General features: G+C 34.4%; 1 protein-coding gene and 1 long non-coding RNA gene across 17 annotated transcripts; one reads left to right on the forward strand and one right to left on the reverse strand.

The window, feature by feature from the left end:
• Positions 1 to 15,314: 15,314 nt before the first annotated feature.
• Positions 15,315 to 139,478, reverse strand: PICALM (phosphatidylinositol binding clathrin assembly protein). Of its 16 annotated transcripts, none has more exons than XM_051987282.1 (23): positions 139,256 to 139,477; positions 103,405 to 103,547; positions 101,091 to 101,166; positions 100,484 to 100,586; positions 93,726 to 93,819; positions 82,151 to 82,262; positions 77,962 to 78,068; positions 76,905 to 76,946; positions 68,817 to 68,902; positions 67,472 to 67,595; positions 66,815 to 66,951; positions 60,984 to 61,087; positions 48,051 to 48,200; positions 44,666 to 44,746; positions 40,035 to 40,142; positions 37,068 to 37,199; positions 36,954 to 36,984; positions 36,672 to 36,771; positions 34,618 to 34,641; positions 32,830 to 32,889; positions 31,791 to 31,895; positions 17,939 to 18,041; positions 15,315 to 16,666 (listed from the first exon to the last, which is right to left on the reverse strand). In XM_051987282.1, the coding sequence occupies exons 1-22, from the start codon at positions 139,383 to 139,385 to the stop codon at positions 17,949 to 17,951; spliced, it is 2,142 nt and encodes a 713-aa protein (XP_051843242.1). In that variant the 5' UTR covers positions 139,386 to 139,477; the 3' UTR covers positions 15,315 to 16,666; positions 17,939 to 17,948. The 16 variants fall into 16 exon arrangements, with proteins under 16 accessions (XP_051843242.1, XP_051843229.1, XP_051843227.1 ...); XM_051987269.1 differs by having other exon boundaries at positions 48,051 to 48,179; positions 139,256 to 139,474; XM_051987267.1 differs by having other exon boundaries at positions 37,068 to 37,184; positions 139,256 to 139,474.
• A 598-nt stretch (positions 139,479 to 140,076) lies between these two features.
• LOC127555152 (uncharacterized) lies at positions 140,077 to 164,567 on the forward strand. The gene is made up of 3 exons (XR_007952170.1): positions 140,077 to 140,747; positions 146,657 to 146,800; positions 164,200 to 164,567. It is a non-coding gene; the product is annotated as an uncharacterized LOC127555152 (long non-coding RNA).
• The last annotated feature ends 123,791 nt before the right edge of the window (positions 164,568 to 288,358 follow it).

Here is a 288,358-nt window from a genome sequence, read left to right on the forward strand (position 1 = left end):
CTGCCTTAGAGCCCCTACAGATTCCCTCAGTTCAGGTAGTAACTTGGCTACTGAGTTAACTGATGTGAAGACAAAGACATTTGCTCAGTGACTTGCTCCACACGAGATGGAAAGGATAATAGGGTGAGTTATCCTCAGTATAAGGTATCACATGGGATTCATCTCAAAAACCAAACAAGTGTGGGGTTTTTTTGCTTTTAAACTTTTGCTCCCACTATTACCTATGCTTGCCATGTTGATGTATTGCCTTATAAAGCATATATATTATCTACACTTGATGAAATTCTTCACAGACCACCTCAAATGCTAGTACTTTCTCCATGAAACTGTGACCCCACGATCTTTTTGAGACCTTGATCTTTCCTTCTTTCAGACCTGATGTTCTATTTTATAATAAAGTACTACTTAAATTGGGGAAGACTGAATTCAAATTCAAAGTCAAATGCTACCTATGTGATCCTGGGCAAGTCACTCAATCTTTTAGCCTCAGTTTATTTATAAAATGAAAATAACAGTACCTATCTCTCAGGGTTATTGTGAGAGTAAACTGAGATAATTGTAGAATTGTATAAAATTGTACAAAAGAAATCTACTATGCTTTACAAACTGTAAAGTGCTATAAGAGTTATTGTTGATCATATATCCCTACACTATAACTTTTCATGAATATGAGATTATCTTATCTATACACTATTCTCTGCAGGGGAATGCACAGTAACCTGCATACAAGTTGATGTTTCAAAAATATTTAATTGAATTTAAGTACAAGCTTTTATTTTAAAAATATTTTTGATATCTTTCCTTTTATATCAACTTAATTTACAAATGTATCTCTCTCTGCTCCCTAACTCCCACTTTCATTCCAAGGAGCAATTCCTTGTCGCAAAACATTTTTATAATGAGAAAAAAAAGTCTAGAAAAACTGACCAACACATTAACCAAGTCTGAAAATAAATGCAATATTTCACAGCACAATCTCCACATTTTAATGAAGGGAGGGGAGTTGTATTTTCTTATCTCTTCTTCAGGGCAAGGTTTGTCATAATTATCCAGCATTCAGAATTTTTCTTTTCATTCTTTCCATTTACATTATTGTAGATAGTTTTCCTGGTCCTGCTTACTTTAACATCAGTTCATAAAAATCTTTTCATGCTTTTCTGAAATATGTATGGATAGATATGTAAAGATTTAGAGATATGCTAAATATATATACATATATATACACACACACAAATATATCTAACAACTCTTAGAAAATATTCCATTACTTTCATGTATCACAAAGTGTTGTCATTTTTTGATTAACAAACATCAATTTTGCTTATAGCACTTTATTGCCATAAAAGAAAGTTGCTAAGAATGTTAGCATTCTTTCTTTGATGTTCACAGATTATATCCTGAGTAAGAGCTATCTCAGCAAATGAAACATTTTAGTGATTTTCTTATAATTCCAAACTGCTTTCCCAAATAGTTGGGCAAATTTACATTTTGCTAGTTGGTTAGCATTTATATCCTGCAATCTTTCCAACACTTCCCAATTTTTATCATCAATTTGTTGTGTGAAATATGAAATCTTAAAAGTTTATTGCGTAGTTCCTTTATTCTTGATGACACACAATTTTTCATGTGGCTGCATCTATTGAAAAATCTGTTTCTCAACCGTAAGTAATGTTAGTTGGTTTCTAATATATTAAAAATGGGTAGTGTACTCCTCTGATTTTTTATTAACATAAAAGTATTGAACTGTTATGTAATCCTTTGATTTGAGCTTTTGTTTTGAATTGTGAATTGTTTCCTGTATGTTGAAATATCTTTTTATCTCTGATATAAATACAGCTTCACTATGGTGAATTTTTTGGGGGGAGGGGGATATTCATTTTACAAGGATTGTGTTTAAAAATTTTAAGTAATGTTGGTATCTCTTTGGTGCAGGGTATAGAGCACCAGCTCTGAAGTCGGGAGGACTTGAGTTCAAATCTGACCTCAGATACTTAACATGTCTTAGCCGTGTGACCACAGTCAAAAAAAAAAAAGTGAATATTGATTAGTAATATTGGTCTATAGCAACATTTCTTACACTGTGGGTCATGTAAAGTCCCATAAATGAATGTGCAGGGCAATGACTAAACATTAATACAAAATCAAGTATGTAATCAATCCCAATTATTTCTGTCAAGGCTTGCCTGTGTTTCAAAGTACTTCCCTGCAGGCTTGGTTCTGAACACACAGCATACACACTTTGCACTGTACATGCACAAACACTGCTATAAACACCTCAGCTCAGAATCAATATGGGGTCATATAAAAATTTCTCAGGTGAAAAGGGAAAAAGTTTAAGAAATCTTGGTCTGTAGGACTCTTTGCTTTATCGTTTCTTGGTACCGATATTAAGATCATATTTGTCCCATTCAGATTTGTAGTGTTTTGCAGCAGTTAAAAAAAATTGTTGCCATTCTCCAAGTGATAGTTAAAAGCATATGAACAATTTTCAGATCAAGAAATTAAAGCCATCTATATTCACTTGAAAAAATGCTCTAAATAATTAGAGAATTGCAAATTAAAACAACCCTGAGATGCTACCTCACACCTCTCAGATTAGCTAAAATGACAGGAAAAGATGATAAATGTTGGAGGAATGTGGGAAAACTGGGACACTAATGCATTGCTGGTGGAACTGTAAATGGATCCAATCATTCTGGAGAGCAATTTGGAACAATGCCCAAAGGGCTGTAATATATGCATATCCTTTGATCCAGAAATGTTTCTACTGGGCTTGTATGCCAAAGAGATCTTAAAGGAGGGAAAGGGACCCATGTGTGCACAGATGTTTGTGGCAACTCTTTTTGTGGGGGAAAGCCCATCAGTTAGGGAATGGCTAAATAAGTTACGGTAAATGAATGGAATGGAATATTGTTCTATAAAAAATGAGCAGGCTAATTTCAGAAAGGCCTGGAAAGATTTACATGAATTGATGGCTGAGTGATGTAAACAAAACCAAGTGAACATTGTACATGGCAACAAGATTGTGATGATCAACTGTGATGGACTCGGCCCTTTTTAACAATGAGGTGATTCCAGGTAATTTCAATAGACTTGTGATGGAAGGTGTCATCCACATCCAGAGAGATAACTATGGACATTAAACATGGATCAAAGCATTGTACTTTTGCCTTTTTTTTTCTTTCTTGTGTTTTCCCTTTTGGTTTATTTTTATTTTTTATTTTTTGGCACAACATGATGAATATGGAAACGTTTAGAAGAAATGCATGTTTGACTGAAACACAAGGTTTTACAAAAGTGAATGTTGAGAGCTAGCTTTGTATGTATTTGGAAAAATAAAAGTTAACAAAATTGTTAAAAAAATAACTTGTATAGTAAAAATATTAATAGTTCATTAAAATGCTTGATAGAATTGATCTATAAACATATCTAGACCAGATTTTCCCCCCTTTTGATAGTTCCCTTATGATTCACTTTTTCTTGACATTGGATTATTGTGTTTTGTGTCATTTTTACAATTTTTGTAGATAATCCTTTTAATAATTTTAAATGATAATTCAGTTTTGCTGGCTTATAATTGTGTAGGTTCTGATAATTCTGTTTTTTCATTGCTTGTTATTTTGCTTTAACCATTTTGTGCTGTCAATGTGATTTTAATTTTTCTTTTTTGGATCAGGTTAGCTACAGTGTCAATTTCTAAGTCTTTTAAGAACTAGCTTTTATTTTAATTTTTTATAATTTTGCACTTGTTAATATATCTCTCTACTAATTTCCAAGATTTCTTTATTCACTTAATTGATCTTAATTTTTAAAACTTTCTGTCTGTGAATCCTATTTTTGGTTGTCAGAGGTAAATTTCATTTTGAGAAATGCTCAGAAAATGAGGCATATTTTTTCCTCACAATCTTTATTCTTTCAATTATTATTTCCATGACTCACTTCTTATTCAGGGTGCCAGCATCAAGAATTCATTGAAAATTTTTTTTCCCTATGACTATTCTTTATTGTCTGTAAAAGATATTAAAGATACATGTTTTTCTTTTTCATTTTTTCAGTGTCTTAGCAGATAACTACTTTAACAAAGATGCCACAAGATGCTGAAATGCTTAATGTTTTCATTCACTTTCTAAATCAGTTGTGAAATTTCTACCTTCTCTTTTGTATTATTCTTCAACCAGATTTTTTTTTTTTCTTTTTGTTTCTCTCTTACACACAACACACCTATACCCACACCCACAGGTCTCCGAATGGTACCTTTTTCTGGGGTGCCCTCCCCCAATCTTGTTGTGATTTTAAAAATGCCTCTTCACTATTCATCTATTGTTTTTGTAGGAGAGCACTCACAATTTACCATTCTTCTATGCCAATTAAAGATACTAATGCACTTAAAGAGAATCAAGAGAATAAATCCACAGAGTATTAATTCATCTCTTTCAATGTTTTTTTACCTAAAATTCCTCTTAGATCCTTTTTTTTAACCCTTTTAACAGTCATTCTACCTTTTTAAGGTTCCCTAATTCTATTCCAAAATAATAATTCATACAAATTTTAAAATAATCTAAAAATGTATGATTATTATTTTTTGATGAGCATACTTATTTACCTTTTTTTCTGCTTCTGGTTTTTTTTTTTTGGGGGGGGGGAATAGTATGTATAAGTTTTCAAATTGCTCACGTAGTTTTACTGTAATAACCCAATTTCCTGAATGTCTATTTCCCCATCAGTTTGCAGGGTGTTAATTTTGTATTTCATCTTGAGCTTCTTTGCATTTTGGAATATTCTCATTCTTTCCTGATATTTCTTATATACATGGAATAATCACATGTCTCTTACCCAGAAAAAGTGTCAAAGGGAAACATTTCAGAGGCCATCTAATCCAACTATTTCATTTTATAAATGAGAAAACTGAAGCCTCAAAAAACTCGAGCTTTTGTGACTTAATCAAACTCACAAAAGTAGTCAGTGACAGAGGTGAGCTTTAAATGTCTGTTCTCTAAATAAAAGTTCTGACTATTGAAATTGTATTTCTTCCATATTTGAAAGTCATTTTTTGATAACTTACAACAACTTTTTGTTGAATCCCTTAACTACAAACCTTAAGTTTGAGGCATGTTCTTTTATTCCTCTGGTGACAAGCTGTGGATTCTCTTAAAGGAAGCTTTGTTGTCTTATGTTCAGAACTTGTGCAATAATTTCCTGGTGTTTAACTGCATTGCGGCATTGCTTATTTGTAGTGTTTTTAATTTGATTATTAATTTAATACATCTTCTGTTCAAAGTCAGTTGAAACTAGTCTTGTTGATCATATGACATTAAATACCAGTTTTCTAAATAGCTTTATAATATGTAAATCTTAATTAAACAGATAATTATGTACAAATTTTGGAATAAGGTGATTTTTTTAAAGACCAAGTTTCTCCATAGCTTTTCCCCTCCTCTTACTTCAACAGCCAAATCAATTGACAAGAAAATGTCTTTTCCCAGGACCAAGTTATATCTATCTTGCCAAAAGCAAATAAATATATGAAAAAACCTATTAAACAAATGTAATGATATTTTTAGTGCTGTATCAAAAGTTTCAGAATACATATCCAAGCTAGGAAGACAGTATGTACCTCTGTTTGGTAATATGTCAATCAGAATGTCAGCATCTACTAATAGTACAAGGTTCAGCTTTTGATAAATCCAGGTAATTCCTAAGAAGAACCTATTTTAAAAATATTACTAATAAATTCTACATAGCAGAATCCCATCCAGTAATAGCTTGGGATTTTCCAGAGAACATGGGACCTAAGCTTTTATCATTGGCAACCTATGGAGGTCAACTTTACAAAAAAGTTCCAAGTAGTATTTTAAGCCAGAAATGCTAAGCAAAATTGTACCTAAAAGATCTCACAGATAACAAGGCAGTGTTATATAATGGATAGCTTCTGGAATGTGTAATCAGGAAGCCATGAATCCAAATCCAATTTTAATTATTTATTTGTGACCATAAACATATTAGTTTTTTTCTTCCTTTCTTCCCATTTTTTTCCCTCTCACAAAAACATCTTTTAAACTATCTGATGTAGAGAACTGGAACTTTGAAAAGGGGTACTAAGACTCAGTATAGTTGATGAGATAATTCTCTAGCTATTGATGTATTCACGCTAGTCAAGTACATACATTTAAGGTAACAAGGTAATGTAATAGCTCTCCAGACAAGTTAGTTCATGCTCAAGTATGGTTGGACACGCTCTGTGTGAGGTAGTGACGTGATTGGACTGGAGTATTTAAAGGAGTCAAACAGAGGGCTCTTGCTCTCTCTCGGCCATGCATGCTCAACAGCAGCTCTAAGCCACAGAAAAGACATCAGACTCCAGACTCCATCTTGGACCAGCCATGTGGCGGCTCTCCTTCACTTCTCCTCTCTAAGACCAAGGACTGGGGCTGATCCTGAGGCCCTACAGAGAGCTAACCCGAACATTACATTTTGGTGCCCTAAGGACCTGCACTCAGCAGCTCAACTGATTCAATCATAAGTTCAGTGGAGAAGTCCTTGTGATCCAGAAATAGGGTGAGTACAAAAATAGACAAGCAGCAAACTTTGGTAAGGGCTAAACTAGTCACTTTTTTTTTTTTTTTTTATCTGAAATGGGGCAGATACTAAGAAAGGAGTCTCCCTCATTCCCACCCTGAGGAAGGTACTTAGAAAGCATAGTTAGGTTAATAAAGAGGCAAGGTTTGCTTGTAACTTGGGAGCAGATCATTGGACTCTTGGAAACATTAAAACACGCATACCCTTGGCTCCCTAAGGAAGAAGAATTAGAGGCAGGTAAGTGGAAACTAGTGAGAGAACAATTAATTGAACATTACAATGATAATGGCCCTGATTCAATTTCTAAGAAAACATTCTCTATATATAACATAATACAATTGGCTTTAAAGGAGCCCACAAGTTCTAAAAAAAAAAAAAAAAAAAAAAAAAGCTTTAAGGAGAACAGCCAGACAAGGAAGTGTGAAGAGAAAGAAGAGGAGGGAGAGAGTACTTTACAAACAGCTAAATAGCATGGAGAGTTAGATATTAAGTACCAAGTTTAAAGAGAGTGGTGATTCTCACTTTGATAGCTCAGTTACACCCAAGCAGGCGCCCTTAGGGTATTTCTCATCTTACGACCCTCTCCCCCAATTTCCCCCTCATGGATGGAGAGAGGAGGAAGAGGAGTGGGAAGGGCAGTGACATAATCAGCACCACCCCGACACCAATATTGTCCACCCCCCCAACTGAATTACAAAAGATACTACTTAAAGCTTAAATGTCTGGCATAGGAGGATCAATAGCAGCTGAGTTTGTACTCCTTTTGTAGTTGATAAAATCCCCATCAATCTGTGGGAAACAGACATTTTACAACAATTAGGATTAAAAATGAGTACTTTGGCTTTTTTGGCAGGGCTGCTGTTGAAGGCCTGCCTGCACTCTCACCTGTTCCCATTCAATGAAAAACTGATACACCAGGGTGGGTAGAACAGTGGCCCTTGCAAAGTGAAAAAATTCAGGCCTTATTAGATATCGTACAAGAGCAACTTGACCAAGGACACTTACAGCCTTCTCTAAGTCCTTGGAATTCCCTTATATTTGTTATAAAAAAGAAATCTGGAAGATGGGGGATGTTGACTGATTTAAGAAAAGTAAATGAACACATGTAAACTATGGGAATTCTTCAGCCTGGACTTTCATCTCCTACTAAATTGTCTAGAAAATGGCCTCTTTGGGTTACAGACATTAAGGATTGTTTCTATTCTATCCTTATAGATAAGGATATGAAAAGATTTGCCTTTTCAGTGCCCAGCATTAACTTAGCTGAGTCTTATAAAAGATATGGCTAATTTTGCCACAAGGCAATGAAAAATAATCCTATTATGTGCCAAATATATGTTGCTGCTGCTCTTACTCCAGTAAGAAAAGCATTTCCAAAAGTAATGTTATTACATTACATGAATGGTATCTTGGGGTGTGCATCTGAGGAGCAAATGTTAGAAGCATGTCTACAAAAGACCATGGATACATTAAGGAACTATCAATTCTATATAGCCCCACAAAAACTCAAAGGCACATTCTTTTCAATATTTAGAATATGAAGTATATATATCCTAAGGTGCTTACACTACAAAAACTTTCCTTAAAAACAGAGAAGCTAAACACCTTAAATAACTTTCAGAAATTGATGGGAGATATCCAATAGATGCCTCCAGTGTTAGCCTTAACTACCTATCAATTATAACCATTATATGACATTTTAAGGAGAGACACTAATTTAAATTCACCATGACCAGTTTATAAAAGCTCAAGAGGCTTTGAGAGAGGTTGAACTGGCTTTATCCAATGTGGATGAATGAGTCTCTCAGAAACCCTTAGAAATATCAGTTTTTGCTACACAAGAGGCACTCACAGCAGTCCTTCATCAAGGAGACAGTGTGATAGAGTGGGTGAACCTCCCAGCACATCCAGACTAAAGCCTTACTCCTTACTCCTTACCCAGGCTTGTGGCTAGAATTTTATTAAAGGCCATTAAGTGAGTAGTACAATTATCTGGGATAAGACCTGACAAAATATACCCCTTTTATACTAATGTACAAATTAATGTATGCTGCGAGACCAACCAAGAGTAGCAAATTTTATTAGCAATGGCTCCAAATTTTACACACGGGTCTCCATTAAAGATAACCAGACTATTACATAATTGGTGATGCATTCTTGAAGAAAAGGTTTCTAATGTTCCTCTTAAAGGACCAACTATCTTTACAGATGCATCCAAACATAATATTTGTGCTGTATACTCTCATGACTTAACTATAAAGAGAGTAGTCAGAACTCCTTTTCAGTCTACTCAGCAGAATGGATTATATACAATCATTCTAGCTCATTATCTAGGAAATATAAATATATCTGATTTGGCCTATTCAACAGGTGTGGTACAAAGAATTGCCACAGCTCAAATAAAATTTGTAGCCTCTAATATATATCAACTCTATAAGGAATTTTTAAGAACAAGTGAGAAAACATGCAGGTAAGATTTATATTTTGCATGTCCACTCTCATAGTGGACTTCCAGGTCCTGTTTTTGATGGTAATTCAAAGGCAGATAGCCTTCTAACTATATTGGTCAATATCTATTTCAAGAAGCCAAGAATCTCATTCTAAATATCATCAGGCTGCTCGAGCTTTACGTTTACAATTTGGAATAACAAGAGAGGAAGGTCATAGTAAAAGCCTGCATAGCCTGCCTTCCTTTCCACACTCCTACACTGCATCCAGGGAAGAACCCTCGTGGTTTGAGACCCAATGAAATTTGGCAAATGGATGTGACCAATAATGGGCCACGTTGTCTTTTATCCATGTTGTGATAAGACACTTTTTCAGGATTTACTTTTGCAATACCAGCAGCAAAAGAGACAGCCCGAGTGGCCACTGAATTCCTCATACAAGCATTTGCAATTATGGGTGTGTCACAAGTAATAAAAACAATGGACCTGCATATACTTCTAAACATTTTGCCCACTTTTGTGCACAGTATAAGATTTTACACACCACTGGCATACCCTTTAATCCTCAAGGACAGGCAATAGTAGAGAGGAGAAACAGACATTAAGATACTCCCCCAAAAACAAAAGAAAGGGGGAGCCACAGGTAACTCTAGAGAACTTCTAAATCTAGCTCTTTATACTATTAACTTCTTGATTTTTGCACCAGCTCCTCAAAGAGATACTAAAGGGAAAGGGACCTGTATGTGCCAAAATGTTTGTGGCAGCCCTGTTTGTAGTGGCTAGAAACTGGAAATTGAATAGATGCCCATCAATTGGAGAATGGTTGAATAAATTGTGGTACATGAATGTTATAGAATATTATTGTTCTATAAGAAATGACCAGCAGGATGAATACAGAGGGAACTGGGTGAGACTTACATGAACTAATACTAAGTGAAATGAGCAGAACCAGATCACTTTACACTTCGACAAAGATATTGTTTGAGGATGTATTCTGATGGAAGTGGATTTCTTCGACAAAGAGACGTAACTGAGTTTCAATTGATCAAGGATGGACAGAAGCAGCTACACCCAAAGAAAAGACACTGGGAAATGAATATAAACTGCTTGCATTTTTGTTTTTCTTCCCGGGTTATTTATACCTTCTGAATCCAATTCTCCCTGTGCAACAAGAGAACTGTTCAGTTCTGCACACATATATTGTATCTAGGATATACTGAAACCTATTTAACATGTATAGGACTGCTTGCCATTGAGAGGAGGGGGTGGAGGGAGGGAGGGGAAAAATTGAAACAGAAGAGAGTGCAAGGGATAATGTTGTAAAAAATTACTCTGGCATGGGCTCTGTCAATAAAAAGTTATTTAAAAAAAAGAAAAAAAAAGATGCACTGGCTCCAGCAGACAGGTTTTATAACCCACCGGAAGGGCAGTGTCCAGTGCGAGCAGCTCCACTATCTTTAGATAATTGCTAGGTGATGTGGAGAGACCCAGAATGTGGCGAATGGAAGGGACCAGATAGGCTAACTGCTTGGGGGAGAGGGTTTGCTTGTATCTCTACAGGTGGAGAAGGAATCAGATGGGTGCCAACAAGCCGTATTCGCCTTGTCCATCGCAGAGAGACGGAGCAGACCCTTGAAACGAAGGAGAAGACCCAAGAAACATCGGGTCGTTCCATTGCTGATTGTGCTCACCATTGAAAGAGTGTGGCAGTTAAGGCTGACTCATGGACATCGAAAATTGTTGGACTTAAAAACCCTCAGGAATCATTGAATTTTCTGAGATAATGTAATGGACAAAAGGTTTTAGACTATCTCTTGGCTGCTGAAGAAGTCATATGTGTGATTGTTATTTACATACCCTCCTTCTAGGACTTCTGGAACTCTTTTACAACACCATATTGATTCATATTGTTATATCACTCCTTGCACATACAATTCATGTGCACCACACTGAGCCTGTACTGGTTGTGGGAGGAATCATCACTGCTAGCCTGTGAGTTATTGCTATGTGCTTGTGTAATACCCCCCTCATACTGATGGATTTATGTATTCCTGTTTCAAGTTCAGCCCAGAGAAAACCCTCTAACAATATCTGGTTTGACTCTCCCATTTTCCTTTGGTGTTTTCATCTCCCTGAGAAGTCAGAGAGGGCGTGACCACCTGTGTTCTAAAACAAAAGAAAATATGAGATGTGGAGAGCTGGAACTCTGAAAAGGTATACTTAAGTATAGTTGATGAGATAATAATTCTCTAGCTATTGATGTAATCACGCTAGTCAAGTTTATATATTTAAGGTAACATGGTGATGTTGACAAGTTGGCACATGTTCAAGTGTGGTTGGACACGCTCTGTGTGAGGTAGTGATGTGATTGTACTGGAGTATTTAGGGTTCGCTCTCTCTCAGCCATGCATGCTCAACAGCAGCTCTAAGCCACAGAGTAGACATCAGGCTCCAGACTCCATCTTGGACCAGCCATGTGGCGGCTCTCTTTTACTTCTCCACCTAAAGACCAAGGACTAGGGCTGATCCTGAGGCCCTACAGAGAGCTAGCCCAAACATTACAATCTGAGGTTCAGTTTATACATCAGTAAAAATGATGATAATAACTCTTAGCCAACTTTTAGGCAGTGAGAATCTCAAAAGAGAATATATTTAAGTCACTTTGCAAATCTTAAAGTAGCAAAGTTTTAGTTACTATTAAGGATATGTGACTTCTTAAATAAGATCCCTGACATTAAGTTCTGGTATAATGCTAAGCAGGCACAGTCATTTCCTCTCCTTTGTCAAGAAATTCAGTACTTGAGTGGTAATTTTGTTCACTGTCTCAACTTTTGTTATCAAACTACAATGAAGATGGCACTGATTAAAATACATCATCATCTATTTTGTCATTATATCCAAAGGATCATTGTGTCTTACCACACAACTGGATGGGAGCTTAATACTTATATATATTGTGTGAGTGTACACACACACATACATATATATACACACACATACATACACACACACACACATACATATACACACATGTATGTGTGTGTATATAGTTTAGTCATTTCGGTCATGTTCAGACATGTTCAGTGATGTGACACCATTTAAAAAGATACTGGCGTGTTTTGCCATTTTCTTCTCAAGCTCATTTTTTAGAAGAGCAACTAAAGTCAAACAGGATTGAGTGACGTTATCTGAGGCCACTCTGAAAGGCGAGTCTTCCTGATTTAAGGCTTAGTAATCTATTCACTGCACCACCTACCTGCCCATTTTTATGTTAGTTTCTCCTTGTTAAAATGTAACTTCTTTGAGAACAGGAACTATATTGCTTCTCAATTTGTATTCCAATCATTTTGTTTTTGCATATAGCAAGTACTTAATAATTTTTCATTCATTCCTTCATTCAATCAAGATTTCAATATTTATATTGATGTTCCTTTCAGCATTCTTACTTCCCAGTTCTTCAATTTCAGTCCTCATGAGCTCCTCCCTTATTGTACCATAACCACATATAAATTCCTTTCAATCTATCATTATATTCCATTTTCATCATAAAGAATTATGAAATTCCTTTATTCAATCATAATATTTTATATCATTACTTATCTGTTCAAGCTTCACTCTATCTAAATCACAATAGATTATAAAACTAGCTTCTTCATTTCAATATTTTCCCAAGATATGGTGCTACTCTGGTTTCATTTTTTTCCTTCCTAATCTCAGCCAATTCTACACTCAGGCAGTTGAGTAGTCTCATTGACTCTGCTTCCTCTCTTCTCAATCGATTTGCATTCTGGCTTGTGGTCTCATCCAACTTTGCTCTTTCCAAAGCTACAAATAATCTCAATGATTATTGAGAGACCCATATCACTTCTCACCTCCACTAGTGCAATAGCCTCCTATTTGGTGTACCTATTCCAAATTTCCCTGCTCTCCATACAAGTGCCAAAGTATTCTTCTAAAAACACAGGTCTTATCAAATCAAATTCTAGTGACTTCCTTTTACCTCTCGGCTCAAATATAACCCCTTTTTTTGGCATTCAAAGCCCTTTATAACCTTGCTTAAACCTACCTTTCCAGATTTATTATAATTACTCCCTATTATGCAATGTACAGGTTAGCCAAATTGGGCTTCTTGCTATGTCACATAATATTTCAGCTCTCAGTTTTAGCAAAGCCTGTCCCCCATACCTGTAATCCATTCCCTCCTCACTTCCCCGTTAGAGTCCATAATTTCCTCTATAGTTCAATCACTACTTTCCACAATTGGAGTTCTTAACCAGGGATGTGTGAACTTTTTCTTATAACATATGGATAATTACATCTCAATAGTATTGGTTTGTTTTTTAATACTATATTTTTTATTTAAAAACATGATTCTGAGCTGGAGTCCAAAGGTATCACCAGAATGCCAAAAGGGTCCATGACACACAAAAAAGGATAAAACCTCCTAATCTCCAGGAAGTCTTTCCTGATTCACTCAAATTACCTTGTATTTATTTTGTATATAATTATATTTGTATATATCTTCCTCAAAGTTTAAACTCTTTAAGGATAGGGACTTTTTCTTCTTGTATTTCCAATACCTAGTATAAAGAATAAGGATAACCACGAGATCTCACTGGTACAGGAAACTACCAAATGAGGACATGGCACCTATCAATTAAAAGAATTGCCTAGAGCACTGAAAAATTAAATATTTGACTAGGGTCACTCAGCTACTACGTCAAGAGGTAAAATTTGAACCCAGATCTATTTTTCTTGCTCCAAAGCCTCCCTTGATCACTACAGAAAACTCTCAAAGAGCACATAGTAGATCCTGATAAATACATTTTATAAACTTTTTTCAAATACTTTTTACTGAGCCAATTTTTTTTTACCCTGCAGCCTTACTGGACAGTATTATGCATTATACTATAAATGATCTTTCCTTATTCATAGCTAATAATTGAATATAATCATCCTGTTAATTATAAATACTAACCAGGTAAATATTACTGTTTATCAACCAGTCCCTACCTTCTTGAATCAAATACCACAGTCAGAGACCAGACTTTCCTTTCTCATCATGAATATTTCAATAATTTTTCCAAAAAATTATAGCCTCTTCCCTTCTCAGGGTAAACCCAAGACTAGCTGATATACAAACAGTTCATTTCTATCCAAAAGGGGTTAAAACTAAACCTTTTCTCTAACTTTAAGCCTTGAAGAGATTGCATTGCCTTAACTGTCTTCATAGAACGCTGTAAAATCCACTTGCACACCAGTCTTTCTCCATATTTTATTTAGTCCAATTAAGGATAGAGAGGGGGCCCCAAGGCTACTTCTGGCCAGTTTCTGTTATAAGACAACTACTCCTGTGCTACAAACTTTTATTTGCCCATCCCAAACTCTACTGCAATTGACATAGAACCCTGTGTCTCTCTCTTTTTAAAAAAATTCCAATTTCTTCCCTCTACTCTTACAAAATAAGAGGATCTCTCCATTATCATTACTTAAGAGGGAAAGGTATTTATTAAATTGATTTCCCTGTTATTTTCAAGGTATGTTAGCAAAATATTTTATCCTACTTATTTTTTTCATTTTTTTCCTTGAAAAAAAAAGATACATAAAATTACTACAATTGATGCTACTCAGTAGGTGCTGGTGAGTTAACTTTTATAACACTGAAATCTAGAAATGAAGAAGGTGATTATTCTGTAATATGTTATTTTACCATTACAATTTGGTTGCAAAGGCTTTCAAGTAGTTTAAGTCCATGCATCCTGAATCATTTTTTTCCTAAGTATCTTTTCAAGTGGCGGGGGGAACATAAAGTCATAACATAACTGAATTCTTGAGAGCATCAGTGAAAATCTTGGAATATTTTACTTTTTCTTATCACGTATCTCAAACTCTGTTCACAATACTACATGAAATGGAATCCCAATTCACCAGAGCTAGTTACATAGGTTTGAAGGCACCTTTGTTACATTCAATCACAAAATATCCAAATTTTGAGAGAAATATTTCCTCTTGAAGTTTTACTTTCTTTGGATAAAAAAATAAAAAGTTAGGCACAAAAATTACTAATTTTAATGGGTTATTTGGCTTATCAGTTAAAGTCCAGAATGCAGCCATCAATGCAGAGCTATACTATATTTCTGGACATTTACAATTCGAATAGTTGATATTTTAATCATATGAGCAAAGCAATCAACTGTGCACATTTTAAAGAGAAAAATGAAAAAAACAAAAACAAAAACAAAAACAAAAAAACAAAACCCAACACCTCAGACCAGAATACTGTAACAAAAGTCTTGTGGAAGCTGCATTTTATTTGAAAATCCACCCATTTTTGCTAACATACATTTTAATATTGTAAACAAAAATAGAATCTGCAGAGACAATGCAACAAGTATGCTTAACTCATGTATAGAATTGCTTTCCTACTACTGACTGTCCTTCTTAAGGCCCCTCTCAACCCAAATTTTAAGATGTATTTACACAAAGCACCGATCAACAGTGCATCTTAATTCTCCATTAACTAAACTCTTGCTAGACATCTGTAAAGACACTATTCCCTTATTTAAAAGGTACATGATCATAAACCTGGCACAAGCCAAATGAAAGGTTCCAGGATTTTGCCCTCCCCCCACATAATACCTCCTAGAGTTTTACTGAAAAGAAGGAAAGTCTTTAAAGTGAAAGCAATTTCTCACATTCATTTTGGAGAGGCCCTAATGTCAAATGTAGAATAATGACATGCCAAGCACAAAGCAATAAAGTTCCTTCCAGATGCACTAATGTGGAATTTAAAATGTAGTGCTTTTCCTAGTCAGCGAACTGTTCCCTTGCAAAATCTAGGCACAGAATTGACTATACGGATTAATGCATTCATAACTCTTCCCTAATTCCCATACAGACTGAGAATTACTAAGAGATTCATATCTATGGACTTGCTGTAAAATATTTAGTGCTCTGTATGTCAGCTGAAAAGCATTCTGAATCAGAATCATTCTTGTGGATAAAAATCAAACATACTGTATACATCCATACTCATTTTCATAAGGAGGTTTGATACCATATTAATATTACTTAAATTGATAATCATAAATAAATACAAATACATAAGGAATGTCTACTGCAAACTGAATATATAATTTTTTTAAAGAAAAGTTAATTTTAGTTTACTGTTTCTACATTTGAAGATTGAAAAGAAAGGTACTGCATAAGAGTTATGATTTTGATCCCCGAAAAGAGTCCTGTTAAGTTACAGTCAAGGACACACACAGCTCTTCATTCCATACAGCTTTTCCAGATACAAATTTCACACTTTCTGAATAAGGGCTTCTCTTGGTAGGTTACTGATTATGGGTATTAATAAGGAGTTGAAAGAACTGAAAGGTTAGTCACCAAAAAGACAGATCTTAGTCTTAAATCATGGCAATTCTTGGCTTTATACTGAACTGATGCTTTCTCCTACAGACTAGTCCCAATTGCTGTCATGGGCCCCTCTTTGAGTTCCTGCAGCATTCTAATTGAAGAGAGGAGAGTTTATGAGACAGCAATTTGGATCCTGCTGGAAGTAGGGGTTTGCTGCTTGAGCATTTGTCTTTTTGGAACAAATGATTCCATTCTCTTCCACTGGATTATTACATAAACTGTATCTAGAAAAAAAATAAGAAAAATCTAAAATTAATTTATGGCATTAAAGCATCTTTCCTCAGAAATAAAAATGTTTCATGACCTTTGGCATTCAATTGTCACAGAAGTACCATAGCATGCTTATCAGAAGTCCTTCATGCTCATAGCATGCTTATCAGAAGTCCAGGCTGTAAAATAAAGTAAGCATTATCTTGCTAATGAGAGCAAGAATTCACCAAGTTGACACATAAGAAAAAAAAAATTATTACAAATTCAGAAAATATTTTAATTAAAGCAAAAATTCCATTGTTTCAGTTCTATAAAAACACAATTCAGGAGGGAAAAAGTTTAGAACAGTGTTTCTAATTAATCAAATAATAAAATTTAGATATACACATACAACATGAAATCTAATCTTAAATCTCCAACTCTCTTTCTGTCTCTCTAAAGCTTCCAACAGGAAAATCAGAATTCACTGTTCACCAATTCAATTCTTTTATATTTAAGGAAATTAAAGTGACTTGGAAAGAATAATAAACAAATATTTTCCAACAGGACTTACTTCATTCATTCAAAAGAAACACAAAAAACATCTGGCATTATCTTTAAACTGTTATCCAAAGAAGAAACTAGTAAAGTTTTTAAAAACTATGAAGCACAAAGTTCCCAACAATGGGCAGGTATACTCAAATTAGAGATGATAAACTTCTGGGAAACAAACAAACAAAAAAATCAGGTTAAGTATCTAGCACACTTATTTATGATTTTCAAGTACCCACCTGTTTTTTGTGTTTTTTTTTTTTAAACACAATGTTATTGTGGGAGGAAAATGGTGTTGACAAGGGTAGGAAACACACATAAAACAGTGATCCTTCAGAGATTCTTGTAATGAATTTTTCAATTAGCCATGATCATATAAATATCATAACTAAAAATTTGTTCCTAATCAAGATCTAACACATTTTGCCAAAACTGCATTGCTCTCTTTACTTCCTTCAAGATATTCATTTAGACCACCCATTTTTATAGGATGCTGTATGAACCCAACCATCCACTGTCAATGATGAAAGAATGTTATTTGGACATGAAGAATGATGCTTCAACTTCATACTTTTCATTTATAGTAAAAAAGGTTCCCAAATGTTTCCTGTATTTATTTTGGAAAAGGAATTTAGATTCCATAAAGAAACAAACAAAAGGAGAAGGGGAGAATTGTGCTTAATGGCAATTAAAAATATATAAATATATATGGATATTTTTTAAGAGTCCCCATCTCCCCCAACAACAAGCAATACCTAAAGTGTTTTATAAGAAATCCTCCAAAGAGAGCTCTGCAAAAGGGTCCTTTCCTGAAGCTCTGTGAGGACTGTGACTGGAGGGACTGGATGCTGCAGACAGCTGGGGGAAAGAAGACAGAGAAAGGGAAAGAAAAAAAGGTCTCAGAATGACAGAACATGAAAGTAGAAAATGTAATGAAAGAAGAAGTGGTTTTGATTTGTTGACTTTGATAAATATAAAGGCAGCTTTTGGAGAATGGGAATAAAACAAAAAGTTTGGTGATATGTGAAGTGAAAGGATATCCAATGGCATGTTTCTTTCAGAAAACAAGCTTCTTACTATACAAAGTCAAAAGAAAAATTATTTTCTGTCAAGTGATCAACATAAGTTGACCTCTTGTTAAGATAAGGATTGTTCTCTCTGCTCCCCTCCCTCCTTCCCTCATTCCCCACTAAATGAAAGAAAGAGAGTCATTTTCTCTTTAAGAATATCAGGGCTGTATAAATTCTTTCAAAAATCAGTCTGGTTTCAGGATATGAAAAATGTTTTCTTTCTCAAAGAGGTGAAAACACTGTCCCTTAAAGCACAATTACAAAATATTAACATATATGACCATCTTCCTTCTTCTTGGTCTTAATGTCTTTCAACTGAACCACGCAATCTTAGCAGTTGGAAATGACTTTTGGGAGAGTCAATTAATCTAACATGTACACTAAAAATGCAAAGCTGAGGTTCACTGATTTTGTCTCTTGTATTTATATTAAAAATTCCCTTGATAATTTTTGTTATTGCTTAGCTGTACTGTATACAAACTGGAAAAATTAGGTGAACTCAGAAACATTATCCAGAATCTATCTACAGACCTAAGTATTAACTTCAACCTAGATTTTAATTTCAATTAGCACATAGCATCTGAGGGAGGAAAACACAATCAACTTAATCCTCTACCTCAATCCTAATGACTTTCTATGGTCAATCAACTAAATATAAGCAGCAACAACATAATTTTAAATTATCTTCCCATCTTCCCATTCTTTCCTAGATAATATTATGATATCTGCTATGTTGATCTCCCACTAATACAGTATTTAATCAGTTGATTAACTGAAAAGTCAATTATATCTCAATATTCAAAACCAACATGGATTATAAATCTCAAAGGTTGGTAGTTTAGGTTTGACTGTCATTCTTTTTATTCTTCTTTAAAAAAGAAAAACAAAACAAAGAGGCAAGTCAGAAAGCCTTTTGTAATTTCAAGCAATTCTAACAAATCCCTTGAAAAAATTCCAGTTTTGAACACAAGAGTCCAGTTTGTAGAGTTAGAAAAGTCTTGGACTGTCACATCCAATTTTCTTATGTTCCTATTCTACATATTGACTTTATTGTAGGATATCCAGTAATGATCAGATAGTTCAGGTAAGAGGAACAATGGGTTGGAGGATATAACACAATATTGCTTAGGGATCCTGTTATTATCCCCACAAAAATAAAATACATACATATGCATATACACATATGTATTTGTATGTATGTATATATGTATAATCTCTTTTTAGTCCAAATAAGGACAGTTTTCTTTAAGAGTTTTACTAACTTGCATGTAGAAAGTCAAAGATGCTTACAACTGAAACATTCATGTTTGACAAAATGTTTCAAATAAAAAACAAAAGAATTTGACACATACAAGAAAAACTGTAGGAAAAGAGACAAATTAGGAAAATAGGGCTTAACATAATCATATACCATTTTCATGTTACTAAGGATATCTTCAAGATTATGCTCAAGTGAAAGAATAGGCAGCAGTAGCTACAGTTCTATGGCTCTGGCTTTCATGGCTGCCTGATCTTGAAACATCAGCATAACAGATATCCTCCTCATGACTCTGTAATCCAAGGGGGAACAGAAAAGTTGGAAGCTCAGGTGATCAGGTAATGGGAGAAACAGAAAGTAACAGTAATAGCATAACTATTGCCAAAGCCAGACAGATCTAAATGGGATCAGCTCAGCAAGCAAAAAAAGTGTAGGGAAAGCTGATCTCCATCTGGAAATTAACAATTAAGATTGGTAAGCCTAAAGCTTGATGTGAAATTTAACTGAAAAAATAAAGATTAAATAGTCTTACTGAGCATATGAAATGAATATGAAGAAAGGAAGGCCTGTAAGGAAACAAAGCAAGGCCAAGGAATTATATTAAAATATAAGGTTTTTAAAAGAAACATTACCTTTTATATCCATGAATTACCAGCCAACTAAGTTGTCAATAAGATAAAATGATATTACATATACTACTACAAGAATCCAGCCCTCAAGGTTATTCATTTCAAGTGATTTCCATTACATAAAAAAAAAAAAAAGTTCAGTCAATCTGCTACAATGACATCTAAATTGCATAATATTTGAAACGGGTCTTTACATCAAAAGATGAAAGGCAGTATTAACTGATCATTTGATTTGCCTCTCAAAAAAAAAAAAAAAAAGATTCAGAAGTTTAACATAAATCAAAGTAGAATGCTCTAAAAATCTTAAAGAGCTAGAATTATTTTCCTCTAAGTGAAATCCTATTTGGTCCCCGAAAGCAAACTGAATTTTAAACAGAAAATCTTATATTTCAAAAACAAGTCCCTTTGTTTGTTCATTTTCCAGAAAAGAAAACTTTCATACAATTAGCATAAAATGAAGAAAGATTCTCAAGAATTGTACCTCAGCTTTAGAAAAAAGAGACACAAAAATCATAACCTCCACTAATACACTATATGGTACAAAAACAGAAATGGACATGGCATAGATTTTTCATTACATAGAATCTTTGAGGCTAGAATAATACAAGGACAAATATGAGAATATGACTGATAAAATTTTTAATAATCTTTCTCACATATTATGGAGTCAACAAGGAAGCAATCAATTTCAATGTTAATGGAGATGGACTACACTGTCAAATACTGACAATAAGAACATTAAAATATAAAAATAGTCTGATATTTTTGACACTCTGACAATTCAGTTTCTGAAAACGTTTAATTTACAACTATGCCATTTTAGAAGAATATATATATATATACATATATATATATATATATATATATATATATATATATATATATATAAAAGCAGAACTGGGCTATAAACATATATGCAATATTATATATTAGTCCTCCATATTTAAAGATGATGCTATTACTCGTACACATCTAAAGTGGTGGCTGTATGGTTTGATACAATTAATAATACTCATCAGTTAGTGTGACTGGCAACTCTGCCTCTCAGAACCATGTTTTGATACCTTTTAAATTGCAATCCCATCTTGGATTACAATAATTACACATCAGGTGTGTTATATAACGTAACTGTATAGCTGTTTTTAAGACTATCATCCATCCCATTTCCAACTGCCCCAGTGGCTCACCAATCTGTTTACAATCTCTTGAATCATTTAGTCCTATGATACTATGCCAAAGCAAATAATATATTGATGCTAGAGATTACACTTAAAAGCCCATATGAAAATTTAGTTCTCGACAATGATGATAGAAAAAACATGCCTTCCAAGTTAGATTTAGGTTTGAGTCCTAACTCTTCTACTTAACTACCTTTATGATCCTGTGCAAGTCATAGTGTTTGTGAGGCTGAAGTATCATTACCTACAAAATAATTATTTGTAAACAAAATGCTATATAAATGTGGCACGAAAATAACCCTGAGTTCTTAACCTTTTAGTCAAAATGTCAAGCTAAGAGCATAGGCTCTAGAAAAAGACTATCATTTAAGGACCACCTACCTAAGGTGATTAATTTGGGGGTGAAGGGAGTAGGGTTTATGAGAAGCAAGAATAAGATGACAGTAGGATTTGTGGTGGACATATAAACCACAAGATATGGCAACTGTTTAGATATATGAGATGGAGGAGAATAAGGAGTTGAAGATAATGCAGGTGACATAAACCTGTGAGATGAAAAACAATTAAATTTTTGATCCTTTAGGATTACAGAATTTCAGAAAAAGGCTGGATTTTGGGGAAAGGATACTGACTTTTAATTTGGATAAATCAATAGTAAGCTACTAATTATAAGCATCCAGTCAGAAGCCAAATCTTGTCATTTCTAACTTTATAAACATCCCTTATACCCACCCTCCTTTCTCTATTTATATATAAACCAACCTAGTATAGGCCTAACACATCTCTCTATGACTGCTGCAATAGTTTCCTAATTGCTCAGTTCATGTTACTCCCCTCTCTAATCTATATTCTGCATAGCTGCTAAAATGATTTTCTTAAAGTGCAAATAAATCTAACCACATGACTCTCCTACTCAAAATCCAATGGCTTCCTACTACTTCTGGTATCCCATATAAACTATTCCTTTGTTTAGCATTTAAAACCTTTCACAACTTGGCCCTGAGTAACTTTATTTGCCTTAATTATGCATTATTCTCCTTTCCATATTTTCTATGACATAGCTAAATTGGCCTTTTTGCTACCTGTCACCATCACCCATCTCCATTGTTATTATGGTTCCCAAGCCTGGAATGGACTCCCAACCACAATTCTGCCTACTAAAACTGCCTTGCCCCTTTGAAATTCTATTCAAGTGATATTTTCTAAATAAAGTTTTCCTGATTCCCTTGTTACTATGTGGCATTTCTCCATCCAAAATTTACTTTGCATTTATTTACATATACTCACTTAGAAATACATTATTGGCTCTTCCAAAATTTAAGTTGCCTAAATTTTGATTATATCAAATTAAAAAGCCTTTGTACAAACAAAACTAATGCAAACAAGACTAGAAGGGAAGCAACAAACTGGGAAAACATCTTCACAGTTAAAGGTTCTGATAAAGGCCTCATTTCCAAAATATATACAGAATTGACTCAAATTTATAAGAAATCAAGCCATTCTCCAATTGATAAATGGTCAAAGGATATGAACAGACAATTTTCAGATGATGAAATTGAAACTATTACCACTCATATGAAAGAGTGTTCCAAATCATTATTGATCAGAGAAATGCAAATTAAGACAACTCTGAGATACCACTACACACATGTCAGATTGGCTAAGGTGACAGGAAAAAATAATGATGAATGTTGGAGGGGATGCGGGAAAACTGGGACACTGATGCATTGTTCGTGGAGTTGTGAACGAATCCAACCACTCTGGAGAGCAATCTGGAATTATGCCCAAAAAGTTATCAAACTGTGCATACCCTTTGATCTAGCAGTGCTGCTACTGGGCTTATACCCCAAAGAGATACTAAAGAAGGGAAAGGGACCTGTATGTGCCAAACTGTTTGTGGCAGCCCTGTTTATAGTGGCTAGAAACTGGAAATTGAATGGATGCCCATCAATTGGAGAATGTTGGGTAAATTGTGGTATATGGATGTTATGGAATATTATTGTTCTGAAAGAAATGACCAGCAGGATGAATACAGAGAAGCTTGGAGAGACTTACATAAACTAATGCTAAGTGAAATGAGCAGAACCAGGAGATCATTATACACTTCAACAACGATACTCTATGAGGATGTATTTTGATGGAAGTGGATTTCTTTGACAAAGAGACCTAACTCTGTTTCAATTGATAAATGATGGACAGAAGCAGCTACACCCAAAGAAAGAACACTGGGAAATGAATGTAAACTATTGCATTTTTGTTTTTCTTCTCAGGTTATTTTTACCTTCTGAATCCAATTCTCCCTGTGCAACAAGAGAACTGTTTGGTTCTGCAAACATACATTGTATCTAGGATATACCGCAATATATTTAACATATATAGGACTGCTTGCCATCTAGAGGAGGGGGTGGAAAGAGGGAGGGGAAAAATCGGAACAGAAGCTAGTGCAAGGGATAATGTTGTAAAAAAAATTACCCTGGCATGGGTTCTGTCAATAAAAAGTTATTATAAAATTAAAAAAAAAAATTAAGTTCCCTGAGGGGAGGGATTATTTAGATTTTGTAATCTCTAGTGCCTATCAAATTGTATAACTGCTGCTTAATAAATGCTTGCTAATTGATAGACCCAGTTAGTTTGATTTAATAGGCAATTGGTAATATAGGACTAGAACTCAAAAGATATCTACATAAACACACACATGTACATGGATGAGTCATGTATATGGATGAGTTGTCTAGGTGAGTATTGAATTTAAGTGGCAGTCATGCAGAGGTAAAAACAAGACAGCATTTGAATGGATTTGTGTGTGGAGTCAATGAAGAAAACAGAATGACTTCCAAGATGTGAATATGAGTAAATGGAAAGATGGCAATGTATTTCATACAAACAGAGGTAAAAAGTGGGCGTGAGTGGAAAATAATAAACTCTGATTTAGATGTGTTAAATCTGATATTCAGTGAGAAATGTCCAATAAGCAATTGATTATGTGATTCTAGAGTTCTTAAGAGAGACTAAGGTTGGATGTATGGATCCAGGAGCCATCTGTACAAACATGATAAACTATAGCAATTCATGAGGTCACCAAGAATGAATGTAGATAGAAGAATCTTAGGGGGTGCAGGATGAAGCCTTACAATAGACCCAGGCAATGAATGACAAGATGATGATGATGCCAAAAAATAGATAGATAAAAGAACTAAGATGAAAGATATATCCAAAATGTAATGGTGGTCAGTGTCAAATGCCACAGAGAGATCAAGGGGCTAAAAAATAAGGAGACAAACATCTCAAATCAAACTCTTTCATATTATCTATCTAAAGGATTGAATGAATGAGCAACACTGCTGACAATGCAAAAGATCTTTTTTTTAATAAAGTTTTTTTTAACAATTTTGAAATTTTAAAATTGTTTAATAAGAGGTAAAAAAAGAAATCCAATTGTGTAGAACAGCTGACAAATGAGGTGACTGCCAAGAGTGACTATTCACAAGCAAGTTCAAAAAAAAAAAATTCCACAAAATCTAAATATCAAATAAAGTTGGTTCTTAGATATTCAAGAAAGTCAGTAAAAGAGACCATTTTTATAGGACAAATTATTTGCATATCAAGAAGTAACAGAGCCCCCCATTGAGAATGGTTAATGGTTCTCACAAAAAGTCTTTGTTTCCATTCAGACATTTTACTGATGTCAGACTTACTTGAAAATCATTCATCACAAAACAAGTAAAACAGCTGAGCCTTTGTAGACAGAGCCCCTGTAAATGCCTGACAAAGGATCAATTATCAATACAATCAGAAAGCCTAAAAGAACCTACCTATTTCTGACCAAAGAAAAAATCCCACTACTCACTACTAAACATACCAATTTTTCCCATTGTACTCATTCTTTATAACTGATCCAATTATTTGTCAAACAATTCAATTTAAATATATACCTAAGAGAATGGTTATACTTTCTTCATAAAACATAAAATTAATCTTAAAAAGCAAATGAACTAGTTAAAAAATAAATAGAAAAGATCTGTTCCCACCTTAAGTTAAGGACTGATAGTCTCTAATAAGTCACATATATCTTCTTTAAAAAATTAGCAAGACTGCTACACATTAATGAAATGTGTACATATTGATATGTGATATGTGTACTTTATTGATAGTCATCAAGAGGAGGTCAGTAATTGTCCTAGTCAGTGATTACATTCCAGTAAAGCTAACAGTCCAGTCAGCAATATATCAGGTGATATATACAGAAAAAAAATTAGAAAACAGTTACATTTTTGACCAACAGAGGTTAGATACATCAGGTAAAAAAAGAATGAGCCTATCTATAAACAATGGAAACAATGAAGCTGAGATTAAGGATCAAACAAGAGAAAATTTTCTCATGCTTTTCTTGTGGAAAAAATGAAAGACATAACCAGTAACATAGTTAGGTGGGTTCAAAATTTGTTAAATATTCAGACTCAAATATCAATGGTTTGAGATGGACTTGAAAGGAAGTCTCTAAAGGAGTGCCATGGGGACTTGTACTTCGTTCTGTATATTTTATCTATGACTTGGGTAAAGATATATAGAGAGTACGGTTCATTAAGTTTATAGCTGACACAAAAGCAGAAGAGAGAATTAACATGTTGAATGGCAGTCAAGATCTAAAAAGATGCTTGCAGGTGAAAAGATTGGATCAAATCTTTTAGATGAAATTTAATAGGAATAAATGTAGTTTTATTCTTCAGTTTAAAATATCAACCTCATAAGTATAATATGGGGAAGCTAAAGGATAGATCACCTGAAAAAGATATAGAGTTTTTGATTCGCTACAATGCATGAATAGTGACATGCTGTCAAGAAAGCTAACATGATATCAGACTACATTAAGAGTGGAAAAACTTCTAAGGAGTAAGGATATGACAGTTTTGATGGTTTCTAACTTAGATCACATCTAATTACTGTTTTTAGTATTAGGCATTTTATATTAGGAAGGATATTAACAAACTAGAAAGCTACTAAAGAAAGAGAAGGAGGTTGTACAAAACTTATCAGCTGAGGAATTGGAGTTGTTTAACTTGGAAAAGAAGTATCAAGGAGAACACAACTATATTAAAATGCAAGAGAGGGATTTAAATCACTTCAGGTATGAAAATTGTTCATCTTTCTTGTTTCCCTTAACAATATTATCAAGACTTGCTATCTGATTCTCTTCCAGTGAGAGCTCTGTTGAGTGTTTTGTTTTGTTTTCAGTGAACACACTGTGGTAATGGTAATATAACCATTATAATGTAACCATTATATATAACTGCTAAATGTTAGTGATCCATCTCAGATTATTTCCTTGAATGAATGTGGGGAAAAGGAAAGATCAGAAAGGAGTGAAATTCATCAGGGACTATTTCTTGGAGGAGGCAGACTTTTTAATCAAGTCTTTGAGGAAATGGATATTTTCCTTAAGCTGGGAAGAAAAACAGAAAAAGAAGATACAGAAACTATATTTTCTACACAAAAGCAAGAAAATTATTAGTATTACTTATTAATGAAAGTTATTAGGACTAATAGCTCACATTTATGCAGTCCTTTACTATTTAAAAAGAGCCTGCTACAGAGCAAGGTGAAAATAGTGACAAATGATAATAAAAGATTGGCTTGGATAGAATAAGGGAAGCAGGAGAATGAGAAATAAAGTCTATGATATTCATATGATTGAGAAATTCAAGTATATAACGGTTTTCTATTTGCTTATTTGTTATTAATGGAGTAGAACATTGTAAAGAAATAGGAAGACAAAAAGAAACGCTGACAATGTCTAATATAATGATATATATACTTTTAATACTATATGGAGTCATTGTGTGCTTAATCGGGGGCAGGAGGGGATAGAGAGAAAAAGTAATGAAAATACTGTTTTAGAACATTATTCCAGGAGTTGTGTGCAGAGTAAACTAATGGGAGGTTATTCAAGTATAAGATGATAGGAAAACCTGAAAATAAACTGGATGCTGTGGTAATTAACAAAAACAGAGTACATTATAATACTTTCCTCACAGCAACCTTAGGAAAGACAGAACTAGTATTTTCATTTCCATAAGAAAAAAAAAAAGGAGGCTCAGAGAGATCAAGTGACTTGGTCAGAATCACAGAGCTATGAAATGGCAGAGCCAAAATTATGTCCAACAGGTTCATAAGAGACCCTGTGGATAAAAAATAATAACTGTATTGTATTGCCTTAATAGATTTAATAAATTCTGAAGGAAAAGGATTGGTAGGGGGGTAGAGGAAGATGGTCTATATGGTAATAACAAAATTAATCATCTACATTGTTATCACTAATATGGAATTTTTGAAATCTTTTTCTTCTTTATGAAAGTTCTCTTTTAAATCAACATTGCTTGGGGGAAGATCCTAATTCTTATCAGATTATTCTTATTATTACCTAATTTACTAGACGATAATGTAATTTTTCCCTTCCAAGAACAAACCACAAAAATGTGTTTGGGCAAAATAGTCAATGACTATAGTAATCTAGTGTTTGACAAATCCAAAGCCCCCAACTTTGGGGATAAAACCTGACTATCTGTCAAAAACTACTAGGAAAATTGGAAACTAATATAGCAGAAACTAGGCACTGACTCACACTTAACACCCTATATCAAAATAAGGTCAAAATGGGTTCATGATTTAAACATAGTGATATTATAAGCAAATTAGAAGAACACAGGATAGTTTACCTCTCAAATCTGTGGGGAAGGAAGGAATTTGTGGTCAAAGAACTAGAGTTCATTATTGAACACAAAATAGATAATTTGATTATATTAAGCTAAAAAGTTTTTGTACAAACAAAACAAATGCAGACAAGATTAGAAGGGAAGCAATAAACTGGAAAAACATTTTTACATTCAAAGGTTCTTATAAAGGCCTTGTTTCTAAACTATATAGAGAATTGACTCAAATTTATAAGAATTCAAGCTATTCTCCAATTGATAAATGGTCAAAGGACAATTTTCAGATGAAGAAATTGAAACCATTTCTAGTCATATGGAAAGGTGCTCTAAAATAACTATTGAACAGAGAAATGTAAGTTAAGACAACTCTGAGGTACCACTACACACCTCTCAGGTTGGCCAAAATGACAGTTATAGATAATGATGAATGTTGGAGAGGATGTGGGAAAACTGGGATATTAACGCATTGTTGGTGGAATTATGAACACATCCAACCATTCTGGAGATCAGTTTGGAACTATGCCCAAAGAGCTATCAAATTGTGCATACTCTTTGATCCAGCAGTGTTTCTACTGGGCTTATATCCCAAAGAGATCTTAAAGAAGGGAAAGGGACCCACATGTGCAAAAAATGTTTGGGGCAGCCCTTTTTGTAGTGGCAAGGAACTGGAAACTGAGTGGATGTCCATCAGTTGGAAAATGGCTGAATAAATTATGTTATATAAATGCTCCAGAATATTATTGTTCTATAGGAAATAGATGATTTCAGGATGATTTCAGAAAGGCCCGAAGAGATTTACATGAACTGATGCTAAGTTAAATGAGTAGAACTAGGAGATCATTGTATACAGCAACAACAAGATTATATGATGATCAATTCTGATGGACATGGCTCTTTTAAACAATTAGATGATACTGTTTTAGAACATTATTCTAGGAGTTGTGTGCAGAGTAAACTAATGAGAGGTTATTCAAGTATAAGATGATAGGAAAACCTGAAAATAAACTGGATGCTGTGGCCAATTCCAATGATCTTGTGATGAAGACAGCCATCTACATCCAGAGAGAGGAGTGTGGGAACTGAGTGTGGATCACAACACAGCATTTTCACTCTTTTTGTTGTTGTTTGATTGCATTTTATTTTCTCATTTTTTTTCTTTTTGATCTAATTTTTCTTGTGCAGCAAGATAATTGTGTATACAGGATAAGATAAATATGTATGCATATACTGGATTTAACATATATTTTTACCATGTTTAACATATATTGGATTACTTGCTATCTGGCGGAGAAGTGGAGGGAAGGAGGGAAAAACTGGAACACAAGATTTTGTAAGGATCACTGTTGAAGAGTTGTCCATATATATGTTTTGAAAATAAAAAGCTTTATTTAAAAAAAAAAAAAGTGTTTCCCTTCTCACTCCCAGCTTACCTGAAGAACATTGAAAGCCTGGCACATTTTCAGATTTTATAAGATTATTAGTAACTTAGAAGACAAAATATTCGAGAAATACTAGTATAAATGCAGATAAATTAAATTAATTCTGACATTAGCTTTTAAGAACACTGAAAAAAGGAAACTCATGCAGACTTCAAGGTGGAACATACTTTAAAATGGCAAGAAAATTCTTAAGTTACAGTAGCTACATGGCATTAAATATCTAAAGTCTAGTTAGCCATGCCATCACAAGGCCATAAAACACTGTAGGAATAGTAATCTCACCAAAAGACAGGTAAAGAAATGCAATACAAGAATGTTGCCAGACAATAGTGATATAGTCTCTGCTCACTGAAGTACTGTTACCTCTAAGAAAGATAGCAGGTAAAAGTACTTCCAGGAATCAGTGTGAAAGATATGAAACTATATTTTAAAGACAGCACTGAATAAACTTCTCAGCTCTGATTTAAATATTTCTTTTTGGCACATATATGCATTTTTCCTTTTGGTCTCCCAGAAGTGGGAACTAAAATTAGTTTGAATAAAAACATTACAATTTGAAATTGAATTGGAACATCAAAAGTAACACATCTTTTCAAAGAATTCATATCATCTTGTTCTTACCTCTCCTATTAGGCATTTATCACATTCCACTTAGTATTTGTGTATAACTTTTATCTCATATTAAACTATACATTCCTAGAGGGCAAGGGGTGTCATTTTTACATCCTCTTCATACAAAGTCTGTTCAACAGTCTAAATTAATGAATGTTTATTAAATGAAGAAATAGATCATTTTTTCAATAGAACCAAAAGGACCCAAGACATAATGTTAAAGATAAAGAGTCAGAGATTAAAAAGCAAGAAGAATGAGGAGTTATATGATGCAAAAACTGACCAAAGGGAAAATTACACATACATACACACAGCTGGATTGATAGAAAGATATCTATATCTACATATAGATATAAATAGACAGATATATTAACAAGTTACTAGGGTAAAACAACTACTTTATTTGTTTAACATTTTAAAATAGCAATCAGTACTATTACTAGGGGAAGGCAGAGGATCAGATACTTTTCTATAAAAGAAGCAATAGGCTACCTGATGAAAACTGTAATTGGGGAAAGGGGAGATAGAGAGAGGAAGGAAAAACAAGTTAAAATTTCAGTCACTCCAAACAATTTACAGCAATATGTCCAGCTTTCTTGTTAAACTTATTTTGAAAATTAATTCAAATGCTACAAATAAAACGTCAATTTAAAGGCCAAGTTGATCAAATTAACTTCAAAATTAAATAGAAGGAAGATATTTTAGGACAAAAGTATTAAATCAATCTGAGTTTTACTTCTTAAGGATAAATATTAAATTCTGTTAAATGTCAAATTACACTGTCCTTTTAAAACAAAAAGAGAAAAGCATTGTGGATATAGAGAAAAAAATTTCAATTAAAATTGAACAATATGAATTTAAACACATAATAACAAAACAAATTCTTCAAGTAGAAAAGAGGCAATTTAAATTAGGCAATGCTAGAGGGAAGCTGTGCTCGCAAATCATGCTGATCTACAAACAGAAGCAGCATAAAGAACATTTATTTAATATTTAGGGTTAAATACTTAAATTTCTGTCATAAAAGAAAATACAAACAAGGAAAGATGAGATAACTCTCAAGGCTTAAAAGCATTAGCTATCAGATAAACAAAAGAAAAAATATCACAGAACTTTAAGGGGAACAAACCTGAAAACTATTCAGCAATCATTTGGAATTCAGTTAGTTACATGATTTTCTCTAAAAGCACAAAAAGGAAGTCAAGGGATGAAGTTATAGAAATTAACATTTAAGCCAAAGAGGTGATAAGATAGAAATGTTGTAAGAGATCATTAATGTAAGCTGTATCAAGTCCCTTATTTAAGACAAACCAAAATGGACTAAATGCTGTTATTGAGAATATATCTATTACTAGAAGCAAGAAGATAGCACAAAATGTTAGCCTGATTGCAGAGGATTAAAACTAATGACATTTTTAAGTTCATACCGAAAAAAAATCATGAACAAGTAACAAACACCTTTGTTACCTTTCAAATAAAATACCTCTAAATTCTAGAATACCAATTTTCTAAGAGCTTTATCTTTACTAATCTTTACTTATTCATTTCCTCCCCCACCCCTAAATCAGTATTAAAGACTTCCTTTACTTTAAAAAAAGAGTTAAAAGAAATTCTCACCTTCCTTTGTAATAAATTATCATTTCCCTGATAAGTAAATAATGAAATTGTCTTCTTATTTAATATGGTCATGATAACATTAAGTTACCTACATTACCTGTGCTCCTGAAACAGGGCCAAAGGGGTTTGGTGGTCTCATGACAGGCTGGCTGTATATTAATGTTGGTTGTGTCATTACAGGTACATTTCCCATCTGAGGTGGCTAAAAATCAATCACAAAATTAAAGGACATATTTATCAGTGGACTCTTTTTTCCTTTTAAAAAAGAAAACTACAAGAATTAAAAATATAGTACTTTTGGTCTGGTTCGAAGGAAATTAAGTTTAAATCCATATAGCAGAAAAGCAGCTAACAACTCTAAGAAAACAAAGAAACTGAGATATATCTCAAAGAAAGTCTCAAAGATCCCCAATTTCACAAAAGATATAATGCTTAAATTATAGATCATGGTTGGGACCAAGGATTTCTAATTTAAAGCCTATAAAACCACAGGAAAAGTTACAAATGCGATAAAAAATTTTTTCCTAAACATGCTGAAGAAAAATACTTCTGTTAACACATTATGAATCAAACTACAGTTTTTAAACCCACTAGCTCCATGCATGCCCTTAATGCAAAATTCCCAAAGGCTTAATGAATTTGGATATATTTTTAAGAAGAAATTATTTAAAATATCTATAGATACTTAAACTATAGGATCAACTTTTAATTGTTCCAAAGGATATTAACATATTGTTAAAAAAAAAAAATCTCTACCATCTAATTATGAAATTAAATTCGTGGATGTCATAATCTATTAAGAATACACACAAGTGATTAATGTTCTTTCAATAAAAATTTCAGTTTTTGAACTCACACAGGTAGATCATTTGCAAATATATAACTTCCAGACACAATGGGTGCTTTGGGCCTGGATTCAGAAAGACCTGAATCCAAATTCAAACTCAGACATTTATTGGCAAGTCACTTAACTTCAGTCTACCTCAGTTTCCTCAACTGTAAAATTAGAATAACACAGGCATCTACCTTGCAGGGTGGTTATGAGGATCAAATAAGATTGTTTGTGAAAAAAGACTTGGCATAGTATCTGCAATCATATAGCAAGAGAGTCAAATTATATCCAAATGAATACTTACTATCCCATATCCTATCATTCCCGTTGGTGTTGTAGCAGGATAGGCCATTACAGGGGGTGCCTAATGCAGGGAGAGGAAAAAAAAAATTAACAACTAGAAAATGATTCAATTATGTACAATTTCAGGGCAATAATAACAGCAATTAAAAAAAAAAAGAATAGAAAGAAAGAAAAGAAAAAAAAAAAAAAAAAAAGCTTTGCTAACACAGCCAAGAAAAAGTGGCAATTAGAAACGTCCAAAACTAGGTTGATTTTTTTTTTAAATGATCAGTATGTGCTGTTTAACTGGAAAAGGGAATTCCTGGTAACCAATCTTCTTCCTCTAATATGGCACTTGCTCCACAACTTAAAGCTGTAGAGAGAAGTAGAGGCCAATTAAAGACTACATTTAGTCTGTATGACCCTGGACAGGGTGAATTTATATCAGAAGAGGCAGAATTTTGAACCTTGGTCTCTCTTCACTGTCATAATCTTAAATTAATGGTCAATTATTTAGTTTTTCAAAGGGAGCAAAAAGATTCCTTTCAGTTAACAGCAATAACAAAAGGCCATTATAAACTGAAAAGACTTAGATAAAACAATGACCCAAAAAGTAACCATCTATATTTGGTTATAAATAATATGAAATTATTTCTGAAAGCCCTCATTTATATTAGACCTATTGGTACAATGAAAGTATGCCTAAGAATACTGATTTAATTCAATGGCAAGTTCTTAATTTGGCAAAAACCTAAGTTCCAACCAATTAATAAGAATGAACTCCTCAAACTGAGAATTAAGCTCAAAAATAACTTGCTGGTAACCTTGGTGATTATTTAAAATGTTTAAAAATAGATTACATACTGTAATGGTGTGGCTGAGCCTTTAAATGTATTAATTACAACTAAAGAGTTTGCATGCCACCAGTTCACTACTGACACAAAAGCCATCAATTTATTTGGGGACAGGAGAAGACCAGGGAAAATAGGATGAAGAGGAAAAAAAAAAAACCCCTAACTCTCTATATTTAAAAAGCAGATGATAATATAAGTTTTTTAAAACTTATATTTTCTTTTTCTTTAATTAGGGTTACATTAATATCTCATATTTCATTGTAAAATAAGAACATTACTTAGTGTATTTAATCTTTTGGGAAGATATTTATCATCTTAGTAATATCTCCTTACATATCATCAAACAATGAAAATTGACACTGCATAAAGGTGAAAGACCAATAGCACTGCTAGAGTTATAAAAAATTAAAATGGAATCTGCAATTTAAAATGGATGCACAAGTTAAATGAATCATGAATTAAAATAATAGGTTACTTCAAATAGTTAGTTTAGTATTTAAGTGAGCACAAATGACTTATTGGTCTCTCCCTACTTTAAAATTAAAGTCTGCCATGTTAAATCAACAAACTGTCAAATATAGCATAAGCCTGTGAGATTTCATGCAATTATTATTTTTAAATGAATACACCAACACAATCAACATCCCCCTTCATTCAGAACTCATCAAGTGCATTAAGGCAGCACAGACACATACAAACAACAGACACCCAGCTATCTGGAAGCAAATGGCAGAATATTAAGCAAGAAAAAAAATTTTGATATTTCCCATGCCACCACTGGAATCAAGTCTGCAGCATACCCATGAAATCAGTATATGCTAGAAGGAATTTTTTTGGCACACTGAAGATCTTAATACAAAAAATGTGTAATAGCTGGAAGGTTATGAGATTCTGCTACAGCAGTGGTTAATAACATGCCAATTTTATTGCAAAGAGGCTAGTTTTTGGTCACTTACGTATTGTGGAAAATGCATGCCATTCTGTTTTCCCCAGGGAGAACAATTACATAATGCAATAACACTGGATTAGAACAAGTACTTACACAACAGAAAATACACAGAGCATTTTAGTTCACATATACATTTAATATCTACCTAAAATACAAATCTCTATAATTCAAGTAATTTAACAAAGGGACATCTAACATTAAGACCAACACTGCCAAGGTTAAAAACAACTTCTGCTTTGGACTTTTCTGCTTACATGTTTTAAAACAACAAAAAAGCCCACAAACTGATAATTGTCTAAATTTCAGAAGCCATACAGTAAATTTGTTGTGCATGTTACACTACACCTTCAACTAATGTCCATAAGAAGGAAAGATTAATTGGCAAATTCATCAATGGCAAATATCAACAAAATACAAATAACACTTTATATAGCCTGAAGGAAGAATTTTTTAAAAAACTTTAAAACCTTGACAGTGTTTAAATATTAATGGAACAGGTTAGAAATGTTACAAGCAGCAATTTTATTGAAGTCCTAAAAATCACCAAACTGCAAGTAAACTTATTATCCATGACATTTAGTATGCTAAAACACAAAGGATATAAGTAAGGGAAAGAGAAGAGAAAGAGAAAGAAAAATGATGGATAGAATACAAAATAAAAAAGAAAGAAGGAGGAAAAAGGAGAAAAGAGAAGGAAAAGTACAAAGAAAGTAAGAAATTGTTCCCAGTCTATTGATAGTAACAGACAAATTATCAGTGTAGAAATTACAAATTACTTCCACCTGTATAAAAAATTTGAATTGTTAATTTCCTGTTTTAGCACCTTAGCAACCAAAGTTCCACATACATTTGTAAAAAGTTGTATGATATAAAATTATTTTAAAACTGAAAAACATTTTTATGATATATGAATATTTATGTTAGCTTCCCATATGAAATAGCCACTGGGTAATGCTCATCTGTGATACTGAGAATGCTTTCAGTTATATAACTGAAATATAATCCTACGTATACTTAGTTTGATCGCCAATAAAAAAACCACAAGCTGGAGAGATGTGAATTTTATCATTTGCTACTTGTGAACCTTGATTAGTCTTCAAAAAATATTAAACAAAGACTTTTCAAGTTTACTTTCAGTATACCATTTACTAGTTTTTGTCTTTAATACAACCATATGCTGGCAACATGTCTAAAATCAAGGAAAATTTGGCAACAAAACAAAGAAACTGAATGAAGGAATTATTCTGAGACAATAAAATATAAGAACTAAGGTAGGGATTAGATTTGTAATTTCATTAATCTAGGAAACTCTCTCTAGTGAAGGATGAGTAAATTCTATTTAGGTTGCTATCTTTTGCAATTTAGAATCTTAAGAGAGTTAACGGAGAATACAAAAAATTTGTGTGATTTGTTGCAGGACGAGTCATACAGCCCCTCTATGTCAGAAGCAGCACTTGAACCAAAATTCTCTCTCCACCATGCCATATTTCTCTCAGAAATTTTTTAAAATAACAATACAATCTGTTGTTCTTTATATATGGGAATATTTCTATAAATCAGTGGAAATATTTTAATTTTACTAATAATTCACCGAAGTCATTCAATAGCCAATCATCCTCAAGACAGCAGGCCAAATGACAAGGGTCAGTAAACATCTGATTTTGGCCTTTTTAGCAACATATTCTAACCAAAATAATTAGCCTCTGTAGAAGAGAGCATAATAATATCAAATACATTGATTAAATATAGAACAAAATAACTCAAATAAGCAGATTCTCCCCTTAATCTTGCTATTTTTTAATTTTTTTGGAGGTTATGGACAGGGAGGGAGTTATGTGGAATAAATTTTGATATCTACTCAAATTGCCAATGTAGAGCCATTTACAATGCGTTCTAGAAATTCTGATAAAGATAAACAACCTATTTTCTAATTTATGTAACCTCTCCCTATACTAATATTAGAAATGGATCAAAAAGCTCACTTATGGTACTTTCATATTGAACATGAAATTTACTACAGAATATACATTCATTACTCTACAGTGAACTTTATTTACTTACCATTGTTGCAGCATTCCAAGCAGTTGTAGGTGCAACTTTTGGTTGCCAATTGGATCCTCCAGTTAATTTCTTTTCACCTGGTTGACTCCAGTTTACATCACTTTAAATAAGAACAAGTACCACATTAAACTTCCTTAGTAGAGAATTTTCTCAAAGGACAATGAGATTAAGCAAAATAAAACAGAAATCCCTTAATTTTTATGTGTCTTTAAAAGCTACCTAAATTAGATTTTTAAAAGTAGTATGCTTAAATGGTGGCAAATATATAAAAGAAAAACTTACTTCTTAGTGGTTCCATTTCCAATGCCCAGATCTATAACAGAAGGAAGAAGACTTTTAAATACCACTCTTACGAAATGAATCAATTCATCACAAAAGAGGGGAAAAAATACTTACTGCCTACAAGGTTGGCTAATGATGAATCCAAGTCATCTGACACTAACTTGTTCGGTGGTAGTTTGGCAATAGGAAGACTCTGGTTCTGAGAGGCCACTGTTGGTTTTAGAAGTCCACCTAGTTCATCAAAGCCTTAAAGTTATAAATAAATGAAATAGGATTTGTAAGGAACTTCACTCTACTATAGCTTTTAAAAGGCAACTCTTTTTCCTCTCCTTGTTTGTTTCTTGAAAAGTTCTTTTAGAAGATTTGTACATTAAACTCTACAAAAGATAAGTCACATCAACTATACATGGTATTTTTGCTTACATATAATAAAATGGAAGGGAAGGGTTTTAGACAAATGGTGTTACTTATTAAAACTCAAAAAGGACAAGGAAGAACTATTCAGACAAATGACTACACACTGCTTCCAGAGTAAATCTTCTGGAACTCCAGGACAGTTGATGCATGAAGCAAAGTTCTCTTCCTCATATCTTCTTCCAAGACATCTACATGGGCTTATTGGTAGATGAAGAAATACAAATAGTACTTTCTTTAAAACTCCTCCTTCTCTTTCAGTAAAAAGATCTTGCATATTTATTCTTTTAAATAGATTGTAAAGAACATACCCTTGATCAAATTAAAAAGTTGAATTGGGCTAAAATAAACCAAGAAGTCATCAAGTATATTCTGTGGATTAAGAGGCAAAAATTATGCCTAACCTGCACCAAAATGACTATAATTTAACTTTCTTGACAGGGCTAGTAAAAAAACAGAAGGAGTACAAGTACTCAAGATTTAAATTATGTCACTGTCATTCTCTGTAACCCCATTTGCCACTTTCTTGGCAGAAATACTAGAGTGGTTTGCCATTTCCTTTTTCAGCTCATTTTATAGATGAGGAACTTTAGTAAATAGAATTAAATAACTTGCTTGGGGTCACACAGCTAAAAAGTGTCTGAGGCCAAGTTTGAACTTATGAAGACGAGTTTTCTTGTTTCCAAGCCCAGTGCTCTATTCCCTGCACTACCTCGCTACCCTGTGCTGAAGGATGTGATAGTCATATAGTTTTGTATCCTTAGCACTTAACATATAGCAGCAGCTGTTTAACAAATATTGAATATGAAATTGAAAGTAAAGGTCAACCTGGTATTAAAAACAAAGATTCAATTTGCTTCTTTAAGTATTTTCTTATGGGATGATAGGAAGAAAAGCAAAGCAATGCAAATCCAATTAGCCAACTCCAAAGATGATGATTGTTATAATGGAATTTTTTAGGTCCTTAAGAAAATCATACAATATGGTAGTATATGAATAAGTACCAAACTAATCTACTTTTTTTGAATTCTTCATTTACACAAAAGGAAAATATACAAGGATATTAGACCATGTATACACAACATTAAATTTCTGGTGCCAAAAAAAGAATGAGGTACAAGAGGAAGAACAATGAATTTGTATTTAGACCTGTGGGTTTGTATTCTATATACTATGTACAATACTTTAGAGCAAATTATTTTACTTCTAGGTATCAGTTTCTCCATCTACAAAATGGAGGAAAGAAATTGGACTACCTTTTCAACTAAAGTTGAATTTGGTTTTATTACAAATTTGAAAAACACTTAACCTATTGATTTTAAATAACTCAAGCTTAATAAGAAACAGAATGGAACACTGGATAAAGATAAAGTAATGGGTTTGGAGTATGCAAGATCTGGTTTCAAATATTGCCTCTTATATGCACTAGCTGTGGAACAATGGGCCAGTGACCTTATCTTATAAGAATGACATAACATTTATAACAGTGACAAATCTTATAACCTAATTTCCATACCCAGAGAATTACAGGTGTTTAATATAAAGCTTATAGTAATTACTAACCACTTCCAAAAGTCACTACATGGCATTATTTAGTGCCAAAAAAGTTGATTTTGCTTTCCTTATTTTCAATTAATATATATTATACACAATGGAACACTCTTAATTAAGTTTATATGTGTAAATGCTCTGTCTTTCTATCAAACCAGTACACCATAAAGAAATGTTCATTCAAACAAAAAACAAAAACAAAACTTTCTCCTCCATATCAACTCAAACATTAGAAAAATCAGGAATATAACTTCTGTAGCCCCTTTAAATGTGTTCTGAGAGGGCTAGATGGATGTCATATTTTAGAGTCCATTTATTACATTGCTGGGATTTTATTACATTTAGTGCATTGCTGGAAAATATATTTCAAAATAAGTTTCCAAGTTATTTTCCTATTCTTTAACTGAAGCATTTTTATATGTTTTCTGGTTTTCTTTTTATATAAAACTTCATGCTTTATATTTTAAGAAATTATAACTTACTTTAGGAACAAAGCTAAAAGGGGAAAGACTAAAGTGGAACGGCAAGCAAAGTAAGATACCTTCAATATCAATTCTAGTGAATCAACTGATCAGTTTCATATAAATGAAGTACAACTCAAATGAGTCAAGAGGTTGGTCTGTTTGGGGAGGAGATAAATGGAAAGCTAGATTAAATATTTAATATCATAGTTGTAGATTAGGAAAGGATTCTAGAGGTCACCTATTACTCTCCTAATTTTGTAGAAACGGAGTTCCAGAGAGCTTAACTGACTTGCAGATTATACAAATGCAAGATTCAGAGATGGTATTTGAATTTAGATCATCTGACTCCCAATTTTATTTCCATTATTTGTTTAAGGTATAGAGAAGGCACTTACAGAGATAAATGAACTTTTTTACTAACTGAAAAATGACTACTAGGATATAATGAATAACTTAGAACTTCCTTAGAGTTTTTAGCATAAAAGTTGGCAACTTCTTCACATATGCCTAGCTTAATTCTTAAAAACTGAAGTTAACACCATGTTTTTCAGAAATTATCTTTTAATTACTTCCTCAAAAAGGGCTAAATCTCACAGAACTAAAATTTGCATATTTAAAGTGGTACTTTTAACAAAGATAAATTTTCTCTTACCGCCAGAATCTACAACCACATTTGTAGATTTATTTCCAAACACGGACTCAAAGTCAACATTAAGGCCAGCTGAAGGCTGTGGCTGTGCAACTGGAGAAGGAGTGAACCCTAAGAAGAATCAAAATTTTAAAAAAATCTAAATTCTTTAGTAACTCAATATTTTCAGTCCTTTATTAAAAAAAAATTATAAAAACCAAACCTTTCAATAATATACCTTTTCAAAACTACCATTTTAGTGGGGATTATACTTTCCCTTAGAGAATGCATCTCACTGGAAAAGAAAAACCAGCAACAAACATTTAGCTCTCTTAATTATATCCCTCAAAATAGTGCTTATGTTGTTGTTTATCTATAGATAGTTTGTCAAATTAACTTAAGAAATCTTTCATTTGTTTTCAAGTTCATAAGTAAATAGACTTTCAAGCTGCCTAGAATTTTATGTTAAATTGTATATGTATTACACTGGAGCAGCTTATTATAATCCCAAGCACTTTCAGGAACGTGAACAACAATATTGCTATAAAGTCTAAGTCTTTCCTATTTCCCTATATCACCAAAATGTAACGTGGTTTAAGTTCATTCAATGGCAAAATCTCAAAGTTTCCAACTCTACAGTATAAATGAAATGTATATCCCTTTTGATTACTAGCTTTCACCTAACTAACTATATCCAACATCATGCATTTTTTCTCATACATTCAAGTTTATGTATCTATTTCCAGTAGTTTGCCAAAGGTTCAGTTATAACCTTCCATGGCTTCTCTAAGTAGGATTCAAGATACTACTGCTCAATATTTTGAGAAAAATAAAAAATTATCAAATGGTGGATTTTTGAGCCTGTTAGGACACTTTATGTAACCACAGACTTTATCCTCACATTCAAAAGATATATTAAGAACTTTTACACACACGCATACATATTCACAAAACTTTTTTTAAAGTACAGCCTTCCCTCTGCTATCTTGTCAATAATTTTTATTTTATGGAATTAATATCATCCTAAGAAAGAACTCATAGCTTTACTAAATTAGCAAAATGGTTCATGACATATATACCAAGTTTAAAAACTCCTCCTCTAGGCTGTGGTTATGAAAACAAAGATGGTTTTTCTTGCACAAAGAAAAACTATCTGTATTCAAATAAATCTCTTGCAATCCTGATTAAGAATACTACTATTATCACAATATGAGCTCTCAATTTGTAAGCAAAATCATTTTAGAAGTAATAGACCCAAAATGAATTATGAAATTTGTCAACAATGTTGTGTAGTTTTAACAGGCTATTGACAAACATTGGCCATGATAATTAAGGCTGGGCAAATCAGTATATATAAACAATAGGTAGAGAAAGTTTATTTAGAAGGAAAGAAGACTAAGCAGAGATTAGATTGACTACATAGTTTAAGGAGTATTCTATCAAAGAAAAAGTAGACAGGTGTGTCCTATGTTGCCCTGGAGAAGTAAGGTTGTTTTTTCCAATACAAACCAACAAGTTTTCTGACCAGAGTGGACTAAGAGTGAGTGGAATGAGTAATCAATCATACTGACATCACTTGTAAGTGATTTAGCAGGGGCCAAATGGCTAGAAACTGTTAGACTCATTATAGGAGGTATATTCAACTAGTCAACTCTTAAGGCTTTTTTTTTTTCCTTGTATTCTCCCCTACCCCTTGGTTAATATTTTGATTCTGTGATTTGTATAATGCCACACTCACAAAATCTATTTTCTTTAAGAAAGGAAATGGACATGCCCTACTTTGTCAGAAGTGAGTAACCAGAATGGTGAGGAACCAGAATAATATATAAGCTGAAGAAAAATAGTATTATTTTGCCTGGAGAAGAAAAGACTTGGGAATAGAAATAACTGGGATCTTCTAGCATTTCAAGGGCTGTCATAAATTAGACTTTTCTACTTAGTTTTTGAGAGCAGAACCAGTTACAATGGATAGAAGTTGAGGAGAGGAAGATATAGCTTAAGATATGACACAACATATATTTTTCAAATTATCCAAAACCATCTATAGTATAAAAAAGTGAAATAAGCTACCTTGGGGGAAGGGCAGAGGAAAAGGGGAATTGCTTTTAACTGCAAGTATTAAGGCAGAGATGTTGGATGACTTTGAGGATTTTGTACAAGAAATGCCTATTCAAATACAAATTGTACTAGAGGACCTACAAGTTATTTTTAATTCAGAATTCTAGATGTGCAAGAAAGAACTGGAAATTTAAAGGCTGAATGATAAAAGATGTATTGTGTAAGCCACATGTAGACCTACACCATCAGAAAAAATCCAAGTCTTGGTACAATGACAAACATTTTTTCTATTTTTTTAGTTAGAAAAATCATTCAAATACACTGATGAAGCAAATGATTTTAAACGTCTAAAGTTCAAGTCAGTATACTGAATAAATGAAATGAAAAAAAAAAGTCATAGCAAGGCATGCTAATCTGAGTGATTATGTCAAAAGTTCCCACATGCCATGAAACGTCATTTGATGTATGTGTAACATGTAATGAATACTTCATAGGTACAGGAGGTAAATAACTCAGATCTTGTTCAACAATTGCTTAGACTTTAGATTAAGATCCTTGGATGGAGGGGTGAAGAGGAAAGAGTGGGGTAATATATTGGTTCAAGCCTTAGGTTAAACACCAAAAACAATTTGGCATATAATTTTTCAATAATATACAGAAAAAAAACTGCCTGAAAGTTCCCAGACCTATAGATTCAAGATGTGTTTATGATAAGAAATACATCTAACTGGAAGTTTGCCGGAAGTGGTGTTGGCAAGGGATAGAAAAATGTATACACACAAAAACCTACTCTACAAATGTGAGAATAATCCAGACTTTTAAAAATGTTCAGTGACAAATATGGCTACTCAACATTACTAGCATTAATAGAAATTATAAAAAATGCCAAGAAATAAATTCAAAGGTACTCTATTTACTAGAGATTCCATTCTATTTACTCCAAAATGCTGAAATTAATCTGTAGGTAAATCAATTCTTTTTTTTTTTTAAATACCTACAAGTGATAATTTTTATAGCTTTAAAGAAGTCAGAATATAAAATGTAGTTCAGAATCAAAACCTTTTTTGCTTCTTTATTTCAAAAGACTCAGGATCTAGAGGGTAAGAGGCTCTCTTTAGAGGTCATTTGGCATTAATCTGTGAAAGTTAAATATTAACCCCTATAATTATTCCCAACATAAAAAGAAAGAGAGAACAGTTTTCCCAGATAATGCCTTAAATCAAGAAACCCTAATATAGAGGAAAAACCTAAACTAGGTTCAGGAAAGTCAGTTATATACCATTTCAGTATAGTAAATGAGAAGTAGGATCACACATTTTAATTAAAAGTTAAGCCTTAATTATATTCAAAAGCTATTTTGGATTCTCAAACAGAAAGTAAACATAATAGGTTGCTGCCCTTCATTCTTAAAGAGGACCAAAATGACATCACTACATTATGGATCTGACTGGTTGATCATACCAATCTAAGTTCAGAGGATTTTACCACTGGTGCACACAAATAGTCCATATAATGGAAAAGTGTAATATTGACATGTCTTCCATAAATTCCAAATGTGCTTGCTGCTAAATACTCAGATGTACAAACTTGAAATGTCTCATTTCTTAGTATAAAGAAAACCCATTTATTGATATTTCTATTTTAAAAGTTTTCACAGTGCATACTTTATTAGGTAGATATCATGAAATAGAAGAATTCTATGTATTAATCATAAATACTAATATTCAATGGAAAAGGACCAGTGAAAAGCTTTTTGGACTGCCAACATGGTAAATTTAGGATTCTAGACCCTGAACTGATTAAGTCCAACTCTGTTATTCTGCAAAGGAGGAAATTGAGGCATAGAAGGGTTTCATCAATTTGCTCAATGTTACACAGTTTCTAAGTAGCTGATCTTCTGCGTCTTAGTCCTACCTTGCACAATTGCTTTTGCAAAACCAAATATGGATTATGTTATCACTATTGCAACAGACCTTCCATATTAGTTTCAAAAGAAATAACCTTTCTAAAAGGGTTAAGTGACAAATGCTGTATACAGTTATAATAATAGTATTACCAAGATCATAATTAACTTCTTTCAATCCCATTTAACTTCTACCTCAAAGGAAGGGAGCACAAGTATGATTATCTGGCAAAGTTTAGGAAAGCAACCATAATTCCATGAAACTTGCTTCCCATTTTCCTAATCATTTTGAAAAGGATCTCCCTTCCATTGTTTCTCCTTTTTCCTTACAACTAGGAAATGAACGTGAAACTTACACATATTATTAAATTATAGAACTAAATAAAAAGTATGAAAACTTTTTAAAGCATTTCTAATGCATAAGGCAGAATATTTATAAGACTTGTTTAAACAAGATTCTGTTTTGACTATGTGCATTTAAAATAAAATGTATAAATGGTGGGCAGTCACCCTTAAAACTAACACATTTTTAACCAAAGCAAATAAAAAGCAGGTCAAACCACAGGTCTGTGAAAGCAAATAGTAAAAAATAAATAGAACCTTTCCCCTCACCCCCAACAAATTAAAGGACTTGGCTTTGAAAAAAGCTATCACCTACATAACAGGTTTATTTTATAGACATACCATTACCTACCTCCAAATAGACCGGCTACAGTAGAGGGTTCATGGCGCACATGAGTAGTATTAGGATAAGCTTGAGGGCCACAAAAAGAATCTGACAAGGCACATCAGGCAACAAAAAAAGCAGAGAAAGAAGAGGAGGAAGAGTTACAGAGAATGGGAAGGGGATAATTAAAAAAAAAAAAAATTAAGGGTTCTACACAGTAACTATCAACAAATTTTAACTTACAAAACAGAACCCTGATTCTATCAGGTATAAAATGTAGGAAGAGGACATATTCTTTTAAAGAGAAAGGCCACTGGCAACAAAATAACACTCAGCTAAAAGAAACAAACAAAAGTCAAGAGCCATGCTTGAAAACAAACAAACAAACAAACAAAACAAAACTTTTGTAACATTTAAAGTCATTTAAACAAATATCTCTGGCATAATGGATTAGGCAAACTAATTTTTCATTTGGTGATCATAACAGCATATGATGCCTAACCTAGGCAATCTTCAAATTACTTTAAATCCATACACTCATTATTATGTCACTATTATCTCACTGTTTTGAGTGAGGCAGTATTTATTATAATGAAATCCATGCTTCAGAACCAATATGAAAAGTAGTTTAGGCTCAATTTCAATAATTGAGGCCTTCTTCAGCTCAAAAAATTTAGAAGTCTCCCTCCATCCCTTCCAGTTCCCTTGCCAACTCTTCACCAAAAAAATCCAAAAACCAAAAAACAAAACAAAACAAAAAAACCTAGTACTGTCTTTTAGTTTCTGGTAACAAAATCACTTATGTTACAGTCTCAAAGAAATTATCACTTAAAAAAAAAATTGAGTAGTCTTACAATCTCGTGCTCAAAAATAAGTGATTGGATAATTCTGCTAAATCCTTAAGTCTACTACAGGACAAACAAGCACATACTTTAGTATAGGGATTCTTTACTTTTTGCATCACTGACCCCTCTGGCAGTCTAGTGAAGCCTAAGGACTTTTTTCATTGTCTGTTGCTGCCTATATTCATAACTGAAATAAATACTGATATAAGTTTTTCCATGTAAGTATACAAATTTTCTGAAATCTATTCACAGGCCCTATGAAAGTCCCTGGACTCCAAGCTAAGAACTCTTGCTTCTGACTCAGGAGAGAGCTGAAATTTTGGGTTAAGTCTACAGTATTAGTTCTTGATGGTGAGATTTTGAGCAAGAACCAGGTTTGGACTTAAGTTGCCTCATATATAAAAACTATAACACCCACAGCTAATCTTGAAGTCCAGAAGTTATATCTATAACTATGAAAGAATAAACTTCCTTAAATCTGCCTAACTTAAGTTTACCAGACCTTTGCTACTTTTTTCTTTTTAGCTTCCTTATGTAAAAGATTATTCTTGGAAACTCGGCCATAAATGACACATCCTTTATTAACTTATAGGATTCCAAGTGCTGTATTCTGATTTCTGAACTTCAGTAGCTGAAGTTGGTTGGACCTCTGAGGTCTTCACTAGGTCTACACTCCTGTTCACTTAAGCCTAATTTTTATCCTGCTAAAAATTACCAAAAAACTATGACTGAAAACTTACATTTATCAATTTTTAAAAATTCAGATTCTTGGTGGAGTATAACTCAATATTTTGAAAAAAAATAGAACCAACCGTAAGAGCTGTTTTCTCCATATTAGCAATTTTTAAAATGTCTTACTAAAAATAAATATGCCATAAAACAACCTAAATTAGGATATCCATGCTAGGATAATCTTTCTATTTAAGAAATATCTTAGTGGCATACTCAATTTGGAGTTCTAAGGCTAGCTATTTCACTGGCTATGCAATTTCAGATATTGTTCTGGGCTTCAATATCTCCATTTGTAAAAGTGATGGACTAGATGGAATAAGATCATTTTTTATTCAGAGTCTATCATTTGGTTTTACAAGTAAAACTTCTAAGAGTTAAGGGTATTAAAGTGATAGAATTCTAAAATGTCATTTAACATGACATAATTTGGCTTATATTTGGTATATGTAAGTTTCAAAAAATTGCCAAAGTAAAATCCAATAACAGTAATCTGGCATGGTTAGAAATGAGATATTCTGGATTGTAGTAGGCTTTTTATTTTTTTTTAATTTTGTTTTGTTTTTAAAAATAAGTGAAGGTTAATTTTAAATACCTTAGCATTATTTTTGACAAAATTTCAAACTTTTTCATAGTTTCCCACCATAATAAAAAAAAATTATTAAAAGTTTTGGTTTTTCTTTTTTTTTTTTTTGCCCCAAGATCTTAATTATAATAAACTGTAACATTCTCTAACTATTTATATCAGGCTATCTTTAATGATCAATAGGTATATGCCTTGAAACTTTATTTCTTAATAAAAAAAGTTTTGTTATCATGAGATCTTAACATTTTAAAGTTGAAAGGAAGTTTATAGATCACATAATCTAACATCCTCTCTTTTTCTCTCTTAAATAAATTAACAAGTTAAGTCCCATAAATAGTAAGTACCTTGTCCAAATAATCACAAGAAATATCACAGTCAGAATTTGAACTTAGGTCTTCTTACTTTAGCACTCTTTTCAATATATATAAGTGACCTACTTTTCTCATCAACTATCAATTTTCAGAAAATCAGAATATAAAAATATGTAACTATTTTTGTTCAATAAATAGCTGCCTTTCTTTAAAAAAAAAAGTTAACTGAAGCAAAGATTAAAACAATATTTACCTAAAACATTTTCTTACCTTCAAATATCTTCATTATCTTTATAATTATCCTTTGACCAATTTTATATTATTCAAAATATTGTTATAAATACCATACAAATGTCAATTATTATGATTATTACTACTATTGTTACTCTGCTCCAGTAATCATTAAACCTACATTCATTGACATTTACCTTATGAGGAGACGGTCATCTTGTGGATCTCTTATAATACTACTAAAAACCATTAAGGCCAACTTGTACTTTTGCAACTACAGGAATAAACTGGATAATTTATGAGTTTTTTTAATTTCATATTTATAGCTGAAGTTTCTACATATCAGATAACTGAGGCTTTGCTATAAATTAACAAAACAGAAATTTAAACTAAAAACAACAAAGAAAATGATTATGTTTAAAATGACCTTTGTCTTCCAATTATGTGCTAGGACACTATAATATATTACATGACACTGAATTCAAAACAACAAAAAAACTTTTCACCTAAAAGGAAATCATGTTGCCTACATTAAATGAAACTAAAAACTAATACTATATTTTTCAAAAAGTAACTTTATTCCTGTTTTATTTACTTTTATGATTTATCAATGAAAACTGAACTGGTTATGGCACTTTTTTAATTACTAAAAATATTTAGACAATATAAACAATAATTGGGGAGGGAAAAGATGTTAAATAGTACTTTACCAACAAACATTTCATGAGTAGGTGTCCTAGTAGTAAAAGTGGATACATCTGAAGAAATGGGGAGGTGAACATCACCACTAGATTTTGTGAGGAAAGGATTTAAGCTTGGAATGGCATCATCAACAGCATCTACAGTAGCAGAAAAAGGATCTGTGTAGTCCAAGTGGGTTAGAGCAAAATGAAAAAAGGAAGTAAATGAATTAGTATTGGAATTAGTCAACAGGTTCATTTTAAGTGAAAAAAGTAGCTTCATTATTTTTGTTTAATCTTAAGTACTCAGATACTGAAATCAACAAATGAAAAAAATAAATTTAGTAATCCATTTTACTACCAATTATCTATGCATTCACCATGGACAAGTTTTTACTACAAGCAGTTTATATATTAGGGATAGAAACTCTGACTTTAAGAAGCTTATAATTAGGCATAACTAATCAGCCTTAAGCACATACAAATATAAAAATCTTAGAAAAGAAGTGTCATAGTTAATGGCATATGAACTGGCTTTTGATTATTGAAGACTTGAAAGAAGAGGTAAACTTCTAATTATATGAAAAAATAATAGAAATATGATTTAGCAGTAAGAATGTGAAAAGTAGATATTTGTGATGTGTAGACAAAGCTAAGTCAACATAGTAGAGAAGACATTAGAGCAAAAGAAGACAGAGGTATAAAATTTGGCTCAGTTACTTATTAGCATTGTAATCTTCAGTAGGTCACTTGGAGACTTCTGTTTCACTAAAAAAAATAAATTGGACTAGAGGGCCTTCCAACTCTTAAAAAAAAAATCTTGATCATTAAGAGACTAGGGAGACAAGTGACCTTAAGGCCAACTGTATTCAAAATTCCTGGGCAGCAATAGTTTTGAATCATAAGGTCCTGAAAGAGTACTCAGTCTGTCTCTTTCTCTATCTCTCTCTGTATGTATGTATGTATGTATGTATATAAAATGCATATTTGTCAAATTCTGCATCCAAAGTTATATTAGCAATAAGGGATATACAAATTCTCTACTAACATAATCATTTCAATTAGTTAAAACTACTTCATGAATTGATTTAAGGTTCCAGAAATAAAACTAAGAAAAAGAATAAATAAAAACTCAATTTTGAATACCATTCATAAAAGCAAATAAAAATATTATTTTTCTAATAATTCTGAGCTCTCAGAATACTTATTTCTGCCTAAAGGAACATCTTGGAAATTTTTCTCATGACTATACTATCTAGATAATGTCCTAACAATTATATTTCAATAATATGTCATAATTTTAAGCTTCTATTTCATTTTCAAATTATAAGCATCATTTACTCTATCTCCCATTCTACCTTTTTACAAAATGGAAAAGAAAAGAAAAAACTCTTGAAAGACTTGTGTATAGTTGATCAAAAGCAAATGACCATATCTAAAACTGCATACCTCATTAGCAGGCTACATTAATGAACCTTTGAAATCATAATTGGTTACCACATTCAGAGACCTTCGATTATTCAGTCTGGCTTAACAATCTTGCTGTCACTATGCGGCTTGTTTTCCTGGTTCTGTTCACTTCACTTTGCATCAGTTTATGAAAGTCATTCCAAATATCTCTGAAACTGCCCTTTTATTGCTCTTGACATTGAGCACTTTCCTTAGTGTGTTGTTCTTTGCAACTATGAAAGAGATGCTGCAAGCATTTTTGCCCACAAAGTAGCTTCACTCTTTCTTTGATCTCTCCAGAGTATAGATGGCATAGCCAGTTCAAAGAGTATACACATTTTACAGACTTTGGGAGGACAGTTACAAATTGCTTTCCACAATAATTGAACCGGCCAATTCTTTGTTCTACCAACAATGCATTACTGTAGAAACAGGCACTTTTCAGAGGAAGAAAAACATATCATCAATAAACATGTAAAAATATGCTTTGAATCACTAAGAATTAGAGAAATGCAAATTAAAGCAACACCAAAGTTCTCTCTCACATACATTCTTGTTTTGCTTATTCTCACTGTATATAGACTTGTTGGGAAGGTAATAAGCATTACAAAAACACACCTATCTACTATGTGCCAGGCACTGTGCTTAAGTTCTTTACCAATATTGTCTTATTTGATCCGTAACAACAATCTTGGCAGAGAGATGCTGTAATATTTATTCTCTTTTTACTATTAAGAAAAAGTATCACTGGATTTGAACTTAAGTATTCCTGACAACAGGCATTCTATCCACTGAATCACCTTGCTGCCCCAATACCCCAAATAATGCTGACTTTTAAATTTTAGATAGATAATATCTATCATATGAAAGAGGGGAAAAAAGTCCATTTACTCTCAAGCTTTTCACTATTTTTCATAGAAAAAGTGTTCTATTTAATCAAAAAGTCATTATTAACATTACAGGATTTTCACTGTTCTAATAATAATATGGTTTTTTAATATCTGAAGTTTTCCTAATGTTGAACTCCCCATTCATGTATAAAACCAACCTGGTCAAAGTATATGATCTATCTGATATGCTGAAGCAATAATCTTTGTGCTAATATTTCATTTAAAAGTTTGATCATTAGAAATATTTGTCTACTGGTTTGTTTTTTTTAACTCTCTAGGAATCAAGATCATATTTATATCATGAAAATAATTTGGAAAATTCGATCTTTTCTTAGTTCTGAAAAAATAGGATTTGCTCGTTAAATGAATTTTGTATATATGTTGTCTAGCCTTGTTTTTCTCTGAGGGGAAAGAGTTCACTTATGGCTTATTTACCTTTTCCCCCCTGAGATAGAGTTAAATTCTCTTTCTTAATATGTTAATCTGGGCACTTTATATTTTCTATAAATATTTACATATTTTCTTTATTTTGTTGACATATTGGCATTTTAGATAATTTCCTTTTCATTTGTTTTAACCACTTTCATTTTTGAAAAAATTTATAAGTTAGCTAATTAATCTATTTTTTGTCCCTCTCCCTCCATTAAAGAAGCCATTTCTTAATTTTATTATTTTGATAGTTTTTTTTTCTTTCAATTTTATCACTTTTCTTTCATTTTAAAAATTTCTCTTTTGCTATTTCATTGGTATTTTTTAACTCAGTGCTTTTTCAGGTCTTTAATTGCATGCACAATTCACTGATAATGATCTCTTTTGTAGGTATAATCTTTTATAGATATATATTTCCCCCTAAGAATTGCACTCATTGTACCTAAAAATTTAGGAATATTTTCTCATTGTTAATTATCTACTATTTCTATGACTTATTGTGTGACTAATGTCACATTAGTTATAATTAGATTTTGGCCTTTGTGAATTTCTAATCCTTTCTTCAATGGCCTTTTATTGAATTTGCACTATGATTAGCAAATATTTAATCTTTCTGTTTTTCTGCCTTTGTTGATTTTTATTGCTCCAATATAGATATGATCAATTTTTGTCAAGGTGTGATACAATTATATATACAAATGCATGTATATACATATGCATATACACAGACATGTGAATGTATATATATTCCTTTCTATTCTCATTCCTATCTAAATTCTACAAATAACTTCTTTCCTGTTTATCTTTTTATTAGTCTTGCCTAGAGTTGACAAGGGTACAAACTGAAATCCCCACTAGTATAATTTTACTATTTCTCCCTATAACTTGTTTGAATTTTTCTTAACATATTTAGATCAGCAGTGTCAAACTCAATCAGAAAGAAAGGCCACCAAACTATACATAAAGGATACCTGTAGGTACATACTGACTTGGAAAACCTCATGCTAATCATTTTTTTTTTTTTAAATCTGTATTTCACTGTATTTTTACTTATCTTATATCGCAATTACATTTTAATCTTATTAGGCTATACTTTGGAATTTTGCAGGTCATGGGCCTGTAGGCTACATATTTGACACCTATGATTTAGATGGTATACCTTTCAGTCCATATATATATATATTAAGTATCACTATTAATTCTTTATTTACAGTAACTTCCAGCAAAATGTGTTTTTACTGTTTCTCTTTTAATCAAATTCATTTTTGCCTGAGATTATGATTGCTAAACTTGCTTTTATTTTTTAGTTAGTTGATATGTAATAGCTTTTATTTTAGCTCTTTATTTTATGTGTGAATCTGTTTCACGTATTTTTATTAAAAAGTGTCACATTTTAATTTCGAATCTTTTTTTAATATCCTGCATTTTGTGGGTGAGTTCACCCAATTCACATTATCAGTTTTTATTTTTATTATATTTCCTTCCATCCTATATTTTTGCAAAATTTTTACCTCTCCCCTCTTACTCCAGTTGTGAAAGAAAAGGTGTGTTTAACAGAAGTATAATTATAGAAACTTTTACTCACTTGTTCTACTCTTTTCCACCCCAATCACTCCTAATTTTTTAAAAGAAATTTTCAGTTGTTCTTAACCATCTACCTTTTAGTGTTAAGAGTTTCTTTTGTTTATAACTAATCTCTCAACAATCCTATAACCCCCTCCACCCCTGCCTCCTAAGTTCTTGTTTTACCTCTCTCAAGTTCTTTCCTGTTTCCTCACTTAGTTCTATGTATTTCTATAAACTCTGTAGGAAGAGGAAAGAAGGATTCTATCCTTTATTGACTGGTCTGGATCAAAGTTAAATTCAAGTGATAGCCAATGTCCTTAACACTTCCTCCTTTTTTGTACAATCTTCTATAATCTTGTGTACTTTGAATATGTAAGATAGGAAAGTTTCTCACAATTTTCTCCTTCTTCCTTAAGTATATTTCTTTTCAGGGTAGCTAGATGGTACAGTAGATAGAAGACCAGCCCTCAAGTCAGGAAGACCTGAGTTCAAATTTAGTGTCACACATTTAACACTCAATTGCCTAAAGAGGGAATTTCCTTCTTTTAAGACAAGAAGAACAAAATCCTTCCAGTCCCTTAGCCTAATTTAAAGGTTTCCATGACTTGACTTCAGAGTTCTAAAAGGACACTCACTAGATTTCCTTCTATTAGAATGTAAGTACTTCATTTTTGTAAAGACCATTCAGATTGATCAAATGTATCTGCCATTTTGTTTCTCAAGAAACATGTTTGCATTTCAAAGTTTCAACTCAGTTTTTTTCCTCAGAAATGCTTGGGAGTTCTCTATTTAAGTCCCATTTTTTTTTCCTCCTATGAAATCATGTTTAATTTATGCTAAGTTGTTTTATATTGCAAAAATTTTGCAATATCATATTTCAAGCTCATATTTTTTATGGCAGTAGTTACCAAATCTTGTGTGATCCTGAGTGTGGCTCCTCAGTAATTGGTCTTTTCTTTTGGCTACTTATAGAATTTTTCATTTGATTTGGAACTCTAGATTTTTGCTATGACATACTAATAGTTTTCATATTAGAATTTCTTTCCAGATTTGGCCAGTGGATTACTTCTAGTTCAACTTCTGCTTCTTAAAGGTCCAAGCAATTTTCATCAATGATTTCTTGATACACAAGGTTTATTTTTTGTTATGGATTTTAGGTAGTTTTATGATTCTTCAATTATCTCTCCTTTATCTGTTTTCTTGGTCAAGTTGCTTTGAGAAACTTTTTATTTTATTCCATTTTTTCCAGTCTTTTAATTTTGTTTTAATATTTCTTATTGTCTCCTGGGGTCAATGATTTCTTTTTTAATGTATCTAATTTTCTAGATGTACCCAGATAACATTTACCCAAGTAAGATTTTGTACCTTCCGTATTAAGCCACTATGTTTTTCCTGTAGCACTTCTCAAATCTTTTCTAATTTTTCTTTAATCTTACTTGATTTCTTCTATGAAGCCTACTTACCCTTGTAGTCATGTTGTATTTACTTGGAGGCTTTGTTATAGATGTTGTAAAGTAATCATCTTCATCTGGGTTTGAGTCTGGGGAATTCCTAACTCCATAATAGCTCTTTATCATGGAAGATATCTTCTTTGTTTACTCATTCTTCCCAGCTTGTTAAATGAATTAGGACTTTTTGTTAGGGTTATGTTGAGACTTTGTTTGGTCCAGATCTGTATTTTTTACTGCTGATTTCTTTGACTATTAAGTGCTATATTCCTGAAGAGTTTCAAGGGCACTTCCTCTCTGGAACCTATAAACTTTCAAAGTTTTAACTCTTTCATTCTTAAGAGTTTTAACTGGTCAGATTTATGGTGAAATCAGATTGGTACCTTCCTAATGTAAGCTTTGCAAGCATCAGATCACAATTGGGGTCTAGATTACATATCTTCAGGCTTCCCCCAAACCCTCCCAATTAAAACACCAGCTATTGGCCCTAATTTCTGTCAATTAGCTGGAAAGCTGTGTAGGCTGGAAGTAAGAGAACTGCATGTATCCCTTGGTCTGAGCTCCCTCTCCTAGTTACTGAATCCCTGATCCAGTTCTAGGGTCAGACACTTAGCAGTTTCTTCTTTCTATTCCAGCTTCTGGCCTAATATATAGCCTCAAGCCTAGTTCCCAATCTTTGATTGATCTTTAATCTGTGTCTGGCCACAAGCCCGGATCTCAGTCTATGTTGGATGCATGACCCAGAACCAGCCTCAAAGCAAAAAAACACTGGATAGCTCCTATTCCTTCCCTACCTTTCCTCCTGCCAAATACAGCCTTATGTCTTGTTTGCGCTAGATCTTAAAACTCTGTTCCTTACTCTTGTTCACATGTACAGGTACTAGACTAGTCCCCTAATAAAAGACTTTGTATTAGTCTTCCAGGATGGATCTCCCTGTCTTTAATGACTACAAGACTCTGTCTATTTTGAGCTTAGCTGAAAAACAGCCCATTGGATGGAAAGGAAAAAAGGCATTTATTAAGTAATTACCATATGTGAGGAACTGTACTAAGTACTTTATAAGTATCTAAGGCATATAAACACAATTCATATTGCATCACAAATAACATTTTATCCCATCTGTGACACATTAGTACTAGTCACACTAAAACCATTTTGATCTCAGCAAACTCACGTTTGCTATTCTAATGCCCAAAAAATTTGTTGATTTTGCCATTTATTCTCAATATGTTGACATTTCTATACTCTGAATAGTTGTCTTCAAAGAAAAACATTTTAAAACCTTTACAATATAAACAACCTTTTTTATCTAAATAAAAATATGGTAATAGCAATGTTACTACTATAGACTCTGAGTCTGTAGGCAAATTTATATATTTTATATAATTATGTCTTGAATGCATAACCATTACAAATTTTTATATAAGACATGAAATCTCTGCAGATGAAATCTCATAAGTTTCAAAAGCGATTACTATAAATTTTCATTGTTGTAACAAGAGACCTAATTTTTTGAAGAAGGTTGTAAAAAACTACACTATAAACAATATCTTAAGTGAATAAAAATGGCGTTTCTGTCAATATCATAATTCCTTTTCAAGAATTAAGTGCATTGATGCTTTTTATCCGTAATATTCAATCAAGAGCTTGCTTGGATTGAAGATCATTTTATCAAAAATGAAAGGTCCATTAATAATGTTCAGCAAAAGCTACAAGAAAGCTTGTTCTTGTTCTTATGCCCTTGATACACTATATCATTAATGCTTCACATTGAAAGTTGATTTTTTTATTTTTCTTTTTTTTCCTTCATTTCCCTTTTTTTTTTTTTTTCATAAAATATTCTTTGTTACATAAATGTAGGAGAGAAACAGGATGGATTTAGAGGAAATTTAAATTTTGGTTTTTATTAACCAAAAGATTACCAAACCAAAAGATTAAAATTTCAATTTTTAAAAAAAGCTCAATTCCTGAATTTCACAAACTACACAAATTAAAGACAATCTTGAAAGCACTCTTCTTAGAATGTTATTTGGTTTATAAAAATCTAAAACCCCAAAATAAAAAGAAATTTGTTTTGAACCGTATTAATTTTCTATCACCATCCTTATAGTCAAATACCCCTTAATAAATGAAATGCTTTGAAGTGGCAAAATAAATCTCTATTTGTTCCCTCACTTTAGCTCTGATGAAGCCCATCTGCCTCCCCCCGCCCCAAATTAAAAGATTAAAGTCAGCTTGGATAAATAAGCAAAAATATAAATTAAAGATTTTTTAAACTGGTAAATAAAAGAAAAAGAATAATGTGATTGATGTATTACATACTAGGTTATTCAATTAACATCCAATTTTTTAGAAATTTTCTTCTAATATAGATTATATACTGTATTTGTTATCTTGTATTCTTAGATTATGTGTGCCATGATTCTTTGCACACTTTTTCTACCTATATCATATAATTATAAACAGAATCATACTCACAAAAAACATTCCAGACATAGCAAAATGTAATCCTGAAAAATACTTCAATACTTCCATTAATATGTAGCCTCATCAACTTGGATATCTCTTCTAATAGTGAAGACAACAAGCCATATATATATATATATGTATATACATATATATATGCACACATATAAATCTATTATTCCACAACCTCCCAAAAATCCTCCACAGGGTTTTTCAAGCATATTTCCTTGTTTTATGCTTTACTTAATGCAATAGGCACAAGCTCTTTCTTATTATTACTATTTCTAGGAATCTGGTTTGATTGTGATAAATGGAGAATAGTGGCTGGACGAGAGCCTTTAAAAAAAAAAAAAGAAAAGAAAAAAACCTGTAACATGCCATTTAATTGCATAATTGAAAATAATGAGGTGATTCTTAACACATTACTGACCCAAAAGTACCTTAACCAGAGTCAGAATTTAATCCTTTCTAGTTTCTTTTCTCAACATCTGCCTTAGAATAATTTGCTAAAAATATCCAAGTTAAAACAGTCCCAGTTGGTGCTAATAAAACCCTAGTTTTTAATAGGAACAATTTAGTTTCATCTCAACTCTGCCTCCTTCAATGCTTTCAGATGACAATTTCTCATTGTATTGAAGCAGATACTTCTATCAGAAAAGCGCTTTTAAAGCAACTTTTTGAGGTTTTTTTTTTAAGTCAAAAAATAAATTTAATTTTCTTCTATCTTCCATTAAATCACAAAACTTTAAAGCTGTGTTATCCTATTTACAAAAGCTTGTTTATTGCCTTCTACTTTCATCAAGGATGTCCTCAATACATACTTCTTATATTTTATACTTATGGAAAAGTAGGAATAAGTGTCAGTAATTACTAAAAAGTTCCTCAATCAGTTTTTTCGTTAAGGGTCATATTTCTTGCCTGTCTTTGATATCCTTCTCCCTTGGATATTCTGAAAGTTGACAAGTAATCACTGTCAAAATTGTCCTTCTAGCAGAAGTTCTTCTCAATATACTTTGTGTAGCCTAACTGTTATATCTTTGTTTTCCTTAAAGCTATTCTATTTCTTCATGTAAAACATTAATCCACATAATAGGAGAATCTGTATGTGGTGACTCCACTATCAGTAATAGTGAAAAGAATTTTAGTATAAATCTTTACTGATTTTTTACATTTGCCTACCATTTTTTTTTTTTTTTTTGACTTTCCAGTTTCACACTTTAAAACACCTCCAAGATGATACGGCTTTGCAGATCTCTTGCCAAGTATTCTGCATATTTATTTTTTCCTCCACTGCTTCTCATTCTTTTAGAAAGCAATACTGCTCATGGCTCATACCACCTTTTTTTTTTTTTAAATAATATCTTCTACTGTAAACATTACAAAAAAGTTTACATTCTAAAATAGTATTACCACTTGCTGTCTTGTGGTTACTGGTTTACACTTGTCAATTTTCCTTTAGAAATTTTTTGTTCAAGGTACACAATATGTTACATAATAGAAGTTCTCTGCCTTTTCATTCTTTACATCAAATATAAGGACAAAAGATGCAATTACTTTTAGAAAAGTCTTTTTTGCCAATGTTTGTTATGGGTGATATGACATGAAATGACCAAGTGTGCAATGAAATACTTCTTTTCATTTCTTGACTAAATATAAAATAAATTCTGCTAATTTCTGATATAGCTGAACTATTATATTCTACAGTAATAAAAGATTTACATGATGATACAAATGCTGGGCAGACTATTTTAAAAGACTTGGCGAATAAGAGAGAATCTACAGAATTAGAGAAAAGACAAAACCCTCATTTCCAAAAATAAAGAGAATGCAATCAGCCAAGTAAAGGTCAGTATGACTGACTTATACTGATGGAAGATTCTGAAAAATAATTAAAGGAATTATCAGTAAACATCTAGAAAAGGAAGTAGCAATCACAGAGTATTTGCACCAACAATAAGGTCTATTTAATTTTACCTCATTTTTTTTGGCATATCAGAGAAACTGCAGAAATAGTTTATCTAATTTCTAACAAAGCATTAAACAAAGTATCTTTTTTGTAGAAAAGATAGAGAAATGGAGGCTAGATAATTCTGTAATTATGTGAATCTATAACTGGCTAAACAAGAGGATCAAAACACTAGCTGTTAATAGAAGAATTGTCGATATGAAGATGATTTCCAGCATAGTGCCCCAACAATTGGTAATTAATCTTGTACTATTGAAAATATGCAAGGTAAAAATAATGATAGCATATCTACTCTACTGACGATTTAAAAAGCTAGAAGAATAACTAATATCTTAAAAAACAGGATCAAAAAAAAAAAAAAACAGACTAAAACAATGGGCTGAATATAAGATAACATTTAATAGGAATAAATGCTTAGTCTTATATTTGGTTTAAAGAAATCAACATATCAAAAAGAAGAGAGGAAACATTATAGCAATTCATCTAAAAAACATGTGTGAGTTCTTGTAGACTGCAAGCTCAATAATATATAGTTGGAAAGAGCAGACTACATGGGCCACAGTGTACACAATTAAGATCACATTTAAAAAACTGGTTAAGAAGGACATCAGTAAGCTGAAGAAAGCACAGGAGAGCAACCAGGGCCTTAATTCAAGTCACATATTGACTAGGAACTTGGGGCCTTTGCCTAAAGAAAACTCAGAATTTTATTAGCTTAGCTTCAAATATTAGTATTGCCATCTGGAAATAAATTATTGAGGTTTCTCCCTGTCTCCTGAAGACAAAACCAAGAGCAAAAAATGAAAGCTGCCAAGAACTAAATAATATGCAATAAAAAGAACTTCCTAATCATCAGAGGTCTAAAGATATGAAAAGAACTGCCTCATGAGGTAATAATACGTATTGGTACAAACTGGAATGGATGGCTCTGGAGAACTTTTGTCAACAAGACTGTTCCTTTATTTTTTTCCTTGGAATTTCCCATATCTCTCATTTAGAAGCTGCTTCATAAATCAATGTTGAGTGAATTTCTTTATTAGACACTGTAGGTATTGCCTCTGAGTCATTCATCTATACAATGCTAACTTCCCTTTATTTCCTGCTAACATTTATATTGAGAATGCCAAAACTCATATAGGTTTATAAATTGTGAGGAGGAAAAGTCTTCAGAAATCTTGTCTGCAAGCCTCATTTTTCAGCTAAGGAAAGTGAACCCTGGAAGAGCTAAATGATTTGATTAAGATCATCTGAATAGTAAGAGCCAAATTTAAAACCAGTTCTTGTGACTCCAAATTAGTAATTTTTTCTCCCCTCACCAGAATTTAGTTGAGCTTCTCCTGTAGTACAGCTGTTCATTTTTCATGGGGAAAAAATTTCATATTTAAAGTATTAATATCTAAGTTGGTATTTATATTTGACCTAGACTCTATCATTCTGACAATATCTAGTCCCCACTTTGCCACTATAAAAATAAAAGTGGGAGAAAAAAAAAGCCAAACGAGATGAAGGTAGATTATGAATTTTTCTTTTTTTTCAAAGGCTGAAAAAGCCAAAAAAATAAGCCAGCAATTAAGTGGCCAGTTTACTAGTAATAAAATTCTTCATGTCCCCTTAAGTTGGTACTCAACTTTGACAAAGTCCAAACTTGACTTCATGTAACAATGAAAAATAACAATAACATTTTGCAGAAGGAAAAATTATCTACTACTAAATCAACACTATAGGTTCTCTGGTTTTTCTTTGTTTTTTGGAAGGTGGAAAGCATTAAAGAAGTACATTAGAGTAATTCATACAATTGTTTCATAGCCAAAAAAGATTCACAAAGAAAACAAAAGATTAGTTAACACTTCTAACCTTTGTACTATGAAAGATTAGGAATGCTGGCTTACTAAATTCAGATCCTATTCATGAAGTAACAATCATTAAAGACAGCATATACTGTAGCTCTTTTTCAGGAGGTGGGGGTGGGGGGGAGGGATAGCTCTTTACTTAGACATTTAGTTTTTCTTAATGTCTTCTTTCCCTCCATCTATATAACACAATATAGGTAATAATAATAATAATAATAATAATAATAATAATAATAATAATAATAATGTCAAAAACTTGCTAAAATGTCAGGCAAAGTACTTTAAAATATGTATTTAGATCCCTTTTCTTTTAAAATCCAGAAAATCTATAATCAGAGTCTCCTCAAATACTAAAAAAAAATCCGTATATATTAAAGATCTGCAAATCCTTTGGATGTTAAGATCCAAGAATTACTTCAACAGCCATTATTAACCTGCTAATTTTAATTAAGCAAATCACTGTTGTTCATTCACTACAACATTATGGCAAATATTTTGTTAAAACCAACTGTATTTTTCTAATCATACAGTATTATACATATTCAAGTCTTTCCCATAGGCATACTTATTCTTGATTAACACAGAGGCTCAATTCTTTTTACATTATGGATAAGACTTAATTGAACAGCTAAACTTTTTTTAAAAGAACATTACAAACCTATTGATGCAGCAAAAAAGTTCATTTTACTCTATTCTGTAATTTAGTCCAGACCAATATATTACAAAATATTTATGAAAAGTTTCTTCAAAAGCTAAACATCTTGAACACAATTATTTCAAAAGTATCACTCACATTTCCATTTATCATATTAAACCAAAATCACACAGAAAAAGCACCAGAAGTAGAGACTAAAAACAATTTACACAATGTTCCATGAAGAATTCATTGACTACTTACCTCCCCATGTACTTGCTACCTGAGGTGCAGTTGATAAAGAATGTACAGATGGATGAAAACTTGGCTGTTGCAAATCAAGTAGATCATTTGGCAGCTTTGATGTGCTAGAATGAGAAATTTCAGGAAAATATTTTTATGTTCTAATGCATACTTGGATGTATTTACACAAAAATTAAATACCAAGAGAATAAAGGCCACCTTAAACATATAACTAAAATTCTTTCATATGTGGAAGAAGTCATGAGGGATGAGATAGGTTTGAAATAAGTCCACATTATGTACCAAATAAGCATAAATACTAGGTAGTATTTTATATTCAAGACCAAAATCCAAAAGTAATAAAACTACTATAATCCTTTAAAATATCAATGCTGCCCTCCCCCACTTCCAAGCCTGAAATATATTGGATTCTTCATTGAGGATAAGTACTATACTAAATATTTTAAGTACCAAGATAATCAGCCATATAATTTTCCTTAAAGCAAGTCTTATACACAGATTAAACTACAGGACCTTTGACAACATTCAAAAAAGCAATTAATACCTTTTTATATGAGTAACCCATAATCATTACTACAAAAAAGATGATTTTTAAAAAATAATTTCTGTAGGATGACACAGAGAAAGCTGATCCTGCAAATACTAGAAAAGAATGGAGAGTATTCTGTGATGTCCTAATCAAAATACAAGGATTTTGCTCAAAATGCAGGTATCAAACTAAGTATAATCAACAACTTCTCTAGGCCTCAGTGCCTTCTTTTTTATGAAATGAAATTAAACCTCATTAGAGTAACATGGACTTAAAGAGTTGAAAGAAATTTAAGGGTTACTCAGTCTAACCCCTTCATTTTATAGATGATCAAACTGAGGCTCACAAAGATTTAGTTCCACAATGTAAGACACTTTCCTGCATTCTAACTTTCTTCAGAACTCAGAAGACTAATGCTATTTTCTTATGCCTTTCAACCCTCTTGAAGAAAGGTGATTGGTTAACCAGAGATACAGAATATAACATGCGTTTCATATATTAAAATGCAAATCAAGCAGAGTCAATGATCCTATGCAAAAGCACAGCATGGGGTATACAGCCTAATCTAGGCACAAAACACCAATTTAGGAATTAAGAGCTAAAGAGAAGAGTAATTCAAAGACACTTGACAAATATCAAAACTACTGCAAATATAGTGATCCCTCCAAAAGAGTAAGAGATTAAGTCCCTAAAAATCACAGGCAACAATTAAAAAATAAATAAATATACTTTATTTAAAAGAAAGAAATGAGGGTTGGGGATAGTGGAAAGAACTAAAAGTTGGTAAGGAAAAAACTGGAAGGACAATTAATAACTTAGAACAGAGAATGGTAAACATTAACCAAGAAAAGAACTAAAATAGTTTTTTTAAAAATCAATGATTTACAATCTACAAGAAATACTAAAACAAAACTGACAGATTGAAAAAAAAAAAAGCAATGTAACATGTCAGATATGAAAAAAATTGCCTAGAAACTAGGTCAAGGAGAGATAATTTAAGAATTATTAAATTCCTGGAAAGCCACAATTTAAATAAAAGCCTAACCACTTTTTTCCAAGAAATCTTAAATGAAAAGTGCCCAGATCTATCAGATCCAAAGGGCAAAGTGAAAAAAAGAATCTTAAAAGGGAAAATTCCAGAACTGTTATAAAATCCAGAGTTCCCATCTTAAAGCAAAAATTTTGCAAGTACTCAGAATGAAGTGCAAGTATAAAGAAATCACAGAAAAAAATTTGAAAACAATTATTCCAAATGGTAGGCTTGCAACCAAAAATACATGAAAAACCTAATCTTCTAAAGGGAAAAAATGGATTTTTTTGAAATAGGGGACGTTCAAGCATTTTTACTGAAAAATACAGAGCTCAGTAGGAACTTGGAAAAACAAACACAAAAGTTAAAAGAAAATTAGAATTAAATTTACTTAGGCAATTAGAAAATACTATATGATATATTGCATTCAAATAAAAGGAAAATAAACAATAGCCCTTCAGAACCTTGATATCTTCAAAGGGTATTAAGGGAATTAAATAAAGAAAAACAAAAGACCTAGGAATGGACTAGTCCTGAACTGAAGTATTTAAACAGGAGAAAAGACAGAATAGTTAAAAAAAAAAAAAAAAAAAAAAAGAGTATATTATTATAGAAAGATCCAACAAGAATGTGGAATTTACCCTCTAGTTCTTATAGTTTGGATGAGTAAGAAAAAGAAGTCTCCAACAAGGAAAAAAATGTAGGCAGAATGGGTCTCAAATGAGTCACACTTTTATTTGCAAGAGACAAGAGAGTACAAAGCTTGGTGCAGAAAAGTATCTTCAGTTTAACAAAGAAACCCAGATGATGCCCATCAATTGGAGAATGGCTGAATAAGTTGTGGTATATGAATGTTATGGAATATCATTGAAATGATCAGCAGGATGATTTCAGAGAGGACTGGAGAGACTGACATGAACTGATGAGTGAAATGAGCAGAACCAGGAGACCATTATATGCTTCAACAATAATACTATGAGGATCAATTCTGATGGAAGTGGCTCCAAATGATCAATAATGAACAGAACCAGCTACACCCAGTGAAAGAACACTGGGAAATGAGTGTGGACCACAACACAGAATTTACACTCTTCCTGTTATTGTTTGCTTGCATTTTTGTTTTTCTTCCCAGGTTATTTTTACCTTTTTTCTAAAGCCAATTTTTCTTGTGTAGCAAGACAACTGTATAAATATGTATACATATATTGTATTTAGCATATACTATAACATTTAACATGTATGGAACTACCTGCCATCTAGGAGAGGGAGTGGAGGGAAGGAGGGGAAAAGTTGGAACAGAAGTTTTTGTAAAGGTCAATGTTGAAAAATAACCCATGGAAACGAATATGAACTATTTGCATTTTTGATTTTCTTCCCGGGTTATTTTTACCTTCTGAATCCAATTCTCCCTGTGCAACAAGAGAACTGTTTGGGTCTGCAAACATATATTGTATCTAGGATATACTGCAACATATCTAACATATATAGGACTGCTTGCCATCTAGGGGAGGGGGTGCAGGGAGGGAGAGGAAAAATCGAAACAGAAGCAAGTGCAAGGGATAATGTTGTAAAAAATTACCCTGGCATGGATTCTGTCAATATAAAGTTATTATTAAATAAAATAAAATAAAATATATATACATACATATATATATAACACACATACATATGTATAATATAATAATATATGTATAATATGATGTATATGTATGATATAATAATATGTGTATATTATATATATATATGTTATAAAGATTATACTTTGTCCACTAAAAAAAAAAAAGAAAAATAACCCATGCATATGTTTTATCAATAAAAAGCTATAATAAAAAAAATTGAAAATTAAGTTATATGATTCCAATTAATTATCAAGGTGAATATTTTGTTAATACTATAAAACTTCAGTGTATGAAAAAGGAGAAGTGCTGAATTTGAGGTTGAAAAGATTTAGATTCCAGCACTTCCCAAAGCCAACTAGAAATTAAAACTCCATGGAATAAAAGTAATAACTTGATTTATTACAAGAGAAAAGCACATGCTTATGAAAATGCTTTATGCTAAGGAGTTGACAATCTAAATGGAGACTTGCATATTAAATAAGTAATATAAGTAAAACACCATCATCACTTTCAACTATAAGGTTAAGCATACCTATAGTATTAATTCATACAGAACATACAAAAAATGATTTCCAAAATTTAACTCTTATACAGCAAGGGTATTAAACTCAAATAGAAACAAATCACAGCAGGTTGTATAGTGACTCAACATTATCTATGTTCTAATTTTATTTATTTTATTAAACATTTCTTAATTGCATGTTAACCTTGATTGACCTCACTAAAAAATTTTGCCAGCCATGAGTTTGACACCTCTGTGACACAAAGTGTTCCAAAAGTGCTAGTGCAGTTTTAAGCCATTATTAAAGTTTAATAATAATTATTAAATAGTTGTTTTCCTAGACACAAAGAATCTAATGCTTCACTGAAAAATTGAGGACTTTCATTAAGAGAACCTTCTATTTCCCTTCTCCCCTCACATCATTCAGACATCTTCTCCCACTCTTCATTCATTTTTATCTCTGACAAAGAGATAGCCTTCTACTCATTAAAGCCAAACCCTCTATATAGGCCCTTGATCCCACTCACTCCATTTTATGAATTTATCTTTAAGTTAGTCAAGAACAAATATAGAATCTTTTGGATTCTTTACATCTTTTAATATTGTTTTTCCTTCTAAAAATTAAGTAATTTACATATCTCTTCATGTTAGCTCATTTCTAAAAAATCTAGCCAAAGCCATGGACTTTAGTCCTCGTTTTTTTTTTTTTTTTTGCTGTTCCTCAGAGAATATATTCTTTCTAGCATAATTCTAAATATTCAATTCAGGTAAAATCAAATTTGTTGAATGGATAACAGATGATTTTTGGAGGCAGATCTAGTAACTGCTTTAATGCTTATAGTTCAGGAAACAATTTTTTTTGTATTTTGATTTTTTTCTCTTAGATTATATTAAATGTTATTAGAAACAAAATATTCATAAACCTTTGCATTTTTTGAATTGATTACTTTTGTTTTTTAAATTACTTTAATTTCCCAATACTTCCTCGATCTTATCTGGACAAAAACAAAAAATAATTCAGTAGGATACAGAAATTAATAACAAGTAATATAATACTTTAACATTTATAAAATGATTTATTTACTTCATTTGCTCCTCACAACCACATCAGGGTAGTAATTCAGACAGTACAAATATTAACTACCACTTTATTAATGAAGAAATAGCCTCAGTGGATTTAAAGGATTTGCCTGTAATCATGCAATGAAGTATGAGAATAGAATTCAGGACCAGACACCTCACTAGTTCCAAATCTGGTACCTTTTCCTCCACACCAGGGATTCTTAACTTTGGCTCTATAAATTTATTTGGCTTTGTTGCTGCTGTTGTGTTTATATTTTGATAACTGTATATCATTATAACTGGCTTTCTTTACAATCCTATGTATATTATTCATTTAAAAATATAATTCTGAAAAGGAATCTATAGGTTTCATCAGACAAAGCATCCATAACACAAATCCCTGCTTTACATCAGGCTACCATAAAAATAACAATATATTTAAGAGCTTGCTAAATGTATACGGTGCACAACATGATTTTCAGTAAACCAAATCAATGATGGAATAAGATTTGTTGTTTTAATAAAAAAAAGGCTTCATCATAATTAATAGAAGCAAGTACTCTGCCCAAAGATTTAATTTATAGTATTCCTATTTATTTATGTTAGATGTCATTTTAATTATGTAATCTGTAGAGAAGGAGGCAGCCTGTACTAGTTAAAGGAGTTTCCTCACCTGGGAGTTCCCTACTCTAATGAAATCGCGCCATATCCCATTATTAGAATAAAGTTTCTCCAGGGAAGGGATTTTGTGTTTGTACTCCTACTGATTTATTTCATTCATTCAATTTTAATATTCTCAAAAGTTTTACCAACCAAAGTAGGGAAATCTGTGACTGCTACTTCCCAAAAGTTGAGAGAGATTGAGGCTTAAAACTAAATAAAATATCCTTCCCATCAGACTGTAAATTCCTTGAGGGCAAGGCCTGTTTAGGTTTGGTGGGGGGGTTTTCCCCTAGCTATTAGCTAAGGATCTGGCACAGAGCAGGCTCTTAGTAAATGTTTGTTGACTGAATTATTATTTAAAGTATAAGAACCCATGCATAAATACTACTAATAACTTATTTTACAACCCAAAAGCTCTTTACTTACCTGTTAGAAGAACTAGGGGTAGAAAATATGTCAATGGCTGGTGCAGTCATTATACTTCCTGCTGAGGTGGATACAGGAGAGGCTGCAGTTGTTAAAGAGGTATGAGGTTTCTTTGCAAGTTCTTTTAGGCGCTGTTCCTACAGAGGAAATATAAATCCAGAGAAGAAATTCAATTATATTATCAGCATCTATCAGATGTTCAATTTCATATCGTTTACAAAGAATCACAGAAATACATAGCTGGCAGGAACCTTGGAGGCCACTCAACTCAACATTCTCATTTTACCAAATAAGGAACTGAGACCAAAAAGTCAAATGATGTGCCAAGAGTCAAATAAATATTGTATCGGAGATAGGATTTGAACCTTGGTCTTTTTAACTCAAAGTTCAATACTCTACATCATGCTCATTTAATAAAACATGCTTACAGTTTTCACTAAAATAAGATTACTATTTCAAGAGTCAAATAAATATTGTATCTGAGATAGGATCTGAACCTTGGTCTTTTTAACTCAAAGTTCAATACTCTACATCATGCTCATTTAATAAAACATGCTTACAGTTTTCACTAAAATAAGATTATTATTTCTGACTTTAGTCTACATTTATTTTAAGAATGCTTACTTGTTTTTCCAATAAAGAGAAGGATACACTTGCCTTTAAAGCTTTTAAACGAGCTTGTTCTTCCTCTAAGGCTGCTTGCTTTTCCCTTTCATCCACTTTGGTTAGAGACAGGCCAGTACTTGCCAGGGAAGAAACAGCATTGGAAAGGGTTGTAGCCCTAGAATAATTAGACAGAGAACTGAAGATTGCTCATGTACTTCATATTACAATAAGTGGCAAGGAAAGAAATGATCTGATGTATTTCCAACATTTAACATAATGTCTGGCATACAATAAGCTATACAATAATATACTAAATGCTTACTGGCTAACTACTAGAACACTACATATGTCAAATTCTCTCAATTTAAGTTTTCTAGATTGTTTTCTACTCCTTTTTCCTCATTATAGGATGAATTTCTGAGAGGATAGTAGAAATGCTGGAAAATACAAGTGGATGTAAAAATAAAAGCTCAATAAAAAGCATTTTTTAAAGGTTTAGTAATCTTTTAAAAGGTGTCATTAAAACCACACTTTAGACATCAACATAAATTAGTGCTTCCTAAGTAAAATTTCACACAATTCATAAATATACAATTAAATTCCTTCATTTTTATTACATTTGTACTAATATTACATAACATGTCAACATTGCGAGGGGAAAAACAGTTAAACATCGTCAGGCAGTAAGGGAACATAAGACTATCAGAACCTGGTAACAAACAACCTTCTATTTGGTCTTATCTTTCTGTAGGGCCAAATACCATTCATTTCTGTTAAGATTCCATTAGTAGGAAAAAGTATTAAAATTTCATATTATCAATTTTATAATCCTTGTCACATAAAGTCTCACAATTCTAAAAGATTAAAAAATTATTGGCATTCTCTTAATAAATTATATAAAATATTTTCAAAATAACATTCAAGGTTAGTACATTTTGTCTTGGCCATTTTTTTCAAGATGTTTTCTTTGAATCCATTAGACATTTTTATCCTTTATTATTAATTTTATTAGAAAATTGAAAGGGGAAATTAAAATTGTTATATTACTGAATACAATTCCCTCTAAAAATTAAGATTTACTATATAAAAAGGACAAATCCCATTAGTATGTAAATATATATCTAACTGTCCTTATACAAAAATCCCTTTTAAAAAATACAAAATTCCCATAAATCATAACACTGTATAAGAATTCAATAGCAATATGAAAGCTTTTTAATCATTTGTTAGACATATTAAAATTAGACATATAATGGAAATAGTAAGGCAAAGAATTCATATAACTATTTAATTGCTTAAGATGGCTATAACTTGGTATTATTAAAATGATTTTGAAATTAAAGCAATAAACTACCATTTGGAATAAAAATATCAAAGGAAAACTTTTAAAAAGCACCTGCTTGCAGCTGTTGAATCTTTGATTTTTTTTCCTTCCAAAGAGGCTAAATGTTGTTCCAAAGCATCAAGAAGACTGCTGGGAGCCTGAAAAAAAATGATGAAAAATTTCACAAATGAATAGGACTAACTAAACACAAATGACATAATATAGCAAGACTGATTGAAGTATAAATTACTCATTTATATAGTTTCTTTTATTGCCATAAAGAATTATCATATTTTTTTTTACTGGAAAAATAGCCATGGTCAGTGTTAAAAATTTTAGTACTGGAAATAGCCCCCAAACAAGCTATGATATCCATTTAAAATAGACATTAAGTTGGGATACTATATAAAAAACATATTAAGAATATACTGCATCTCTTATAAAAAATCCCATGATTAGTATGGAGACCATGAATTATTCTTTGATAAAGAATATCCCAGATTTACATCTCATCTAATAAATCAGAAAATCAAATCATCTCTATTGTTACCTCTTTCAAATAATTGTACATGATTCTAATATAGATGATTCCCTATTGAGAGAAACTTTTCAGGTTGCATTTTTACTTTATTAAATTAATTTTTTTTAAATAACCGATGAGCAGATTGATAACCTGTGCTCTTTCAGCCATTTTGTTAACTGATTATAAATGATTAACAAAAAGCCTGCATTTCCCCTTCTCATATCTTCATCAAGGATGCCTTGATACAGAATTATTTCCCCTCAACTTTCTTCTTCCCTTCTCCACCCTCCCCCACCCCTCCAGATGATAAAGAAGCATGTGATGTTTTCTGCTTTTGTAGGGAAGCAGGAGAAGGGAAATGCTAATCAAGATATTTTTCATGCCTTTGAAATCTTGCATTTTTTCAAAAATATTGAGAATTCCTTAATGCTTTAAAAATTCTATCACCTCCATGTGGGACCATTTCCTTATCTCTTCAGAATCATATCCAATTATGACAGCATATCTTGAGCTATTATGTTAAGAGTCCAAACATGAAAGATTCCAATGTTTTTGATAATAAAAAGGAAATTGTTATAAAAATCTTTACAAATTTTCTATGTTGTCTTCCTTTCAGTTTATCCTTAATATTTTTACATAATAAGTTTATCCTTTATGAGATACAGTTTGCTTGGTTGAATCTTTTTATCAAGCTTTAAGTTGCTTTTTCTTTTACTGCTTTTTGATTATTTTTTGAGGTAATACAGCTTATCTTCTTCTTTACACTATTCTCTGTAAGATTTTTCCAACAGGTTTATATTCTAAAATGACATTGTCCTTGGCTATTGTAATCTTTCTTTCTCTCTTCCTGTAAGATGATGAAACGTTTGCTGGTTGATGCTGTTTTTGATTCTTTTGATCCATTCATCATAGCCATTAATTTACACTAAACTAAAAGAAATGTGTACATCCTTTCATCCTGTCAGTTCCCTTTTTTTTAACATAAACAATGGACCTGACTGAATTTGTTTTAATTGCACACTATTTTTATTTATTTTTGTTCTTTCAGTTAGTTGTATTTTATCTTTTCTTCTAACTAGCTGGTGATGTGACTCCACATCATAACTAATCTGGAAATAATTGCAAGGCAACAAGAATTATTTCTTTTTTATTAAAATGTAGTTGGTTTTGTTTTTGTGTTTGTTTGTTTGTTTTGTGTATGTGATCCTACTATTCCCAGTGACTAGCAGGGCATCTGGCACATACTGTCTCACAAACTGACTCAAACTATTTTTGATATAGCATGAGGCCCCAGTGTACTTTACTTTGGCTGTTCTCATTCCTTACTCTTAAAATTATATTTTCCAATATATTTTTTACTGTCCTCCCCTATGTACACCTTTGTGTTCAAATCACCAAGTATTTAAGTATATACTAATTTAATTGAATAGTCTTAATAAGATCAGCACACAATTTTTCTGCTGCTTCATATTCTGTAATCATTATCAGTAGTTAAGTTGCTAACAATTTCAGTTTTTGAAAAATTGTAATTTTATTTCCTAGATTTTCCTGATTTCCTCATTCTTCTCCTCCCAAAGAGATACTATGACAAAGAAGTTTTATTTTCTTAAGAGAAAAACAATTATATAAATCAACCAATATAACCAATCAGTATCAATCAATATAACCAATTAACAGTGGGAGAAAAATGTAACAATATATGAAATGGGGAGGATTCTGGAAAGGAGAAAGTAGGTCAGAAAATTCTAAGCTCTCCAGGTTTTCCCCACAAATAAAACAAAATTATGCCTCAGGATAAACAAAGACTATTAGAAAACAAATAAAATAGGGCTAGTAATCACTGATCTCTGGGTCAAAGATTCAATCAAGAAATTCAATCTACATTATGTCAGCCATATTAATAGTTTTAGCTGTATGTATGTATGTGTGCATGCATGCATGTGTATATACATGTGTGTATATACAGATTTATGTGTGTGTCTATGTAAATAAGTATACATAAATATACTTATGCTTAACTGTAGCCTGGGGGAGGGGAAGGAGAGAAGGGGAAATGAGAAGGTAAAAAAGACTAAAGTAAAAAGTACAGAAGAGAATAAGGGAATAACTGATAAGCAAACAAAGATGGACAGTCAAGAATATACATCTGCTACTACTGCATATGCTTTCTTTAAATGGAAATTTTTTGATAGATATTTCTAATCATCTCTGATGTTCTGTTGAGCACCTGACAATTTTTTTTCTTTTTTCTATTTTGTTTTACCTTATTTTATATTTAGTTTAAAATAAATAAATAAATGGACTTGATTTAAAAAGAAAATATATGCATTGTTTCACAATTATAGACCAAAAAGTGGAGGGATTGAGGGAAAAGGGGACTGTCTTCTCATATGAATAATAATAATGATGATGATAATAATAACTAACATTTAGTGCTTATTATGTGCTAGGCACTGGACTTAGTGCTTTATTCATATACTCCTTATTATCTCATTTGATTATTACCCTTCAAAGTAGCTGCTGCTGTTATCCCTACTTAACAAATAAGGAAAGAGAAACAGAGAGGTTGAATGACTTGCTCAGGATAATGGAGGTAGTAAGTGTTTGAGGCCAAGTTTGAATTTGGGTCTTCCAGTCGCTAGGCCCGGTGTTCTATCCACCATGCCATTCAGCTGCCCAAGTTTGAAACTGTTAACCATCATATAACAAGTCAGTATTATAAGTTGTAATATAATACGGTATGGGTTATTTTGGAGCTGTTCTTTCCATTTGTCACTGTATATATTTTATTTTGGCTCAACTTAACTTCACTTTGCATTAATTCATTTAAGTCTTTTCTCTGAATTTATCATATTCATTATTTCTTTCAACACAAGATTTCATTATATTCGTATAGTACAATTTGTCACTTCTCAATTGATGGCATCTCCTTTGTTTCCAGTTCTTTGATACTACAAAAAATGTTACTATAAATATTTCAATGTGTATAAGGCCTTTCTTTTTGTCCATGACTTCCTTGGGGTACATGCTTAGCAATGGAATCTCTGGGTGAAAGAATAGGGTCATTTAAATTACTTCATTTGCATAATTCCAAATTGCTTTCCTTTATAATTATATTAATTACTAGCACCAACAATGATATACTCTTGTACTGGTCTCTCCACAAACTCTCCAAAATTGATTATTCCTTTCATTTATCTTTATTTTTTTGTGGAGGATGTGGTGGTTTTGATTTACATGTTTATTATTAATGATTTGTAATATTCTTAGACAAGGTTGTGAAATTTGCAATTCTGCTTTTGTGAACTACTTGTTCATAGACTTTGACCATTTACATACTGGAGAAAGATTTTTGGTCTTAAGTGTTTCTGTGAGCTGTCTACATATCCTGGATATCCAACTTCTATTGAGAAATTTGATACAAATATATTTTTCTCCTAACAATCACTTCCCCTCTTATCCTGACTTTAGTTTGTACAAAAGTTTTTCAATTTTATGTAATAAAAATTTGGTAATATCTTTTATATTACCTCTACCCTTCCTTGTTTAATAATTCATCTCCTACCCACTGATTTAAAAGATACAGAATCTGGTTCTCTTCTATTTTTCTAATATGATGGTTAGTATTCATAGCACCCATTTTAAATTTATTATGGACTATGATGCATCATGTTCTTTTTGCAAATAATTACTGAGCCGACTATAATTCACAATTATCAAATGTATCCACTGCAATGAGGCTTCTTCTTACCTTAGGATATTTGATAAAGCTAATTGTATCTCCTTTACCTGCTTTTCCAAGGAGAACTGGTGAGCCACTATTCCATTTAGTTGCATTTCCTTTTATATTTTGATTTTTATTAGTAGGAAGAATTACAAGACTGCTATGATTCAGTTCCTCCAATATATTACCTGATTACTAGATAAGGATCTCATACTGGGAATATTGACAACTAATTTAATATTTATAGATGGGCTAAATGTTGGAAAACTGCTATTTCAATGTGCAAAGACAGTAATTTTTACAATAAGATATAATTTCAAAAAACAGTGAATTCAACAGAATCAGAAGATTTAAGTTTACACTCCAGATCTGAATTTATTAATTAAGTGACCCTGGAGAAATTACCTCAGAATCTTAGTTTACTCATCTATAAGATGTGGAATAATAATTTTAAAAAATACTTTCATTACCCACTTAATAAAGCTGAAAGGAAACTTCAAATTATGAATTGCTACATATATGGGACTGTTTTTTAAAAAAAGCAAACGCTGTAAACAATGTAAGTGTGTCAAGAATAGCTTCTTGGAGAGGCAGGATAAGGGGAGAGAAATAGCCTAACAAGAGAAGACCAAGATTCAAGGTAGCCTAATGGCCGAGTGAGCCTAGCTAAATCATTTAATGTCTCAATGCTCCAGAAAAGACAATAAGATGCAGACCTACTGCTGATATACATTTGTAGGTGAAAGTTTCCTACGTTAAGGAAATCACAGATATAGGCAAAGAAAAGTATTTTTAGAATACACTATACACAATGTACACTCACATATCCTAAAAGTAGATCCAAAGATTTCCTAGAGATAGGGACCTAAGAACAACTTTAAAAAACATAACACTCAGTAAGATACTAAAACTCTTCACTAATATTTGTGCCTTCACCACACCAAAAACAAGACTATTAGTATCTACCATGCCTTCAATACAAACACAACCTCTCTCTCTTCATTCCTTAATTTTGCTACCTATATATAACTGAGAATCCTCACAATAACATTAAAAGATTTGGACTACAACAAAATAACATCATCAAGCAGATCAACTGCTATATAGACTAATAAGCATATATGAACACATTTACTGCACAGATTTTTTTCCCTTGAGTTAATTAAGGAAAAAAATTAGACTGTAACACAGCAAAATTCTGAAATGATAGAACCTCAATTTAAAATAGTAGTCATTACAATCAGATTTTCTTCTTCTAATTTTTAAGTTTTTTATTTAATAAAAATTTTCTTTCCTCTGAACACCTACCCAATATATATAGAAAACAAACAAACAAACAAAAAAAAAACCAAAAGAACTCACCCAATACAAATAGAGATATACTTAGCATATAAACAACACTGAAGTTAAACACATAAAGATTACAAATAATTTAATTTAATGGTTAGCTCTACCTCTAGTCTGACTTTTTAATTATAGTACAGGGTGTTTGCTTATGCAGAAAACACTGACTGCCCTATGACCTTATTCTAATCCTTCAAATTTAACTTAGAATCTACAATGCCAAAAATCACAAAATATTCTACTGAATAAAATACATCCTTATCTCCATGTCTACATGCAAAAAAATGCTTAAAACATTTAAGTAAAAGTTCAGATTAATTAATTTTTAGGCAACTCTAAAGAAACTATAATCAGCTTTGGTAAAGGAAATGTCCACACCAAAAGAACAACAAATTAAGAAATTAGTTTAAGGAAATCAATGTTTCAGAGTAACATTGCATATGACCAAGGGAAGAATGAAAGCTGAGTGGACACAGAAAAACTAAAAGGATACTAGACAATAATCCAAAGCAATGTAAAACAGAGGCTGTTGACGCACAGGCCAGGACATGAGACTAATACATCTTTCCCCCAGATCATACCATTCAAAATGCAAAAAACAATTAAAAAAACAAAATGATAAAACTTAGTATAAAAGCATGAGCTAAATATTAAGATTCTAATAACAAAGTTAATTTCCTGCCATTTTAAAATATTCATATATCATATATCATTAGGTAACTGAGTAATAAATAACAGGATAAACTAAGATGCCTATTATATGTAAAGGTATACATATTAAATGGATGTGGCTATAAATCCATACATGCTTTAATCACAGGGCTAATTAATTTTTTGATCAACACACCGCAAATCTCAGTCATCCTTGTGATAAGGAAGTAATTTGTCCTTCAATTGAAGTCTTGTTAATAGCACAGGACAAAATTGTGGCTGGCCAACACACATACCAGAATTCTTGTCTTTCAAATTTGCTTGTCCATATGTTATTGTATAGATTGTTCATGTTCTGCTTATTTCATCCTGTACCAATTCATAAAGTGTTTCCCATCTTTCTCTGAAACCATCCCTTTGGTGATTTGTTAGGGCATTCCATAACATTGATTTATCATGATTTATTCATCTGTTACTCAATTAATGCACAGAGATCAGCCTTTTTATTGAGAAGGAGTGTTTAGTTACTATGTCCCACTAATAATATTATGGGAAATGTTCCATAAGAGGAAAAAGATGTGGTAAATTCCTTCTCTCCTTACAACTTAAATTGAAATAAAGGAAAATGTGGTCATAGCTCAATGGGCTCCAAATACTATAAGAATTGCAACAAATTCAATTCAAACATAGATTTATAAAGTGTCAAAGGGAAATGCAAAGTTCAGATAAGATGCAGTTCCTGCCCTCACAAAGCATATAGTCTACTAGGATACTGAGAAGCCAAATAACTATAATACTATAAGTATAATAAAAGCAGAAAAAGCGCAAGAAAAATGCTCCATGAATTCTTGAAGAAAGTCACCACAAAGGGACAGCTTCATGAAAAAGGCCAGATTGGAGCTGAGTTTTTAAAGAATGAGAAAACATTCAACAATTTTACCAAATAATAACTATAAGCTATTTTTAAAAGTTTTAAAACAAGTAACTATAATAACACTTTAAAGCAGAGTCATAAAAAATAATGTATTATACATTGCCTCCTAATATTTTTTGATATAAACTACTATATTTTTTACTTTTAAAATAAATTTTATTGATATCTTTTGTTTTGTTCATCGAATTTAACTTCCAGCATCCTTCTTCTAGTTAGAGAGCCATCCTGTCTCACAAATAAAAATTTTATAATGTAAAGACAAAATGTAATGTTTTTAAGTATTCAGACTCCAATTAATATATACAAAATAGATTCTACAAGAAAAGTACTATGTTCTTACTGATATTTTAATCCAACTTCTTAAAGACTAAACTCTCCCCAGGATGGGAGTCACAGCAAATAGGAAATGATACAGTGAAATTAAGTTCTTAAGCTCAGGACAAATTCTGTTAGGGTTGACAAATGCAGAGGACAGTCTATTAAGGAACAATTGTACAGCTAGTCTGAGGGTGGGTATGAAGTCTGGCATACATATTTGTGGCAATGGCCATAAATCTCTTTATTCCCTAGAAGAAAGTATGAGAGGAGAAGTAGCAAATAGATAGTCTGGGGGAGCAAGCTTCTTTCAGAGGCTATATAACAATGGAACTCAGGGATGGTGGCCAAGGACTCAGTAAATGAACTAGCACAAGCCCAGACTAGAGGAACATCCACAGAGAGGGAGCAAACCCTAAAGGCTCCATCATGTCAGTGTCCTGGGGAAAATGCTCTAGTTACATCATCTAGTGATGGCTTTACAAAATACTGTATAATTTTATTCATTTTTTAAATAATTTCAATAATAGTAAGATTTTTCTGCATGATCCCTCTTACTTTCTTCTTTCCCTGAAATCTTTCAATTCCCCTTCACTGCAGTTTTGCATCCTATATAATAAAAGTATATATTATCCTTCAAAAAACAAACAAAAAAACCCAGCGTATTACCTGTGAAAGATCTGGTATATCGCCTCTGTCAATACCAACTTGCTGTAAGAAGAAAAAGCATTATATTTAAATCAACTTTTTATATGTACAAGTAAAACTACTAGAAAATGACATTTATTCAAAAGTATCATGACTACAATAATATGTAGTGTAGTGGGGAAAAAAGTTCTATACTTATAGTTAAACCTGGGCTCACAGTCTGTTGATTCTCACAATAACCACATGGGCAAATTGCTTTTTCTGAGTCTATTTTCTCACCTAGAAAATAGGCAATAATACTTGTACTACTTAAAACCTTACTGGGTTTATGAGGAAAGCACTTTGTAAACTCTAAATTCATTCATTAATTTATTTATTTATGCGCACGCGCGCACACACACACACATATGTGAGAATGTTTTTATTAAAATATCAATATTACAGAACTACAGATAAGAAAAATGATCTCAAAAAATAAATTTAAAGAATTTGTAATTAAAAGTTATTGATGACTCTTAAGCAACTAAATATTTTCAGTTATCTGAGAAAGAAAATCAGGACTAGAATCACATTTACAACTACCCATCAACCTTACCAACAACACTGCTATTTGCACAGTTATATTCCAAATATGTATTACAACAAATCCAGTCTCATATATGCCACATGTTGATCATGATAATGAAGATAATTCACACTTTTATAGTGCTCAAGAGATTTTAAGATACTTTGCTTAAAATTAATTCTGTAAAAATAAATATTATAATAAGAAAAAAGTAACCTCTTTCAACCAAGAAAAGCAGGAAAAATTATTAAGGAGCCCAGTGATTTCCCACTCAAAAGTATCAAGTAATTTAGTATTATTTGCACCAGTGGTATTCAAAGTTAGTCTACAAAGTTATGTGATCATGCATGGTACTTGCAATGAAATTTACCTAAAAACAATCATGTACAAGTAGGTTCAATTTCACACAGGGTCCAAAACACCTGCTTGGAACCAGAGTAATTTGCTTGATCACAGTCTGAACCTTTAGACAACACAATTTAAAGGGTTATGTTAAATTATAGATAATTTTACCTCTGCCACTTTTAGGAACTCAGAGATCCTTGTCATTCTAGTCAAAAACTTCTTATAGATGTCAAGGCCTTCTTTGCACTGGTTCTTTTTCATATCAAAATATTTTTCTGTGAAAGAAAAAAGCTATTTCATATACTTTAACCAAAATAAATATAAGAATTCTGTTTCAATTTATAACTTTATCAGCCCATTCTAGGGTGAACTCCCAAAACAGTAAAAGCAGCTTTTCAAAAATTCTACACACACACACACACACACACACATATTTAACATACTTAAAAAATTAGCATTTCATAAGCTTCTGGCTTAAGTCAAGTTATTCCACTTCTTGGCAATGGAAAAATAAATCTACCTTATTTATTCTTCTGCCACTGCTTAAAATATAACTAAGTGTGCATGTAACTTGAAATCCCAGATCGCGGCTATTTTCAAAAAAAAAATTTTTATATATATATCACGCTTTTAATGATCCAGACCTGTGGTTTTATCCACTTTAAAATGATCCTCTGAGGATACTTTGCCTTACCTTCCTTACTGGTTATTTTAACAATAAACTGGGGAAAGACTGATACATCTCTTGGAAGATACAAAGATAAACTAGCACAAAAATTAAGATTTTCTCTCTATGAAGGTGACCCCATATTCTTGAAAGCTGTGCCAACAGAGTTTATAAATTTCAGAAAGTTATATCCCTGATGGTCTTTTCTTGTTTCGATCACATTGAGAGAAAAAAAGCCCCATTTTAGGAAAGTCATTTCTAGGTTGGACAGTGTGCAGGGGAAAGCAAAAATGGTGACAAAGGGTCACAAGATCCTGCCATTCCAAGATATTATGAAGGAAATGGGAATGTTTGGTTAGGCTGATGAAGACTCAAAGGGAACAATGTTGGATATGTTCAAATATGTAAAGACTTGTGATAGAGAAGAGAGACAATATCTGTTCTGTCTAGTCTGAGAAGGACAGAACTAGAAGCAATAAAGAGAAGATATACATGGATTGTGAGCAAAAACTGTTTTAACAATTAGAGCTATCCAGAATTGGAATAGGCTTTCTTAGTAGATAATGTATTTCCCCTGCCTTAGAAGTATTCAAGTAAGAGCTAGACACCTGATGTTGGGTCTGTTGTAAGAGAGGATTCTTATTAAGAGATGAAACAGATTTGATTGCCTTTGGGTTCCTTTCCACAAAGATTATACAATGCCTAACAATGCTGTCTGCAACTATTTTGCAACTTACTGACAGTTTAAGAAAGTTATCTGAGACAATGCGACTGACTTACCTAGAGTCACAGAGGTAAAAGGAGTAGACTTTGACTATGGTTTTTCTTGACTATGAGATCTGACCTCTACTATGCTATGATGTCTCACAAATTTCCTACCCCTTTTAAAATCTACTGGGAAAGCACATTTCAGATGTAAAAGGCATAAGCACAAGACTTCAATTCTACAAAGCACAATTAAACCATCTTGTTCAGTAGTATAGGGGAATAATTCACTCCTACAGATCCCAGAATTTCAAATGTCTTTGGGAAGGAATAAATAAGAAACTGGTTAAATCTTTACCAGAATAAGAATTTTCTAGAGGATGTAGTCTTTGGTCAAAGACTTTCAATAAAAAGGAACGCTCTAAGTGACAAAAAGGTCTCCCCATCTTTTATAAAGCTAAATGTTAGAAAAGTATTCCTTACAACAAGAGTATAAACTTGCCTCTCTGAAGCTTTTGACTCTGTGAGCCAAAAATAGATATAATTTCCTAACTCCTTCAATTCCTTCAGAAGATCTCCTAATGTCCCCATTAAATTTTCTTCTTTCAGTTGTATACACCCCATTTCTTCAGTCATATAGCATTATCATAGTTGACTTTTTTAAAATTAAATTTATCAATGTCCTTCCTAAAATGTGCTGCTTTAGAAAAAATTCTCTACATACAGTCTGACTAAAAGCATATCACTTAACTTATTTCTCAAAAATATGGCTCTCTTAAACCTAACACATTAGCTTTTTTGAATTATATCATATTTTTATCTGATATAGAACATGTAGTCCACTAACCTCTCTCTGTGTAAGACTTTATATTTATCCTCATTAAATTTTTATCCTATAAGATAGATAGTCCAATATTCTAGCTTGTCAGGACCTTTTTTAATCCTGTCATCCAGTGTGTTAAAAGTTTTCAGCTTTGGGTCAACTATAAACCTTGTAAGTATGGTACCTATACCTTTATACAGGTCACAGGGCTAAGAAGAAAGATCCAAATCCAAAGGTCATTTCTCAATACTCATACTTCCTGACCTCTCCGTGCAACTTTGACCTCATCCTTAATATCCTTGACACTCTTCCATCAGGAAACCATTCTCTTACTTCTCCTACTATCAGATCACTCCTTCTCAGTCTCGTTTGCTAGTTCTTCATTTAAATTATACTCTCTAACTGTAAGGGTTCCACAGGGTTCTGCCCTTAGACCCTCTTTTCTTCTCCCTCCCTCCTACTAGAGTGATCTCATCCACATTCATAGATTTTAATCACCGTCTATATTATAATGATTCTTAAATATATCTATCCTGCCCTAACTTCTCTATTAGTAATCTCCATCTCACACCTCCAACCACTTTCCAGACATCTTTAATTCAACATTATCTTTATCAAATTTTACCCTCCCCCCACTTCCCTATTACTGCCAAGATGAATACCATCTTCCTAGTCTTTCAAGGTTATAAGCTAGGGATCATCTTTACTTTCTCACAATTTTTCACTGCCTCCTGTACTCCATAGCCAATCTGTTGGCTTAACATCATGACATCTCTTGAATATGCTTCCTTCACTGCTCTAAGACTATTTCGATACCCTTCTGGTGGGTCTTCCTGCCTTAAGTCTCTCCCACTGTATCGATCATTTACACACCAAAGTAATTTTCAGTGAAGGTATGACCATGTTACTTCTTTCCCCTCCCTCAGTAAACTTCAATGGTTCTCAAAAACTAGGAGACCCAATTGCAAAATCCTCTGGATTGGCATTCAAAGTCCATCTTAACCTAGGCCCATCCTACCAACCATATCTTCTTCCATCTTATATTCTTCTTTGTATTTTTCAATCCAACAACACTGCCTTGCTTGCTGCTCTACAAATTTGGCTTTGTACTCCTCATGTTTAGAATATTCTCATTCCTCTGTCTACTGTCTCTCCTATTAGATTGTAATCTTCTTGAAGGTAGAGACCATCTTTTACACTTTTTCTTTTTAAGCACATTGTATGCACATTGATAAAAGAAGTGATTCCTGGAGCTGCTTACCTAAACCTCTTTTCCAAATAGACACTGAATTACCAATGATTATCCATTTTGTCAAAGTCATTAAAGTAAATGTATGTAAATAGAAGCAGATATTTTATTTTGTACAGCTAGATACTAATTAGTACAAATAACAAATTCCTTGAATGAATCAGCTGAATTTTAATTCACACTTTTTGAAGTTAGAATTATGTAAAATGTGATCATTAGTCTAGCTTAATGGAAATACAGAGTTTGAATTCTAATAATATGATTACTTTAGAAGATAAATTCAATATCTGCAGCTTTTACTTTCCTGTAGAAGGCAAAAAAATCTAATGGCGTCTTTGAAAGGAATCACATAATTTTAAAGATAATTTTAGTTTTTTAAATATCATAATTTTTAGTTAACATGTTTTGTTATTATTAAAGTTGTTTTTATATTTATGTGCAGTTAATATTTTCTTGAAAACAATATAAAAAGAATTCCATAGAATGTACCTTTTTCCCACTTTTATAAAATAATGTTTTAAAATAATTTTAAAACATTATTTTAAGTAATGGGAGGGAGAGAGGTAAAATGATAATTGTGTAGTCTAAATCTATAAATAAGGTTCAAAATTTCTTGGATTTTACAAGTATTTTTATATTTATTAAAAGTATTAAAGCAATACTTATTAAACAAAGGAGTTCATAAGAATAAATACATTTACAAATAAACACAAAGACCCGCCCCCCTTCCATATTGATTTGGTAAATTAGCAAGTTAATTAAGAGACTGAAGGAATATATAATCATTCTTCCACAAATAATTCACAAAATCCACTTGAAATATATCTAAAGAATACTTTCAAATGATCACTTCAATCAGCATCATTCATCCTAATTTTCAAGACAGGGTAAGAAATGTTGGAGAAATATTTACCCAAGAGATTGATAATTCCTTCATTATATGCTGCAAAGAGTCTAATGGCATCTTTGAAAAGGAGCATGAAGGCAGCATTTATTACTCCATTTGTAAGTTCATTGCTATTAACCTGGAGGAAAAAAAAAAGAAAATATCTAATAAAAAGATGTCTTAGATAAAAAGCATCACTTCATCACATGTTTTTGAGCTATATTATACATATTATACAGCTAAGTGGTCAGAAAAATGTAAAAAAAAAGTATATAAATATGTAATGTTTATATACACATATACACACTCAAAAATATATATAAGTACATAATGTTTAGTATATATACACACACACTTATTCCAAGATTAGAAATATCAAAGAAAAAAATTCATATACAACAGAATATTTATTTGTCATAGCACTTTTGTAGCATAGAACTAGGAATAAATACATATCCATTGGGAAATAGCTGAAATCGCGTAGCACACAAATGTATAAAATGTTGCTATACCATAAGCAATAATGTGAACAAGTCTAAGGAACTATATCTCACACTTACTGTTTGGGCTAATATGACAGAAAAGGAAAATGGCAAATTTTGAAGAGGATGTGGAAAAGTAGGGACACTAAAGCACCACTGATGGAGCTGTAAACTGATCTAACCAACTGGATGAACAATTTGTAATATGCCTAAAAAGCTATAAAAATGTGCATACCCATTGACCCAGCAATGCCCCATTAGCTCTGTATTCCAAAGAGATCAATGAAAAAATATATACAAAAATATTTGTAAAATCTCTTTTCATGGTGGCAAAGAACTGGAAATTGAGGGAATGCTCATCAACAGGGAAATTGCTGAATAGTTGTGGTATATGATTGTGATGAAATACTACTGCTATAAGAAATGACATGCAGGATGGGTTCCGAAAAACTTGGAAAGATTTAAATGAACTAATACAAAATAAAATGAGAAGAACCAGGAGAATAGTGTACACAGTAATAGCAATATTATAATGATGACCAGCTGTAAATGACTTAGCCATTCTGATTAATACAATGACCTAAGATAATTCAGAAAATCATATGATGAAAAATGCTATTCACCTCTAGAGAAAGAACTGATAAGCGTCTAAGAATAGAGTGAAGTATAGTTTTTTAACTTTATTTCTCTTGTACTTTTTTCTGCAATAAGTCTAACATGGAACTGTTTTACATGATTTCATATGTATAACTAATATCACATATCTTGCCTTCTCAATAGGGGATAGGGGAAGACAGGCAATGAGGAAGAGAAAATTCCAACCTCAAATTTTTTTTAAAAAATTAGTTTTAAAAATGACAATTCTACCTAAATTAATCTACTTATTCAGTGCTAAATCCAATCAAATTGCTAAAAAAAAAAAAAATTACCTCATACAGCTAGAAAAAAATAACAAAATTCACTTGGAAGAACAAAAGGTCAAGAATATCAAGGGAATTAATGAAAAAAAAAAATGCAAAAAAAAAGGTGGCCTAGCCAGACCAGACTTAAAACTTTATTATTAAGTGGCAATCATCAAAAACCATTTGGTACTGACTAAGAAGGAGAGCAGCGGATCAGTAGAATAGTTTAGCTATACTAGACACAATAGCCAATGACTATAGTAATTTAGTCTCTGAAAAACCCAAAGATTCCAGCTTCTGAGATAGGAACTTACTATTTGATAAAAACTGAAAAAATTCGAAAATAGTATGACAGAAACTAGACTTTGACTAACATCTAAAATCCTATACCAAGATAAGGTTGAAACAGGTGCATGGTTTAGACATAGAGTGATACTACAAGCAAATGAATATAAATAAGGGATAAATCTGTAAAGAAGAGAGGAATTTATGATCAAAGAATGATTGTGAAATACAAAATGGGTAACTTTGATAATATTAAATTTAAAAGTTTTTGCATAAGCCAAGATTAGAAGGGAAGAAGAAAGCTGGGAAAACTTTTTTTTTTTTTTTTTTACAGCAGTGTTTCTGATAAAGACCTCATTTCTATAATATATAGAGAAATGACTCAAAAATCAATGTTAAAAAAATTAATTTAAAAAATTAATTTCGACTTCAGAGAGGCATGGAAAGACAATATAAACTGATGCAAAATGAAGTAGGATCAAGAAAACAATATACACAAGGACCAAAATGTAAACACAAAGAATAATAACAAAAACTCAAAACTCAACACTGTACCTAACTTGGTCCTAGGGGAAAAAAGAGAGAGAATATGAAAATATTCCTTCTCTTCTTTTCTTACCAAGCTACAGTCATTCTCAATGTGTATAGCTTTTGGTTGACTATCTTTTCTCTCCGACTTCTGCCCGTTCAACATCCATCCTTAAATTCCCTCAAACTCTCTAACTTCCCAATTCCTTAAGTCTCTTCAAATAACATGACCCAATAAAAGCATACTATATAAGCTGTATTTAGGGATGGTCACATAGTAATTTTCACCACTGTTTACAAGTGTTTCCTTTCCCTAATTAGGAACTCAGACATTTCTATATTTGATGATAACCTGCAATCACTCTACCTTTAATTATATCTCAACCCTTCTTATAATTACTAAGACTTCCACTCCTTTTACCCTTCCTTTTACCCTTCACTAACTTGACTTTCTTCCCTTTCCAATGTCAAATTAATAGTTAGCCATTTCAATCATGCTTTGTCATCCATCTACTTTCCAATCCTTATCTTGCTACACTCATACTGGTGCTGTGCCTTGAATTCCTTACTCCATTGTATTCCTATCACTTCTCATTTCTTGCCAAACCTCAGCTTTTTAATCAATATTCCTTTTTCTGTTCTTCTGTTCTCTGTGTCTTTGAAATAGCTGGAAGAAGTTTCATAATAGCACTGAATAAGTGTATTACAAATTCATGTTACCAAACTCAACTAAGTCCTCCTGAAGCAAAGCTGTCTTTTTTCCCCTCCCTAATTGTTATCTATTTCTCCCTTTCCCCACAAAGGATTTTCTAAACCTCTCTCTACTCTTCAAGGTTCTTGTTAAATTTTCCTCTTCCTTCACCTTCAGCAGTGGAACTTACCTTTGCAAAAACTGAAACCACTGGAAATGAAGTTTTTCTTTTCTTATGACCTTCATTTCAAGATTCCTTGACATTATTTCTCATTCTTCTCTTTTCCCCTAATCTCTAATAAAGGGATAACTTCTCTTGTTGAGGCCGACCCTACTTCATGCATGTTTGATGCTAAATCGTTCACGACTTCCAGTAGACTGGCTCCTCACTACTCCTTTTCTCCTTTCCTTCTTTAACTCTTTCCCTCCCCTTCCTCTAACTTTCACTCTCTCGCTTCTTCTCTCTTTTCTTTTTTCTACATATCTTTCTCGGAGACAGCACCATCTTCCACCGATTCATTTATTATTTCTATGCTGATGATTCCAAGATTTTTATGTTCTAATTTCTTCCTTGATTTTAAGTCCAACAACACAACTAACTGCCCATGGAACATTTCAAAATGCATTCCCCAGAGATATTATAAATTCAGTATGTTCAAAACTGAACTTATTTCTTCTCCAAAATAATACTTCTTCCAAAACTACTTTTGTCAAAGCCATCCCCACTTTTCCCATTCTCTCAGGTTTGTAATCCTGGAATTACACATATATCCAAATCTTGTCATTTGTACCTCCATCATCTCTCCCATCATCTCCTCATACTGAGAAAGCCACCTCTTTAATTCAGGACCTCACCAGTTCTTGCCTAGACTATTTCAATAGCCTTCCAATTGGTCTCTCTTACAAGTCTTCCCCAATTTATCCATTCTTTATACTACTGCCAAAGAGATTTTCTTTAACCATAAAACTGATCACATCAGTCTCATACTCAAACAGCAGTGGCTCCCTAATGTCTCTCAGACAATATATATACGTGTTGTTGAGTATATATAGTCCTTCAAATCTGGACCTAATCTAGAGTTCCACCCTGGCTTTCTCTCTGCTCTTCACACACCACACTCTGTTTCTCATCTGTCTCATAGAATCCCTCTCCTCCTTTAAGACAGAGAACTACCTTGTACACAAAGTATTACCCGATTTCCCACTTCCCATCCAAATATTAGTGTTCAGCTTCTATTTATTTGTACCTATTCTCTTTATGTTTATTCTGTATGTTGTTACACATGTAATTGTTGTCTTCTTCATTAAACCTAAGCTCCTTGAGAGTATATTCATATAAGTGCTTAATTTAAAAAAAAAAAAAAAAAAAAAAAAAAAGCAGTGCATAAATAGAGCACTGGGCCAGGAGTCAGGAAGACCTGAATTCAAATCCAGCTTCAGACATTTAGTACCTGTGTGACCTTGTCAAGTCTTTTAATCCATGACTGCTTCAGTACTATAAAATGGCAAAAATAACAGTACCTACCTTCTAGAGTTGTTTTGATAAAATGTTTAGTACCAATTTTGACACATAGCAGACAATAAATGCTTGTTTCCTTCCTTCTTTTGTATATACTTGCTTACTGATTTGCAATGATAAAGGATGACTATGGGATGAAATATTAGAAGTTTGTTATTTAACTGATATGTTGGTTTTGCTGAACTGCCTTTATCCTTTTTTTAATTCTTTGTTTTAAAAGATGGTTCTCAGAGTAGAGATATAAAAGAAGGCTCTTTTGGGAAATGAAATGATGCAAAACCAAAATGCTTTGATAAAATCCAACATCCATTCCTATTAGAAACACTTAAAAGTGTAGGAATAAATGGGCTTTTCCTTAAAATAGTCAATAGCATCTATTTAAAACCGTCAGTAAGCATCATACATAATGGGATAAACTAGAACTATTCCCAATAAGATCAGAGTGAACAAGGTTGCCTGCTCTCACCATTACTATTCAATATTGTATTAGAAATGCTAGCTTTAGCAATAAGAGTTGAGAAAGACATTAAAGGAATTAGAGTAGGTAATGAGGAAACCAACTTATCACTCTTTGCAGATGATATGACAGTATACTTAGCAAACCCCAGAGATTCTACTAAAAAGCTATTAGAAATAATCCACACCTTTAGCAAAGTTGTAGGATACAAAATAAACCCACATAAATCATCAGCATTCTTATATACCACTAATAAAATCCAACAATTAGAGATACAAAGAGAAATTCCATTTAAAGTAACTACCGATAGTCTAAAATATTTGGGAATCTATCTGCCAAGGGAAAGTCAGGAACTATATGAGCAAAACTACAAAACATTTTTCACAAAAATAAAGTCAGATCTAACCAACTGGAAAAATATTACGTGCTCTTGGATAGGGCGAGCTAATATAATAAAGTTGATAATACTACCTAACCTATTTATTTAGTGCTATACCAATCAGACTCCCCAAAAATTATTTTAATGACCTAGAAAAAATAACAAAATTCATCTTGAAGAACAAAAGGTCAAGACTTTCAAGGGAACTAATGAAAAAAAAAAATCAAATGAAGGTGGCCTAGCTGTAGCAGATTTCAAACTATATTATAAAGCAGCAGTCACCAAAACTGTTTGGTGTTGGCTAAGAAATAGACAAGTTGATCAGTGGTATAGGTTAGGTTTACAGGGCAAAATAATCAATAACTTTTAATTATCCAGTGTTTGACAAACCCAGAGACCCCAACTTTTGGGATAAAAATTCACTGTTTGACAAAAACTCCTGGGAAAATTGGAAATTAGTATGGCAGAAACTAGGCATTGACCCACACTTAACACTATACACTAAGATAAGGTCAAAATGGGTTCATGACATAGGCATAAAGAATGAGATTATAAATAAATTAGAAGAACATAGGATAGTTTATCTCTCAGACCTGTGGAGGAAGAAGGAATTTGTGACCAAAGAAGAACTAGCAATCACTACTGACTACAAAATAGAAAATTTTAATTATATCAAATTTAAAAGCTTTCATACAAACAAAACTAATGAAGACAAGATTAGAAAGGAAGCAATAAACTGGGGAAACATTTTTACAGTTAAAGATTCTGATAAAGGCTTCATTTCCAAAATATATAGAGAACTGATTAATTTATAAGAAATCAAGCCATTCTCCAATTGATAAATGGTCAAAGGATATGAACAGACAATTTCAGATGAAGAAATTAAAACAATTTCTAGCCATATGAAAAGATGCTCCAAATCATTATCAATCAGAGAAATGCAAATTAAGACAACTCTGAGATACCACTACATACCTGTCAGATTGGCTAGGATGACAGGAAAAAATAATTCTGAATGTTGGAGGGGATGTGGGAAAACTGGGACATTGATGCATTGCTGGTGGAATTGTGAATGAATCCAACCATTCTGGACAGCAATTTAGAACTATGCTCAAAAAGTAATCAAACTGTAAGTACCCTTTGATCTAGCAGTGTTACTACTGGGCTTATATCCCAAAGAGATCTTTAAAAAGGGAAAGAAATCTGTATGTGCAAAAATGTTAGTGGCAGCCCTCTTTGTAGTAGCCAGAAACTGGAAACTGAATGGATGCCCATCAACTGGAGAATGGCTGAATAAGTTGTGGTATATGAATGTTATGGAATATTATTGTTCTGTAAGAAATGATCAGCAGGATGATTTCAGAGAGGCCTGGAGAGACTTATATAAACTGATGCTAAGTGAAATGAGCAGGACCAGGAGATCATTATACACTTCACAACAGTACTGTATAATGATCAATTCTGATGGACATGGGTGGCTCTCTTCAACAATGAGATGAACTAAATCAGTTCCATTTGTTCAATAATGAACAGAACCAGTTACATCCAATGAAATAACTATGGGAAATGAGCATAAACCCACAACATAGCATTTCTACTCCCTCTGTTTTTGTCCATTTGCATTTTTTATTTCCTTCTCAGGTTATTTTTACTTTATTTCTAAGTCTGATTTTTCTTGTGCAGCAAAATAACTGTATGGATATGTATACATATATTGTATTTAACATATACTTCAACATATTTAACATGTGTTGGTCTACCTGCCATCTAGGGGAGAGGGTGGGGGGAAATAGGGGAAAAGTTGGAACAGAAGGTTTTGCAAGGGTCAATGCTGAAAAATTACTCATGCATATATCTTGTAAATAAAAAGCTATAATAAAAATAAAATACAAATCCAAAGTGATAAACACATACAAAATTTTTATAAGGTCAAAATCATAGCTAAGTACTTTCTTTTTTTTGGAGACAACTTGAATTAAGTGAATTGCTTGGTGTCTGAGGTCACACTTGAACTCAGTTCCTCCTGATTTGAGAGCTGTTGTGCTCCTTAGCTGCCCTCGTAGCCAAGTATTTTTAAAAAGATCTTAAAGATTAGGTCGAAATATTCCTTCATTCAATAAAAGTAAACAGTCCACAATGGTAAGAGAAAGCTCCAACATATGACTAATTGTATAATATTATGTATCTTCCAAGTAGGACACTAAAGAAATCTTCATTTTATATCCCTTGCAATCCATAAATCTTCATATTCCCTGCAGTAAATTCTGAAAATTTAAGATAGCATGATCACAAAAGAATGTGGAAAAAATCTTCAGCTTCAGTAGTAAATTGCCTCAAACCTACCTAAAAAATTATCCCACACTGCACTATGCTATGAATACAGAGAGAATACTATTTTTAACTTCATTGTCCCAAATAGGGATACAATGTTCACATCTGTACATTTCAGAGACAGCATTTTATGCAGTCTTACAGGTTAGTGATCAAAGGATGCAAAAACACCATGTTTTCCCTGAGTATCTCTCCCCATACCAAGTATATCTTCCTTCTATCCCTTTCAATTATAAAGTTAGAATCATGACTCTGATATCTGATATTGTATGTTAGATATGGGTCATTTGGTACATAAAGTGATTAATATAGATAATAACATAGGCTAATCAAATTTCTTAACCATATTCTTCTCTTCTAATCTAGTATACAGTATCCAATGGATGGATGGCAACAGTTATTATTCCAAAATTTAAACTAACTACCAATGATGATACAATACTACCATTTCCATAATTTGCTTCCCTTATCTCCCTTAAAATGCATGCCTGGTCTCCGGAAGTACAGTACATGTACAAGAATTACCTAACCCCCAACAAATTTTAGCAAAATTAATTATGCTTATGCAATACAGCCTAAAGTCAATCCAAATGGTCTGTATGGATAGGCTTGATATGGTGTTGTCAAGGAATTTATAAACCACCTGTGGGGTTTTTTTGTCTTTACTCTGCAAGACTCCTGAAAAAGATTGGTTTCAGGGATGCCTTCTCTCAATCCTACTTTTATGAGCACTCATCAATGGCCAAAGTTAATTCTACCTAGACTTCTCTTGCCATTTGGGACTAAAAGTCAATTATATATGCCAATATCATTACCTATATTTATAGCAATCCTATTTATAGGAATTCCATTTCCTATCCAGGCAGATATGGAATCATCTCAGGGAATAAAGGTTCTATTAACAAGCAAAATCAGGTTCAGGTTTGATATTTCAGTAAGATTTTCAAACTTTTACTAATTAAACACCAAACATCTAAAGTAGTGAGGTAAAATGTTGCATAATGCAAATTAAAAACCCCTCTCCTTGAAAAGGAAAAAACAAAACACACCAAAAAATGTGGTACTAAGCAATTCAAATAAGCTAAACAGTAACATGAGAATAATAGTATTCTTTTAAAACTATTTACTTTTTTTAAAAAGTCAGTCCTAGTACTTTGCTCTGTGTACACGGTGACAAATATCCAACTCTTTAAGTGTTCTATTATTTTAAAAATTATACTTTTGATAGTCATTTTAAAAATTTTTGAGTTCTCAATCCTCTACTTCCCTCTAACCTTCACCCAACCACAGAGAAGACAAGCAATCCATCAATTATAAATATTTAGTCATGCTATTATATCTCATAATATATGAATATATGATAAATATACATTATTATAATAATACTATATAGAAAAATATAAATAAAATAATTATATAATATAATATAACCATATTGCCATCCCCCCATCAAAAAAAAAAAAAAAAAAAAAAAAGGCAAGAAAAATAAAGTGAAAAAAAGTGTGTTTAAACCTGCATTCAAGAGTTCATCAATTTTCTCTCTGGACAATAAATAACAACTTTTTTTTTTCTTTGCTGAGTCTTTTGGAATTGTTTTGGATCACCGTTTTGATTAGAGTAGCTAAGTCTTCAATTGATTATAATTACAATATCATCATTGTGTATTGTCTTCCTGGTGCTATTTATTTCACTTTGTATTAGTTTATATAAATCTTTCCGGGTTTTTCTAAACCCATCCTGTGAATCATTTATTAAACAACAATGATATTTCATTACAATACTGTAACACAATTTGTTCAATCATTCCCCAATTGACAGGAATCCTCTAAATTTTCAATTCCTTGTCACCACAAAAAGAATTGTCAATTCTTTGTGCACAAAGGTCTTTTTTTTCCCTTTGGATCTCTTTGGGATACAGACTTAGAAAAGGTATTGTTGGTCAAAGGATACACACAGTTTTATAGTCTTTTGGGTACATTTACAAATTATTCTATGGAATGATTAGTTCACAGCTTCACCAAAAGTACCTTAATATCCTAATTTTCCCACATTCCCTCCAATATTTGTCATTTTCCTCTTCTGTTATATTAGCCAATTTAAGAGGCGTGAGGTAGTACCTTAGTGTTATTTTAATTTGTTATTTTTCTAAATATTGGTGATTTTGAACATTTTTTCATATGGCTGCTGATAGCTTTGATTTCTTCTAAAAACTACCTGTTCATATCCTTTGTCCTTTATTAATTGGGAAATGGCTTATTTTTGTAAATTTGACTCAATTCCCTATATATTTAAGAAATGAGGCCATTATTAGAGAAACCTGACAAATTCCTGCCCGTTTTCTGCTTTTCTTGTAATTTGAGTTATATTGTTTGTGTAAACCCTTTTTAATTTCATATAATCAAAATCATCCAATATACTTCCAATGATCTTCTCTATTCTTTGTTTGGTCATAAACTCTTCCCTTATTCATAGATCTTTCAATACTCCCTCAAATTTCTTGAGATCTTACCCATTTGAGTCTAAATCATATGCCCATTTTGTTTGACCTTATCTTGGTATATACTGTATGAGATATTGGTGTATGCCTAGTTTTTGCTAAACTGCTATCCAGTTTTCCCAGCAGTTTTTATGAAATAGTGAATTTTTGCCCCAAAAGCTTAGATCAAAGATTAGCTTATTATGTTCATTTATTCCTGTGCACTGAAAATTTAACATATCTAGCACTGTAATACCATACTGTTTTGATGATTACTACTTTGTAATATAATCTGATATCTGGTACTAATAAGCCTCCTCCTTTTACATTTTTTCCACTGGTTTCTTTAATATTGGTGATCTTTGTTTTTCCAGATCAATTTTATTATTATTTTCTCTAATTCTACCAAAAAATTCCTTAGTTGTATGGCTCTGAATAACAAGGCAGAATTATCATTTTTATTATATTGGTTCAGTTATCCCTTGAGCAATTAATACTTCTCTAATTATTTAGATCTGTCTATTTTTAATGATGTATTTTATAATTAGGTTCATATAGTTCCTGAGTTTGTTTTGGCAGATAAATTTATAATTTTTTTATATTGGCTGCAGTTATTTAAATGAAATTTCTCTTTTTGTCTATTACTCCTTGGTTTTGTTAGTAATATGTAAAAAGGTTGATGATATACATATAGGTTTATTGTATATCTTGCAACTTTGCTAAAGTTGTGAATTCCAACTAGTTTTTCAGCTGAGTCTCTTAAGTATATCCTGGTACTACCTGCAAAGAATGACAGTTTTGTTTATTCAATGTTTATTCTTATTCCTTCAGTTTCAATGCTGTAGTTTGCATATCCAAATAAGATAATGGATATCCTTGTTTTACCTCTGATCTTACTGAAAAGACTTCTAGCTTACCCCTTTTATAAATAGTACTTATTCTTGGTTTTAAATAAATACAATTTATCATTTTTAAAAAGGCTAATTTTATTACTTTGCTTTCTAGTGTTTTTAAGGGCAATTATTTCTAAAGAACTACTTTGCTATGACCCCTATGTAGCTAATAGAAGTATCACACTAAGTTGAAAATTTCTTAAAGAGACCTAAAAATAAAGCCATCTAAATAGAATAAAAACAAATGAGACACATTTCTACACTACTTGCCATTCCTCCTTAAAATATTTTTAATATTTTATTTATGCTTGGTATCTGGCAATATGATATTTCTGCAAGGGTTACCTAACCACTAGCGAATTTTAGTAGAAAATTGGAGCTCAAGGAATAGGTAAAGTCCTCAAATATTAAAAGAAAATAAAAGATGATTTAATTTGGAAAACATTGATTTTGCACAAATAGTGCACAATATCACCACTAAAATAGCACAATATCACCACTAAAATCTAAAACTTATAATACATTTTACAAGTATGAACTGAAATTGAAATGTTAGCTTCCTAATTTAGTAATCCCTGCAGCAACAGTGAGTGTATTTAGTTAAATTTGTTAAAAATTCATATCAAGAATAACAAAACTAAAAGTTCAAATAAACTTACATTAAAATCAAGAAGTGCATCCATCTGATTCTGAATAATTGGTACAGTTTTTAGGAGTTTTTCTGTGTTCATTGTTCTCATAACTCCGTCAGCCCTACAAACAAGGGGAAAAATGAGATTGCTACTAAATTTTAAAACAGTTGCTAAATAGCTTAGAAATTCTAATGGAAATGTTAACAAGAAAGCTTGCAATTTTTTTCTCCCAGTTAATAACAACAACAACAGTATCTATATAGTGCTTTAAGGTTCATGAATATTATTTCATTTTATCCTTACACCGACCCTGAGAGGTACTACTATTCCCATTTTATAGATGGGAAAACTGAGGCAGACAATGATTAAGTGACTTGCCCAGGGTCACATAGCTAATAAGCATGAAACTATATTTAAATTCAGGTCTTTCTGATTTCTGTGACTGTATGTGTATGTATATATATGTATATATACATACACACACACACACACACACACACACACACATATACACAGTGCTACTAGCTGCTTTCAGTTAATACTAAACTTAAAATGTCAGAAATCATACAAGAGGAAAATATATAGGAAAAAATAAAAGCTATTCCAAAATACTTGTACAAAATGTTTACTATTTCAAGCATAGAATTTAAGGGAATCTCAGAGTTCATGTAGTCAAATAGTTCACATATATTATAAATTATCAGAATGAAAATTTTCTTTTATTGTCTGGTATCTGCCATCAAGAATGATTTTATTGCTGGGTATTTGGATGCCTAACATTCTATGCTGCTGTATAGTATTTAAATTCACCACCTAGGTGTGTCAAAACAATCCCTTTATTATTTAGAATGCCAAATGTCTTCTTGTTTTTATAAAGATGACTCCAAATATGTAGTCAAAGGTTGTAAAAGAAGCCAACTGTATAACCTGTAGTTCTGATAAAGAGTCTATAGATTAGCCCATTGAGAAAGAAAAACTGAACATATTTGCAAAGTTTCAACAAATATTAAGGACCTACCATGTATAAGGTACTATGTGGATACAAATAAGTATAAGACAGTCCTTGCCCTTTTCCTGAAAAAGAAAAATTTATGTCTAGAAAAGCTCACAAAGGAGCAGAAAAGCAATTAAATGAAGAAAAAAATCTTTTGCAGCAAGTACCTCTGATAAATAGTCTGATATCTAAGAAAGATGGGGAAATGACACAAATACATAAGGACGAGTGTCATTTCCCAGGAGCCAAAGGATAAAGAAAGACAACTTTCAAAAGAGAAAATCAAGCTAAGAAGTCCTATGTAAAGAAATGTTTTAAATCTTAAGAGAAATGTACATTTTAATTCTTAGGTTTTAACACATATAGACACACACACATGGGTGCAAGCATATCAAAATAATAACAAAAGAAAAAATGATAAATATTGGAAATCTTGAATGAAGACAGGTATAGAGGGAATGTGATGTTGTTGCTATAAACAGGTTCAACTAATCTGGAAAACAATTTAAAATAACACTATAAAAGTTACTTAATTATGCATATTTTTTGTTCAGGGATACCACAGGTAGGTATATATCCCCAAGAAAGTTGGAGACAAAAATCTGGTAATATACAAAAATAAAAAATACTTTTAATAATAGCAATAAACTAGAAAGCAAACTGAGTATCTATCAAATGGGAAATGAGTAAATAAACTGTAATATATCAATGCAATGGAACATTTTTGCACCATAAACAATAATGAATAGGAAGAAATCAGAAACATGGCAAGATTTAAAATCAACTAATGCAGAACAAATTAAGCAGATGAGAACAAGTTACATGATGACCACAATGATATAAGTTTGTTCTCAAAACTTGTCCTCTTAAACCTCTCTGCAGCCTTTGAAACTGTCCATCACCATCTTCTTCTGGATACTCTCTCCTCTTAAGTTTTCAGGATACTATTTTTCTCTCATTTGTCTTTGTATCCGGCTGACTACTCCTCAAATCTTTTTTACTGATTCTTCTTCCATTCCACTCCCTCAGGAAGTGAAAGGATATGCCCCAAAGCTTCTTTTCATTCTATAATACCTCATTCATTCTATATTATCTCTATTATACAGATGATTCCTAAATCTGTATGTTCAGCTGCAGTACTCAGCTGAGCTAGTCATGAATTACTAACTGCCTTTTGGACAACTACATATCCTATAGGCTTCAAAAATTTAGTACATTCAAAATAAAATTTATTATCTTGCCTCCAAAAAACCCCAATTTCCCAATTTTGCTATTTCATCAAGGAGATCAATATTATCTCAGTAACCCAAGTCAACAATCTTGAAGTCTTCCTACTCTTTACTCTGCATACATCCAATTTATAATAAGTGTTGTCATTTCTGCCTTCATGATATCAGTATTATACATCTCCTCTCCACTCATAGTCATAATCTGAGTTCAGGTGTCTCATAATTTATTATCTAGTCTAATACACTAACTTTAAAACTGGTGCTCCTCCCTCAACTTTCTCTCTAATCTAATCCATCCACCATTCTGCAATCAAGTTGATTTTCCTAGATGATACATCTGACCCTATCAACTTTTCCTTTCAATAAGTTTCAATGACTCCCTATCATCAGAAAGATTAAGTATAAAATATTGTTTTGGGAATTTGAAGTTCATAACTGGACCCCTTCCTACATTTCCAGTCTTCTTACACCATTCTCTCCTTATATACACATTTTAGTCTAGCTATACTACACCTTACTTGCAATTTCTTGAATACTTCATTTGCATCTTCCTTTTTCACTGGGCTCCATGCTTATGTTTTGCCCTCTCTCCTGTCTCTTAGTATCCCTGACTTCTCTCAGGGCTCAACTCAAATCTCATCTGAAGGAAGATTTTCCAGTTTCCTAGCTGCTTAAGCCTTCTGTTTTAAATTACCTTTATAATTTTTTAAAATATCTACTATGTACCTAGGAGAATAGGAGTTTCTTGAAGTCTGGGACTATGACTTTGCCTTTCTTTGTGACCCAATCCCGGTCTGGCACATATTAAGTGCTTAATTAATCAATTCCTGACTTAATAATGACTAATAATGGTCTTCCACTTATTCACAAAGATGTGCCAGAAAGTAGGTATAAAATGAGGCATACAATTTCAATAGTGATGACTGATTATATTTTAAAATTCATGTACAAAATGCTGCATGTGACAATTCCTTAGATTCCAGCATATATGATTGAAAAAAATCAGTGTATTCAAATAATATTTTGAATTTGGCACAAAAAATAAACACTATACAAAGAAATCTGAGTTTGAATTCCTACCTACTAAGTATCTGACCATGGACATATCATTTAAGTTTTCTGCACCTCTTTCTTCAATTGTAAAAGTGGACAGTAAGACAGTGTGGGTATTATCGACAGAGCCAGTCTTAGGATTCTCCATCTTCTACAGGAAGCCTTTTCAATCCTTACTTCTAATATCTTAACTCTTTTCATTTTTTTTTCTTATTTATTGTGTTTGTCTGTGTATGTGTGTGTATATGAATATATATCCACACACGTATATATGTATGGACATATGTGTATGTATACATATATGCATACATATATATCCTTGTTTGTATATAACTTTCTACATGCCGTGTCCTCTATCAGAGTGTGAGTTCTTTCAGAGCAGGAACTATCTTCTGCTTCTTTGTTCTTTTTATAACCCCAGCATAGCACTGTGCATGGCATGTAATATGCACTTAAAAAATATTAACTATTTGACAGGAACAAACATATACCATCTTTGGTATAATGCCTTTGTAATTCTGTACTACTGATTTAATCTTTTATTGTCTCTGGAAATTCTCTTAAAAACTCATTTGTAGACGAGTTACTTATCTCACCTGTTAGAGGGAATTTCCCCCACCTGTGGAATTACAGTATTAGACCTAGGATCCATGGACAATTTTGAGAGTTGTTCAAAGATTTCAAGGGGTTCTTTAACTTAAGATAAGAAAAAAAAATACAGCATTGTTTTTACTAATCTCTGAGACTTTGCATGTCTTTCAATTATTTAAAAATATTATTCTGCAAGGGGGTCCAAAGGCTTCACCAGACAGCCAAAGGGATCCATAATATGCACGAAAAGGTTAAGAATTATTCATCTAGACTAAATAAAAAATGCCAAAACATTAGCTACCTCAAGACAAGTGATCAATCTTTTTTAACAAAATAGTGTTAAATAATATAAAAGCTTTAGACAAGGATTTATTAGTGAAGCCTGTTTTCCTCAAATACTTGAACCATATAAAAATAACAAAATTTACATTTCAGCTGGGGAAAAAATGGGATAAACTACTTTCTCTCTAACTCCCTCCAAAATTTGTCACTATATTAAATTTCATTAGATACTTAAAAGAATGCTAAAAATTTCTTTTTTTTGACTAGGCAATTCTGTGAACAAAGTTTACTTAAGTATATTAGCAAGACTCTATACATCTGATTTTCCTACAACTTTCCCTTAACTTTAAACAGATCAGTCTTCAGCATCAGGAGAAACTATGCTTGATACATTATCATTAAATAGATCTGGTTTCCACAATTTCTCCTAACAGTTGCTAACTCCCAGCAACTGTGGTTGTAACCTTGAACCACAAGTTACACATTCATTTCCCTAGGTTACTTCATTAGTTGTCTGAGAAGACAGCAGTTGTGAAGTTCCTACTCATAGTTTATATCAAGGCAATGGAACACTTCTAAGATTTGGGCTGATCTGTCAGTGGTCAAATTGCCTATAGGTCAAAACTTATTTGCACATTAGTGCCTTCTCATTCTTTGCAATCTCAGCAATATTAATGGCTTCTCCTAAGTGTATCACATTATCTAAGGCAGCATTTTAAGGATCGGGCATAAAACAAAGATCATTCTAAGATAAAACTTGTGGTGCTCTTCCTTTTTATAATATATGATGGTTCTCTGGGAGCAGGTTTCTTGGGGAGGTTTTCTGGAGGCAGCCTTAGTTTTGGTTCGGAGTAATTAATAATCATTCCAAATGCAGCCAGCTGATAAAATCCAATTATTTTCTCCTTCCAAGTCTTATCTCTTTCCTTGGGCCGGGTTAGCTTTCTTAGAGGCCTATCTCCTTCCTTGGTTCCAAGAGCTCTTGCAGCTTGTTTTTTAGCTCTTCCAGCTTCTGCCTCTAGCTCAACTCCAACTCGTGGCTTCTCAATCTCCAACTGACGCTCCCCTCTCAATCTTTTCAACTGAACTCTCCTGAGCTCAGCTGTTTTTATGTTCTTTTAGAAGTGTAAACTCAAAGGTTGACTCCTCCTCTGAGAGTGGGATTATGAGAGGTGTGAATTTGAATATCTCGCTCTGAACCCTAAAATCTCCCAAACATGTGAACTAATGTGTGAGCTAATGTGTGAACTCTCAAAGGTGTTAACTTAAGCATTGTTTCTATCAATTCCATTGAGTTATCACTTTGTTTCAAGTTCTGGCTCATAACAAAAACTTACATAAAAACAGCTGATGTACCAAGAAACCTACATTTGGAGGGTGGTGAGAAATGTATTCAAAATCTCTAACTTTCTAAATAGATTAAAAATAGCATACAGCTATTAAAGAACTATGTCCAAGGCAAGACCACACAACCAGTATCATATAGAAATTAGCTATCTGATAGGCCTTTTTAAGAAAAGATTTTTTTTTACTGATTTCAAAATGTGACTACACTGTAACTTTATGCTAATCATTTGAAGTCACACACTAATAAGAAATTTGCAAATATGTATACAATACAGGTATGGCATGCCTCAATAAAAGGAAAATAGCTCAGCTGGAAGGACTTCCAAGGTCAGCAGCACAATCTTTACTTCAACAAGAATCTTCTCTACTACAGCGCCAGCTAATAGTTATCTAAGCCAGTAGTGTCAAACTCAAATAAAAATGGCTCCATTAAACCATACATAAGGATTCTTATGAGCAGCACATTTACTTAGAAAATTACACTTTAACACTATCAATATTCTATTGTATTTTTATTTATTTGTTAAATACTTTCCAATTACATCTTAATCTGTTCCAAGAAACACAAGCCCTTTTGATTAGATTTTTAAATTTTTCAAATATATTCTCATCAGCCCTTGTTAAATACACTCTTTCCCTTACCATAAGCCTGTCATCACTATGTATTAAGTTATTTTGCAGAGATCTAAATTCCAATTTCAGACTTCCAACTACTTAACAAGGTGCTACTTTCCTAAAGAATTTCTTCTCTGAATTCCCCGATTTCAATGAGTAGAAGCAAAAAAACCAAACATACCAAAAATAACATCTATTACCTTAAAGATTTGAGGCTGCCTCCCTAAAACTTTATACTCTTTAGCAATATTTCTAAGTTGTAACTGGAATAATTAGTCGCTTCCACTTAAACCACCAGATGAGGTAGTAGCTACCCAGTAGGCCAAGTTTTTTGAGTTTCTTTGACACAACAGGATATATGCCCTAGGAAGAAAACAAATCTCTTTACTTTTCTCATTAGGTCAATTGCTGTTTCAGTAACCATGAGCAGAATACTACCAACTACTACTAACTAAAAATGATCTCTCCCTTGAGAGAACCTATGTATTCTACAGGAAAAAGCTCTGTTCTTCAGGAAAAGCCCTTTTTCTTACTTAGTTCTATTTAGTGATCCTTCTAGCTTTCCCGATTCATATTCTTCCATTCTCCAATTTCATAATGAAATTCAAGATTCCTCCGACTAATAGTTAGAAAGCAGCAACATAAATAATTGCACAAGACGAAATTTAACTTACCCTCTTTTTACTTTTGTGAAGTCAAATGCAACTTGTCTGTAAGAAACTGCCTTTTCATTTAGATACCTACTATATCGCCTAATAAATGTAGACATGTCATATCCTGAAAGAGAAAACATTTCAGCCTTTAAGTAAATAAATTATATAACCAGTAATTTTGTCTAGCAAATCAATGTTGTATAAAAACTAAATTAAAATGTCCTATAAAACCCATTAAAATTTTTACTGAAAAAAGTGAAGTAACAAATGTGTTATGTTATATTGCATATTTTTACATGTATTTAAATAAGAAAGGTATTTCATAATAGTGCTAAAATTCTATTAGAATTTCACTATGTGGTTTGCATACTTTCCCTTTATATATTTAGTTTTTTGAGTTTTAATAAACAAAATATGTGAAAATATTACTTATATTTAGTAATGACTAGTGTTTATGTAGCACTTTAAGGTTTGCCAACTCTATACAAATACTTTACTACCTAAATTAAAATCGCAACTAATTATTAAAGTGATGTTCCCCTACACCTCATTCTCTAGATGGCACAGGAGACATAATGAAGGTGATATTGCTACTTTTTCTAGAAATCATATTCCTAGTCCTTCTTACCTTGCAATCCACTTTTGTCCAAAAAATTGCTTAAGTTAAACAATGTGTTCCTTGAAGCCAAGTACTGAATAAAGCGCTAGAGTGGAAAAGAAATACATAGTATATCAATTCAGCCTATTGACATCTTATTTCAACTATAATCTGAGAGTCAGAAAAGTTACGATTAAAAACATTTCATTTAGTTTTAAATATTTAAGTTTTATAGCTAATATGTTTGTTTCAGATGAAAATTTACCAATTATAAAGACATAATCAACTTTACTATCATTAGATGTTTATCAAAGCATTATTTTACTATAGAAATAGCTGAAAATATAAAACACTGAAGGTTTCATAGGAATTGGAGAATTCTATGCCAGTTATAAGGTACTAAAATAGAATTAGATAAACCCATTAAAAATTTTGTTCTTGTCATCTAAGCCAAAAGGCTATATTTTTTAAGTATCTTTTATTTTTTTTAAGAAAAAATTTATTTGAAACAACATATAACTAGTAAAGTATAATGACTTATACAAGAAAATCAAGTAAAAATTATACCACTCACTCCTGTGGAGACCACTGTATCACAGTTTCTTTTTTTAAGTTATTACATTCCCAAATAAATACCATATAGAGGAATTAAGAACATATATGAAAATAAAAGAAAAATCATAATGGATCAGGCATTAGCCAAGTACTCCTAACAGTAGTACTGAGGGGTCATTTCATGCTAGTACCTAGTTCCAAGATCCAAAAAGTTAGGGTTATACCACAAATGTCTATGATTAATGGCATTACTTTCATTATTAATAGCAACTAACATTTAAATAATCCTTTAAAGTTTATTTAGTGCTTTTTATACATTATCTAATTTAAACCTCACAATAATTCTACAAAAAAAAAAAAAAAGTGTATATTGCAGATGTTATCCCCATTTTACAGTTAGGGAAATTGAGGCTCAGAGCTTAAGGGATTTGCCCATGGACACACACACTCATGACTCAAAGTCTCTTTTATGTTATATTGTCTCTCATGAATCTATCATTTATTCTTCTCTTCATACTATTACCCATCATCCAATCCTTTTGGGAGTGAGGGAGAAAAATATTCTAAGATTCTGACCTGGACCCTCTTCTCTTCTGTTTCCTTTTAATGACTTCATCAGCTCACTAGTTTTTATTATCTCTATGCAAATTATTGCCCAAACTATATATACAGTTTTAGCCTCTTTCCCAAGTTCCAGACCTATATTACCAATTTGCCCTTTACTTGTCACTAAGAATTTCATGTCTTTCACATGTGCAAAAACATTTGCAGCAGTCCTTTTTGTAGTGTCAAGGAACTGAAAACTGAGTGGATGACTATCATTGAGGAATGGCTGAATAAGTTTTGGTATATGAATGTAAAAGAATATTATTGTTCTATAGGAAATGGTAGACAGGCTGATTTCAAAAAAGCCTGGAAAGACTTACATGAACTGATGCTAAGTGAAGTGAGCAGAACCAAGAGAACATTGTACATAGTAACAACAAGATTAAGTGATGATCAACTGTGATGGACTTGGCTCTTCTGAATAATGCGGTGATTCAAGGCAATTCCAAAAGACTTGCGATGGAAAATGCCATCCGCATCCAGAGAGAGAACTAGGAGACTGAAAGTAGATCGAAGCATAATATTTTCACTTTTTTTGTTTTTTGTTTTTTTTCTTTCTCATGGTCTGATTTGGTCCGATTTTTCTTGCACAACATGACAAATATAGAAATATTGCCATAAACACAGAAATATGTTTAAAAGAATTATATATATTTAATCTACATCAAATTATTTGTTTTGGGGAGGGGGAAGTAAAGGAGAAAAGGGGAAAATTTGGAACATGAAGTCTTACAAAAATGAAAACTATCTTTACATGTATTTGAAAAAATAAAATAATTGAAAATTTAAAAAAAAAAAGCATTCCATGTCTCATGGGCATGTCAAATTCAACATGTCCAAAAATGAACTCATTTCCCTCCCCCACCCCCAAATAACTTATCCCTATTCTGAACTTACCTATTTCTATCAAGGATATCATCAATCCTTCCAATCCCCCAATTTTATATCCTCAATGCTAACCTTAATTCTGCACCTACTCATATTCTCAATCTATTGACTTAGCTGTCAAATATTATTATTTCTGACTCTACAACATTTATAGCATCTATTTTCTTCTCTCCACAATAATTCTGACCTTTATCACTTCTCATCTATAGTACTAAAAGCTAAATACCTAATTAGGAGAACAAAGGGAATGTTCAGATAATACCCAAAATTAGCTGTTGCCAGAAACAGAGCTTACCTCATTTCCATAAACCATCAAATGGTGAGTTGTAATGAGAGACTTGAAGACCACTACCCAACTACTATTAGTAGTTCTTTCAAACAAGCTGTCTGCCAACTGGGGGATGTTTACATTCATCTCATTTGTGCACTGGATTAAATCTGAAATATAAAAACAGTATTCAAAGAAATTTCTATAATATCCGAGACTGTCTTACTATTGCACCTGGTACTGAGAAGGTACTCAATATTAAATAATCTCAATTAAACAATAGCAACTTGCTAAAACAATTCTCCTCAAATACTTTAGTAATAACAGCAGAGACAGCAGCAGTAGCAGCTACGACAAAAAGAACAATAATGGAACATGCAAAGAAGTACTCCTCTAAAACTCTTATGCTTAATCATGATTTTTTGAAGACTGCTACCTCTGCATTATTAGAAAAATTAAAACATGTGGTCTATGATTAGACAGGTTCTCTATCTACTTCAACTTAGATAAATATTATCTATGTGCTGTATGAAATATCGGGCATAAACCTTACTCTCAAGGAATTTAGGATGAAGAAATAGCACAACTACATAAATAAAACTATGGTGCAAGGGAGAATAAAATAAATCCAAAGGCAATATAGACAAAATTCTATGAGACATTTGTGAGGAAAAGGAGTATAATGAGAAGGGGACAGCAAGAAAGAGAAATGATAGGGAAATTTTCACATTGGGAATAGTATCTGACCTGGATCTTAAAGAGAGGGATATAAGTAGAACAGAAATGGGGAGAAGGTAGGTGGTTCATTCTGGGTATATGTCAGGGATAATATGCAAAGAATTAAAGAATCAGAGTCAGATTAATAAAAAAAAAATTAGATTATATAGTTCAAATCCCCCATTTTAGAAGGGGATTTTTAGATAGTCAAAGACAACTTGTACAAGGTGACAATAACAGTGAATGGCAGAATTGGGGATTGATCACTAGTATTCCACATCCAATACTCTTTCAATTCTACTGTTCAGATTAAAAAAAGACAAAAATAGGGAATAGAGAATAATTCACTTTGGGATGAAACAACATACCCCAAATACGGCTAGGTGCACAGATGAGTCAGATTATAAAAGGCCACTTATTTCCTGTTGTACCTTGATTTTAAGGTCTTATGTTGGAATACACAAGAGCTGTTGGAATACAGGGGAGCCACCAGACAATGGCTGCTGGAGATCCAACCCAGACCTGCAGAATGTCTCTCCTCTTGTAAGAGGATGATACAAGGACACAGAGGAAGTTACTGTTCTCTGACCTCTCTAACTGAGGCCATTGCCTTGTCTGATCTCTCTCCTCTTCCTTTTGCCTCCAATTTATCTTACTTCTAGTCTACAACACCTATGTCAGCAAAGGCTGTCTTGCAACTCCTTCAGATGTTATGATTCACAGCTGTGGACTCTTGAAGAATTGACTTGTCCCTTAACAGTCTTATACATTTGGAAATTTTTCATCAGCTAATTTAGTTTTCCTGAAACATTTCTTCTTATTATATGACTATCTTCATTACATTATATTTTAGATTCCCCTTATAGAATATCACAACAAATCGTCTGAGACACAACAATTGCAAAATGTATTTTGGCAGTGGCAATCATATCATCTAGACTATTACCCCTGCATGAAAATGCAACACTTCATGAAGTCCATATAACTAAATGAAATTTACCTGCAGTGGTATCATATTCTAAGAAAAGTGGAAAGCATACATGGGAGCACAGACCCAAAGCTGGCTACAGAGGCCATCCAATCTAATACTCTCGTTTTGCAAATGAGAAAATCAAAACACAGGGACTCTAACAATTCAATTCACCCTACCAATTCCACAAATGAAGCAGAAACAATAAAAAGCTCCTCCAAGTCCAGGAGTGTTATTTTTATCTTGATATTCTCATCAAGCAAAGTAGTTGGCACTTAATGTTTGTTGACTATCATACCAAACTTACTGTGAAAGCTCCTAAAGGGCTGTTTTGTTTTTCGAGTTTTTTTGTCTTTTTGTAGGTAGGTACCCTGGGGCACACAGGGGATTGGGAAGGAGAAATGGGAGAGACAAGAAGCCCAAGGATAAGCATTTGTATAGCACCTACTATGTGGCAGGCACCATAAAAAGCACCTTTACAAACATTATCTTATTTGACTTTCACAGCCATCCTATTAGGTAAGTATTATATCTCTATAATCTTCTATTGAAGAAATGAAGGCAAACATTGGTTAAATGACTTATCTAGAGTCACACAGCTAATGTTTCTAGGATTGGATTTGAACACAGATCTTCCTAACTTTTGGTCCAGTACTCTATCCACTATGCCATTAGCTACCTCTCTTTGGGCACATAAAATACCCAAAATAACTTAATAGATATTTCTTAAATGGAATGGGAAGCTACTGAAAGTTTCTGATTAGTAAATAACACAATTAAATCTGAGGATTAAGAAAAACTTGGCAGCTATGAAGGATGAACTGGATAGGGAAGAACATAAGGACAAGACTAGCTACAAAGCCATTACAAAAGTTCCAAGGTAAAGTAATGGGACCAGACAACAGGAAAGAGAAATGAGACATTGTGGCAAAAGAAGTATAGGCTTTGACAAAATTTAAACTGGTAGATGAAAAAAAGGAAGTCAAAAATGATTCTGAGATTTTAAATGCTGGTAAATGAAGGACTGGGAGTACCAAGTACATAGAATAGAAAAGCAAATAAAGGCTGATATCTAAATCTGATTTTTTGTGTGCATAGTGATGAAAATTAAAACAATGGTAAATGAGCTTTCTAAAGCAAACAAAAGGAAGAGCAGTTTTCCCACTTGATTTCATGATCATATTAAATCTAACCTAAAACAGTTATTTGGTTAGAATGATATTAAGGAGTTTTGTGGTTTCAAATCACAATTTCAAAAACATCCTATACACAAAAATTTTGTCTTTTCTTCCATAAGTTTAATCATAAAGACTATACACAGTTTATTTAAAAGCTTTAAAATATATTGACAAAAATCACAATGATTTTTATATATAATAAACAGCACAAAAATCAAAATAAAAGCATTACTGTTAGTAGATGTTAAGGGCTAGGAATATTTTGCACAGCTTATCTAAAATATTTTTTCTCTAAACGCAATAAAGCACTCAAAGAACAGGTAATATAATGGAACTAAGAAGCTATGTTCACAGAATGAAAATAAAAGTTTTAGTGGTGGTCCCTTCCTAGTCTGGGACCCTCTCCATTTTTTCAAAACAGAAAACCAAGGTCCAGAGAAGTCAAGTGATTTGCAAAAAAGCTAAAAAGTTTAAATGGCAGCACCAGGATTAAAAACTAGATGTTCTGACCCCCTGAATTCAACATTCTTTCCATGAATCACACTGCCAACAATCTCAACCAACCATCCTAACAACAATGAAGGACAGGAAGCATCCATATTAACTGTGCTGGTTACAGATGAAACAAAGCAATTTTTCTTGTACTATAAAACATTTATCAAAGTAGTCACAAGTATGAGGAACCATTTGTAGATATCATATTTCTAAATATTTAAGGATAATAAATCCAAAAAAGCATCCTATATATGCTATACTACAGGAATACTGACAATACAAGTCATGCTATGAGGTAGTAAGTGGTGCAGTAGATAGAGCTTTGTTTCTGGAGTCAGGAAGACAAGTTCAAAACCAAGGCAAAGGTGTAACCTGAGCAAGTCACTCAACTTCTGTTTCTTTCAGTTTAGTCAACTCTAAAAATGGGAATAATAATAATAATAGTACCCACCACCCCAAGGTGGCTATGAGGATAAATGAGATAATATTTGTAAAGTGTATATGTCTGAAACACAGTAGACAGTTAATAAATACTTGTTTCCTTCTTCATATGAATATATGACAGTCCAAGTACAGATCCAAAATATTACAAATTCTAGTATATATTTTAGTAATGTTTTGGCTACAACTATATTTTTCTCCACATATTACTTTTCTCCACTCTGTACAATGATTCTATTCATAAAGAGAAATCTTTAAATGCTTCCAAGATTCAGCTTCAAACCTCCAGAAGGAAAATGTGTGCAACACCTCAGACCAACTAAGAACAGCCCAGTCCAATCAAAATTCAAGTTATTTCTTGCCAATGCTTCAGAAGAGCTGTTTTTTTTTTCAGCTCTCTCAATACAGAGAATCCAGAAGAATTATAAATACAAATTTTCCCATCTACCACCAACAGAATGCCTGAGAATAGCTTTTCAAGCTGTAGGCTTGAGTCATTACAAATGTTTCCTAACTCTTGTATTTTTCCAGATAGCTACCAAGCTTAAGAAAATTCAAGTCTAAAGCACTCCCCCAAATCAGCTGGCATTCCTAAATCATCTATCTCACCACTCCTAAAACTGTTTACTGAAACAATATGTCATTACAGCTTTAAGTAGCTAATGAAGGTATTTGGTTTTTGTTTTGTTTGAATGGGGCTTCCTGGAAATCAGAACCAATTCCTGGAAATGGGTAGATAGCATAAAAATGTTATACTATTATGCATAGTTATGTGTGTATGTATGTACACAAATAGATGCATACATACAAAACCTAATACCTAGCAAAGTTCCACACTGGGAGAATGATTATCAAGTAGGATGCCTACTTTTAAACAAATACTCTAAATATATATTCAAAAGAAGTATCATTCAAAGCTTGAAAGGCAATAAATTTTTTCCAAAGAAATCTTTCTTCTGTAAACATTTTTAGAAGTCTTTTTCAAAATGCAACCAAGACTCTCTATTATGCCTCCAGCATCAAATATAAAATCTTCTGTTTGGCTTTTAAAGCCTTTTATAACAGCCTCTTCCTATCTTTCCAGTCTTCTCATGTCTTACTCCTCTGTATTGACCCCTCCACATATTCTATGATCCATTATGGATACTTACTTTCATGTTCTTGGAATAAAACACTATATCATCTGTATCTGAAAATATCTGAAAAAAAAAAAACTTGAAACACTATAGATATTTTTACTGGATAATCCCTCATATATCTGGAATGCTCTGTTCCCTCCCCTCCTCACCCCCCCAGCCCCAGCCTCCAGTTTCCCGTATTGGAGGCAGAAAGGCTCTTAAAATTCCAGCCAATGCAGTGTTACTACTGGGTTTATATCCTAAAGAGATACTAAAGAAGGGAAAGGGACCTGTATGCGCCAAAATGTTTGTGGCAGCCCTTTTTGTGGTGGCCAGAAACTGGAAAATGAATGGATGTCCATCAATTGGAGAATAGTTGGGTAAATTGTGGTATATAAATGTTATAGAATATTATTGTTCTGTAAGAAATGAGCAGCAGGATGAATACAGAGAGTCTTGGAGAGACTTACATGAACTGATGCTGAGTGAAACGAGCAGAACTAGGAGATCATTATATACTTTAACAACAATGTTGTATGAGGATGTATTCTAATGGAAGTGGGTATCTTTGACAAAGAGAAGATCTAATTCAGTTCCAATTGATCAATGATGGATAGAATCAGCTACACCCAGAGAAGGAACACTGAGAAATGAGTGTGAACTGTTTGCATTTTTGTCTTTCTTCCCAGGTTATTTTTACCTTCTGAATCCAATTCTTGTGCAACAAGAGAACTGTATGGTTCTGCACACATATATTGTTTCTAGGATATACTATAACATATTTAACATGTATAAGACCACCTGCCATCTAGGGGAGGGAACAGAAGTGAGTGCAAGGAATAATGTTGTAAAAAATTACCCATGCATATGTTCTGTCTATAAAAAGTTACAATAAAAAAAAATTTCAGCTAATGTGCCATTTTCTGCAAGAAATCTTTCCTAGATCTCCTACATGCTTTCTGAGACTGCTCCCAACTTATTCTGTCTTGAGAACCCCTGTTTTGGGTTGTTTGGGTTTGTTTGTTTTGCCTTTCTTTGCCTTGTCAATATTTAATACTATCTGGCACAAGAATAATAATAGCAGCTAGCATTTCTACAATACCTACTACATGCCAGGCACTGTGCTAAGCACTTCATTAATATTATCTCATTTGATCCTTACATCAATCCTTAGAGGTAGATATTATTAATTTTATTTTTAAAATATGGAATTTAATGCAAACAGAGGTTAAATAACTTGCCTGGGATCACATAGCTAATTAAGTATTTGAGGTTGAATTTAAACTCAGAACTTCCTGACTACAAGCCCAGTGTTCTATTCACTGTGTCACTTAGATATGTATTTAAAAAAAAAAAAAAGATATAAAATCCTATCTATGTATTTAAAGAAGATTTTAACAGTTAAAGGGGAACAGGTCAAATGGGTAATCATATCATTTGCTTTATGGAGATGGATTTTGGTTTGGGAGAAGAGAAATAATTCACTGTGAAATAGTCCTAGAATATAGAGGAAGAGGAGATCATTAACCCATTTTGGCATTAATTGTGCTCTTTCTCCCTAAGAAATTACTTAATTGCCATAATTTGACATAGTATTTAAGTTAAGCTTTCAAAGAATAATTAAAAAAAAAAAAAAGCAGACCCAGCATATGATGAAACAAATGGCTGCTATCCCATCTACACTATTGTAATAGCTTCCTAACTATTTCCTGACTAGCCTAGTCCCTTCCCTTTTCAAAGGATCCAACATAGCTGCCAAACTGATACTAATAAGAAAAACACAAGTTTGACTATGCCATTACTCTTCACTAACTCCCCTGTGATTCTGAGATAAAAATGCAAATTCTTCTGTCCAGCTTTTAAAACTGTCCATAATTTGAATGTAGTCTATCCTTTTTGCTTTAGTTTGGTTTTGTCTTTTTATTCCCCAATCTTTAGCACAGTAACTTAGACATATTAGGCACTTAATAACTGCTTGTTGACCTGACTATCCTTATACCAAATGTTTAACCTTTTTGGGTCATGGAGTCCCTTGAGAGTCTGGTGAAGCCAGATGTTTTAAAAGTTTTTAAAGTGAATAAAACTTTTTAAAGTGAAACAAAATTCATAGGAATACAAAGAAATACAAAGACTATTTTTTTAAAATATTCAGCACAAGCTAAATTGATCTGTTCATTGTTTCCTCATATATGACATTCCACTTTCCATTTTTCTGACTTTGTATAGGTTATATCTCCCAAGGGCCATCTCTAGTAGTCCTGGACACTGGATAGAGATGACTCTACAGGAGCACGGGATTCGCACAGTCCTCCCTCACTTAAATACAATTCACTTGCATGTCATGATTATCACTTCCCTGATGTCATAGGACAAGGGGCAGCTTGGTGGTGCAGTGGATAGAGCACCAGCCCTGAAATCAGGAGGACCTGAGTTCAAATATAGCCTCACACACTTAATACTTCCTAGCTGTGTGACCCTGGGCAAGTCACTTAATCCCAATTGCCTCAGCAAAAATAAATATAGATAGACAGATAAATAAGGGACAAACTACAAAGCAATCTCCCAACATTATGTTCTTATGGAATCCCTAGCTTCCTTCAAAGCTCAGCTCAAGTACCCCTTCCTATAGAATGCCTTTCCTGATCCCTAATTGCTCCATCTCCTTTCTTCTTAGGAAATTATTTTTCTATATTTACCTATCAACATAGGATTTCACTCCCCTTTTCCAATAAAATTTAAGATCAGGCCTATTGAGTTTTTATCTTTTATGTTTCCCAGTACCCACCACAGTGCCTAGCATACATTATGTTCTTGCTAAAAGAATGAGAAGGTTTAAGTGAGCTAATACCTGGTAAGGATTTAATTAATTAACTAAAACTTCAGCAGTTGGTTTAATGATACATGAAGGAAAAAAGCCCAAATCACAAGTCATTCATAAAAGATTAAAGAATACATTTATTTAAACTCATGATTCTATGTAATGAACTTTCACAAATGATAACAACTCAACAACTCATCCTAGCTGTATGTCTAGAATCCTGAAAGATTAAATCACTGACCAAAATAAATGTCGAAATTAGAAACTTAACTCAGATCTTCTTTACCCCAAAATCAACCCTTTCTCTACTCTGCCAAATTCTCTCTCAAGAATGGGATATTGTTGGAATGCAATGGAATGGAATGGAATGGAATAGGAAGGGAAAGGGAAAAGGAAGGGGAAGGGAAAGGGAAAAGGAAGGGGAAGGGAAAGGGAAAAAGAAAAGGAAAGAGAAAGGGGAAGGGAAGGGAAAAGGGAAGGCAAAGGCAAAGGGAAAGGGAAAGGGAAAAGGAAAGGGAAAAGGAAGGGAAGGGAAGAGAAGGGAAGAAATCCATAATGAACATTTACACCAAAGGAAGTGAATCTATTATAAAATTCCCCCAAAGCTTTATAAATCTCAGGAACACTGAAAAGTGAATGAATGCCAAATTCCAGTGAATGGAAGAACTAAAGCTGTGGCTCTTCCACAAGGAAACAATCTTCCATGCTAAATACAAATTGATCTCAATCCTAGAAAACAAAAGGCCAAGAAAAAGACATCTGTATTATCTTAGCAGAAATGTTTCTTGTCAAGTTAAAATAAAATTAATGCAGGTAGAAAACAAAAGAAATTCTTCAGAATTAAGAGAAATAGAAATCTGTCAGGAGGTTGAACAATGTGACACAGAAAAGAGAAAAAAAGAGGGCCTTTTAACAGTTACAAACTATAAGAAGTATGAGTCTCTGGGTTAATTGGGACTTCTAAGAAGTAGTGGTTTCTACATTTCAGAAACCGAAAAGGTAAAGATGCCACCAGGAATAAGGAAATCCATTAATGACCACAAGAAGAAGGGTTATCATGCTGTGATCAGTGACACTTTACTGAGGGGCTAGAAAGCAACCATGCTGACAGGACAAGACCAATGAATAGGTATGCTATCTTCCTGAAGTATATATCCAAGACAAATTTTTCATAACATTTGTTCCTTAAGAAAAAAAGCTACTAGGGATTACAGACCTCCAAACAGGAAACTAAAAAGGATTCAAAGAAAAAGATTTACAAAGAGATTTGCCATTAGGACACATCAAAAAAAAAAAAAAAATCAATGTTTTAAAATACTAAAAGACATTTGGAGGCCTCAATTCTATGTTATGACAAGAAATGATTTATGGAAAAAGCCAAGATCCTGTCATTAATTTGTATACCAGCACAATGAATTATACTTAAAATGCTTGCTGATTTGCAGTATTTGTGATATTAAATGGAATGACATAAAATCCAACTTCAGCAAATAAAAAGGCCTAAGATGTCTTCAGGTCATCTCTAAATCCTTTTTAAGACATATGTGGGTATTAGTTATCCAAATGACTTTTGTCCACACAAATCAATTTTAAAATCTTTTTTATTTTTTAATCTTTTTTTTAATACCAGAGTTAAGTATTAGAAAAACTTAAGAGAATACTTTCATTATTGTTTCAATTAGCTCCTTATTAACTCAGAACTCAAAGCTACCATTATAAAACGTTTGAGTGCTTACTCTGTGATGACAATTCCACTGCTTGAGAGACATTATTTTCTATAATCATGATTTCAATCTGACGTTCATATAACTCAAATAGAGGGTAATCTGTATTTCTAAACTGTTCCTCAGCAGCCTTTTTTAGCTCTTAATCTTGCCACGAGGGGGCACCAACAGAACATAAGAAAATATGCCTATCTAAATCTAGGATCTACAAGTGTTAAGTCACAATCTCTATGGTTACTAAGTGATATAGGCAGTTACTAGATAGAATAACAAATCACATAAGAATGAAAATAATGCGATTCTCAGTTATGGTACTGAGACATCTAAAGACATATCTAAAGACATATATGTTAATGCAATGTATACTTTTCCCCTTTGGCGATGAGCTTATTTGCAAATGAAACTTACCTATAAAGAAATAAAATGTTTAAATAATATCCAACATTACAAATGGGAATCAATAGAAAAAGGACATGGATTTGGGTGTGTGTGGTGGGGGGGTGGGAGGGAGGGGCTGGGATGGGTGGTGTGTAGAGAGAGAGAGTGTGTGTGTGTGTGTGTGTGTGTGTGTGTGTGTATGTATGATGTATGTGTGTGCTAAATTAAAAGAAAGTACTAGCAAAAAGATCTAACATAGTTTTTCAAAAAAAATAAGATTCTCAGGTCACAAATGTCTTGCTCTCCTAAATTGGAAAAAAAAGGGGGGGGGGGGGAGGGGAGGGAGCCTAAGTTTTAAATCAGGTCAATTCTCAATTATGTGAGGTTTAAATTTTCGTTTACTTATGCCAACTACATCTACAAGTAAAAACTAAGTATATTCTGAACTAGTTCCACATCAGAGGCACAATTTGGTAGAAATTTTGGGGGAAAATATACTGAATTTTTCCTGATACTATTTTACACTTTGAAACAGAGATTTGTCCTTCTTTTACATCACAGACCTTTTTTTGGTAGCTCTGGTAAGCAAATGGACTATTTCAGAATGTTTTAAAATCTATTTCAGTTATGAATTAGTCAAAATAAAGATGTACGGCTTTTTTCCACCATACAAGTTCATGAATCCCTTCATTTTACCCGTGAACAAGATTAAAAACCTTTGCTTTAAAAGAATTGGGACTAATAGCCTAAAAGAGGAAAAATCTGCAGTTGAACTAATGATAGTAGTCTTCAAGTAACTGAGTCATCACTACTGTCATTGGTTCACTCTTCCCTTCAGGAATGCCAAATGCTGGTTTTCAACAATTCTGGCTGACAATTTTACATCCAAGTGTCTGCTTTAAGTTTTTATTTTGGTAACTTAATTTCTTTGCACTAAAAAATTAAATATCACTCCTGCCCTTCCTCACTTTCCTAATAATAATTTAAGTACTTTTAAGAAGTCTTTGCAAAAATACCTTTACCATATAATATATCCCCATATTCTGGAGCATAATAGATATGGTCACTATCATGATAAAATTCCTATATGACTTTCCAATTCTGTTAGACCTTCCCATCTCGCCCAAACAGAAAAAAGCATATCCATATCCATAAATTACTGAAGGAGCTTATTGTCCTCACAAATATTTTGGAGACCTAAAGGAGAAAAAAATTAAGACACTTATAGTTGTAGCAAGGAAGCATATCCCAAACAATGTAATTAGGTGGTTAGAAAACATTTCTGAAAATGGATTTTTTTCAAATACTTAAAAGTAGTGATAGCTGTTGCAGGAAAAAATTGAATGACAAACAAATGGTACTTTTTTTATTTTTGCAAACTTAGGTTTGAGTTCTATGAATGGAAATAAGAAACTGAATACATCTAAAATTAAAGTCCATAAAAAAAGAACAAATATTTTCCTACAGGATCACCAATTTATAGCTACAAGGAGATTTCAGAAGAGAGGAGGAAGGAAATAAGCATTTCCACAGTGCCTATCATATGCCCTGAAGGCACGGTGCTAAGTGTTTTACAAATATTTCATTTGATCCCCATAATAACACTATGCGGTAGATGCTGATTTTCTACCTCCATCTGACAGCTGAAGAAACTGAAGCAAACACAAGTTAAGTGACTTGCCCAGGGTCACAAAGCTTAATAAATTTTTGAAGCTGGATTTGAACTCAGCAGTCTCTATCCACTATGTCACCTACCTACATCAATAGATCTAGTCCACCTCCCTTATTTTAAAAGTGAAGAAATTGAAGCTCAAAAAGGTCAATTTGCTAAGGCAGAGAAAGGACTTGAACAAAAGGTCCTTGAGCCCAAGTGCTCCAAAACTAGCATTCTTTCCATTAAATTATGCTGACTCCCAAACCTTGAGATAAGGAATTGGTTGGTTTATATATATATATATATATATATATATATATATATATATATATATATATATATATATATATATGAGTCCTTCCTATCAAAATGTAGTGTTTTTTTTTAAAGTATGTTTTACTACAAGTGCTAAAATAACCATCACATTAAAAATTACAAAATTGTGTTAAAATGTTCTCTATATAGATAGAACTACATTTCATTATCTGGAAAGTATAAAATAGTTTTTCGAGGATGAATTATTGACAATTTTTGCCTTAAAAAGTTGCAGCTTCAAAATCATAACATATTTCTCCCAAAAAAACACCAAAAGATATAGACATATATATGCACTATGTGAAAAATAAATGGAAAATTTTCATTTAACTGAAACTCTAGAATGAAATTTATAATTGTATTAATGGCTTTATATTTAGAAAGAATTTAATAACACTTTACAGTGAGTATTTACAGAAGACAGACAGTATTACAGAGGACAGTTTAAAAGACTTTTATAGTTTTTAAAAGCTTAAAAACATTTTTGTAATGATTAAGAACAACTTTCTCCAAGTGTTCAAAAATAATTCTACTATTTTCTAACAGCACAGTAAATATACCTTTCTCTCAACTAAACCTAAGCTTCAGGTATATCCTTCATTATAATGGAATTAGATGCACTATAGAAATTAGGAAATTAATTCCTAAGGCAGTATGAAGCAAAACAGTTTTGTTTAATTGATTCCTCTATCTCTCATCAATTATCACTGACAAGCACCAAGAGCCCCCAAAATAAAAGCACATTTTCCCCCTTCTTAAAAATATATAGAGGCTACCCAAAGGATATCTACCTTTTGATCCAGCAATGTCACTGGATCTGTATTAAAAGAGGGAAAAGGACCCACATGTGCAAAAATGTTTGTAGCAGCTCTTTTTGTAATGCCAAGGAATTTGAAAATTGAGTGGATGCTCATCAACTGGGGAATGGCTGAATAAATTATGGTAAATAAATGTAATGACATATTATTGTTCTGTGAGAAGACTGATTTCAGAAAAGCCTGGAAAAGATTTACATGAACTGAAGTTGAGTGAAGTGAGCAGAACCAGGAGAACATTGTATACAGTAACAGCAAGAATGTGTGTTGATTAATTATGATGGAGTTTGCTGCTCTTCTCAACAATGCAGTGATCCAAAACAATTCCAATTGACTTAGGATGGAAAATGTCATCCACATCCAAAGAGAGACTATGGAGAGTGAATGAAGATCAACACATGCTAAATTTTCACCTTTTTTCAACCTTTTTGCTCTAATTTTTCTTGTATGACAAGAAAAATATGGAAATATATTTTAAAGGACTGTATGTGTTTAGCCTGAATCAGATTGAGAAAATATTTGGAACATAAAGTCTTATAAAAATGAATATTGAAAGCTATCTTTACATACATTTAGAAAAAGTAAAATACTATTAAGAAAAAATTATGGAAGAATATGCAAAAAAAAAAGTATAGAGGCAGTAGTTATTTTAAAGTACTACATTAGCAACCAACAGATTTGGCTTCTAAAAAGCAAAAAAATTCAGTCTACTCAATTGTAAAATAAGAGAGCTGTATTTAGAGCAGTGGCTCCCATTTAGCTCATGCTAAAAATTCTTTCAGGGCACCAAAAGCAATAAAATAAGCATCTAATTAAGTTACAAATATATTCTTCCTCTGTCAGGACAAGCATGTACACGTTTGAAACAATATAGGGTTGTTTCTGCATTTCAAAACTGTCATGATCATACACACAATTTCAGTGTTTGTGCAGCAATTAGATCAAACCCTGACCACTTCTAAACTCATCATATTCTTGACCTTTCTTAAGCTGTCATCAAATTGTTTCCAAACTACCATTGTTCAATGTTCTAGCATACACCAATTGCCAACTGATGGTCAGATTAGTGCACAGTGTACCAAAATAGGTCCTTAACAACTTTATTTGTGTAACCATATGACAAACATGTTACAAATGTTTCCGTTCCTTTAGCATAAATTTTAGGATCTTTGAAAATCATGATCACTTCACACATATACACTGAGAACCATCTTGAAACTATTATAGACTTTCACAAATACTCTGCAAAAATAAACCTTATGTTGCCTCTGATTTCGGTATTAAGGCTGTTTTCCAAACAGACTTATTTTCTTAATATGTTACTATTCTATGTAGTGGATTTTCAAATGAACTGTTAGAAACACTGGTCAAATCATTTAGAAACTTTTGTAAAAGTAAAGTTAGTGTGCCACTGTAAAAGTATGCCAGTGTTAGAAGAGAATAATCTGAAGAGATTACTTCTTTACAAAAGGTTAGTTTACATACAAACATTATTTTTTAAAAAACCAAACATATACAAGTGAACTTCAAGTACATTTTCTTAATACAGAACTTGCCATTAACCAATAGAAAAGTATTTTATATTAAAACTAGCTACTATTTATTTTCTTTGATTGGTAAAATGGCTAAAGATAAAAAATGAATTTCCATCTTTCAGCAATAAAGGCTATAAAAATCTAGCAATCACATACTCATTCTTCTTTGAAACCAAAATGATGGGGGGTAAGGGAGGAACAAACAAATCAAAAATACCCTTAATATAGAATCAGATTAATACAGACTATGTTGTTGAGCCAAAAGAGAGCAAACTTCTCTTTAGCTGGGAAAAAAAAAAGCCCATCACTGAAACTGAGTTTATATGTAATTAGTGTATTATGTTAAATATATTCCATATTGCAACTTTTTTCATTTATATTCAAAAAAATCTGTAAAAAAAAAAAATTAACATGTCTTCAAATTAATACTAAGTATATATCTTTCTAAATTGCTTCTTTTAATTCTTACAGAATATCCCACATAAAATAACTTGATCATTTTACAATTAATTTACAAATGTTTATATTTAGTTTTTGCAATTGTATATATTAATTCAGAGATTTGGGGGCAAAAGTTGGCATTCTAGTTATAAGCAATTAATGAACAAATATACATTAATATTATTAGTTATATTATTAATATCCTGGGGATTCACAACATAATTTTTTTGAAAGATCTTCACAAACAAAAAGTTTGTGAACCATTGGACTAGATCAAAACTTCTTAAACTGTGGGTCACAACTCCATATGGGGTTTCACTACTGAATGGGGGGGTTTTGCAAAATTGTGATTTATTATCAATAAATGCTTAATTATTACACCTATTTTATATACCTACATATTCAGGGTCAAGTAAAAATTTCTCAGGCAAAAAGGGATCTTGAGTGGAGAAAGTTTAAGAAGCCCTGGACTTGATGTCTTAGAATCACAAATTTAGAGCCAGAAAGGCTTAAAAGGTCAATTACTCCAAATTTCTAATTTAACAGAGGAAACTAAGGGCCAAAGAAATTGTGACAGAATACCCACAGACAAAAACTATTAAGTATAACTAGCAATCCTCTCATATGTAATAACTCATTTACTTAATTTCCTCTACAAAAATAAAGTCAGACAGTAGCTCTATTTCCTCCAAAAGTAAAAGATTCAAAGTAACACTCGATCCCAGGTTAAGTTCTAAGGAAAGTTACCTAATTAAGGAGGCAACAAACTTCTAAGAAACAGCAGGCTCATGTCTTAAGTAGATTGAGAAAAGCAGCTCAGAAGTATCATTTAAAAGAAGGCTTAAATATTGGTTACTTAAATGATGGTTAACTGAGCCTATTCTGGTCCTAACCAGAAATGGAATGAAACTACCCCATGCTCATCCATAAGCATCCACAGAAATTTAAATGATTCCTAATCCTGAGTATTTGGTTAAAAGGCTGCTGGACATGCTAAGCTATATTACTAAGAACGACTTAAATGTTCTGAAAAAAAGTCAACAAAGACTAATTCTAAGTTTAAAACCATATAGCCACAAACAGAAGAAAACATGAGTTTTTCTATCTCAAAAAGTTTCTATCTCTTGATAGAAAAAATTTAACAGGCTGCTGCCTGTATCTTTTGACTACTAAGTGATAAAACCATTACATGGCATTCTAGTTTAATAACTAAGTAGCAACCCTATACCTATTTTTAAAGCCTGCTTCTTGTAATCATTATTCATGTCCATGAAGCTACATCTAGGTTGAAGCAAAACAAATCCCTGAAAATATAGCACAAAGCTACAATGTAAAAATCAAGAAATAGCACTATGAAATCAATGTGCAAGAGTATAAAAGAGGTGAGTGAAGCAAAAATCAAATAGAATTTTGCTACATAATGGAACACTTAAGCATTTATCAACTAATGTTACCCCTCAGTGTCAATTTTTTAAAACAAGACGTTAAAAAACCTTATTTGATAACTTTAGACAAAAAGCCTTCATAAAAGCAAAACAAAACAACAATTTTTATTTTATTTTAAAAAATGAATTAGGAAATATTGCATGATAAACCTTAACTTCTTTTTAACTACAAGCATCTAGTTATGATTGTTAAAGAAAGTATACCATTGGGAATAAGAGTCTAGTTATAGCTTTCCATTTTGGAGCCAAAGAGAGAGCAATCATTTAAGAGAAAAAAACAGGTCTTCCAATTTCCCATCAAAGGTTTAAATGTAGCTATCCTTAACCTCAATTTCTTAGGAATGAAAAATTTCCTTCAATACAATATTCATTGCACAACAACCCATTTCCATTTTGTATTTACCAATAAATCTTAATACAAGGCAAACTGATACCAAACAATATTTTCTCCTCACACTACTCTCTTAAAAGAATCATATACCAGCACAATTATATAAAATTACTTTCTACTCATTCCATATAAACTTATGCCCACTGCCTATACCAAAAGCCAAAAAAAAAAAAAAAAAAAATTACAATTATTTGAATCTTGCTTCACTATTTTCTAATCATCTTCAAAAAATATTTTGCGGATGATAAGCCAATTTCCTGGTTTTTAAACAGCATAATATTCTGAAGCTTTAATTTTTCTATTAAAAGAACCAAGATGTCTAATTGCATGTGATTATTTAAAAATAAAAAGTTGGAGATTCAAGATATGGTGGATAAATAAAGTACTAGATTTTTTGGATAATAATGTCTCTAAACATATACCCCATATCTTCCACACAAATAGATATAAAAATAAACTTTGCATAAAAATATTATTTAAATTATAACTATAAAATTATAATTATTTATTATAAAAATAAAATTTCCTAATTCAGCTGTTGATGGCTGCCATAGATCGGCAGCAGTGAACTATGATCAACAGCTTTGTCCTCTTCAAAAAGCATGTGTAGAAAACTAACAATTTTATAATTCATAAAAATAAAATGGGAAAAATGCATTTTGTCAACAGTAAAATTCTTTATCACAGTTCCATCAATTACTGTGAAACTTTAATGATGTCACTTAAAGAAAAGTAAGGGTCAGAGAGGTTATAGATAAAACAGATACATTACTTGTATTCTCTACTCTGCTTTTATACAGCTGTTGAGGGCAAAATTCTTGGTGCTTTAAAGATTTTCAAAGGGTTTTACAAGTATTAATTTTATATGGTTGTCACAATAATCCCATTTTTATCCCATTTTATAAATAAAGAAACTGAGGTTTTGAAAGTTTAAGTGACTTGTCCAGGGTAATCGAGCTAGTAACTGTTTGAGACAGAATTTAAACTCAAATACTTTTACTTATACATCCATTATTGTCTTATACACCACACAAAACTGCCTTTAAATAGTACATCTAGTAGTATTACTAGTAGCCTTGTGATCTATAAAGTAAAAACAAGTCATTAAATCAGAGCTGAATTTAATACAAAGACCCACAAATTAAAATACATTCTGCACAAAAATTACGTCGCTGCAGTAGCACACAAGACATATGAATACATCCAGTAACAATGAGAGATTTGTACCATGCTCACTTTTCACTATGTTCTTGTAAGCAAAGGCTGACATCTGGATAGCAACTAGCCAGAGTTAAGAAGATAGTCTGGACAAGGAATAGGGCCAATTCAGGAATCAAATTTGTTACCAAAAATCACTTGCACTATACTGTAATCCCAAGTATATATCTCCACTCCTTCTATCTTTTCTAAAATCTCTGAAATTTGTCTTCTGTTATCATTAAAGGAAAACTGCTTTCTCCAAAATTATCAATAATCTCTGTCAAATCCAATCACCTTTTCTTAACTGCAAACTTATTCCTTTCAGTATCTCTCCAGTATCTAACACAGCTGAGGAAGTTTTCCTGAATTCTCTCCCTGCTAAGTTTTTTAAAAAAAGATTTCTCTTGCTTGTCCACATGGTTTAGTAGAGTTGGATATGAAATCAGGATTCTGGATCTAGAATCTACATTCAAAACCCAGCTCAGTACCACTACATACCTGTCAGACTGGCTAGAATGACATGGAAAAATAATGTGGAATGTTGGAGGGGATGTGGGAAAACAGGGTCACAAATACATTGTTGGTGGAATTGTGAATACATCCAGCCATTCTGGAGAGCAATTTGGAACTATGCTCAAAAATTTGTCAAACTGAGCATACCCTTTGACCCAGCAGTGTTACTACTGGGCTTATACCCCAAAGAGATCTTAAAGAAGTGAAAGGGACCTGTATGTGCAAGAATGTTTGTGGCAGCCCTCTTTGTAGTGGCCAGAAACTAGAAACTGAGTAGATGCCCATCAATTGGAGAATGGCTGAATAAATTGTGGTATATGAATAATATGGAATATTATTGTTCGGTAAGAAATGACGAACTAGATGATTTCAGAAAGGCCTGGAGAGACTTACGTGAGCCGATGCTGAGTGAAATGAGCAGGACGAGGTCATTATATACCACAACAACAATACTATATGAGGATTATATTTGGATGGACCTGGCCATCTTCAACAATGAGATGAACCAAATCCGTTCTAATGGAGCAGTAATGAACTGAACCAGCTACACCCAGCAAAAAAACTCTGGGAGATGATTTAAGAACCATTACATCGAATTCCCAATCCCTATATTTTTGCCCGCCTGCATTTTTGATTTCCTTCACAGGCTAACTGAACAATATTTCAGAGTCTGATTCTTTTTGTACAGCAAAATAATGGTTTGGACACGTATACTTATTTTGTATTTAATTTATTCTCTAATATACTTAACATGTATTGGTCATCCTGCCATCTAGGGGAGGGGGTGGGGGGAAAGGAGGTGAAAAATTGGAACAAAAGGTTTGGCAATTGTCAATGCTATAATACCCATGCATATAACTTGTAATTAAAAAGCTATTAAAATAAAAAATTAAAAAACCCATCTCAGATAATTATTAGCCATGTGACCCTGAAAAAGTCACAATCTCCCTGACCTTCCTACATATATAAAATGAGAGTTGAATCTGACAATCTCTTAAGGAACTTTTTTAGCTATAATTATTTGATCTTTATTATTTTCCTATCTTTCTGACCATTTCTCAGTATCCTTTATATCATATGTACTAACCATGGGTGTCCCTCAATGCTCTTAGGCCCTCTTTTTTCAGAGGTAGCTTTGCAAAGAAAGTTAAGCAAAGAGTCAGATGAGTAGGATATAAACAGAGATAGGGACAGAAAAAACATTCCAGGAAGAAGGAACAAAAAAAAAGATAACAAATGGAATCAGGAAAAGTCAAAGGTGTGTTTGGACAACACTGAGTAGACTCATTAAGTAGGAACATTACAATCATAATGGGAATTAACAGAAGAGAAAGCAAGGTGGAGCCAAATTATGAAGTAACTTAAATGTCATTACAATCAAGGAGATCAGACTATTTGGTTAACAGGAAGTTACTAAAGTTTTTTCTGAATAGGAAAATGAATTTGATGACAATATGTGGGATGAACTAGATAAGGGGTAGAGAACATGAAGAGAGAAAAGTGTGACAACTACAGTAGCTGGAGCAACTAGATGGCTCAGAGTAAAGTGCTTAGAGCCTGGAGTCAGGAAGAATTATTTTCCCAAGTTCAAATTCAGCCTCAAACATTAATTAACTATGTGATCCTGGACAACTCATTTCATCCTGTTTGCCTCAGTTTTCCTCTGTAAAATAAACTGGAAAAGGAAATGGCAAACTCTTCCAGTATTTTTGCCAAAAAAAAAAAAAAAAAAAGATGTCATAGTCAAGACAACTGAGCAATAACTGCAATAATACTGACAAGAGTCAATGACATTTGAAAGCAGAACAGAATGTGATAACTGATTTAAAGTAGAGAATGTATTAGACAAAGTACACTCAATTCAGTATTTATTAGGGGTCTATCATGTGCAAGACACTAAACTAGAACTTGGAGACATGAAAATGAAAACCAATTTTGGCCTTCAAAATATGCTAAAGGATTCTATGGAGTGATAAATTATGTAATGTATGAACAAAATAAATACAACATAATTAATTTGAGATACACTACTAATTAGAGGAATGGGGACAGGAATGAAGAAAGGATTCTACAATCAGAGGCATATGGATTTTAAGAATTTATAAGAGAGGATTAGAAAGGTCAAAAGAAAAACGATAAGAAATTTAATAAATATTTAAAAGAAAAAGTTGTGCATAAGAGTCAGATTTGTGCATATATAATCTTTTTTCTGTTCTGCTTTACATATGGAATTGTTCTTTTTATTTGGTTTTTGTAAGCTCAGGGGGAAAAAAAAGTAGTGACATTTTGACATCTTGAAGGAAGCTATGGATTCTAAAAAGAAAGGATACAAAGGGTATGTATTAAACGTATATTACGGGCCGGGCACTGTGCTAGCTGCTTTACAAAAATTATTTCATTTGATCCTCAAAATAATTCTTGATAGTAAATGCTATTATTATATCACCATTTTACAGGCAAAAGAGTTAAGTGACTTGCCCAGGGTTACACAGATAAGTATCTGAGGCCACATTTGAACTCAGATCTTCCTGACTCCAGGTCTAACACTATCACTGGGCTTTCTAGTTGCCTCTAAAAGAAATAAAATAAAATTTAACCACATTTAAGGTTTGCAAAAGCACTTTACAAATATTTCATTTTATCTTCACAACAACTTTGAAAGGTAGGTGCTGTTATCATCCCTATTTTACAGATGAGGAAATTGAGGCACAGTGGTGCCTTGTCCAAGGTAACATATCTAGTAAGGATCTGAGGCTGGATTTTAACTTGGGGTTCCCTGACAACTCCAAGACTATTCATTGCACCACTGAGTTGCCTAAATGAAGGTCACCTAGTGTAAGAAATGGACCTCAGTTTGGAATCCAAAACATATCAACAAATTAACATATATGCATATACACACACATACATATATATAACATCTATATCTACACATTTATATATACATATACATAAGACCAAAACCCAATCTTCAAAAGATAAGTAATCAAAGAATACAAAAAACAGCTTTCCAAAAGAATTACAAACTATTAACAACTTTGTGAGGGATGGGAGAAGGTAATTTTTTCAATTCACTTATAATTAGACAACTACAAATCAAAATAACTGAGCTTGTACCTCATAGTCAACAAATTAGAAAGGATAACAAAAGATAGCAATGGTCAATATTCCACGAGTTGTGAGAAGATACACATTAGAACGATTATCAATGAAGTTGTGATTTAGTACAAACATTTTGAAAATGTAACAAATATTTAATAAATACTATATTAATATTAATAAATTAAATCAATGTAATAAATAATTACATTTAAAAGATTTTTTAAATAGGGAAGGGGAAGGAAGAAATAAAGCATTCCAGACACTGAGGGTCAGCTAGAGAAAAGAAACAGAGATGGGAAGGTGAACAAAGTTCAAGACCAGTTTTGCTAGAACATAGAGTTCAAGAAGGAAATAATATGAAATATTTTAAAAGATAGACTGACACCAGACCACTAAAAGAACTGTAAGGTCAGAATGAAGTATGGACATAAGATAATTTTGTTTGGATTCTAGTTTGTGATGACTGCAATATATTCAGGTAGGCATATGTAGCAAAAAGTTGGAGATGTCATTTTTTTCTCTCTTCTTGCTCACAGAAGAGTTCTCACTGATATTAAAACAAAGGTTCAAGTAGTTAGAAGTTAGCTTTAGGTTTGTGAATTATGGCAGGTGGCTTTAAAATGAAATATACAGGTAGTATTGCTAATAGAGAGCATATCTGAAATAGAGTTAGAAGACTTGAGTTCAAACCCTACCTCTAACATTTAATAAACTGAGTGACCCCGGGGAGAGACCCAAGTCTTTAAACTTTAATTTCATTCTCGATAAAACTATCTAAAAGGATTGTTTTGGGGGAAAGCATTTTAGAAACCCCTAAGCAATAGAATATAAAATGTAGAATGGTATTTTAAACAAGTAGCACACTATGCATTCATTTTCTACCTTTTACTGGCCTAGACTCTATGATAGTATAGTACAGCATTCTAAATACAGTATTTATTTAAGTATTTATTGTTGTTGGCATGATTCCTAGGTTGATATGCTCCCTGAAATAGAATGTGAATGGAAGAATAATTAAGTCATCATGATATTTTTACATCTTCCCTTCAAGGTTCAGTGAAGGTACCAAATTCTATAAAAGGCCATTCCTGAATCCCTTCCATGTTAGCCTTCACTTCTCCTTCCTACCCTATCCCCAATTATTTACTTTGTATATATTTTCTGTAACATGTAGTCTTCCTTCCAGAGGAATCTAAGCTCTTGAAAGCAAGAACTATTTCATTTTTGTCTATATCCTCAATACCTAACATGGAGAACCTTATATAAAGCAGGTGCTTAATATATGCTTATTAGATTCAATTAAATAAACTTATTTAAACAGAGCTTTAAACTTTTAAAAATATATTTGTATACATTTTTATTTGACCAATTGGCTGGGGAAATAGGCAGGATACATAGTATCACTCCCATTTTATAAATGAGTAAACTAATTTTATAAATAAGACTACTGATGAGTGAAATTACTCATATTAATTCGTACTGTGAGACAAAATGTCATAATTTCCCATAAACTTAAATTTGTAGAGAAATTATCTCAGTCTCATAAAATAAAACTTGACTTTCTGATCAAGAGGGAATAAAACTATTTGATTAGGAAAACTGAAGGAAGTTTCCATAGGTAGAGAATAAATAATCAAACATTTATTAAATGCTTATTATTTGCAAAGCTTTGTGTAAAATGCTAATAAGGTTACAAAAATAAAAGTAAAACCAGTTCCTGCCCTCAAAAATTCTAATGGGGGAAACAATATGCACACACAAGTATATACAGAATATATACAAAATTAATGCGATGGAGTTTTGGGAATAAATGTCTTCACAGCTAGAAGGACACAGAAAAGGTCTCATGAAGAACGACACTTGAACTTAGTTTTGAAAGAAGTCACTGATTCCAAAAGGGGCACACTGCAGGCATGGAGAATAACAGAGGGTACTGTAAAGGTAGAGTCAGAAAGTAAAGCTTCCATTTATACTAGTACTAATCTAATATAGCCAGAATGCAGAGTACACCAAGGTGAGTAAAAAATAAGAATGGAAACTTAAGAAAAGGCAAAGTTGTATAGAGCTTTGGGCAGCTGTGCGGATGATAGACGGGATTGAGGAAAAGCTAAGAGAAACCAAATAGGAATGAAATTAAAGCTAATATAATTTTCCAGGCAAAAAGTATTAAGGGTATGAGTTAGAGTACCAGATATACAATGGGATAGAAGTGGGCCCATGGAGATATATGAAAATAGAATTTACAAGATCTAGCAACTGACTGGATATGTAGGATGAGTTCCAATGAGTTCCAATTCTATTCCTTCTCTGAAACTGCTTTCTCCAAAGTTACTAATTATCTAATTAGCAAATCTAATGGTTTCTTCTCAATCCTATCTTCCTTTGTTTCATTTGTCACTTGACCACAATCAATTCCTGAGTGCTAGTTCTCTCTTCCTAAGTATTCTTCAGTCTTCTCCATTGATTCATCTTCTGTATCATAACTATTAACATGCAGAATCACCAAAAGTTCTGTCCCAAGTCTACTCTTTTTGCTAATGTTTTCCCTACTATTGACCTCATCAGTCCCCATAGACTAATAATCATCTCTAGCCAGAGTTATATATGCTGTCCTTGTATCTCCCTCATGAGCTGTAGGTATGGCATCACCAACTCCTTATCAGACATTATCAAATGGATTTCATACTCAACACTGTCCAAAACAGAATTCTTTATTATTCCCCCTATCTCTTTTCCAAGTGCCTTGGAAAAAGCAATGTTTCTAATCCAGAGCCCTCAACCATCATCTTGATTAAACAACTCTTGTGAAGATGTAGACAACAACTTCTGATGATGCTATAGCCACAGCTTCCAAGACCCAGAAAATAATGTTCTTGCCACTAAAGATCCTTAGCAATGTCAAATCTGAAATAGATATGATTTTATCAGTGCAGGCAAGAGACATTTCCATCTGACTTGCAACTCAAACATTCCTTATGTGTAGTCTTCCCCACCATTACAATGTGAGCTCCTTAAAAACGGAAGCTCTTATTTTTTTATTTGTATCCTCAGCACTTAGCACAATGCTTCTACATATTGTAGGCATTCAATAAATGCTTCATACTGTTATTGAGATAAATTTAACTTCTTGATAAAGAATACATGCAAAGACATCCCTTGCTAATTTCAATCCCTACAATAAATCCTTCTTAAAGACTTTCTGGGGAAGCTAGGTGGAACAGTAGAAAAAGCACCAGGCCTGAAGTCAGGGAGACCTAAGTTCAAACCTGACCTCAGATATTTACTAGGTGTGTGACTTTAGGCAAGTCATTTAACTATTTGAGTCAATTTCTTCACCTGTAAAATAAGCTAAAGAAGTAAACTGCAAACCACTTCAGTACCTTTGCCAAGAAAACTCCAAATGGGGTCAACAAAGAGTTGGAAAAAACTGAAACAAACACCTAACAACTACAAAGTCTTTCTGACCTCATCTCACATTTTCCCCTATCATATTCCATATTCCAGAGCTACTACCATTCCACTATCATATCCCATGCTCTCCTTAATGCTTATATTTACTATGTTTCGGATATTTCCTTGGTGTTACACTCTTTTCTACTTATCTACCTCTAAGACCACTTCTTTGGTGATTCTTCCACCACCTACATACTCTGGGGTGAGAATAATTTCTCTCTGTCACTTTGTACTTATATGGCTAGGTCATTTTCTTCTCTCTTTCCTTATCTGCCTATAATAAGCTCCCAGAGTATAGGGCCTAAGGCTTATTTTCCTATTTAGCTTAAAACACATCTTCTTAAGTGCTAAGAATAAAAGGTAATTGTGAACCCTTTCATGGAATTTAGAAGTCTTTTTTTTTTTCTTTTTTGAGGTGGGAGGGAGGTGACAGAAAGGGAAGGAAATAGAAGACATATACATAGTTATTACAAGGGAGAAAGAACTAAGTATGAGAGAGAGAGAGGTCTACACAAGTATTGAAAGATACATAAGAAAGGAGATAACAATTTTTAAAAGTTAAGGAGGTTCTCAATATCTCTTCTAGTGCCAATCTACTGCACATTAGTTGAATAAGTATTCGTTGGATAAATCTGTTGAATGAATGGTATCTTAAATTCAAGAATTTGGTTTATCCCCTGATTAAACCATTTGCTCCCTATGTGACTTCTAAACATATCAATTAACCTTGCCAGGCTTTAGTTCTTCATATGTAATATGAGAGGGAAGGACTGGATATACTTTAAGATTCCTTCCAACTCTTAAATCCATGATCCTTTGTCTTCTGTAGGGAAAAAAAATTAGGTAATGCGTATACTCCTACTCATTCTACACAATTAAAATATCCTACTACAAAAAAGAGGCCACTCTTCAAACTGTACTCCTTAGCTATCTCCCAAATTCTAGTTTTCCCCTTCTTCAATCTATTCTTCACTTGGCTACCAGTATAATTTTAAGATGCAGATCTAATCATATCACTCCCCTACTCTAAAACCCTAGTACTAAAGGCATGCCAAAATTTCAGATCTAATCTATATTTCCTGTCTTTTCACATTATTCTCCTTCATAATTTGTTTTTTTTAGTCAAACAGACTACTAGTCATTCCATCAATTCAATATTACACGTCTGTCTTTTTATATTTATTTGCACAAGCTTAACAAGCATACCCTCCTAATTTCTGCCTCTGAGAATCCCTATACTCTAAGCCTTGATTCAACATCTCTATGAGGCCTTCCCTCAAGCCAGTTAGCATACTTCCTCTTCAAATTATCTTCAGTTTACTTATTTGTGTGCATGTATCTGTGTGCATATATCTCTCAATGTCTTCCAAGCAAGGACTTTCTTTAGTAGATTTAATATTTGCAGAACTACTACAGGATCTTTCACGCAGTAGGCACTTAATAAATGTGTTGAATGGACTTAATGAATAGACTTAATCAAAGTTAGTTTAAAAAAAAAAAAAAAAAAAAAAGAACTGTGTTCTAGAGAAGGAAGAGGAGAGAAAATATTCCAGGTCCAACCAGGACCTTAGAACAAGGAGTAGAAGTGAAATAAAACATGTTAACAGGCAGCACAAGAACCCTTTGCCTGGCTAGAATTAAGAGTTCTGGGGCTGGGGAACAAGAAGACTTAACAAGAACAGTAGAAAGTACCAACTGATGTAGGTCCTTGCAAAGAATATTCTTAAAAATCCACAAATATTATAACTTTTCTGTTTCCAATTTCTGTTCCTTCCAAGTCACATAGCACACACTCTTATTCAAACAAATTAAGTACACCATTCTAACCATGTTACATCACTCCTGAATCCTCTGATGGCTTTCAATTTACCACAAAGAGCAACAAAGTTGAAGGGGATGTGGAAAAATAGGGCCACTAATGCACTGTTCGTGGTGTTTTGAACTAATCCAACCATTCTAGAGAGTAATGTGGAACTTTGCCCAACAGGCTAATAAAATTATGCATACCTTTTTGATCCAGAAATGCCAATTCTTGCAATGTACCCCAAAGGGATAAAAAAAAAAAAGAAAGAAAGAAAGAAAGAAAAAGGAAAAAGGAAAAAGCTTATATGTTGAAAAATATATATATGGTTGTCTTTTTATGGTGTCAAAAAATTAGAAATTGAGAGGATGCCTATCAACTGGGAAATTGCTGAACAATGTGATACATGATTGTGATGGAACACTATTATGCAATAAGAAATGACCTGGGGGCATTTAGGTGACACAGTGGATAGAACACCAGCCCTGAAGCCAGGAAGACCTAACTTCAAATCTGGCTCAGACACTTAACTTTTTCTGTGTCATCGTGGGCAAGTCACTTAACTCGAATTGCTGCAGCCAAAAAAAAAAAAAAAAAGATGACCTGAGAAAATTGACACTTACAAAGTGAAATAAACAGAACCAGAAAAAAAAAAAAAAAAAACAGAACCAGAAGAACGCTGTACATGTAAGAGCAATATTATATGATAATGTGAATGACTTGGCTATTCTCAGAAATACAATGATCCAAAACAATTCCAAAGGACTTATGATGAAAAATGCTATCACACCTTCTGAGAAAGACATCTGAATGCAGACTGAAACTTACTTTTACTTTACTATTTTTGCTTTTATGGTCTGAGTTTTCTTTTGCAACATATTTTACATAACTGCATATGTATAGTCTATATTAAATTACCTGCAAGGCAGGGGTGAGGGAGAAAATTTGGAACTCAAAATTTAAAAAAAAAAAATGGACATGAATTTTTTTAATTTACATGTAATTTAAAAAACAATTTTAATTTAAAAAGAAAAAAAAAAAAGGAAATGTTACCAAATTATGTTACAGGGTACAAAATACCAGTAATATACCTCAGGCCAAATGAAGAATTATCTTAGACAAAGCCAACCATCTCTTGGAACCTATGCTTCATACCAAAAATTCTTAACTGAGGTATGTGAACTTAGGTTTTTTTAAACATTTTTATCATTGTATTCCAATATAATTGGTTTCCTTTTTAATTCTATGTATTTTATTTTGTTCATTTTTTAAAAATCTGAAAAGGGATCCATAGGCTTTACCAGGAGTTTATAATACAAGATATATCAAAAACCTTTGCTTTGTATCATAAACTTGAAATATTATGCACAATTGATCCAATTCTAAACACATTATTAATTTAGTATTATTTGATGTTTTAAATTTTTCCAATCCTATACTAATACTGTCTTGGTACTGGGATATCTGCCATTCTACACAAATGGTTAATTTTCACTGTAAATTAACAAAGCAATTTCACAAAAAAAACTTCATCAATGTTCTTCTTTAACCTAGTCTGTTTAGCCTTAAGTCTTTTGGAGAGAGGAGCTGAAATGGAGGGGGGAGAGTGGCAGAGGAAGGGACAGGGCAAAAGAAAATGATGAATTCAAAGTTCTCCAAAACTTGGGGGAAAACTACATGTGATTTGCATTTTAAAACCTGAAACAAATTCCCAAATTTTAGCAAAGTGGGGAAAATCATTAAGCAGTTTACTTTAACACATGCTGAGATACATAATATCAAGTAAGAGATGGATTATTTTAGCCACTAAAAGGTCAGAAATGGGCAGCAGAGGGGACTTTCCCTTTGCTTTTCAAATCTGACAATAATTCAGTTTTTCAACCTTTGACTTCTAAATCAATTTCTCATCTGATGACTGAAAGAGTAAACATAAGAAACTATCTACTAATCTGAAAATCATTAGTTTCTATGAGTTTTTTATTTTCTTCCATATAAAATTATTAGAAAAATAAATTTAACTCAACTAGAAAATTAATTTTGGCAATCATTTTTTTAAAAGATAAATTCTTGGCCTTCAAGTGCATGCAGCCTTTAGGGTCTAAAAACCTGTCTAGCATTACCATTGTGTAATTAACTGCCATCAGGTATATATGACATTCTACTAAGGTCTGGAACAATTAATAATTGAAATCGAATGTAACTATATAATTAAATTCATGTAACCTCTATACAAAATTTTTCATTATGTGGGATACTAGAAAATAAAACCTAAAGACATTCTTGATCTAAATTAGGTGTTCATAATCATTTTTTTTGTTTTAGACACCTTCTCAAAATGTTTTTAAGTAAATAAAGAAAATACTAAATTTCAGTCAGAGGTTACGAAAAATAATGTATACTTTTCCCCCCAGGGCATTAGGTGGCAAAGTGGAGCACCAGCCCTAAAGTCAGGAGTACCAGAGTTCAAATGTGACCTCAGACACTTCATACTTCCTAGCTGTGTGACTCTGGGAAAGTCATTTAACCCCAATTGCAAAGAAAAGAAAAAAAGAATAAGAATAGCAGGTGTGCAAAGTATCTTTACAACTTTACAACTATCTCACTTTATTGGCAAATAAGTGCTATTATTATTTACATTTAACAGAGAAGGAAATTATGGCAGAGATTAAATCACTTATCTTAATCAGTTCTTCCTCTCTCCATAGGAACACCTGGCTGACTCCAAGTATTAAAAACAACAACAACAACAACAACAACCCCTAAATCAATGTTAACAAAATGGGGAGCCGGGGAAGGAGAAGACAGAAGGGAGACAAGTGAAACTAGTTATCAGTAAATATTCATTTTTCATCTACTTTTACCCCTATTTTTTCAGATTAAAATAACTGTGTCTTTGGTATGTTATTTCACTAGAGCAGATATTCTTTCTATCAATAGGAATTACAACCCCTTCACAACTAGATGATTGCTACAGTCAAAAAACATAGGAACACCTGGCTGATATCTTAACTCCCAACAACAAACAAACAAAAAACCCACTACCACTAACCTTCTGGTAATAGGTTTCTTTGAATCTAACTAGGCTGTGATGACAACACCAAAATGGTCTTAGGAGGCACAGATGTGAAGCTTCAATAACCTAATGGTTTGTGAGAGCCTGAAGAAGAGTTGAGAATATGTCCCTTGATCTCTGCAGAGATAGGGGTGTGGAGTGGGGAATTATAGTTGATTATATATGATTAGGAAATGCTCAATAAAACATCAGACTCAGTGGATTTCGCTGAAAATTGCAATTTTTACCCTTTTTTAAAAATTCTTTGTAACAAGGGATGGCTGGCTAGAGAAGGAGAAAGGGAATATTCAGAAATTAATATAATTAGTAATATTTTAATTTAATATCTTAAAACACTTTGGGCTTTAAGAATCAGAATCAGATTCATATCATCATGAGGAAGTATAAAACTTTATTGAAAGGTAAAACTTACCTCTAAAAAACCTTCCAGCTACTAGTTACTGACACTTCTATAAAAATAAACATAGGATGGAAAATTTATTTTTCTTTTATGAAAATTATTTTTAATAAAAAATTAAATCTGAAATCTGTGCCATTATTGATAACAGAAATTATTAGCATATATTAAGTACATGTCTTTTAAAAGCCTTAAAATATACATTTCAAAAGGCATGTGTTCAATTAGAAAATTTTTTAAAAATTAAAAACTAAAGCTGACGCGTCCCAGCTTCACTCTGGCCATTTTTTTTCATGCTATTTAGAAACTTATCAGTCTTGTTGCTTCCACCTGCCAAGAGCCAATTCTATCTCATACTCTCTCTTCCCGATCACGTCTTTCTTTTCACTCTCAAAGCAACTTCAGGACTCAATCACCTCTCTCACCAGTTAACTACTGTGAACAAGATTCCTAAACCTGGGCAAGGTTCCTAATACACCCAATTACGGTGAATACGTGCCATTACGGTGAGGCGTCAAAGGATCATATTATTTAAAACAGGAAGAGATCTACAGGGATCATCTAGTCAAGCCCTCTCATTTTACTTAAGACAAAATAAACTAAGGTAAGGGACTTAACCAAGATCACTAAGCTAGACTTTGACTCTTCTTGAGTCCAAATTCAGTATTCTTTGTCCTATACCAGAGAAGGTTGTTTCTGTATTAAAAACCTTTAGTGCTTCCCAATGCCCACTGAATCAAATATAACCTTGTTTGCTGGCCACTTAACATTTACCACTTGGTTCCAATCTATCTTTCTAGACTGATAACATATTGCTTTATCCCATCTTCCCATTTCCCATTCCTGTTTTTGACAAAATCGCTACCTACTATTCACCAAACATAACATTTGTTCCTCCATGCTTTTGCACAAGGTGGCCCTGACTCCTCTTTCAAGAAGTCTGTCCTTTCTGATTCCCCTAAGTTTTAGGGCACCTCTTGAACGACCCACCAATATTTTCAGTAGTGTTGTCAAAATGTATCTGCTACGTGAGTCTTAGGAATCAGTCTAGTGCTTCTTAAAATGCTACTGTCTACTAAAAACCACTTCCTTTCAAGTTCAAGAGAGGTGTTAACATTTCCATAAAGCTTTCTTCATTTCCTCATGCTGAAAGTGACCTACCATTCCTCAATTTCCTTTGTATGTCTCCTTTACGTTTAACACATTTTCTCTTTGCCCTTAGTTATTAGAGTATACAACTTATCTTCTATATAAAACTCAGAATAAGGACTGCTTTTTTCACTTCTGTATTATCAATACTTTACATAAAGAAAGCACTTAATGTATCTTTGCTGAATTAAAGCATAATATTTACAATCAGATACTTTCTGATATAACTTTTAAAGTAGAGGACTTGTCAGCAAGTCATCATTTTAATTTTAAAAGGCTATGAAACACATACATCGTGGAACATAACGGAATGAGAGGATTAAAAAGGCTCAAGAATTAAAATGGTTAGAATGCTCTCTCCTGAACCATATAGTAAGGGACCCCAAATATGTCTATGGCAAGTCCTTCTAGGAAAAAGCTATCTATACATTAATGTCATCTGTGATTTTATCAGAAAACTAAGTCTAAGCACTACTCAATCCTAACTATTTTTAATTGATGAATTTTGTGTTTACATTACAAACATCTACAGATTACCCAAACTCCAAGAGAGGTCTCTCAAACAAAGTAAAACAACTAGGTAAATTAAGTAAAACTAAAATATAGTGACCTCATTTGAAAATAAATTCAACATTCCACACCTGGCTCAACCCCTCTTTTTTATTGTTTGCTTTTTAATTAACAGAAATTCATTTTCTTTTCCTAATAGGTTAACTTAAAAAAAAAAAAAAAAGGTCCTGCTTGAGCAGTCCTGTCATACAAGTAAAACCTTTCTTTAAAAGTTTTTCTGAAACAAGTAACTTCTTGGCACTAATTTTGCATTTTATCATATGTATGTTCTGGCAATGAATTGATTTACCAGATATGTGTTTAAAATCACATCTGTATCACTAACTCACACACACAAAAATTCTTAACAGATTTTAATAATGTATATTTGTGAATGTCCAAACATTTTCTAGCTCTCCAAGTTAAACTCCTTAAGTCCTGAGCCCAGTGATAAGTATTTACCACAGACTGGCACACAATACTTTCTGATAGATTTTAAAACATTTAACAAGATAATGGCTGTCAAAATAATGTATAAAAGTAATTAGAGAAAAATATATATTAATACAAATATAAAAAATATATTAATACAAATGATACATTCTTTAAAATCTAACAAAATGGATGTACTAATAAAATGTATAAAGGACAAAAAAATTATAGAAACTTTTAACAAAATACAAGTGAAATTAAAAAAAAGCACATGGATATATCAATACATTCACTATCCAATATTATTAGCGTGGAAGTAATTTAAAGGGGACAAATTTGTGGTTATAGAAGCAAAGAGCATCACAAACTAAAAAAGCAAAGAATAGGAAGAACTAATTAGCAAATTCACTAATTATATGTCTACACTCGTATTAAATCTAATGAGTAAAAAAATTTTACTTCAATTACCACCATGAGTAGCTCTCAGTCGAATTAATTTGTGTTTAATGTCAGAAGTTTCATCATTTTTTTTTCAATTTAATGGTAGGCTGACAAATTCAGTTCAACACTGATCATTATGCTAACACCTGTAAGCAAAGATAAGGTCATATGCTAGTAAATGATTAGCTTTAATAATATGAGTTACCCTTAATTCAGTAATTCTCATCAATATTCCTTGCACTAAATTTTGTCTCTGTCTTCTAGAAACAGAAACTGAGGTTGCTCTCATACTTAAAAGAATATGGAAAGAAGGGGAAAAATAACTGTGTTCTAAACATAAATTCTTGGTAAGTATTTCAAGGCAATACAATTTCACATTTTTGTACAAAGTTACAGGGAATTCTTCAAGTACCTTAGTTCTCACTACATTCTTAAAATAGAGAATTCCCTCCTGCCATGTGTTTAAAAAACGCATAGATCTCTTAAATTAGAGCTTAAAGTTTCACAACAAAAAGTTAAGCTCTGTGAGGAGTCTGTTTTGTTTTGTTCTGTTCAGGAAGGTGGTCACTGATCCAATGAGAAATAGGTAGCCAAGCAACTAAACTGGGACTCCTCTGAATTTAAAAAAAAAAAAAAAAGCTTAAAAAAAAACAAACAAAAAAAAAAAAAACAGCAGCTATATAGGTTTTTTTTTAATTAGACAAGAGAAAGCCATCACTATCATATAAAAAAATCGAACATGAAAATTAATAGATGCAACTAAGTCAAGTACTCTAGATAAATTAGAGAGAACAGGCAATCAAGAAACTTAAATTGTCCCAAAAGGTTATGTACTTCTAAATATGGAAGCAAAACTGCCAAATAAGAACTATGGTTAAACAGTATTTTCTTTAAAAAAAAAAAATCAAATTTCAGTTAATATCTACAGTAGTTGTTGTTACACAAGGAAAAAGGCATTCATAAAATCACAAAGGGATCAGCAAGCATCCATCACCTTAATAAAATTCTCTATTAGTGATTTGTAAGAGCACTGCTTTGAAAAATTGCTACAATATCAACTCTTTAAAAAGACTTTTAAACTAATCTATTCCTGCTACAGTAGTACTATTTCTATACTGGGCTTAGAGAGAGTTGATAAGAATATTTCTGGTTAATCACAAATTGCCAATTTCCCCACCAAAATCTGCTACAACCAAATATTTATAACTTAAGTGTTTGGATAAGCCCTAATAGATCAACCAATTTTGAATTATCCAAATTATCAGAAGTGAAGAGATATTTAATACTTCAGACTTCAGACAATCTTCCCAAAACATATGGGTTTGTAAAAATTGCCAATTAATTACTTATCCCCTTTTATCTGCATAATTATATTTAGACCTATATTAAAATGAATCTCATTCCCTCTTACACATCAATTGATAAAATAGCAAATGAAATAGCACTATTGTATTAAAATACAAAGGGTGATTGAATAAACAAATTCAGAATTAAAATTTTTCTAAAATGAGAAAATATGATATAGATTGCTTAACTGATCTAAGATTCAGTTCTTGTAGAATTTTGTTACTATGTTTAAGTAAGATGCAGGAATACTCATTCAAAAACAAATAAAAATATGACAACATCTTGAAAGGTTTGGGCCAAAGTCAAAAACCAAAACAGCAGGATTAGCATTTAATTCCTTGGTCTTTCTATCAACATGCTCACTCTTACTTTATGTATGGCATAAGCAAGGGAAATTTAAAATCGATGAAAATACCTAAAAACATACTCTTTAAGTATAAATAACTATAATGACACAAATCTTTCGCAAAAAAAAAAAAAATTATATATATATAGTGCTTCATCCATTCAAGCAGAGGGAGAAAAAGGCAACTTCTCATACATTTTTCTATTTCATCCTGCTGGAAAGCTTCTAGTCAAACCTCTTAAGTCAAAGCTTGAATAATCCATTGAGCTTTATACTTTAAGATAAGACAAGGGAATAGGAAAAAAAAAAAAAAAAAAAAACAGCATTCCTGGTTTCCATATCTGAAAAATGGGGAAAGGAGCCTTTCTGGTACCTCTTTTTAGAAAGCCAAGAAACAGTGCTATGAAGCCAAGTAACTAATAATTCAAACAAATATAGAGCATATCTTAATAGCTCAACACAAATAAAATTAAGCAAAATCATTATAATTCAGGAATTACACCGCCCAACAACTATATCAAACGTGGGAAGAGCCTAATACGTTTGACACTGGAAGCATCAAGTCAAATATATTTATAACCGCTCCAAATTCAATAATTTTCACATACTCTCCCCTCTAAGTCGAAAATACCGACTTATGAGTTCCAGCAATTCAGCAGGGTCACCAAACCCATTTTACAGGACTTAGTTTGATGGAAGTCATGACAGCCTGATATTAAACTCATCCCAGTAAACATGGATTAAACTCCACCACAGTCAACTGAAAAGCTCAGTTTCCTACAAGAATGACACCACCATCATCACCATCACCACCTCCTTTTAAAGCCCAACCCTGCTTTCCTTACTTTCACTCTCCTAGACAAAGAAGATAATCTGTAATAAAGTCGAGTATGATAGAAAAGAAGATAAAAGAACTCTAGATCTGTGCAGAAAAAAACAAACAAGAGACAGGGGCTTTTGAAAGTGAAGGAATATAAAGATTGAAAACATAACACCAAAAGGAAGAAGAAGCTGACCGGGAAAGGATATAGGATACATTTTAGGTTAGGGGAGTTTTAATTCACTTCTTACTTTGGTGCTGAACTGAGTGTGTCTAGGGGCCAGGGATTATGCTCCCCAAATTTTAGTATGTATGGAAAAATGAAGCAAGCTAACGGGAAGGGGGAAGGAAAGGGGAATGCAAAAACCCCAGGATGATTAGACGTGACAGGCCAGAAGAGAGCCGGGAGGAGAGGGATGAGGATTTGGTAAGAGTAACAAGGTAACAGGGCGGGGTAGGGGTGGGAGAAGGCAGCAGCAGATAGGAACCGAGGACTTCGAGATAGGAGGAGATCAGCGGATTGGCCGCGCAGAAGGGTCTGTAGCGTACCGGAGGGGGTGGGTGGCGGAGAGCCAAACAGGGAAGGAGGGTCTCAAGAGGCACCGGGGAAAGGGGGGAGTGACTTGTCAGAAGCCGGTGCCGGGTCCGAGGGAGTTAAGATATAGCCCGAGAGGCAGGTGCGCTCGAAGAGGCCAAAGGGGCACCAGGGGTGGCCCAGACCCGATAATCAACGGGGGAGGCGGGCAAATAAGCAGGCAGAGGAGGTTGGCGGGGACCGGGGATGGGAGGCTAAGGGGGCCCTACTCTCGGCTTCACTCACAGTCCAGGTGCTTTTTCTTGGGCCCCATGATCTCGTGGGTCGTGGCCTTGCATACTGTCTTGGAGACGGCTGAGCCGGTGACACTGTGCTGGGCGGCAGTGATCCGGTCCGTCAGGCTCTGTCCCGACATCTCGGCGGCGCTGCCTCCTCCGCCGCCCCTCCCGCTCCGCAACCGGCGGGGACTGGGACCCCCAAGCGCCGGGGGACCCCCCCCCACCGCCGCCGCCGCCGCCGCACCCCCGGCCGGCCTGCCCACCCCCCACGGGCTCCCTCCCCGCCTCCCGGCCTGGGGCGGGGCTCAGGACCCGGCGCGGCCACCGCGAGCCCCGAGCGAACGGGCGGCTGTCACCCGCAGGGTCGGACACAGTCCGGGGCACTCCCCTGCCCCCGCCTCAGCTCAGCCCACCCCCTCTCTGGTCAGCTGGAGCCGGGCAGGGCGAGAGGGACAGGCAGCTGCAGGAAAATGGCGGCGCCAGGCTCCTCCTCGGAGCTTTCCGGGCTGCCCCCGGATCACGTGACTTCGGCACCGCCCCTCCCCCTCCTGCCCTGCCCCCTCCCTCCTCCTCCCCTTTCCCTTCTTTTTCCCTTCCCTTTCCTCTCCCAACTCCCCTCCCTGGAGCGGCCAGAGAAAAGCGGGGCGGGGATCACGCCGGATTACGTGACGGAACCCGCCCCGCGGGCTCAACAGGAGGCGGAGAGGAGGGAGGGAACGCAGCTCCGAGCGGCTGCGTCACGTGACGCTCCCTGACAACAGGTCGCCCCAGGCTGGGCCTGTGATGATTACAGTGGACTGGGAAGGCGTGGGGGGGGGGGGGGGGGAGGGAGTAGGAGAGGAGCAGGGGGAGGGAAGGGAGGAAAGCGAAGAAAGCGGGGAGTGGAGGTGGTGCGCGAGCTAGGCCCAAGCAGGGTCGCGCGCGCACTCCCGCCTTCCCTCCCGCGCTTTCCCACCCTCCTTTGAGGGAAGCCAGAAAAATGGGCAATGAGCTGTTGCTGCCGCTGCTGCCGCGCCTTCTGCCTTTCCCTAGAGAAGTCTTGTTTGGGAGAAGAACATGTTTTAAGGTATCCCCTAGATTTCTCTCAAAGAAGCAGAAACATGCCTAAAATAGGTCTCCATTCCATAGATTAGGAAGATCCCTTTACCTGTGGCAAGCCAGATTGTCACAAGTCCTTACACCTTGCTGCCAAAAGTGGGTGTCTCCTTAACCACTCCCATCTTAGCCCAGAAAAATTACTTATTTTTCTTTGAATTGTTTTAAGAATTTCACCTTTTGTTCACCAGCACTACCACTGCCCCTTTGAAGCCTACCTAAATTTAGACACCAAAAAGGGCAGTTTCTTTCTCCCTAGAGTGTCCCATAAAACAGGAAACACATAGCTTTGTTGGAATTTAGAAAAGGAAACGGTGGGGTGATGTCAGCAGTGATTAGTTTAACCCTACAAGGATGAATGCGGGTGGTGATTAGACCTGACCAAAGAAGGAGTTGAGTAAGAGGTAGGACTCACCATTGTCACTATTTCTATTATTTTTATATTTTCCTCTTTTCTATTTTTCTCCTTTTTTTCTATTACTCCTCTTAAGGGGGGGACATATATGTTTATACATATAGATGTAGATACACGTGTATGCACCCATGCAAATATATATCTATACATACTTGTATACACATACATGTGTACGGAAACACCTGTGCATGTGTATTTGATCAGCCTCAGTCAGAAACACTATAGCTGGATCCTAACAGAGTCATTTTATCCTCTTCCAGAACGAAGGACAACCAACCAACCAACTGCATCAAATTTTCGGCCATAGGCACAGTGCCTGGTACATTACTAATCATGTAATAAATACCTATGGACTTATATTAGCCTTAAGAACTTTGTCCTTTGTTCCCTTAAGGAAAGGAAGAGCCCTTAAAATTACTGAGATGCCAATGTATGTATGGGATATTAGGCTCTTGTGTTGTTATTGTTGTTAAGCTCAAATCTAATAAGAATTATAGCCACAAAATATTTTATTCATAAATCTGGAGCCCACACTCACTTGCACAAATACAAGAGTAGGTAATTATATAGAGTAAGGTAGTAGAGAAGTGCACAAGTTGAAGATATATGTGGCTAGGTCTACTCATACTTCTTCATATCTTTACTAAGGCCCCAAATTTAACTTTTAAAAAAATCTACAAATTTTTACTTATCAATAATGTAATCTTGGTGAATTTGAATTAAAGGAACTCTACATTCTCAATCTGATACCCAGACTTTAGAATACAATATTTTAGACTGGTGACAAGAAATGTAAAACTGGTAGAAGTCATGTACTAAAAACAAAATATTGGAAATTATGCAGAATTCTCCTTATGTTACACCCCACCCCCTTTTTGACAGATATTATTCACCTTATATACCAGACCTGCTAACAATGTATTTTGTTCAAACAAGTAGATAAAATCTTATGTGGAGGTGATATAAAATTGTATTCTCTAAATTATGTGATAGTTTAGTCCATCATCTTTGGTTTATATATTACCAGGGTTATGGTTATGTTTAACAGAATGTTAACTCCTTGAAGGCAAAACTGGCATGTTTTGTTTTATTTTGTTTTTGTAACCACAGAATACTGTAAATATAGTGGGTACTTAATAAATGTCTCCTAAAGTGAAATTAAATATGCCAAAGCATGACTTGTCTGTGAATCTACTGGCAAAAGGAATGGTGTTCTTCAGGACAACTCTTATCAAGTTCCTCATTATCATTTCTACTCTTCTTGCAGGTTTCAAATTGCTACCCTGTTCCATCTATGGATTACATTGGACACATTTCAAATCAGCCTGTGCCTTTTATGGGGAAACACCCTAGCTAAGGTCAAATAGGAGGAACCATATTTTAGTTCTGCCAAATACATGATGTTTAATGCATAAGACAAATGCATATAAGTTATTATTTAGCACAGAAGAGTATTCAAACTTTTATTTATTGATGTGACTGACCTACTCTGGAGAGCTCTGTGGTTCAATAATCCCATTTGTAAAATGGAAACAATATAACAATTGACTATATATATGCATGTGTGTATATCACACACACATATATATATAATTTAAAGTTTGCAAAATATTTAGTGAATAGTAACTCTTTGACAATAGCTCTTTGACATAAGTTATAGGTATTTTCATGCTTACAGATGAGGAAACTAAGGCTTAGAGAGACTGTGACTTACCCATGACCATACAACTATTAAACATCTGAATCTAAGTCCTAACTTAGAGTTAAGAAGTCTTTACAATACATTATTTACTTCATTTATGAAGTTAAAAAAAAACTTTATGAAAAGTATTGTCCAAAGAGTTAAAAAATTTTAGAATTGGAACAAACTGTAGCAATCCTTTAGTTCAGCTCCCTCATTTTATAGATTAGAAGACAGAATCTCAGAAAGATGTACTTGTCTATGGTCATATGATAAAAGTCATCTGCAAGATATGGTTTACTCAAGCATTTAAAATATGACCAAAAAAGAAAAATGAAATAGATGATCTTGTAAAATAGGTACTTATTGTGTATATTTGACTGGTGGTAAAACTGACCTTAGCCAATCACTTAACCTTTCAGTGTTGGAGATAGTTCTCCAAGGAGCAGCCAAGCCAAAATGCAAAGTGCAGATCTGAAGTATTAGAAAAAGCTCCTCACTGAGACTTCTACCCTGATGAAATCACCATTCTCATCCAAAATTAAATGACAAAACTAGAATTCAAACCAAGGTACACTGACTCCAAAATCAGTGTTCTTTCCATTACACCATGTTAGTATTTGTATGCTGAATTTTCATTGTATTTTATTTCATCATCATGGTGTCATTTTAGAAAGTCTCCACACTTGAACCAGTATGCAGATATAAGCATATGTTAAATTAAACTGTTGAATCTCATCAATTAGAGAATGGCTAACTAACTTGTGGTATATGGATGTAATGGAATGTAATTGTTCTATAGGAAATGACAAGCAGGCTGATTTCAAAAAGCTTAGAAAGATTTACATGAACTGATGCTGATGAAGTGAACAGAACCAAGAGAACATTGTACACAGTAACAATAAGATTATGTGAAGATCAACTGGGATGGACTTGGCTCTTTTCAACAATGAGGTGATTCAAGGCAATTCCAATAGACTTGGATGGAAAGAGCCATCTTCATCCTGAGAGAAAACTATGGAGATTGAATGTTGATCAAAGCATAGTATTTTCAACTTTTTGAGTTTTTTTTGGTTATTGTTTGGTTGGTGGGGTTTCTCATGTTTTTTCCTCTCCTTTTGATCTTATTTTTCTTGCACAGAATGATGAATGTGGAAATAAGTTTTTAAAAGAACTGCACATGTTTAACCTATATTGGATTGCTTGCTGTCTGGGGGAAAGAGTGGGGAGAAGGGAGGGAGAAAATTTTGGAACACAAGGTTTTGCAAAGGTGAATGTTGAAAACTATCTTTGCATGTATTTGTAAAATTAAAAAGTTATTTTTAAAAATATACCATTGTATGACACATGAAATGTAGAAAGATGGAAATAAAGGGATGTAAATGCCAAAGATAAGCATTATTATCCAAATCTATTATTAAGAATTTCATGTGTTCCAATTTCCTCTATCTAGCCAATAAAAACCCTTTGAAGTTACTCAGTGAAGACGTTTTATATCTACCCCTTCGTTTGATGAAAACCACTCTTACAAACGTACACATTTGTCCTCATGCCTATCCTATAATTTTATATATATATATATAGTCTGGCTAGGGCACCATACATTTTATGGTAGTTGGTGAAATGCTAAATCTGTTTTGTTTGGGAAAACTTAGTGACCAATTAATTAAATAGAATAAGTATCATTGTCCTTATTTTGTAGATAGAAGAAAATGAAGCTTAAATAAGTTAATTGTTTAGCCCATGGTCACCAAGTCAGATCTAGCATACAGTTCTTATAGCTAGTATGATATTGTAAAACCTCCCTAATTTCATCCCAATTAGTAATAAAATTAGAAAAACTATCTGGCTTTACAAGTACTTCAGAAAAATGAGATTACAATTCATATTTATGTATAGCATATCGCACTTTACAAAGCATTTTGTTTGACCTATTATCAATACATCTTTCATTGAAACTAGCTTGTTGCTGAGAGAATCCCCATAGGGAAATTCAGGCCATCAAAATCTCGTCTCCCATGACTTCCCCACATACACCCAATGACCCCATTTATACCATACATGAACTTTTATGTGAACTATCTGGTCTGGCTTACATGAAATTGTAGTTGCTAAATTAGGTCCCAGGAAAGATGTCAAAGCCACTGGGAAGGATCTGATGGCTTCATAGAGAAATTAATAGAGAAATACAATAGCAGCAAATAGCCTGCTTGGGAAACTGCTATCTATCACATGAAGAAAACCTTTGAGCTTTTGTTACTATATCATACATGATTGTTCAGCACTTTATTCTGGAGGGGATATGAAGAGCTAGCCAGGGACAGAGAGGTTTGATCTCTCTTTTGCTGACTCTCTTCTCTGAAATGTTAATCCACACTGAGCTTGAGAAGAGTGCAACTGATACTGAGAGCACTCTCTGGAGGCTGAAACTAGATGTTACCATTAGTTTAGATCTGACTTCTTTAATACTTAAAGAATCTGTAATTTTGTCAAGTGGATCCTCCTTCCACAAAGCCAAAGTTTATGGAAGCAATATCTTGCAACGAGTAGATAGCCAAATGGTAGAGTGAAGAAGTCCAGAGTTCAAATACTGCCTTATAGACACTAGTTGTATGACCCTGAGCAAGTCATTTAACCTCAATTCCAGTTTTCTCATTTATAAAATGGGCTAATAGATATCTCACAGGCCTTGAGGGAAAAAAATTGTGCAAAGTAATTTACAAATCTTAAAGCCCCATATAAATGTTAACTATTCTTATGATTTGTCTATAAATATGTAAATAAATTTCAAGAGTTAATATTCCTGAAAAATTCATCATTCTTTAAGTAGCCTTTGCTGAATCTTTGTCTATATCCAAATCCTTTGTGAGTGTCTGCCTGACTTCTTTTTCTCTATATATTTTTTCACTCTTAATGTTTTCCTCAGTCCTTACGAGTGACTCCTATGTATATATATATATATAGCCATTCCTAGTCTCTTCATTCCTGCATCATTACCTATTAGACATTTGAAACTGAATGTTTTATGGTCATCACAAATTCAACATATCCAAAACAGAAATTATAATGTTTCCTCTAAAAACTACCCCTCTTGGTAACTTCCCTATTTCAATTGAAGTTACCACTACCAATCCTCCTAGTTACCCAGGTTTACAAATTTGGTGTCATCCTTAACTTTTCATTTCCCTGTACCCCCACATATCCAATCAGTAACTAAATTTTGTCCACTTCATCTCTTACATCTGATCCTTTCTCTTCACTCACATAGTGGTCACCCCATTTCAGGCCTCATCATTGCTCACTCAGACTACTGAAATGATCTACTAATTTATCCCCCTTAAAAGTCTCTCCCTGCTTTTCTCTGTCAAGATCAGCTTATGTCAAGATGTCAAGATCTTATGTTATTCCCCTATTCAATATATTCTAATTACTCTATTGCTTCTAAGATAAAATCTATGTCACTGTTTGGCTTTTAAAAGTTTTCATGATAGGCTGAAATTGCCTTTGCCAACTCTTATCTTCCTACACTTAATGGTAAACTCATTGCCTTTCTTATTTCTTATGCAGTATTCCAAAGTCCATTGCCATGCTTTTACACTGTTGTTACCTCATGCTTGAAATGAAATGAATACCTCTTCACCTTCACTTTTTAGAAACAATAGTTGCTTTCAAGACTTAGCATAGGTAGCACTTCTCCATGAAGCCTTTCCTGCTTCCCTAGATCCTTTCTTTAAATTATCTTGTTTATATCCTATCTGGATTGTAAACTCCTTTAAGCATAAGAGCTGTTTCATTTTTTTGTCTTTGTATATCTGTTGTTGATTGATAGATAAGTAGTCAGTTAATCAATAAGCATTGAAGTGCCTGCTATTGTGCTAAACCTGGAAATACAAAGAAAGGCAAAAGACAATCCTTACCCTTAAAGAGCTCGTGATCTAATAAGGGAGATAATAAGCAAACAAATATGTAGATGATCGGGGTAGTCATAGGACAACAAATCTACAAACTATTATCACCAAACCCATAATCAAAATCTGTTTAGCTTTGTAGGACTGCCTTGTATTATATTAGCAAGGGTGAGAGCAGGGATATAGTAGAGCCAATTCAAGCTGGAAACCAATTGTTAAATTTTCACTCTAAGCATTTAACCCTTAGAAATTGCCAAATGATCCTCATGCCAGGGGTTGATTTAATTTTTTTTGTTGTTGATTTTCTAGACTTAGAAAACTGATGGAGAAAGCGTTAATAATGGAGATAAAAATTTAAAGTGTCAGTGCATTTTTCTCCAGAGGGGAGGTTGTTAAACATTTATCAGCATATCCTCGGTTGAGAACCCAAGGTCACCTCCAAGCCAAAATAAGGTATTTCAATACGTTTCAACAGAACATATATAAAAATGGAGTTGGACAATTTAAGGGATGGAAAAACTTGTACAGTACATGGAAAAGATTATCCTGAAGTCCTGAAGAATGGAGACAATTGGTTTATGAATATTAAATGAGACAATTTCCTCTTTCTGAGCTCTGAATGGACTTTATTCTTGTATGGACAATGTTGGGATGCAATGAAGTCATTTCTTAGTTATTGACTAGGCATAAATTATACCATATTTTAAGATTATCTTTCTCGTGCCTTAAGACTCTACAAAATAGTTATATAGTTTCCAATAGCTTTGTCATCTTTCCTAGAAATTAGGGATGACCTGACTGCCCCCATCCAATCTGAGAATATTCAATGGCCATAAAAAATTATGTCATATGCATGTATAGTACTTTTAAGACAAAAGGACTAGTAAAAAAATTTATTACTGACTTTCTACCCTATTCATTCCTGAAAATTCTTTGAAATTGTATTCTTGGATTGAAAAAGATTTCTCACATTTAATAAGAATAAACAAAATGTGTTTAAAAAAAACAAAAAGCAACCCCCAAGTACAAGATAAAGAAGTCATGACTAAAAAGAATTTAATTTGAAAAAATGTTGGGGGAAGGGAGTTAGCCCAGTTTAAATTAACAGTATGACAAAGCAGCCCCATCCCCTTCAAAAACAGTTAACTTGGTCTTAGATTTCAGGGAGGTGAGAATCTTATAGTACTCTGTTCTGATCAGACCCATTCTGGAACTCATCTAGATAAGGATAACTAAGCTGGCAAGAAGACTGAGGATCATATCATCCAAAAATTGACTGAAGAAATGGAGGTTATTTTAAAAAATATTTATAGGAGACTAATAGCAATATTTAACTGTAGCATTAATATGTGGAAGAATATTTAAGTTTTTCCAGATTAGTCCCCAGAGTTCAGAATTAGGGGCAAGAGTTAGATGCTGAAAACAGTTAGATTTAAGCATAACAGAAGGAAAATCTTCCTAACAATTAAAGCTATCCTAAAAAAGACATGGTTTGACTGAGAAGTAGTGGCTTTTCAAGTGACATCAGTGGACTTCAAACAGATCTTGACCACTTGTCAGGATATATTATATAGAAGCAATTCCTATCCAAGTGTAGATTGTGCTAAATGGCCTCTGACTTCTCTTTCAGCTCTAGGATACTATGAAAATACTGCTATTCTCCAAACTGGAACAATCTTATAAATTTTGTTTATCCCAGTTCAGTGGCACTAAATTAGAAGTAGGAGGTAGAATGATGACTTATTAAGGACACAATTTAGGAAGGATTTTAACAAAGGAGGTAGTCAATAGGGTTGTTGTTTTTGTTAATCTTCATTAAATCCAGAACAAGAGAAAGTGAGCATGTAAAATCTAGAGTATCTGTAAGAAATAACTTCAAAATAATGAAAATTAATAAGTATTGAATAAGTTATCATATAAAATTAAGGAATCTTTTTCTAGAGATATTTTAAAACCAAGTAGATTCTCTAATGTCTGAAGTATTTAAATAAGGTTCTTCTTGAAGGTAGGATATAATGAAAGTTCTCTCATGTCTCTGTCAGTCCTCTGATTCATTCCCCCAAGGGCCAGGGCCATCTCCAGTCATCCTGATCTATATTTGACCTCTGGACCCAAATAGCTCTGGAGGAGAAAATGAGGCAGGTGATCTGGCACAGCTCTCCCTCACTTAAATCAAATTCATTTGCATGTCATGGCTCCTCATCCCATTGATGTCATGGTCTTCTAGAACTAAGGACAAACAACAACAACCATTACCTCATTTCCTTGTGGTCATTTAAATCCCAGAAGAATTCAGTGTATTTTCATAGGATTTGAAAAAAAAAAAAGATAACTTTTTTAGCTAAGAACCATGACAAATTTTAAGCCTACTAGAAATGATTAAAAATTATAAGAATCTTTAAATTTAGAATTGATTGTCGATTCAACCTGCCATTGCACTATAATTAACCATTTTAGAGACACAAGGGTTGTCACTTTAATGTGTAATTCATCCAAAAAATTTGCTCTGTGAGACAAAGACAGGTCTTTAGATGGTTTGAAAAAAGTCTCTCCCCACCCCAATTCAGTTACACATTAGAACAACTACTATTATTTTTAAAAATCCAACTTAATATACATATTTTAGTGTTCAAGCATCTGATTTTCTCCTTTGCCAAGTTCTGGGAGACCATTGCTTGTTACAGTATGGTAACACCAGTGTTAAAATCCTATCAAGCATACAAGGGAGATAAATATATTAATCAATATGATGAGTTCCTGTCATGCAAATTTCAGTAGATATATATATATATATTTACATATATGTGTATATATGTATGTATATATATGTGTATCTCAGGTTCTTTTGAAATAATTCATTTTATCACTAATTTGAAAACCAAGTGATCTTCTATCCTCAAACTTCAATAAAATCCTCCTAAGAATAGAACCAAATTAAATGAAGTATTCTCATACATATATTCTTCTTTAGCAATATCAACTGATTTCATAAAAATAAGATGCCAGACAATCAGTCAAACAGTCCATAAGAATTTACTAAGTACCTACTATGTGTCAGGCACTTAGGTAGTCTCTGAACAATCAAAACAGCATTATAAGGAAGCAATTAACTCTATAGGGATAGTTAACACTGATGAGGCTCAATTCCTAATTTATATTGGTGCTGGTTATCCAATATGCATTCCTGGCTCCCAGTCAAATGGCAACATGATAAAATAACTTTGGAACAACATTACATGAAGTATACCTGCAACTGACAAAATACTTTGATGCTTCTTGGGTCTGTGATCTCATCAACGAGTCTACTCTTTTTCAACCCTTCCCTCCCTGCCCAGCCTATGCAACTAAAATATATGAAGACAATTTAATCCTGTACTGTTGGAATCCTAGTGTTAACTCAACTTGAACCAAGGTGATAATTCAAGGGAGATGTTAGAATCCTAGTCTTAACTCAGTGTAATTGATACAATGCTTGTGTTCACACCTTTCCTCACTGGAGTTCACACTTTTGGGAGATTTCAGGGTTTAGTATGAGATATCCGAATTCACACCTCCCTTGAAGCTCTTAGGGCCAGAGAGCACTATGGGAGAAAACCAATAATCCCATTCTCTCAGAAGAGTCATATATAAGCCCAGTCAAGAGAGTTCAGCGGAATTGGAGGTTGAAGAAGGCAGAGGCAGAAGCAAAGGACAAAGCTGCAAGAGCTCCTCAGAGGCAAGACAGATTCAACTTGGTGCTGGCTCTGGAGGCTGAAGAAAGCAGAGGCAGAAGCAAAGGACAAAGCTGTAAGAGCTCTTAGAAACAAGGAGAGAAAGAGGCTTCTAAGAAAAGCTAACTGGGCTATATTGGAGATTGAGAGCCAGAAGCCCTCTCTCCATTCCATTTTCCACTTGGCTGGCTGGAGGACTGAAGGACAAACCTTTGGATTTGGAGACATTTGGAGGGAGTTCTTGGAACCAAGCAGAGAGATAGGCCTCTAAGCTAACCGGGCTATATTGGAGACAATAAAAGATCTGAACTTTTATCACCTGGCTGCATTTGGGGTAATTATTGATCTGAACTGATACTAAGGCTACCTCCAGAAAACCTCCCCAAGAAACCTGCTCTCACCCAGAGAGAAAACCATGAGTACCACACTGTACTCATTCAACTAATATGCATTAGGTTTCTACTGTGTGCAAAGCATTAGATCAACAGCTAGTTATGACAAAGCCTCTAGTGTCAAAGACTATAATTCAATAAGGGAAAGGCAAGAAATCACATAGCTATGATTAAGGAGAAAGGGAGTAAGTGCAACAATCCATAGTAGGGATGCCATGGAATGATAGTCCTGGAGCAGAGTAATCCTTAACAAATTCTTATTGGATGACTTATAATATAAAACTCTAGACAATGCACTATGGTAAGTCTGAGGTAACCCAGTTCAATACAGCATCCTGGAACATATAGCACTCATGAAAAGACCAAAAAGGGACCTATTAAATATTATTTTCCTTAAAAATAAAATAAAAAGGGAAGTGTATTATTCCTCCAGTATCTTTCAAATGTCCCCAAACCTGATGCCAATGTTATGTCTACTCACTTATTCCTCTACTTGCATAATGCCTTGGTTAATTAAAAACTTGATCACAAGATAAGATAACAATTATGACTCTGGGCAGTTGGGTTTTACATGTTACTCTTTATTAGGTAAAATTTACCAGAGACTAACAGAATACCACAGATCATAAATGCCATAAAAAGCAATGTAGCATGTAGCATTATGAAAAGAACCCAGTAGAACCAGCAAGGCTTGGATTCAAATCCTGCCTTGCTAAGTGTATGATCACAGGCAAATTGCTTAATTTCTCTGAACCTCAGTTTCTTCTGGGAGATAATTATATCTTTTAAGAATTATGGTCTTTCATAGGTTGCTGTGAAATTCAAATAAGTCAATATGTGTTTCATACACATATACAAACCTTAAAGTGCTATGTATATGCTAATTATTATAAATCATAGATCATAGCCCAGTTGTAAAACAAGATAGTAAGGTGGCAGAAAGAACAGAAAGCTAAGCCTGGAGTCAAGAAGACTTGAGTTCAGATTCTACCTCAAAGACTTAACTATGTGTTACTTTGATCAAGTCGCAATGTCTTTTTGCTTCAGTTTTCTCAATTATAAAATGGGTGTAATAATAGCAATCCTTTCAGGATTGTTGTAAGAAAAAATGAAACAATATTTCATAAAGTTCTTAATACAGTGCTTGGCACATAGTGGGAGCTATATAAATGCTAGCTATCATTAAAAAAAATAGTACCTTCAGTAGACTACTAATCTTGATAGTCAGAAATCTGAAATCACTATAATTCCTGCTACTACCACTTCACTTCATCACCAACAAGATCCCACCATTAAAACTGTAAAAATAGGTGAAGCTCTAAGCCATACAAATCATAGAATATTCACTTTAGAAGAAATTCAAAAGCCATCCACTCCAATCAGACTTTAGGAATTCTCTAGCCTACAACATCCCTAAAAACGAAATCTCTCCCTGTAGCTTCCACTCAGTGGTTCTGTTTTTTGTTTCTTGGCCAAGCAAAACACATTTTATCTTCTTTCATATAATGGTCCTTCAAATTATTTAAACATAGGGAGCATGTGTCCTAACTCTTCTTTTCCCTAGGCTATATGTTCCCAATTACTTGAATTTCCTGCATTCCATAGTTTCCAATTTCTTCACAATCTGGCCACCCTCTTCTGGAGAGACTCCAACTTGTCATTGCCACTCCTGAAATATGCCCTTCCCCCCCCCCCCCCCCCCCCCAATGAATACAGTACTTGAGATGTGGTCTGATCTGAGCAGAGAACAATGGGACCATTACCTCCCCTACAAGCAGGTATATAAGCAGTGTTTTAACCAATCTTGTTGAATAATAAAGGACATTCTTTTTTTAAGAAGTTTTTTCTTCTTTTTTTAAAAAGTAATTATATCAATACTACCTCACAGGATTACTGTGAGACTCAAGTAAGATGACATAAAACACATTATAAATCTTAAAGTAAAATTTTGACATCACCACAAACTCACCTAAGAAAAAAACAAACAAACAAACAAAAAAACCATATTCATTCAGTCCTGCATTTTATATTGCCTATTAATCTGGAAAATAATTAATAATAACAATAATGGAAAAGGGAACAAACATTTATGTAGCATCTCCTGTCTGACAGGTGCTGTGCTATGTGCCTTTTTAGCAATATTAGCTCATTTGATCCTTACAACATCTCTGCAAGGCAGATGCTATTATTATCCTCACTTTACACTCGGGGAAACTGAGTCAAATGGAGATTTTTAAACAACTTGCTCAAGATCACACATTTAGTAGATGTCTTTAGTCATACATAAAAACTCAGGTCTTCTTGACTCCAGGTCTACTGCTTTTTCTACTGTCTCACTGAAATGCCTCATAAACTGAATATATTGAATATAATACAATACTAAATATATTGAATTTAATATAATTAATATATACTGATGATATATGTGATAAAACTCACAATTTCTCTGGAATCTTGTTATTGTTCAAATACATTTATCAAAGTTCAATACTTTAACTTTTATACCTCCAGGTCCCCCTCCCACATCCAAATTAACTAATGCAATTACATTATATAATCTACTCATTCTTGGACAATTTTTAAGGCTAACCATTTTTAAATGTGGAAAACAACATTTCAAACTAAGATTTCTTTTTTTAGTTTGACAGATTATTTAGTATATCCACCTCTCAGAATTAATTTAAATGGAGTTTAGAGAGATTTTTGACCACCAAATTAGCCCTCTAAAATTAGTGATTAAAATATAGATACTAACAGGTCCTAAAATTATTGCAGCATTTCTACATGCCATAGTAAAAGCAGAAAAAAAAAAAAAAAAACACAAATCTACCAAGCTTCATGTACAATTTAAGTCACTTTGCTCTGCTCTGAAATCGCTTCAGTTGTTTGTGGGATTTTAAAATCAGATAAAAATAGGGCTGCTGTTTTCTTTATACAAATTAACATAGTTGACATTTAGCCAGATCAACCCTGGACACAGTGGGGGATGTACAGTTTGTCCTGATTTTGTGGGAAATGAAAAATGCAGTACTTGGCATGAAAAAAAAAATGTTAACCAAAAATTGTTGTCAAATATATCAAATAAAATTTAAGCAAATTGGCTTGCTGAGTCTATGCTTTCTAGAAAAAAAAAGAGATTTATGACCTACTTTAAAAACATTATTAAGGATTCTGAAGGTTAATTATTAATCCAAAATGTAAATAAGTAAACTTCTTTGGTTCCAGAAATTTTTCTGTACTCTAGTTAAATAAACAATCCTCCTTTGAATAGTTTTTGTGTAATGAGCCTCTGGAAATGGCTTGTCTACAGAGTTATCCCTATATTTATTCTTGCTCAGATCCAATAGGCGAAGGGCCAAATAAGCTAGGGAATGAGCTCCTTCTAGTTCTAAATTCTATAATCTTATTGAACTACATAAAATATCAACTAACCACAATACTTGGGAAATGAAGTATTCTGGTTAATTGAGAGGCAGTGTGATATTTGCAATGAAAAAAACCACTGGCTTGGAAATTAGAAGACTTGAATTTGCATTCCCTCTCTCTTATTTGCCACCTGTGTGAACTTGGGCAAATCACTTACATTTTCTAGATCTTAGTTTCTTCTTATGTAAAATGAAAGAGTGGGACATGATGATCTCAAATATATACCTTGTGGCTATATATCTTCCTTAAAAAATGGCTTTTTGTTTCACAACTTGAAAATTTTTCTAAGGAATAGATGTCTGCTCTTCTACCTTAGTAATAGACTCTATTGAAATAATCGAACATTTCTTAGATGTGTGTGAATCTTGCAGAAATATTTCTGATGTTATATTCAATCCAAATTCTGTGAGGATTGGAATATGCAGGCCTTGGAGATAAGACCTGAGTTCAGATACTACTTATTGCAGACACTAGCTTTGTGATTCTGGGCAATTTCCTTAACTTCTTTGTGCCTCAGTTTCCTCATTTGTAAAATGAAGTAGCTGGACTTGATTTCTAAGGTCTTTTCAAGGTCTATATTTATAAATCTCTGATTAGTATGATGATAGGGTACCAAATATATATTTCCTTCAGGAAACACTTGGGAAATGTTTCTTTCTTAATCTTTGGTATGAAATTGTTTTCTTGTTTCTTTCTCCTCAAAATTAGAGTTGGGGTGAGTCAAGAAATGGGCTAATTGAGAGCATTGACTAAAAGGAGTTCAGCTAATTAATTGAAGTTTTACTTAGCCTTCTTATCTATTTATAAAAGAAAAATATATAAACAGACTATTTGTTTTGAAGCAGTTGCACTTTTCTCTTTACTTAAGAATGTTGTCTTCTCTAATCCTCTGATCAATCCTTTTCTCCTAGACTCAAACTTCTTCATTAAAACTGTTATCTGTTAAAAGTTGCTCTATTGTCACATAAAAAAAAATCCTAATGAATTAAAGTCATTAGAAAATTCTAGCAGCTATTAACACATTTGAACTATGTTGCAATGATAAAAGCATTATGGGATATTTGTATGTACTACTCAGACAAATACTTAAAAGCACCTGACTTCTTTTGGGGTAATGTAGGAAACCACTTACTAGAATCATTTGAAGATTTAATGAAAAAACTAAGTGGAAAGAGAGTGAACAATTATAGATGATTCCCTTAGCTTTAGCTATTCTAAGTTTTCCCATCTTTGATGAGTCTACTTCAATCAAATGAGATCATCTGAAATAATATTTATAAAATATTTAACTCAATGATTAACACATAGTAGGTGCTTAAATGCTTGTCTCCCTCTTCTTCATTTAGGAAATAAAGACTTTGGCTACTACCACCATACTAGGCCTCAAAGAATTCTTAAATTTCTGCATTGTTCCTGTTAGTTCAGTTGAGAACCAGTTTGAAAAATTCAAGAAGAAATTTTACTGGGAAACAAACAAACAAAAAAATTAAAACAAAAGCAAAACAAAATGCAAATAGGGAATAAATGAATTATAATAATCATATTTCTTTAGCATCTTAGAATTCATATCTTGTAAGTTCAACAATGCAAGTTTTATTCTTCTCATTTTGCAGATGAGGAAACAAATTCAGGAGATGAAGTCATAAGATTATATATTTGGAACTTTGAGGTTTATTAAGTTCTAATCCTCTCATTTTACTAATGAGGAACGGAGGCCTGGAGGGATAAAGGGACTTATTTTAAATCACACAGCTAGTAAGTGTTGAAACTGAGATTCAGACCCAATTGTCCTAACTCACAGGACGTTTTCATGATGGAGTAGTGGAAAGAGAAACAACCGATATTATAAAACAACAGAGCTGAAGGAGACATTAGCAGTTTATTCCAAAACCTTGATTTTATAGATAAGCCCTGAGACTCAGAGAGGTGAAATAATCTATCAAGATCACATATCTTGTTAGAGGCAGAAGCCAGTATAATGTCTTACTCTTTTGACTCCTAGTCTTGGTCTCTTTCCAACATATCATCCTGTTTCTTTGTCCTAACTCAGTTAATTTTAGATCTAGGACAATACTAAAGTAGTGGGTGCCTCCTAAATGTTTGTGGATTTTATATCTGAGGCACAAGAATTGGATTTGATTTGATTTATATAGTTATTTATTAAACCTGAATATTGTGCAGTGTGCTGTGCTAAGAAATGAAGATGAAAAACAGCATAGTCCCTTCCCTCAGGGAATGGATCTTCTGAAAAGGGGATAAGTCATGTAGATAAATAACTGTGATACAAGTTAAAATATGTTGTGCCCAGGAGTCACTTAGGGTAATGAGAGATGGAAGAAAGAGTTATCACTTCAAAATGGGAATGTTCTTACTTACAAGTTAAGTTATATGGTCTTGGGCAAGTAATGGGAGAGTGGGAGAAAGAAACTGGATCTCTGATTTCATTGATATAAGAAACTTCTTTATGAGAAGATTCCCTTTACTAATGCTAACAGGCACCTTCTCTAAAACTTATTAAGTACAAAAATCATAAGATCCCAGATTTATAAAGTGCTTCAGAGATCATCTTGTTCAACCTGAAAGATGAATCCCATAATTAACTTTGCTGAGATTTTTTTTTCCATTTTTAAAATAAGGGCGTTAATTCTTTCATTACTAACCTCACAGTGTTCTTAGGAAGATCAAATGAGATAATCATTTGAGGATTCAATGAGAAAACTATAAATGAGAAGGAATAAACAATCACTTGTTCCTTAGCTGAAGTACTTTGTAATTATTAATATAATTTAAATGTAAGTTATTATTTACCATTATTCTGAATAATAGTGATGATAATGTCTCCTTATCTTGTTTGATATACCTTACCGGGGATAATGCTTTTCCTTAACTTGTCTAAGGAATCATTCTTTGGTGGTTCTTTTTATTCTTTAGACGTTTTCTTCAATTAATTAGAAAGAATTTATTATGTTTATTATGCTAAGTTCTATCCTAGCCCTCAAGAAGTGTACATTTATCAGAAGAGACAACATGTATGTAAATGAGAATATACAGAAACTATACAAAAATAAATACAAAGTAATTTATAGAGAAGGACACTCTGAGCTAGGAATCAGCAAAGACTTTCTGATGGTAGAAGGTTGTTTCTGAATTGAGTCTTGAAAGAAACAAGAGATTCAAAGAGTTAAGAGGTAGAAGTGAGGAGAAAAGTACATTCCAAATATGAGAGTGTCATACGTGAGCAACAGCAAGAAGGTCATTTTGGTTGGACTATAGAGAAAGATAGAGTGGAATCTTCAGTTTTCTCATCTGTAAAATGAATTAAAAAGGTCTTGGGAAGCCATTCCAGTATCTTTGTCAAGAAAATCCCAAAAGAGGTCATGAAAAATGTGAAACTGACTGAATAACAAAAAGGTGGTATTTCCATTCCCTTAGAGATATATGAGCTGAAAGGTTTTTTTGGTTCTTTCTTGCCATACCCAAATATTTTCTCCATTGACTTCTCCATGCCCCTAGAAACTCCAATAATAACCACTTATTTGTGTTCAATTCAATAAATAATTATTCAGATGCTGCCATATGTAAGGCATTATAACCAAAGATATCAAAGGGAGAAATGAGATAGCCCTTGCCTTCAAAGAGGTAAGAGCCTATTACCAAGAGTATGTCTTAGACATAATTAAGTATAATGCAAGACAGAATATAATAGAGACAAATGTGAGATCCAATGTATCCTAAGAAAATCTAAAGAGGGAGAAAATGCTTTCAATTGGGAAAGATTAATAAAAGATTCATGGGAAAGGTAACACATGATAGTTTAAAAAAAATTTTTTTCTAATTATACAGAAAGATTGTTTCCAATATTGATTTTTGTAAGATTTTGAAGTCCAAATTTTTCTCCCTTTCTTTCTTCCCTGCTCTGTAAGATAGCAAACAATTCAATAGAGGTTATACATGTACAATAATTTTAAATATATTTCCACATTAATCTTGTTATGAAAGAAAAATTAGAATAAAAGGGAAAAATCACAAGAAAGAAAAAAATTAAAAAGTGAAAATATTATACTTCCATATGCATTCAGTTTCCATAGTTTTTTCTCTGGATATGGATGGCATTTTCTATCATAAGTCTATTGGAATTGCATCACTGTATTGCTGAGAAGAGCTGTCCATCATAGTTGCTCATCACAATCTTCTTGTTACTGAATACAGTGTTCTCCTGGCTTTGCTCATTTCATTCAGCATTAGTTCATATAAGTCTTCCCAGGCTTTTCTGAAATCAACCTGCTTATCATTTCATACATAATAGTAATATTCCATTACATTCACATATAGCCATTCCCCACTTGATGGCATCCACTCAATTTCCAATTCCTTGCCACCACACAAAGAACTACTAATAAACATTTTTGCACATGTAGGTCCTTTCTCCTCTTTTATATCTCTTGGGGATACAAACCCAGTAATGCCATTGCTGGATTAAAGGATGTGCATAGTTTGGTAGTCCTTTGAGCATAGTCCCAATATCCATAGACCATATCCAGAATGGTCAGGTAAATTCACTAACAGTGCATTAGTGTTCCAGTTTTCCCACATCTCTTCCAACATTTATCATTATCTTTTTCTGTCATCTTAGCCAATCTGATAAGTGTGAGGTAGTTACTTCAGAGTTGTTTTAATTTGCATTTCTTTAATCAATAGTGATTCAGAAAATTTTTTTTCATATGACTATAGATGGCTTTAATTTGTTTAGCTGAAAATTGTTTATTCCTATCCTTTGGCCATTTATCTTCTGGGGAATGACTTGAATTTTTATATATTTGACTTTTTTCTCTATGTATTTGAGAAATGAGGCCTTTATCAGAAACAGTGGCTGGGAAAAAATGTTTCCCAGCTTTCTACTTTCTTTCTAATCTTGGCTGCACTGGTTTTGTTTGTATGAAAACTTTTAAATTAAATCATAATTAACCATTTTCATTTCATAATGATTTCTTGTTTGGTCTTAAATTCCTCTTTTCTCCAAAGATCTGACAGATAAACTATCCTACTTTCTTTAAATTGCTTATAATATCATCCTTTATGTCTAAATCATGAACCCATTTAGACCTAATTTTGGTGTAGGGTGTGAGGTGTTGGTCTATGCCTAGTTTCTGCCATACTATTTTATAGTTTTCCCAGAAATTTTTGTCAAATAGTCAGTTCTTATACCAGAAGCTGGAAACTTTGGGCTTATCAAACAATAGATTACTATAGTTATTGACTATTGTGTCTTATATACCTTATCTAGTCCATTGATCCACCACTCTGTTTCTTAGTTAAGACCAAATGGTTTTGATGACTGCCACTTTGTAATACAGTTTTAGGTCTGGTATGGCTAGGCCAAAGGCAATATAAGCTGAGCATTTCAAAAGGCAGAAATGAGGAAATCCGAAGCATTTCCTTTTATGAAGGGAGTGGATTCTAGTCATAAGGAGCTAGTCTGTGCAAATATACAGAATATGAAATTTCAGGGCAAAATCAGGGAAAATTACACATCCAGTGTGGTTAGAAATGGATTATATAAAGAAAAAAATAATATGAAGTAAAGCTAGAAAGATGGATTGGAACCAAACTGTGGATATCCTCAGATGCCAGGCAAGGAACTGATCTTTTTCCTATAGACAGTAGGAAGCCCCTGAAGAATTATGAGCAGAAAAATAGTAAGATCCAGAACTATGAGTTACAGAGTTTTTGAAAGATGTTTAAAGAATGTATCAGAGAAGAATGATTCCAGTCAAGGAAACAAAGTAGGAAGCTAATTATGTAATTGCAAAATCATAAGATAGTGAACATAGTAAAAGAAAAAAAAATTTGCAATATTTAATGTCCCATTTTGCCTGGGACTGAACAAGTATTGCTTATTAAGCTATTTTCCTGAATATTGTATGTCTAGATATGGAGCACCAACATCACCAAGTTATTAATCTAATTAGTAGATAGAGACCCTTAAAATGGGTTGTCAACCATATGGCAGTAAATGGATTCTTTTTTACAGCTTGGGAAAGGATGAAAGAAATTTATATGCCTTGGTCCAGCTAACTGGCTATCAGTCTCAATACACTGGAATTCCCCGGCTGAGCAAATTTGAAGGGCTCACTATTACCTAATAGCATACCAATATATCTCTTTGATTTCATGTGCATCTGCTTCATGTTTATCAGTTCCTTTATTGTGCACATATAGACAGTTTCTATACTTGCAAGATCATTCCCCATTACCTCTGGTCTGGGAAGATTAGGAAGAATCCTTTATGATTATTTGTCTCTTGAAGTCAGGGCTCACCTACAACCCTTGTAGGAATGAGAAGGACATTAGCTAGAAAAAAAAAAAAATGACCTAGGAGTCAACCTATCAATTTTATCTCCCACAAATAATGGTACACCAAGCCCAGGAGACTTGGGGAAGAATTCTCCCTAACTCCACTTAGACTTGTCCATTGCCTTGGACAAGGCTGTTTGGAAGAATTTGTGACTCTTGTTTTGACCTGATTTATACTTCAGATCAGGTTACTAATTTTGGTTTGTTTGTTCAACGGTTCCCTGTAGAGGGACTTCCCAGCAGTAATATCCTCCTTTTCTCCTCCCCCTCCACAAACAGGAAGGGTGATAATCAGTGCCTTGGAACCAGCTCAGCTATAATCCATGATAGGACCAGGGGCAAAAACAAGTTGTGGGCAGGCAAAGTAAAATGGGAAATAAGAGACTAAAGTTCATAAGAGAGTTTGAGAAGAGACAGAGATTTCAGATTAGTTAGAACAGAAATGATCAGTGCAACCATAGAAAATGATATTGCTTTAGGAGAAATTGTAGAGAAAGTGATAGGGAGTAGCTTTAATTGAAAAGTTGAGACTCAACCCATCTCAACTATACTTCTACCTTTAGCATGAGGTTAATTTCTTATTCCTCAACCCCTGGGAATCTCCTACCTGTCCCCTTAATAACTCACTCCTTATCTCCAAACTTCATTCTGTGGAAGCCTCTGCTAAGGAATGACAGTTCTCTATCAGTAGCTGTGACCTAAAGGAGTCAGTCTCCACTGCTTAGAGTTGTCAATAACCTTGGAGAACAATGATGGTCAGAAGAGTTGGTGGGTTCTTATTTAATATTCACTTATTTGTTCACTTAGTGAGTAGGAGGAGGTGAAAGGGACTACTTTGTTCCTGCTGCAAAAGACAGTATTGGGTAGGAAGGAAAATTGGGAAGTTGTAACCTTAAAGATTTCTGAATGCATTTTCCCACTGAACTACCATCACATGTTGCTTAGGTTCTAAAATGCTCTTAGTACAGGGCCTCGGCTCTTCCATGGCTTAATAAGGATTATGGCTTCTCTCAACTTTATATCGTTTGCAGGGACTAAGGGAATATTCTGCACACTATAAATGCTTAATATATGAGTTTTTTTCCCATTGTTACTATGGAAAAAATCTCATATATAGTATTGTTACTATACTATATATACTATATATAATATATGCTATACTATATATATATATGTATATAGTATATATACTATGTATAAATAGTACTATGTATAAATAGTATAAATATACTATAAGTATATATTATAAACTATATATATTATCTATACACTAAAAATTCCTGGATTATCCTGGAAGCATCAATAACACTGTTAACATTTTGATATTAAATATATAGTATTCTGAATTTCAGGTTACTGCTTTTAAAATAAACTTTTAAACTTGTTTATAAATTGGGGATTGTGAGTATATGTATATATACGTCTGTATATATTTATTTATGTTTTTAATTCTGCATCGTAGTAGAATACAAAGGTCAGTAAATTACATCCTGATCTGATCTTCAGCTTGTTTTTATATAGCCTGATAACTAACAATGGCTTTTACGTTGGTTAGATATAGTTTGCCAAGCCCTGGTATAGTAGAAAGGTCATTAGAGTAACAATCAAAAGACTAGGGAGGAGCATAGATAAATATGAAACAAGAATGGCTTTTCAACTTTAAAGGGGGAAAAAACAAATACACAAATAAGTATTACAAAGAAGAGTGAGATAAGGGGAAAAGATAGATATAAGAAAAGTCTCCTAAGAAATTCAAAGAGATATATTACTTTCACCTGGGGGAGGGAAGAGGGAGGAGCTTCTGAAAGAATCTCAGTACCTGAGTTAGACCTTAAAGATAGAGAGAAATATAGGCAGACAAAAGTAGATATGGGACATGGTGTCTACAAAGGCACCAGAAGAGAATAGATTAGCATAAGAAAGAAGTATAAAGAGTAAGAGGTAAAATTAGGTTTTCCTACAATCCTCTGCTCCCTTCCTTTCTGACCTGGTTCTGGGCAGGATGGCTTTTGCAAAAAAAAAAAAAAAGGGATATTCTGCTACCAATGAGATGGTGCCCGGAGAGTATACCGCTAACCTTCACAAGAAGATTCATGGAGTCAAAAAGTGAGCTCCTCATGCTCTGAAGGAAATCTACAAATTTGCTATGAAAGAAATGGCTAGAGAAGGAAAAGATAAAATACTCTGGTATCTTTGCCAAGAAAACCCAGAATGGAGTCACAAAGAGTCAGACATAACTGAAATCACTGAACAAGGAATAATCTAAATTGGTTGGGATACTGAGCATGTAAAAATGAATTGTATGAAATAAGTCTGGAAAAATGTGGTAAAGCCATATTGTAGGTGCCTTTGAATGTTATAATCAGGAGGATATAATTTATTCACTAGGCAATTGGAAACATGGTTTTTAGTGGTGACATCACAGTAGTGCATTAAGATGACTTGGGGTAGAGATGTGGAAGATATATTGAAGAGACAATAGCCGATGAACAGGAAGACTAGTTGGGAATCTATTATAATAGTTTGGACAGAAAAATTGAGGGACTGAGCAAAATGTAGTTATATTGAAAATAGAAATGAGGGCTTAGGTGTGAGAGATAATTTGAGAGATAAAATGGTAGCCTGACAAGCAATTGGATATGTAGAATGAAGAAAAGTTGAAAATTTAAAAATGACTCCAAGTTTCTGAATTTGGGTAATTGAAAGGATGGTAGTGCCAATAACAGAAATAGATAAACTGGGCTGAGGAACAGGTTTTTGGAAGAAGATAGTAAATTTGGAGGAAGATGGTAAATTCAGTTTTAAATGTATTAAGTTTGAAAGGGTCAAAAGAGATGGAGATATAACTTCAAGAGATATGTAGATTTATCTGTATAGAGGTGAAAATTGAAGGCAAGTGAGTTGATAAGATTTTTAAGGAAAGAAAAGAGAGAAAAGCAAAGATCTAGCAAACAACCTTGTGTTTTAAGAAGCAGGAGGAGCATAAGGAACCAGAAAAAGACACATAGAATGAGTAATCATAAAGGTAAGAGAATTGTGAAAGAAAAATATCAAGGAAGTATAAGGAAGAGGGAGATTGTTTATATACCAAGATAAACTCCAAATTATTATGTGACCCAGATATTAAAGTTTAAATCATAAACAGAATGGAAGATAGTGTCTTAAATAAGAGATGAATTCTTGACTATATAAAATTAAAAAGGGTTTGTACAAATAAATTGAATATAGAAATTAAAGCGAATAGAAACAAAATAGAAATAGAAAGAATTGAAATTAGAAGGAAGTAGGTTCCTGGGGAAAAAAATCTTTATAGCAAATTTCTCTGATAACAATTTCATATCTAAGATATATAAGGAACTCATTTGAATTTATAAGTCTTGGAGCCATTCTAAATACTAAAGGCAATTTTCCAAAAAATAGATCCAAGCTATTAGCAACTGTATTTTTAAAAGGCTCTAAATAATTAATAATTAAACAAATTTAATTTAAAGCAGTTTCAAGGTCCTACTGACTAGCAAAGATGACAAAAGAGAGTATATGAGAAAACTTTTATAAGTCCTATGATATGCAAAACATATATATATATGCTGTGAATATACATTATGTGTATGTGTGTATGTATCAGCTGTGAATTAGATGATCCACTCAGCAAATCAATTTAAAATTATTTCCCCAAATTTACTAAAATATTCATACCATTTGACCCAGCTATATTATACTAGGCCTATGCCTCACAAAACTCAAACAAAAAGGGGAAGATCTGTATGTGCAAAACTATTGGATTATAAGGGATGTCCTCTGTTTGCCTTAATCCACTGGAGATTCCACTCCAAAATCCAAAATCACTCCATGGACAGTATGATCCACAGGGCCATGAAGAGTTAGACACAACTGAACAACTGAATAATTGTTGGTGGATAACTAAACAAATTATGATATATGAATGTAACAAAATATTTTTGTGTTGAAGGAAATAACAAAATGGATGGTTTCTGAGGAAAGCTGGAAGACTTCCATGAACTAATTTAGAGAGAAGAAAGTAGAATTAGGAGAACAATTTATACCAAAACAGCTTTATAAAGAAGAAAATTTGGAAAGACTTTGGAACTTTGATCAATGAAATGACAAGCTACAAACCAAAGGAATGAAGATGAAATATACCATTCACCTACTGAACGAGAAGTGATCAACTTAAAATGCAGAAATATGTTTTAGGACATGGTCAATGTAGGGATTCATTTTGTTGGACTTTGCAAAAAGGTTTTGTTTTGTTTTTGATTGGGGTGGAAGGAGGTGGAGATGTAGAATGGACAAATTATTTAAAATACCCATATAAAATAAAAGAAATGTAGGTGATATGAAAACAAAATATATCAATAAATTTATTTTTTGGAAAAAAATAGAATGGATAGTCCACAGTTAAATACAATAGAACAGTGAGGATTTTTTAAAAGGCAGTTATATTTATCAGTAAGAAGATCAGAGAAAACCTTAACATCAGCTCTTTATGGCAACATTTCCCAGAAAGAAAGCAAATTGCACAGGGTTGAGAAGTGAAAGGTAATGAGAAAGTGGAGCTAGTGATAGCAACTCTGCCTTTTCTAGGAGTTTAGTAGCACAAGAATAGGAATCTGACAGAATCCTACTTTGAAAGTTTTTATTTTTAGGGCAACAACTTGAGCATATTTCTAGGCTAGAGGGTCAGAGTAATAAAAGATTGATACCTTGAAGAAACATAAAGAGAAGAATTGATTAGTGGAGCAAAGTTTTAAAAGAAATGGGATCTAGGCTTCAGATGAAGAACCTAATTTAGCAAGAATCTGAGATGCCTCTCTGGAGGGAAAAAAAAAAATGGATGATGACACAGATGAGTTTAGAGGAGAGGAAGAGGAAAAGTCTTTAATGATAGAAAAGTAGGAGGTAGGGTCATTTAAAGTGATCTGTACTGTGAAATATATAAACAAAGATTATGATCTGTGTTTTATAGCTATGTATCAAAGAGCTTCCAGTAACTATTTCAAAGTCAATTTGTGATTAAATGGTAGAAACAGGATTCACTCATAGGCCTTTTGACATTAAATCTAAAATTCCTTCTTTTCTATCAAGGAACTTTATATGTGTAATCTACCAGCATAGATATGCTATTTTTTTTTTTTCTATCCATAGCCCAATCTCTCAAATCAAATGAAATGGATTTAGAAAATGAAACAAACAGAAAAGCAACAACAAAGATAATTCTAGCATTCATAACAGAAAACCAATGAGTGCAATGCAGGGGAAAAAAAGACCCTGCCAAGGGCACTTCACTTTTCAAGAGGTTATTGAATATAAATAGCAAGTTAATTTTTTTTTACCCTAAAACCTTTTCCAGTGTACTTTGAAGTTTAGAATATCTGCAAATGTAAGTGTTTAACCAGGCACATGGGATCTTGTGAGAACTCCAAGCTGAGATCAAGATCAAAATATGGACACAAAACAAATTTTAAATTTTTCTATGAATATTTGAGTGTTTAAAAGAGATTTTATTATTTTCTTAGGAAATAGATCCTATTTTGAGGAAGTGAAAAAGGACAAATAGGATGTGATACTCAAGGGAAGAGAAATTAATTATTTCATTGAAGTAAGCAGTTTAAATTGTAGATAAGGGTTTATTGTCTGAGGAATACAAATTTTAATACTTACCAAGAAATAACAAGTTAGAGATATTTACTATTCCTCAAACTTCTCATCCTAATTTTAAAAAGCTGGAAAAATTGGTCCTTCAACCTGCTATAATTGAAGGATCCCAGTCTTTAAAAACTCATGATATCTTCTGTCAAAAGAAGTAACTAACCTGAATTTAACAATATTCAGGTTAAATATTCATTTGCCTATAAGCCAACCTGACTAGCCTGATGAATAAAGCAGTAAGCAGATGGTTAAAAAAATTAGAGAAAGATTGTGGCCACTTTCATGACTTTCAATATATTCTATTTTTCTTGTTCTTTTCCTGTCTTTATTTTAATCTCATAAATATTTTTATTCTGCTACCACAAAGGGAAATGGGGAGGCATCTTATTGCTTGGGTAAGACCACATCTTGAAAGTTAACATGATTTAAAGCATAATTTTCCCTAAAAGATAATGATTGAGATCCTTGAATTTTTCAGAGAATAGAAACATGAATGAGGAGCAGTATAATATTGTGGAAAGAAAATTGAACTTGCCATCAGAAGATCAGCATTTGAGTGAGAGCTAGCTCTGATATTTATTAGCTATGTGATTCTGGTCAAGTTATTTAACCTTATTCTACTTTGATTTCCTCATCTTGGGCCCTAAATTTTGGCACTGCAGATTTTGAAAGATTTAGGGATAAAATGTAAATTCCTTGTGAATAGTAATTGTTTTATTCATTGTATTTGAATCCCCAGCACAGTTCTTGGCACATAGTAGATATTTAGCAAATACTTGTTGATTAATTAATTGCTTAATTGGTAGAACTAAAACTCTATGGGACAAGTCATCCCAGAAAGAATGACATTTAAACTAGAATCCTAATGACACAGAGAAACAATTCAAATGAGGAAAAATAGAAAAAGACCAATATGAATATATTGAAACTCACCAATCAACTTGCATTCTAAAAAGATATGCATAGGGAGAAGATAAATAATAGGACATGAACGTAATGGTGAATATGATGAAATACTCCTGCATTCTAAAAAACAATAAATAGAAAAACAAATGGGAAGATATAAGAAATGATGAAAAGTAAGAAGAACCAGGACAGAAATATTTATAATGACTACAATAATGTATGTGAATAGGACAACAGCCAAAAAAAATTGACACTGTGAAATATGTCCAAGCTTGGCCTGCAAGAAGGGATATAAGAATAAGACTCCCTTCCTTGTTTGAAAAGGTTGGGGAATATGGGTATGGAACATTGCATATAATGTCAAACTTTCTTGATATATTGATTTTTTAAAAGTGTTTTCTCCTCTATTTTTATATTTTATTCATTTTATAAAGGATGGCTCTCTGGGGCAGGAAAGGGATAAGGATATGTAGGGAAATAAAAGCATTATAAAAACAAATTTAAAATTACCAATTAATTCAATTAAAAACAATTACAAATTCAAATTTTAAAATCCACCTCATGAAATTTCTATGAGAAAAGTTATTTGTAAATCTAAGAGCATTATATAAATGTGAAATTATTATAAGGGCAAAAGATAGGTTTCATAGGAAAAGAAAAAGAAGAAGTTGTACAGAAAGGATAGTTATCTGAGAAGGGAAGGGGAAGATATAAATTGGGAAATTTATGTAATGACAAATAAAAACTTACAAATAAACTTTTAAGGGATATACACAGAAGATTTAAGCAAAGAACATGTAACAAAGCATTAATTTAGAAGCTTAATACAGTACTTAAGAATAGAATAAGAATTGTTTAAAGCTTGAAATGAGCTGAGGTTCAAAAGGAAAGCCAAAGCTGATACAATGGATTCTTTTTAAAGCTACATTGGGGAAAAGAGGAAGACTAAAAACCGATTAGGATCTGATACCAATGACAAATGGAACTGAAGATAGAAAGAAAGCAGAGCTACCCAATTTCTATTTTGTCTTTTTTTTTTTTCTCAGAGAGAATGGCCATTAGCTTGGAAAAGGCAAATTAAAGGTGGCAAATACAGAATTGATGCCCAAGAAAAGTCAGGCAATAGTAATGGAACACTTAACAATTCTTAAAGTTACTGAAAGAACTGAGGGATGTGATTGTTGAGTTAGCCAGTGGTATTTGAAAGATCCAAAGAGGTGCTACAGAACCTGAGAAAGGAAAATGTTGGCCTAATTTTTTTAAAAGGAGATTAAGGTCTGAAGGTTGTAGTCCTCCAGAACTCTGAGGAGATTGAGGAGTTTTTTTGCTCTGATATTCACTCAAGCCACTGTGTTCCCATTTTTCAAGGACCCCATGACTAGTACCCCAAATTCAAATTAGATTTTACAGAGGTACTTACTCCAAAGATATATTAACATACATACAAACATTATTTGGGGACTATTGGATATTAGGTGCTTTAAATCACTATTGATTAGAACAGGGATAGGTATAAAGCCCACAAAATCATTTGCTAAGGCAACTGCAGGCAATGTTGAGCTGAAAGTTGAAAGTACAGCAGCTCCTACAGCTTGAGTTTTATAAATTGTTAATTTTCTATGATCAAGTGGAAAAGGTTAGGTTCACAAGACAGAATAGTCAACTATAGCAATCTAGTGTTTGACAAACCCAAAGATCCTAACTTTTGGGATAAGAATTCATTACTTGATAAAAACTGCTGGGATAACTGGAAATTAGTATGGCAGAAATTAGGCATGGACCCACACTTAACACCATATACCAAGATAAGATCAAAATGGGTCCATGACCTAGGCATAAAGAACGAGATTATAAATAAATTAGAGGAACATAGGATAGTTTATCTCTCAGACTTGTGGAGGAGAAAGAAATTTGTGACCAAAGATGAACTAGAGACCATTACTGATCACAAAATAGAAAATGTTGATTATATTAAATTAAAAAGCCTTTGTAGAAACAGAACTAATGCAAACAAGATTAGAAGGGAAGCAACAAACTGGGAAAACATCTTGACAGTTAAAGGTTTGATAAAGGCCTCATTTCCAAAATATATAGAGAACTGATCCTAATTTATAAGAAATCAAGCCATTCTCCAATTGATAAATGGTCAAAGGATATGAACAGACAATTTTCAGATGATGAAATTGAAACTATTACCACTCATATGAAAGAGTGTTCCAAATCATTATTGATCAGAGAAATGCAAATTAAGTGGTATCTGAGATACCACTACACACCTGTCAGATTGCCTAAGATGACAGGAAAAAATAATGATGAATGTTGGAGGGGATGCGGGAAAACTGGGACACTGATGCATTGTTGGTGGAGTTGTGAACGAATCCAACCATTCTGGAGAGCAATCTGGAATGATGCCCAAAAAGTTATCAAACTGTGCATACTCTTTGATCCAGCAGTGCTACTACTGGGCTTATACCCCAAAGAGATACTAAAGAAGGGAAAGGGACCTGTATGTGCCAAAATGTTTGTGACAGCCCTGTTTGTAGTGGCTAGAAACTGGAAAATGAATGGATGCCCATCAATTGGAGAATGGCTGGGTAAATTGTGGTATATGAATGTTATGGAATATTATTGTTCTGTAAGGAATGACCAGCAGGATGAATACAGAGAGGCTTGGAAAGACCTACATGAACTGATGCTAAGTGAAATGAGCAGAACCAGGAGATCATTATACACTTCGACAACGATTTTGTATGAGGATGTATTCTGATGGAAGTGGATTTCTTTGACAAAGAGACCTGAGTTTCAATGAATAAATGATGGACAGAAGCAGCTACACCCAAAGAAAGAACACTGGAAAATTAATATGAACTATTTGCATTTTTGATTTTCTTCCTGGGTTATTTTTACCTTCTGAATCCAATTCTCCCTGTGCAACAAGAGAACTGTTCAGTTCTGCAAATATATATTGTATCTAGGATATACTGCAACATATCTAACATATATAGGACTGCTTGCCATCTAGGGGAGGGGGTGGAGGGAGGGAGGGGAAAAATCAGAACAGAAGCGAGTGCAAGGGATAATGTTGTAAAAAATTATCCTGGCATGGATTCTGTCAATATAGTTATTAGTAAATAAAATAAAATTAAAAAAAATTTTTCTATGATCAGTGAATGATATCCAAATGGCCCTTGACAGAAAAAAGGTTCTTCACCCTGGTATAGGGAAATGCAAATTAAAACAACTCTGAGGCACCACCTCTCACCTATCACATTGGCTAATGTGATAGAAAAGGGAAATGATAATGTTGAAGAAGATGGAAAATTGGAACACTAATGCATTGTTAGTAGAGTTATGAATTGACCCAATCATTCTGGAGAGCAATTAGGAACTACCCAGAGAACAATCATATTGTGCATACTCTGATCCAGCAATACCACTATTGGATCTAGATCCCAAAGAGAGCCTAAAAAATGGAAAAGGACACACACAAAAATAGTATAGCAGTTTTCTTTGTAGTTGCAAAGAATTGGAAATTGAGGGAATATCCCTCCATCAATTGGAAAATAACTGAACAAATTGTGTATATAAATGTAATGGAATACTATTGTGCTATAAGAGATGATGTTGCTTTCAGAACAACCTAGAAATACTTAAATGTATTGATGCTGAATGATGTGAACAGAACCAGGAGAACATTTTACACACTACAATAGAACACTGGGTGATGATCAACTATGATTGACTTCTCATCAATACAGTGATCCAAGACAAAGGACTCATGATGGCAAATTTACTATGAAATCTGAATGCAGAGGAAAGCATACTATTTTACTTGTTTTTTTTTTTTTTGTTCTGTTTCTTTTTTCACAACATAACTAATATGGAAATATGGTTGCATGGTTATATATGTGCAAACTATATCAGATTGGGCTGTCTTAAGGAGCAAGGTGGAGAGGGAGGGAGAAAAAACTTGGAATCAAACTCTTTTTAAAAAACAAATGTTGAAAACTCTCTTTGTATATAATTGGAAAAGATAAAATACTATTTACAAAAATAAATAACTGAATGATTATATCTCACTTTACACTTTCTGAAAATTTGTTTTCATCTTCATTGCTTTTTTAAAAGTAGTTTTGTAAAATAACACTTTTCAAAATCTCCTGTTGTAGTATTCTGTAATATTTTGAAATGAATTTATACCCTGAAGTAGGTAGTTGTCATTGTTTTACAAAGTAAAAAAGCATTTGATGACCAAGCCAATTTCTAAGTATTTGGGGCCTCCTTCTTGTGGTGGATGCTTAATGTCAGCTAAATTTTTTTTACAGGAAATGGTGGTATTAATGTCAACATCTTTGCCTTTTTTCATGTATTTTTTTTTCCATTGATAGCTTGTTTGAACAGATCAGATTGGAGCTATTGCAATTTTATGTGATATCCTCTTCCCCATCTTCAGTCTTCCTTCTAATTGGGTGTTGACTTTGACCTTTGCTTTTGACTAAAAGGGCAATTGATTTTGAGTTGTCACTGGTTTTCTGTCTGTTGAAATAAAGTCAATTTTTTGTTATATTATTCAATATTCACTCCATCTCTTTACTTATAATTCTCTACTTGAAGAAAGTGATTATGATATACAGATTGAGGTAGAATCTTGATTAGCCTTTGGCCTCTTTAACTTATTCTTGAATCATATTTTCCAACACACTACATATCAGAAGTATATGCCACCCTGATCTGTAGAATTTTGTAAAGTTCATCGTAGCATTTCCCTACCTTTTCATTCTCTGCAACAAATATTAGTACCCAACTGTAATTATTTTCATGACAACCATTTTACTTATGTTCATCACAAGTCCTCTAAGATAACATGACCAATCTTCTCAAGAAATGATGTATCATTTTGCCATTGCACAATAACCAACTTCCTTTAATCTTCTGCTTTCATTTGTTATAAGAATGGCAATATTTATATGATTGTTTCCCTGAAAGCATAAAACCTTATATTTAGAATACTCATAGTTAAGTACATAATTATACATGATCTAACAATCATATGATTCTTAGTACCTTTTTCTCCCTTTTCCATAAGTTTGCTACCATCAGTTTCCAAGTAGAAAGGGACCACACAGATCTGAGAGTTATTTTTTATTTTTCTTTGTTTCATAGGTCTCCATGGTCAAACATATTTCTTCATATTGGGACCAATTTATTCTTTGGTTTGTAACCTCGGTCTGTTGCAAGCACCATACTTAAAACTTTTCAAATGTGATAGAACCCTTACTTGTTATTACATTTAACTAGAATAACTTTTGAGAATCTGAGATTTTCTTTGTGCCCTTAGTGTCAAAGTAGGATTTTGTGGAGGTCAGTTCTGATAGCAGAATGTCTTAGAAAGATAAAAAATAGAGTTGGGAAGATCTATAAAGAAACTCTAGCAATACTATAAGTACTTATACCTAGCTTGGCATATCAATACATTGGTTCTATTTGAATGGTTAAAATATCCCATTACAGAACAAAGAAAGAAAGGGGGGAGGGGAAGAAAGGAAGGAAGAAGGGTAAGAAGGAAGAAAAGAAAGAAAAAACAAAAAGAAGGAAAGGAGGAAAAAAGATAAGGATGATAGCAATAAAGAGAGGACAAAGAAAGGGAGAGGGAGGTAAGTAGAGAGAGAAAAAAAGAAACAAAGATTTTTTAAAATAGGAAAAGAGAAAAAATAAAGAAGGAAATAAGAAAATACTTAGTGAGGCACAAAGGAAAAGAATTGCATGAAATGAAAAATGGAAAAAGTGAACTTGAAGAAAAAAATACTTAAAGGAGATTAAATAGATTGTAGAATATCGTTACTAGCCTCCTCATTCTATCCCCTCTCAAAGAAAAAAGATCTGATAAAGAACTATCCTCTGGGAAATTTTCTGAGCACAAAGAACACTCTTCAGAGAACAACTATCTTTTGACCCTGAGGGCAAAGGAATGGATGACTAATAGGTGTTTTCCACCTGATGTGTATAATATTTAATGAAGATTTTTTTCATATAAAATGGGGAGGAGGGAACTAATTGAGGAACCTTGGAGATAAGGCAAATTGTGTCTTTTAAACTATATTTTATGAACAAATGCAGAATGTGATTTTTTCTAAGAAGAGTACTTACTTGGAATTCCTTTAAAAATGGCATTGCTAATTTGTTATTTCTCTGGGCAGTTTTCTTCCTTCCTTCCTTCCTTCTTTCTTTCCTTCCTTTCTCTCTCTCTCCCCTCTCTCTCTCTGTCTCTCTCTGTCTCTCTCTCTCTCTCTCTCTCTCTCTCTCTCTCCCCCTCTCCTTCCCTCCCTCCCTCTCTTCCCCTCCCTTTCTCTTTCTCTTCCTCCCTTCCTCCCTTCCTTCCTTTCATTCTTTCTTTCTTTCTTTTTTTAATAGCATTTACTCTATTTACTTTTTTGATATCACATTTGGCCCCCATTACAGCCTGAAGAGATGTTAAAACCCCAAACTTTAACTACTTCCCCAAATCCAGTGGACATTTAAAAGAGGAGAACTCTACCAAAGATGGTGTTTTAAATCACTCTAATAGAGAATACTGCTTCTTCACAAAATGGCATGGCATTTTAGGTTGAACAAGAGGGAAGACTTAGAAACTTGATAGTTTCTTAGGTATAATCAGTGTATTCCTATGATTTTATTTAGAAAAAAATTTATATAATATCTTGTTTACCAGTGTTGAACTTAAAGTACAACACTTTTTTATTCTTTACCATTTGATTTATATGCTGGGTACTCTCTTCATCAATACAGGTCAAAGACCATCTATATTATTAGTAAATAATTTTCTCCTGAAACCTACAGAAATTAAGAGACTTAGTGTCACATAGTTAATAAGCATCAGTGTCAGAACTTGAATTCAGGACTTCTTGACTAAGTCTAGGGCTCTATCTACTATTCTAGAGGAATCAAACTCTTAGCCTGAAGAGAAATATTTAATAAAATAAAGATATTTTACAACATAGATGATGATTACATGTGATTTTGTGTTTCTATTTGAGTTTGACACCATTATTGACATCACTGATACCATCCTGTGAACTCTTCTGAAACCTCAATTAAATGCTGAATTTTTATAAAATTCAATTTATTCAAAACTTTTCAGTTGACTATAGGTTAATTGCTAATGGGGAAACTGTAAAAGTCATGGGAAACTATAAAAGTCATGGACCAGTGGGTAGTAGAGCAATTCAATTCATGCTGAATCAGTTTTCATGGGAAATTGAGTCATGTCAAAAAAAAAAAAAAAAACCAACAATCCATCCAGAGGAAAACAGAAGGCAAGAATAGAGCTTCTAAGAAGAAAAACCCAGGAAATAAAATGGGGAAATTAGAATTAGAGAAATTAACTCTTCAGAAACTGGGAAGCATTAAAGACTGAAAGGCTAAATGTGTGTAGTGAGTATTCTTTCTATCCTTGTCTAACAGTCTTTGTTAATTGATTATAACTTAGCTAGTGATGGGGCCTGGATGTGGGCAAGTTAGCAACAAAGTGAGAAATGTAGTATCTACTAGTTGCCTCCTTTGTCCCTTTAGATCACAGTCATAGGTAGCAATTTTGGCACCCTAAGCAATCTTCAAATCAACTTTTAAAGACAAATCCAGTGGAGATAGGGAGGAGAGACTTCAGGACACTGCCCTATAGAAAGGAAATAGAAGCCTCAGGACATTAGTCCCAATGTGGCCATCAGAACTGAGGGCAGCGTGCTATTAGGTAGGTTTCTACTTTAATTATTCTTGCTAATTATATTCAGTCAAAAGCTGCTTGAGGACAAGAACTATTTCATGTTTCTTTGTTTCTCCTGTACATAGACACACCTTTGGTTCTTAATAAATGCTTGTTACTGATTGCATGAAGTGCAAAACTCAAGAGTTCTTTAGCCTATTGAAGGAGTATAAGTGTTAGTGACATCCTCTAAATTTTGGTGGCTTGGGGAAAACCCTATGGAGGTAACTACTAAGAATTCCTTCATAAAAAGAGATCTTCTCTGGAGGAGAATCTCTTTACTATTTCTCTAGAGGAAAAAATGCTATTTCTGCACTACTTGCTAGGTTATTCAGAGCTTGAACTGATCTTTGATTGCCACTTCCTCCCTCTTTATAAACCACCCTGGAGTGGAAGGCTCTTTTGTATCTGTTCCAGCCTTCTTTGGATTCAACACAAAAAAGTTACTGACTTGTAGTTTTCAGATGAGCCAGAAAAAATGAATTCTTCACAAAAGAACAAACAAGAGTTCATGCTCTTGGAGGCAGCTGTAAATCTGGCCATGTGACCCTGGGTCAGTAATTTCTTCATAGGTAAAATAATTTCTGGGCTTATATATAAGAAAACCTGGGTTCAAATCTGCCCTTACCCATTTACTAACTGTATGACTCTGGGAAAATTATATTATTTGCTTCAGTTTTCTTAATTGCAAAATGAGGATAATAATAGTACCTACCTCTCAATGTTATTGTGAGGATCAATTGAGATAACATTTATTAAGGTTTTGATACAATGTCTGGAGCATAGTAAGCACTTAATAAATACTTGTTTCCTTCTTTCAGTCTGCTTCTAATCAGGGACATTAGGAAGACAAAACAAATACTACTTTGAAAATTCATTGGGATCATTGGAGGAAAGATACTTTACAAGTCTAATTCACATTTGGATTTTTTGGATGTTCTTTTGAGTTTGTTTTTTCTGCATGCAGGTGCTATTTAGATGGTGACTTGAGATGACTCTGGATTCTTAAAGGCTATTCCAGTAAAATACAAATCACGTCAGAACTTATCAAAGTAGAAAGGCTTTGCACATGTGTTAGGAAATTTCCTTATGAGAATTGCCATGTATGCCATGTCAGTTGGTAGGGTGCACCCAGGAGGTAAAAAGGGGCTTGACTTCTGAGGCAGGAGGTTGTGTCTTTCAGGTGTTTCCTTGAGATGGTGAGAGTTGTGTCCTCTTGCTAGATCTTTTTCTTAGGACATAACACTAACTCCAAGTATCTCACTTTTGCCGATCCACCTATGCAGTGCTGAGTGGGTTAGGCACTAAATAATCCTAGGTTCTGGGTTACAGGAATTGGGTTCAAATCCTGATTCTACCACTTAATACATGTGAATCTAGATAAATCATTTAATTTCTCTTACTCTCATTTTCCTCATCTAAAAAATGAGGGATGATTGAGCTAGATGATATTTGAAGTTTCCAGTCTGACATATATAATCTGACCTTTGTTTTGAGCCTTATTGCTTGAAGTATGGAAAGTTACTCTTAGTATATTGTTGTAGTGGGTCTATGGAATATAATCTAATAGGTTTGTTCCATTGCAAAATTTACAATCTGTGAACAAGAACCTTTGATGTTGTTGTCAACTCCAAAGAATCCTTTCCAATTCTGTTTTATTTCCTGTGGTTTCTAGAGTCTAGCCTGTCCAATTAACAGATGTTCCTGGTCAGCATGTTTAATCCTCTTTCTTTGATAGCCTGAATTCCAATAAAATACTTTGACTTGATCATTTTCCAAATATATTTTCCCTTTCTCTCTTCTCTGGTTCCTATTCCATTACTTATTTATAGGGCTGGCAATTTGAGAGGACTTGTCTATCTCCAGACCACAGAGCCAGATGAGGCTTCAGATGATATTAATGCTCTGTATATATCACATTTACTTATAAATTCATGATGGCAGGGACATTATTATCCTTGTAACTTCCTCACCTCATTCTCACCCAGCCTAATGTTTTGTTTTTAGGTATCTATTAAATGGCTTTAGAATAATAATGGCTGACATTTATAGATATAATTCCCTTCTATGAAGTTCCCATCACCACCACCATACTCCCATCCTTCCAACCATTGTAATTTCCTAAGTGCGGTGAAATAGGGAAAATGTTTTTGGATTTGTGGGAAGGAAAAGGAAAGGAACAATTGTGATATATCTGAAGATAAGAGAGATGAACATGTTCAAGTTCTGACAGACAGGGACCCTGGGGCATATTAAAGCTGTTTTCTCATTGTAGTATTTAGCCATTAATTCTGTTTCCTCTGCCTCACCTGTAATGACTTAGCACATCTAGAAAAGGATGGAGATCATTTACAGGGCTAGCACAGCCCAAATCTAGAAAGGTATCCAGTTTCTCTTAAATCCATAGAACCATAGTTTATTTCTTATACTTTGAATTCCAAGTATATAGTTCCTATAGAAGTTCACCATGCTGGATGTATGAATCAAATATTAAATTCCATACATTTTTGTTGTTTACCTACTCAGAGGGGAAATGAATTGTGTACTCTTTTATCTGGTTTTTCCTTGGTTTAGCCCAGTGGGTTTATAACCACTCAGTAAATCAAGAATTCTCAATCATTTTGTGTATTATAGCACATTTTGGCATTTTGGTAGACTACAGACCTCTCCTCAGAATGTTAAGAGAATAAAATAAAATACATAGGATTTTTCCTTTAAATTGAAATAAGTAAATAAATATCTACATATTGATCCAAAATCATGGACACTTTGAAAGTTATTCACAAACCCTTTGGGATCATGGAAGCCAGTTAATAACTTCTGCAATAGATTTTTTTCTATTATTGATTTCTTGCTAATTTGCAAAAGAAGATGCATGCAATATGTAAGCATTCCTATCTGTTTTATGAAGAGTTAACTTATTATCCAGTGATCACCTAACTAGGGATAAGAGTAACATAATATGGTTTTAAAAGGCAGATTTTGTCTAGGTGAAGGCTCAGAGATAATTTCTGGTTTGGTAAATCCATAAATTTGTATAGTATTTGACAAAGAGTCGATATTAATTCATAGAAAAGGAAGGAATTAAAAGACAGAAAGTCACTAATTATAGGACTGAAGATATTGGGGAACTCTGAGAAAAGTACACTTGAAGCAAAGATACTTACAGCAGGGTGTTAACTCAGTGTGATAAATAAGATGATAGTTCTCTAGTTCACATATACTTAGTATGGTGATATAATAGTTCTCTAGTTCACACATACTTATTGTGCTATAATGCTGTAATCATACTGAGGTATTTAAGGGCTGAGAGGACTGGAAATAGAGACATTCCATCCTTGACCTTCTCCTGGTGGCTCTCCTGCCTATTTTACTCCTCCACTTAAACCAAGGCTGGTCCCAAGATTCTCCAGAAAGCTAGCCCAGACATTACAATTAATTCTCTGACAACTATGGAAGGATTCCCCAATACTCAGATTTTCAGAACTGAACAAGATCAGATGAATGTATATCAGCCTCCTCAAAAATTATAATGAGGGATCCATTTAATTTCTCATAAACATAGTATAACATTATTATTTCAGCTATTATTATTATTATTCCCTTTTAGAGAGAGAAAACTAAGACTCAGAGAGATTCAATATCTAGAGTTAGAAGGTGTGGTGTTCTCTTCTTTTGTATAATATAGGATAGTTCTCTCTGGGAGCAGGTTTCTTGGGGAGGTTTTCGGAGGCAGCCTTAGTTTCAGTTCCGAGTAATAATCACCTCAAATACAGCCAGCTGATAAAATCCAAACGTTTATTTTCTCCTTCCAAGTCTTGGGCCCGGTTAGCTTTCTTAGAGGCCTATATCTCTGGTTGGTTCCAAGAGCTCTTGCAGCTTGTCCTTTGCCTCTGCTTTCTTCAGCCTCCAGCTAGCACAAAGGTGGAAGATGGAATGAATTCTGACTCCGCCTCTGAGAGTAGGCTTGTGGGCTTCTGTATCTCCCAGAGTGCTCTCAGCTTCTTGCTTATATGTTGTTCACTGAGTACACACCAATCATTATATCACTGAGAAACCATTATTATTTATATGATTAAATCAATGCTAAATTAGATTTAAACATTGTCTCCTCAATTCCATTTAATACCTTGTTTCAAGTTCTGGCCCATAACATCTTCTCGTAAGATCAGATCAATCATACTGAACCATGCTAAATTAGATAATTATTGTCTCTATCAACTCTAATGAGTTAACATTTTGCAACAACAACAAGATTCCAACAAGAAGGCATCTCTTTTTATAATTAAGGAAACTCAAGCTTATAGGAGTCAAGTGACTTGTTCAATGTCACATAGGTAGTAACAGAACCATGAGTTGAGACCAAATTTCTCTTACCTCCAAGTACCAGATTCTTTCCACTAAGCCACCACAGGGTCTACTTCAAAGTTCTCTTCAATTTTTGCAGAAATACTCACTTGCTGAAGATTGTTTACTCAGACTAAAGAAAATATTCATTTGCTGAAGATCAGTTACTCAAACTGAAGAAAGTACTCACTTGCTAAAATCAAATATTCAAACTTATAAGAGTTAATTATTCCCTTACCTCTCCTCTATTTTAACATGCTTCTCAGCAAGGATGTTAGGAGAATACAAAAAATATCACATATACTTTTCTGAAGAAAATTCAAAAAAGCAATGGAAAGCAAGCTGGATTCAGAACCATAGAGACATCCCCCTTCCCACTGCTTCTTGAAAAGAGAGCAGCTGAAAATACTGTGTTGTTCTTTTTTAATTAGCAAAATATAGAAGACCTCTTCCAGATTTTTTGTTTTGCTTCCAGGTCTCAAATTTTAAGCTACAGCACTGTGAACAGCATCATGAAACAACATGTTGATCTCCTTTGATGTTGTCAGAGGCTTTGGATCTGACCTCCAATACACAAATCCAGCAGCTTATAGAAACCCACCAATATTTCCAGACTGCAATATTTCATTATGGAATGTTTTGCCTCAGTCAGTGTTAATAGGTCCTATCAGATTCATTTTGAACCATTGATTTTAATCGCTGTGAGATAATACTGTGTAATTATGTGTAGTTTTATGGAATCAGCCTTAAACAAATTATGAAATGGAGCCAGAGAGCTGGCCACAAAACTAAGGTTAAGTATGGGAAATTTCCTAAAGGAAGCTTTTTCTTCGATCAGGCTATAAAGCACCACTGAAAAACATCTTTGCAATGACCATTCAAAAACTTCATCAATGATGTCATCATGGTAGCTCATACAGTCTGTTTTTTAAAGAGTCTGAGTTCAATTCAAATTGAATTCTATTCAAGAAAACATTTTATTTAGAGCCATAAAAAACAATCATTCCTAGATCATGTACCAACATAGAAATGGAAAACCTAACATGTAAAAATATTTCATAGGACAAGGCATGTAATTTCTCCATATCTTTCAAGTCCAATAAACTCAAATTTATCAAATATTTATTAAAAGCCTGCTACATACAAGACTACAATGATATAAAGATAGAATGTTTCCCAGAACCATAAAGCTTAATGGAAAAAAATGTGTTTTTGTGCATGAACAGAATTCTTTGACATTAGAACATGACTGTCCCTGTCTGAGTGTGGTGCCTATTGTGTATTGTGGGTAACAGTGCTTTGCTCCTCATCTTTTCCTTTTGGAGGTAGCTCCAAATGTATTTTGTATAATACTGCTCAATTGCTCCATATGACAACAGAAAAAAGTAAGAAATGTTTTTCTGAACCCCAAAAATACTTATTTGGAAATATTGACTAAATATGAAACAAACTGCCTAAATGCTGGGGAAGTAAGATGAGATCTGGAATGAATTTATCCTAAAACGTTCAGGAATGAGAAATGAAGACTTGGTCAAGCAAGGTGAAAATAATGTCCCTTAATTCATCCAAAGAGACCCTCTATGTGTAAGATAGGGTTGTTGTATGTAGGTATAAAAGAATATAAAATTTGAGAGGATGAAGGAATTTCTAAAAGAGTTGTATAATACTGTCAACTGAGGTAGTGGTGTAAACATTTCATTAATTTGAGTGTTAGAAGCTAGAAGTAACTAACATCAACTGCAAGGAACATTCCTTAAGTATGAATGAACTGACATATGTCATTGGTGAGCACTGTCAGTGAAATTTGAAGGTGGAAATCTGGAGGGTAGGGAGGAAGGAGATGTATCATATGATTGGAGAAGAGCAATTGTCCCAACTTTCAAATATCTAAAGAGAAAGATACAATAGTCAATGACTATAATCTAATATCTGATAAACCCAAAGATTCCAATTTCTGGGATAAGAACTGACTATTTGACAAAAATTGCTGGGAAAATTGGAAAATAGTACGGCAGAAACTAGGCATTGACCAACACCTAACACCTTATATCAAGATAAGTTCTAAATGGGTTCATGATTTAGACATAAAGGATGCTTCTACAATCAAATTAGGAGAACAAGGGATAGTTTACCTCTTAGATCTGTAAAGAAGGAAGGAATTTATGGCCAAATAAGAATTAAAGAACATTATAAAATTTGAAATGGATAATTTGATTATATTAAAAATTTTGTAAAAAACAAAACCAATGCAGCCAATATAAGAAGGAAACAGAAAAGTGGGAAAAAATTTTATAGCCAAGGATTATGATAAAGGCCTCATTTCTAAAATATTTATCATATTGATTCAAATTTATAAGAATACAAGCCATTCTCCAAATCAAAGGATATGAACAGGCAATTTCCAGATGAAGAAATTAAAACCATTTAGTAGTCATATGAAAAAATGCTCTAAATCACTATTGATTAGAAAAATGTAAATTTAGGTATTATTATACACCTATCAAATTGGCTAAGATGACAGGAAAAGATAATGATAAATGTTGGAAAAGATGTGGAAAAACTGGTTCACTAATGCATTGTTGGTGGAGTTATGAACTTACCCAACCATTCTGGAGAGCAATTTGGAACTATGCCCAAAGGACTATCAAACTAAGTACACCCTTTGATCCAACAGTGTCTCTATTGGGTCTGTATCCCAAAAAAATCATAAAAAAGGGAAAAGGACTCACAAATGTTTAGAGTAGCAAGAAACTGGAAAGTTAGTGGATACCCATCACTTGAGAAATGGCTGAATAAGTTATGATTTATGAATATTATGGAATATTGTTATTCTGTAAGAAATGATTAACAGGATGATTTCAGAGAGGCTTGGAGAGACTTATATGAACTGATGCTAAGTGAACATTGTTTGCAGCAACAAGATTATAATATAATCAACTCTGGTAGACATGTCTCTTTTCAACAATGAAGTAATTCAGGCCGATTCCAATAGAACTGTGGTGGAAAGAACCATCTGCCTCCAGAAAGAGCACTATGGGGGCTGAATGTGGATCACAACACATTCTATCCACTGCATCCCCCCCAACATATGTGTGTATATACACATGTATGTATGCATATGTGTATATAGTTATACAACATACATATATACATACATATATATGTGCATATACATGATTTATCTTTTTGTTGTTTGTTTGCTTTTTGTTTTCATTCTCATTTTTTTGATCTGATTTTTCTTGTGCAGCATGATAAATGTGGGAATATGTATAAAAGAATTGCGCATGTTTAACATATATTGGATTACTTGCTGCCTAGGGGAGAAGGGTAGGGGAAAGGGAAGGAGAAAAATTTAGAACACAAAGATTTGCAAGGATGAATCTTGAAAACAATCTTTGTATGCATTTTGAAAATAAAAGGCTATTATTTTAAAAAATCTAAAGAGAACAGTCTTCAAATTATTAAACATTGAGCTTAGTTTCAATTCCTGGGAAAATTCTAGAATGGATCATTAAAGAGGTAGTTGTTGAACATCTAGAAAAGGAAGCAGTGATTGCAAAGAAAATATGAATATATGTGTGTATGGATATATGTGTGTGTATATATATATTATGCATATATGTATACATATATGACACTATAGGAATTTGTTTTGCTTGACTTTACATATTTGAAATAGGGGTTTTGTTTTTCTTGCTTTCTCAGTTAGGGGAGGGAAATGAGATAGGTAGAAGATACTGCACATCTGAAAAGAATTTACTTTAATTTGAAAAAGAACAGGTCATTCCAGACTAACCTCATTTCTTTTTTTGACAGCATTATTAAATTAGTAGATGAGGATAATGCTGTTTGCCTAGATTTTGGGGGAAAAAAACTCTCCTATTTTTGAATTGAGATAGATATGGATTCGGTGGTAATAGAATTAGATGAATTCAGAACTAGTTGGATTGTCAGTCGCAAAGAGTATTTGTTAATGGTTCAATGCTCACGTAGTGGGAGGATTCCAGTGGAAAACTTCAGAGACTTGTGTTTGGGCTGATGGTATTTAACATTTTTATCAATGACTTAGATAATATGACTTAGATAATGACTTAGATATATGGAGATATATACATATGTGTATGTATATATGTGTGTTGTGTAACGATATACACATACATGTATACACACATATACATGTGTGTATGCGCATGAATATTAGGGGATGCAGTGGATCGAATCCCAGGCTTGGAAGCAGGAATACTCACTTTTGTCAATTCAAATCCAGTCACATACACTAGCAATGTGAATGAACAAGTCACTTAATCCTGTTTGTCTCAATTTCCTCATCTGTAGAATGAACTGGAAAAGGTAATGGAAAACCACTACAGTATCTTTGCCAAGAAAACCCAAAGTGGGGTTATGAAAAATTGAACATGACTGAAAAACAAAAATATATGGTATACTTATGAAATTCTTGCATAGTACCACTCAGAGAAAAATAATTAACATTCTGACTACAGCTAAAGTCCAAAGGAATCTTGACAGGTTAGAATCTAGCAATATGAAGTGAAAAAGGAATGTGTAAAGAAAATATTAGTTTCTCAAGTCCAAATGGGGGAGATATGGTCAGATGGGAGTTGTTCTAAAAAATATCCTAGGCTACCTTAAGATAGGCGTAGCACCCAGGAACAGGGAAGTGATCATTTCATCACATTCTGCCCTCATCGTACCTCATTTCGGGTAATGCATTCCAGTTCTGAGCAATAAACTGGAGATTAACCAGAAGAAGGCAATCAGGAGAGGGAATCTATATAACATGAAAATTGGCTGTGAAAGAACTGGACATGTTTAGTCTGGCAAAGAGATGATTCAGGGAAGACATGATAATTGTTTTTAAGTATTTGAAGTATTTCTACATGAAAAGAGGAATTAGACTTCTATCTATATAGCCTTATATATAGCCTTCTTCTATATAGCCTTCAAGTTCAGAACCAGGAGAAATGGCTAATTTAGGCTTGTTATAAAAAGCTTTCTAATAATTGGAGCTGCCTTGAAATTTGAATGAACTGCCTTTAGAAATGGTGAGCTCCCCATTTTTGAGGTCTTCAGAAATCTTTGAGAGGCTGGATGATTGATTATTCATCAGTATATTATAGATGAGTTGCACTAGATGGTGGCTGAGAGCTTTTTTTTTAATTCTTTTTTTTTTAATTTCTTGAATAGGATGAAGGTTACTACAACAAAAAAGACTCCTTTAAGGGATACAGAACAAGGTCAACAGAGTAGTCAGTGCTTGCTGGGAATGGAATTGCAGCAGTGAACAACCTGTGACCATCTCTGCTACTGGCTAGAGCCCAACTCAAAGAAGTATTGTAAGTCATGGAGACTATAGAGGTTTCATGGAGGCAAGGTAGTTCCACTGAAAGAGAACACGATTCGCTGTCTGTGGATCTGAATTCTTTTTTGTGTGTTCATTACTTTTTAAATAAAACTTTTTCACTTTAAGCCTTGTGAACCTAAGTACAATTCTTTTAAGGGGAAGCTAATGGGAGCTAGAATGGAAAGGACCTTGAATGCCAAGATATCCTTTTCATGGTAACCGCAAAAAACTCTTTATACAGAAGCTATAGTTACCACCATGGCCAAGTATGTATCATGACTCTGTCTCCTTCATATGTACTGGGAATTATACTATCAGCAATTACTCATTTACAAACAAGAAGGGCAATAATGTTACTGACAAACTGAATGAACCTTGTTCCTGTGCCACATTACTAGGGAAAAGTTAATTTCTAGTTATAAAAGCAAGATTCTTAACTTAGATTTAAGGTAGGTCATTTGAAAGATAAAGAGAATTCTAGTCATGCATATAACACCATAAAATTATTATTGAAAATGGAAAACATTAAAACTTAAGAATAAAAGCCCTTGGAATTAAAAAATAGACAGTCCCGTAGTGTTATTTACAAATTATTTTTTCCTGGGGGTGAGTGGGGGTAAGTTAGCTAATAATTAAAATCCTTTTCAGCTCTGATCATAGGACCATAAATCTCAAGTGGAAGGAGACCTCAAAAATCACCTAGTCCAATGTCTTCATTCTACAGATGAGGAAATTGAAACCAGAAAAGATGTAGTGACTTGCCTGAGACTTTAAGAGAGATAAGAAAATGGGTATTGAAACAGAAATTTGCCCTGATCCCTGCTGCTATGAACAGAGATTTTCATTCTTCTGTGGCAAGAAACAACTGTTGCAGATATCCTCTTAGCTGTGGTTCTCCTAAGAAATAAGTTACTGGACATTTGTGAATGCATTTCAGACTCTAAGGCTCCTGGGTTTGGTTGCTGGGAAAGGAGCCAATATACCCTTATCCTCTCCTAGAATGCAGCAGCCTAGTGACATAGCATCAGGAAACAGAGCTGAAACAAGTAACAAGCTATATATTCTTTGGGAGTAGATATTTGTAGTTTAGAAAATGAGAAGAGTAAAAGTATTAGTTACTTGATTAAATTCAGTTAAATTAATTCAATTTACCAGATATTTATTAATTGACTTATTACATCCAGTGAAATCAGGGTTTTAATCCTGATAATTCTACTTCCTAGCCATTTAACTTTAAGCAAGCCTTGTTAACCTTGTACTCTGTAGCCATTTCTGATACTCAGAACAATGATATTACTTATTGCTGAATTACCAACTCTTCATTTTAAAATGGGGATAGCAATAATACCTGCCTCACAGAGTGGTTGAAATATCAGATTGGATAATGAATGTGAAAGTGTCCTATGAGCTGTAAACTATTATTGAAAACATTATTATTATTATTTTATTATGTTGAGCTTCATCTCCTAGGATACTACTGTTATTGAACTTCTCCGAGGGCACTTGTATTTTAATAGCAGCTTCTGGAGAAAAAGTATGTTAAACCAAAGAGATAAAGTGACAGTAGTAGAGCTTTTTAGTTTGCCAATGGACTATACTAGCTGCAGGCTAGGGTGAATTAGATAGACCAGGACAAAAACCAGATTAGACCCAAGCATATGAAGTATGACAGAATACTTGATGGCTTAAGGGAAAGTTTGACTCTGATCTTTCAACCTACCCTCACCCCTTGCTTAATAGAAAATGACCCAATATTCCAAAACTGATAACTGATTATCTGTGAATAGAATAGATTGCAATCATAAAAGAAGGGTTAGAGTGACCAAGAAGGGAGACTTGGAAAAGAATGATAATGGAAAAAGACTGATCGTTATAATTTAGAGATAAAGAAAACTTGGATTCCAGAAGAAATACCGCTTATCACAAAATCTCAGAATTTCAGATTGATAGGGACTTCTGCAGCCAACAAATTCAACTCATATTCAACAATCTCAACTACATAACACCAGACAGAAAGCCATCTACCCTTTGCTTGAAGATCTCTAGTATGAGGGAACTTTCTATTTCCTAATGCATCCTATTCTTCTAGCCCTTTCTACTTTTAGATAGCTTTATTATTGAGCTGTGGGATTTTATTCATTTATTTTTGTTTTTGTTTTTGAATCTTCATTCAGTATTCCTTGCCCTGACATCTGCGAAAGAGAGCCTATCCCTCTTCAACATAGTAGTTTCTTAAGCATTTATAGGCAGTTATCATCTACCTACTGAGCCTTTCATGCTAAAGGAAACTTTCTATGGTTTGGATTGGTGACATGCCATGATTTTGGCCCTCCTTCCTTTCAGCTTATTAATGTCCTTCCTAAAATGTGGTAAACAGAGCTGAACACAGTTTCAGTGTGGTCTAATAAAGGTAGAAAGAGTACCACAAGATCATCACCCCCTTATTCCTGAAAACTGTGCCTAGAATAATGCAGCCCAAGATCACATCAGCTTTCTTTGCTTGTCATATCACACTGTTGATTTATATTAAGCTTGCAGGCCATTCAGACCTCTAGATCATTTTCAGACAAAATGAAATTTCATTATCCCTCTCACAGTTTATACTTATGAAGTTGATTTTTGGAGCCTATGGTAAGACAATATTCACCCCCTATTAAGTTTCATCTTATTGTCTTGTGTTGGTATTCCATTTTGGATTCTGACTCTGTGATCCAGGATGTTAACCATCCCACTCAGCTTCATGTTACCTGCAAATTTGATAATGATACCCTTTGAACCTTTATCCAAGTGTTTAAAGAAAAATTAAACAATATATCATTGATCCTAGGTCTCTGGGGATTTCTACTGAAGACCTTCTTCCAAGTTGATATTGAATTCTTAATAACTATTCCTTAAACCCCAGAATTTAACCAGTTCCAACTCCATCACTTTTATTATTGTGTAGCCCAAATTTCCATACCTTTTCTTTAAAATTGTATGAGATACTTTATCAAAAGTTTGACTAAAATCTCAGCAAACCATGTTTAAAACACCCCTCTGATGTTTCCAGTTCAGTTACACTAAAAGAAAAAGAAATGAGGTTGGTTTGCCATAACCTATTTTTAATGAAACCTCCTTTTCTAGATAGTTTACTAGTCATCTCTTTAATAATACATTCTAATTTTTTCCAGGAATCAAAATAAAACTCATTGACCTACAGTCTGGAAATTCCATTCGCTTCCGTTATTTGATAATTAAATCATTTGCTCTTTTCCAGCCACGGTATATCTTCTGTTCACAATCTTTACAGTATCATTCACTGTCTTGCTGATAATATCTACCAGTTCTTTCAGCACCTGAGGCTATAGTTCTGAGTTAGATGATTTAAGCTCACCAAGGGTAGTTAGATGCTCTGTTACTATCTTCTCACATACCTTGGGCGTCCACATAGTCTCCAAGATTGTGGGGGAAAGTTTGAGAGCTCAAGTGGCAGTGGGAAAACTCAGTAGGAGTCATAACAAAGGAGCTCAGGGAAAGAGGGAGAAAAAGAGCAAGAGAGGAGCTGAATCAGGGAGGAAGATTAGGCTACGAACTTGACATGACATGAAACCGGGAGAGACTTATTATGGTAGAATACTTTTTGTTATCAAATTCTTTGGTTTAAGTAAATGTTTTGCCCCTCAACAATGGTCCCATGTGAATACATTTCTATTAGAACTGTAACTTGGCTGCTCTGTTTAGTTGTAAGTCTAAAGGTGGGACTTTAAGAAGTTATGATAACAAAGGTGACTTATTGGAATGCTATTTCCTCATGTTTCTCAAATCATATTATGCAAACATTTATCTTCCTCTGTTTACGTGTAAGGATGACCTTCACTCTTATACACATTATGGGTGACTTGGGCATTCCTAGGCCCTGGTGTTCCAATTGGCCTTTGACTTCCTGAGGCTACTCTGGTTCTGTCAGACAACTTGAGCTTTACATAGTGTGTTAGGACTGAGGCCAGAACAGCTGTTTGACTCCCTGCATTCAGCTCCCTGTAATGCTTCTTTTAATAGACACTCAGGTTCACAGAGTGCTATTCTAGGCACTTCACTGAAATAGGGCAGGCAGCATGGTAACTAGGGAAGGCACAGCTCCTTATGAGATGTGATAAAGAACCCTGGAAAGAGCATAGACCTGGTCTCAAGTCTTTTTTTTTTAATAGCTTTTTATTTACAAGTTATATGCATGGGTAATGTTACTGCATTGACAAATGCCAAACCTTTTGTTCCAATTTTTTTCCTCTTTCCCCTCACCCCCTCCCTTAGATGGCAGGATAACCAGTAGATGTTAAATATATTAAAGTATAAATTAAATACAAAATAAGTATACATGACCAAACCATTATTTTGTTGTACAAAAAGAATCATGGTCTCAAGTCTTAACTGCCTAATAATGTGGGTAAATTGTAGAGGTTTAAGATTTTTGTGCTTTTCATGTGGTACAATATTCTGTGATGGAGTCATTCCATATATCTGGGCTTCCATTTCCACATTTATATAATAGTCAATATCAAAAAGTTAGGGTTGTTGAGAAGATTAAATAACATAGGTGAATGTACTTTCTGAATACTTTTGTGAATAAATAGAGGCAATAAAGAACAAGGGTAGAGAGCTGATCCTGAGATCTTGGAGTTCAGGTTCCATCTCTGAAGTTTGTGGAGTCATGCAGACATCATTTCCCCTCTCAATGTCCCAAATGTTAAGTTGTAGAGCATATACAGATCTACCATAGTTGAGGGAGTTTCCTTACCAGGAATTCCTTATACCTTTGAAATTACAGGTCCAACTTAGGTAAATTAAAAATTAATTTTTAGTATGATAGAGATGTATTCATGCAATTAGAATATTAACAATGACTCATGTTTTCTGAATTACTTCAACACATTATCTTGAGTACTTATCTTCTGTTCTTAACTTCTTACGGGTACTATATGGTAGCATTAGCTTTGGATGTTGTACGACCTGGAACTGGAAAGGACCTTAGACGTCATCAAATTCAAGTCTGATGTTCGAGTCTGAATTTGGCATGTTGCACTGGACTAGTCACTTATCTTGTCTGAGCATTAGTTGATATGTCATATCAACCCAACATTCATTTATTATATTTAATTTTTTCTTTTTATTTTCAAAACACATGCATGGATAATTTTTCAACATTGACCCTTGCATAGCCTGGTGTTTTAGATTTTCCCCTCCTTCCCCCCCACCCTTCCCCTAGATGGCAAGCAATCCAATATATGTTATACATGTTAAAATATGTTAAATACAATGTGTGTAAACATATTAATCCAATTCTCTTGCTGCCCAAGAAAAATCATTTCAAAAAGGAAAGAAAATGAGAAAGAAAACAAAATGCAAGGGAACAACAACAAAAAGAGTGACAATGTTTTGTTGTGATCTGCATTCAGTTCCCACAGTCCTCTCTCTAGGGATAGATGGCTCTCTTCATCACAAGACCATTGTAATGGCATCAATCATCTCATTCCAACATTCATTTATTAAGCATCTTTACATGCCGAGGCCAGCTATGTGTCACAATGTATAGAGTATTCTGCTGAGAGTCAGGAACTCCTGAGTTCAAAACTGACCTCAGACATTTAATTTACTAATTGTATGACTTTCAGGAAGTCATGAAATTTCTTTTTGTTTTAGTTTCTGCAGTTAAAATGAAGATAATAATATCAGATAGCCTATGTGTTGTTTGTGAGTTTCAAATGAAATCATATTTGTAGAAGTACTCAGCACAGTATTAATGCATAGTAGGCATTTTATAAATGCTTATTTCCTTTGCCATTGTGCTAAGTGCTGGAAATACAATCAATAAACATTTATTAAGAAGCTACTATGTACCAGACTCTAAATAAAATCAAATAAAAAGAAAATTCTTATCCTCAATAAGCTTATTATTATTTTAATAAACCAGATGTGGTCGAGGTAGCTTTCAGGTCTAGGGCTTATGAATGGACCCACACTGCCATAAATTATCAGTATCAATGGTAATATTGATTAGATTATTATTACCTGGAAAAGTGGTGGAAAAAGAAGCTGCATATTTCTCTCCATGATGATATAAGGCCATTTGCTAAGGATATTTTAGAAGATATATCTGGCTTAAATGATCCTTAAGGACCCTTCTATCTCTAATTTCTGTGTTTCTCTCATTTAAAATATTAAAACAAATGGTTTTTCCTTTATTGTAATATCACTGTTTTATAAGTATCATCCATAGGAGAGTAACCTAACTGAATTCCCAATCCTATTATTTTCAGCACTAACCTAAGAATTCTAGTATGCTGGACTGTTTTATCTTTTTTTAAATGGTAGCCTATTACTCAGGAAACTTAAACAATGTAGGAAAAATCTTGTTCTCCTTTTAAAAAGGAAACCATATGTAATTTGGAGCCTTTATGGTCAGAGGGTATGTGGTTTAGCAGAAGAGTAGCCAGAAGCAGCTGGGATCAGTTCCCAGTTTTACTGCTAATGTCTAACTTAAACACAGGAAGAACAGTTCAGTCTCTCCATCATTTCCTTTAGCCAACCCCAAAAGATAGGCTTGAGATTCTTGTTTGAAAAAGAAACTATGTGATTCTTGAATGAAGATGGGCCAAGTCCAAATCTTGATACTCTTTGAACATTTATAGCCTTATTTTGTTCTTGAATTCTTTACAACTATTTAGTTGACCAAGTAACAATTCCAGGTTTAAAGGGGTATTAATGAAAGTGTTTGCAATTTAGGAGACACAATGGCAGATTATAGCCAGCCCTGAAAATCTAAAGATGAGTAGTTTCTTTTCCTAAACTATAATCTTGCCATGCTTTTGTACTCTCAGTGACAAAAGTCTCACACATTCATATTTTTGATCCAAATTGTATTATATTTGATGACTTTTTAAAAATCACTTAACTTTTTAAAATTCAATTATCAAAAATTATATATACTATGATACATCAGATAACTGTAATATGTCCCATTTATATAGCAATTTAAGTGTTACAAAAATACCTTCCTCAAGCAACCCGAGATAGGTAGTATGAGTATTATGAGATAATATAACTGTAAATCAAGTAACTTGCCCATGGTCACACAGATAATAATTGTCAGAGCTCTGATTCAATAAAGCCTAGGCTTCTGGATCCAGGTTTATTATTTTTTCAAAGAAAATGGTGGAAGACAGTCTGAAAATGTCTGAAACTAAGAAATAGAATATCTTGCTCAAGGAACAACAAGGCCAGTATCGATGGATCAAGAATCTAAGTTAGGAAGTATGGTTTAACAAGACTGACAAGATAGGAGGTGGCTATGTTATGCAGGGCTTTAAATGCTAAACAGAAAATTTTGTATTTCATCCTGGAGGCAATAGGGAGCTAGCACAGGGGATAGCATGGTTAGTTAGACCTGTGCTTTAGGGCAATCACTTTGATTAAATGGAGGATGGATTGGAGAGTAGAGAGACTTGAGGCAGGTTATTGTAGAAATATAAGAGTGAGATGAAGAGGTTCCCCACCAGTGATGGCAGTATCAGAGGAAGAAAGAGGATCTGTTTGAGAGATATTGCAAAGGTAAAATTGACAGGCCTTGGCAACAGGGTGATATGAAGGGTGAGAGATAGTGAGGAATCTAGGATGATGCTTAAATCATAAGCTGCAGACCTGAAAGGATGATATTGCTCTCAATCATAACAGAGAATTTGGAGAAGGGAAGAAAGTAAGGGATAAGAAATTCAGTTTGGGTCATGATTAATAATTAAATGGTCATTGTTGACTTCTAGAAAGATAGAAACACTAGAAGTCAAAGAGAGAATTAGTGGTAAAGAAATAAAGAAATTAACTAGATGCTATTGTTTTTATTGGGAGGGGTAGTTAATTGTATATAGTGTAACCATAGGAGCAAAAGGAATTAAGTTAAAATACTGTCATTGCTACATGTGGCAGTGTGTTCAGGGATTCCCAAGCAGCCCTTCTGAAAATTTAATAATAAAAGGCTGGAGAAATAAATAACAGATAGCTTGAGTTTGGAAAGGTCAAGTTTAAAAAGGCTTTTTGACCTGAGCATTTTTGTGGGCTGAGAATATGGAATCAGAGGAGATTAATAAAAAATAACAGGTATTTATAAATTTTTTAAAATTTTCAAGGTTCTTTACATATATTATTTCATTTGAATTTCATAAAAGTTCTATGAAGGAGGTACTATTTCCATTTTATAGACTAAAAAACTGAGGGTCAGAGAAATTAACTGATGTGCCCATTGTCACATTAGCTAGTAATTGTCAGTGACAGGATTTGAACAGAGGCCTTTCTGATTTAGGTCTCCTCACTAAAATGGCTTGAGAATTTATATTCATGAAAGAAAAGGAATGATTGATAAAGCAAAGTTACAGAGGGGTTAGAGAGAAGATGGGACTGAAAGTTTAGATTGAAGCCTTAGTCTTGGCAAAGGAGGTCATATTGAGATTAGAGGAAAAGAAAAGATTTTGATGTTGGAGAAAGGGTTCAACTTCTAAAGGATTACAAGAACTGTGAGCATCCTCTAATTTCCAGTGCTCTGACAAAAGGCCCCAGTGACCCAGCTCTGGCAAACTGATGGATGGCCTTAGCCTTTTATCAAGGAGATGAGTGTTGGCAAGAACTGGAAATTGAAAGGATGCACATCAGTTTGGAAATGGCTAAACAAGTTGTAGCATATGAGTTTTTATGAAATATTATTGTGCTGTAAGAAATGATAAGTAGGATGATTTCAGAAAAATCTGGAAAGACTTACATGAACTAATATAAAGTGAAGAGAGCACAACCAGCAGAACATTGTATATAGCAACAGCAATTCTATATGAAGAACTGTGAATGACTTGGCTATTCTCAGTGATACAATTATCTAAGACAATCCCAAAGGACTATGATGAAGCATACTATCTGCCTCCAATGAACTGATATATATTGAAGTATGCTATTTTTCACTTTCTTTCTTTCATTATTTTTTGAGTCTTTTTGTACCAAATAAGCAATATGGAAATGTTTTACATGATTACACATGTATACCTATATCTGATTGCTTACCATCTCAGGAAGGGAACAAGGGAGTAAGAGAAATTGGAACTCAAAACTTTAAAAAAGTTTAAAAATTGTTTTATTATATTTTGGTGGAAATAGAATATTATGTGAAAAAATGAAGGGATGGGAAGCTATCTCTTTAGAGGTAAAGAGGAATAACACCCTAGTCTTGAGGAAAAAAGAAAAGATTTATACCAGCCATTAGGGGGTATGTGATAAAGTGTCAAAAGGAGGTGAATGAACAAATTGGAGCATAACATTGAGGGTCGTGTGAAGTTCAGAAAGAATAAATTTGAAATAGACCTAATCAGCATAATTTTATGATTTCCTCCATCCCCAGCATTTTGCTACTTGTGAGTTGGTGTGGAGTAGGCAGATGGTAGGAATAACCCAGAGCTGAAGATTAATAGGGCTAAACTTATAGAAGTCCAGGAAGTAAAAGAGTCTAGCAAGGAGAAAAAAAGAACAATTGAAATAGCTGGCTTCACGATTGAACAAGACTGGGTCATAAGAGAAACAATCTAGCCCAGGGATGATAAGCTGGGAGAATAGGAAGGTACTGAAGGACAAAAACTCATGATAAAGGCAAACTCAAGTCCTAGAGGAGGAAGAGATTTGGAGAGAATGAGAGAATATTATGGCCAGAGGTATATTTCTGGAAAATTACAGAATTTTGAAGATTTGAAGGTTTATGTGAAGATTGCCTAAAGTTTGGGCACCCTGTGAGTATCTGAATGTAGAGGTGAGGTGAAGGTCCCAGGAATTTGGGGGTTTGAGGAAAATGTGAAGATAGTATAGAAGAATCATAAGTGTGAATGTTCAAGTCTCTAGTATAGAAGAATCATAAGTGTGAATGTTCAAGTCTCTAGAAAGAGCTACCATTAGCCATCTTGATGGCCCAGAAAAAAACTAACTGGTGGGGGTGGAGAACAAAAGAATTCAGGGAGATGTCAGATTTCTAGACATAAGACTGCATAGGAACAAGAGACACCTTGAGAAACAGACTAAGTAGGCAAAGATCCTGGGAGATTGTAGGACACTGAGGGGTCGCTATGAAGAAGCACTTCTGAGAAGAGAGCAAGGGGCAGGATTGGAGGGAAAGTCACCTAGGGAAAGGAAATGTTTGGTACCTTTTTATTTAACTAATCAGTCTTGCTAACTACCTACAGTATTATGTCAATTGTTGAATTTTTAATGTGAGGATTCATACCTTGGAAATTAGTAGAAGCTGCAAAGTCAGAGCTTGATTTATTGTTTGGTTAATTGTCTAGATTTAAGAAAGTGATGGAGAAAATATCAATAATGCATATTCCACTTAAAACTTTGTTGAATGTTTTTGGAGAGCACACCACTAAACTCCATACTAAAGCATTCCTATCTTCTGAAGGATATAATATTGTCAACATCCTCTAAATTTCAGGGCCCTGAGGCAAAGATCTGGTTCCTTTGCTGCAGTTACTGCTCTGTCTTTGAGGTCTATAATAAGAAAGGGAGGGAAAGAAAAACCAGGAGCCAAGTTCTAAAGTCATTGAGGAAGGTAGAAGAGTGCCAGGTCAACATATGAGAAAAAAGGGTAATACAGTCATATGCATGAATTTGAAAGAAGGAAAAGTTGTTGAACTATAGGAAGAGAAGGAGTCTAAAAGTGATGGTGAAAAGACTATACCTAATCCAACTCCACACGCTGTCAGAGAAATATGAGAAGAATCATCAGCATCAGAAAAGGCTAATAGAGATGGGGAGTCAGGTTTTGGGGCCAGATGCTAATAAAAAGAAATTGTGCACATTTTCAAGTTTTCTTCATAATTTCTGTTTTTGTTCTTGAAATAGTTTGTTCATAGCCAAAAAAACCGAATTTTATCATTAGGCAGAACAAAGCATGTAGCTATTGCTTAAACAGCTTTTACAGAGGTCCCGAGAACACACGAAAATAAAAAAATGGTCTGGAGCCACAAGGTGTGTGATGAGAGCACTTCTGGGTATCTGTATGGGATTTTTGGTTCAAAGCAAAATAGCTTTGTTCAGAGACCCTAGAATATAAATTCACACTATTGAACTAACCAGATGTAACATTAACAATTTTTGACAGTGATGACCTTAAGCAGGAAACTAATGATTTGTTTATTGAACTAATAAACTACAGAGGCCATTTGTCCTCATTAGGCAGTCAGGGAGAGATTTCCATAAATGAAGTACTGAGCTAAGGACTACATATAAGAAAATGGAAAAATAGGTTCTAGAACTTTTAGGGATGACAAGAAAGCAGCAAAGTAGTACAATAGAATGTGGGACCTGAACGGAAGACCTGAGTTCAGATCCAGCCTCAGATTTTCACAGTTTACAACCATGTAACTCTGGGAGTCATTTAATCTCTACCTTCTTCAGTTTCCCCATCTGTGTAAAGCAGAGTTGATAAATCATTGTGATGATCAAATAAGATGTTTGTAAAGCACTTTGCAAACCTTAAAGCGTTATGCAAATGCTATTATTATTATTTGTTATTTGTGTCATGGGAGTAACAGTTACCTGGGAGTTAGCAATCCAGGTTTCCAGTTTTGCAACTAAATTGCTATCTATATCACCTTAGACAAATCATTTGACTTCTTTTGCAATCAGCTTCTTTTTCTATAAAATCAGGAGGAGATCATGAGGTGGAGCCTGAAGATGAGGCTTCTAATATAACTATCTTCAAGTATCTGAAATTCTGCCACCTGCAAGAGGAATTAGTCTTGCTCTACCAAATCCCAAAAAGCAGAGTCAGTACCAATGGGGTGGAACTTTCAAGTAAGCAGGTTTTGGCTCAATATAATACTCTCATTATTGGTGGATTCACACACCAGTAAAATCATTCAAGTGGAATTTAGATGAATAGTTTCAAACTCAAATAGGAAGAGGGGCCATTAAATCGTACATAAGGATCCCTTTGGGCTGCATATTGATTTAGTTTTTTAAAGTAACGTCACTTATGTCTTATTGTATTTTTGTTTGTTTTGTTAAATATTTCCTTGTAATATTTTAATTTGACTCTGACTGTTCTCAAGAGTGTTGTGGGCTTCCTGGTTTGAGTCCTCTGGGCTAGGTGCCCACTTTTGGTTCACTAGATCATAGAGTTAAAGCTGCAAGGAGCCTTAAAGGCCATCTAGTCCAACTCTCTTATTTTCCAAATAAGGAAATCCCAATAATACAGAATCTGAATTTATAACCCAAAACTTTTTTTCAACCCACCCCCTCAAAAACCAGCCATCTTATATGTAATATAATATATGCATAATAGTGTGTCAAATATTAAATGTAAAAGAACAATTATAAGATGGTGACTTGTGCTAAGACCTTTTCTTTCTGAACTCCATCAAATATCAGATTAGAAGAATGAGAGTAATTTTTAAAATATTGAATTAAATCTTAAAACAGACCCATTCTAAAGACAGTACCATTTGAAAATACAGAAAATAAAACAAAATCCAACAACTTCTTATCTACCAGCCTTTCCTGTTAACATGGGGTTGGTTAATTAGAGAGAGGTTAAGTTGTGTGTCCAAAGCCACAGGAAGTAAAAGTCAGGATTTGAATCTGAGTCCTCAGACTTTAAGTTAAGAAGATTTTCTACACACAATACTACTCTATTGAATTAGCTTATGTTTAAGGACCCTTGAGGCACATGGTAGAATTCATTGTATTTAGGATAAAGGAATTTAGATTCCAAATCTGGTTCCTTACCCTCTAAGGGTAATTACAGTGATTTTACTTGTAAAATGTGATTTACTCTGAGAACTTCAAGGACCCTTTCAGCTCTTAATCTATGATTCCATTATAATATTCTATAAATCCTATGAAGAGAAGCCAAATGTAAGCAGGGAAAGGGGCAGGGGCGGGGAGGGGGGGCAGAGACAAAAACCATGTGCCAGCATGAGGTAAGAAAGCATGCAAGGGCATATTAGGGAAATTTTCCTCTTATCTGCTGGTATGCAGAAATGTTCCTTACCATAGCTAAGAAGCAGGAAGTTGACTGGTCAGCATTAAGCCAATCTGTCCTCAGGCCAGGGACACCCTAACAAATAACTCAGGTCTTGTGAGCACCTCTGTTCCCTTGTGGATGCTCAAACCTATTCTGTCCTATTTATTGTTGTTATTGAGTCATTTTTCTCCCAGGTCCCACAGCTGATAACTTTAGATTGACTTTAATTTCTTCTCAGTATTGCCGTAGGATCCAATACTTATTTTTTCTCCATAGTTGTCATTTGACTACCTGGCTACCAACCCCATATTAACAGAAAAGGCTGGTAGGTAAGAAGTTATTGGGTTTTATTTTATTTTCTGTATTTTCAAATGGTACTGCCTTTAGAATGGGCCTGTTTTAAGATTCAATTCAATATTTTAAAAAATTACTCTAATTCTTCTAATCTGATATTTGATAGATTTCAGAAAGAAAAGGTCTTAGCACAAGTCACCATCTTATAATTGTTCTTTTATGTTTAATATCTGACAGGTTATTACACCGATGTATAAGATGGCAATTTGGGGGGGGGGGTTAAAAAAAAGTTTTGGATTATAAATTCAGATTCTGTATTATTGGGATTTGGAGCTGGAAGATATTTTAGAGATCATTTAGTCAAATTCCATCATTGTATGGATAAGGAAACTGAGGCTCAGAAAATGAAGTGACTTATGTAGGGTCATATATCTGGTCAGTAGCAAAGCCAGAATTTCAACCCAGCTCCTCTGAATCCCAAAAGAGCACATTTCTCTAATTATTCTATCATTTTTTAGGCAAATATAACAAATGAGTAGAGAGAAAGTCTTGACTGGGCCTGCTGGAATGAGATAATCCACCCCCTGTGGTAGTTTCCTACAGCTCCTTCTCACTCCTTCAGAGCCTCTATACTCATTACTTTTAATTACTAAGTGTGCTTACAGCCCATCACAACAGAGTTCCACAAGTCAGAGGTAAATACAGCAGCTCAATTCAGCTTCCTGTGGTTTTTGTAAATCTGCCAATAAATGCCATCCTGTAAATCCCAACTCATGCTCCCTGAGATCACCGCTGGCTGCACCTTCCCACACCAAGCCCTGGGGTAGCTTCAGAAGGCACCTGCTCTGTGCAGAACACCTTGAGCTCACTGTGCTGAATGGAAGACTTAGCTTAGCTGGGCTGTGACTGTTGAACTGAACATAGAACTCAGGAGTTTGTTTGTTCTTCATATGCGGTTTTTCTTTAGCAGTTTTGCTGTGTAGAGAGAGCCACCATTCTCCCACCACTTGTTAATTAGCATCATTTGATGATATTTCTTTTTCCAAACCATATAGTATGTTCCTGCCAATGAGTCCAGGGTGTGGTGGGTGGAGCAGCATCTGGAAATACTAAATACCTGATGAGGTTAACCTCAACTTTGCCTAGAGCCCTATTTTTTTAAAAAAAAATTCAGGTAAATATGGGGGTCACTCCCAACCTAGGTAGTGTTTTCAAGTCTATTCTTTGTGCTTAGAGACCTAGCAGCATCTGGTAAGCATCCCAGTGAAATAATTTAAAAGAGGGAATCATTGAATACTGAAAGTCTACTCTGTTGCCTCATTGGGTTCTGGACATGACCTTGGGTTGTCAAAAGCTATGCTAGCAGAGAATAAGTCCTAACAATTTCTATCAAGCTGGAAAGGTTTCATTTTGTGTTTGTCATCCAAGAACCAGCCTAGCTATGTGTGTAAATGTTCACCGCCCAGTTGGCCACAAATGATGAGGTTTTGTTTCTGCTTATTTTGGCTCCAGCCAGAACTATAACTATCTATAACTGTGTCTGGGGGAAATTCATTTATAGGTGTGGCACAGAGGATGGTACTGAAATGGGTGTAAACAAGCTGGAAGGGAATAATCACTAGAGCACCCATCCTCACAGCTCCAGGAATTGAAGTGGCAGGAAGAAGGTGGGTCTAAAAGAAATATATCATGATAGCAGAACCCTGGGAATAACATCCAGGAGTAGTTGTGTCCACTGAAAAATATAAGCGGATACACAGAAATGATGGCAACCATGGGGAGGAAGTAGGCTACTCATGTATGTTTCTTAAATAACTAGAAATTATTCATATCTGGATTTTTGTTCTTAGTGTGTCTGAATGAGAAGTATACAATATAGTGGGAAGAGCACAGGACCTGGAGTTATTCCTGGTCTCTATCAAATTGCAACTTTGCCACTTGTTAATTGTGTTTCACTAGAATAATGATACTTAGTATTACCTATCTAACAAAGTGGTTTTTATACTACCTCCCCAGTTCTCTCAGGAGTAATGCTAAGAAGAGTAAATGGTAAAAAATTGAATTCTTCCCAAGTTGAAGGTTAGAAAAAATATGGGAATTTCCTGCCCAGGAAAGGGACAAATTTGTGATTCAAACAATCCAAGATCATTAACCATGTGAGGTTGAAAAAAAATTAGATTTTAAATCACAAACGCTAGATTAGAGATCCAATTTTGCTATCTACTACTTTTGTGACTTTAGGCTAGCCACTTTCAATCTCTAGGACTCAGTTTCCTTGTCTGTAAAATGAAGGGTTTGGATTGGGAGGCTGTTATGATTCTTACAAGGTGCTAAGTCACTGGAATTGATAGGCACTCCAGGAGATTAACAAGACCAGGAGATTCACAAGTCACAAAGAACCCACAATTCCACTCTCACAGGAGGAATCAATTAGAGGAGGAGCCCACAAGAGGAGGCAAGACAGATTCATTCCAACTTTCACCTTTGTCCTGCCTGGAGACATTCAGAAGAAGAGAGGCTGAAGCTGGAAAAGGCAAAGGATGAGCAACAGGAGCTCTTGGAACCAAGGAGAAAGATAGGCCCCTAAGAAAGCTAACCAGCTATTTTGAAGGAGACAATAAAGGACTGAACTTTTAACAGCTGGCTGCATTTGAGGTGAATATTGATCAGAATTGAAACTAAGGCTGTCTCCAGAAGCCCCTCAAGGAATCTGCTCCCAGACAACGATTATATTTTAAAGAAAAGAAGAACATTACAGGAGATTTTTAAGTTTCTCCCAGCATTAAATCTATGAACCTAGAATAAGATTCATGGAACTAAAAAGGTCAGAACAGTTGTTATATCTGACGACAGTCCCATACCAGCATCACAACAAAGTCCAAGGTACTTAGTGAAAGAAGGGGTCTAAGGAATAGGCTGTAATGGTTTGGTACCACAGCAAAATAAACAAATAAGCAAACAAGACATCAAGATTTACAATGGGACACACTCAAATGATCCTTGCTCTCAAGGCACTCTTAATGTCTCTGTTTCTCCTCTCTACTATTGCCTGTCCTTGAGGATTAAAGGATATGCCAATGACATGTAAAATCTTATACTGTGCACAAAAGTGTGCAAAATGTTGAGAAGGATATGCAGGTACATTATCTGTTTTTATTGCTTGTGGTACAGCCATAATTGCAAATGCTTGGATAAAGAATTCAGTGATGACTCAGGCTGTCTCTTTTGCGGATGGTATTGCAAAAGTGAATCCTGAAAATGTGTCTACCACAACATGGATAAAAGACAGGAGACCAAAAGATTTATAATGGATTACATCCATTTGCCAAATTTCATTGGGTTTCAAACCACGAGGGTTCTTCCCTGGAGGCAGTGTAGGAGCATGGAAAGGAAGGCAGGCTGTACAGGCCTTTACTATGCTCCTAGCTTCCTCTCTTGTTATTCCAAATTATAAATGTAAAGTTCAAGTAGCCTGATGATATTTAAAATGAAATTCCTGGGCTTCTTGAAATAAAGGGGTATTGGCCAACATAGTTAGAAGGCTATCTGCCTTTGAATTACCATCAAAAATAGGACCTGGAAGTCCACTATGAGAGTGGACATGCAAAATATAAATCTTACTTGGATGCTCTTTCACTTGCTCTTGAAGTTCCTTAAAGAGCTGATATATATTAGAGGCTACAAATTTTATTTGGGCTGTGGCAATTCTTTGTACCATACCTACTGAATAGGCCTAATCAGATATTATATCTATATATCTCCTGGCTAATAAGTAAGAGCTAGAATGATTGCATACAATTCATTCTGCTGAGTGGACTGAAAAGGAGTTCTGACTATTCTCTTTATAGTTAAGTCACGAGAGTATACAGTGCAAATATTATGTTTGGATGCATCTATAAAGATAGTTGGTCCTTTAAGAGGAACTTTAGAAACCTTTTCATCAAGAATCCATCGCCAATTATGTCATAGTCAGGTTATCTTTAATGGAGACCTGTGTGTAAAATTTGGAACCATAGCTAATAAAATTTGCCACTCTGGGATGGTTTCACAGCACACATTAATTTGTGTATTGGTATAAAAGGTGTATATCTTGTCAGGTTTTGTCCCAGATAACTGTACTGCTCACTTAATGGCCTTTAATAAAATTCTAGCCACAAGCACTGGGTAAGAAGTAAGTCTTTGATCTGGATGTGCTGGGAGGTTCACCCATTCTATCACACTGTCTCCTTGATGAAGGACTGCTGTGAGCGCCTCTTGTGTAGCAAAAACTCATATTTCCAAGAGTTTTTGAGTGACTCTTTCAACTACATTGGATAAAGCCAGTTCAACTTCTCTCAAAGCCTCTTGAGCTTCTTTTGTGAGCTGATGTGATGAGTTTAAAGCACTGTCTCCCTTTAAAATGTCATACAATGGTTGCAATTGATAGATAGCCAAGCCTAACACTGGGCGCATCCATTGGATATCTCCTATCAATTTCTGAAAGTCATTTAAGGTGTTTAGCTTCTCTGTTCTTAAAAAAAGTTTTTGTACTGTAAGCACCTTAGGGTATACTTCATGTCCTAAATATTGAAAAGGAACATGTCTTTGAATTTTTTCTGGGGCTATGTGCAATTTGTAGTTCCTTAGTGTTTCTATGGTCTTTTGTTGACATGCTTCTAACATTTGTTCCTCAGGTGCACATGCCAATATATCATCCATATAATGTAATAACATTACTTTTGGAAATGCTTTTCTTACTGGAGTAAGAGCAGCAGCAACATACATTTGACACATAGTAGGCCTGCTTTTCATTCCCTGTGGCAAAACTGTCCATTCATATCTTTTATAAGGCGCAGCTAAGTTAACGCTGGGCACCGAAAAGGCAAATCTTTTCATATCCTTATCTAGAGGGACAGAATAGAAACAATCCTTAATGTCTATAACCCAAAGAGGCCATTCTCTAGGCAACTGAGTAGGAGATGGAAGTCCAGGCTGAAGAGTTCCCATAATTTCCATCTGTTCATTTACCTTTCTTAAATCAGTCAACATCCTCCAATTTCCAGATTTCTTTCTTACAATAAATATTGAAAAATTCCAAGGACTTAGAGAAGGTTGTAAGTGTCCTTGGTCAAGTTACTCCTGTATTGTGTCTAATAAGGCCTGAATTTTATCGCTACCTAAGGGCTAATGTTCTATCCACACTGGTGTATCAGTTTTCCATTGGATAGGAACAGGTGAAAGTGAAGGCAGGCCTTCAAAGCAGCCCTGCCTAAAAAAACCGAAGCACTCATTTGTAATCCTAACTGTTGTAAGATGCCTCTTCCCCATATATTGATGGGTATTTTTTCAACTATAAAAGGAGTAAAAACTCCTGTTTCACCTTCAAAAGTCCATCTCAAAGGCATAGCACTAACTTCAGCTGCTATTGATCCTCCTACGCTAGACAAGTAGGTGTCTGCTTTAATCTTTGGCCAGTGACTGGGCCAGTTGGCACCTCTAATGAGTATATGATCTGCACCAATGTCTACCAATCCTTCTAATGGTAGGCCATTTATATAGATAGTAAGCATAAGTCGGTCAGCTGTTACAGCTGCTGTCCAGTATATTCCTGGATTTTGTTGCTTGGAGTCAGAATCTGGGTGACTATCACCAGATTGCTTATTAGGAGTCTGTATCAGTAAACCTAATGCTTCTACTTCTCCTGGTTGATAAGTCACACATTGTCTACCTGTATTAGTGACTGGGATATTATCTACACATTCCCCCGTTTCCCACATCTGTGTATGGAGGAACACTATTTTGTACGTACTCTCAGGAGATGAAATGGTCAAGCCTACTATGCCCGGAGTCAAGGGATCCACAGACCAGACAGGGACAGATTTCACCTCTCCAGGGGGTATCTTAGTAGTCCCAGCTACATACAACTCTTTTTCTCCTATCAGATGGCTTCCTGGCTGATTGGTCATGTCTGTGTACTGGACTTCTAGGCATTCTCTGGGTGTAGCATTGGCTGCCATCATGCCCCAAGTATTTTTTTGTTTTGAGCCCTGGGGCTGGGCCCCTCATCCCGTTTCCCTGAATCAGTCTACATTCTGAGGCCCAATGGAAGCCTCTGTTGCATTTTGGACATAGGGTATTGGGTCTTGTTCTCCTACCCTGTTTTTTCACTCTGTCTCTATGCCAACACTGAGCTTTCAGATGCCCTACTTTACCACATTGAAAGCATTGATGAGTCTCTCTGGAAATCCCTTGCCAAAAGGGACCCTGTCTTCCTATGTTGGGATTTTGGGAAGTCTGCATCATAGCCTGGCTATAAAAGGCATTTGTGCCCACTGTGGCACAGCATTTTATGATCTCTTCTAAAGGAACATCCTTGCTTAGTATAATTCTTCTACAAACCTCATTAGCATTTTCTTTAGCAAGTTGCCTTATCAACATGTCTGTTACTGCATTTTCACCATTAGTTCATACAACAGCAGTCTGCTGATGTTCCACAAAATCAGCAAAGAATTCATTTGGCCCTTGTGTTATTTTTGTGAAGGCTTCACCCTTGTCATTTTTATTGGGAAGAGAAGTCCATGCTTTGATAGCAGCAGCAGGAATTTGCCCATAAGCTGCTCAGGGGTAATTAATCTGTACTGAAATTTCTGCATAAGAACCCACACCTGTTAGTTGATCATAGGTGATTGTAGGATTAAGTCTACTATGATTATTTTGTTGGGCTTATATCCTCCAGATCTCACTATATTCAGAAAGCCACAACAAGTTTTGTCCAGGTTCTAAGCATGTCCTTGCTATAGATTTCCAATCCTTAGCAGTTAAGATTTCATAAGCTAAATTCTGTAATAACATTTTAACATAAGCTGATATAGCCCCATAAAGAGTGCAAGCCTTTTTCAGATTTTGAGGATTTCTATATCAAAAGGAGTGTATCTTCTACTTTCTTGACCTGAAGAATTAAATTGTTGTATCACAGGATACATTCCTATTTTCAAATCAGCTAAATCCTGCCCTTCTTCTGTGGCTTTAAGTAGTGCCTTTTGAAATCTAGTCATAGGAGGGGGTGATTATTGGGGGGGAGGTGCTGGTGATATCACTGCCCCTCTTACTACTCCTCCTCCCCTCATCCCAGAAGGTGAAGTTAGTGAGGGCATGTCAAGTACCTGCTCTGGCATAGACAGTGTTGAAGCTGCCTTGTGAGAGCTAAAATCACCATGCCCTGCATCTTTAACTCCTCATGCCCTCCAGTGATATAGCTATTAATCTGTTCATTGTCTTCCTCTTTTTCCTCACACTTACTCATCTGGCTGTTCTTAAAACTTTCCTTTTTTCTATAACATGCAGGGTTCTTTAAGGCCAATTGTATTATGTTGTATATATAGAATGTTTCCTTGGAAATTGAACCAGGACCTTTATCACTGTAGTACTCACATAGTTAATCTCCTACTAGTTTCCAATTATCTGGCCCTATTTCTTCTTCCTTTAAGAACCAAGGGGATGTTTGTTCTAATGTATCCAAGAGTCCAGTGATCTGCTCCCAAGTTACAATTCAGCCTTGTCTCTTGATCAACTTAAGTATGCTTTCTATAGCACCCCCTCAGGGCGGGGGTGGGGGTGGGACTGGGGGAGAATTTCTTCCCAATATCTGCCCCATTTCAGCTAGAAAAGGTTACTAGTTTAGCCCTTAACAAAGTAAGTTCCCTGTTTGTCTATTAAAATACTAACTCTATTTCCTAGTCACTGGGGAGTTCTTCAGTGAAATTAGGGTCCTTGGTCCACATGTTGGGCACCGAATGTGATGACCACATTAGCACTCTGGATACCTTAGAATCAGCCGGTGTCAGGATAAGCAAAAGTTCTTACTCTTTATTCTTGATCTTTAGAGGTAGAAGTGAACAGGATAGATGCAGGAACTCCACAACCTTCCTTCTCTGCGTCTACCACCAAAGTGTCCTGGCTTGTCTTACTCCACCCCCTAATCCCACAATTCTCTGTATACACCAAAAGATTGAACCAGCACAGGATAGTGGGAAGGGCCATTTTCCAAGCATATGCTGATAGAGTATTGTCCAATCGGTAGTTAGCCTTAAGTGCTCAGTTGTCTAACCTCAGTGTATCAGCTCAGAGTTTCAGCCCTTTACATGTATTCAAATACATATACATATAGAAGGACACTGGAAATACCCAGCAAAAAGAAGGCAGTATAATTGTGGGGATCAGGAAAGCTTTCTCAAAGAAAATAGAATTTTAGCTGAGACTTGAAGAAAACCAGGGAAACCAGGAGGCAGAAATGAGGAAGGAGGGAATTCCTGACATGGGGACAGCTAGCAAAAATGCCTGGAATCTGGAGGTAGTGTCATGTCTAGAATAACAAGGCCAGTGTTACTGGATTACTTGTGAAGAAAGGCGTAAGAGATAAAATTGCAGAAGGCTGGAAAGGTAGGATCTGGCTAGGTAATCGTTTGGATTCTAGAGACATAATGTGAACCTAAAGGTAATAGCCACTGGAGTTTACCAAATAAGGGAGTAACATGCTTGTTCAGAGAGAATAATTTGACTAAGTGGAGAAACCAACCCTGTCTTCTAATTCCCTTCTGCTAGAAAGTTTCTAATAATGCCATCTTCTTTGTTGTTACATGGCAAATCCCATTTCCAATAGCAAGAACTGTATATAAACTGGGGCAAATAGTTGTGAGGACCAAATGAGATAGTGCATATAAAGTCAAAAATAAATAGTTAAATTGAGCAATTAGTATCATTATATAAAATGCTATTATAGAAATTATCATATTTTATTGTACATATAACTAATGTGTGCTTTTAAGTCCTGCCTTCAATTAAAATAGATGGAATATTAAGTATTAAGTATTTGAATTAATATATTTTCATTGGGAAGGAAAAGAACTTTGACCTATCTACCCACTCACCTTGCAGGAGTGATTGAACAAATGGAAAGATTCTAAGAAAGACTAGGGAGAGAAGAAAGAAGAAGTTCAGAGTCTAAATGGGAGTAGTAGAATCCTAAAGACTAAAGAAGTCTTAAAAATTCTCAGAATCCTCTGATTTGCCAAACCTGCTCCCTTGACAACAATACAAAAGTGTTAGGAATATAAGTAATATGTTGAAAATTCTTCTCAAGTCCTTCCTTTTTATGAGAGGAAGAAAGGGATTAAAGGCTAATGGCCAGGGCCACTAGGCTGAGGCAAGTCAGCAATGGAAGTCCAGCAGCAAAAGAAGGACTTGACATGTCAAGGCCAAAGAATCAAGCAGAAAACCAAGAAGCAGACAGAGCAATCAAACTTGGATTGAGTTAAAACTGGGACAGGAAGGAAACCAGGATCCAGACAGAAGTACACAAATTGAAGTCACCAAGAAGAGAGGTTGCTGCTACAAGGCAGACTGAGAGGTGAACTTTTTCTTCCCTTCTCCAAGCCCAAGCACAGTAATTTTATTTTAATCCATCTTCCACATAGCTGCCAAAGTAATTTTTAAAGTGTCAATTTGAGCATATCACTCCCCTCTTCAATAAAGTCCAGTGGCTCCCTATTGCTTCTAAGATCAAATACAATTCTGTTTGGCATCTAAAACCCTTCTTACATTTCCAAGATTATTATATTATTGCTTCTTTTCTCCCAATAAGCTCTATCCTTTTAAACATTTTTATAAATGACTGGATATTATCTTTATCAAATTTGTAGATGGCATAAGGCAAAAGGCTAAGAGGGAAAACGATGAAAAATCAAAATGGAAAGTTTGAATATTAAATGAATTTGAATAGGGATAAGAGCAAAGGAATGTTGTAGAGAGAATTCTTGTTGAGGTAAGAGTTGTAGTCAATCATCATTAAGGTCTCTTCCAACTCTGAAATAAGAGATTCTTTGATTCCATGGGTTGAAACAGGTTAAATCAGAAGAAGAGCCAAGAAGATTTAGCCAAATGCTAGAATGGGCCAAAAATGTCACAGGAATAGGTTAGGTGTAAGAACTTGGAATCTTCATGAGAGATGATAACATGTGTTTTGGTCTAATGTCCTTTTATCAGAAGGCAACCATATTCTTCCCCTGCTTCTTAACTAACCTTACAGAAACTGGGCTATATGCCAGGGGCAGCTGAAGCTTATCCGAAATACAGGCTTTAAGAGGTGTGGTTACACAGCAATTTATCTGACAGAGATGGGGGGTTTTAGGGAACCATAAGCCTAGCAATCTACTATGGCCATCTAAAACGTGAAAGCCTCAGGCTGCATTAAGAAGGATACAGTATCTAGGATTTGGGAAGTGGTGTCTCTAGTATACTTTGCTCTAGTCTAACTTCATCTGAAATATTGTGTCTAGTTCTGGATGCTACATTTGCAAAGATATTGCTATAATGAAGAGAATTCAGAGAAGGATAGGTAGAAGGTTTTGGGATCATGCTATTAGAAAATTCAGTTGAAGAAATTGGGCATGTTTAGCTTGGAGAAGAGAGAAAAAAAGCTTAGTGGTGGTATCGTAGCTATTTGTAAATATGTGAAAGATTGTCATATGGAAAAGGAATTAGATTTCTTTCAGGTGACCTCAGAAAAATGAGTGAAATTTCAAAGGTAGATCTAAGCTTGGTCTCAGGAAAAACCAAAAATTAAAGCTATCCAAAAGGCAGAATGGGATGTTTCATTTTGTAGGTTTCTCATTACCATGGATGGCCACTTGTCCAGAATGTTTTAGAGAGGATTCTTATTCAAGTATAAGCTCTTTTCAGTCACTACTGGGAGTACCCCTGTCCCTGCCTCTAACTCTGAGATTTTGTGCTTCCTTGATTTCATGAGTAGAAGCAGGAGTAAACAATCAGGAGGTGAGCTGAAAGGAGAACCAAGAGCTATCCTAGATAAAAGTACTGAGAGAGGAACTCAAGTGCAAGCATTTGAGTTGATTATGTGAATTGACACATTGCCATGCACAGCATGTGTTCTGGTATGGCTTTCCTTATCAGGAAGCAGCCATACTGCCCCCCTTGCTCCTTAGAGGGACCAACCTGCCAGAAACTGGGATATGTGCCAGGTCCAGCAAAGGCTTAGCAGCTCTTTGTAGGTAAGATAGACTGGAAAGGCTAGTGGCTCTAAAAATTCTTGAGCAAAGAAGTCTTTTCTCCATTGTCACTAATTCCAAGAAACTCCCCTCCAACTTCTTTTTCATTTGCCATAGTACTTTGATCCTAATTTAATGCTTAATAGTTTGGGTTAAATATAGATTTATTCCAGACCAAGACCCTGAATTTGACTTGTTAATACTCCTCTCCATTTTCTCCTCAGTACTTCTCATTCTTGTTTCCTTCCCACTAATTAGTTGAGAAACATTTTTAAAATATCTACTATGTCTGAGACACTGTGCTGTGTACCGGACAAAAAAATGTGAAACACATTAACAATAAAGGACAAATTTACTGTCTCGAGTGTAATTTTAAAATGAGATATCTCACTCCACACTCCAATCTGTAGCAATGGTCCAACATAACAAAATGAATCCAAATAATGTTTATTGGCAATGGGAAAGGATACACAAATGCCCTTCTTTACTTGAGGGAATTGGTGTCCAAAGAGACAAGATTAGTCATTGGCAATCAAAGCACTGTCCCTCTTGGACAGTCCTGGTATTATGCTGAGTGCTTTCTGCCCTTCTTTTTCTGAACTTCATGCTGACCTATTACCCTTTTGTCTCCTCTTGTCATTACGACATGACCCTTCCTCATTTCAAGATGTTTTCATAATATTTTGTAATTTCCGGGCTTAGAGCTTACTTTGTATGTTTGTTCTACATTTTAGAGTGGTTTCTTCCGGATGACTTAGAATAGAGACACCTTAATTCTACCAGGAATATTCATTCAAATCTTTCAAGATAAGTTACTTCTGGAATAGCCTCATATCTGACCTCAGACTTATACTCTCATTAGCCATCAGTTTCTCCTTTCATAATTTTTCCTTGCCTTAATATTTCCCTAATTTTCTTTAAATTTTTAAAATTTATGAAACAAAACAATTATTTCTATAACAGAGTATAATTTAAAAAATGATTGCACATGAAACTGTAAATCTATTATACACTACTGTTATCTTTTCCTAATTTCTAAAGTCTTCCTTTGATTTGCCTTTCATATGATTTCTAATCCTGTCAGAGTAGGTGGAAGCCGGGAGTGAGAAGGGTTAGATCAGTTTTTAGTTCAACAGTAACACTGCTACCTTTATTATCAGCAGAAAAGATATTTTCATACAAAGAGAGATTTCAAGTAGCACTTTGCATGAAGTGTTTCCCCCCAAGAACCAATGAAAAATGAAAAGAAGACAATGTAGCCCAGTGGAAAGAACACTTGATTTGAAGTTTAAAAAAACGCACAATTTTTAAGTCCAAATTTTGCTTTAAAACTTTAAGCAAATCACTTAACCTTTCGAGTCTGTTTAAATTGTAAAGTTAATAAGTTGGACTACGGGGCCAGATTCAATACTGTTCAGGAGCAAGGCAATATAAATTCTTGAAATACAGGTGTAACTGCTAACCCTAAGATCTCTATGAAATATATCTTACAAATGAAAGCAATGAATAGTATTCAGCCAGTAACTGGACTTTTACTTCAAGCCACTTACCTATAGGTTTATATGTAAGAGCAGTGATCCCAGATTAGTTGGAAGAATACTGGACACAATGTAGTATATTTGTATTGAAGATGGAATTGGTACCAGATAAAAAAAGATGGTTCCAAAGACCAAAGACTCATCACGATATATATATCTATATATATGCAGTCATGTAGGGAAGCTGATTCTTCAACATGTCCCAGATTTTCAGCTTGCTTCTGCAGAAAATGCTAGAAGGTATCTCTGTGGGTGAGATCAGGTCCTCTATCAGCTTTAAGCTGTCTCTTTCAACTTTAAAATTCTGTAGTTTTTTTGAATACCAGTTCTATCAATTTCTAATCACTTAGTAGTTCTGACCCTGAGTTTTTCCATCTATAAAATATGAATAATAATACTTATACTATGTCTTATATGATTTCTGTGAATATCAAATAAGATAGTGTAGATAAAAGCATTTTATAACAACAAAAGAATGGATTTTTTAGTAATGTATTGAGCTATTATTTGCAAAGCTTGTTTAAAGGCTCCTGTCAATTCTATTTACTTTGTAAAATGTTTCTCTTTTCTTATTGATTAGAATGTAACTTCCTCTGGGCTCAAAAAGTTATCAAACTGTGCATACCCTTTGATCCAGCAGTGTTTCTACTACTACCCCAAAGAGATTCTAAAAAAGGGAAAGGGACCTGTATGTGCCAAAATGTTTGTGGCAGCCCTGTTTGTAGAGGCTAGAAGCTGGAAAATGAATGGATGCCCATCAATTGGAGAATGGCTGGGTAAATTGTGGTTTATGAATGTTATGGAATATTATTGTTCTGTAAGAAACAACCAATGGGATGATTTCAGAGAGGCTTAGAGAGACCTACATGAAGTGATGCTGAGTGAAATGAGTAGAACCAGGAGATCATTATACACAGCAACAACAAGATTATACAATGATCAATTCTGATGGACGTGGCTCTTCTCAACAATGAGATGATTCAAACCAGTTCCACTTGTTCAGTGATGAAGAGAGTCATCTACTTCCTAGAGAGAACCGTGGGAACTGAATGTGGAACACAACATAGCATTCTCACTCTTTCTGTTGTTGTTGCACTTTGTTTTTTTTCTCAGTTTTTTTTTTCCTTCTTGTGCAGCAAGATAATTGTATAAATATGTATACATATATTTGATTTAATATATATTTTCCCATATTTAGTATGTATTGGACTACCTGCTATCTAGGGGAGGGAGTGGGGAAAGGAGAGGAAAATTTGGAACAGAAGGTTTTGTAAAGGTCATGCATGTCAAATTACCCATGCATGTTATGTAAATAAAAAACTTCAATTAAAAAAAAAAAAGAATGTAACTTCCTTAAGGGCAAGCATTCCTTTATTTTCTCTTTTCTTGCTATAATCACTAGTTTAATATTCTGGAAACCTTGTGTGGGAAGGGGCCTCAGAGTTTATGAGATCATAAAATAAAAGATTTATGTGGAAAGGATTGTGGAGGAGATAAGGACTGACACCTTTCCCCAAATCCAAATTCTCCTCCAAAACATCTTAACAAGTGGTCATCCCACATCTACTTAAACACCTCCAAAAATGAAGAATTCAATCAAAGCAGTTGTTGCATTTGGGGATCATTCTAGAGATAGTACATGGGTGATTTAAATTGGCTTACGGGTCTAATTAATAACTGTATCACTGTCACTAGCATAGTCACACACACTACTTAAGATTGAAATTTTAGTGGTTAGTCCTTTGATTTTGTCCATTAGATGAAAGATGGAAATTCAGAATGAAATAAAGACAGGAGGGAAGGTCAAAGTTTATCCTCTGGTTAGTGTTGTTATAGCAACTCTTTTGGAGCCATGTTTATATAAACAGAAGAGAGAGCAGGAGGAAATGTCGATCTTGATCTAATCTCAGCTACTGCTGGTTGTTTTTCTTCTCCTTTCTTCATCCTGTACTATTTCACTTTGGAGGGAGTGGAGATTTCATATTTTTCATTAACTGTCAATTAATTAAAAGCTCAAAACAATGTGCAAATATATGACATTGTCATCACTGCTATTCTTTCCCATCTTGTCCTCTCCTGCCTGGGTACTTTTGTTCATAGTCACCCATAAATGTAATGGATTTTCCCAAGTACCCCAATATCCAAATGTTTAAATCCTTCTGCTCCTTTGTAGGATCATAGAAGTCAGAGTTAGAAGTTGTTTTATAGATAAGAAAACCGACAAGTGATTTACTCAAGATCACGCAGGTAGCAGAGCTGGAATTTTAATTTGGGTTTTATGACTCAAAATCTAGAACTTTACACTGTGCTACAGCTAGTTTCAGCATCACCTCCTCCAGGAAGTCTCATACCCCTACTTCCCAGTGGAGGGGATCTTTACTTTTCAAAACTTCCTTTTGCTCTCACATTCCTATTTGTATTTGAGTTTAAATAACCCTAGTTCATATTTATATAATGTTTCACAAACTGTTATCTTCACAAGCCTGAGACAGATAGTGCAAGTTTAATTATCCTATTTTAAAGAGGAGGAAACAAAGTTTTAGAAGTGTTTAATAAATTTATCCAGAATTAACACAGGTTGTAAATAGTGGAACTGATATTTGAACCCTGGAGGAAGGGCTTTCTGTCTTCTTGAGTCAGCAATAACCTGGTTAATGGAAATAAGAACTGCTCCATCCCTCCTGGGTCTGACAATGAGCCCCTAACTGACCATTAACTTTCTGCCACCTAATTTTGAATGCTTAACTATGTAAGCAGACATGTAAGGAAATGTGTTATAAAGGAAGAAATGACAGTAGTTAAATCAGTCATACATGGTAGTGAGTAATGGGAATGTTGAATGTCTTATACCAGGTGACAGAAATATATAGAGCACTAAGGCCCCTGCCCTAAAGTAACTTATAATAAGTAATTCTGTCAATTATTTATTAAGCCTCTTCTATGTTAGATTTTGTGCTAAGTGATGGGAATACAAAAAAAAAAAAAAAGATGAGAGTGGGAGGGGGGAGAAAGAGACAGACAGAGCGACAGAGACAGAGAGACAGAGACAAAGGGGGAGAGGGCAGAGAAAGAGAAACAGAGGGGGAGAGAGCAGAGAGAGACAGACAGAGGGGGAGAGAACAGAGACAGACAGACAGAGGGCGAGAGAGCAGAGACAGACAGAGGGCGAGAGAGGAGAGAGAGAGAGAGAGAGAGAGAGGGCGAGAGAGGAGAGACAGAGAGAGAGAGAGAGAGAGAGAGAGGGCGAGAGAGAGAGAGAGAGAGAGAAAGAGAAAGAGAGAGAGAGGAAGAGATAGAGAAGGAGGAGGAAGAGGAGGAAAGGAGGGAGAAACACAGAGAGAGACAGACAGACAGATAGAGAAGAGGAGGGAGGGAGAGAGAAAAAGGGAGAGAAAGAGGGAAGGAGGGAGAGAGAGAAAGGAAAGAGGAAGGAAGGGTGGGATAAGAAGGGAGCAAGAAGGGAGAGGAATTCCATGATCTCAAGGACCTCAATGATGCTTGATGATCTCTAATAAAATCTTAGAAGGAAGGTACAAATAATAAGGAAAACAGGAAAAGGCTTTGTGGTAAAAGTGGGATTTAAGTCTCAAACTAAATCAGGGAGACCAGAAGGTCGAGATGAAGAGGGAGATAGTTCCAGTCATGGGGAACAAGTAGTAAAAATGCCCACAATCAGGAGTTGGAATTTCTAGTACAATGCGACATTGGAAAGCAGAGTGTAAGAAGACTGAAAAAGTGGGAAGGGGCTAAATATAAAGAGAGCTTTATAAGCCAAATAGAATTTTATACTTGATCCTAGAGGCAATAAGGAACAGCTGGAATTGATTAATTGGGGTTTGGTCAGACTCCAGCCCTCGGAAGATCAGTCTGACAGGTGAGTGGAGGATACACTGGAGTAAAGAGGGAGAGATCTGAGACAAGGATACTAACAAACAAGTTACCAAAGCAGTTCAGGCGTGAGGTGATGAGGGTCTACTCTAAAAGCTTGTGGCAATGCCAAAGAAGAAAATGAGGCATAAAAGAGAAATATTATAAAGGTAGAAATGATATATGTGTGTATGTATGTGTATATTTGGAAATGTATATGTATATATACACACACTTTCCCCAAAAATATACACTATATTATATTCGAGCTAGAAGGGACTAGAGATTATCTTCTACAATCTTCTCATTTTATGGACAAAGAAAACTAAAGGTCTGAGTTATAAACCAACAGATGACAAGGCAGCAGATGCTAAGTGCCCAGGGGGTAACAGATTATAAATGCATAGAGGAATTCGGAGGAGGGAGAGATTACTGTGGTCTGGACTAGTACCAGAAAGCCACTCCATGAAGCTTTTCCTAATCTCAACATATCGGAAATTATTTTATCATCCTTCCACTCCAAACAGTACTCATAAAGGCAATTTTTTCATAATATGGGTTGGACTAGACAAATCTCTTAGACCTCTTCAGAGTCCTCTGATATTGTATCTCTTCATTCACTGATTTTCTATTTGCTATTATAGCTAGGTTCCACTTGGTATAACGAATGAATTCCCTAAACTTTTCCCCTTATATGAATTTGCATTGCACATTTTCATTGGACTGGAGTTATATTTGACAGAATTATAATTTTGAATAGTGTGAATTTGAATAAATGTGACCACTTGAGAAGATGCATTGTTTACACTAATTGAGAGCTGGCTGGACTGTTATTTGTATACATATTTTATCTTTCCTACTAGCTAGAAAAGCCTGTCATTTATGCATGCATGTATGTGTACATTTAATACCCTTTCGTTAGTAGAGGAAGCCATGCAATAGTTGATAGAGTTATTGTTGTTTAGTCGTGTGTCTAAGTCTTCATGACCATATTTGGAGTTGTTTTGGCAAAGATTCTGATGTGATTTGCCATTTCCTTCTCCAATTCATTTTATAGTGAGGAAACTGAAGCAAACAGGGTGAAATGACTTGCCCAAGATCACACAGTTAGTAAGTGTCTGAGGCCAGGTTTAAATTCAGGAAGATGAGTTTTCTTGACTCCAGGCCCAGCACTCTATCCACTGAGCCACATATCTAAACAATGGATAGAGAGATGACTCCAAAGCCAGGATACCTGTATTCAAGTTTTGCCTCTGATATATACGGGATATTTGGCCCTAGGCAAATCACTCAATTTTTCAGTATCCTAGCAGCTCTAAGGAAGAAAAGAGGCCCTGCATTGGTAGCAGTTAGCTTCCAGTACACTGTACTATATATAGCACAAGCTTTATATATATATATATCTAATTAATTGATATATATATATATATTAATTGAATTAAATTAGTTGAACACATGGAAATTTTTCTGTATTTTTACAGAAAAAAATAGGCTAAGCAGTGAGGAGGAAAAAATATCTTTCTTAAGCTACAACAACTCATAGAGCTATCCCTTAAAATCATTTATAGGAGCTTGGGATTTTCAACTAGGAGAGACCTGAGAGATGATTTAGTCCAACATTTTAATTTCACAGATGGGGAAATTGAAGCCCAGAGAAATTTAGTGTAGCATAGGAGAAGCAGCCCCGAATTTAGAGTTAAAAACCTAGATCTGAATCTCCACTCTCATTTACTAGTTATCTAATACAGGACAAATTATGTGATCTAAGTGAATCAATTTTCCTTTCAATAAAATTGGGATAGTATTACTTGAGTAAGGATTTAGAAAAGGAGAGTGAGTAGGAGAGAAATAAAAAAGAGCACATTGCCATAAAACCTAAGAGGGGTTGGATAGTGTCTAATATTATAAAGAAATCAAGAAAAGATTATGAATAACTATGGAAGGGACAATTTCAGTTAACTGATGAGATCAGAAGAATAAAGCAGGCAGGCTGGTGGCATAATGACTAAAATATGCTGGTCATGGGTTCAGGAAAACCTGAGTTCAAATTTTGCCTTAAACACTTTAATAGTGCATACCCTTTGATCCAGCAGTGCTACTATTGGGCTTATATCCCAAAGAGATACTAAAGAAGGGAAAGGGATCTGTATGTGCCAAAATGTTTGTGGCAGCCCTGTTTGTAGTGGCCAGAAACTGGAAATTGAATGGAAGCCCATCAATTGGAGAATGGCTGAATAAATTGTGGTATATGAATGTTATGGAATATTATTGTTATGACCAGCAGGATGATTTCAGAAAGGCCTGGAGAGACTTACATGAAACTGATGCTGAGTGAAACGAGCAGGGCCAGGAGATCATTATATACCTCAACAACAATACTATATGATGATCGATTCTGATGGACCTGGCCATCTTCAGCAACGAGATGAACCAAATCAGTTCCAATGGAGCAGTAATGAACTGAACCAGCTTCACTCAGTGAAAGAACTCTGGGAGATGACTAAGAACTATTACATAGAATTCCCAATTCCTCTATTTTTGTCTGCCTGCATTTTTGATTTCCTTCACAGGCTAATAGTACACTATTTCAAAGTCTGATTCTTTTTGTACAGAGAAATAACTGTTAAGACATGTATACGTATATTGTATTTAACTTATACTTTAACATATTTAACATGTATTGATCAACCTGCCATCTGAGGGGGTGGGGGAAGGAGGGGAAAAATTGGAACAAAAGGTTTGGCAATTGTCAATGCTGTAAAATTACCCATGCATGTATCTTATAAATAAAAAGCTATGATAATAATAAAAAAAACCACTTTAATATCTGTGTGATTCTGTGCAAATCACTCTGTCTTCTTCGGGCTCCTCATCTGCAAAATGATGATAATTATAACCTTACCTCCCAAGGTTGTTGTGAGAATCAAATTTTTAAAATTTGTAAAGCTATTTGCAAACATTAACGTACTATATTAATGCTAACTACTAAAGCAGAAGCAACATGTGTAGAAGGCTGTTTTTTAAGAGTCTGCGAAAGGGAGGAATTTGCTACTGTAATAAAATAAACCTTACAACAAATTTAATCTGTTAAAAAAGAAATGACCTTGCACTCCTCCCTGGCAGGATGATGGTGAGGAAAACACTTCTGGCAGTACTCCTCCTCACCGTTTTTGACAGCTTCAAGCCCACTTGCCTTGGAGTTTAAACATATGCTTTCCATTTAGCAAAGGAGGCAACTAAAGCAGGAAAGGAAATGTCATTAGCAGTCATATAGTAATTGACAGAAGTGGTAGAACAGGGTCAAAGTGACCCAATTAAAAATAATGCGAATTTATAGTCTGAATTTCCATAGGCTCATTACAGTAGGAACTCCCATTTCTTTTTTTATTTTAAAAAGCTTTTTATTTTCAAAACATATGCATAGATAATTTTCAACATTCACCATTGCAAAACCTGTGTTCCAAATTTTTTCTCCCTCCCTTTCCTCCACCTCCTCCCCTAGATGGCAAGTTGTACTAAACATGTGCAATTCTTCTATATATATTTCCACAATCATCATGCTACACAAGAAAAATCATATCAAAAAGGAAAAAAGTGAGAAACAAAATGCAAGCAAACAACAACAAAAAGAGTGAAAATACTATGTTTTTATCCACATTCAGTCCCCACTCTCCTCTCTCTGGATGCAGATGGCTCTCTCCATCACAAGATGATTGGAATTGGCCTGAATTACCTTGCTGTTGAAAAGAGCCAAGTTCATTACAAGTGATCATTGTATAAGGAACTCCCATTTCTGTCATACCTCGGATTATCACAGAATCTCACAGTTGGAAAGCACCCTGGAAGCCACCCAGTCTAGAAAGAAGAGTCTTCATCAAGAACATAAAATCTGAAATGGAATTCTGTAATTTTAGTGACCCAGTGATTAGAGCTCTGAACCTGGAATCAGAAAGACCTGAGTTCAAATATGGCTCTCAGATACTTACTTACTGAATGATGCTAAACAAGTCACTTAATCTTTGTTTGCCTCTGTTTCCTCATCATATACCAAACAGGTATAATGATAACATCCAACTTCTTTGAGTTGTCATGAGGATTAAATGAGACAATAATTGTAAAGCTCTTAGCATAGTGCCCAGTATATAGTGAGTGTTATATAAATTTCAGCTATCCATTAGATTGTAAGTTCCTTGAGGACAGGGGCTTTCTTTGCTTCTTTTTTGTATTTCTAATGCCTAGTATCATGCTGACAACATATTAGGCATTTAATAAATCTTTATTGATGGGCTGATAGACCAAGCATGCCCATTTTTGCGGAGTTGGGGAACAGTGTCATTGATATATTGATTAGTTTTGTAAACTGCTTTTCCTTCCCATTCTCTATCTTTTTTTAAAAAAATGTTCAATATAAGGAATAGCTCATTGGAAAGGAAAGGGGAGAGGGATATATTTGCAAAAGAAGATGATATAAAAACAAAGAATAATAATAAAAATTAAATAAAGGAGAAAGAGAGAGAAAGAAAAAGGAGAGAAAGAGAAACAGAAAGAAAAGGGAGGAAGGGAGAGAGAAAGATGGGAAGAAAGTAGAGAAGGAGGAAAAGAGAGGGAGGAAGGAAGAAAGGGAGAGCGGGAGGAAGGAAGGGAGGAAGAAGGGAAAAAAAGAAAGGAAGAACTTTTTCTAGAATAAAATCACCAAATTCTCATCCAGATTTGCTTGAAGACCTCCAGTGAGAGGAAATCCACCACTTCCCAAGCCTGCCTATAGTTTCCCAAACAACAAGCTTAAACCTATGTCTCTGCAACTTCCACCCATTACTTCTAGCTCTGCCTTTTGGAGCCAAGCTGAACAAATCTAATAGCTTTTACACATGAGAAGCCTTCAAATATTTGAATATAGTAATCCTCTCCTTGCTAAGTTTTCTCTTCTTCAGCCTAAATATCTCTGGTTTCTCCAATTGATCTCTACAGGACATGGTTTTGAAGTCCTGAGACATTCTCTTTTCTATCTGTTCTTTAGCAAATTCTTTCCCCAATGTGGTATCCCAAACCAAATACAAAACCCAAAATGGTACCCAAAACCAAATGCTTCATATCTAGCAGAGTACAGAAAATCCCTTACCTCCCACATTTTGGATACTAGGTTCCTCTTAATGCAAACCAATATTTTCTTAGTTTTTTTTTTTCCCACTGCCATATTACTTTTTAAATTCATATTGAATTTGCAGTCCATGAAAACTTCCTAGACCTTTCCTGTATCTAGTGCCATTTAGTCACACTCCCCTGTCTTATATTTGTGAAGTTGATTTCTTGAAACCAAGTTCAAGACTTTATATTTAGTCTCTTGTGAATTTAATCTTATTAGATTCAGTTGATCTAGATTAGATATTACTAGTTGAGATTTTTTTCAGTCCTGTTATTGAATATACTGTCTGTCATTTACATACCAATTATGTAAACTATATTTTTTTTGTCTGAGTTTATTGATATGAATGTTAAATAACAGAAAGGCAAGGACATATTCCTGGGACACTCCACCAGAAACTCCTTGAGAAACTACTCCTTGAGATCTAGTAATCAACCAGCTCTGAATCCACCTAACCCACTCTAGGTTTACAACCACTCTGTGAAGTACAGAATTCAAATATCTGCAGTAGGTCAAACAACAGGGTCACTCAGAAAGTGTCAAAATAATTCAAACTCAGATTTTTTGACTTCAGGTCCAGTGCTCTTTCCATTCCTAATCCCCTAAGAGATAATTCCCTAATCTGCTGTCTATATGTCATATCTATCCCTTTCTTCATGTTGCTTTGGTCTTCACATAGTGTAAATTCCAAGAAAGAAAGAAATAATCTTTTGTGAGTTTCCTGGTTTGGCACAGAAAAAAATGAGATCTGGTGGAAAAAGCAACAGTTCTGGCTCTTAAGTCAGGGTACTAGGGTTCCAACCTTATGTCTGATGCTTTCTATTTGTGTGACTTTGTCTTTTTAATATATATATATATACACACACATACATGCATATATATATATATATATATATATATATATATATATATTACACATTTTTTTCAAGGAAATTGGGGTTAAATGACTTGCCCAGGGTCATCCAGCTAGGAAGTATTAAGTGTCTGAGGATATATTTGAACTTGGGACCTCCTGACTCCAAGGCTGATGCTCTATCCACTGTACCATTTAGCTGCTCCAGATCTATATGACTTTGGATAAATAATTTAACTTGCTTGAAAGTAATGAGTGGTACTAAGTAACCTCTGAAGTCCCTTCCAGTTCTAATTATGATCTCATCAAGAGCTTCAGATTGGAAAGTTTTCAGAAGAGTTTAATTGTGTGTCAGCCATAGAACAAGAAGACTCCTTTCTTTCTTCTGTTTCCTCCAAATTCCTTAATTCCCTTTAAAGCTATTCTAGCACTTGTCCAGGATGTTAATGTAGCATTTAACACAATAAATGGCACATAGAAGGTGCTTGATAACTGTTTGTTGATTGATTATTGATTAACATAGAGACATGGATATTAGCTATTAGATCCTCCATAGCAGATTGTGACTTGGAGCTGGTTGATATGGTGATGTGATGGGAACACTTTTCTCTTCACTTATATCCTAGAGACTAATTACTTTTTAAGGCACACAATCAGGAAAAATAGCTCAGCAGCCTGTCATAGGATGAGAAGAGTTAATAATTAGAAGGAATCTGCAAAGTCATTTCACAGATGAGAAAATTAAGACCCAAAGAGATGGAATCATTTGACTTAGGTCTCATAAGTAGCAATAGTTGGGATTCCTTCTTAGATCTCTTTTCAGAATTGTTACACCATAGCAGAGTGTAAGCTCTCTGAGAGGAAGGGTTGTTCAATACTTACATCTCTATACTTACAGTACAGATGTAGACACTTAATAAATGCATGTTGTTTGATTGGCCATATTGCCAATATTGAAATCTCCTAGAAAAATGGGAAAACTACAAAATAAACAGTTTCTAAGCTGGACTTGGGGTCCAAAACCCTGGGTCATCAAAGGAGCTGAGCATTGGAGGTACTCCACCCTGGCACATTCAGTTGACAACAAAGTGCATGAGCTGAAAAAAACAAAGGCCTTCTGTCAGAGAGACTATCCGCTTTGTATTCTGAACATTCTAGGCTTTTGTGTGCTGTCGGCTGACTGTTTATGGATGAGTGGATGGTTTTGGCAGGGGCACAGCTCTAAAACTGTGTAAGCCCATATTGAGACAATAATGCATTGTGACTTCAGGGAGTCACAGAACCTAGTTCAAATCCTGGTTTTGCTACTTCATTAATTCATCCAGTAAATGTTTATTAAGAGGCAGCAGTGTTTAAAACACTGTGCTAGGCCATAAAGGAGATGCAAAGTTCCTGCCTTTTTGGAGCTTACAATCTAATGAGGAATAAGGCCTTGTAGAGGGCTGAAACTCTGTATGATTGATTTCAACAAGGTGTTTAACTCAGTGGAATTGATAAGACAATGGTTATCTAATTTAGCATGGTGATTAACAGTTCTCTAGTTCAATATGATTGAATTAATCTTATCATAAATAATGGTTTCCTAGTGATATAATGATTGGCTTATACTCAGTATGATGAATGGATTTAATTGTAATAGAATATTTAAGAGGTCAGAGTCAGACCTAGAGACAGACTGGAACAGACTTGGGTAAGACAGAGGACTGGAGGCTGGAGCACAAGCTCTTAGACTGAGACAAACTTCAAGACAGAGACCGTGGTGGTGGTCTTCCTGCCTCCCCCACAGAAACCAAGACACATTCCGGAGGACCTCCAGAAAGCTAGACAGGCCCCAGGAGACAGAAGAAGGAGATAATAAAGAATTTGGACTTTATCCCTGGCTGTTCTCATGGTGATTACTCTACTGAGCCAAAGGCTGGTCCAGAGACCTCCAGAAAACCCACGAGAACATTACTATGCAATGCAACAAATATCTGTTAGGGCACAATGTAGTCCAACCAACAATTATTAGTGTCAGCTGATGTAGCTTTAAGATGCTTTTTTAGCTATCTGATCTTGGGCAAGTCCCCACCTCTGTCTACCTCAATTTTCTTATCTTAAAAATGGAGATAATAATATCACTTACTTTCCAGGGTTTTTTGAGGATAAAATGAGATAAATTTTAAAAGTACAAAAGAACTATTTGCTATTATGTTGTTGCTGTTGTTGTGTGATCAAGTACAGAGCAATGTGATAGCTAATAGGGGAGATACAAAGATTAGAAACTATCCTCTGCCTTAATAAGACACTACCTGTATTTCCTTCCCCCATATTAGTTCTCAGTTTTTCATTTGTAAAATGAGGAAATTAGGTAAAATACATGGTCTCTAAAGTTCTTTTCTGATAGAATAAATTGTTTAATTTCTCCAGTCTTTGAATTCCTCACCTATCAAATGAAAGGGTGGAACTCTGAGATTCCTTCCAGCTCTAAATCCATCATCTCTGATCTGAGAGCTATCTCAGAAGTCAGCAACTTAGCAAAGAGAGGGCACAGACAGTAAGCTTAAAAATGGAAACAAGGTACGTGAGTAGATTGTTTTAAGACACAGAATATAGGCAGCAGAAAATGTCATTGCCTATATAATTCTCTACATAACATTTTTATTTCAGAAATGAGCTTTAGAAAGGAATAAGGACTATCTCTCTAATGTGAAATGACTTCAATCCTATCTGATGTTGCTCAAGGTACTAGTTTTTCTGTGTTTCTTAATTCCAGGAATTTGAAGATTGTTAGAATCCTTACAAAGTGATGTCAGTTGCCTAATTTAGCATGGTACTTGGCAAATTCTCTAGCTCACTAATGTATTTAAGTACTCATTGGAGTTCACATTTTTGGAGATTCACAAATCAGTATTCAGTATGAGATTCACAAGTCAGAAACCCACAATTCCACTCTCAGAGGAACCTTTGAGTTCACACCTCTAAAAGAAGCATAAAAAGGAGCTGAGTTAGTGAAGTGAGTCACTTCAGAAGAAGCCCACTCTCGGAGGTGGAACCAGATTCATTCATCCCATCTCACACCACCGTGGTGGCTGGCCTCTTGCACTTCCCCCACTGAGACCAAGGCTGGTCTGAAAGGCTCTCTAGAAAGCTGCCCAGCCCCAGGCAAGGAGACAAGACTCAGAAGGAGAAAATAAACATTTGGATTTTAGTCAGCTGGCTGTATTTGGAGTGATTATTACCTTGAACTGAAACTAAGGCTGCCTCCAGAGAACCTCCCCCAAGAAACCTGCTCCCAGAGAGAACCATTATATTATATAAAAGAAGAGAACACCAGAAGATGGCTTCAAATCCCTGACAAAAAGTGACATATATTTATATAGACATACATAGTACTTTAAAGTTTTTAAAGCACTTTTCATATATTATTTCACTTGAGCCTTCCAACAGGAGCAGGCTGGATTCTTAACCTGGGATTTTATTTTTTTCTTTTAAATATTTTGATAATTGTATTTTTATGTGGCTAAGTGACATAGTGGATGGAACACCAGGCTTGAAATCAGGAAGATTCATCTTCCTGAGTTCAAATCTGACCTGAGAGACTTACTAGCCATGTGCTCTGGACAAGTCATGTAACCTCAGCTGTAAAATGAGCTGATGAAAGAAATGGCAAATCACTCTACTATTTTTGCTAAGAAAATTCCAAATACAGTCACAAACAGTTGAATACAACTGAACAAGAAAATTATATTCCATTATAATTTTTTCCTTTGTAATCCTATGCATTTTATTTTATGCATTTAAAAATATTTTTCTGAGAAGGTGTGAGTATCATGAAACTACCAAAAAGGAGGTGTGATTAAAAAAAAATGTAAGAATCTCTGTGCATTATCTCCATTTTTAGATGCAGCTTGGTGGTGCAGTGGATAGAGCATTGGGAATGAAGTCAGAAAAATTGAGTTCAAATCTAGTGGTGTGACCATAAGCATTCATTCTTTAGACTAGTAAGATAGTAAGAGAGGTCTGAAACGAGCCGTTATTTTCCAGATTCTAAGTCTGGCACATGATCTACAATGCTACATTGATTCTAATCTGAATATATAGTAGTAATAACTCATGTTTGTATAGAATTTTACAATTTTTAAGGACTTTCATGACTATTTTCTTATTTCATTCTCATCAAAATTGATGCAACTAATACCAATCTCAAATTACATATGACAAGAAAACTAAGGCATGGAGGAAGGAGTTGTGATGTCATGTAGGGAGACCTGATAGTAGAATAATTTGACTGTTGTGAGACTCTGGAAAACTCTATTAGAAAGTTAGGTAGGAGCCATCCACCTGCTTTCTGTAGCTCATCTGCTTCTGACTTTTCAATTTGTTCTTCCCAACCACCTGGTATTTTAAGTAGTAATCTTAGGATCTCTGGAAATTTTATAGATTCAGCTTTCAGCAAGAATAAAATGACTCTAATGTACAGATGAAATTACAAAACTTCCTCCAGAGACTGTTCAATAGTTTGAGACTAGGATTAGTGATAGCAAATGGTATAGGGTTAGCCGGGTATGAGCCATGGAAAGACAAGGGTAAAGTTCAAGGAGTCAAAGACATACCTAGTAAGAGCTAAAATAACGGATAAACTCTTTTTTTTTTTTTTTTTTTTTTTGTCAGGACCAGTGATCCATAGAACCAGACCTTTATATATCTAGTTGTAGAGGTCAATCAGCATATCAACAAGCATTGTAGTTTTTTTTTGTAAAAATGTTTGTTTTTTCAATGTACATGTAAAAGCAAGTTTAACTTTAATATTTCTTTTTAGAATTTTAAGTTTCTTTCCCTCCTTCCTTTCCTTTTTCCCTGAGACAGCAAGAATTTAAATGTTAGATTATGCATATACAGACATGCAGAATATTTTTGTATGAGCTATATTGCAAAAGAAAACACAGACCAAAAACAAATAAACAAACAAGAAAAATATGCTTTGATCTGCACTCAAACTTTATCATTTCATTCCTTGGAGGGGGAGAACATTTTTCATCATGAGTCCTTTGGAATTATATTGGATCATTGTATTGCTAAGAAGTCAAGTCATTCACAATTGATCATCACATAATATTGCTGTTCCTGTTTACAATGTTCTTCTGGCTCTGTTCACTTCACTTTGCATCAGTTCATGTAAGTCTTAACAGGTTTTTCTGAAAGCATCCTGCTATTCATTTCTTATAGTATAAGAAATCCATCATAATCCATATTTCACAACTTCTTCAGCCATTCCCCAATTAAAAGACATCCTTCAATTTCCAATTCTTTATTGCCACAAAAAGAACCACTAAAAATATTTTCGTACATAAAGGTTCCTTTCTCTTGAATCTTTTTATCAATAAGCATTATTAAATTCTTAATATATACCTGGCACTGTGCTAGATGCTAGGAAACATAAAAACAAAAATAAAACTATCTCTAACCTTGAAGAGTTTATATACTATATAAAGGATTCCTAATGTTCAAGTGATATATGGATTTCAGGGAATCTGTGAACTTGGATGGAAAAAAAATATATATCTTTATTTTCATGAACTTCTAACTAAAATCTAGCATTTCTTTCAATTAGGAATTTTTATTAAAAAGTATTTTGAGAAATGATCTGTGGGCTTCTTCAAACTATTAAAGGGGTCCATGACACAAAAATAATTAGGAACTCTTGCTATAGAGGGAGATAATATGCACATAAAGGAGTATATATAACATATATGTGCACTAAATAAAAGATAGTGGGGGGGGGGACACGTCATGGAGAATTTTTCAGTGTGGGAATCACATGGTTCCTTCTCCTTTCAGTTGTCCTAGGGATCTGCTGAGTGACTTTGCTTACTCCAGACATTATATAAAGAACAGGGAGGGTCACATTACATTCTCTACTTGTTTGCTTGCTTGAAGCATTGACAAGAGCAGACATATGCTACATTCCTAGTTCCTCCTGGACCTCCTGGACCCTGGAAGCTAGAGCTTCCTTTTCATTATCACTCAGAATCTCCAGGTTAGAGATTCTATTATATTTCTATAGCGATATAATATCTCTATTATATATAGTCCTAGAATATTAAAACTATAAGAAATGTTAGAAATCTTTTCCAATACCTTTATTTTCCAGAAGAGGAGAGAGAGCCCAGATAAGAAAAATCATTTATTCAATGTCATAGGAGCAAGTGAGTACGGTAACTATCAGGGTTCAAATCAAATTAAGAATCCTTAAAAGTTCAATGCTCTTTCTCCATACCATATTGCTATTAACTTAGTCCTATGAAGGACAGTGTTGGCTGGCTAAAAATTCCTGCTAACTGGGTCCCCATGCCATATGTTCTGAAAAAACTTCTGAATAAAGATCATTAAAAGGATTTCATCTCAAATGGCATTTCTCTGCATTCTATCCTTCACCTAGGTCAAAGTTCAGATAGATGATAATGTATTTTATTGAACTTCAAGTTATTCCCCCCATTTCCAAAGGAATTCAGTCAGTAGCTTATTTATTATCTTTCTTTCTGTCCTAATCTGGACACTCATACTGATGAACTTAAATTTTCCCCTTTGAACACCCCCACTTCCCACTTCATAAATTTCCTCAATTCTAGTACTGCAAGTGACCATATTCTAAATCTCATCATCATCAGTCTGTACCACCCATATAATTTTAAATTCTGAAATCTCTCCTTTACCTATAATCTTCAGTTCTTTCATTTCTGTTTTCTCCTAACTTATTTTTCATCTTAATTTCAATCCCTAGTCCTTCCATTTCTCTTACTTCTCTCAGTCTTTTAGGCTTGGTTTGACCTCTCTTTCCTCCTTTCACAATCATAATCTCATTTTTCAACCAGTTGAATAAGGATTCTGCCATTTACATTCATGTGCCATAATTCATTCAATCATTCCCTAATTTATTGGCACCCCCTTACTTTAGATATTTTTTCTGACTAATTTAAGTATTTGTTTTACTTGAGTCATTCAGCCAAATAACATTTATTAATCATCTGCTATGTGTCAGGCACTATGCTAAGCTCTTGCAAAAGATTTTCTCTGCTCTCAAGGAAGTCAGTATAATGAATATTAAACAAAATCTATGTATCAAAAAACTATATACAGGATAAATTGGATATTATGAATAGAGGGAAGGCACCAGAATTAAGTGAGATTAAGAAAGGTGTCCTGGGACTTGAAGGAGGCTCAGGAAGCCAGGAGGCAGAGATGAGGAGAACATAACAGATATATATATATCAGAAAAAATTTCCAGAGTTGGGATTTGGAATGTCTTGTTTGAAGGACAATAAGGGGACAGTCCCACTAGATCAAAGAGTCCATGGCGGGGTGGGCAGGGGGATGGGAGGTGAAGTAGGTGTAAGGTATAAGAAGACCAGGAAGAGGGAGATGGAGGGGCAGATTGTAAAGGGGTCTAGATACTAGAGTATTTTACCTCTGTATCTCTGAATCTGGAAGAGATAGGGAGCTGCTGGAGTTTGGGGTAATGGCGTGATATGATCAGACCTGGACTTTAGAAAAATCACTTTCACTATTAAATGGAGGATGAATTGGATTGAGGGGAAATTTGTGGCAGAGATACCAGATATGAGGTGAGGAGTCCCTGCACCAGAGTGGTAACCATGTCAGAGATGGAGGCGTATGTCAAGCCTAAGCAATAGATTGGCTATAGGAATAAGAGGGTTTCGAGTTGAAGATGACTCTAGATTGGGAACTTAGACATCTGGTCAGATACTGGCACTCTCAACAGCCACAGACAAGTTTGGAAGAGGGGAGGATTTAGGGAAAAAGATAAGCAGTTCAGATTTGATTATACTGAGTTTAAAATATCTACTCTGCATACTTATTACATCAGGTTTTTTTTTCCTTTTTTTCCCCCAGTGATAGGGGAAAATGGGAAGTAAAGAAAACAAATGCTTGTTAATTGGAAAAATTTTTAATTAAAAATATTTTCTTCTCTGCCCTTGACTCCTTGCCCTTTGCCCTTGTCTTTTTGTGATTCATTCTCTCCCAATCATACTTCTCTGACTCAACATCCTAGCTACTGAGTATTTGTGAAGGAAGTCTCCTAGGATTGTTAAATTCATATTATAGAATTTCAATTGAATTCTCTCCACTTCAGAGAAATCTTTTCACTCTTTCCTGATTGCCTATCTTGCTTTCTTCAATGATTGTTCCAAATCTACTTCTCCATAACCCTCACAAACTACCCCTCCTTTTCAACAAATGGCATTTTTATTAAGAATGATGTAACCATATGTTGAGGTCTGTCATCCTACATTTCCCTTACTCCACCATTAAAAACTCCTCCATATATATATATATATTTTTTTTTTTCTCCTTCCTACAACTAATTTCTCTATTTGTATCTCTCATCCCCTTCTCTATTGTCTCCTACATGACCTAGCTCTGTAATCATTTCCTCTCTCATTTTTTAAACTCACCATCAGCTTCTTTCTGCTGCTGCTGCTGCCTAACAACATGTTCAAAACTCCTCCATCTTAAATATAGAGCAAACACCCCTTCACTTAATCTGCCATTTGCTCAAGCTATCATCCTGAATTTCTCTTCCTTTTCACTGCCAAAGTGCTAGAGTCAACATTGCTTTACTACTCACTCCTTTCTCAGTTCCTTACAATATCTTCTGAGACCTCAAGTATTCTGAAACTGCTCCCTGAAAAGTGACTGATAAACTCAGCTGCTAAATTCAATGCCCTTTCCTCAGTTCTCATCTTCCTTTGATTCTCTGAAGCTTTTGACATTTTTGATCAAACCTTCCTTCTGATTACTCTCTCATTCCTTGGTTTCAATAATATTGCTCACTCCTGGTTCACTTTCTACAAGTCTGACCACATTTTCTCAGTTTCCTTTGTTGGACCATCATTCATCTCCAACTTACTAAGAATCAGTGTTTTCCAAAATTCTGTCCTGATCTTTCTTCTGTTCTTTCCTTTCATGATCTCATTCATTAACATGGGTTCAAATGTCATTACTAGATAGATGATAGGTTGAACATAGCATTATGGAAAGGACACTAAACTTGGAGTAGAAAGACTGAGATTTAAACTCTCTCCCCTCTCCCCACTATTTGCTGATTGTAGGATTATGTGCAAGTCATTTCACCTCTGTGTACCTCAATTTCCTCATCTGAAAATATGAATAATACTACCTTTAGTACCTCTTTCACAGGGTTGTTATACAGATGTAATAATATATGTAGAATGCTTTGCAAAAACTTAGAACTGTATTCACTTTTATGATTATGATGGGTATCTGTAAACCCTACCTTAATCCCACCTCTTTCTCTCTTAAAATCCAGTTCTTCATCTGTAAAACTCTGCTGAACATTTTTATATGAATGCACTGTTAGCATGTCAAATTCAGCATATCAAAAATGAAATTTATTATCTTTCCTATTAGGCCCATATCTCTACCTCTGAGCTTCCTTATTTCAATTGATGGCAACATTATCCTTCTATCTATCCCAGTTGACAAAATCACAGTTATTTGTAACTCTTTTCCTCACCTACCAAATCTAATCAAATGTCAAATACTGTCATTTTTATCTATGCAACATCTCTTGCATCTGTCCTCATTTCTTCACCCACAGAGCAACCACCCTAGTTCTGGACCTTATCATCTACTTCCTGAACTACTACATCATTTACTAAATAGAACTTCCTGCCTCTAATCTTTCTCTTTTCCAAGTGAGCCTTCATATAGTTGCTAAAGTAAACTTCCTAAGATATAAGCTTAACACTGTGCTCAAAAACTTTAAATGTCTTCCTCTTTCCTCTAGCATAATGTATAAACACCTCAGACTGTTATTTAAGACTCCCCCCAATCTGTGCCAAATGATCTTCCCAGTGTTATTTTATATTATTACTATTTAGACACTCTGTGCTCCAATCAATCATTCACTCTTAAGTATCTACTTTGAGCCAAGCACTCTGATAGGCAGTGGGAAGGAAAGGACAAAGAATGAAACAGTCCCTACAAGGACTTATATTATAATAAAATTCAAACTGGAATATTTGCATAAATTATTCCAAGAATTCAACACTCAATCTCCCACTTCTGTGTGTTTACAAAAACTATTCCTTCTATTTGGAATGAACTCCCTTTTCACCTCTGCTTTTCAGAACCTTGCTTTTCTTCAAGGCTCAGTCCAGGTTGCAACTCCTCTGTGAATGAATGACTAACGCATTTACTGCCTTCCTTATCTATTCAGTTGTTAATGTATTTCCACAGTTTTTCTGGTATTATATACAGTGATATTATAAATCTAGGAATCAAGTCTCTGAAGAATTTAAGTTGATCAGGACCTAAAAGAAAAGAGAGAGAAATACGGTAAGTATATATACATTATACTACACGCTCAACCTAAAATTATCAAAAAAAAAAAAAAAAGGCAGGAAAAGTATATTATTAGAGACATATATAACCACAATAGATGAGCCAGTCTAAGTATTGAGAGTGAAGTATAACAAATGGACAGTTCTCATGTTCTGTTGTAGTAGTCATGAAATGTCAAGAAAACTAGAACTAGATCCCTGGAATACTGGAAGGATACACTGTAGAAGATTTACCAAAAAACTTGGATAAGAGTCAACCTCAAAGAAGAAAGAAAGAATAGATTGTGATGTGAACCAACAGAGAGAATACACTTATTAATGAGATCAATTTAAGTAATGAAATTTTTAAAAAATCTATTTATATGTTTTCTTCCATCAGAATAATGTAAGATCCTTAAGTCAGGGACTGTTTACCCTAGTGCCTAGTATGCTTAGTATATATAATAGGCATTTAATAAATGTTTCACTGAGTTGATATTCAATATTCTGGACAAATTAACTGGTGGGAGACCTAGAATAGCCAATTTAAATTCCAAGTTATGTTATTCATTTTATGAAATGTCCTTGGGGTCTTTCAGAAGTTCATAAACTTTGTCTTCTAAGATCTGCTGATCTGTGAGATGGTAGTTGATCTTGTTGACATTCTCATCTACTCATGGGACCCTGCCAAGTATACCAAACTGGTCTGGGCTAGCCTCCAGCTCCCGTGCCCACACTAGCTCTTTGCAAAGCTCCAGGAGCACCAAGGCAAGCGAGAGGAGATAGGATCTTGGAGCACATTAACAGGCTGGCCCCGATCTGGTGGGATCCACACACTGGTAAAATACATTCTACATTCTTCGGGGCCCAACCGCTGCCTCTTTCTAGGTTTTCACCTTGATGGAAGCTTTCCCTGATGTCCTGAAACCCTCCCACTATGTGCCACTGGACACTAGAATATAAAACGTTTCATTCCCAGAGTTAGGATAAAATTTTATCTGATCCCTGTCTTTATTGACACAGACCCTTACAAACAGCTGATAACAAAGCAGTCTATATCCATAGTTGCAAGTATGAATTGTATATATCTCATCGACTGTGCTTTCATTCCACGTGGCAAAACCCTGTGCTTCTTTTTTCTTTTTCTTTTTTTTAAAATTCACTCATGTTTTTTTGGCAGGTTAGTAGAAGTGATTTTTAATGTCTTTTCTTTTTGAACCCAGCTACTTCATGATAAACACTCTCTCTTCTTGAACCTTCTTCATGAAAATGAAAAAAAAAATTTCACAAAATTAACAGTGATATATCTGACAATTTATCATATTACACATCTACAATCCTTCAGATATCTGCTGACAGATGAGAAGTACATTTCATCATCTGTTCTCTGGGAGTGAGATTTGTTATTACAGTCAAAACCTAAATGATTTTTAGTGATGTCTTAATTTATAGACATTATGCATATTGTTCTCCAGCTTATACTTGTTTACTTCATTTCTATGTCAGTTAATCCAAGTCTTCTCATATTTATCTTAATTCCTCATCATTTTTTTTTCCCCCCTGAGGCAAATGGGGTTAAGTGACTTGCCAGAGTCACACAGCCAGGAAGTATTAAGTGTCTGAGGCTAGATTTGAACTCAGGTCCTCCTGACTTCAGAGCTAGTACTCTAGCCACTGTGCCACCTAGCTGCCCCCTCATCATTTCTTAGTGCACAATGACATCATATTGCCTTCATATTGACTTTGTTTCCAGTTTTTCTGTTAACAGAAAAAAGATTGCTATGAACATTTTGATATATATGGGACCTTTCTTTTTGTCTTTGACCTTGGTATAAAAGAAGATTAATGAGAATATTAGGTTAAAGGGTATGAACAGAGCATTTGAAGAACGTTTTCAAACTTAGAGACTAAAGAGTATAATGTTAAAGAACATGTAGATCAAAGACAAATCATAAAAAAAGATTATTTCATCAGAGGAAATGACTCCAATGGGGAACATGAGAAAATTTTTGGATGTTTCCAAAATAGTGATTAGGGGATCTTTTATTTCTCTAAACACCCTCAACAAAGAGAGAAAAAATAGCTCAATGAATTGTTCCTATAACTAAATCCTCTTTCACAAAAACCAAAACAAATATCAAAATACAAATTCTGAAAAGCAAAGATAAGATAAATAAAATTTAAAACAAATTTGAATTGATCAAAAAGCTGATTTTAAAAAATTAATAAAGTATGTGAACTATAACTAATTGATTTTTTTAAAGAGAGAAAAAAAACAAATTACCAGGCTAAAATAGTTTAAAAAGAGAATTCAAAATAAAAAAGGAAAAAAATAAGGAAATTTTAGAAATTATTTTGTCTAATCATTTACCAAAAAAACTAATAAAAAGAATTGATATTTACAAAATTATGTAATGCTCAGATAAACAGAATGATAGAAAATGTAAATAATCAATTCTCAGAAAAAGAAAATTTAACAAGTCACAGATGAAATCTCACTCTGAAGTTCACTCTCCCATTGCTGAGTTCATAAAATATGTTTTATTCTTTGAACCATGGCATCATGCCTTATTTAGTTATCTTTTTATCTCTCCTTGATGGCAATTTTTCAATTCTCTTTTATGTGTTGCCTGCCCATTCTCACCATTAGAATATAAGTTCCTTTAGGGCAATGACTGTCTTTCTTTTTGCTTGTATTCTTATCTTGAGCATTTATCCACGGAGTCAGACATGTACTAAATACTAAATAAATACTCAATGACATGACATGATCATGGGGAGAAAAGGACCACAAAGGTTCAGGAGAAAGGAGCCGAGATACAGAAACAAAGTCCAGAGAGTTAAGTGTGTCTAGTCTGGGCCTTTCAACAAAAAGTTCTAAGAAACTTGACAATGGGAGAGCAAGTATACAAGTGCAGGGGAAAGAGAGAGAACAAGAGATTTCATCCAAAATAACTACAGAATATATAAAATACCTTAAAATCTAGCTATATTAGAAATATACAAAATTATATGATTATAACTAGAAAATTCTTTTCATAGAAATACAGATTTAAATCATTTGGAGGATACAGTTGGGTTTGTCAATATAATTATATTATATTTTATAATGTATTATTATATTTATAACATAGTAGTGCATATATAATAAAATAAAATAACTCAGGAAATCACAATCATAGAATCACAGATTGAAAGCAAAAAGAGACCTTAGAGGCCACTAAGTTTGATACACTTCTTTTGGAGATTAGGAAAGTAGGGTAGAATTGGTTCGATGAATTGCCCTGTAAGTATTTAAGGGGCTATTTGAAGGAAAGTAGGGCAGAGATTGGTTTGATGAATTGCCCTGTAAGTATTTAAGGGGCTATTAGAACTTTCAAATCCTTGATTCTGCATCTAGTTCCTTATCCACTTCACGATGCTGTCTGTTAACCTAGATCTCAAACAATTCTGTAAAGCATCAATCACTCAAATTATTTGGTACTGGGGTAGCAAGTTCTCTCTAGGCTTACTATCCAAGACTCAGGCTGGCCATATCTCCCCCACTGGATACTTGTAAAACCCTTGAGAGGTTGGGGAGTCTTATCTAATGCTTTCAGGTTGAGCCTTCATGAGCTATGTTCCCTCCACTGTTAGCCACCAGTTACTAATGCCCCAGTTCCAGTTATAATAATTAACATCAATTAGCTTTTTCAAAGTGATATTGACTTCAGGGATACGGCAAGAACTAAAGTACAAGTATAACCCCCCTCCAAAACTTCAGCAGCATCTTCTCCTTCATACCACCTCAACTCTCAAGAGTGGACTCAGATTTAAAGCAGTTTTTATACATCAAGTTCACATCCAAATGCTGCCTGGTGCTAGTTCCCTGTGCAAAGTCCCACGAGTTGTTCATCACTCATTGAGGCATTGGTGCTGGATGCAAAAATCTGACATGGACTCTTCTCCAAGATTCCCAGATTCATGGATGGCTATGCCGGACTTAGAAGGGGAGAAGAGCAGAGGTTTCTCTCCTTAGAGGTGGTTCCTCTCCAGAAACGGTCTATCAAGAAGTTAACCAAAAAGAAGTCAAATGAAGAGGCCCACTCAGGACTTTTGAAGGTGCCCCCAGTTCTGTTTCTGCCACGATAACCATTCCAAGAGGGCTGTTGCCCCATGACTTGATAAGTAATTAACAGTTTGACAATTATGCTCCAGAGTCTTTCAAGGCCTTCCAGCTTCTTTTATTTGGAAAACTTCATCTTTGGCACTCGGTACACGTGCTAGCTGCCGGTTATGCTTGCTGAAAAATAGAAAAGTTGATCAGTAGAAGAGATTAAAGAAACAAGACTCAGAAACAATCAAATCATAGTGTTTGATTAACCCTCAAAACACCAACTACTGGGATAAAAACAAACTACTGGGCAAAAACTACTGGAAAAAAATTACAAAAGTTTTCCCATAACTTTTGGACTAATTCATAGCTCCTCCAACAATGGAATATTCATTTATCTTCTTTTAGCTTATCCAACTTTTACCTAGTTCTGTCTTTTATTACCTTTGCCATTTGGAGGGGCATAAATTGTTGTTTAAATTTTTTCTTTTTATGAAATGATGTAGGGCCTGTTTTTAGATAATTGAAAATATTTTCCATTCTTTTGAAAACTGATTTCTGGGAATTCTTTTTGCACCCTCATCAATGGATAATGACCTTGTACATTGCATACTTGCTATGATTCCATATATATTTTGGATATCAGTCTTTTTATCAGATGTTTGATGCAAATATTTCCCAACTTTCCCCTCTTATTCTATCTGCATTGATTTTGTTTGTGTAAAACCTTTAAAATTTTTATGCAATTGCAAAATTCTGCTTTATATCTTATTGTGACTTTTATTCCTTGTTTGGTTAATGATTTCCCCCCAGCCAAAATGCAAAAGATTCCTTTTCCCCCTAGCCCTCTAATTTCTTTAGGTTAGGTCAATTATCTATGTATAACTAATTGGGGATTGAATGTAGATGTAGGTTTTATAAGATGGTAGTCTAAATCTAATTTCTGTCAAATTTCTACAGTCAATTACCCTCTTCTCCTTGGATGTTCTCTCTAGATTTCCATGACACAATTCTATTCTCAGTCTCCTCCTCCATAACTGACTAATCCTTCTCAGTCTTCTTTGCTGGATCTTCATCCAGTTCACAGCTACTAACCATGGGTATCCCACTAGGCTCTTAAATATGTCCCAAACCGCACCCAATATCTTTCCTCTCCAAAACATCCCTCTTCCAAATTTCTCTATTATTGTCATGAACCACTATTTCACCACTCATCCAGGCTCATCCTTCACTCTCACTCACTTCCCCTATTCCCTCATATCTAATTAGAAGCTAAGTACTACTGTTTCCCTACCTTTATTCCATCTTTTATTTGAATTTCCTTTTCTCTTTTAGCACTCCATCCTGACTCACACTTAGCTTATTGAAATAGCTTGTTGTCTCTGCCTTGAGTGCAGGATAGACTTTACATTATACTACATCTTGCATTTAATTATCAAACTGATCTTAAAGTACAGATCCCATTACCTCACACCCCTTTTCAATAAACTCTCTTAGCTTCCTATCAGTTCAGAATCAAATATAAAATCTCAGTTGGGCGTTTAAAGCTTCCTTAACCTGCTCTCTTCCTACCTTTCCAGTCTTGTTACATATTCCTTCCGCCTCCACATCCTCTCCTCCAGAAACACTGACCTCTTTACTGTTCCTTGAAGAAGACACTCCATTGAGACTCAAGCATTTTTATTCACTGTCCATTTTACCTGGACTTCTTTTCCTGCTCATCTTTACCTCATGAATCCCCTAGCTTTCTTCAGATCTTAGATAATTTCCTACCTTCTACACAAAGCCTTTCCCAGTCCTCCATAATTTTAGCACCTTCCTTCTGAGGTTCTCTTCCCATTTACCCTGCATATGCAGCTTATTTATATATAGCTATTTACATTTTATATATCTGTGAGCTATTTGAGAGCAAGAAGTATTAAAACTTTTCTTTGTATCTTCAGTGCTTCCTGCAATGTCTGATATAGATTAAGCACCTAATAAATGCTTCTTGACTTGAATTGAAAGTGCCTTCTACTTTTCCCAGAAATTTTTATCAGATAAGAAGTCTCCCCTCTATAGTTCTTGGGTTTGTTGAACCTTGTACTACTGAGTCTAATGAATTCTAGTTCTTGTTTAGAATATATCCCCAATTTACATTTCTATTTTGTAACTAATATCCAATAATTTTGATGATTATAATTATATAATATAGTTTGATGTAATGATATACTGCCCTCATTCCTGCTTTTTATTTCATGCTTTCCCAAGTTTCTACATTTAAACATAGCCTTTAATAGGAATTAAGGCTCCTGAATTTCTAGGTCTTTCATTTTTTCAAATAAATTTTATTAATATTTTATTTCTATAAAGTAACCCCTTGAAAGATTGATGGATAGTATAATAAATCTATGAATTAATCTAAGCATTATCATTTTTGTCTTATTGGTATATCTTTAATTAAGAATAATGAATATTCTTCCTATAATTTTAGTTTTGTTAATATCTGTAAAGAGTAATTTGAGATTGTATGTCTTGATAGGTTAACTCAGATATTTTATGTATCTGTAGTCATTTTGAATTATATTTTTCTATTGTTTCTGAGGATTTTTATTTGAATTATATCTTGTTATCTTGCTACAACTATTAATTATGTTATTTTTTCTCCTGATTCTCTGGGATTTTCTAAGCACACTATCATGTCATCTACTAATGGAGATAATTTTTTTTCCTCTTTTTTCTTTTAGTTTTCTTTCTTGCCCTATTGCTAATAATTAGCATTTCTAGAACCATGCCAAATAGTACACAAGGGAAGAAGCATCTTTGTTTTACCCTTAAATTTATTGGGAGAGATTCTGTATTTTGCTTTAGCAGATAATAATAATGTTTGCTTTTAGATGTGTCATTTTCATAATATTGAACAAGTGTTCTTCTCTGCCTCTGCTTTGAAGGTTTATTGTCGGATATTTTTGGGGAAGAGGGAGGAGGCAGAATGTGAGGCAATCAGGGTTAAATGACATGCTCAGAATCATAGAGCCAGTAAGTATCAAGTATCTGAGGCCAGATTAGAATTTATGTCCTCCTGACTCCAGGGTCAGTGTACCACCTAGCTGATTCCTTTTTAGTGTTTTAAACATAATTAAGTACTCTCTTTTGATAATGGGTTTTTTCTTTCTCTATTTATATAATCATGTGTTTTTTTGTTTGTATAATTAACCATATATTAATTTTATACCGTTATACAATTATGAAATATTATAATACATTAATTTATATTACTAAAATTAATAATTATAATTAATAGTATTAATATATCAATGATATAGTAATATGTTATGATATATTATACGATAATATTGACTGTGTTTTTATATCTAATGTAAGCCTAAGTCACAGTTAATAATACTATATTGCTAAGATTTTATAAAATTTGGATCGATATTTATTAATAAAATCGTTCTTTTCCTCTTTTCCTCTCCTCCTCCCTGGTTTGGATACAATAACATATTGTCTCTATAAATGGAGTTTGGGAGAGTAGCTTTTTCTAAATTCTTGAAAATATTTATAACATAGATAATACTTGAGACTCACTCAAACATAATAGAGAGAGGTTCATCTTTGGATTCAGAAAAAACCTCATCCTTAAATTCTGCCCCTAACATATATCAGCTGTGTGACCATGGACAAATTATTTAATTTCTCAGAAGCCCCAGATTATTTTTAAGATTACAAACTAAGATAAATTGCTGATTTGCTTAGATGGAAAGACTTCCCCTCACCAATAAAAAAAAATCACAAATACCAAGCAATAACAATGGGAAAAGGTACCAATTATTTTTTTAAAGATTTGATATGATTCATTTGTATATCTATCTAGACTAAAGATATTTTTCAATGATAGTTTATTTATGGCTTGTTAGTTTTGCATTTCTGAGTTTGAGTTAAACAAGATTTAAATTTCTTATTTTGTTAATTTTGGCATTCCACATTTTTTAAAGTAATCATCTATTTTTTTGAAGTACTCATTTTTGTTGTGCTTGCTTTTTCCTCTAATTGACTTCTAAAGAGAAAATCAGTATACTATGGGAGAATTACTTGTGGTCAAAGAGACCTCATTATCATCCATAGTTATCGCAGGTACCATATCACTATCCATAGTCATACAAAACATGCAGCAGAAAAGGTGTTGAATTTGAAATCAGAAAACCTGTGTTTGAATGCTGGTTCTTCTTCTGCTTAGTAGCTATAAGCACTCAGGTAAGCTCCATTCACTTCTTAGAGACTTATTTTCTCTGTCTGTAAACCAAGGAGGTTAGTCTAAATGATATCTAAGATTTCTTTCATCATCATCATCATCATCATTTAATACTACATGAGTGCTATTTTTTAATACTACATGAGTGCTATTTTTTTTTAAATTTTTAGCAGATTTAACTTACACAGCTCTCGCAGTCCATGGAACTGCAATGAGGTTTCAAACAAAGATTTTCTTATTTTAAATCTACTGTTCTTTCCAGTACATGTTGTCAGTCATGACATGACCTGAGAACTAGAGCTCCATACTATCGGCAAGATGGTGTGGTGGCAGCATCCAGCTCCTATTTTTTCAGTCTTTTTAGTCATCTAAGTATGGATCATCCTTGGATTACCTCTCTTCTGTCTTTTCATATTACTTTCTTACCATCCATTGATTATTTGCTCAGAGAATGCAAACAATGCTATATAAGCTTCAGGAAAACATACAGTGTAGGCTACATCTACTTCTAAAATTAATTATACCACTAATTCCAAAGACAAATAGTGATTTATTTAGTTGTTTGATGTTTTATATCATATATTCTGTTCCTCTTTATTAGTGCAATCATGAGCTCATCCTTTTTTCTCTTTTTTTTTCCCCCTAATTCTTCCTTTCACTTTCTCTTACAAATACACATATAAAAGCAAAGGGACATATATTGAAATACTTCAAGAATCTTTAATTCTATCAATAGGAATAGGACCTCCATTAACTCAGGTCACAACACCTCTATTACTTAACAGATGATCTTTAGTTTCTATGACCAAAATATTTGTCATCTAGCAACCAACCTGGTGACGAGCCTTTACTAAAAAGTCAACTCAAAAAACATTTATTTATTTCATAACTAGACCCTTTAACAAAATAGATATATATTTTTTGCAATGAATCATGAGAATTCATAAGGCATTTCCAAGTTAATCCTCCCCCCTCCCCAAACAGTTAAATAAAATAAAATAAAAAAGTGATTATGACTAATTGTAGTTTCTTTTTGTTAATTAAAAGAAAATCATTTTCTTTCTTTTCTTTTCTTTTCATTTTTTTGAGACCAGGTCTTCTTATCTTGCCCAAGCTAGAAGTGTGGAGGCAACTTATTGGCTGAATGGAAGCGCTAATTTGTCCATTACCTTCCAGCTGCTTTGTTTTAGACTTGAACCAAATTGCCTCACAGTGGTCCCCTGTTCTCAATAACTCATGTAATTGGGTCCAGGTTTAGTGTGGACATCCTTCCATGGGCTTAACGCAATGAAACTCAGATCTCCTGCATTCCAGCAATCCACCAGTCTTAACCTCTCTAGTATCAGGTGTGAACTATCATACCCAGTCCTTCTTTATAAGTCAATACCAGTGTCATCTAATTGTTTTCAAGCTGAACTTGATTGCTATTAAAATTGTCTTCATTTACATAGTTGTATTAATTACATCACTGGACTCTTTCCAGCTTGATAGTATCTGCTAGAGCTCATGCTCCACTAAAATAGCCTTCATGAGCCCTACATCATCTCCATAGCAGTGAGTCATCAATATAGGACATTTCTGCAGGAGAGGAAAAAAGAAAGAAGAAATATAGAATTAACATTTAACATTTCCAGGGAAGATCAATTAGGAGCTTCAATACTTAGGCTCCATTTGCCCTGCTTTTTGTAACTTTAATTATGTACTATAAATTGAACTAAGCTTTTCTTACTACAGAGTTATTATTGCCTACCAGTACAAGAGAGAGGCAACATAGTAAAATAGAATGGGTACTAACTAACTCGGGAGGTAAGAGATCCAGGGTCTAGTCCAAGCTCTACCATAATTAATACATGTGGTTTGTGGTCCCAAAAGTTAAAAGTTTAGCCAGGCATAAATTCTTAAGATAAAAAACAATCTGCACTAGAGCTATAATTTGTGTGTGTGTGTGTGTGCAGGGAATTCCACATGAAGCCATTCCATGTAGAAACATTGATTGGCATTTATTCCACCACCCTAAAGAGGACAGGTTTTGCCCAAGAATCACACAACCAATGTGTGTCCAACGCAAGTCTTGAAGCCAGACCTCTCTGATTCCAAAACCATTTCTATCCACTACTTTAGGATATCTCTCAATCAATAATTACCCTTCACAATTGAAATGTAAACAGAATTCTGTAAATACTAGACATTAGTCATTGTTTAGTTTCATATATATATATGGATAAATCATATATTTGACCATGGTTATTGATACCCTTTTTCTTTCTTTCTTTTTTTTTTGCATTTTTAATTTTATAGCTTTTTATTTACAAGATATATACAGGGGTAATTTTTCAGTATTGACAACTGCAAAACCTTGTGTTCCAATTTTTCCCCTCCTTCCTCCCCCAGATGGCAAGTAGACCAATACATGTTAAATATGATAAAGTACATGTTAAATACAATATATGTATAGATGTCCATACAGTGATTTTGCTGCACAAGAAGAATTGGACTTTGAAATAGTGTACAATTAACCTGTGAAGGAAATAAAAAATGCAAGCGGACAAAAATCGAGGGATTGGGAATTCTCTGTAGTGGTTCACACTCATTTCCCAGAGTTCTTTCGCTGGGTATAGCTGGTTCTATTCATTACAGCACTATTGGAACTGATTCCACCAATTTCTGTATGTGTATTCCATCAACACATATATCAGTGTCCCAGTTTTCCCACATCCCCTCCAACATTCTGCATTATCATTCCCTGTCATTCTAGCCAATCTGACAGGTATGTAGTGGTTTCTCAAGAGTTGTCTTAATTTGCATTTCTCTGATTAATAATGACTTGGAGCATCTTTTCATGTGGCTAGAAATAGTATCAATTTCTTCATCTGAGAATTGTTTGTTCATATCTTTTGACCATTTAATTGATACTCTTTTTCAAAGAATTCTTGTAGTGCATCTTAAATAGAACTCATCATTTACCTTTACAACATGTCTATGAATTTAATAAGTGATCCATGTTTTTATTTCCCTCCAAAAATGAAGAAATAGGTTCTATAGAGGTTAGATGGTTTCCCTAGATTATATAATTTGTGAGTTAATCCAAGAATAGAGCTCAGACCTCCTGACTCCAAAGTCACTGCTTTTTTTTTTTTTTCCCATTACACTATATTGTTCCATCTTCTACATTTTTGGGAACCGCCTACTAAGCAAGTCCTAACCCGAAAAAACTGAGTATGCAAAGAGAGCATTCAGGTCTGAATGAGGCTGAGGCACCTTGTTCCTGCCCTTACTGTATTAAAGCACTGAGTTTAAAACATTAAGTCATCTTTCTGAACACCCTCTCTTTAAAGTCTTCTTTTGTCAATGGAATGATTTTGACCTGATTAGAGTTTGCTCAGTAATATACAATCAAAAGAGTTCTTTGTCAAAGAGCCAATGTCATACTTAACCCACTTAAAACACATCAAACATTGTGATTCTGACCCCAGTAATTCGGCTTTGTGATCATTTGGACATACTCCATTGCTTTATCTTTTCACTTCTCAAAAAGAAAATTTTTTTAAATGAATGAATTGTGTAAATAAAATTTCTGTAATGTAACTTCAAATGCTTAGGACAAATTTTCAAGCTCCTTTTATGCATTTTAGAAGCCTTTGTTTACATATAATTGATGTGATAATTACAAATCATTTTGTCTATTCTTTTATCTATTTATCTTTATTCTGTTCTTATATCTGTATGCTATTATATAGAATATCTATATTCTGTTTATATTTAATTAGTTCAAGGTGATTAGTCTACTTAAAAAAAGATATAGATTTTTGAGAAAGGAAGTGACATGGTTAGATCTAGCTTTAGGAAGATTATATTAACTATTGTGTGCAGGATGCTTAGAAAGGGGAAAGCCTGAAATCAAGAAGACCTCAATTCAAATCTGGTCTCAGTATTGTTAATAACAATAATACTTATTAGTTGTGTGATTCTAGGCAAGTCACTTAACTTCTGTTTCAGTTTTCTCATCTGAAAAATAGGTATAATAATGTGGACCTAGCTGCCAAGACTGTTGTGAGGAAAAATATTTGTAATGCTCTTTGCAGATCTTAAAGCACCATATAAATGACATTAGTTATTATTATTATTATTATATATCCCTTTATCCATAAGGCACTTCCCATTTCCCTCAGCCAGAAGTAATCTCTTTTCCTTCTGAACTAATATTTTTAAAATATAAATGATGGCATTTGGGAGCAGCAACACAGGCTTAGCTGTCAGTGTGTTGGAGGAAGGGGAGTAGTTTTAGAGTGGAAGCTCCCTCCCTCTTTCCTTAATGGAAATCTGTCTTTCAGCTCACTCATCCCTAGGGACTGCTTTCTTTTCACATCCTCAACCAGTGGCCTTTCTGGATACTACCAGTGCCAGCCAGCAATTGAAAAGTGATATTAAACTTTACTGACCTTTGTTTGCAGCTGGAGCTTCTTAATTCTTACATCAGAAAACACGAAGACCCAAATACCACTTTTTCTCTCTCTCTGATGTACTACACTCTCCAATAACCATGTGCCTGGCACCCCTAGCCAGATACATTGGCACATAAAGCTGCTCACCTCCTGGGGATTCTTCCTCCGTTTCACTTCTAGCATTCAAAGAAGCAGAATCTGTGCAGATTTGAAAAGCCATATGAATTTAAATATTTTATCACAAAAATACTGTGAAAACATGTAAAACAATGCCATTGACTAAGATCAATTTTAAAAACAGTTTGCAGCTGCTAAAAGAGGGAAGAGAAGACCAGTCTCTCCAGACTAGGAGAGAAGAGCAGGTGAGAGTTTGCACCTGACAGTCAAAATTCCACCAGTCTCACTGCCTTGCGTCAGAACCTCCTGTAGTTGCTTCACAAGCTCCCATCTGCTCTCCACGTGATCCACTTTTTCCTCTTCTTTGCTTGTTTCTTTGTGTCTTACTTGCCTACTTTGTCTTTTGCCTGAGGCTCTTGGATAATTTGTCCTCAAATCAAGTCAGAAATCTTCCCAGAGTTTAGGGAATATTGGGAAGAAAACTATTTGACCCATAAAAAGAGCCATCTCCACTATTGCTCTTTGCTCTCTGTCCAAATCTTTTGGCAGAGCTATAAAAGGTAGGTTACACAAAATCTATAAACATCTTGGATGACAGAGTTAATATTAAATATTATCTTGACAGACTAGAATTTTGTACCAATTCTCAGAAAAGGACATTTAAAAGAAGAGATGGGAAAGGAAAAAAAGGGAGGAGAGTGAGCATTTAAGTACCTACTATGTTCCATTTGCTGTGCTAAGCTATTTACAAATATTACCTCATTGGATTCCCCACAATAACTCAGTGAGGGGTTATTTTCCTAGTTTTACAGATGAGGAAACTGAAGGAGACAGACTTGCCCAAAATCATACAACTAGTACATATTTGTACTAAGTCACATCCAACGCATACACTACAAAGTCTACTTTGTACAAAAGTCTACTACTTGGGCTTAAAAATCAAATGTGTTATGTAAAAATAAATTTTAAAGTCATTTAATCTCTTAAAATCACAGAAAACTCATGAAGACTCAAAGGGACAGAGATCTTCCTGACTCTAGGTGCTCTATTCACTTCACCACCTAGTGCAGTGTGACATAGCAGTCCAAAAAGCTAATATAATCTTGGGATCTGTTGTTAGAAATATAATTACCAAGATGAGGAAAACAGATCATTCTTCTCTAGTCTAGTTTAGCCAGACAACTTCTGAAAGATTATGCTTAATTTTACAAAGAATGCAGACAAACTGAAGGGAATCTAAAGAAAAGCAATCAGAATGATGAAATTGAAGGAAGAGGGGAGGTATTTCATTTATTAAAGAGGAAACTTTGGGGGAACATGATTATAGCTGTTTTTAGGTACTTTCAGGGCTATCACGTGAACTTGGTCCCAGAGGACAAGCAAGAATAGTGGGAGGAAATCCTGTTTAGTGGGAGGAATAGTGGTAGGATACTTCAACATGACTTGTGGAATAATTTATCAACAAATAAACTCTGGAAACAGAGAACAATCCATCTCAGGAAGTATAGAGTTACCCATTACGGCAGTCTCCAAACCTTGTCACTCGTACTTGCTGCATTTATCCAATCTTGGCCAAATGTTGTTCTTTCTACCTTCACATCATGTTTCCTCTACCTCCACTTCTCTCCACTCTCATCACCTCACACCTAGACTAAGTCCCTCCTCCCACTCCAATCCATCCTCCGCTCAGCTGACAAAGCAATCTCCCTCAGGATCAGGTATGACTACCTGCTCTTATCAGCTCCAGGGAACTACTGATCCCTATTATCTCAAGGTTCAAATAAACATGAAGTCTTCGGTTTGGCTTTTAAAGCCCTTCCCAATCGGATTCCTCCCTATCTTTCTAGTCTCCCGACACTTTGGACCAATGTTCCCTCCTGCATCTGATGTCATCGCCAACCATTTTGAACTGTCTTGCTGTTGGAGACTGATGACTTTGCCCAGTCATTCACTTACAAGTCAAGACATCCTCCTCCTGTCATCTAAGGATGAACAAGGACAAAGGACCTGACACTTTATGCCCCCTCCATGCCTTCTAGGATTCAGCTATGCTAGCCTCTGGGCAGTTCCCTTCTGAGATTATTTCCCATTTCTGCAATTTTGTGGAAAGACAGTGTGCTTTGATGTTGTTTCACCTATTAGAATGTGAGCTCCCTGGGGGCAGAGACCATGTTTTTGCTTTTCTTTGTATCTCTAGCACTTATCACAGTACCTGGCAAACAGGTACCAAATGCTTGTTGACTATTGACTATTGATGTTGCAAAGGGAATGTTTGGTCAGATAAAAGTTAGATTAAATGGCCTCTGAAATCCTCTCTAGTACACATATACAGAAATATACATAGCTATATACACATGTATATAAACATACCTAAATAGACATATATAAACATACACAAATATACATGTATACATATATACATATGTTCCCATATACACATTTATATAAAACACAAGATGGAACCTCCTGGAATCTTTATCCTATAGGTGCTGCCCTTTCTACATACATATAACTATCTGAAAATAGCAAATAGGAAGCATCTTGTAACCTGATTTCTTTTAGCCTGCTTTGGCCTAATTTCCCCAAGCCTTGTTCCTATGGGCCTGAGCTACTTTGTATGGCTCCTATACATGAATTAGAAACCATTAATGACCCAGTGCTCTGCTATTATACTTGACCTGAATTCAGGCTTAAACATTGTCACTGTGAAATCTCAGTGCCTAAAGTTAATTTGGAATTTGTTCTCACTAAAAAAGAAAACAATGAATAAACTCTAGATTATTATTAGAAAAGGCCTGACATTTAATTGGATTTTTTTCCTAACAGTTCCTAAAATACCATCAGATCTGACCCATCAGACACATGAAGAGTTTGCTTAGGGGCATTATTCAGGGCCAAATATGGGAAAAGTCAAGCAGTATATAGAAAACAAACAAATGAGTCATAGTGTTGAGTAAACTATTCCTTGGCTCAAATGCATGAAAACTCAACAAACCAAAGTGTCTTTGTGAGATACTTTTTGCTAGTGTCCAAGGATGAAGTGAAAAAATGCTGCCCCAGGAATCTAGAGACCACTAAAAAGCTGTATAGTTTGAAGGGGTGTAGAACTATAGAATCTCTGAAGTCCCTTCCATATTCTATAAATTTGACAATTCTCCGTCAGGCTTAATTTTTCTTAACTTGTGAGATGAAAGTATTACTAGCTGTTCTCTAATGTTCCTTTCAGCTTGGAATCTAAAATCTCCAGAAATGGAACCTGATTTGAACTATCTGACCTTTGGTCAGCAATGATGAGGCTGAATGTGTCATTTATGTGTTCATGTTTGGATACCTGTGTGTACTCAAGCTTTGCGTTTTTGTTTAACTATTATTTACTGAGCACCATCTCTCTGTGTTGTCCCTGAAGCCAATGAAGGCAAATTTAATAACTTTATGATAATAATTAGGCTTGTTGTTGCTGAGTTGTTTCCAGTTAAGTCCTGAGTTGTAGCTTGTTGTTGTTCAGTGATTTCAGTAATGACCCCATTTGGGTTTTTCTTAGCAGAGATACTGGAATGGTTTCCTGTTTCCTTCTCCAGCTCATTTTACAGATGAGAAACTGAGGCAAACAATTAAATGATTTGCTCAGGGTCATACAACTACTAAGGTTCTATTTGAACTCAGGTCCCCCTCCCTTGAGATGCTCTATCTACTGGGCCATTTAGCTACTCTAATTAGACTTGGGAAGAAGATGTAATGAGAATTTTGGATTTGGAGAAAGTATGGGATTTAGTAATTCTCTTTTCACTAGTTACCTGTATGTCATTGGGCAATTTCCTTTTTCTGAGCCTCAATTTCCTTCTCTGTACAATGGGGAGGAAGTATCAAACGACCATTTTTAAGATCCTTTCTAGTTTTCATAAGTTCCTTGATTCCACTAACAAGAACTCCTCTCTCACCTCTGATGGTTTACATTCCCCATGCCTCCTCATTTCTATTTCTTGGCTTCTCTGATTTCTGATAAGTTCCAGCTACAGGAAACCTTCCTTTCTATAGGAAAGCTTCCCAAATCTCCCATAATTCTAATGTTTCTCCTTTCTTGATAATTGCCAGTTTATCCTGTATATTATGTAATTTGTACATAGTTTTTTTTAATGTTTTCCCCATTAAACTAAAAACTCCTTGAGAGCAAAGACTGTGTTATGCCTTTTTTGTCAGCATCTCCTGCATTAGCACAGTAGTTGGAATTGATTGACCCTGATAATCATTGAAAAGGAAGTGTTCTCATTGAATCATTCCATAAATTAGAGCATAAACCAGGTCTGAATAAGATCTAGACAGCTCTAATTGGAAAGAAGTTTTTCCTTACATCAGCCTAAATCTCCCTCTTTTCCATTCTCTTCCATTGCTTCTAATTCCTTTCTTTGAGACAAAATGCTCAGTCAGGTCTCTGAATCATTCTCTATTCAACTTCCTTTGCTATCAAAACACATTTGACTGGATATGGGCTGTTCTATCTATGAAACTGTGAAATACTTGAAGACAGTTTTTATGTCCCTCTTAAATCTCTAGTAAGAAGACTTGAGTTCATCTCATCTCTGCTATTTACTAACTCTTTGAGTTCTATGGAAGTGCCTTAATCTGAGTCTTACTTTCCTGATCTCTAATCTGGTGATAGGGGAAAGGAGAGAGCAAGTACTTGAGATGGAGAAGTGCTGAAATTAATCTGTAAATTCCCTCTAGCTTTAATACTCTATGATTCTAAAGTAGCCATTTTAAAAGGACATTTTCATCAAAGTGGGATAGCTTGATGGAGTAATTATATTTGTTCATTGCAGTGCTGTGTATATGTGCATATTTGTGCTAGAACCTCCTTATAAGTTACTTTCCATCCTCTCTGCATATATCTATTTATTCATACACTGTCCTCCCAAGTTGTTGCCTCCTTAGAGTGTGAGCTCTCAGAGCACGAACTGCTTTTTGTCTTTCTTTGTAACTCAGATAGTACCTGGCAACATAAAAAGTGCCTAATAAATGCTTATTGAATAACTGTACACAACATAGTCAGAAAAGCAGTTTTGTCATGTGCTTATTCAGCAGTACAACTTTATTCTTCACAGAATTCCTTAGGTTGCTCCATGGCACTCCAATATTCTGTGTGACAGCTTGGAAAACACTTAGTCCAATTGCCTGACTTGACAAATGAGTTCACTAAGGACAATTACCCAACTGTTGGAAAATCCAGGACTAGAATCCAGGTCTCCAGACATCTTGGCCAACCCTCTTTCTCTTTGCCTCTCTGTCTGAATAGCATCAATTACTGTAGTACTTTGACAATGGTGCATAGTTAACATGGAACATCTGGAGCCATATGGGTAATTCATTCAGAGAATTAGCTAGTGGTCTCAGCATAAGTGAGGAAACCCGGAACCAGAATTTTAAGCCTTAGCAATTTACTGTATCCTTGAGGGAAAGTCTCTTAATACCCCTTTATTTGAACTCTCTCATCTGTTTAATTGTAATTCCAAAGTTTACCCCCACAGGGTTATTTTAAAAGATCAGTCAATCATGTTTGAAAAAGCACTTGGACTAGATTAGAAATAAAACATAATTACCAACAAACCCTCTTAGGTTTTAGAAATAATGCCTGTCTTTATCCCATGGATTTTGGCAAGCTGACTTCCATCCCCAGACTTCTAAAGAAGTTTCACCATAAAATAACTTGTTCTGTGAATTAAGCAACTTTTGTAATTAAATAAATTATAAATAGCATGGGTGTTTAACAAGACAATATCTGCTAAAAATGTATGATCAGTTCAGAAGGTCTTTAAAAAATTATGCATGTGGTAACAATGTTTCGTGTACTTCCATTATCAAAAACATTGATGGATCTGGATGGATGGAGCAAATAGTTCGAAGGATGGGAAAATTTACCTGATGGGATAACTTATTAAAGCTTGCAGAACTTAAAAATAATGTCATTTTTGGAAGTAGGAGCACCTACCACCTATGCTCATTAATACTTTACTGTCATGAAATCAGAGATTTTTAGGATTGAAGAAAAGCTTAGTAGTCAAGAAAGCAGGGTGATATCTGGTAAAAGTACTGGATTTGGAATAAGAATAAATGAATCTAAATTTCTGCTCTTACTTGGATTGGAAAATGCCATCCGCATTCAGAGAGAATTATGGAGACTGAATGCAAATTGAAGCATACTATTTTCACCTTTTTTTGTTTGCTTTTTCTTTCTTGTGGTTTTTCCCTTTTGTTCTGATTTTTCTTTCACAATATGACTAATATGGAAATAAGTTTTGAAAGATTGCACATGTATAACCTATATTGGATTACTTGTTGTTTTGGGAAAAGAGAGAAAAGGAACAGAGGTAAAAAGAAGAAATGTGAAACTCAAAATCTTACAAAAATGAATATTGAAAACTATCTATCTTTATATATCATTGGAAAAATAAAATAGTGAGAAAAAAATTCCTTGTCTTCCACTTATTATCTCAATATGATTTTATTCAAATTACTTAACTACTTTCAGTTTTAGTTTCTTCTTCCATAAAGTGAGAGGGATAGGGTAGTTGACAGTCAAGGTCCCATCTAACTTTATATGTACCACACACACACATATACACATATATTCACATACACACATATATACATATATCTATATACACTGATGTATACATGTATATAGATGCATAAATATATATTTAATTTCTTTTTTACATGTCATATGATGCTACAGTAATAAAAGAGGATGGGATTTTGATTGTGATCAGTTGGTTTAAATTTAAATTTAAATCCCTTTAAGACTAATGGGCAAGTTGATTGACCTTTTTTAGATTCAGTTTTCTCTAAAAACAACAACAACAACAACAAAGGGATTGAACTAGTTGATCTTTAAGGAACCTGAATTTATAGATTCTGTGATAGTCCAGTCTGCCATCTCTCCAATTTAGGAGTCTTCTTTACAATAGAGGATTATTGGTTTAGAACCAGAGAGAGATTCGAATCCAAGTGCCTTAAATTTCAGATGAGGAAACTGACTCAGGGGGATTTAGTGACTTGTTCCAGATTATATAACTATAAATGGCAGACCTTAGATTTGAACAGCTCTGACAAGAAGTTAGACCTGCTTGAGCACTTCCAACATTAAGGAGCATCATCAAACAGTGAGATTAACCAGCTTTCAAAATATTCCATCCTAAAATAGGATTTACAAAATGGTGGTTGATGAGATAAGAATGTCTCCCAAATCCAAACAAATAGCCTAGGTTATCTTCTCATCATAGAAATATCAATCTAAAATGTAAATATAAAAGAAGCTCCAATGTAGTAGCTGCTACCAGTAGACTTCCAGATTGAAATAAATATACAGGTACAGATATAAAATATAATATCACACATATTTTATAATTACATTTTGATATAATTGGTTTCCTTAGAAATTTTAACCATTTTGTTTTATTTATATTTTAAAACATTATTCTGAAAAGGAATCCATAGGCTTCACCAGGCTACCAAAAGGTTCTATGGTACAAAGAAAGGATTAAAATCCCTATTCTAATAGTTAGGGAGACTAGAGAAAATCTCCTTTAGAAGGTGATATTTGAACTTAGTCTTGAAAGAAGCCATTCTAAAATGAAGAATTCTAAAAGATGAATATGAGGAGGGAGAATGTTCCAGGTATGAACACAACCATGCAAAAACACAGAGATAAAAGATAGAGTATGTTGTCTAAGGAACAGCAAGTAGATCAGTATGGCTTTGATTTAGGGGGCTGATGATTCTCTCTTCTCTGAGCACCTCCCCATCATAATCCTGGACTTCACACTATAGACCATGTTCAAAAGGAACTTCCATCCTAGGGCTTTGCTTTCTTGATTGGTGACTGCTTATCCTGGAACATTATTTCTGGAAAGTCCTAACATGCTTCTCACTCTCTTTTCTTTAACAAATTTCTCAACAACCTGCATGCTAGTCACTTCATTCCATCTGGAATACCCTTTCCCAATTTCCTATTCTTCCCCTTTCCCCTAATCCCCCTTCCCATTTAAGTTCTGAAACCATGAACCATTATCAAATTAACTCTGCCATTGTTCCTGAATAGTTTCTGTCAATCTACTTTCCTACAATACATCTCATCAGTACCGTAATTTTCCAGACTAAAGTGTTCCTTTTTGGCCATTATGTGTACCTATGTTGTCTCACACACACACACACACACACACACACACACACAGACCTTTTTTTTTTTTTTTTTTTTTTTTAGAATATAGGATTCTTGATTGTAGACATTGTCTTTACTTTTGGATTTGCATTTTGAGCGCTTAACACAATGCTTGGCACATAGACTGTAATAAATGTTTATCCATTTATTTATTATTGAAAGGCAGTGTGGTGTAGTGGATAGTTCTGGACTTGGAGTCAGAAGATCCAGATTTGAATTCTACCTTACGACTTGCTAGCTGTATGGTTATGGGCAAGTCATTAATTATGGCACTTGGAGCCTCGGTTTCCTTCTCTATAAAATGAGGAAGTTGGACTTGATGACTTCTAAGGTCCCTTCCAGCACTAAGTCTGTGATTTATTATCTCACAGGAAACTCTTCTATGAAACTTACATTCCATTAGAGTTTACATTCCATTAGAGTAGATGCCAAACTAAGCCTGCCAGAAGCAGACTCAAGCCCAGCCCAGGGTCAAAAGAGGACAATGACTTCTATTTTTGAATCCTCAGTGTTTAACCCATAGCCTAGCACACAGTAGGCACTTAATAAATGCTTAATTGATTAACACATGCCTTCACAAAGCATATTTTGCTCTGTTTTTTGCCTCAAAGCATGGCTGAACAACATTATTTCTGTTGTTACACCTGTTGAGGAATCTTTTATGATCTTTGTTCATGCATGAGAGATACCTGCTTGGAACAAAATTTTTTTAAGTCTGCATCTTATTCTTTCCTCAATACTCAGACCATTTCTCAGTCTACTCTGGCTATGAGGATGGAGTTGATTGTCAAGAAATGTCATAAAAGGTTGTCTCTTTCCATCCTTTATTGTTACTAAGGATACCTGGAAGTAAAAAGATAAATATGAAGGGAAAAGAAAGCAAGAATTTTAAAAAGCCAGACTTTGATTGAAACAAGCATCCACAAACCAAGACCCAATCCCTATCACAGAAGAAAGACAAATATGCTAATAGCTTCCTTCAATGTGCAGTTTTTTCTAAGGCTCCTAATATAAAGAATGTATATTGGCAAATCTTTAAAAATACTGACAGAAGTCCAAAAGAAAATTGCAAATGCATTTCCAAACAAAACCCAGCATATTTAAGAACAAAACTCTCAAAACTTTTAAGGAAAAATTCTGAAATAATTATCTCTAGCATAGATACTATCTTATGAAAAAGTAAAGAAGAAAGTAAAAATTGTGAAATACCTTAAAGTATGACATTTATTATAATTACTAGTTATTAGACATATTGACATCAAATAATTATATTCTTCTCACTTGTCATAAGAATGAAAAAAATTTGAAATTTCTCTTTAGATTTTGAAATTTTACCTGAAAATATATCCAAATCCTTAAATATGGCTGTGCTCTTACTGATTGGTGAATCCCAGTAATTCAGTTCACACTCATTCAGTCTTGCCCATGTTATATTATTCTTGTCCACAGCCTCCCATAATTTTGCCCCAAGGAGTCCACCCTATGTGCTGGAGGTCTTTCTCAGCTTCTCTTGACATCATGAAGATACCACTGGAGCACTCTGACTGCCTATCACCCATCTTCTCCTAATGATATTAAATTTATTTTTCTCTGAGAAAAAATGATTTGTCTTATATATTAATAATCAATTATTGAATTAGGATTAAAATTTTCCCTTCTTCTATTTCTTCAATCTCTGTAGACTTTTGAAGCACAGGGCTAATAAAGAGATAAAATCTTGGACAGATGCACCCCATCAAGAAAATTTAAATCAAATCAAAAGAGAAAGAGATTCTAGTCAAGGGAAATCCAGCCCGTTGTGTTTTAGTTAGACAAGTCTGAGGGAAATAGTTCCCCTCTTAGTCTAGATTACCTTGGATAAGGTGGTATGGGTAGAGAGGAAGTCTCTTTGATTCACATAGAGTGATGAGAATCAAGTCCCAAAAAAACTCATTAGAATAAACCCACCTTTCATTATTATATTCATTTTCTCATTACTTGTTAACCAATCAGAGTTGATTTACACATTCAGAAACACCCACTCTTCCAAGGGCATATAGGAATTGAGTGGGTTCCATAAGGGCTGTTTAGCATTTCAGAGTGTCACTGACCCCTTTTATTAATTTATCTTCTAGTAATAAACTGATTAATTGCTCATAAATTATCTCTTGAACTTTTTATACATCGCATTTATTTCCTTGAAATTGCTGATTGATTACATGCTATAGTCTACTCACACCCACCATTGTGCCCTCTGCCCTTTGCCCTTTCTAAAGAGGGCCTTTGCTTCTCCCTTGCCTTCTGCTCCTTTCATCCTTTGGAGGTACTTGCATTGCATTTCTTACTGCCATAAAACAATGCTGGTAGAATGCTAATACTTAAAAAGTCGGGCCTTTGCTTTCATGGGAAATTTGGGTCGGTAAAGGAACTTTGCAATTTCCTGAAAGCAATCTAGCCTGCTCTCCTATTTAACTCTTGGCCTAACTCACTGTCAATTTGTACTGTTTGTTCCAAATATACATACTGATGGAAAAACTCTTCTTCCAAATACTTGTTGAAATCTGGGCAATGGACAGTCTTCATCCTGTTAGTCTTTCCATTGAGGAGGGACAAGCCAAATTCCTTTGAATGATTACAAATCTCTTCCAGGAGATACTACAATATTCTGAGGCTTGAGGCAATCAACACCTTGTGACCAAATAGGAGGATCTAGAAGACCTTATTATTCCCAGGGAATTTCTTTTCAACTTGTTGCATGTGTTTGATCTCCTCCATCACAGTGGTGAATACTTTAAACAAGTATACATCTCCTTTTATTCCCTGTCTTATGTTTATTATATTGAAAAGAATGATTTCAGTTTTTATATATTCCAATGAACTTTGAGTAATTTTGTAGTGTGGCTGGGAGACCCTTTGTAGAAAAAGAGCCTGTAAGATAATTTATTTACCTTTTACTGGATCAAACATTTTTTCCTTATTCAATGAAGAAGTCAAATGAGATCTTATATTCTCTACATCTTTCAATTAGTTGTGAAATGATAAAAATGTAGTTCATTATTCAATATTGCTAGTGAAAACCGATTTATTGCCTACTAATACTCTCAATGAGAATGCCCATTATTCACATATAGATGATTCTCCATTTTTCAGTCCATTTTGTGATTGTGGAGTTGGAATCCACTTGTCAAGAAGTTTCTATAAAAGATCTCTTGTTTCTATCCTTTATTGTTACTACGTATACCTGGATTCAACAGATAATGAAAAAAGAAAGCAAAAACGTTAATAAGCCAGACTTTGATAGTGAAAAAAGCATCTGCAAATGAAGTTGCAAGACCCAGTTCCTAACACAAAAAAAGAGGCAAATGTGTTGATGACTTCCTCCAATAGGAGATTCTTTTATTAATGCTTACTGTGTGCAAAAGCTCTGACATAGCTAATGAGTATTTGAGGAACGATTTGCTTTCCTGATTCCAAGTCCAACAATCTTCATTTTGGATATTCACAATTGAGGTATAGTCTAAAAAAAAGATATTTTTGAGTTATGATAATCACACTATCCCGAACAAGTAATTTAACCTCTCAGTGCCCTTAGGCAATTCTCTAAAATTGTAAATTACACAGAAGATGCCCATCATTTCAGAAGAAAGTATAGTACAGTCCAAAAAATATGAAATAGCAAGATGGAGCTGACATTGGTGACAACTTCTCCCTTGCCATGAAATTTTAATTATTCAGTCAGGTTCTAGTGACTAACATGTATAGATAATCTCTGCCCTGAAGGAGTTTCCAATATGAAAGTTAAATCCAAATGACAACTCCCAGGTAGGACTATACTCTTCCAAACCATTCCTGAAGCCCAGCCTTCCTGGGTTTGGCAGGGTAGGGGATGAATATCAGGAGGACATCCAAGCTGGGGAAGATTGACTATAGGTAAGGTGGGTAGAAGAAATGTTTCCAAATTTAGCAGGAACCCAACTTCAAAGAAGCAGTGTAGGTGTGCACTGCTGAGAAACTCCACCAGCAGACAGATCCAGCCAGCTGGCAAGCTGCCCTCAGGAGACCGGCAGTCTCGTGTCCTGGGAAGACACCAGATTTGCTATGGAATATCAAGAGACCTGAGTTCAATTCCTGATTCTCCCTCTAATTTGCTTTTTCACAATGGGCAAAACATATTCTCTTTCTCTAGTGAAGTAAAGGAATTGGACTACATTATTTCTAAAGTCTTTTCCAATACTAAAAGTCTAAGAATCTTTTAAATATCAATAGTAGGAATCAAGCAGAGGACAGCTGGGTGGCAAAGTGGATAGAATGCCAGCCTAGAAGATGGAAGACTCAACTTTGTGAATTCAAATCCCATCTCAGACTCTTAAGAGCTTTGTGATGGTGGGCAAATCATTTAATCCTGTTTGCCTTCGTTTTTTCATCTAGAAAAGAAAATGACAAACCATTCCACTATCTTTGCTAAGAAAACCCCAAATGGAGCCATGAAAAGTTGGATATGACTGAATAACCACCACTATAACAAAAAGGATAAAGTAGACCAAGACATGAATGAGTTAGTTATATATAATAGATAGAGGGATATACTAGATCGTCAAATTTGGCTTCAGAACACTTAGCTGTGTGACCCTGGGCAAGTAACTTAGCTTCTGCCTCAGGTTCCTTAGCTGTAACATGAGAATAATTGTGGGGCCTACATCTCAGAATTGTCATAAAGATCAAATGAGATAATAATTGTGAAGCACTTAGCACAGTGCCTGGCACATAGTGACATATAATAATATGTAAGAATAGCACTTAAAAGTTAGCTATTGTTATTATGTGGTCCAACCTCTTCATTTTACACATAAGGATGCCAAAGCCCAGAAAGGTTGTCTTTGTTTAAGGTACACAGATAATAAATAGCAGACCTGCCATTTAAACCCTGGTTTTCTGACTCCAAATTCTGTGGGTTTTTTATCGACTGCACCCATTCTCACAAAGGCCTTTTGCATGTACTGCACAAGTGGGCGAAAGTGTCAATCTGGCCAGTAACCATTTTTTAGCCACACCCAGACAGAGAGATAATGATCATTGTCAGAAACATCATCTTCAGACAGGAAAAGGTGGGGATATTCCTACCTGACTCTTGTCAGTTTGATCTACCTTTAAGTATGGAAACACCTCAAGGGCAAGATTACCTATACCTATAGACTGATTGCATAGTTAATATTTCATAGCAACAAAATGATTGTCCCCAGTGATTAGAATAAGCTTGTCTCTTCTAAAAATGACAGTTTTGTGGAGTGTTAAGACAACTGAAGTGATCAGGAGACCTAAGATCTAGATCTGAAGTGGAGGACAAGAGGAATAAATATTTATCAAGTGCCTTCGATATTTCAGGCACCCTGCTAATCACTGAACAAATATTATCTCATTTGATCTCATTCACCACTGACTAGATGTCTGTCTTTGGGAAAATCCCTGGAGCCCTTGTTTTCCCCATTTATAAAACCAGGCAATTGGATTACTTTGAACCTATGTCATAGCCCTCAATATATAAATGCTTCTTGGAGTATTTCCTTTGATGGATCCATGAGCTCATTGATGTGGGTGGTACAGATTATATCCTATCCACAATTTTTATCCGAAGTGATTATAGTCTGGGTATCTGTGTCCTCTCATTAACTCTCCATAGGTAATCCACCCAATGTGTTTGGGATATTTTTTTCAACTTCTTGATATTGTATAGATATAAATAGAATGTATGATTGACACTCCCTTCCCAATCATACCCTCCTCTCTCTCTGATAATTTCCTTGTCAACATATTTCCATGTGTTCTTCACTGGTATAATTAATAATAATTATAATAGCTGACATTTATGATGCTCACTGTGTGTCAGGCACTGAGCTAAGTACTTTCTATAAATTATCTTGTTTGATTCTCACAACAACCCTGTGAGATAGGTGCTATAATTATTTCCATTTTACTGATGAGGAAACTGAAGCAAACAGAGGTTAAGTGATTTGCCCAGGATCACATAGCCAGTCAGTGTCTGAGGCTAATTTTGAGTTCAGGTCTTCCTTACAACAGCCTGGCACTCAATCCATTGCACCCAGTAGAGCTGCCTCTACTTATTTCAGCCTACATGTATTCATCCTATAGTTCTCAATTTCCCTCTGGCTAACCTACAGTTAGTTCTTCAAAGACTCAAATATTCCATGACATAACTTTACTAAAGAATACCTATGTCAGAAAGATGGATCTGTGTTTTATAGATGATTTGAGGTGATTAAAATTCCCAGAGCAAATTCCCAGAGCCACACTGGCCTTCTCTTCTCTTCCTGTTCAAGTCTAGCATCTATTAACTAACTATTACTTTAGCAAGTAACTAAAAATTCCTGAACCTCAATGAACATAATAATAGTTGTATGGTATAATTTATAGGGTTGTTCCAAGGGTCAAATGAGATCACATATATAAAGTCCTTTATAAAACTTATACACATGCACATATATATGAGAGCATTATTATCTCATGCACTGAGAAAAATTTTTCTTAGCTGGGATCCAAAAATTTCTCAATAGGATGAATGATAGGTGAAACTTGATAGTTTGGTTCTATGGAAAGAGCCCTAGATGGGAGGTTGAAGCACCTGGATTCAAACTCCAACCCTAACACTTAGTACCTGTGTAACATTTGGCAATCAATCAATCAACAAATATGTATTTAGCACCAATATATTCCACAGATTGTACTAAGTGGGAGGGAATCAAAGACAAAAGTAGTCACTTAACCAATGTGAGCCTCAGTCTCTTCATCTGTAGAGTTATATCAAATGATCAGTAAAATCTCTTCAAACTCTTAAGTTCTCTGAGCCTGTGATTCTGTATAATGTTTTACACTTTGATTTTAATAATTAGCTACATGGGAGAAATATGGCAAGGTATCAATTTATATTTAAAAATCTGGGATTTTTAGTGGATTGGCAAGTTTAATATAAGTCAATATTATGATGTACAATACAAAGGTAATAATGTGATCTTTTTTTCAAATCTTTTATTTTATTGGTGCAAGAACCTTTTTGCACCTCACCTACCTATGTAGAGTAGAATTCTGTCTCCCTTATTTCAAAACTGGCTCATTGTCCACTGTAGTACATTGCTATTCAGTGTAAACTTAAACCTCATTAACAGATGTGTAATTAAAAGAACCCATGTGTACAAAAATATTTAAAACAGCTCTTTTTGTAGAGTCAAAGAACTAGAGAAGGAGGGGTGACCATCAAATGGGGAAATGACTGAACAAGTAGTAGTATATGAATGTGATGCAATGCTATTGTAGAAATGCTATTGTAGAAATGAAGGGGATGGTTTCAGAAAACCTGGGAAGACCCGTGTGAATGGATGTCAATCACAGTGAACAGAACTAAGTGAACAATTTCTTAAATAACAACAATATTATAAAAACAACGGTGAAAGACTTAGGAACTCTGCTCAACACAATGATCAAGCATGAATCCAGAGGATTCATGAAGAAACATACTTCCTACCTTCTGAGAGGTAATGGACTGAGAATGCAGATTGAAACTTCATTGTTTTTTGGACATGGCCTTTGCATAAAGTTGTGTTTGTCTATGTATTTTATAGCAGGGATTTTGGTTTTTCTTGCTTTCTCAATCTCTAAGAAGGAGGGAGGGCTATGTGGAGGAAAAAGTGGATTCTCATTTTTAAAAATAAAATTTAATTTTTAAAAATGTATAATATTCTGCATGATAGAGATCCTTGGATCATAACATCCTTTCCTGATAAGACCAAGTCTAGAATACTGTACTAAATTCTAGACAGAATAAATAAGGAGTAATTTTGCCTCTCTAAACCTCAGTTTCTCCATCTTAAATCTAATCTTATCATGTGGCACAACTCCAAATATGTAGAGGAAAAAAAAAAATCATATTCTCCCTCTCCTCCAAGTAATCTCTTCCCTGAGATAAGCATTTCCAGTTTCTTCAAATTTTTGTTTGGTCAGAATGATTTTTCTAATTCTTTAACCATCCTAGTCAAATACCTCTGGACAAATTTCCATTTGTCAATAACTTCCTTGAAGTGCCACATACCAAATTAAGAATCAAATTCCAGATGTATTCTGACTAGCAGAGAAAATTGGGAATCTATCACTTTCTTTGATCTAGAAACTGCCCTTCTAGAAAAAATGTAGTCTGTGAATACTTAAGTTTCTTTGGCTGATTTATGATATTAGGTTATAACTGCCTGTATGACAAAACAAATGGAAGAGAAGATTGAATGCAAATAGAATTAGAGAGACCAGAAATGTATGCTTCCTCCACAAATCATCAAATAAATATTAGTTTTACTTTGTTGTTTGGTCGGTTCAATCATCATGCATCACTCTTTGTGATCCTATTTGGGGTTTTCTTGGCAAAGATACTAGAGTGAGTTATCATTTTCTTCTCCAGCTCATTTTATAGATGAGAAAACTGAAGCAGCAAACAGAGTTAAGTGACCTATTCAGGATTACATAGCCAGTAACTGTCTGAGGCAAATTTGAACTCAGGTCTTCTTGATTCAAAGTCTTAGTACTTTCTCCACTTTTCCATCCTTAATTTCATTCAGAAAAATGAAAAGTGAAAAAGAGTGTTTATTACTACCTGTTAGGATATTAACTCTGTGTATATGAAATGTTACTAAGAAAACCAAAGATGACTAGCATTGTTAATTCTGCTTGTGTTTATTAACTGCCCTGTGCTCTGGCCATAATCATCATGTGTATTGGCAAATTATCTTATGAACACTTGTAGGAGATGAGATTCAAAGCTCAGTTTGACTACCATTCTCAACTAAAACTAATGAGATTGTTTACAATTGGCGAATAGTCATGAATATTACTAGAACATATGACATTTCTCAAAAGGATAGAGAATCAGCAAGCAGATCAATACAAATATGAAAAAGGCATTTTAAAAAGACTTTGACATGCAATTAAATAGACAACTCCTAAAGTTTCTGCCGTGACCTATATCTTAGATGTATATTCCAAATAATCATTTGGACCCAAAATTGGACAGAACAAAGAAAGAGAATTGGCTCACTTTAGGTTCATTGCAAAATTACTTAGATGACAAAAAGCTTCTCTCTAAAATCAAGGCCTATTTTTGATATCGATTTTTTTCTGGTAACCCTGCATCTGTGACTTATAATCCTATAATGTTCTACCATCTGCAGAGAACAATGGCAAGGTACTTACTGAGCAAGAACAGATTTCATCTTATTATAAACAAGGAATTATAAAGTAGAAGGAGTATAAAATAAATCATCAAAGAAAAGTATGAACAAAAAAGAAGATAGGCTAATCATATAACAAGAGGTGGAGCTAATCGTTGAACAACCCATATGTTTCATCTATACCCTCATGATATCAAGAAAAAATAAAGCTCCTAGAACACCTGGTGAACCTCTTGTGGCAAACCTATGAAAGAGTACAGGCCCAATAGATGATTGCAGTCTTTATCACTGGAGGGAAAACCCATTATCTATGAAATCTTAAGAGTTGAGTACTATAATATAGGATTCCAAGAAAATTATCCAAACCAGAAGTATTTAATGAGTACTTGTAAGAAAATGAATTTTTATTGGAACAGAAATTTTTGTAAGGGTCAATGTTGAAAAATTACCCATGCATATGTTTTGTCAAAAAAAAGCTATAGTAATTTAAAAAAAGAAAGTGAATTTTCAGAGAAATGGTTAGCTCAGTAAATCTATTAAAAATAACTTCTATAAAATAAAAATTTAATGTTAAAGAACAATTTCAAATAGAACAATAAAATGTAACTTTTTTAAAGGTGGGACTATTTTACTTTAATCTTTGGGACTCCAGTACAGTATTTGAATATATAATAGGCACTTAATCAGTACTAATTGAATTATTTTAATATATGTATTCTTACAGAAGAAGACAGAATTTGATTATAAACCAGTAACTCCTCTAAATTTTATCAGACATATTTGACTAAACCATAAACAAGAGGATCAAAAAAATGGGTTGAAACCAAGAGGAAGGAAAGGGTTGTGGGGAGAGGGAGGTTATAACTGGGGCTCTCCCCTGAAGGGAGAAAAAGAATAAGAGATTGAGAAGCAGCTTAGTAAACAATGACAGGATCTGAGGCTCAAGATGCTATCTTTATGATAGCTAGGTGGCAAGGTGAAGTCAGATTCTTCTTCCCGAGTTCAAATACAGCTTCAGACATTCATATCTGTGTGATTCTGGGCAAGTCACTTAGCTCTGTCTCAGTTTCCTTATCTGTAAAATGAGCTGATGATGGAAATGGCAAACTACTCCAGTATCTTTACCAAGAAAGGCCCAAATGGAGTAAAGGAAGTTGGACACTATTGAAATGATTCAATCACAACTTAGGGAATGAGACAGCCTATAGCCTCTCAGAGAAAAGGAAGTGAGAGCATGACTTATGGTTATTACAGGACTTATGGAGAACTAGAAACAGAAAAAAAAAATTCCATTTGTATCTACAAATTCCTCTATTCCCCCCTACATCTGGAGGCTTATTAAAGAATTCACTAAAAATCCTTTTCTCCTTATCAGAGTTTCTGAAGCCTGATCCTCTTCTCCCTAGAGATTGGAAGGAAAACCATACCTTTCATATTCCAAACTGTTAGCCAGATCTCAAAGTCACTGACTCCACCCTATGGAATTCTGGGATTGTCAGAGTTTTCAGAAGTCAGCTAGTCTGATCTCCACCCCATCCCCCACCTGGCCTTGAGGCACAAATACCAACTGCTGCATACCTACATACCAGTTATTACCTAATGACATGATTTTCAATGGTCTTTTTGAAAACTTCAAATGACAAGAAACTTATTAACTATTCAGGGTAACCCCTTCCTTTTTTTGACAGCTTTAATATCAGGGAAGTTCTTGCTTACTTTGAGCCCCAAACTGACTTTCTTTAATTTCTAGCAATTTATCTTAATTTTTCTGCATTCTGGGGTTAACAAAACAAGGTTAATTCACCTTTCATAGGATGGCCCTTCAAACCTTTGTAAACAATGATATTTTTCCAACTTCATTTTTATCTAGGACAAAGCTACTCAGTTATTTTATCTGATTTTCTTACAGTCTCTGATCCCTTCACTCTTCTGACTCTTTTTCCTAAGGTATACTCCAATTTGTTTGTATTCTTAAGAAAATATGAATTCTAAAACTAAACATAGAACTCCAGGTATAGTCTGATCAAAGCAGGGAGTCTCACTTTGGACACTACATGTCTCTTCAGCAGCCCAACAATTCTTTTGCATTACCTTTTTTGGCTGTCACATCACACTGCTGAGTCATCCTGAGACCACCAAGTCTTCTTCTCATGAACTGCTCTAACCACAGATCCTCCGTCCTGTGCTTGTGAAGTTGACTTTTGTGAACCTAAGAATCTTATATTTCTATTAAATTAGTAGAACCAGTCCAGCCTGCCAAGAATCTTTTAAAAATTCTGATGATGTCATCCAATGTTTTTAACTATTCCAGTTTTTTTATTGATGAGCAGCCTATGACCTCATCCAAGTTGTTGATAAAATAAATAATAAAATTCAACAGAATAGTATCAACAACAGAATTCTGGAATTATGGAGTCTTCTCAGTGCATTATGGTACGACAGCTTAATTTCAGGATGGAAGAAGAGTGCCTCTCTTTTTTTAAGGTACAAAATGGTTTTCAATATAAATGGGCTTCCTCAATACAATTATATGGATCATCAGTGCCCTATTTTTCTGGATGGGGAGGAGGCAATGCAGTATCCCATTCCAAATAACAAGAAAGTAATGAGGTTTCAATTGATAATTGTGATATTAGGAGCCTCCTAACAGCTGCTGCCTTATCTTTTGGATTCACAGTAGGCACAAGGGTTTTTGTTGATTCTGACTCATCCACCCTTGGCTCTAGTTTCATCAGTGTGGACTTTATTTGTGCTTATTTCCCCTTATTAAGCTATATAGAAATCTTAACCCTAAAAGGGACTTTAGGCTTCATTTTATTTAATATAATTGTCTCATTTGATAATTAAGGTAACTGAGGCCTGAAAGGATGAATTAGAATTGAGAGGAGCCAAATCCCCTGACCTCTAGTTATTTCTATTACATTTCATTGCCTCCCATGGAATCAAGGCACATTGTTCTCAAATGATATTCCCTATTCTTGAGGTCTTTTGGAGATGTGAAACTTAGCCTACAATTCTACTCATAATATTCAGGCATGGTAATCAAAAGAATTATAGTGACCAAACTCACCAAAGATAAGGGAGCCACCTGAAGCATGGCTTTTGGTTGTTATTCTCCTGGTTGTTTAGCAAAGAATACAAGAATATTACTCTGAAAACATGACTAAATGCCACATTGGTGAATGTCACACATGGTTGACTAAATGGGGAGAGAAGTGTGACTTTTTAGACTTCCCATCCCCGGTTGCTCCTTCCTTTTGAGGGTAGAAGAGTGGCTCTCTCTACTCAGTGATGAACATTCTCACACTTCTCCAATCCTTTGCCTCCCAATAACTCTGAACTCCTGGAGACAGTCATCCAAATCCCATTCCACACCACCTACCATATAATTCATCATTCTTTCTTCCCACTCTTTCTCTTCCTGACCCATTCTTTCCAACTACTAGTGCTCATTGAAAGCTGGCTTTCCCCTGATGACACAGACTCCCTGTTTACTCTTTCCAGTACTGACTATATTCATTCTCCTCAGCTCACTGATCATGGTGAGGGAGCTGGAGTACTCTGTACTCACCACTGCCTCTTCTAAGTTCTTCCCCTTCTTCCATTACTCAGTAATATCTCTTCTGCTGGAGCACAAGCTATTCAGATCTAACACCCAATCATAATATTGGTAACATAAAATTGGTAACTACCAATTCCCCCAGTCACCCCTCCCTTCCTCGATGGTTTGATAGTTGGTTTACAATTTTTCTCTCCTCCCCAACTCCTGCCTTCACACTGCAGCTTCAGTGTCCCTCAAATACCTTGATTACTCAGTTCCTCAACCTACCCACCACCCAACCTCAGCCACACATATACCCTACTTAGGGTCCTACCCTAGATTTTGCCACCATCCACATTTGTCTTCCAGAGTTCTGAAATCCCCTTAAGTGACCATAATCTATTGACTTTTCACCTCTCCTTCTGCTTTTCCTTTTAAAATCCTATTCTTCATCCTCAAATGATCTCCAGTCCCCTGATCCCTCAATACTATCTCCAGCCATCTCCCCTGATTAACCACTTTCTTGTCTTTTCTCCATCTTGACTCCTTGATGGATCAATTCAACTCTACACTGTCCTCCTTTCTTGAAACCCTAACTCTTATCTCATAGTCTGTTCCACCCAGTCAAGTTTCAGCCTTGAATCACTTCCATGAACTTATGCAACTGTTCTGAATGGGTTCACTAGAAATTTGTTATATAACTTCAGTGGGTTTCTCATGGCTGCTAAGTAATCCTACTCTACCTCTCTTATTAACTATTTTACCTCCCACCTCACCCCTTCCAAATTTTTCACTCTTCCTTAAACCTCCCTTGACTCCCCATACTTCATTGTCTCAGTTGAGAACCTTACCTCATAATTTACAGAAAAAATGAGGTATTTACTGTGGACTCCCTCTTCTCCCCTCTTCTTTATCTTCTATAATCAGCCTTTAGGCATTTTCTCTAGCTGTTCTGCAGGCCTAGAACATTCTCCCTCCTCAACTCTGACTACTGATCTCCCCAACTTCCTTTAGTCCCAACTAAAATCTGACTGCACAAGAAGCCTTCCTCAACCCCTCTTAATTCTGAGACCTTTGCTCTATTATTTACTATTTATTTTGGGTGTGTGTATATACACACACATATTATATATATATATACATACACACATACATAAATATACATGCACATAATCACACACAGACACATACATATATATATATATATATATACATATATATATATATATATGTTGTCTCCCCAATAGAATATAAGCTCCTTGAGAACAAAAATAGTTTTTTGCTTCTTTTTTGTATCCCCAAGGTTTAGTAATGTCTGGTACACAGTAAGTGCTTAATAAATGTTTATTAATTGATTCTTATCAGTAGTTCATTAGCTAAGTTAGGACTATTAGGATTGTGAAGAAATTCACCCAAGAAGAGTAAATAGAGCCAGAGGAAAAATGGGTAATGATTAGAAAAAGAAAGAAAAATCCGAAGAAATTGGTAGGAACAGAAGAATTCTCCTGTATTTGGGACATGGTGGCACATACCTGTAATCTGTTCTTGAGGAAGCTTAGGCTGATAGATCACTTGGGCTCTGGCATTCTGAGTTGCTTTGGGCTGAAGAATTGGGTTCTCTGCTAAGTCAATGCCAACATAGCAAGCCCATTTCCTCTCCATCCCCAGTGGGACCAAATGAGTCACTAAATTGCCTGGGGAGGTCCAGGTTAGAAAAACAGAGCAAGTCAAAACCCCCTAGGCAGATCAGTGGTGAGGAAGGTCAATGATGGCAACTGTATGTCCAGCACAGGTAAAATAAGAAGATCCAATCTCAAAACAACAACCACCAAAAAGATCCAACTCCAGAAAAGGGAAAAGAAAAAAAACAAGCAAAGGAAGAATAGGAGAATCACAAGACATCAAAGTGTCAAGGGACTTCAGAAGTCAGCTAGTGCAACCTGTGTCTGAATAGGAGTCCTTTTTCAGTATAACTGGTAAGTAATCATTCAGTCTCTACTCCAAAGCTATAATAACAAGGAAATGAATAACTTCTGAAGCAGCAATCCATGACATTTTAGGAAATTTCTTAATTATTGGGAAATTTTTCCTTATAATAAAACAGAATCTGTCTTTCTACAACTATTACCTATTTCTGTCCTCCAGCCAAGTATTGAATGTCTAGTCTCTCTAATACATAAAAGACCAACAAAATCCTTAAAGAAAACAATTTTGTTCCATTAGGTCTTCTCTTTTTCATGCTAACCATCAGTTTGGCTTGTTCTTTTGCCAGAGGTGTGCTGGAACCAGCTCAAACCAATTGAATAAAGTCTATATTAAATTTTCAGTGTGAGCTCTTAGAACTTAGGAATCAGCAAATACTGTAAACTGAAGCTTGATTTGTTGATCCATTTATTATCTCTACTGTGATAAAGTGATAGTGAAAATGTTAATAATGCCGGTTAAACTTAAAAGTGTATCATGTGTTTTCAAAAACTGACTGTTAAACATTTGCCAGCATACCCTTGCCTTACCATTCTGGTAACTCTGCTCTGGGTTTATCAAGGTCTTTAAAATCTGACATTCAGAACCAAATACTGGTCATGTCTGGTCTGACCAGGACTGAGCTCAGTAGGACCATTACTTCCCTCATTTTATACTGTGTATAATATAACCCAATAATGCTCCCATTACCTTTCTTGGCTGTCATGTCACATTGTCAATTCTCAATTGTTCTGTCAGGGATCATTTGTTCTTGATAAACCCATACTGGCTCTTACTGATGACCACTTCCCTTCCTAAATATTCCGAAATTCTCCAACCAAAACATTCTTAAATTTTTCCAGAAATCCAAATCAAACTCAATGACTTCTACTTTGAAAACTTCATCTTCTTCCCACCCCCCTCCACCTACCTTTAAAAAAAAAAAATCAGGCCACTTTCCATATTCTTCCCATATCCTGCTATCCTCTACCAATTTTTCAAAGTATCGCTGACAGTGACTCAGGATTTGAACTGAATGGAATAGAGAACAAAATGTTTGTTGTTTTTCAGTCATGTCCAATTTTGCACGACCCCATTTTGGGGATTTTCTTGGCAAAGATCCTGGAGTAGTTTCCCATTTTCTCCTTCAGCTTATTTTCCAAGTGAGGAAATTGAGGCAAACAGAGTTGCATAACTTGCCTAGGGTAACAGAACTAGTAAGTGTCTGTGATCAGATTTGAACTCAGAAATATGAATTTTCTTGACTTCAGGCCAGGCACGCTATCCACTGTGTCACCTAGCTGCTCTCCTCAGGGTAAAGAACACAACTTTGAGATACTTTTCAATTTCTTGCGATCTGGCTTCTATATGCAATACTAAATTGAAATCATTACGCTCCAGAATCACCAGTAAAATCCAGTGACTTTGTCTTAGTCTACATCTTAGTTGACCTGTTTGACTTTTTGCTTTTTTCTCTTTTTGCCTCCCTAGCTTTTTGTGGCACTGCTCTCTTTTGGCTTTCCTTCTCCCTATTCAGTCGCTCCTGAATTTCTTTTTTGCAGCATCATCATTCATATCTCATCTTCTATGCTCCAGGGATTATTTCTGGACTCTTTCCACTTCTCTCTCTACCTCTCTTTACTCAGTAATATCTTCAGTTCCCATGGGCTCAACTACCATTTTTTTTTTCGAGATGATTCCCACATCTACAAACACAACCTTCATTTCTCTGCTAAATCCCCAAGCCATAAGCTAAAATCTTCACCCAGCTGTTCCATGTAGACATCTCAAACTCAACACAAAGTACAACTCATCTTTCATCTCCAATAGCCATCTGCTATATGAAATCTTTCCTGATCCCTCCAAGTTACCTTGTATTTATTCTGTGTATCTATCTCTATGTGTACATGTTACTTCCCCTGATAGAAATGGAAGCTACTAAGGGAAAAGATATACTGGATAACCCCAACACCCACCACAGACTGTTATATAGCAGGTGCTAAATAAATGCCTATTGATTCATAGTTCGATTTTTACCCATGTTCAGGCCATTCTCTGTATTAGAATGTCTTCCCTCATCATTGTTTGTTGCAATTCTACTCATTTTTTAAGGTCCAGCTTAAATGCCAATACTCTTTGAAGGCTGTTCTATTTCTCTTAGCTGGTAATTATTTCTGTCCCTTTCCCATATCACAAGACCTCCTTACCCCAGATCTTACAGAGCCCTTTCCCTGAGTAATTTATTATGTCTTATTTTGTGCTATAGTTATTTGTGTATGTATCAGCCTTCCCTACAGAGAGCTTCTTGAGGTCAGATTTATCTCATTTGATCTTTGTCTCACTCTAATGACTAGCCCAGTGTTCTGCTCACAGGATGTGCTGAATAAATACTTCTTGAATTGAAATTACTTGAATGGAGGACCATAGCACCTGATTTTCTGAGCCATGACTCAAAGGGGGCTTCCCATTAACCCCCAAACCTTTTTGTATTGTTTTAAAATCAGCCTCAAAAAATGATAGCATCAGTTCCTTTTCAGCCAGTTGGTTGCAATTCTCTCTTATACTGGGCAAAAATCTCATTTTAGTAGAGAATCTAGGGCAGAGGGTGGGGGAGAAGAAGGGAGGGAGGGAGGGAGGGAAGGAGGAAGAGACAAAGAGAGATACACAGAGAGACAAAGACAAAGACACCGAGGAGGCAAAAGTAGTTCCTTCTGTTTGTGGCTCAAAGGAACTTATAGAGAAGAAAGGGTGGTTGTAAAGTGAGCTGCTTTTCTACATACTTTTCTACATATTCCAAATACACATAGAGACGTACCAGAATGCTTGAGTTGGAAGTGGTCCCAAGAGACCACTTCTACATCAGTCCTTTAATTCCAACTGCACTATTTTTACAGAGTGTAGTCCATGCTATTTTGCATTGCTATTCATCTTTTTTTTTTTTGGGGGGGGGGGGAGGCGAAGGGGGAGGCGCAAGGCAATCAGGGTTAAGTGACTTAAGTCACATAGCTAGTAAATGTTAAGTGTCTGATGCAGGATTTAAGTTCAGGTCCTCCTGACTCCAGGGCTGGTATCCTATCCATTCAGTCATCTAGTTGCTCCTATTCATCCTATTTTACACATAAACTGTTTCATTTACTTGAATGTAAGCTTTTCTACAACATGATAACATTGTTTACATATTTGTATACTCAGAATTTAAAATAGTAACTGCTAATAAAGATTTGCAGCCGCTGGTAAACCATTCAAGTCAATAAGTCCTATGTTTATGAAATGTTTATTATGTACCTCCAAGGACTAAGATTCCATGATCGCTCTTGTTTTTACAGATGCTGCCTGTCCATCTTTGCCAGGACCTACAATACAATCATAAAACTTTTAAAATTTTGGAAGGAAATTTATATTATTCAAAAGAGGGGAGGGACTTTAGTAGGGGCAGGAAAGTAAGACAAAGGTCACCAGTCCCATTCAGATCATTTCACTCTTACTCAAAGAGGCTTCCCAGTAATTTTTATGGACCATTTGGATTAAATAAAATTATGATGGGAATTAAAGGAATTGAGATGCATTTCTCATTGACTCAAAGGACAGATTGAGTTGTAGTACAAAAAATAGATGTAAGGTCATAGTGTCTCAGTAAGTAAATGGCAGAATGGCAGGATGACTGGGAATGAAGAGCAAAAGTGCTCAAATAGGCCATAAGAACTCTGAACTTTAAGAATTGATATATTCCTCCTTCTTTGATTTTGCAGTAGACTTGAAAATTAAGGACAAACAAAACCAGCAGATGATAGGAGAGAATGAAAAAGAATTTGTAGAGATCTGTCTAGCAAAATCCTCAACTGATAACTACTTTATGCAGTACCTAGAATTAGCAGCAGTCAGAATATCTCAGCAGTGAACACAATTAAATTGCAGCCCGCAACTCAATGACATCATTAGACTAGCAGATTATATCAGTGACTCTGCAAAGACTTACAAAACTGGGTTGTAATCCTAGGTTTAAATTGCCCAACCTATGCTTATTCCCCATGTATGGTCTCTCCCATGAACATTAACTCTCCTACTAGTGGTTTGAGACTCTATGGAAGAGTGTACTCATTTGTATAGAGAGGAAGGGTTTTTCCTTGTTATTTATCTTGTTATGCTATTGATTGAATATCTTTTTCTTTGAACTAATATGTCTTCTTGAGTGTTTGGTAAAATAAATATAAACATGGACTCATGAGCTATGATTTTGACTAGATGCTAACCCAAAGCATGTCTTTAACCTGGGATATTTTTCAAGGAGCCTATAATTAAGGCAGAATTGAGCTATACAATCGTAGGATGATACCTTACCAAATAACTAGTTCAACAAGGTTTTGCAAGGGCTAATGTTGAAGAAGTGTCCACGCTTATGTTTTGGAAAAAAAAAACTTTAATTAAAAAAATAACTAATTCAAACCTCCCAATTTATAGCCAGGCAAATTGAGGTTAAAAGAAGTTAAGATTCTTAGTCAAAATCATTTGTCAATGGAAACCCATGGGATAAAAACTCAAAACTTTTGATTACTAGTCCAATAATCTTTCTAATATATTATATCACCTATGAGCCTTATCACTCTTTAATATTTATTTTTAACTATAAATTATTTCAAATTTTTTATTTCATTTTACATTTTAATGTGTAATATATATTACATAATAATATTATATAATTCATATTATATAATAATATGAAATACATTTAAAATGTATTTCAAAAAAATTGGAAAACTGAGGGGGAAAACTGACTATTGATCATGCCTTTGAAGAGTCTAACTTTCCATAACACAGGCACCACTTCTCACCTGCAACCAACATACCCTAGGGAATAAGAACTGGACCTGAAATTTTATTAGTATGAAGAATTCTCTGATGAAGAAACTCTTTTATCAATGTGTAACTTCTCTGCAAATTAGAGTTTTAGAGAGTTGCTTAGAACAGCTGAGAGGTAAAGTTAGTTACCCAGTATCAGTTTCTTCAACTATAAAATGGGGACCATAAATAATCACATATACCTCCCAGGATTCTTGTGACAATCAGATGAGATAATAATTGTAAAGTGCTTAGCTGTGGAACAAACAGAACCAGGAGAACATTGTACAGAGCAACAGCAAGATTGTGTGATGATCACCTATGACAGACTTGCTTCTTCTCTGCAATTCAGTGATCCTAGACAATCTCAATAAACTTTGGATGGAAAACGCCATCTGCATCTAGAGAGAGAATTGTGGAGACTGAATGTAATTCAACATAAGCCATGTTCACATTTTTTCTTCTTTTTCTTCTGTTTTTTTTTTCCTTGTGGTTTTCCCTTTTTTTCTAAATTTTCTCTCCCAACATGATTCATAAGGAAATATGTTTTTAAAAAAATGAATGTACATGCATAAACAACCAAAAAAAATGTTTTCAAGTTGTACACTTTGGGGTCAGGGACTCTTATTTTTGCCTTTGTGTGAATAGTATATTGCTCTTAAGAGTCTTCTAATAAATGTTTTTTTTTTAATTTTAAAAAAGACCAGTATTAGGTCTGAATTATAGAAATTATAAAGAAAATTATAAAAGGAAAAGAACCCACATGTGCCAAAATGTTTGTAGCAGCTCTTTTTGTAATAGCAAATTGGTAAATTCTCATCAATTGGGGAATGGCTGAATAAATTATGATATATGAAAGTAATGGAATGTTATTGTTCTGTAAGAAATAAAGAACAGACTGATTTTAGAAAAGCATGGAAAGACTTACATGACCTGATGCTGAGTGAAGCAAGTAGAACCAGGAAAACATTATACACCACAACAAGATTAAATGATCAACCATAATAGACTTATCTCTTCTCAGCAATTCAGTGATTCAAGGAGATTCTAATAAACTGTGGATGGAAAATGCCATCCGCTTTCAGAGAGAGAACTATGGAGATTGAATGTGAATCAACACATACTATTTTCACTTTTTTTCTCATGGCTTTTCCCTTTCATTCTGATTTTTCTCTCCCAAAATGACTCCTATAAAAATATGTAAAAAATGAATGTACATGTATAATCTAAAAATATTTAATTAAAAAAAGATTTTTTAAAAAGAACCTAGCATAGTGCCTAGCACATAGTAAGCACTATGCAAATGTTACCTATTATTATTATTATTACTCAAAATAAACCTATGGGATAGGTCATATAAAAATTAAAATCTCCATTTCTATCCCAAGGGACTGAGCATATTATCTATAGTCATGCTATAGATAGAAAGCCAAATTCCTTTGCATTTGTGATTTCATATTGATCCCCAAAGCACTTTTAGAGAAGGCAACACTTAGCTGTCCACACCCAGAATATTGTATAAAAATATTAAAACATCAGTAATGATGATGCTAGCCCACATTTCTATAGTGTCTTATACTTTACAAAGTGCTTTCTTCATGACGACTCCATGAAATAATGAATGTATTAATATCCCTGTTTTAGAAATAAGGATGTAATTGTGACTTGAGTGCTGAACTGAAGTTAAAAAAATCTAGGTTCAATTTCTGCCTCATATATTTACTAATTGTATCTCTCTAAGCAAGTTGTTTAATCCTTCTGAGCCTAGGTTTCCTTATCTGTAAAATGGAGATAATAATAGTACCTACAGTGTCCTTTGATTAATAGAAATCACTAAACAAATTATAGTACAAATTATAGTATAATGTAATGGAATATTACTTCCTCATAAAAAATTATTAAGTAGATCAGAACAGGGAAGGAAACATGCACATCACCTATGGGTCTTCTCACTCTTTAATATTTATTTTTAACTTTTAAAAAATATTTTATAGAAACAATTTTGTATTTAAAAAAAAAAAAAGAAAGAAAGAAAACCTGAGTGAAAAAACTGACTATTGATTATCCCTTTGAAGAGTCTAACTTTCCATAACACAGGCACAACTGCTCACTTATAACCAACATACCCTAAGAATAAGGACTGGACCTGAAATTTTACTAGTATGAAGAATTCTACTACTATATGCCAGATCCCATTAATTGTAATTCTCTGATTTGTTCATCACAGCAGTCCTAGAAATTAGGTGCTATTCTTATATGCATTTTACAGTTGAGGAAATTGAAGCAGACAGAGGTTATTGCCAAGAGTCACATGGCTAGTAAGCATAAGGCTGGATTTAAATCCAAACTTTCTTGACTCTAGGCTCAGTGGTCTATCCACTGTTCCACGTGGTTTCACAGGAAGACTGTAGACTGATGCAGAGTGAAGTAAACAGGATGAGGAAAACAATAGACATAATGGCCACAATGATATAAACAAAATGAACAATAAAATGGAACTAAATGCTAATTACATCAACCAAGCCAGGCTTCCAGATAAGAGTTCAGAGATGTCCCTCCATCCTTTCTTTGAAGAAATGGTGGGTGATGGACATAGACTGTTGCATAGCCTGTCAGGCAGGGTTGATGTATTGATTGATCTTTCTGAACTGCTATTTTCTCTGCCTTTCCAAATCATTGTTACAAGGGAGGACACACTGGGGAGGGGAAAAGAGGTGGGAGGTCTATATTGTATTCAGAAATAAAGGAGAAAGAAGAACAAAAGACACCAATGAAAGCAAGATGTTTAAAAATAGCACCTCCCTCACAGAGTGGTTGTGAGGATCAAAGGGGATAATCTATATAAAGTGCTGTACAGTCTTTAAAATGTTATATAAATATGAGCTATGGTTATTCATTCAGTTGTAGAGATATTCAGTGATTTGCCCTGTGGTCACATAGCTAGATAGTGTCAAACAGAACCGATTCACATTTGGGTCCTCTGATTCCTGTTCAAGCATTCTGTCCACTACACTATCCCTACTCCTGCAGTTCATGAATCTTGATAGTTTGTAATTTTCATATATTTATGAAGGTCCCTTGGAAGTCATTAAGTTCAATCACTTCATTTTACAGAAAAGGAAGCTAAGGGCAAATGTGTATCAAAAGTAGAATAAAGAGCTTAGCACAGTGCCTGGTACATAGTAGGCACTTAATAACTGTTTATTTCCTTCCATCCTTCCTTATTCTGTCACTTACTGTACGGTTCTAGACATCTGATTTAACTTCTGTCTGTCTCAGTTTCCCAACTGTAAAAATGGTTATCATAACAGAGCCTACCTTGAGTGGTTGTGGGGATTAAAGAAGATCTTTGTAAAGTTCTTAGCACAGTGTTTGGACCATAGTAGGCATTTAAGAAAAGCTCTTTCCTTTTTTCACTTGTTCTGTCACTTGCTATATGGTCCTGATTAACTTCTATTTGCCTTAGTTTCTACAAGTGTAAAAATGAGAATCATAATAGGACCTACTTCTCAGGATAATATCTTTAATGTGCTTAGCACAGTGCCTGGCACATAGTAGGCACTTAATAAATAATTGTCCCATTCCCCTCCCACATTTTATCCACAGTAATGTTGAGGTGTGAGAAATGAGGGTTGAGAGATCCCCTAAAAGCAATGGGATCCCCTGGCCAGTCCACAGACTCTGTGAAAGAATTCACAAACCCCTCGAGGTTTATGGCAAGAATTGGCTTATTATGTTGAGAAGAGAAATATCTTCATCAGCGGGAAAACTCCTGTTAGGACTTTTGCTAAGATGGGTTTACATTGCAAAACAACTCAGTGGGCATTCCTTATTAGAAATTAGCAGCGATGGATTGACAGATCTCTGGTTATATCTGATTTGTTTTAATCCCGAGCTGGGGAGCAGTTTGGGGGACTAATCTTCAACTCAGTACAGGAGTTAACCATGCCCCAGGCTGAGATTTCCAATTAAATGAGATTACTTATCTGGAAGTTTCCCCTATGAACAGTGGGACCCCCTCCCAGAGAGTAGGAGGGTTTGAGACTCAAGACTACCCTTCCCCCAAAGATTAAAAGAGACACAGTTTACATCAGGGCCTTTCCAACTCTTCCCCCCAAAGATTAAAGGGGACACGTGTCCATTTACATCATTCTCCCCTCAAGTAGTCACCTCATATTCATTTGGGGCAAAGGGACAAAGGTCTCATCTTCTGTAACTGCTTCAAGCTGACAAGGGATGTAGAGTTGTCCTTCTGTTCAATGGCTATTCAGGCCAGGAGAGGAAGTGTGAGATCTGAAGATTGCAGCAGCAGCGTCCAGGGGATGTGGAGTATCCAAATCAGTTGTCCCAGGATTTTCACACTGAACGGATTCGTAGCTTGGAACCTGGAGGACACAAATATCCCAAGCAGGTTAAAAGTGGGATCCAGGGTGGAGATGATGGCGTTTGGGAATGGGGCCTTTGCAAATAATGCATCAGGTCCCATCTCTCTGTGGGCTGCCTTGAGGATGCTGATGGCCCACCCAACAACCCTGAACGCCCCACTGCCCACGGAGCTCCCTAGCTGAGAGGCTAAGAAGGAGTTAACTACTGGCAGGGGCCATAGAATGGCACCAAGAAAAGCTGGAGAGAGGGTGCTAGGAGCAAAGTTCTCATCCTTGGAGTGAGAAAGAGTTAGGAAGAAGAGTGAGAGTGAGAGAAAGGACACAGACAATTTCACCCTTCTTTCTTCAGGGTGTTCACAGAGGCCCTGTGGAAGAATCTGTAATATCTGAGAAATAAAACTGGATTATTGTTGCTCTGCAAGGAGCCAGGAAGGTCAAAGTGAGGTATGATCTCTTTAGCAAGCACCTTGATACCAACTGAGCCTTCTCAGCCCTGCAGGGAAAAAGCTTCTGCCTAATTAGTAAAGGTGTCAACAATGACTAAAAGCAACTTGAAACCTCTGCAAAGGGCCCTATGCATAAAGTCCATTTGCCAATCTTCCCCTGGGTCTGTGGCTCTTCTCTGAACAGGCCTCAGGAGAGGGAGAATTAACAGCTCCCTCAGGATTCACTTGGGCACAAACTGGGCAGGACTAGCAGACCTGCCTGATCCTTTCTCCCAGCTTGTGACCAGTAAAAGTATGCCTTCCACGGGATTGAAGGGCATTTCTTCCCAAGTGTGTAGCCTGATGAAGACCAAAAATAAATTTCCACTGACTTGCCTCTGGGATTAAAAGTTGGCTTGAGGGTGTTTGAAACCAGCCAGAAGGAGAAAGGGTATATCACCTTTCTTTCCATATAGTCCCATGAGCATGCAAAATATGAAAAGCATATTTGGAGTTGGTATAGATGTTCACTCTCAGTCCCTTCCCCAGTTCCAAAGCTCTGGTCAGGGCAATGAGTTCAGCCTTCTGGGCAGAAGTTCCAGGGGGCAGTGACTTAGCTTCCAGGGTGCTATTGCGGGTAAGCCTCCCACTAGTAAGCCACTGATGCCCTTTAACTTCTAAAATGTTCTGGTGCTCTAGGGTAAGTTTTGAGGCTTTTTCGGTGAAAAGGGCTGTAGCAGCCACTACTCTAAGGCAGAGCTATTCTAGGGAAACTGAGTCCATTTTCTTTGAGAAGTAGGTGACTGGTCTGGGATCGAGTCCAAGAGGCTGAGTTAAGACTCCCAGGGCCTGGCTTTTCTAGATCAGATAGAGAGCCAGGGCAGGGGCAGAACTCAGTTTGGATTTTAGAGTGGCTGCATCTAGAAAAACCTCTCAGATGGGAATGCAGATCAAGATAAGACTGCAGTTAAGCGGCTCCAAATCTCTTAACTCTTTAGCTAAAAGTTTGTGCTTAAGAAATTTCTCAATCCTGACAGAAGATTTTCCCCAGATTTCAGAGGGAATATGGGAGAGCTTTGAGAACAGCACAAAAAGACCATCTGGAGATCTGAGAAGAGAAAATTGGGACCCCAATGTCACCATTAAATCACGCTCCAATAAGGGAGCAGGATAATAAGGAACAAGTGTTTAAATAACAGATCACCAAACTGGCAAGGGAGAGGGAAAGTCTCCAAACAATTCTTAAGTTCCCCCTGCAATCCCCATTCTATAGGGTGAGGGGCAAGTGAGACCAGAGTGCCAGAGCAAGAAAGAATGAAAAGTCCCCATAGCAAAAAGAAATTCAACAGTCTTACCAGCCACATCCGTCCATTAGGCTGTCATGGGGGAGCTTGACCAAGCCTCAAACTCCTGCTGTAGGGCAGGGCATTGGGGGGCAGCTTGTCCCTTGTAGGCAGTCTCTCTTCCAGTGTCTCTCCTGGTTGCACTCAGGGCAAGGACTGGGGAGTTCTCTCCGCAGAGTTTTAGATCCTGTCCATGACATCTGAAGCACAAGCCCCTAGGTTTCCTGGAAATGTCAGTAGCTAAAATATGAGACCGTTCTCCATTTCTCGCTTTAACCCAGTGGTCTTTTTTTTCCTCTGCTACAGTTTGCTCCCCATTATTAAAGACTTCAGTAATTGTTTCTAATGGCTGAGTGTGAGAAGTTTGAGGGCCCAAAACTGGCTTCTACAGCTTCTTCCATATATCTGGGGCAGATTGTTTAATATTAACATCTCCCCAGGAAAGATCAAATAGGAGGACATTGGCTTTGGACCTCTAAAAAGACTGGGTGGGGTCCTCAGAGTAATGGCCAGGTTTTTCTTTGGTCTGGGAGAAATTTGATATTGAAAGAGGCACCTCTGTTCTGAATATCCCTCTCTAAAAGTCTGCTGTTTTTCTCAGGGGGCAGAGGTTAAAATCAGTATCCTGAGGAGGAGAAAAAGGACCAGAGAGATCAGAGATGTATCAGAAAGATTGAGGAGTAGGGATTGGGAAGTCTCAGAATCTGGTTCAGGTGAGGAAGATAGAGTTAAAGAGATATTGCCGGACATAAGGTCCTGTTCTGGAAGGGAATCAGAAGCTTCTTGATAAGGACTGCATAGGGGTGCAGAGGAGGGATCCTGTGTCCTTAGAGAAGCTGGAAAGAGGAGGTTATTTAAAAGATTGGTATCTAACTTTGATTTCCCTCCAGCAAATTTAAGCAGCATCCTGCAGTGCTGTTTTAATTTAAACTCTTTAGTTTTGAGATCTTTTAAGCTGAATTTGTTTCTGTTTTTTAAGAGGCTGCCTAAGGAAGAATCCTTAGAGATAGAGATGGAGGTAGATTGTCCCATTTTGCCACAAGTCTTAGATTTCTTAGATTCTATAGCTCCTCATCCTCTCTCAGGCATCCTAGAGAGGGAGATGACAGAAGTTCTCTGATTAAGGGATGCTTCTCTTAGAACACAGGAATTCCCAGTGAGAGTGTCCCCAGCCAGAGAATTCTGCTAAAGTGTGGAGCTTCCAACAACCCAAATCTCCATGGATAGTTGGGTGTCCTACCTATAGAATAGACAACAGCAAGAGAAGGCTTACCTCGGCCAGAATTTCGGGGATCCCCATACTGGGCCACCAAATGTTGAGGTGTAAGAAATGAGGGTTGAGAAATCCCCTGACAGTAATGGGGTCCCCCTGGCTGGTCCACAGGCTTTGCGAAAGAATTCACAAACCCCAGTGAATACAGGCTTGAGGTTTGTGGCAAGAATGGGTTTATTACACTGAGAAGAGAAATATCTTCATCAGAGGGAAACCTCCTGTTGTTGTGCCACAGTTCCCTTTTGATGTCTTGACCTAGTTTCCTAATTGTCCTATTTAGTTACTCTGCCTCAGGTTATAACCTTTGTCCTCTTAAATGATTGATGAGATAAAGGTTTTATATCTTTAGGCTATAATAATTCCTTCTTAATGTTTGACAGGAGAAAGGTCTATCCATTTTAGACATCATTAGAATATCAGTAACCTCTCCAGTACCTCCCTTCATTGTGTCATTCTAGGTGCCACCCCCCATTAGATTATCCCCATCCAGGTACCTCCCCCATTATGTCATTGTTATTATTATCCTATAAAAATCTTGCTGTCCCAATACTTAGGGCTGGATTCTTTGAGCTGATAGTCTTGTTCAGCCTTGGGACCAACCATGGATCCATTTGGTCCCAGTATCTCTCTTCATTTAATAAACTATTAAATTGGTCTCTAATTTCTGTCTTGCTCAGTTTCTCCGGTATTACACTGTTAGGACTTTTGCTAAAATGGGTTTACACTGAGAAGCAACTCAGTGGACATTCCTGATTAGGAATTAGCAGCAATGGATTGACAGGTCTCTGGTTATATCTGATTTGTTTTAGCCCCAAGCTGGGGAACAATTTGAGGGACTAATCTTCAACTGAATAGAGCAGTTGACCATGCCCCAGGCTGAGATTTCCAACTGAATGAGATCACTTATCTGGGAGTTTCCCCTATGAATAGGTGGGGCTCCTCTCAGAGGCCAGGAGGGTTTGAGACTCAGAACCATCCTTCTCCCAAAGATTAAAAGGTACATAGTTTACATCAGAGCCTTTCCAACCCTTCCCCTCCCCACCAAGATTAAAGGGACACAGTTTACATCAGCAACAGAGAGAATATGTGTCTGGAAAACCTAGATCTTCCCAGCTCCAAGTCCAGTGCTAGTCCATTACACAGCACTTATCTTCAATCACCATTAAATGAAACATTTTTGAGGGAATGAATCACAATAACTCATGAAAAGTGTCTATTGAGAAAAGTTACAACCTACAACTGTGGAGAATATACCTACAGCAATGAAAGTCACAGATCTCTGAAGTATTGAATTGAGTATTATAATTAAAATGGGTTTTTTTATAAAGGTATTATCCTACAGAAGATAAAGCTTCTCTTCATATACTCTCCATATTTCTCCCAGAAACCCTTGCAGGAGGATATTGTTTTTGGCTTTCTACTAGTCTACTACTTATTTTTTTTATTTCAAAAAAAAAAAATGCCAGTTCTATATATAATTCCAACTCCAGTCTTTCTCCTGAGCTTCAAATGGGTACTACCAACTACCTCTTGAACATAATATAACTGTATGTCCCTTACATATCTCAAACTCATCATATTCAAAACAGAGTTCAATTATCTCTTCCCCCAAAACCTTCCCTCTTCTCAAATTAGGAAGAGCTGAAAGAGTTATGGTATATGAATGTAATAAAACATTATTGTGCTCTAAAAAATGACAGTCAGATTTCCCCCCCCCCAAAAAAAAGGTTTATCAAATGATACAAAGTAAAATAAACAGAAACAGCAGAATATTGACCACAGTAACAGCAACAATGTATACTGATCCACTATGATAGATTTAGCTCTTCTCAGCAATACAATGATCCAAGACAATTCCAAAAGACTCATGATGGAAAATGTTATCCACTTTTAGAGAAAGAAATGTGGAATCTGAATGCAGATCAAAGCATAATGTTGTTCACTTTCTGAATTCTTTCATATTTTACAACATTACCAATATGGAATTATGTTTACAGGACTGCATATATATGTGCATGCCTTCTATAAAATTGCCTACTGTCTTAAGGAAGAGAGAGAGGAAGGAGGGAGAGGAGAAAATTTGGAACTCAGTATTTTATTTTAAAAAATGAATGTTGGGGCAGTGAGATGGTGTAGTGGATGAGCACTTGCCCTGGAGTCAGGAAGATCTAAATTCAAATCTGGCCTCAGACAGTTAATATTTACTAACTATATGACCCTGGGCAAGTAACTTAACCTCAAATTCCTTTTGCTATTGAGGACACCAGCATATTTCTAGTCACTCACATTCATAATTTTTGTGTTATCCTAGACTCTTCACTCTTCCTCTGCCTATCCAGTCAGTTGTCAAATCTCATATTTACAGTAATCCTTTCTGTATCATAACTTTCCCTATTGCAGTTTTAATATACTTCAGGTCAACATAAGATATTAAATGGCAATTTGGGGAGAGTTTGCAGACGTCACAGATGACATGAGAAGGCCAGCAGATGACACAGAAAAAGTTCAGAAGCTCAAAAATGCGTAAAATATGGATAGAGTACTATAAACATTATATAAAAGAAAATATTCAGACTTCTTCTCTGGTATGAAAGGAGGGCCAAAAAATTTTACATAGATTTTCCAGATCATAGAGTCACATGCCCCTAAGCCTCACAATGTAGACAGGCTAACTGTCGCTTCACCACATCACTTGTAATCATCTTCTCCTCTCCACTTATGCAGAGGCAGCCATAGCTCAGGCCCTCATAGCCTCTCACTCGTGCTATTTAATCGTTTTAGTTCTTTTAGCTATGTCTGGTTCTTCAAGACTCCATTTGGGGTTTTCTTGGCATAGATACTAGAGTGGTTTGCCATTTCCTTCTCTGGGACATTTGACAGCTGAGGAAGCCGAGGCAAACAGGATTACTTAACCTGAATTAAGTCTGAAGTCACATCTGAGCTCAAGTCTTCCTTATTCAATCCACTGCACCATCTAGTTGCTCTCTACTATGCAGATAGACAGACAGACAGAGAGATAGATACCTAGTTACAGACAACTTCCATATTAAAATGAAGGACAGAGACTGGTTTTGTTCTTTGTGAGAGAGGAGGGGTATTTCCAGTGCTTAGCACAGCACCTGGTATAGAGTAAGGACTAATAAAGGTTTGTTGAGTGATTGTCTTTGCAAACTAGAAAAAGGATGCACCATCTGTCAGTGATAAAAAGATTAATAAAGGTGAAGTGTTTCCTGCTACCCTGGATGTTAGAGTGCGGAAGCTAAGGCTTATTAGCTCAGTGTTCCTTATACTTCTGAGATTTGTCAGTCTTTCTGGAGTCAGAAGGACTCCCTCACTATAAGCACTGGTAAATGGAGGCCCCTGCAGGGGCCTGTCCTCAAAAGAAAAAGAATTGTTTAATACTGAAGGAAGGACCCACCCTTCCTGCCAAGAATGTGAGCCTGTCTTTGGGGTAAATTGGATTTATTTTGAGACCAAAGAAATTCTCTCAACTAAAATTCACAGTGGAAGTAGGAAGCTGGGCTGGTTTGTTGTTTTGTTTGGTTTGGGTTTTTTTTTTTTTTTTTCATGGAAAGGTATTCTACTCTCCACAAAAATGATTTTAAAAACAGTCCTCCTGGCATCAAGGACTTTAATCCCTGACTGTTATGGAAAGTAAACAATCTACATGCAGATTGGTCTAGTCAGAGTACTTTTTTCTGTCAAGTTCAGGCAGTATTCTGAGTGGGCAAAATTCTATAACCTATGGTTTTAACATATTGTTCTTTCACAAGTATTTAAGAAAGTGCACTCTTCCTAATTCCATCAAGTGCTACTTCCTTTTGGGATAATGAACACAGTATTGGATGGCAGGGAAGAGGTGGAGAGCAGAGAGAGAATGCACCACAGCCTGGAGCAGTTTAATAAGTGGGGCAGATCCAGATGTGAAAATGGTCTGTGGCTTGGCTAGACACTGCACTCACATTTTGGAGCAGACGCTGCATGACGTGGAATAGGAATTTAGATTTCCTCTCCGAAATTTTTTTTTTTTCCAGTTTGGGAGCTGTTTTTCCTTGAAAGGAATCTTCCGTAGTCTTTTATTGAACTTCAGAAAAAATAACATTTCTATAAAACTTAACAAATATATGTCTACATAGAGAAGTGAATATAAATATGCCCATATGTGTGGATGGGTATTATAGCCATGTTTGTGATTTTATCTGTGTAGAGAGCTCCTAGCTGCCTCTGCCAGTGAACCGTCTTGTGCAATTTATAGTCCTAGAAAGTTGACTAAAAACATTCTGATGAGAAAAATGTGTGTGTATGTGTGTATAAGAGAGAGACAGAGACAGAGACAGACAGAAACAAACAGAAACAGAGGGAAGAGTGGATGGAAGGAGAGAGGAAGAGAAAAAGAAGAAATAAAGAAGAAAGAAGAAGGAAGAAGAGGAGGAAGAGGAGGAGGAGGGAAAAAAGAGGTAGAGGAGGAGGAGGAAAAGGAGGAAGGGGGAAGAGAGGGGAGAGACAGAGACAAAGAGAAAAAGACAGAGAGAGACAGAGAGACAGAGGGGGCAGGGAGAGAAAGAGAAAAAGAGGGAGGGAGGGAGAGAAAGAGAAGTCTGATTAAGGGGCTACTGGAGTCACAGAAAACTCGAGTGGGAAAGGACCAGTAACTGTTCAAAAGATAGGGGAAGGGGGGGTGCATAAGCAATGGAAGAAAGACCTTTAGGGAACACAGAAGAGTCAGTGTCCAGATGGAGGAAATTCCAGAAGAAACGGAATACCACTGATTACCCTACTAAAAGACAACCAAACACAGAAATCTGTTAAATACTGAAATTTCTCAGCACTTTAAGCACAAACCACAGAAAGCAAAGTGGAAACCAGCAGTAAAAACCTAAGAAATTTAGAACAGCACCAAACAAGGCCTGATCACCCCCATCCAGATGTATGGAATGGGTCAGACCCTGTCCCTGGCACTAAATCTCAAAGCAAGAACTGAGGTAACAAATATGAGCTAACAGAATAATATATTGCCATGAAGAAATATTGCTTATGAATCATCTAAAAGGAAAACTCGGAAGAAGAAAAATAACACAAGCACAAGGAGAGTCTCCTTGTGAGAAGTTGAACATGTGAGACCTGAACTTAGTCTTTTCCCATCACAAAGCCACCTTTACTGTCTCTCATACAATCAATCAAACCAACAAGCATTTATTGAGCATTTACTATATGAATCGAAAAGGGGTCCTGCCATAAAGGAGTTTACATTCCAATGATGGAGATAATACAGACAAATAAGTATAGACAGCATATATATAAAATGAGTGTGAAAGAATTTGGCACATATGTACACAGACGTGTGTGTGTGTGTACTGTATATCTGTATATACATGTATGTTATGTGTGCATACATTTGTAATATCTACATATACGCAGATGTTTCTGTATCTATCTATACCTATCTGTCTATAATATAGTGTATGTTGGGGTAGCTAAGTGGCTCAGTAGACAGAGTGCTAAGCCTAGAAATAGGAAGACCTGAGTTGAAATCCAGCCTCAGATACCTGCTAAGTGTGTGACCCAGAGCAAGTCACTTAATTTCTGTTTGCCTTAATCCATTGGAAAAGGAAATGGTACAATAGAAGTATCTTTGCCAAGAAAATTTAATGGACAGTATTATCCATGGGGTCACAAAGAGTCAGATACAAATGAATGACTAAATAACAAGTACTGTGTATATTTGTGGGTGAGTGTGCATACACACACTATATTCTTTGTTCAGTCATTCAGTATGTATATATGTATATATGATATACATATATGTGTATATATGTTACATATTTATTTATTTATTTATGATCTTCCCCAAAGAATCAGAAATGAAGAGATAGATAGGAAGGAAGGAAGGAAGGAAGGAAGGAAGGAAGGAAGGAAGGAAGGAAGGAAGGAAGGAAGGAAGGAAGAAGGAAGGAAGGAAAGAAAGGTTTCACCAAAGGTGAAAAGCAGCTCTATAAAGGGCTTGACAGCCCTCATACCGGAGAGCTTCCCTGAACATACCCTACACCCTGGCCAGAAAGGTAAGGGTTCTTTCAGACTCCCTTTTACCAAAAGAAGGAAATTTCAAGGAGAAACTCTGTTTTCTAGAGCTAAAGCCCAAAAAGCAAGCTGTGCCCTGAGTTTGACATAGCAATAATCCATTGTGCTCTGGATGATCTCACTCTCTGGCAAAAAACACCAAAAGGGGCAGCTAGGTGGTGCAATAAATCAAGCACCAACCCTAAAGTCAGGAGGACCTGAGTTCAAATGTGACCTCAGACACTTAATACCATGTTTCCCGATAATAAGACACTGTCTTATTATTTTTTTGGACAGAGAAACACCAGAGGGCTTGTTTTCAGGGAAGGGCTTATTTTAATGAACATTGACAGCAATTTTAATAAACACGTAAATGTGAACAAAAAAAAGTACCTTTATTCAATAATGATCATGCCATCTTCTTCAACAACATCGTCGTAAGTGTCCATACCCTGAATTCCGTCCTGGATGTCTTGCGCCTCTATTTCCTTCAGAAGAAGTGGCCCCAATCTGTCATGTCCAGCAATATAGCTCTCTTTAAATGAACATGTCTTGTCCACGTAACCTGCTTGTAGTGCCTTGGTGACACAGCTGTCAGTAATTTTATCCCATGACTTCTTCACCCAAGTCACGACTTCTTCACCCAAGTCACGACAGGGCTTCACAAAGTTTCCATGCTGATTTCTTTCCATTCTATTTTCAGTGTAGTCATTGACTTCCATGCGCAAATGGTCCTTGAATGGCTTGTTTATTGCAATATCAAGGGTCTGGAGAGAGGCAGTCATTCCTGCAGGAATCATTACTTGATCTATTCTTCTCTCTGCAAGGAAGTTCTTCATTTCTTTAGCGTGGGGAGTGCTGGCTGAATCCCATATTATCAGACCTCTTTGGTTACCTCGCATAACAAGTGGCAGCATTAAATCAACCTACTTTCTTATAACGGCTTGTGTACACCAGGCTTTTTTGGTTTCAAGAACGTAAATGCCTGATACACATTCAATCTTATCTTTCTTGCCCTTACTGATGATTAGAGGTGTGGCTTTCTTTCCATCCAAACGAATTGCCAAAACACAGGTGACCCGTGCAGACAGAATAATAAAATTATGACCATCAGTCCTTCTTTTCACTCTACCATGACCCTCAATAATGTTTTAACCCCATCATGCTCCCTGAGTGCTCCTTCTATCATCCATGATGCCCCCTGAGTTCTTCTTTTATCCTCCATCATGCCCCCTCACTCCCGCTTACATACCGGGTTTTTATGTTGTCCTGCCTCAGCTCTCCTCCGCGGCACTGCTCTCAATGGCGCCAGCAAGCAAATGACTGGGGAAGAACAGGATGACGCGCTCACTGCTGCAGCTCTGATTGGATGCAGCTCGGAGCGTGGCGTGCGTTTCACCCGGGGGGGCAGGGGGAGAGGAACGGTGCATACAGAGGGTACCGTAATGTAGCGTGTAGCGCAGGGGATCACCTTCACTACAGTAGCAATCTCAATAGGGCTTATTTTCGGGGGAGGGCTTATTTTAGAGGAATCTTACACAGTGAGGGGAGGGCTTATTTTCGGGATAGGTCTTATTATCGGGGAAACACGGTAGGATATACGGTGACATATTTAACATGTATAAGACTGCTTGCCATCTGGGGGAAGGGGTGAAGGGAGAGAGGGGAAAAATCAGAACAGAAATGAGTGCAAGGGATAATGTTGTAAAAAATTACCCAGGCATGGGTTTTGTCAAAAAGTTATAATTATGAAAAAATAAAGAAATAAATTAAAAAAAAAAGTAGCACCTATATCACAGATTTTGTTGTAAAAGTTTAGATGTTATAAAATATTCTATTAAAGTGCTTAATAAAAACTGATTCCCCTTAGAACCAAAGTGGTGGAATATAGGCTGAAGGATGTCCAAGATTAGAGTGCAGAATTGTTAATTGAACAAAAATTCACTAAAGAGAAGAACTTCTTTAAAAAAAAAAAAAAAAGAATAAGCCAAATGACAAAAGAGGTACAAATGCTTACTGAAGAAAAAAATTCCTTAAAAATTAGAGGGGCAAGTAGAAGCTAGTAACTGTAATGATGAAAAGCTCTTGAGTCATTGCATTGAGGTGCCAAGCACATGAGGCTAAATAGCAATTGGACAATATTCTATTAATATATGCTTGGAGAAAGAATGGCCCCGCCCACTCTGTGCAAGTTTTGATATGTTGTAAAGGAAATGACGTAGAGACGATTTGGTGGGTGAAGTAAGAGAGGCAGAGGCACTACTGGCCGGGTTCATGTTGAGACTGCTCTCACTTCGTATCACCAATCCTCCTTTACCTCCGCAAAGAATAAAGATCAAGTATTTTCCCTTAACCTGAATTCCTGACTCCAGCTGATTTTAAAATACACAGTCATCATAAGTAATTCCATGAGACTTCACAAAAACAGTAAAAACAAAGTCAAAAGGATAAAAAAAAGAAGAAAATATGAAATATATCATTGGATAAATAAAATTGGATAGAATATAGAACCAGTAGAGAGAATTTTTTGAACTTCCTGAAAGTAATAATCAAAAAAAAAAAAAAAAAAGAGAGAGAGAGAGAAAGAGAGTCTAAACATCTTTCAAGAAATTGTCAAGGAAAACTACTCCAATATCCTAGAATCAGTAAGTAAAATAGAAATTGAAAGAATTCACTAATCACCTCCTGAAAGAGATTGTCAGTGATTCAAAACAATTCCAAAGAACTCATGATGAAAAAAATGTTATCAACTTCCAGGAAGAGAACTGATAAACTCTGTATGCAAACTGCAGTATAATTTTTTCACTTTATTTTTTGCTTTTTTTAGTTAATATGGAAATATGTTTTGCACAATTTCACATATATATTTGATATATTGTTTGCCTCCTCAGTAGGTGGAGGAGAGGTGAAAAGAAGGGAGAAAATATAGAACTCAAAATTTTAAAGAATCTTTTCTTTTCTTTTCATATTAAAACTAATAATAAACTATTAAAAAGGGGGGAAAAAAACATTTTCCTCAAGAGTCAAGGGATAGTGCTAAAGATTTTCTAATATATAAGCCCTGGTAAAATTAGGTACATAATAAAGTATGCCCCACAATCTGCCAATTAGTCAACTAGAATTAGTTTTAATAAACAGATAATATAGTAAGAAATAATTTATACAAAATTTTAAGGGAGTTTTGTACCAACTTAAGGGAATTCCCTTAAAACTTAGAAAGCACATGTGGTCAAAGAACAACTTATAGATACTAGTTATCAGAAGTCTTTTCTTCTTTGCAGGGTTCTTTGCCACTTGATGGCCATATAAAGTCTTCCCATCCTCAATGTGTCTAGTTTTTCCTTGACACACTTCTCAGCTCCCAACACTAATGTTGTCATTGGATACTGGTACTATGGTGGTATATAGAGGGTATGTGTGGTGTACGTGTGTGCTAATAAATGTTTAATAACCAGTTGTACCCCAAAAATGCTCATAATATACTTGTCAGTTTATTCTGTCTTCATAATATTTTCTTAATAACACTTTCTTAGTCTAGACCCAGCTTCTTAAACTGTGAGTCTAGACCAGTACTTAAACTTTTTCCACTCATTACCCCTTTTCACCTCAGACATTTTACATGACCCCAGGAGTATAGGTACATGAAATAGGTGTACAAATCAAACACTGATAATAAATTTTAATTTCATAACACACCTCTGTTCCAAATTTGCTTTCCTGACTTGTTCATTGATTTAGTCAATAGAAAATTCTGTGACCTTTACATATAAAATAATTGCAATGAGTTAAACCTCTTTTGCTTACAAATGCTTACAAATTTCTGGAATGGTAGATTGGAGCCAGTTTGGGAAT

This window comes from Antechinus flavipes, chromosome 3, assembly GCF_016432865.1.
Source record: "Antechinus flavipes isolate AdamAnt ecotype Samford, QLD, Australia chromosome 3, AdamAnt_v2, whole genome shotgun sequence".
NCBI lineage: Eukaryota > Metazoa > Chordata > Mammalia > Dasyuromorphia > Dasyuridae > Antechinus > Antechinus flavipes.

What these genes read in the sequence shown, in the direction of transcription:
- PICALM (XM_051987282.1), bottom strand. Translation starts at nt 139,385, where the DNA reads ATGTCGGGACAGAGCCTGACGGACCGGATCACTGCCGCCCAGCACAGT. An exon ending in ATGCACTTCTTGATTTTAAT is followed by an intron (nt 82,263 to 93,725) that starts GTAAGTTTATTT and finishes TTTTTCCTCCAG; the next exon opens with GTTAATAGCAATGAACTTAC. An exon ending in TGTAGCCGGTCTATTTGGAG is followed by an intron (nt 40,143 to 44,665) that starts GTAGGTAATGGT and finishes GATTCTTCTTAG; the next exon opens with GGTTCACTCCTTCTCCAGTT.